General features: G+C 42.5%; 2 protein-coding genes, 2 long non-coding RNA genes and 1 pseudogene across 13 annotated transcripts; 2 read left to right on the top strand and 3 right to left on the bottom strand.

The window, feature by feature from the left end:
- The first annotated feature begins 49674 nt into the window (after nucleotides 1-49674).
- On the top strand, nucleotides 49675-61185 carry LOC101437917 (uncharacterized). Of its 4 annotated transcripts, none has more exons than XR_011649338.1 (4): nucleotides 49675-49861; nucleotides 56082-56199; nucleotides 56557-56648; nucleotides 56847-61185. It is a non-coding gene; the product is annotated as an uncharacterized lncRNA (long non-coding RNA). The 4 variants fall into 4 exon arrangements; XR_011649340.1 differs by having other exon boundaries at nucleotides 56557-56664; XR_011649339.1 differs by having other exon boundaries at nucleotides 49675-49856; nucleotides 56557-61185.
- LOC131279396 (uncharacterized) lies at nucleotides 59552-62299 on the bottom strand. Of its 3 annotated transcripts, none has more exons than XR_011649336.1 (3): nucleotides 61048-62299; nucleotides 60625-60744; nucleotides 59552-59766 (listed from the first exon to the last, which is right to left on the bottom strand). It is a non-coding gene; the product is annotated as an uncharacterized lncRNA (long non-coding RNA). The 3 variants fall into 3 exon arrangements; XR_011649337.1 differs by having other exon boundaries at nucleotides 61884-62299; XR_011649335.1 differs by having other exon boundaries at nucleotides 61964-62299.
- Nucleotides 62300-71237: 8938 nt separating this feature from the next.
- On the bottom strand, nucleotides 71238-223519 carry AUH (AU RNA binding methylglutaconyl-CoA hydratase). Of its 3 annotated transcripts, XM_058301426.2 has the most exons (10): nucleotides 223245-223519; nucleotides 208620-208687; nucleotides 208420-208507; nucleotides 177303-177389; nucleotides 151509-151601; nucleotides 149652-149708; nucleotides 86309-86496; nucleotides 81897-81947; nucleotides 80041-80088; nucleotides 71238-79106 (listed from the first exon to the last, which is right to left on the bottom strand). In XM_058301426.2, exons 1-10 carry the CDS (start codon nucleotides 223495-223497, stop codon nucleotides 79029-79031), a joined length of 1011 nt encoding a protein of 336 aa, XP_058157409.1. In that variant the 5' UTR covers nucleotides 223498-223519; the 3' UTR covers nucleotides 71238-79028. The 3 variants fall into 3 exon arrangements, with proteins under 3 accessions (XP_058157409.1, XP_058157410.1, XP_058157412.1); XM_058301427.2 differs by lacking the exon at nucleotides 177303-177389; XM_058301429.2 differs by lacking the exons at nucleotides 208420-208507; nucleotides 208620-208687.
- Nucleotides 129911-131207, top strand: LOC139439477 (small ribosomal subunit protein eS4, X isoform-like; annotated as a pseudogene).
- A 52108-nt stretch (nucleotides 223520-275627) lies between the features above and the next one.
- On the bottom strand, nucleotides 275628-288062 carry NFIL3 (nuclear factor, interleukin 3 regulated). 3 transcript variants are annotated; one of them, XM_058301425.2, is made up of 2 exons: nucleotides 287957-288062; nucleotides 275628-277488 (listed from the first exon to the last, which is right to left on the bottom strand). In XM_058301425.2, exon 2 carries the CDS (start codon nucleotides 277315-277317, stop codon nucleotides 275929-275931), a length of 1389 nt encoding a protein of 462 aa, XP_058157408.1. In that variant the 5' UTR covers nucleotides 277318-277488; nucleotides 287957-288062; the 3' UTR covers nucleotides 275628-275928. The 3 variants fall into 3 exon arrangements, with proteins under 3 accessions (XP_058157408.1, XP_071072675.1, XP_071072676.1); XM_071216574.1 differs by lacking the exon at nucleotides 287957-288062 and adding an exon at nucleotides 286787-287213; XM_071216575.1 differs by lacking the exon at nucleotides 287957-288062 and adding an exon at nucleotides 285966-286453.
- Between the last annotated feature and the right edge of the window lie 296 nt (nucleotides 288063-288358).

Genomic DNA, 288358 nt, shown 5'->3' with positions numbered 1-288358 from the left:
CAGCTCACCTTCCCAGGAGCTGTCCCCTCCCCGGCCTCTTGCAGCTGAGCTCTGCCTGCACATTAAATAGGAAAACTGTCTGCATTTAGTGCATGCTTACTGGTAAGGATTTCTCAGGCATCTCAAGATGTTTTACATATTTTTCTAAAAATCCCCCCATGAGGCTCTGCAGGATGTTTCTGCGTTCTTTTTAACATCTTAGTTTGTGGAAGGACTATTTCCAATTCTAGATCCTGAGTGACCCTGCCGGCCCTCTCTGAGTCGATGGGAGAGGGAAGGGAAGGCGGAGGAGGGATCAGCAAATGAAACCTGAATTGAGCAACCAAGAAAATGCCTTTTTGGTTTTTTTTCCTTGGGTGAAGGACAAGAAAAATAAAGCCTGACATGATATGTTGACAATGTTCCGGGTTTACTTGGTCAGAAACCAAAACCGAGAGAGAGGAGTCACAGTTATTTCAGATTTCCTGCGGCAGCGAGGTGACGTGCGTTATCAGCTTTGTCTTCCATGTCTGTTGCGTCCTGCTGTTTGGCTCCACAGCTTCTGACAGGATGGCGATGAGAGAAGAACTTCTACATCCAAAACGCCTGCCAGAACTCCCTCAGGCAAGTGGGGGGAAAATGTGTTTTTTGCAAGAGCTCTGCATGTTGAAGAGACAATGGGTCCCGGAGCGATCGGATTTAGATTGACTGAAGAAAAAGCTGCTGGAAATTTTCAAATTTTTGAGTCGGGTACCCTTTATACATGAAAATCACAGACTTGCGTCTATTCAGAGCTATGGATTTCCATGTTACTAGATTTTCTTTTTTTCTTTAGACGGAAAGTGCTGAATATTTAAAGGCTTAAAATGGCCAGGAGATTCATAAGCGGCATTCGAAAGTAATTTCATTCCATTCTAAAATTGGGAGTGGGAAAGTCCAAAGAACCAAAACAAGTTTTTTAAAAAGAGCACTGGTTGGATGAGGACTTTTCTTTGATCTTTCTTAAGCCCTAAGAGGGGGTGACTCACACCCTTCACCCCAGGTGGTGGTGATAAAAGCAGGTCCCAGAGGAGCCCCTTCCCCAGAATAAAGAGCCCGGGTGAAAGGGCTCTGGGCCTCTGACCCTCTTTTGCCATCAGCATGCCAACTGCAATCTGGGCATGTAAATTGCATGGACGATCATTTCATACATTTGCTTTTAGAAAAAACATTCAGGAAATGTGCCTCAAGCATATTTAGTTGGTTGAAAAATGAAGACTGTCGTATATATGGCTTGGCCACCTACTTGGCACTGGTAACTTAATATAGCAATGGTTATTTTCCTAAGGGCCAGAATGCCAAATTGTGTAGTCAAATAGTTTGTGGGTATGTTTCAGAAAAGAAACATCTATTTTCTATATTAAATAGTTTTCTGGAAGAAAAACAAAAGCAGAATAGTATTCATTTCCTAGAAGGCGGAGAATTTTGGCTAGGACACTTTAAAAAAAATCTATCAATGGATCCTAGGCCCCTTATTCAAGTGCTGCACTAGTGGCCTGAGCAAATTGTAAAAGGCCCTGAACTTAGCCCAGCGCTCTCCTTCCCCAGGCCCCATTAACGGCCATGCTGTAATGTGACTTGTAAATATTCTTCTTTGTGCTTTCTTCACTCAACCACATGTCTTGGAGTTCACTCCATGTGCATATATATAACAATCTATTTTGTCCTTAAGTGGATGGAATACCATTTATTTAATAGCTCCCCTGTTGAAGAACACTTAGGCTATTTCCAAGCCAAGGGAACAAAAAACCATCTTATAAAACCTCCGTTGAATTTTCAATTCTCTGAGTTAGGGGATTTTAGTATATATTTGTTATTCGTCAACATTTCTGTGAATTATCTATTTTGCCCAATTTTCTATTCACCACTTGCACAATTCTTATGGTTTTGGAGGCATTCTTTATACATGCTGAATACTATTTGTTTTGTTTGCTAAATATTTCCTCTATGTCTATCTGTTACTTGTCTTCTTTAAATGTTTCAGAGCAGCTTTCTTTTGCCTGTAAACTTGAGAATCAGTTTGCCAATTCCAACTAAAAAAAATTTTTTTGATTTGGATTTTGATTCCTATGAAATGATTTTTTTTCAATCAAAAAATTCCAAAAAAAAAGTTTTGAGGGGGAAGCTCTATGATTTAAGCTGTCTTTATGAGAGGTATAACTCACCAGTCATTCAAAATTATTTTCTTAAAAGTTGTACTGTAGATTTCTGAAGGATAATCTCTATTAGGCTAAGAATATATTTTCTATGAAAAAATGAATGAGACTTGTTTTTTTTAATCAGGAAAGGGTGTTGAAGGTAAAAAATATTTTTTATATCTGTTCAGAATCAAATCAGGTCCCTTACAAGTTCAAGTCCTAAACCCCCAGTCCTGGGGCTGTGACCCCATTTTTAATAGCACCTTTGAAGATGCTATTATTAGTTAAGGCACAACCAACAATGTCACAGGATGGCTCTGGTTTCTGGGCTTCTATGCACTTGGTTTATGTTACATAAAAAAGTTTAAGGACACACCATAAGGTAGGCTAGGGAGTAAGGAGTTTATTAAGAAACAAGAAAATGAGAAAAGTACCCGGTCTGAGGTATGGACCGTGGGTATACTGCAGGGTGAGTTACAGGCATGGGACCCCAGGACAGGGTTTTTTAAAGTAGGATTGTTGTTCTGATTGGTTGCCCCCCTGTCATTTCTCAGGGGACCAATGATGAGGCCTTTTGAGGATATCCGGGGCTTTCCCTCTCATTCCAAATGAGATTCTCATGGCTGGGGTCTCGTGAGATCCCTCAGGAGGTTTCCGGGCGAGGTCTCCCAGCCATGTGGTTTGTCAGCCATGTTGCCTGCCGGCCTTGTTGTCTGCCGGCCATGTTGTCTGCCGGCCATGTTGTCTGCCGGCCATGTTGTCTGCCGGCCTTGTTGTCTGCCGGCCATGTTGTCTGTAGGCCATGTTGTCTGTAGGCCATGTTGTCTGTAGGCCATGTTGTCTGTAGACCATGTTGTCTGTCGGCCTTGTTGTCTGCTGGCCTCAGCCACCATCCCCCATGCACTGTAGTAAACTGCGTGACCGTGAACAGGGGCAGGTCTTGGTTCAGTATAGCTGGAGTCCTTATAAGCAAAGGGAACAGGACATGGAAGTAGAAGCCAGAGTAGGAGAAGTCAGACAGATTGATTGTTGTGTGATGGAAGGAAGCCATCACCAGGATACTACAGATGTTGGAGAAAATTTGACCTTAGTGACATCTTGATTTTAGACTTCCAGCCTCCCAAACAGCGAGCCAATGAATTCCTCTTGTTTGAGCCAACCAGTGTGTGGTATTTGTTCCAGCAGCCCTGGCAAATTCAGACAATACCCATTAAGAGAATCATATGTTTTTTCTTCTTTGTCTGCTAAGGTGATAAATTCTAATATTTAATCTTCTGATATCAAGCCATTCTTACACTTCAGGGACAAGCCCTAATCGTTCATGATGTTTTACTTCTTTAATACACTATTAGAATCCATTATGTAATATTCTATTTAGGATTTTCACATCTATGTGCATAAGTCAAATTAGCGTGTGCTTTTTCCATGTACTATCACTATCTAGTTTGGGAGGAAGATCATACTAGCTTCATTAAATGAATTGGGAAGTATTTTTCTCTCTCCATTCACTGGAAAAACTATATATGAAATGGGAATTATTTATTCCTTGAAAGTTTGTTAAAACCCATCTGTACTCTCTGGACCTGGAGCTTAATTTGTTGGGGGAGCAGAACTTTTGAAGAGAGGATTCTCACAGTAAGCTGCATATTCTAGTCAGCTAATAAATTGCTTTTTTTTCTAATTCTACCATCTGTTTTCACGATTTGAGTTGAACGCTTACCAGAAGTCAGGTTTGTTTGCTCCCAAACTTACTGATGGCAATTGTACCTGTTACATGATCTAATTTAATATTATATAAGCCAATGAAATCGTGAAAAAAAAATGGTTTTCATTTCTATGTGACAAAGTTGAGTGCTTTAGGTGGACTAGAAAAGGTTGACTCATGAAGATAAATGGTTGTGAATTCAGCGTACAAATGCAGCTGGAAATGACCAGAGGGCAGGGCAGGTAGACGACACAAATAGTCCAAGCTTTGCTGCTCAAGGTGCGGGCCATGGACCAGTAGCAGGAGAACGGCTTAGAAGCCTGTTAGAAATGCAGAGTCTCAGGCCCCCTCCAGACCTACTAGCTTAGTCCCTGCATTTTAGCTAGATTCCCCAGAGACACAAAAGTGCATTAAAGTTTGAGAAGCTCTCTGTGTCAAAAGATGCCACTACCAAATCACATCCAAGTGTCTTAACGTTCTCCTGCTGTCGTTTTAAAATCAAAACTGGGGGCTGTCAGCAATAAATTATATGTAGGGGGGTTTATGTAAGAAAGATGATGTGGAAATTCAATCAGCAGAACCATTTTCGAAGAAAAGGCCTCGACCCTACGTTAAAAGATCCGTGAGTGAATACGTGCATATGTGTTTTCAATTAAAGTAAAACGTTTGTGGACTGTAATGATATATATATATTTTTTTATGACTCCCACTTTAACACACTTTTTCCCTTAACTGATGGATGACAGGTCTTGGTCGTATAAGAGGGCTTCTACTATAATTTATGCTTTCTTGGAATATCTAGAGTCTCATAAATGTTGGCATAGAGTTGAATTCTGTTATAATCTTTTTCATAACTGTAGTTATGGACACTTTTTCATTTCTAATGTTTTCATTTGTGTCTTATTGTGGATTCTTTTTACTTGCTCAGAATGATCAGAGATGTATTTAAATTACTTTTAGTTTCAAAGCACTATCATCAATTTGTTTTTCACTCTCACTAATGTTTGCTTTTACTTTTATTCTTTTCTTCCTTCCACTTTCTTTAAGTTTATTTTATTTTATTTCTTCTGTCTCTCGTGTTTGCTAACACTACAAATTTTTCTGTGAAAATCATTATGTCTGCATCCTTCAGGTTTGGCATGTGGTACTCTCATGGGTATAAATGTCTAGGTACATAATTTAAAGATTTCATTTTCATCTCCTTTTTATTTCAAAGGCTGTTTGTAAATCTTCACATAGAACCATTTTGGCCAACTTTTGGATATTAACGTCTAAAAATTTTGAAATCTGTTAAGAGAAGATGACCTATGTGGTTTCTACAGTTTAGAATTTATTGAGATGTTCTTTGTGTTCTACTTTAAAAAAAATTTCTGTGATAGTTTCATTTGTATTTGAAAAGAAAGGATGGTCTCTGTTGGGCACAAAATAAATGTGTCTGCATGCAGAGATTTCTACATATGTATAACCAAGCTTATTAATTATGCTATTCCAGTATCCTCTATCCCTTCTTATATTTTTGTCAAGCATGGCAGACACAGTCCATTGGTCACCCTGCAATCATTCCACACCACTTCTATTTGCTCACATCCCCTGTTTTTGGGTTTTTTTTTGGGGGGGCGGGGGGGAAGGAGGGGGATGGTGAGTAACATTCCCAAGTTAGACATGAGTCATGATTACATCTAACTCAGCCTCTCTCAAAGGGACTTTTCTGACATTTTTGCTCTGGTCCCTTCCCTCTCGGAATGCAAGATGGAACTGTGACCGCCATCTCGCCACTATTAGGCATCTCAAACTCATTTTAATAGTTTATTTGCCTGCCACTCTTTGTGTAGTCTTCACATTCCTCTTGATTTACTTTGATTTTACTGGATGACATCTCTTTTTGAAAAAAAAAAAACCCTTATTTTGTTTTTCTGATCCTCCCAGTATTCTATTCTTTTAGAAATTGCTCAAAATCTCTCCTACTCCCATGGCACTCTTCCATTTTTCTGCATTATTAAGGATTTATTCTTTTTAAAATATCCTTTTTGTCACTTTATGGGAACTAGGGCTGAAATGAGGGTAGCTGTATAAGCTCATCTTAATTCAGCATCAAAATTTCTAACAGCAAATATCACTAAAGAACTCAATCTTTTGAAATCTACAGGGAAATACATGGTCTTCAAGTGATTCTCTCTCCGCTCAGAAATGTACTGATCACAGTTCTGCTTTGTTTTCTTTTGTTTTGTCTTCTATCCTATGTTGTACATTCCTCATTCTCTAGAACTTCTTCTCCTGCCATTTAAAATACACATTCCAGTCCAAACAAAACAGTACAGCACAATTGGACATCACACCCAGAGACCCAGGCTGGCGTCAGGTCTGGTCAGGTCGGCACCACAGTGTGGAGGCCATCCCTCATTCCAGCAGACACTAGAGCCGACGTCTCCCCTTCCTCACGTGACCCAGCGCAAGCCGCTTAGCATCTCTGTGCCTTGGCTTCCCAACCTGTAAAATGAGGACAGGAATAGCCCTCCGCAGCGTCATGACGGTTAAATCCTGCGCGAAGCACAAGGTCGTCAGCACTCCGCAAACACCCCACACACGCTGTGACACCTACTATCACCTTGACCTCCGTGGTGCCCTTTCCATGACCAAACGCATTCCAAGCTGAGTCCAGAAACTTCAGCCGTCAGGATTCTCCAGGAACACATGAGCACGCAGGTAAGAATAAATCTCAAAATGCAGTTGGCTACAGAGAAGCACAACACAGGCATATACTAATGAAACTAGGGGATAGAGCCTGTGTGTGCTGTGTGTACATGTGTGTTCATAGTTTACATGCGTGTTTGTGTATGTGTATTACGTAAACGTGCACGTTTGTGTATGTGTAGAAGGGTGTGTGCATGCGGGCAGGATCACTATGTGTGTTTATACATGTTTAGGGGAACGACATCAGGGCATAGAGCCAAGTATCTCATTCCTGCAACCCAAACTAAGTCCCACAAAGTTCTCTCAGTTCGCAAAAATCACTAACAATCTTTGACAAATACAATATGCTGAGACTCATTCACACAGAGTTCAAAGGGGTGGTTGGATTAGCATAATATGATATTTATAGGACTGTTCAGAATGTGCTTCTCCCTCAAGAGACGGCAACACAATTCTTGAAACATGTATGTCTGACGAGTGTGTATCATGTTTAAGTAAAATAGTAAGACAATTCAGTTAAGTGACTGACAGCCGGGGAGAGGGGCATGGATTCTAATTTCTTCTGAAAATAAAAAAGTTTGTTCTTAAAATATTTATGGATCAATTTCCCAAATTGCTTTATAATCTATAGATGACATTGTCCTTTAAACATCTTCCATAATATTACTATCCTTTTTAAGCCATAATCTACTTTCTTTCCATTTATTTCATCAACTTTCAAAGTTGGCGTGGGTCATAGACTTCCCCTTCAGTCCCCCCCCCAGATGATTCTAAAATTCAATTATGATGCAATAGTCAGTACTTTCTGTCATTGGTGACGCTGCCTGCAGAAAGGCAGAAATTTGAGGGTTACCTTCATTACCTATTTTGTGATACAGGTTTCTCAGAGAAGCAAGAATATTTTCATTGTAAATGCAACCTAGATCTTCATATAAAATAGTCCATATGTCAGCGTTCTTTAGGGAAACAGAACCAACAGGATACCTATATATGTAAATATTAAGAGATTTATTATAGAAATTGGCTCATATGACCATGGGGATTAGCAAGTCCAAAATCATAGGACAGGCCACAAGTTGGAAACTGATCATGGTGATATTGAGTTCCCCAGAAGTAGGGGCAGAAAGCCTTCTTTCTGACTTCTGAAGCCCTCGATTCTGGTTTTAAGATATCCAGCTGATTAAATGGGCACATAACAGACAATGCTGAGAGTAATCCCCTTTGTCAGTTGTAGATGCAATCTGCTGTAGATGCATATAACTGACTTCAATGCAAATCCATCTACAAAATTCCCTCACAGTAACAATTGGGCCAGAGGTTGCTTGACCAAATAACTGGACACCATAACTTAGCCAGGTTGACACATGAAATTTACCATCATAGGCAGTCACACATGCAATGGCATTGTCTTGCTTGTATTTTTGTGACACTCCACCTGTAGTATCCAGATACATACCTAATGCCCATAGGATGTTCCAAGTCCATCACAATATCTGTCTGTGCTCCGTTGCAAAGACCAGAGTTCCCTCGAGCCAACTTCCAAGAGGCAGGGTTTTGACTACAACTATTGGGATGGCTGGCAGAACATAGCTGCAGAGCTGAGTCCACAAACAAGCTGCTGCCAGCTCTGGGAGCTTGCTGTGTGTCCACCATCTGGAACAGCTAAATGGACCCCTCCCCACCCTGCCTGGACCCCCAAGGGGCAGGCCTGGACAAGACCTTTACCATCATTGCCACAGAGAACCACACGCCTCCACGCTGGCCAGTGAAAACCAGAGTTTCATCCACCTCTGCCTTCCAGTCCCTGCAAGAGAGCCTCTGGAGCCCTACTGCAGGGGCATCTAGTAAGTACCAGGGTCAACCTCCCGGCCTCTGCCACCCGGCCGGGGCGATGGACGGAGAGGACCACAGGGAGGTGCGTGCTGGCCCACCTTACCTCCACACCCACGTTCTGGGGGCACAGGGAATTGCTGAGCCATCAGAGCTCCCCCCACCCCCCAGGAGACTGCTGGGACCTCAGTGGATGTCAGGGTACTTGTAGGAGGGAGTGGTCCTAACATGCCTGGAAGTCACTGGAGATGATCTAGAATCGAGGTGTCTACGGTCTGAACACCACATTCTTAAAACGTGGCCATGTACTGGTCTTTGCTGTGAGCAGAAAATACACCCAGGTTCAGAGGACTTGGTGTGAATCAAAGAATGTGAAACACTTCATCGATCATTTTTACATTGATTCTCGGTTGAAATGGTAATATTTGGGATAGACTGCGTTAAATAAAATAAATTATTTTAAAATTAACTTCTTCTGTTTCTCTTTTATTCTTTTCTCTTTTTACTCTAGAAATGTGACTACTGGGGAATTTAAATTAACTCTGTGGCTTGTTTATTTCTATTGGACAGCACTTGGCCAGAAGGAACCAATCATTCATTTGACAAACATTTGGTGAGAGTCTAGGCATTGTGGCAGGCTTTGAAATATTATAGAGAAGTATCTAAGGTACTATCTCAACATAATTCCGAGGGGCTTATAGTAAGATAGGGGAGACGTTTGTGTGTGTGTGTGTTTAAACGGGCACATGTAGACAGATTATAGTTAACAGTGCAAAGTATGAAATGGAACATGCCTGCCTAGCTGGCTTATGGGATCTTTGAGACAAGAGACCCATCTTATGCTAAATAACTGATAGAACTAGAATAAAGAGGTGACTGGAAACAAAACCAATATACACAAGACAAGAATATTTTCTCCTTTTGGTAGCAACTAGTTTTCTCATCCCCAAAATGTAAAATCCTTAGAAAAATTAGTTTTACAAGAAAGACTCAAAACACGCCTGAAGAAATAATTAATTAATTAATTAATTTAAATTTTTAAAAAAGCCATGCCTGAAGAAAACTACAAAATCTCTTTGTAGGATATAAATAGATTCTCAAATAAATGGAGAGACATCCTGTGCATTTGGAGAGGCAATTTCAGTATCTTAAAAATATGAATTTCTGAAAAACATAAATATATTTATATATAACTATATTTTATATATTTTTTGTATTTAATAAAACATTTTTTTAAAGATTTATTTTATTTATTTCTCTTTCCTTCCCCTCTGTTGTCTGCTCTCTGTGTCCATTCACTGTGTGTTCTTCTGCATCCACTTGCTTTATTTAGCAGCACTGCGAAACTGCATCTCTCTTTTGTTGCGTCATCTTGCTGCACCAGCTCTCTGTGTGTGTGGTGCCACTCCTAGGTGGAATGCACTTTCTTCACACTGGGCAGTTCTCCTTGCAGGGCACACACCTTGCTCATGGGGCTTCCCTATGCAGAGGACATCCCTGCATGGCATGGCACTCATTGAGTGTGGTAGCACTGCACATGGGCCAGCTCATGACATGGGTCAGGAGGCCCTGAGAATCAAACCCTGAACCCTCCATATGATAGGAAAACACTCTATCAGTTGAGCCACTTCCCTAATATAACATTGACAACATGAATGGCAGCATTTGAAACACCAACTCTTGTATCTGCCTGGGTAATAGAGTGCCACAATGAATAAAGTCCTTGCATTAACTCACAGTGGACATGAAAGCATGAACAAGAACTAGGCGTCCACTGCTTTAAGCCCCTAGGACTTTGGGTCACTTTTTACTCCAGCATAATCAGCACACCCTGACTGATACATCAACCTAAACCTGGCATCTTTCTTTCAGAAATTCACAGTTCTGTAAAGAAACATACACATGTGGACAACGTGGGTCAATACACATTGAGAGGCTAGGCTAGAAGCACAGAGAGAGGAGAAAGGAATTGAGTTGCAGAAGAGGTCAGGAAACTTCCTAGAGGAAGGTCCCATTGGATGGCGCTCATGGTTGAGCTGAAGAGGCAGGCTCCGCACAATCAACCAGAACGTAGGGTGATGGATGCAGAAGAGAAGATGGGGGGGGCGCATTGTGGTGCCAAAAATGGAATGTGAGGCTGTCTGGCAGGGATGGGAAAAGTCTCCAAGGAAACCAACATTTGAGTTGGATCTCAACAAACCAGTCGAGAGGTGGAGACCAAGGGAAAAGGCATTTCAACTGTGTCTTTAATGTCCATATCTCCGTTATCTAGCACAGCACCCAGAAAATCAAGAGTGCCCACTGAAGGTTTGCTGAGTGAGTGGGTGAATGAGTGGATGGCCTGAGAGGCGAATTCCAGAGACAAGAGAGAACACAGAGTGGAAGGGCTGGTGCTAAGAAAGGGACATAACGAGCTTGCCTGCAAAGCCCTCCAGTTGAGGCTATCCTTTCCCAGCCAGGAGGCCAGCGTCCTGCTCAGCCCTCACTTCCCACTCCAACCTTCTTCCTCCCTCCAACCCCTGCTCTTTTGAAGCCTGTGCCATGCCTCCCTCTCTCCTTGAGGACGTCCACTGATGACTGGCGCTCCCCACTGCCTGCCCCTCTGCCCACCTCCATTCGTGGGAAGATATGAGCTTCTGGCTTCCTCTCTATCCCAACTTTTGTCAGGATCTGTAGATAGATGGATCAGAGTGATACCAGCTGAGCCATCCCGGGTAAGGGTTTGACTAGTCCATATCTGCCTATTTCCTATTCGGCAGACTGGAGTCGGTCTTCGTTCTTGTTCAGATTCCTAGTTTCCATCAAACATTTACCAGTATGCAAGTATTTCCTGAGCTGCAGATGGCTCTCCAAGAGATCCCAGGCTCTATGGCTCTAGACGTTTACCCTTCAGAAGAAAGAATCCTGAAGACAGACAGTGTCAACAGCCTCATTCTTGAATCATGGAAACCCCCAGAGGGGAGTGCCTGGGCTACGCCTGAGCTCATGCCCTTTGGAAACGACATCTGAGCAAAGGAATCATCTCTGGAGAACTTAGCATGTGAATGTGCCTTAGGATGAGGCTCAACAGTCACGTCTGAACCCTGCATCTGTGACAGGAGGACTATTTCTGGCAAAGCAATTCTGAGTTAATTTTCAGGCCTTCAGGTAGCTGCAGATCTGGGACATAAATCAGTAGGTAAGACAGTCTCTTATTTTATAGGATCCAAAATATCCGGTATTATTAAACACAATTTTTATATATGTATATATAAAACACATATAATCTATCAATCACCCATCTATCAATTATCCATCCATCCAGAAAACATTTCTTCCTGCTGTAGTACTGTTCTACTTGCTTGCCAATAAATAGAAGTCTTTAATATTCTACTTCCTTGGCATACCAAAAAAAAAAAAATTGTCTAGAAATGTCTTCTACTCAGCAAAACAAATAAAACCCCACAGTTGCACCAAGCTTTGCAGTGAGCTCCACTCTCAAACTCAAAATAGTTAGAGGTATCTGATAGTCTTCAGGAACTCTTCCCAGTCCACACTTTTCTGCCCAACCCAAAAGAAGACCACAGCTTCCAAAAAAAATCAGTTGCCTGTCTTTCCTAACTTCAGAAGCTTCAGCAGTACCAACTGATGTCACAATCTGTCTGACTTTTCAGAATGTCCAGGAACACAATTTCTTGAGTAATATATTTCCCCAGAACACAGAAAATTACAACATCATGATTCACTCCTGTAGTAAGTATACTGAGCAATTATTATATAATCCAGGCATCTTCTAGGCACTGGGGACTTCATATTTGCCCTCCAACTGTTTCCAGTCTACTGAAGTAAATGCCTAATGTGTGCTGACAAGTAAAATGCTTTGGGAGAAAATGAGAGAGGCACTTCAGCCAGTGTAGGAGTGTGAGACAATGCTTCCTCCAAGACCTGACATCCCCGTGGAAATTTTCAGCATGAAGAGGGGCTCACCCAGTGGGTCAAGAGAGGAGAAGAGGCAGGAGGGCCTGCTCTTCCAGCCATAGGGTATGGCCCAGGCCATCCTGGGAGAAATAAAGCTCACTGAACCACAGCTGGCCCAAGGGAAGGTCGTTCCTAATTCCAGGCAAAGGGTCCTTCAAGTCAAAAATTGACAAAACTACAAGGAGCATTTACCTCCTCCTTTGCAGGACAAACATGATCTCTTCACCTGGATCTGTTTGTCTAAGTTCAGCATTGGTCCATAAGAAGTTTTGAGGCAATTAGAGAGCACATATAAAATCAGAGGCTGGCTCAGTCTTCAGGGCATGTTGTGCATTATACACACACGTATATACTCTGCTTTGAAATAAGAGCAAGTGATTTAGGAACCTATTTCAGGAAACTCTTCTAGAAGGTGCAAAATTGCTCATCAGTCAATAGATGAATTGTTTCAGTTATACTTTCCTGCATCCGATAGAGGTAAATGGATTCCAACAAGTTTACACACGAAAGCCTTCACACAACAGTCAGAATACGTACCTACAAAATATCAAGGATCTACTTTGCTGACTTTTCTTTTCTTTTCTCTTTTTTTCTCTTTGTCTTATTCTTTTTTTTTTTTTTTTCCAAGTGCTTGCATTTATTCAGGAAGGAGCAAATAATTCAACTAAGGGGAATTAGAGAGTGCTTCCTGGAGGAAGGGATATTTAGTTTGGGATTTGAAGAATCATCTTCAAATGGGGGAAGCCCTTTGTCGGCTTTGAATAAACCTGAGCAGGTAGGAAGAGTCTGGGCACCTGGGGCGGTATTGACTGGTTCAGGGGGAGTGCAGATTAGCATCAGGGCTGTGTGTTTTGGGAAGGAGGGAGGGCAGGCTAAGGCAGGCCATAGAGGTGCCTGAGTGCAGGCAGCTGGGAGCTGCCAGGGGTTTACCCAAGCGTAACGTGATCCAAGGTGATATTTAGAAGACCCTGCTGGTAGCACTAAGATGGGAGGATAGTCGGAGGTGGACAAGTGAGGCCCATTAGAAAAGTGCAGGCAAGAGTTCAGAGGGCCCCACACCTTCCCCAGGGGATTAGAGCTTCCCACTGTGTGGGCAGCACATGGGGGGCCGTGGGCCACCTGTTGCACGCCCCAGCAGAAGAGCCACCTCTCTGAACTGCCATGCCAGAGTGGCCCAGGTGGCCTCTCCTTTCTGAGACTACCACATGGGGTTTCTAGTTCCTACATCCAAACACAAAAATAATTCGGGGAAGAAAGCCAAGGGGCAAAGATGAGCATCCTCACCGCTAACTCCTGTCAACTAACGTCACAGCATTCATCTTGGTAGAAGAGCATTTCACAGAAAATAACTAAGCCTTTGGGTTTTTGTCCTGGTGACTCCTAGGAAATTAAATATGCCCCAGACCTGCATAATATTCATTTCCAAAGACAAATTCCGTTCCTCGGTTGAAATAAGAGGATGGCGAACATTAATACTTACTTAAAATCAAACACCACAGAGTAATCACGCACGTCCCTCTCCATCCAGGAGTTCTGCCCGCCCGGAGCTGTTCTGGTGCAGTGCCCCACAGGGCGCTGGGCCTGCCGGAAGGCGGCAGAAAGTTCCGGGCCTCGCCCTCAGGAAGGTCGTGAGGTTTCAGCGCTCGTGCTCTCGGGCGTCCCTGAGTGACCGTATAAGACAGGGATCGACCAACTGGGGCCCACAGCCCAGATTGGGCCCATTGCCTGTTTTTTGTTTTTATAACGCAAAGTGGTATCCAAATACAGCCATGCCCGTTCTTTCTAGATGGCCTGTGGCGGTGTCTGCGCCGATGTGACAGAAGAGACCCCATGGACACGAAGCCTCGAATAGTTACTACCTGGCCTGCAGGTGTCCATCGACCTGCTGGAGACCACGGGGAGGCCCCGGTTTGCAGACGAGGGGGCCCAGCTGCCCCCCTCTACTCACAGCGCCCCGATCCCTGGCTGGCCGCCACTTTACAGCCATCACATGAGATTCCCGAGAACCGTCCAGCCGGCCCCAGGCCACCCACCACAATAGGAAAACACAACGGATCTTCTTTTTTTAGAATAAAAACTGGCATTTAGTAAATATCTTAATAACTATTGCCTGTCATCATCATCTCCATCATCATCATCGTTAGAACGGCCACTAATAATGGTTATTCGGACTTCGTACAACACCTGTCCCAATCTAAAATCCCAAGGGATTGTTGTTTTTAAAAAATAATTTTTATGTTTTATTTTTAAAGATGCTTTAGATTACATAAATGATACATTGACAATATAGGGGATTTCCATTCACCTCTCCCCTTCCCCTCCCACACTTTCCCCCATTAACAGCTTCCATTCTTGTGGTACATTTGTTACAATTGATGAGCACATATTGAAGCATTGTACTAACCATGGTCTGTAGTTTACATTATGGTTTACACTTTGCACCACACAATTTTATAAGTTTTGACACCATGTATACTTGCTGGTAGCCGTCATTTTAATGTCATGCAGAATGATTCCAATGTGTCAAAAATGCCCCATGTTATACCTGTTCTTCCATCTCGCTCCCACAACGGATTTTTTAATCCATAAAATACGGAGTTCCCATATACCATCTTATTTTTAACACCTTGCATTAATGTGATCCATTTTTATAATTCATGAACGAACATCTTTATAATTGTACTATTAATTATAGTCCATCGTTTACAATAGGGGTCACTGTTTGTGTTGTAGTCTATGATTTTTTTTTTAATTTTTGATGCTTCAAGCCACTACGTTGTCGATGGTTTGTTACGCAGCCCTATAACTGGAATATACCACACATACATTCACCAGGAAAAACTACTGGGCTCTGAATATGACAGCGGAACAAAGAGCGAGCCCCTCCGCAGACTTGAACCTGAAACCGCGGTTGAATTAGTTCCTGAGGCTGCCCAATAGCAAAATGTAGCTGACAGCAGAGTTCTTCTGGAGAAATACCATAACTCATCCTGAAACTAGCTATTAAACCACAAGACTTCTGTTTCCTACACCGTGTACGTCACCCCAACTCTCCGCAACAGCTCGACCACATTTTAGTTTGTGGGCTTTTGCCTTTATAAAAGAATCTTATCGTTACAAATACAAGTATCTGAAGGACCCGAGGACAAGCGCTTCTCATCCTCCTGAACCCAAAATGTCCACTGGCCTGTTTTGTAGATGTGCTGTCTTCTTGCCCTGAATTTTCAGAACGTCTTTAAAAAAAAACAAAACCTGTCTTGAGTTTTAAAGTGTCAAGGAGGGCGATGAATCCAGCCCGTGCAACGCATGACTTGCTCACAGAAAATCCATCGCTACATTTGTTCTTTAGGGAAAGGGAAAGTCAGAACACATTCTACTTTCCACATTTCCTCTACCACATCTTAAGAGGAAGCTTGGCTGCCCCCCACCCCCCCACACCTTGCAGGAGAAAGTGCTCCTCCCAGAAGGCAAATGGTGGGGTTAGTGCGCCAAGCTGCAGGACACCCTTCTGCGAATGTCGTCATTGTGTGGGGCTGCCTGCCGATCGAGCAGGTCGTCTTCCCCAGACCAGGTGTGGCAGGCAGAGCCCGCCCCCCCCAAAGCTGCGCAGACCCCAAGACCTGGAGCCTGTGAGCACGCCGCACCACACGCCGCGGCAGATGGGATGGCGGGCCCGGTGTGGCCGTGCTCGCGGTCTCCGTCTGCGCTCCAGCGGGTGTGAGCCCCGGTGAGCAGGATCTTCAAGATGCTCCTCCAGTGAAGGTGTGGCCCCACGGAATGAGGGGTTCTGCACCCTGATCCTGGAGGCCTGCAGAGAAGCAGCCGCGGGAGCAGCCCGAAGCTGCGCGGCTGCGGGGCCTGCCAGGGAAAGCAGAGGTTGCCGCCGCGTATGGCAGGAAGGCCAAGGAACCCCCAGGGGCCGGCCAGAAGATGCCAGACCAGAAGAGGCGGCCGTCGAGCTCGGGGACCGTGAGCCAACACAGCCCTGTGGTTCAGCCAACTTAACACGCAGCATTGGCTTTACCAGCCGGAAAACTAAACGCATGCCAAAGGGACTTTGCACCTGCACTTAAGGTTCTGGGGCTTTAAAACTGAGGTTCTCCCTCGCCAAGTGCTTAAAAGATACGGCAGAAGGGAAGCTGAGGTCCACCCGAGAGTGAGGAGGGCGCCACACACCGGGCCGGCTGGAAGAGGGAGACCCGGACGGCCAAGGTCAAGGCGCGGCTGGGCAGGGCTCGCTCCTCCGCTGGCAGGTGCAGGGTCCCCAGCCCAGGCCCTGCCAAAGGACAGGTGCACTGGCCACACACCTCTTCCTCTCCTGCCCTGGGAGCCCCATGCCACTGGGGTCCTGAAAGCACCATCGTTTCTTATTTCCACACGTCTCTAAGGATGAGTGGGTTCTTTGAGGGGAAAAAAAACAAAACCCTGAGGCCCCCCTTTTCCTCCACGCCCACCTCCTAAGTAAAGCGGGGGGGGGGGGGGGGGTGGTGCTCGGCCCGCGTTCGGCTGCTCACCCGCTTTTCCCTGAGCTAAGGAGTGTCCACTCCACACAGAGGACAGCTCAGCCTCCAGCCTGCAAAGCGGGGCAGCCTTCTCTGGGGCCATCGTCCTCCGGCTCATGGGCAGAAGCCCCAGGCCCCGCGGGCCAGGCCCCCCACACCCTCCCCGGCCTCCTCCTCCCCCAGCCGCCGGAGGGGCCGGGGCGGAGGTGAGGTGGGGCGGCGAGGCGCGCCGCCCAGCGGTTTACCTCCTCCCGTAGGAAGGCCCGTCTCTCCGTGGGGTGCTCTCTGTCCCCCACTTCACACGCACAAAGCCCTCCACGCCCCGTGCAGCTCTGCTTCCCTGTCTCGGGTCCACAAACACAGACCTGTGGCGTCTCCCCTGCTTGCCCCGAGAGCCATGCTCTGTGGGCACTCTTTCTAATCCTTACAACGGCCGGCAAGGGGCTCCTTAGTCTTTCCTCTTGACAGAGGAGGAAACTGAGGCAGGAGCATGGGGGAGCAGTGGGGGTGCCTTGTAAGTTATTTGCCGGCACTCAGTGGGTGGATGCAATCAGCACTGCTTTTGCTGTTTTTAAAGCCTGTTATTTTATTTAAGAATACGTGTTAAAAAGAAAAAAAAGAGTCTATACAATAAAGTACGGAAAAAAAGAAAAAGGAAAAAACTAAACTCTTAGCTCCTCAAATACATCCAGTCTTTACTGAAAACCCCTTGGATGGCTCGGATTGGTTCGAATGCTATTTGTCCCTGAACTATTTCCCTAAAAGATGCACATTAACCCTCCATGACAGTGCACGGCGAACGAGCAGCGTGGACTACGGGGGCCAAGGAAAGCTTGGGTGGCAGAACGGGGTGGAGTTTACCTGCTACAGAAGCTCTCCTGCGCTGAGGGTGTTCACAGTGGGTGCCAACCACTTCTGGGTGTTTTCTCTTCATAATTTGAGTTTCCGGAAGACAGATCTGATCCACAGGGGCTTTCCAAGAAGGCCTGTTTGGCTAACGCCCTGCAGAGTTGCAAGCCTGGCCGCAGCTCCTCTGCTCTCTTCGATTCCCCTGAAGTCAGCAGACCGGGGCAGACCTGGCTCGGATTCTCCCAGCGGCCTTTCCTACAGTGGGGAGTGGGTGTTAGTGCTTGGGTGGCCACCAAGGAACCCAGGCAGGGCACTGGGGGAGGCAGCTCAAAGAAATGGCTGGGAGGGGTAGGCTCAGTAGGGCGGTAGAGAGAAAGGGAAGGTTTGGCAACCTGAAGGGTCTCACACCCTCCCCAAGGGTTTGCTCTAACTTCAGGGAATGGAAGGAAGCAGGGGAGGTATTGCCCTGTGCACACACACACACACACATGCCCAATGCTGTGCGTGTGCCAGGAATGCAGCTCCACAGAGCCTCAGACAGCCCCAAACAACCTTGCCTAGCATGGTGCATCACTCAGTGTGGACGAGGCTCTGCTGAGTAACAAACAACCCCCAATCTCAATGGCCAGTGCTGGCTGAGGACCCTCAGTGAGGCTCTGTTTCTGCTAGTCACTCAAGACTAAGGCTGGCAGGGGCTGACACAAGCTTCCACTGCCTCAGCAGCAATGGAAGGGACTGGGTAAATTGCATGTGGAAGTGACTCATTACTGTCATTCAATTTTGCTGGCCCAAGGGCTTACCTCTTGCAGGTTCGATGCCTCAGCAGGTCAGTGAGGTCACACCATTTGCCAGCTCCAACAGCCACAGCTGCTTTGGGTCCTGATGTGTGCACTCCTGCTCCCTGCCCCATTGCAGGTGCCACCCCGCTGCTTTGGCTCCCCCGAGCTGGGAGCCAAGCCACAGACTTAGGGGTCATAAACTCACAGCCCCAGATGTGTTTTGCTAAGCCTGTGTCATGTTATGAAAGGAACTAAAACAATATTTTAAAATTCGATGACTTCACATAAAACTACAGATTCTGGCTCCTCTTGAAAAGCAGATGGTTGGGAACTCTGAGTATGCATTTGGGCAGAAGACCCTCCTGCTGGGAGCCCCACATGATGGGGCGTGTCCCCTTCAGACCTTCACCGTCCCCACAAATCCCTCAGGCCCGCCCTGGCCCCTGCCCACGCTGGCCTGGCCCTGCCTGCCCAGCCTCTCGGGCATCTGCGGTGGCCGTGGCATTTCCGTGCCCTCTTTTCCAGTATTCTGGGATCCATCTGGACCACAGCACAGTCTCTGTCCCTCGCCCACCTACGCACCCGGACCCTCATCTCTAACCACCGGATCACTGGGGACTTTGCAGGGATGAAGAACTTCCTCTCAAGGTTATCTGCATGGCTTTCAAGGTCAGAGAGGCTAGGAGGTCACTTGAGTTGGTCCAGAGCTTTCAGACTTTGACAGGGTAGCCATGAGGCTTGTGGTTTGCCCTTGTGGCCACCTTCTTCTTCATTGAAGTTGATATCCTTTCTCCATTTTTTTGGCCTTTCTGGTATTTTTTTTGAGGGAGAGCTGTGGGGTCAAAAATGCATTTACTCTGCCATCTTTAATTTGAAAACTCAAGGAAATAAGCGCGGAACATGTCTCTCTGACCCCAGGAACCATTTCCTCATCCCTACGCCAGCCTGTCTCCAGCCTCCAAGATGGAATCTCCCTACAAGGACACACATTTTTAAGTGTCATCTAACCAGACAAAACCACCACCAACACCTCCTCACCCAGCCAGCTCTTGCCCCAAACTAAGTGCTCTACTTCTTTCATTTTCCACATTCATTCATCTTTTCCAATGGACTATTGCTCCTTCCTCTTCACCTGACACCCTTGGTGTGTAAATATTTCCTCTACTTGGTTCCTCAGATGTCCCTCTGAGTGCTCTGTACTTCCTAGGTTCTGTACTGGGATATAAAGGTGAGCAGAGAAAAGAAGGGATCTTGGCCCCCATTGTATTACAACATAGTGGAGGGAATGAGGCTGCAAAGGAGACCAAGGTGGTACTCACAGACCCTTCTGGGGACAAGGGTTGGGGGTGGGATATGGACCAACCTGCCAGGCAGAGCCACTTTCCCTGATGTCCTGGGTCCTCAATGGATGGGCAGCCCCTTCTCTCCTTCTCAGCTCCCATCCATGAGGGTCCCCTCCCAGCCTGCCACGTACCTGCCCAGGGGCGATCAGCCACACCTGGGCTTCCCCACACCTGCAAGGGGTCCTTAGCCTCTTGCAGATCAGCTTCTGACACTTTGCTCCCGTTATCGGGTGATGTCTTTGTCTGCAGAGCCTCTGTTGCCAAAGCAGACAAGATGCACAGAGGCAAAACTTACGAAGCTCTGACTGTGGTTAATCAAAGGGGAGTGTAGGTGGATTAAAAGACGAAGCCAACAAATGGTGTGGAGCAGACTGCCTACATTGAAATCACTGCTCTATTACCCTGGCTAAGTCCCTCAACTCCTCTGTGCCTCAGTTTCCTCATCTGTCATATCGATATTCCTGGCACCTACCTGTCCTGGTTACAGTACTGCAAAGCCAAGCAGCCCCACACTCACTATCTTTCGTGGCTCCCATTGGTCGTGAGTGCACGAAGCCCGGCTCCTCCAGGCGGTTCTAGCTCAGAGTCTCCAGGAAGTTCCAGTCAGGTGGTGGCTGGAGCTGGCCGAGGAGGTGGTTGAACAGGCGAAGTGACCCAGGCCTCTCGCCCTTCATGTCCCCCGAGTCGCTCCAGGTATGGGCTAGCTGGGCTCCCTCCCAGCGTGGTGGCCCCAGGTAGCTCAGGAGTATCCTAGATGGCCAAGAGGAAGCGGCTTCGCCTGCTATGCCCTGGCCTGGGAAGTCACCTGGCATCACTTTGTCTTATTCTCTTGCTCAGTCAGTCACTAAGGCAGGCCCAGAATCAAGAGGCTGGAAACTGATACCATGTCTCAGTGGGGGGAGTTGTGAAGCGACCGCTCTACATCATGGGATAGTTATAAGGATTTTATGAGCTAATGGACATCCACGTAGGGCTTAGGACAGGACCTCACCACAGGAAAATTTACATAAGTATTAAATAAAGACTGCTGTCCACAGATGGGAAAAATCACATGCCCAAGAAGTCAGCTTCCATTTAAGCTCCAGAACATCCCTGCCTCTTCCTGAGAGTGCAGAGCCCGAGCTGACTGCCCTTTCACTGCATGTCAGTACAGGGGGAGCTGGAGCCAGGGGTCTCCAGCCCTCGGAGGCCTCCCGGGCAGTTCAGCGAATCCAGAGAGAACTGGGTCTCTCGTCCTCCAGGGCAGAGGGACAGATGGCCAGCTTTAAGCAGTGTGACCAGAGAGCAAATTCCCAGGAATGGCTCCACCTGTGCCATAAAACTCGTGCTCCCGATTGTAAACCTGAGAACAAAAAAGGGCCAGAAGAGATTGTGGCTCTCATCTGCCACTGCATATTCAAATCCCCCTGGAGCTCCCCCCAAATTTCCCAGACTGGTTATACCTGAAGCTCTGGAGCTGGGACCTGGGCATCAGAGCTTTAAGAACCTCCCCAGGTGATTTCTAGATGCACCCAAGCTTAAGAACAGCAGAAGAGGGCCTGCCAGGTCTAATGGGCCTATGAGACATGGGATCTGGTTAAAATACAGATTCTGAGCCAGCCGGCGCTGTGTGCCATCCAGCATTTTATTATTATTATTTTTAAAGATTTATTTTTTATGTATTTCTCTCCCCATCCCCCCCTCAGTTGTCTGCTCTCTGTGTCCGTTCACTGTGTGTTCTTCTGTGTCCGCTTGTATTCTTGTCAGTGGCACCCAGAATCTGTGTCTCTTTTTGTTGTGTCATCTTGCTGAGTCAGCTCTCTGTGTGCAGCGCCACTCCTGGGCAGGCTACACTTTTTTCACTCGGGGCACCTCTCTATACGAGGCGCACTCCTTGCACGTGGGGCTCCCCTGCGTGGCACGGCACTCCTTGTGCGCATCAGCACTGCGCGTGGGCCAGCTCATCACACGGGTCAGGAGACCCTGGGTTTGAACCCTGGACCTCCCATGTGGTAGGAGGATGCTCTATCAGGTGAGCCAAATCCGCTTCCCTATTATTATTTTGAGGTGCCAGAGTCAGGGATTGAACCCTGGACCTCATGTGTGGGGAGCCAGAGCTCAACCTCTGAGCCATATCGGCTCCTCTGAGTTAGTTTTTTCATGTGTTTTCTTACTGTTTTCTTTTGTTTTTAGGAGGCACATGGTTCCTTCCATGTGGGAAGCAGGTGCTCGACTGTTTGAGCCACATCTGTTCCCCATTCTCGTTCCTTCTTTTTTTTTTAGGAGGCATCAGAGATTGAACTCAGGGCTTCTACATGGAAGCAGGTGGCTCAAGCCACTGAGCTACACCCGCTCCCCCAGCCCAGCATTTTGCATTTCAACAAGCCCCCAGAGATGCTGCTCCAGGGACCACCACAGTTGGAGCAGTAGGAAAATAAAGCACGTTTCTCAGTCTTTTTATTTTGTATTCTATGCCAACCGCTGATACACATGAACAGCTTATGCTGTCCTGTAATGTGACTTGAAAACTGCACAGTAAATTAAGTACTACGAGGAAAAACAAGTGAAAGTCCAATAGGGCAAACTCTGTTTTGTTTTCAAGATATACTTCCACGTCCCTCCCATCTCATACGGGGCCCCACCCATGCTCACAGCCTGGCTCTGTGGTAAAAAACAACCTGCTTCGCCCAGAGGCCAAGGTCAGGCCCACGGCCCTGCCCCGCCAGCCCGCTCACGCTCTGTGGACCTCGCCGGCCTCATCACCCAAACAAGAGGGCGGCCAGGTGATCTCAAAAGGCACGTTTGACCTCAAATCACCATGTAATCGTTTCCTCTCACGACCCAAGGATCTTTGGCCTCCTCTGTGACTTCCAGGAAGGAGAAAGGCCTCCAAAGTACTTTGTTCCATGGGCCTCCAGCCCACCAGACTTTCCTGACAGGGGCAAATAGGTGTCAGCAGAGCCCAGTGCTGCCCTGTCAAGGACTGGAGCAAATAACGGCCTCCACCGGGGGTCCGCAAACTCGATCTGCAGAGAGCTCCCTGGCCCAACTCTGCAGGGCCACCATTTGTAGCATAAAAAGAGGCACAGAGGATATGTAAACGAATGAGCCCAGCATCGACGGGTGAAAATACGATGGGAGTCGCGTGTGGAGTTTAAATTTTTCTGTTAGCAGCATTAAAAAGAAGTAAAAAGAGACAGGTGAAATTAACATTAATGGGCTATTTCATTTAACCTAATATGCCTAATACACCCCAAATGTTATTTCATTGTGTGGCTCTAGCCACATTTCAAGGGCTGCTTAAGGTAGCCAAGTGTGGCCAGTGGCAACAGTGATGGGTCCTCCTTTCACGCAAGCTCCCAGGTGAGCAGGTGCCACATTTTCCAGTAAGAGTCTTGAAAATTCTATCTTCTACCTGAGCAGGTGAGACTATTGGGCAACTTTCACCCAATCTTCCTCTGGATATTTGATTTTTAAATGATGTACATGTTCTAAGATGCAACGAGTGCGTGAAGTTATTTCTTAGGGAACATCCAGCTCCAAGTTCACGGAGACATCCCTGAGCATGATTATCAAGTGATACTTCGTAAGTACTTTCACCTGTGGGTCCACACAAAGCCCAGTCAACAGAAGCCCTGCTTCCCCCCTCTGGGTCACACAAGGAAAGTAACCTGAACCATGCACTTCACGTGGAGTTTCTCGATGGAAGTTCACGGCTCCATGGGGTAGGGATTTCGGCGGGGGCGGGGAGGGAACACAGTTACATGTTGACAGAGCTGTGCCTGGAACCCAAGTCTATCCATTTCCAAAGCTCAGGGTCATAGCCAAAGTATTCCCAAGTGGTAGAGGAAGCAGAACCTGTAGACACTTTTATTTCAATAATTTAATAGCTATGTGTCCAACCTGTGGTATCTCACAAGGGAGAGGGCTGAGGTTTATTTTCAGAGTCTGTTTAAGAGCCATTTTTAAAGAAAACATTCAATCATGTAACCTTGTGACACAATTTGTGGAAATGGGACTCAGAAGACTGAGAAGTGTCGATCTAAGGGGCCAATGACCACGCTCCAAAGAACTGATGAGCCCTGCACCATGTCATCCATGTCCTCTTTTCTGTCCCCCAGTCCTCTTTTCTGAGCTCCCCAAAATGCACAGCCGGTTGTCTACTCCCTGTCTACACTTTCTCCCTGCCTTCCACCCTGCATCTCAACGCTGACCCACCCGAAGCGCACTCTAGAAGCGTCCCCACACTGGTCCTCCTCCCGTTCTCCTGGCTTTAGGAACCCACATCTAGGGTCTTCAGCCAGAAACCTGCCGGTCGTCCTCACCCTTGCCCCCTCCACGCCAGTTGCCAAGTCGGCCCTTTCTGCCCCCACCTGCCCCTTGCTGACCGAAGGCGCCCTGGTGACTCGTTAGCGACCGCAGGAGCCTCCGACCAGGCGTTCTGCTTCCACTCTTGTTCCCACCCAGCCCCTCATCTCAGCAGGAGCCAGGCAGGCTTCCTCACCACCCTGATGTAAAGCATGTGAACCCCATCATTAACTGCTCCTGCGCTCTATTTAAGACAAGAGGCCGATTCTTTGCCCCCTGCCTCCCGCTCTGACCCCTGGATCAGTTGACTTCCTGGTCCCTTTCTTGGCTTTGGACTTTTCAAAATCTGTGACCCTTGTCTCTTCACTGGGTGTAGGGGATTAAATCCCGTTCCCCACAAAAGACGTGTGTGAATAAGACCGTCAAAGACGTCACCATTCGCTAAGGTGGGGACTCCTCTGTGATGAAGATCTTTGAAGATCCTATTTCCATGAGGCCAGATGGAATCGAGGCAGAGGAAACTGGACATGGAAGGAGAAGCCAGACATCAGCGGAAATCAGAGGAGCAGACGCAAGGAGAGAGCAAGCCACGTGACGGCGGCCGGCCGGAACCCTGCGGGCCCTGGGAGAAAGCAGCCCCGACCAATGCCGTGGTGTGGGACGTCTGCCCTCCACGACCAGGAGACAATCGACTCCCACTGTCCAGGACAATCCGTAGCGTGGTATTCGTCGTAGCAGCCCAGGCGGACTGAGACACGGGGCTAGCTCACACGCAGGGTTTGAGCTGCAACTTAAATACCACTACCTCCGAGAAGCCTTCCCTCTACTTCTCTTGATTCTTTTGCCACCTTTTGATACCTACCTTGGTTACACTTCTCACGGTTTGTAGGCTTTGTTGGTATCTCCGGCTAGAATGTTAACACTACAGAGGCAGGGACCACGCTGTGACCTCAGCCAGTGCCTGCAGTGCCATCAGCCCTCAACAGACATGTGCGGAACAAATCAGCATACGAGTGAACGAATGGAAGGCTCAGAACAGAAGGCCACAGCAAGGGCGGGTCCCATCCCCATCCCAAGCCTTCCTGCCAAGACGAGGCCTCAGCCTGCTCTTAGAGTTTAACAGAGCATTTGGCAAGGCTTCGTTGCTGCTGCTTCCGATATAAAGAGAAAAATAAACTGAGAGTCCAGGGGCACTGGCTGCCGTTCCTGCTCGGGGCAACGCTGGGGCGGGCATCCCATCCGCCCAGGGAATTCTACACTCCATCCCAGCCCTGCCCGGGCCCTGCAGCAGCACGCCCTCCCTTCCAGAGGCAGCTGGGTCCTCCGGGGCAGGCCCCGTGGCCCACAGTGCTTCCCCCACTGAATCCCCCCAAGTCCCGCCCATGGGCCGCGCTGCAGCTGCAGAACTGCACTCTGCCCTCCCCCAGCCCCTCTGCCCACCCGAGCCCCCCTGCCTCGTGCACTCAGGGCTTCCCTTCATCTGTCTGGGGCCAGGGCTGCCTTCGCTAAGTTCTCCCAGAAGCAGACCCCGAGACGGGGTTTCATGAGGAAGCGGCTGGCTAAGAAAGGGCTCCCAGGAGAAACTGAGGGAAGTGGGCCAGGCAGAGAGAGGGGAGAGAAGCACGTGAGGGCCCAGTTCCCTTGCTGGCGGCTCCCGAGGGCTTCCCCACTCCCCACGAGGCGGAGCACCCTCGGCACGGGGCGGGGAAAGCGGGATGTCCTCTCCAGGTATTCCAGGGGTCTTCGCTTGCCAGGGCTGCGGGAGCAGAGCAGCGCTGACCCATGGGCTCACACAGGGAGAGCTGACGGTCTCCTGGCTCAGGCGTCTAGAATTCCACCATCAGGGTTTCACCAGAGCCGGCCTGCTCCGACGCCTGCAGGGTCCTGGTAGTGGCTGACAGGCGTCTGTGACTCCATCCGTCTGTCTGTCTCTCTGGCAAAATTTCCTCTCCTTGTACGGACGCGTGTGCTACTGTACAGGGGGGCCCTCTGCTTCAGTTTGGCCTCCTCAACTCATCACACCATCCAAGATCTCGTTTACAAATGAGCTCACATCCACAGGGCGGGCTGGGGCTTGACCCATCTCTTGGGGGGATGCAACTCAACCCACTGTGGTCAGGCCTCCCAAGACCGCCCATGGGGGCTGCCACGAAAACCCCAGGCGGGGGCAGAGGGCTCCGGGGAGCAGCCACCTGCCTCTGCCAATGACCTCATGACCCTGGGGCGCTCTCAGGACCATCCCACCAGGGTTCTCGAGGCCTGGGAGATCCACCCACTGGGGCCGTCAGATGCCACCTCCGCAGACCCCCGCCCAGCAGGCCCCCGCGATGGAGGTACGCGGTGCCCGGCCTTCGCGCCCCTCGCTGCCCGGCCTCGAGAAGCTGGCCTTTCCCTGTGGACCTCCCCAGCTCATGCCGCGCGGGCATCGGCCAGAGTGGGGCCCCCAAGGTCCTCACGCTTCGGCAAGCCGGCTCCGAGTTAGCTCGGCTTCATGTCGTCACACGTCTGCTCATCCGAGTGGAGGGCATCAGCCGCTGGGGGCAATTGCTCTTCAGGACGAGCGGTCACCCTGTGGCTGTCTCTGGCCGGGGGGCAGATGGGAGGATGCTTGGTGAGGGTGGTGGGCCGGCTGTCCCCGCGTCCCTGCTGCAGGGCGCTCGCTGCCCGCAGGCTGGAGGCCTGGGGCTCCCTGAAGCCAGCGGCAGGCGCGTGTACACGGCGACTCAGGGTCTCCGGGCGGCCCATGGTCCCGGGGTCTCTGCGGAAGGCTCGTTGATGTTTTCCGTGCTGTGGCCTCCCTCTTCTCTAGCTGCGCGGGCTCGGAGGGCTCGGAGGGCCGGCTGGGAGCAGGCTGGACAGGGCCGGCGGCACCAGGCTCCCAAGGCAGCGGCACCAGCTCTGGGCAGGGCCAAGCCCGGCCCCACCGTGCCCCTTCCTCGCCCTCACGATCGGTGCCGGCAGCAGCCGCCGTAGCTCCCACGTGCGCCCTCCCTGAACTCTGCGCTTGAGCCCACCCATTCCTGCAAGCTCGACATCCCCCCAGGAACCTCGCAGCATTCCGCGACCCCAGGGGAGCATGCCCGGTGGGAAGGCACCCCAAGTTCTGGCTCCTGCGGGGCGCCCCTGGGCCTGTCCCTGGGCACCCCGAGAGCCCCAAGGCAGCAGGCAGCCTGGAGACATCACCAAAGGCTCACGCACCAGCCAACGCACAAGACCCCCAGGCACGAGGGCGTGGAGGGGACAGACCCAGCTCGTGGGGCCCTGCACACCCAGACGCAGCAATGCCGGGCCGGCTGGGCACACGCTGCCCAAGACGCAGCCACGGCACTCGACGGGACAGGCGTGCCCCAGCGGCCCGGCCCTGCGCTCTGGCCCCCCGCCCCCCATCTCCCCGCGGGTACTGCTTCTCCTTGCTCTACTCGGGGTCTCTCTGGGGAGCAGCTCCTCAGCTGAACTGAGGGTGGGTTTGTCCTGTGTGTGCTACCAGCAGTCAGCCCTCAATACCTGGGGGTCACCGCCCATGCCTTCTAGTAACTCCCAGACCCACCACCATGGGGTTCTGACGAGTTGAGCCAGGAGCCAAAGCTGGGGAGGGGGAGTCAGGGCTGGAGAGAGCACCCCAGGGCAGGTGAACATGGCAGGGGGGCAGGTAGGGCTGGCGAGCACCCCAGGGCAGGTGAACATGGCAGGGAGGCAGGTAGGGCTGGAGAGCACCCCAGGGCAGGTGAACATGGCAGGGGGGCAGGTAGGGCTGGAGAGCACCCCAGGGTGGGTGAACATGGCAGGTGGGGCAGGTAGGGCTGGAGAGCACCCCAGGGCGGGTGAACATGGCAGGGGGCAGGTAGGGCTGCAGAGCACCCCAGGGCAGGTGAACGTGGCAGGGGGGCAGGTAGGGCTGGAGAGCACCCCAGGGCGGGTGAACATGGCAGGGGGGCAGGTAGGGCTGGAGAGCACCCCAGGGCGGGTGAACATGGCAGGGGGCAGGTAGGGCTGGAGAGCACCCCAGGGCGGGTGAACATGGCAGGGGGGCAGGTAGGGCTGCAGAGCACCCCAGGGCGGGTGAACGTGGCAGGGGGCAGGTAGGGCTGGAGAGCACCCCAGGGCGGGTGAACATGGCAGGGGGGCAGGTAGGGCTGCAGAGCACCCCAGGGTGGGTGAACGTGGCAGGGGGCAGGTAGGGCTCCGAGGAGGAACTGGAGAGAGGAGTGGCAGGTGAGCCGAGGCCTCCCACCTCCTTCTCCTGGGCACCCACCAACCCAGTTCACCAGCAGTCTGCAGAACTCAGAGTGCTGGAGGCTCCCAGACTTGCCCGGGGCCTCGTTTCTTGGGGGCACAGTCACGTGGTAGCTTTCAAAAGAACAAGTGTGACGTTCTGTGTGGGCAACAGGCTGGCAAGCCTGGGACATTGGGGTCTCGCAGGGCGGGCATCCCAGCCTGGGCAGCAGGGTTTCGTGTGAACACAGTAAAGACGCCCAATAAATGTGTGGGGTGATTGAACGAATGAATGGGCTTATGAAGGAGGAGGGCAAGCAGAAGGCAGCTAGCCTGCCGGGCCCTCCACGCGTGCTTCAGCACCCCAGGACTCACAAGGCACTTCTAGAACCACATCCCAGTAAGGACAGGGGGTGGTGTCCTGGGCAGACGCCTCAGGCTCCAATTCCTGCCTGAAAGCAGGTGACAGGTACCTGCACACCTGTGCCAACACACCTGCACGCCCAGTAGGATGTGAGAAGATGGACTCCACTCCCCAGTTTTTGTTTTCTTGGGTTTCATGACAGATCCTAATTATGCTGGTAAATGGCTCTCTGAGGGTAAAGCGCTCATTTCGTAGTGCCTGCCGATTCCCTGGGGGTCAAATCTTCCTGCCAGGTCGACATCAAGTAGCGCCACAGGCACAATCTGGAGGGTGGGCGCCCTCCATGTGCCCCAGGAAAGACCTGGGCCACCTGTGTTCCTGACTCATCCAACCCCACTCGGGAAAAACTTGGGTTGGACAGAAATTGGCTAGCCGGTACAGAATTATCGGGGCGTTATTTCCTCAAATCCAGGAAGCTGAGTTTTTCTCAAAAGTGAACGTCACTTCGCGAATTTGTGTGATGAAACCGCCCTGGCAAGTAGGAAAGTGATGGCCACCCACCCACTCCACTGGTTTCTCTTCCCTCTTGGTGACTAATTCTCCAGAAATGATCGTCTGAGTTCACCTCCCTGGCCATGGGAGGATTCAGCTCAGAGAGAATGCCAAGTCTTCCAGAAAGTGTGAGTCTGGGAAAAGAAGCCATAAGGATGCTGGTGGCGTTTCTGAAACCTGCGGGCAGGAGAGCTGGGGTGGCCCCAGGTTTGCTCCTGGCTCCCACAGTTACTACCGCTCTGCTCCTCAGGGCCACCTCCTCAGCGTCACCTGAGGATTTACTAAGTTAACCTACGGGTGAGCCAAGGAAGTGCTGGCGATGGAGCACTCGCCACGACGAGCTGCTTCTTACCTAGCGCAGGGTAGATGCAGAGGTAGATTCGGAACTATTTGTTAACGCCATTCGTTACACAAATCACAGCATCAAAAACGCTAATGGTCGTTTAGCTGAGCACGTGCTACGGGCCGGGTAAGGGGCCAAGGGCTTCACATACCACATGATGTGGAATCTTCATAAAATCCCTACGGGGAGGTGTCAGAATCCCCGTTTTCACAGATGGGACCACAACGGCTGTAAGAGGCTAAACACCTTAGCCAGGGAAAGCGGGGCTCGGACCCACAGAAGCCCGTTGTCCCCCGATCCGGCTCTGCCCCCAAGGCCTCCAACAGAGACAGGAGCGAGGAGCACAGAGGGAACTGTGCTACTGCCAGGTCAAGAGCCCTTTCTGCCTCACTTGTCTACACCCCCGCCCCGTCGCTTTCACGTGGAGAGTCCTGGAGGCCCGCTCAGGCTCACCAGTGGAACCGGTGCCGTGGACTGGCCCCTGTGTCTTAAGGCGCCTTCCTCCCCGCTTCGTACCGTGTAAGGAGAAATAGTGTGAACTTCAATTCTTCCCCTCCCCTCCCCTCTCCTCGTCGGCTCTTCTTCTCCTCTCCGGCCCTTGGTCCCTTTGCAGGGGCGGCAGCCTCAGGTGGCCCCTGCTGCCCGGTGCTCTGCTTCTGCAGCTGAGCAAGTGGGAGACGGGCTTCTGTTCCTGTGTTAGGCACCTCCCGGTCCTTCCTCACTTCCCTGTGAGTGTGAGCACAGCGTGGTGGACACCACAAACCGTCTCGGACCAGAAGGGGAAGACACTCAAGAAATGGGCTACCCCCCACAATGGGCAGTGGGTCCCCGCCTGCCTGCAGCTCCTCCTCCCGCCTGCCCGCATCCTTTGTTGTGCACAGAGCCCCCCTCCACAAAAGGCTGTTTAGCTGCAGCAACTTGTGTTGTGAAATGCCTATGTTAAAAGGGAAACTGAGGCCCAGTTCCATACACCCTCTGATAATGAACCACGATCACAGAAGAGAGATCAGGACATAACATGTCAGTATTGCAGAAGGGAGGGCAAAGCCCACACTCTAAAACCACAAGCCCTGTTCTAAGAGCAAGGAGATATATTTAGCAAAGCAGGATGTTTGTGGGTAAATCAACATTTCGCTGTAAATAAAATTCTGCAAACCAGGGAGTTTAGGCAAAGGACTGCAGAAATTTATTTCACTTGCACGTTGGCAAGAGAGGGCTATTTTCCTAAAATGAGCTCAGTATAACCCTTGTTTCAAGGATGTCTTTGATGCTGAGGACTTGGGTGTCTTTGGGGGAAGAGGTATCATCACGGGCTTGAACTGTAGCTTGAAGAGCTGGGAGGGTCATCTTCCCGGGTAGACCAGCAGGCTGAACCATCAACATGCTGGTATATTCTTTAAATCAAGAGTTCAAAAGCTAGCTGAACCCAGCCTAGGTGACTGAACCGGGATGTGTTTACTTCAAGCCTCATTACATATGAAACAGATCCACAGGAAGCTTTGATATATTTCCAAGCTGACCTTTCCCCCCACTTTCACTGAACAGTGTTTTGACTCATTCGGTCACTCAACAAGTATCTGTGAATAGGTGCCAGGCACTGTGTGGGGAAGGTTCAGGACTGGAAGCCGCCCTGTGGGGAGGATGGCCCAGCCTGCTGGGGAGGGTCCAGGTGGGGGGCCACCAAGACAGGGGAGGACACGTGGCAGTGCATGACAGGGGAAGGTGACGCACCTTCTCTGCAGCTCCTCTCACTGAGAGGTGGGGTCTAAGCCCCTTCCCCTTGAGTCTGGGCTGGCTTTAGTGACCAGTGTGACTACTGGAAATGCAGCCCAGGTGACGTGTGGGAATTCTGAAATTGAGCTCTGGGTTTAAAGAATACATTAGCCCTTAGGAATTCAAGTGTTTGACACGGAGCGTGTTCAAAGCTGCAGTCAGCGTATCAGGGAGCGTAAGTCAGGACAAGCTTTGACACTTCTGCTGCTTCTCTTGGAAGCCAAGCACCGTGCTCTGAGGAAGCCTGGAGAGACCATGTGAAACAGTCTACTCAAAGCCCTCCCTGGGCTCCCAGCAGCAAAGGCCGCCAGTGGAGTGCGCCATCTTGGATGCACAGCCCCAGCTGACATTCCACTCTGTCTGCACGGGAGACGCCTGAATTCTAGCAATGGTTTACAAAATCAAGACACAGTAAGAAAACAAATGGCACTCATTATTCCAGGCAACAGCAATAAAACTGGAATCAAATAAAACGTTTTATGACTGGGGTGGTATCGTTTTACCTGTGTATTAATGTTCTACTGCGGTGTAATAAATAACCACAAACCCAGTGGCATGTGTTCCCTCCTGGTTCTGTAGGTCAGAAGTCCGGGTGGGGTCAGCTGGTTCTTCTCTACTCGGGAACTCACAGGCCAAAGTCAATGAGTTGGCTGGGCCGGGCTCTTCTCTGGAAGTTGTGGGTAAGAATCCACTACCCAGCTCATTCAGATCGTTGGCCAGATTTGGTTCCTTGTAGCCGTAGGATCAAAGTTCCTTTTTTCTTGCTGGTCATCGGCTGGGGACGGCGGTCAGCTCCTAGAAGCTTCTCTCAGCCCTTTCCACAAGGTCCTCTCCATCTCAAAGCCAGCAACAGAGAACTTCCCCAGGGTTAGTCCATGGAAGAAGGCACGTGCATCTTCTGAGACCAGCCAGAGTAAATGCTCTGCTTTTAAAGTCCTCATCTGATTCGGTTAGACCCACCCAGATAATTCCCCATCAACTGATTGCTAATCATATTTATAATACATCTGCAAAATCCCTTTTGCCATATAAAATGGCATAATCATGGGAAAAGCACCAGGAGGCTAAGGACATGGGACCATCCTAGAAATCTGTCTCCCACAAGGTGGAAATGTGTGCCTCAGTCAAAAAGCATGCAACAGGAGTGCAAAAATAATTAAGCAACTGAAGTGGGCAATCATTCATCACATAATCAGAAAAGAACCAGAGCCCAAATTCTGATGCCCAGGATTTATGAAGAAAAGCTGACAAAAAGTAAGTTCTCTTAATTTAGCAAATCAAACTAAAAGTGCAAGATGAATTGGCATTATCCCTCAAAAGTACTGGGTCACACACAAAGAAAAAAATCTAGAAACATTGATTTTCTGTCTCCTGAAAACATTTCATCTTGGCAGTAACGTGTGTGTGTGTGTATTTTAGGTAATTTATAAGTACAAAGTAGACTCTCGTAAACCAACAGGTGGTGTTCCTTAGAAGATTTACTGTTGATTTTTAGCATGATGTCCTTTCTTCAGCACCCATATCCACAGAGGACAGAGCAAAGCTAATAGTGGCTTCCTGCCACCATTCCCCGAGATGGCAATTAAAAACTAAGAGACATGGATCGGATCTTTTCCTTGTTTGTTGGTTTGTGTTATTTTGAGCAAATCCAATAGATGAAACCTCAATTCAAAGGTTTCACTTTACAAAAAGATTACATGTCTTTGCCTAAGACATTTTGGAATTAGCCTCAGTCTAAAGCACCAGTTTGGGTTCCACTTCTGACAGCTAACTGGGATATTTTTTCTTTTTACCATTGAGGTCTGAATTCTGTGAAGCAAATAAAATGCACTAATCTCGAGTGACCAGCTCAGGAAATGTCTACATATGCGTATGCCCCTGTCAGCCCCGCTCAGAAGCTCCAGTTTCCTCATTCTCCGCCCTAGTCTCTACTCTCCCCTTCCTCCACCAGATGGTGGGATGCCTTTTAAAAACTTTATTGGGGGTATGATTTATATGCAATGAACTGCATCCACTTAAACTTTCCAGTGTGGTGCGTCTTGACATAAATAAACACTGACGGAATCACCAGCACCATCTGGATACAGAACATTTCCATCCCCCCAAAAGATTCTTTGAGTTCTTTTGAGGTCCCACCCTCCAGCCCCGGCCCCAGACCATCCCTGATGGGCCTTTGCATCCCTCATTTTGGTTTGCAAGTTGTTTAAATGTCAAAGAATTGAAATTGTCATGTTTGTACTACCAGGGCTGCCTTCTCCCATGTAGCATGATGATTTTGAGGTTTGTTCATGCTGGCGGGTTATTACTTTTATATTGATTGACAGATTGATTGCTGAGTAGTAGTCCCTGGTATGGACCTATCATGACATGGTTATCCTTTCACCAGTTGGTGGACATTAGAGATAGTGCTACGGTAAAAAAGTTCCCGCGCACGTTCATAGATGGGGCTTTGTGAGATCATATGTTTCCGTTATTTGGGGTAAGTACCTAGAAGCAGAGAGACCGAGCCTTATGATAGGTGTGTGTTTAACTCTTAAAGAAACTGCCTACCAATTTTCTAAAGTGCTTGTACCATTTCGCATTCCCACCAAAACAGTCCTTTTCACTCTAGCCATCCTTGTCGTGGTAGTCATATCTCAAGGTGGTTTTGATTGTATGACGCAGAAACCCTGAGCACCTCCTCATATGTTTATTAGCCATTCATCTCTTTTCTCGTCAATGTACCTGTTCAAATTGTGTTGTTTGTCTTTTTTAGTATTGAGTGTTCTTTATATACAGTGCATGCAAGTCATTTGTCGAATTCAGGTCTTGCTCATATTTTCTTCCATTTTGTGACTCACCTTTTCATTTTCTTCGTAGTGTCTTTTGAAGAGCAAAAGTTTTAAACTTTGATAAAGTCCAATTTATTAACATTTCATTTTCTTCGTAGTGTCTTTTGAAGAGCAAAAGTTTTAAACTTTGATAAAGTCCAATTTATTAACATTTCTTTTGGTTTGTTCTTTTTGTATCCTATATTTTAAAAAAATGTTTGCCCACCTTAAAGTCGCAAAGATTTTCTCCTGTATTTTCTTCTAGGAGTTTTAGCATTTACATTTTTACGTCTAATTTCAGGTTAACTTTTGTGTAGGGAGCAAAGCAAGGGTTAATGGTGGTTTTTTCCCCCATACAGATATATGGTGATTGACGCTACTCTCCTTTCCCTGTGGACTTGTTGAAAATCAATTGATTGCAGATGCGTGGATCTCCATCCTGTTCTAGCAGTCCACGTCTGTCCTTGCACCACCACTGCACTGGCTGGATCGCCGCATCGTTGTAGTAAGTCTTGAAATCAAATAGCAGCCGTTCTCCAATTTGATTCTGCTTTTTAAAAATTGCTTTGACTATTCTAGGTCTTTTGCATTTTCATGAAAATTTTAGCATTAGCCTCCCCATTCCTACACAAACCCTGCTTGAATTTTGACTGGGATTGCATTGAATCTATAGATGAATTTGAGGAGAGATAATGTCTTGATACTACTGAGTCTTGCATTCCAGTCACATGGTACGTCTCTCCATTTATTTAGGTCTTCTGAAATATCTCTCAGAAATGTCCCATAGTTTTTTGTGAAGAGGACTCATACGTCTTTCATTAAATGTACTCTTAAGTATTTTATGTGGTGCCATTGTAGATGGAATTTTTTTTTTAAATTCACTTTCCAATTGTTGGCTGCCAGTATATAAATATACAGTTGGTTTTTGTGTAATAGCCTTGTGTCCTGCAACTTGTACTAGTGGTGGTTTTGTCAATTCCTCGGGATGTTCTATGTAAACAATCATGCCATGTTCAAAAGAGACTTTTATTCTTCTTCAAAAACATGTATGCCTTTTACATTGTTTTCTTTTTTTATCGCCATAGCTAGGTTCTTAGCATAAAGTTGACTGGAAGTGATGAGAGAGAGCAAACTTCCTTAACTTGTTCCTAATCTTAGAGAGAAAGTATTCAATATTTCAACATTAAGTATTGTGTCAGCACTAGGTTTTGCACAGTGCCCTTTATCAGACAGAGGAAGTCTCTCTCTGCTTAGTCGGCTAGAGAAAGAAACAATTCCACAATCACAGGAAGAAATTTTAACACTCCTCTTCCAGCAATTCATCAGTCGATTAGAAAAGATATCAATAGATACATAATCAGGTCAACTCCATCAATTTACTAAACCTAATTCCCATTTCTGTATCATTACTCTTTTCAATTACACCTAGAAAACTCACCAAGACAAACTATATGCTGAGCCATAATACAAATTCAAGTCTCAAAAATTTTAAAAGATTGGAAATCAGACAGTAGGTTCTCTGACCACAGTAAAATTAAATTAGAAATTAATATCTAGGAAAAACCCCAATTAAACTATACACCCTTAAATAATCCATGCTTCAAAAAAAGAAAACAAAAGAATTTAGAAAATACTTGAAACTGAGCCACACTGAAAATACAACATATCAAAATGTATAAGCTATAGCTAAACCAGTGCTTAGAGGGGAATTTACAGCTTTAAATATATACATTAGAAAAGAGAAAATGCCTAAGATCGAGAAGCTAAAAAAAGAAGAGCAAACTAACCTAAAGTAGAAGGAAAGAAATTCTAAACATAAGAACAGAAATCAACAATTGAAAAAACCTTTAGAAAAAGTAAAAAAGTCAAATCCTAATATTTTAAAAATAGCGAACACAATAAATTCATTACTATACTAACCAAGAAAAAAGAAATCAGTAACAGGAACACAAATTACCAATATCAAGGATGAATGACAGGTTTTCACTTCAGATAGTACGACACTAAAAGGTTACTAAGCAATTTCAATACCAACTTTACGCCAGTCAGTTTGGCAACTTAGATGAAATGGACAAATTCCTTCTTAAAAAATGCAATTTAACAAAATTTACACAGGATTAAATAGAAAATCTGAATAGCCCTACATTCATTAAAGAAATTGGATTTGTTGTCAAACCTTCCCACCAAAGAAATTCCAGCCCCAGGTGGTTTCACGTGTGATTTCTATCAAATAGTCAAAGAAGTACTAATGTGGATTGTACACAAATTCTCCCAGGATATAAAGGAGAAGGAGACACATCCCAACATGTTTTATGAGACAAGCATAACCTCAATGCTAAAACACAACAAACACATTACAAAAAGGGACTGTTTTTAAAGCAGTAAAGTTAACAAGTTAACACTCTCAGGAGAATTTCAAAATTGATGCCGGTTCCAATGTAACAGGAATGACTAGTTTAAGTCAACGAGAACTAACTTCAACTCCCAACTGAATAATATTAAACTTCATTCCGGTCTGTGTTTTAAGAGCTTGTCATACTTGGCAATAAATGGTTTCTTTTAAAAGAAAACAACAATAACCAAAAAAAACTATCTCTGGACAAAGAAACACAGAGAACCAAATTATTGGGTTAGCAGAACTCCAAATACAGTAACAAGGACCCTTCAAAAAAGTGTGTGTGTTGGGAGGGGATTTGTGGAGGAAGAATGCTATAGCAAATCCAAGGAGGAACGTTTTAAGTGAGTGCAGTGCAATGTTTTATAAATGTGAATTCTTTGAAAGGAGGGACTGCAGTTTCTGTTTTGGCAGGCCTTCCTACTGAAGGTTTCCTTGGGTGGCTGTCACCTCCCTACTCGGAATACCTGAGAGTGAAAAATGAGACCGCCTTTAATTACTAAGAATCAGATAACTTGTTACCTGAAAATAACACTCATTTCAGAAAATGACTCTAACCACATGAGAATCCTGAGCACCCAAGTCAACACCATCAAGTACACCAGCAGAATACCTTCACCAGGAGTCCCCAAGGAACAGAGGCACGATGGTTGGAGAAAACCAGCGGCGAGCGTATTTCTGACCTGAAAATCAGGATACATGATCTGACAAAGGACTTTGGGGCTGGCAGGTTGACAGCACCCAATGGTTTATAAGAACAATAAAAGGATTGTTCAAGGTTGAAATAGGAACAAGCCTAGAGAATCTGGGCAGTGTGGCAGGCAGTACTAGCCCCGTGTAGCCCACAGACCGTGGCGTGTCCACAAACCTCTTTTTCCCACTCCACGACAAGATAATTGAGAGTACTTGAGGGTAACCACTGAGAACTCTCCTAGCAGGTTGACATTACTGTCCCGTCCAAGAGTGGGACCAAATCCTAATACTCTACGTTTACTGTATTTTACAAAAGTATCAGTCCAAGACCAACGGGGGGGAAGAAATTAAAAAGAACTGGTGCTTCTCCACGTGGCGTTTGCGATGCTGTGTTTTGAAACGCAGCCGTCCCTGGGGTGCGTGGCAGGTAGGTAGTTACTGATGAGACGTATGGCTTCAGCCTCTGTGGATGAGTTTTAAAACAGACTTCATGAATCCAAGTGGTTCCCATGATTAAATTATTCACACACCTTCACCTTCCAACACGTGTCTGGAATGAAAGAGAAGGGCTGGCGTCTTGGGCAGCGGGCCAGGGAACGCCGAGGTCGCCAGCGTGCCTGGGCAGCGCAGCGTGTGCTGGGGGGTCATCCAGGCACGATGGAGGGGGGCAGCGGCTCCAGCCACGGCTGGGAGGCGGGGGGCTCCGGGGGGCTGCCCCTGGTGTGGGCGCTCTGCCCAGCACTCCTGCTGGGAACCGAGGGCGCGTGGCAGCTACGGTCTTACTGGAGAGCTTGACACGTTTTTCTTCTGAGTCAGCTCCAAGCGTTCCTTAAATGTGGTTACGGACAGATTGAAACTGGAAATGACGCGGCTCTTTTCTTCTTCTGCAACCTCAAAAGTGAGTCTGAACCCGCCCCCGGTGCCCCGGCGATGCCATACCCGCTTGTGAGCCGTGGAGTTTTCTATTTCCCAGAAGTGTCCTTTCCCAAAGTGACCCGGCGGCGCTCTGCTCGCGCCTGCCTCGCCTGTTCCAGGAGGATGCCCAGCGGCCCTGGCTTCAGGATAATGTCGCACTGGGGGACAGACCCCTCCAGCCTGGCGCCCGCGCGGCGTGGGCCAGGAAGCACACGTCTCTGCCATGGGCTGGCCGGGGGAGCTGCAGCTCAGGCCCTGAGCGGGCCCAGCTGAATACAGCAGGGGACAAAAGTGACCTCGCCCAGCTCCTGGGGCTCAGAGGACGGCGGCCCACACGCGGGGCACCCCCCCGGCCAGGCCTGCCACGCCCCTCTCTTCGGCCCCCAGGGAAGGGGCGGCGGGCTGAGGGCCAGCCTGGGCTCGGGTGCAGAGTGGGTGGGAAGCAGCGGCCCCACGGCACGGCACCCTCTGAGCCCTGTGATTTGCCTCTCATCCTCCTGCACCCTCAGCGAGCACCCCAGACCTGTGGGGGGCCCTCAGGCCAGCATGCGGCCACGCACAGGGGCCCTCCAGGGACGGGGCGGGACGCCGATCAGCCCGTCGGCCACCGGTGCGTGACAGAGGAGGAGCATTTGGGGCACAGCCCAAGGCTCAGAGTCACCTGCGTGCAGTCCCGAGGCTGCCCTGAAACCAACGTTAGTTTTGCAAAGGCTCCCAGGTGGGGCAAGGGTGAGTGCGTGCGCAAGGAGCCTCGGAGCGGAGAACGCGCGGCCCTCAGCGGACCTCGGGGCGCCCTCTGCGCCCCCAGGTCCCTCTGAACTTTTACCCACAGGTCGCCCGGTCTGGCTGCCCGTTCGCCAACATCTCTAGGTGGTGGGACGGCAGGAGAGGGAGGCGTGGTGGGGACTGGACGAAGAGAGGAGTTAGTTTAGCTGGGGAGTGAAATTGTGACAGGCTGTTGTAGCACGAGTGGGAAGTGAGGAGGGTCAAGGGAGGACGCCAGAGAGACGGCCGAGGGAGGGGCGGTGTGGCCAGGCTTCCCGCTGACTCACGCGGCAGGGAGCCTGCACCCCTCCTCGCCAGTCCCCCCAGCTCCCACGTCTCAGTCCATGCCGCTGACTGAGTTCACGCTCGCCCGGCAGGTGTCCCCGCCCGGCCCCCTGCTCCTGGTCTCCCCGGGGCCCAGCCGCGCTGCCCACGAGCGTGAGCCCCCGCTGGCCGCCCGCCCCTGCTCCCGCCAGCCTGTCTGGCTCGCGCACCTCCACCAGGCCCCGCCGTCTGAAGGGAGCGCCCACGGAGGTGGGCAGCACTCCCCTGGAACCAGCCGGGCAGCTCTGGGCCAGGCGGCCAGGGGCCAGGAGCGCCGACCGGCCGGCGCCGAGGGGCTGAGGCCCCGTGTGCCCGGGGCCTGCTCCTGGAGCCCCTGCTGTGCCCAGGAAAGGGCCCATGTCCTTCCAGGGAGGCTGCATAGGAGGGACCACGAGCCCTGGAGATGCCCACATCTTCCTCAGTTGCCCGTGGCTGCTGCAGGAGTCCCGCAGACGGGGAGGCTTAGAACAGAAATGACCTTTTCGGGTTCTGGGGCTGGAATCACGCCCTTCCTTGGTTTGTGACCGTAGGACACCAGGCTCTGCCTCCAGCTCCCCGTGGCCATGCTCTCCCGGGGTGTCTCTGTCCAAACTTCCCTCTTCGCAGCAGGACCCCGCCATTTGGGGTGAGGGTGCCCCTGAGCAGGGCCTCTTCACATCTCCAGAGGTCCTGCTTCCTAACAAGGGCACACTGAGGGGGCTGGGGCACGTCTGTCTTTTTGGGGGACACAGTTCAACCTAAACAGTGTCCCCATCCCTGGAACCTGTGACTGTGTACCCTTCTGTGGCAAAGGGAATGAGGCGAAAGGTCTTTAAAAAAAAAAGATTTACTTTATTTATTTATCTCTCCCACCCCCTCGTTGTTTCACACTTGCTGTGTCTGTTCGTCTTCTTTGTTTCTTTAGGAGGCACGGGGAACAGAACCTGGGACCTCTGATGTGGGAGGGAGGGGCCAAATTGCTTAAGCCACCGCCACTCCCTCTTTGTCACGTCTCTCATTATGTTTTTCCTCTTGCCTCTCTTGTCGCATCATCTTATTCCGTCAGCTTGACACGCCTGCCCTTTGCGCCAGCTCGTGGTCCTGCTTGTCCTCCTTAGGAGGCACGGGGAATCTCTGTTCCCCACTTTGTTGTGTCTCTCATTATGTTTTTCTTCCTGTGTCTCTTGTTGCATCATCTTGCTGTGTCTGCTTGCCACACCTGCCCGTCGCGCCAGCTCTCTGTCTTCCTTAAGAGGCGCTGGGAACCGAATCACAGACCTCCCGTGTGGTAGGCAGGAGCTCAATAGCTCGCACCACATTTGCTTCCGTGAAGGGTCTTCTTTTTTTTTTTGAAGATTTATTTATTTTTGATTATTTCTCTCCCCATCCCCCTGCCACAGTTCTCTGTTCTCTGTGTCTATTTGCTGCGTCTTCTTTGTCTGCTTCTGTTGCTGTCAGCAGCACGGGAATCTGTGTTTCTTTTCGTTGCGTCATCTTGTTGTGTCAGCTCTCTGTGTGTGCGGCACCATTCCTGGGCAGGCTGCGCTTTCTTTCGTGCTGGGCGGCTCTCCTTACGGGGCGCACTCCTTGCGCGTGGGGCTCCCCTACGCGGGGGACACCCCTGCATGGCAGGGCACTCCTTGCGCGCATCAGCACTGCACGTGGGCCAGCTCCACACGGATCAAGGAGGCCTGGGGTTTGAACCGCGGACCTCCCATGTGGTAGACGGATGCCCTAACCACTGGGCCAAGTCCGCTTCCCCAGAAGGGTCTTGAGTTGGGGAGATTGTTCTGGATCACCTGGCCAGACCTCACTGTCCTCACAGGCCCCTGTGGGGGGCAGCTGAGGGGGCTTGGACTACAGCCAGAGGAGAACGTGTCCGGATGATGGGGCAGGGGTGGAAGTCGGCGGGCGGCCCTGAGCTGGGAAGACGGGTGACGGCCGGAAGCCGAGAAGGACAAGGAAACAGCTCCACCTGAGGGCCTCCAGAACCAGCTCAGCTGACTCCTCGGTGTTAGCCCAGCAATGTGGATTTCACACCTCAGGCCTCGAGACCGGCCAGGGCATAAAGCCGTGCCGTTCGTCGCCGCCGAGCTTGTGCTCCGCTGTCCCAGCAGCCGCGGAAGTCTAACACGCCGTCCTCCCCTCCCGCGGCAGGTGCCTCGGTCCTCCAGCACGAGCTGCTCTCTCCCCGGGGACCTTGCACCTGCTTGGGGGCACGTGCCCGAAACCCCCTTGCGGCCCAGGGCTGGCCCGGGCCCCACGAGACGAGGACGGGCTCTCACGGCGCTCACATGCGCTGGCAGTCGGTGGACATAGGGCGGACGCACCATTTTGTCGTGGATGCCTAGTATTTTGTTGCACGTTTGGGGAGAAGCCCCGATGGTTCGGACAACGGCTTCCCTTGCGCCGACCGCACGGCTCAGCGAGAGCTGCCGCGTTTGGACATGACCCCACGGGGGACCGGTGCCAGCCTGCGCCCCCCAGCCTGGCTGACCTGGCGCGGCGTCCACCCCGCCTTGGCCACAGTCAGCAGAGCACCCCAACCTCTTTCCTCGTGCATTTTAAATGAGAACTGAGAACAAAAGGGCCAGGCGCTCTGTGGTGTGGGATGTTCATTGCAACACACACGCGCGCACGGTATGGGGTCGTGTGGGGCCCTGCCCGGGTGCCACCCAGGGGGTCCGGAGGCTCACCTGCCCCCCTGCCCTTCCTGCAGCCCAGCCGGGGGCCCTGCCAGTCCCCACACTCAGCCATAAATTCCACGTGTGTGTGTGTACGTGTGCGAGCCGGACCCTGCCGTGCTGCGGCTTCGCACACAGAGCCAGGGGGCTGCGGCCGGGCCCCAGCTCCGCGCAGCTTCCTTCCCAGGAAGGCCGGATGCAAGGCCGCGGTCTGATGGCGCCCCATCCCCTGTGCGCCCTGGTGACCCTCGCGTCCCCATCTGGGTAGCGAAGGCTCGGGTCCTTCGGGTGCTGCCCCCCATCCTTCCCGTGGCCCCAGGGGGCAGGGAGTGCAGCCCGGGCCCCCCAGCTGCTGGCTCGGCAGGTGAGGGTGGCGTGGGCGGGGCCCGAGCCAGACACCCCTTCCAGGCGCGAGTTGGGGTAGACTGTCAATCCCAAGCTCAGGGTTTTGAACACGTGTCTGTTTATGAACATAACCCAAAGCTTAAACAGAATTAGGAATGGCAGCACAGGGAGGCCCGGGAGACATTTTTCTGAATAAATGATTTCACATTTAACTCTCTGACGTGCAGGAAGAGCGCTTCGAACTATTACAATTTTGAGCAATAGGAAGTTGCCAAATTTACAGCTTTCTCTTTACCTGACTGTGCGAATATGGCAAATTACTGGTGTGAATAAGTTGTGAATTGTCTACACACTTTTTTTGTTCGTAAAAACATGGTTGGGCTCTGAAACAAGCCAAGAGCAGGCCTATTCAGGCGTTGCTAACCGTGGTGGCTACACAGTGCACAAGGCGGATGAGAAAGCCTTGCGTAAAGAAGAGCTGCAGAAATGCAAATGACAGCAGGAGCGCATTCTTCCAGGATCCCCTTGGCCGAGTTTAGCAGCTGGGCCTCCCTGGCCAGGATGTGGAGAAAGATGCCCTCACACCGTCAGTGGGAACACAAACTGATGCGGATTTGGGAGCACCACTTGGCGGTATCTGTGAAAATCAAAATTGTGCATCACAACACAGAGCAGGTCCTGCAGCCACGTGCTTGTGAGAGCAAAGCCTCAGAGCAATTTCAAGTGTCCCTCAAGAGAAGAACAGCAACTAAGAATGGCAACCCGGAGGAAGGGGTGTATTTACTGACCGTGAAAATCTTTTATTATAGATTGCGAAGTGGCAAAGAGTTAGTTGCAAGCCTGTACATAGAGGATGATGTTTTTTGTTTGTTGGGAAAAAAGCATGTGTGTATTCTCATGTGTATGTGTGTGTGCATGTGAGTATAAGCATGCATGTGTGCAAAGTATGCCCAGGTGTGCACAGATGTGTGCATGTGTGTTTGTGTATCTGTGTGTGCACGTGTACCCATGTGTGCCCGTGTAAATGGGTGTGCACCTGTCTCTGTGCATGTCTGTGTGCATGTGTGCACACGCACCTGTGTGTGCGCATGTGTGCACATGCACATGTATCACTGTGTGCACACCATGTGTTTGTGCACATGTGTTGCGTGCATGTGTGTCTGTGCATGTTGCTGTGTGTGCATGTATGTACATGAGTGCATGCACTTGTGCCTCTGTGTGTGCGCTTGTGCCTGTGTGCGCACGTGTGTCTGTGTGTGTCTGCTTTTACTAGCATAGGAAGTAGTCAGGAACGCCCACGATGCCAGTAGTTAAACACATCGAGCTCTGGCCTGTGCTGGGCAAGCACTTACATAAATCAGCTCAGTCATCACAACCCATCCTTTGAGATGGGTTCCTCTGACCATTTCCATTTCACAGGTCAGGAAACTGAGGCAGGGAGAGGCAGCATGACCCCCCCGCAGGTGGCAAAGTTTAATTCTGAGCCCAGGCAATCTGGCCCCAGCAGCCCAGAAGCCTTCCACCTGCCACGTGCCCAAAACACAAAACCGCCGCGGCCCTCGTGAGGTTTTCAAGCGGTGGGGCTAGAGGTGTTCTGGTTTTGCTTTCTTTTCCAGTGTTTTTAGAATTCCAGTTAATAGCTAGAAAGTTGAAAGAACTCGCAGCTCTCCCTTTGGGGTCAGACTGCTCTGTGGGATTTCTCCTTCTGAAATGGTAAGTGATCTGGATGGAGAAACGCAGGGACAGCCCGAGTTATGCAATCGCGGGTGTGCATTTCACATGAATTACAGCGCACCTGTAGACGCTGATGAAATCGTGGGTGCCTGGAGCTGTCAAGCACAGTTCAAAAAAATAAAGGGAATACACCCAGCCCACACCCTGCCTGTACAACCTATAATTAATGAGGGGAAAGAAAGAGGGAGCTGTCTGGTTGCATGACTTCAACTTCCCACCTGGATATAGAGTTCCAGGTACACCATCGGGCTTTCCTCCCCACCTCCCTTCCCTTCGCTCTCTCTTCCAGCCTCTTTGATTTTGGTTTTCAGTCCTTCTCCTAAAATGAGAATGCAAATATATTCTGTGTAACCCACAGGATGTATCATGAATGCTAAAGCGCTACTACTTGTATCACCGTCACAAATGCACGCACGTGTCTTCCGAGAGCCGCTCACTGCCGGAAGCTGAAGCCAGAGCCTCCTCGTCTCTGACTGCATGTTTATTTAATTCATGAGAGAAGACTGGGGTGGTCAGCTGATGTGTTGCTTCAGCGTGAGTGTTTTTTCTAGGAAGCCTGGCTTCTGGCAGCCCTGGAGGCCAGCCCCTGCCCGTGCACCGCCGTGGTCTGCCGGGCAGCCCCTTTCTGGCCTCTAGTTTGGGTCTAGATGTGTTCAGTGACTTCTGTTCACCCAGTCAATGGTTCTTATTTCTGCCAGTACCATTAAAACAACTTGGAGGAGGCAAGCGGTTGTGACTCAAGCGATTGGGCTTCCACCTGCCACCTGGTTCACTTCCCAGTGCCTCCTGGAGAAGACAAGCTGGGGCAACAGGCAGGCGTGACGGGTAGGCGCGATGGGCAGGTGTGGCGAGCCGGCACAAGATGACGCAACCAGAGAGACACAAGGAGGAAAGAGGATGAGACTCACAACAAACCAGGAAGCCAAGGTAGCTCAACTGCCTCCCTCCCACACGGGAGGTCCCAGGTTCGGTTCCTGGTGCCTCCTAGGGAGCAGATGAGCAGACACAGAGCACATAGCAAACGGACACAGAGCAGACTGCGAGTCCAAACGACAAGGTGTGGGGTGGGGGAAATAAATAAAATAAATCTTAGAAACATAAACACATAACTTGGAGGAGCTTTGGAAGAATACAGTTGCCTGCGCCCCAGCCCCCGAGATGCTGCGTGAATTGGCGGCGCTGGGACTCGAGGGGTTGCAGTACGCGGTCAGGGTTGACAGCCTCTGCACCCGGGCTGGCCAAGGCCATTCTCGCAGGCCTGCTCATCCTCGAGGCAACTCCCTTCTCTGGGTAGCCGGCCTCTGCCTGCACCGGCGGTTTGCCTGGCTCTCCCGCCCTCCTCCTTCCCCAGCCTGAGCAGACCCGCTTCCTCTGGCGCAACGCCCTGGGCCCCCTGTCCGGGTTAAGCTGCGCCGTGGACGTCTCCCCACCCCGCTGCACTGGCTCAGGGTGGACAGCTCACTGCCGCCAGCTGCCGCGGAGCCTTTCAGGTGGGGGCTGGGGCGGCGGAGAGCCCTGCCTTCGTTCTGGAAGCACAGGTGCCAGGACGAGCCAGGGGACGGAGAGGGCATCCCTGGAAGTGCTGCTGGCGGTGGGCACGAGAAAGCATCGACCACCCCGCCCGGCGGGGACTTGAGGAGGTGGGGGCAGAGAGGGTGGAGGGATCTGGGATGCTCTGGGGGTGTGGAGTCGGGCCCCCCGTGGCGAGCAGGAGCCCCTGGGGCGCCCCAAGTGGCAGCACGGCCTAAGGACTTAGAAGAGCCCGGGCGCCTACAGGCCCTTCCTCTGACGTGACTGCAGCTCCAGCCTCTGCAGAGTCCGAGCCATTCGCTGGACTGGGGGGTGCTGGGGAAGGGGCTGTGGGTGGCAGGTCCAGCTACCGGGCTGGCCACAGGGCAGTGCTCCTTCAGCCTCAGGCAAACCCTTGGCCCCCTGCCGTGGAGAGGGGGAGTGGGCTGGCATCGGGGGCCTGGCGGAGGACCCCGGCGTCTGGCCGAGGTGGTGCGGGCCGTTGAACCCCTCCGGGAGAGCCGGGGCCCTGCACCGGGCCGGGGGCATTCTGCAGATGCGTGGCCGGCCCCAGCCCTCCTCAGCGGGTGCGGCTGCCGGCCGCTGCTCTGGGTGCCTAGTGACCGGCAGCTGCCACCGAGGCCTGGCCGCGCCTGCGGGCTGCACCGTGCGGGCGAGGACCCCTCCGAGGGAGGTGCTCAGGGAGCCCCTGAAGGGGCAGGGTGGGGCAGGGCGATGGGAGCAGCCGCCGCCTGCAGAACCTTCTCCCAGTCCCAGCTGTGCTGGCGCCTCGCACGTTAGCCCGCGTCATCCCTGCCGTGCCGCGAGCTGCGCGCCGCGTGCAGCCCAGCCCCGGGTCTCGGCCGCGTTCTGGTGGGAGCGGGCCCGGGGGCAGCAGGAGCTCTTCGAGATGCTGCTTCACTGGAAGAACCTGGAACTGTACAAAGGCAGTGGCCACCCGAGGTTCTGAGGAGGGGGAGACGGGCGAATAGGGGTGACACGGGGCATTTTGGGGGACACTGGAACTGTTCTGCGTGACACTGTAATGATGGATACATGCCATTTGGCATTTTGTCAAAACCTATAAAATCATGCAGTGCAAGGTGTGAACCGTCATGTAAACTCTAGACCATGCTTGCAGCAATGCTTCAACATGTGCTCGTCAATTGTAACAAAAGTAGATGGGGCCACGTGCATTGCCACGTGAGAGGAAAGTCAAGGACCCCGGGCTGCTGGCGCCCAGCCCAGAGCACCCGTCTTCTGGGGAAAACATCGCCTTCCTGGCACCTCGAATGTGGACTTTGCATCAAAACCATTAGCTAATAAATTCCCGTTGTTTAAGCCAACTTACTACCTGGTGTTTGTTTTAGCAGCCGGGAAATGAAATCGATCCCAACCGCAGGTTGCGAGGCAGGCACTGACGTCACATATAAGGAAACTGAGGCTCTACTGGTCAGACTCACACCCACATGGAACTGACCGCAAAGCCCTTACCCCTCACCACTCGTGGCAAATGAAGTCGCCATGGGTCCTTTGCTCTTCTCTCATCAAAGGGAGGATCTACTTTCTCTCCCCTTGACCCTAGCCTGGCCATGTGACTGGCTTTGACCTAGAGAACATGGTGAACTTCAGAGCCAGTCCTTGAGGGGCGTGGAGTTCTTACTCGGCCCCCATTGCCGCCCGGCTCCTGGCTGGGGGGAAGTCCAGGGCGGCTAGCTCAACGAGCCGAGCCTCGTGGAGAGAGGTCCCAGGGAAGGAGGGGCCGTGTGGGGCATTTCCGACCCCATCAAGCTCCAAGCTGAACGCAGACACATGAGACCACCGCCCTGTCCAAATTTCTCATCTAGTCAGAACTGCAAGAAATTTTTTTTAAATTGTATTGTTTTATGCAACAAAATTTGGAAGTGTTTGTTACACAGCAATAACTAAAACACAACTCATGCTCCTCTGTCTCTAGAGCCCAAGGAAATCATCTCGGCACCCAAAAGGTATTCAAACCACCAACAGGGTGTCTCCGTGATGGTCTGGAGACCCCGTGGTGTCCTGGGGACTGCCTGCCTCGTCTTCGGGGTTAAATCATGGAAAGCACACTCTCACGCTTACTATGATTGAAGCTATGGAAACATACTACTTACATGTTTAAACTCTGGGTTGGAAAGAGAAAAATCCCAGTACTTTACTTTAGATATATCATTTAAAATTTTTTTAAAAAATACTCCCACGACAAAACCTAACCAGAATCTGTGATTCACAAAGCCATTTTAAACTTGGAATTATCTGCGCTCTTCAATGTTTTATATGACAGCCTTGGTTATATGAATCAACCTGTCCTAAGGACAAGTGACTAACCCCATGATCTCAGAAAATATCCTGCTGGCCAATACTCAGAACACCACTCTCTCCTCTCTACCTTCCAGGCATCATCACAGAGTCTCTAGAAGCTTCTTTTCTCATCACAGTCACTGCAGGCTGAAGGCATAGGCCATCTTTGTTACAGATGGCCTTTTACCAAGAATGAAATGCTGGTCCCAGGGAAGAAACCTGCCTCAGACCTGCGTCACAGGTCCAATGTGTTGAGGTTTCTCAATCCATCTAGAGAAGGAACTATGCACTCAGTAACGAGGCAGGAAAGAGGATCCCAGCTCCTTTGCTTAAACACTCACCTGCTCCAGGAAACTAACATTTAGTTACATAGTGTCTACAAAACCTCAAGTAGCTCCAAAGCAAAATCCTTCAGAGACAGGGCTTTCTACCTAGTTGGAAATCAACATGGGAGTAGCCTTGCACTTCCACCCCCGGAGACTAGAATTTTAAGACATATTGCTCTATCAGGAAAGTGAGAAAGGAGAAAACAGGGCAGCTTCAGGCTGGAGAGATGACCTAGGGCAGGGGTTCTTGACCTTTTATGTACCACGGACCCCTTTGCCAATCAGGTGAAAACCACAGACCCCTTACTAAATCCACACTATACTGTGTACTATTTAATAATACATCACACCTGCACCAATATGTCCTCACAAGAATAATGGTGTTTTTTTTAATTTCAATTCAAGCTCACAGACCCCCTGGGTAAGAACGCCTGATGTAGAGTCATTGGTGAATTCCCCATCTCACATGGAAGTACTAGGTCAGGCCAAATGCTGGCACCTTGTTGCACAGAATGACCTTTTGTTAGAAAACTCTCAACCTGCTCTTAGGTGACACATCATTTCCAGACAGCAGCCTCCCTCTCCAGGAAGTAACCCTTATGGGCAGTCATCGGACATTTGGGAAAGATATGGTTGATCTTCATTATTTGTGGATTCCATATTTCTGAATTTGCCCATTCCTTAAAATGTATTTGTGACCCCAAAATCTATACATGCAGCATTTTCGCAGCATTCATAGACATGTGCTGATAGACCAAAAAAAAAAAAAAAAGTGTCATCCATGCTCACATTCCCAGCTGAGGTTGAACAAGGCAAGACTCAGCCTTCTTGTTTCGGCTCTCACACTGTAAGCGTGTCTTTTTCAAAAAATTTTTAGGGCCACGTTTTTCACATTTTGGTACTTTTTGTTGGTGGTTTAGCTGTTTAAAATAGCCCCTATTATATCCCGCCATAACCCACTGAATGGACTGGGGGAGAGCATAAACTACAATGTAAACTAGAATCCATGCAGTGCAGCAGCGCTCCAAGATGTATTCACCAAATGCAGTGAATGTGCCATGATATTGAAAGAGGTTGTTGATGTGGGAGGAGTGGGGGAGTGGGGCGTGGGGTATGTGGGAACCTCTTATTTTTTTTAATGTAATATTAAAGATCTATGTATCTTTTTTTTTAAAGAAAAAAATACAATTTAATTTTTAAAGAGAGAGAGAAAAAATAGCCCCCAAATATAATGCCGAGGTGCTACTAATGTTCCTAAGAGAAAGAAGACCTGAGGTGTCTTAGAGAGAAAGTACTTGTGTCAGACAAGCTTCTTTCAGGCATGAGTTCTAGCACTGTTGGTTGTGAATTCAATGTTAATGAATCAACAATATGCATGAAATAAAGGTGTCTTTAAACAGAAGCACATAAAACAAAGCTCTGTATTGATCAGCTGATAACCTCGTGACCAGAGGCTCCCAGGAGCCTGACCCAGGATTTGCCCTAGGGGCAATGGTTCAGTATTTGCCAACTCAGGGATCACAATAACGTCACAGAAGGCAAATAACAAGAATTGACTCTGCGCTAGAGGAAGAGACGTCAGCTCTTCACTGGATGCACTGGGTTTTCTCTGATTGCTCCCTGACCCCAGGCCCATTTTCTCTCCTGCTTTGCATCCTCAGAGGCTGACTGTAGATTGTATCACCTGGGCTCCTGTGTCCTCTGCCTTCCAGGTGAGGTCAGTGAATGGCAGGTATCAGCAGGAGATCGGAGGTGCCACCACCCATGAAATGACCGTGTCCTCTACAGCTGTAGTTCCTGTTGCATTTTTTGGCCACTGCTCCAGCTCTCACCGGGTCCCTTCATACCCAGGGTGCCGAGAGTGGTAACTGCTTCTTTGTGTTTTTTTTAAGATTTCTTTTTACATATTTCTCCCCACCCCCAGTTGTCTGCTCTCTGTGTCCATTCGCTGTGTGTTCTGTGTCCGCTTGCATTCTTGTCATTGGCATCGGGAATCTGTGTCTCTTTGTTGTTGCATCATCTTGCTGTGTCAGCTCTCCGTGTGGGTGGCGCCGTTCCTGGGCAGGCTGCACTTTCTTTGGCGCTGGGCAGCTCTCCTTACGGGACATACTCCTTGCGCATGGGGCTCCCTACGTGGGGGACACCCCTGCGTGGCAGGGCACTCCTTGCGCGCACCAGCACTGCACATGGGCCAGCTCACCACACGGTCCAGGAGGCCCTGCGTTTGAACCCTGGACCTTCCATATGGTAGGCAGACGCCCTATCAGTTGAGCCACATCTGCTTCCCAGGAACTGCTTCTTGATTGCTGTGGATGTGTGGTGTGCAAGCCAGGTCCCCCCAGCTGCTGGGAGGGTGGTAGGCCCCTGCCCTCAGGGGTTAGCCTCTCTGGGAGTTGGTTTTGCCCCGAGAGAGGTACCTTGTCCATGACCACGTCCCCTTCCATGGCTCACGGCCAACTATTTGTCCATGTGGAGTGGAAAGCCTGAACCCCTTACCCAAACTCAGGAGGCCTCTGAAGGGCCAACCCAGCTCAGAGCTCCCCGTGGACGTGACCGAGGCCACCACTGTGACTGCACTGCAGCTCAGCGTCCCCTCTGCCCCATCCTGCGCTCCTCCTGCCCTCCCGCAGGCCTGGGTCCTGCACATCCCCGTACTACGGGCCTAGAGCTCCAGTTATCATCACCGCTCTCTTAAATGAAGAAAGGAGACTCAGAGGCAGGAAAGTGACTGAGTCACACCATTTGTGCAGGACAGAGCCAGGCTTGACTTCCCATCTGTCTGATTCCAAAATCCATGTTGTAACAGCACTTGCTTGATTGAAAAGAAAACGTGCTCTCATTAGCCTGCCAACTGGGGGATAGAGTTCTAAATATGTGAGGTGAAATTCATTTCTAAATGCAGTCATAGGAAAATAATTTTTAATCTTCTTTTCAATACATTAGAAAAATGTGACATGAGTGGAGGAAATGGGAAGGAATAAAATGTCAACAAAAGATCTACACAGAGAGCTGGAAAGATTGAGTTACTGGGAAAGTTCAGCAAGGGAGAAATAAAAAATCCTGGGGGAAATGCCCAATCACTGAGCTCACCATTTACACTTCCCAGATACGGATTTTCCCAGATATCAAAACCCCAACCTCCGCCCTGGGAAACTTAAGCATAAGCTCTACTTTCAAGTTAAATTAGCCTTCCAGGAAAGATGGAAGTTTATGAAACCTTCTCCCTCCCTACCCCGACCTTATAAAATAAACTTCCACCGAAAAACAACAACAGGAAAATAAAATACCACATACACAAAGATCAACCTCACACCATAAATCTGGAGACAACCTGCCTGAAGAGTCCAGGACTCTGTGTCTGGCCCCCGATTCCCTTCCCTCGGCCCCACGCATACTTGAGAGCCTTCCACTGGGACCCAGGGAGGTGGGCCTGCATCTGCCAGGACTGGGAAGACCACCTTGGGGAAGAGACCCCCATCAGGTGGGGATGTCCCTCTCTCACACCAGGGACAAGTCAACGAGCCAGGACCCACCGTTTAGCTTTCTTTGGTGAGAAGGACTGCTGGAAGAGATCAAGAGAGCTCCTTGGGTCCAGCCATAAACAGGGATCAACCAGCGGAAAAGAGAAGAGAGAAAGAAAGCAAGGCCAGAAGTTCTGGGTGGCCCAGGAAAAATAGCACACCAAGCACCTTGTTTTAAAGGACTACCACGGATGATCCATACCTGGGAGGAGAGCCACAGGACACCCCTGTCTCTTCCTCTTTGGGCTGGAAAGGAAGCGGGAGGAGCAGGTGAAGCACAGACAAATCCCCAGGGCTGGTTATCTCTCAGAAAGAAAGGCCTTGGTTCTGACCCTGAAATGGGTGCATAATTTGAACAACCTAAACCCAGTTTGGAATACGATTGGGCTTAGGCAGAGGGGAGTCCCGAATGGGTTATCAGCAAAGTGACTATATTAGATTTTTATTGCAGCAAACTTAGTGGCTTAAAACAACATGAATTTATTATTTCACGGTTTTCTTGGGTGAAGCTTCTGGGCATGGTGTGACTGGGTTTTCGGCTCAGTGTCTTTCACAGCTGAAATCCAGGTGTCAGCCAGGGCCGAGGTGCCCCCTAAGGCTCGGGGTCCTCTTCCAAGTTCATCCAGGCAGAACTGAGCTCTTGGTGGTGGTAGGACGGAGGTCCCCGTTTGCTCGCTGGCTGTCATCCGGAGGCCATTCTTAGTGCCTGGTGGCCGCCTGCCACTCCACAACGTGGCAGTTTCCTCCTTGAGGCCCAGCAAGGAGATCTCTCTGCTGCTCTGGATCTCTGACTTCCTCCATCTCTGAGCTCTAGACCCAGATGTAAAGGGCTCATGTGATAAGGTCAGGCCAATCCTGATCATTTCCCTTTCGAGTAACTCAAAAATGAACTGATTGGTAAGCTCAATCACGACTGCCATATTCCTTTACCAGGTAATGTAACATAACCACAGGAGTGAAATGCCATCATTTGCAGAGGCTCTGTCCACACCCAAGGGGGGAGGTGGGGTTTTAGTCAGCTGGGTAAAATACCAGAAATGAGTCGGCTTTTACAATAGGGATTTATTAACTTACAAGCTTACAGTTCTGAGGCCATAAAAATATCCAAATAAGTCATCATCAGGCGATGCTTTCTCCCTGAAGACCAGCTGCCATTGACCCTAGATTCCTCTGTCACATGGCAAGGCACATGGCAGCATCTGCCAGATTTCCCCCTCTCCTGGGTTTCACTGTTTTCAGCTTCTGGCTTCTGCGGCTTTCTCTTTTTCTCATCTGTTTTTTTTTTTTTTAAAGATTTATTTATTTATTTCTCTCCCCTTCCCCCCCACACCCTGGGGGTCTGTTCTCTGTGTCTATTTGCTGCGTCTTCTTTGTCCACTTCTGTTGTTGTCAGTGGCACGGGAATCTGTGTCTCTTTTTCTTGCGTCTTCTTGCTCTGTCAGTTTTCTGTGTGTGCGGCGCCATTCCTGGGCAGGCTGCACTTTCTTTCGCGCTGGGCAGCTCTCCTTATGAGTGCACTCCTTGTGCGTGGGGCTCCCCTACACGGGGGACACCCCTGCGTGGCATGGCACATCTTGCACGCATCAGCACTGCGCGTGGGCCAGCTCCACACGGGTCAAGGAGGCCCGGGGTTTGAACCGCGGACCTCCCATGTGGTAGACGGACGCCCTAACCACTGGGCCAAGTCCATTTCCCTCTTTTTCTCATCTGAATTTCATTCTTTTATAAAGGACTCCAGTAAGAGGATTAAGATCCACCCTGGGCCACACCTTACTGAAGTAACCTAATCAGAAAGTCCCACCTACCATAGGTTCACACCACAAAATGGGTTAACTCTAAGAATGTACTTTTCTGGGGTCCATAGAGCCTTAAATCAACACAGGTACATCATTATAAGACACATTCACCAGGGGCGAACTCTTTGGGGCCCTCTTAGACTCTTGCCTACCACGGTGATGATAAAAAGGAGGGAAACCAATGCATCAGTTTTGACTAGCCACATTCAACACTCTCGTTTCCTGTCCTCAGAAACAGCCACAGGTGAAAACAGGGCCACAAACAGATACTTGTACACCAATGTTCACAATCACCAAAAGCTGGAAACAACCCAAATGTCCATCAACAAGTGAACGCATAAATAAAATGTGGCCCATACCCACAATGGAATAGCATTCAGCCATAAGAAAGAATGAAGTTGTGGGACACGCTACAACATGGTGGAACCTTGAAAACACTATGCTCAGTGAAATAAGCAAGACACATGAGGACCAAGATTGCATGATATCATTCATAAGAGCACATTTGCAGAGACTGAAAATGGATTATGGGTTACCAGGGAGGAGAAAGAGTCAGGGGGAGGAGGAGTGTTTATGAAAACTTTGAAAATTTAAAAAAGAAATAGTCATGGGAAATAAATCCAACTGTAGACAAATTAGAATGTATATGTGTAGCAGTTTGATATTATTGATGAATTCCAAAAAGAAATATTGGATTATGTTTGTAAACTGATCTTTTCCTCTGGGTGTATTAGATTACATAGGATTCAGAGGTTTACTTGATTAAGTAATTATGTAAACCTCTTATGCCAGTAGAGCACTGAGTTCCCACCCCTTGGTGGGTGGGGACTTGCAGATAAAAAGCATGGCAAAGGACAGAGTTGACGGCTTTTAACATTGGAGTTTTGATGTTGGAGTTTGATGCTGAAGCTGGAGCCCCAGGGAGAGAGACAAAACCCTTCATCTGATAGTCTACAGCTGACCTTGTGGAGGAAACAGAGGAGCTGAGCCCAGAGGAACCCAGGAAGCCTGAACCATCACAGATATCAGCAGTCGTCTTGCTCCAACATGTGGAAATAGACTTTGGTGAGGGAAGTTACTTATGCTTTATGGCCTGGTAACTGTGAGCTCCTACCCCAAACAAATACCCTTTATAAAAAACCAACCAATTTCTGGTATTTTGCATCAGCACCCCTTTGGCTGACTAATACGTGCATTGTGTGAAAATAGGATTATATCATGCCTACTGTATTATAACTGACTTTTTCAGCAAAACAGCACATAACAAACATTTTCCATGACAATTGTACTTATGCTTCTACAACATGATTTTCAATTGTTGCACAGAGTGCATGCATTTTAACTTATTTATCCCATCTCCCCTACTGTTGCAGTATTTATATTCAGGGATTAACAGTCTGTGTGCTCATCCCTGATTAATTTCTTACCACAGATTCCTAGAATTTAAATTGCTTTACTAAAAGCTAGGAACGTTTTTTATCATATGGTTTCGATATATAACATTGAGCCCCCTTCCAGCGACTTAGGAGAGGGCCCACTGCCCTGGACCCCGACAACAAAGGTCACGGCCAGCACCACCAATACTTTTTTTATCATGGATGTCAATGTTATAGTTTCTTCTGAGGTGGGTTCTTTCTCCATGCCTCTGTACAGTGTGGACATTTTCCCTTGAGACTCACATTTTTGGGGGCAGGTAACAGTTCTCCTCTTGCAGGCACACTGAGCTGGGGTGTACAGTTTCTTTTGAATCACAGGTAGCAGCCTAAGTGTGCTAAGCCTTGACAGTCATTCCCTAGAAGGGTTCAAAATCTATTGAAACGTCATTGATCTGTTCTGCTTTAGAGTTTTTAAACTTTTTATGGTGATCACATATATACAACTCAAAATTTTCCATGAGAACCTCTTTCAGCTGTACAATTCAGTGGTGGTAAATATAAGTACAATATCGTGCTACCATCTCTACCCACGCATTTAATCTTTGAAGAACTAAGTCCTTTTTATTCCTTTTAAAAAATTCATTTCCTTTATTTTTCTAAAGACTTAATTAATTAATTTTTTCCTCCTTAACCCCCCCTTCCCCCACCCCCATTGCTTTGTGCTCTCTATCTAACTCTGTGTCCATTTGTCTTCTTTTTAGGAGGCATTGGGAACTGAACCTGGGACCTCCCATGTGGGAAGGGGGTGCCCGATCACTTGAGCCACCTCCAATCCCTGCTTGTTGTGTCTTTCACTGTGTTTCCTCATTGTGTTTCCTGGTTGCATTGTAATCTTGTTGCATCGTCACCTTGCTGCGTCATCATCTTGTTGTGTCATCATCTTGCCGTGTTAGCTTGCCACGCCAGCTCTTTGCATCAGTTCTGTCTTGCTCATCTTCTTTAGGAGGCCCTGGGAATGGAACCTGGGACCTTCCGTGTGGTAGGTGGGCACCCAACTGCTTGAGTCACATCCACTTTCCTCATTTCCTTTAAAGACGATGCATTGGCGATCTAGATGTGTTGATAGCACCCTTTTAAATGATCTTGAAATACTTGCTTCTTCGGCGTGCTTTCGAAAGCCCTGAAGGAAAGAGCTGGCAGCTTTCTCGCTGATTCACAACTGTCTTCTTTATGCCTCCTGCTAGAAGCCTGGAGTGTACAGAACACACCTTCGTCTCCTCTGGAATCTGGAGCTGTTTCTGACAACAGCTAGTGTCATCTCCCTGCAGACATGCCAGCTTCAATCCCAGCTCAGCCTTGGGGGTAAGTTCTCCTGGTGGTAAGCACACGCTTCCCTCAGTGCCCTCTACAAAGGGGTTACATTGCTCCCGGGACTAACAGGACCCCTCCAGGAGAGGGTGAGTGCTTCCCACGTGACCAAGCAGAGCGGGCACCTCCCACACCCTGTATGGGCCTGCAGTGGCCTTTGCCACGGGCCCTCTTCTGATGGTTTATTAGAGGGTGGCTGGGGTGAGGGGGTGCTTCCTGCAATTAACTAACTTAGGCCCAGCCTGACCTTTCTTGAGGCCATCCCAGCCCTGGGCATCTAACTTTTCTACTTTTTTGTTTTCCAATATGTCTCCACCTCCCACCAAGAGAAATCACTCTTGTCCTCAGCAGGTGTGTATGTGTGTGTGCTCCCCATTATTATTGAGAAGGCATAAGAAGGTTAAAACCCAGCGGACACGATGGAGAACACCTCTCAGCAGCAGGTGCCAAATCCTATTGGTAAAGAACTGGAGGGTTGTTTGTGTGGGCAGCGGGGGCAGGTAAATAAGTTTGGTCAAGCTGCCTGGGGTCGGGGGGGCATGCACAAGCAAATACAGAGGGTGCGAAGGGCTTTCTCGGGGGAGCAGGCTGTAGGACTTGGTTTTGCTGGGTGTCATGCCCTTTGGTTCCCTCTGCTCAAGCTGGCCAGCGCCGCTTCGCCTGCTGGAACACGAAGATCCTCCCTGGGAGCCACCGAGGGCTGTAAGCCCACGAGCAGCCCGAGGACAGCCCGGCTAGCTTAGGCCTCCCAGCCACGTGGGAACTCCGTCTGGGGGCCACCGGCACGCACCTCTCCCTCCAGAAACGCACCGATTACGTCTTCATTCGGTTTTCCCTAGTCAAGCGAGCCCTTCTCCAGGACCCAGCAAGGGCTCCTTTCCATTTCCGAGTCCTCTCTAGGCTTCCTATCGCTCTGTTAGCCAGTGAGTCTTGAGCAGGGATGATTCCACAGAAAACACAGCGTTCGAAGCCAGGCGCAGAAGGCTCTCTATCGTCACGGCCACACGCTGTTTTCCACACACAGGGCGGCGTCGGGTATGGTGGCAGCTCGTAAAGGAGGGGACGCACAAGTCCTCGGTTTCCTCAAAAGCCCGCGCTGTGGCCCACTGCTCCGCCCTCAGCCCCAGATGCTGAGATTCACCACACGCCTCCCCAACCTGGCTGGGGTTGCCTAGAGAGCCCCTGCACCAACCTGGCTCCAGGCCCTTCCCTGCACAGGGGTGCCCGCCTCCCCCACAGCCTGGCTCAGGTCACTCCCTGAGGAGACCCTTACCACTGCCCCAGGTTTTCAAACCCCGTCTGCCAAGAGGGTCCAAGGACTGCTCCCCAACGTCCAGCAGTGAGCAGGGCTCATCCACCTGAGTCTGCAGAACACCAGATGGCCATTTGTTGACATGTAAAGCTTTAAGGGGACTCACTCCCAGTCCTACCGACAAAGCTGGTCCTAAAATAAGACAGCATACAGATTCCTCAACATCCAGAAAATGCTGACAGCTTTGTTTTCAACCCAGCAGGAGTAAAAAGAAGCTGACAACTTATTTTTGCAGGTTAGGCTCATTCAAGTCTATTTTTAGAGTTTTTCTTAAATATGTGCCCCAGAATAGCATTCCACTTGAAAATCACCATCTGTTCTTAGCCATGAACTCAATCTCCCCAGGGTTCCGGGTGTCCATTCCCGCCAATCCCAAGGCAACATTCCCCGAGGACAAGAACAGAAGGGACATTTTTGTGACTCTATAAATGGTGTTTATGGAATGCACTAAAACGGTCGCAGGCAGCCCGCACTTTAAGGACCACTAAAAAACTATTAATATATTTATAGGTTGAGAGCCACAATAAAGATGTCCTTGGCTATTTAATCCCTTGTAGTTAAATGGCTTTCTTATAACAAGGCACCCCGATCTTATCTCGGTCAAGATAAAAATTAACCTGTAGAAAAAGCAAGCCAGCTCAGCATCCTGTGAAAGTCCCCTTCCCTGGGCTGAGGCCCGGCGCTCCCTCTCCAGCCGCGCTCTTTCTGGAAGCCGGCAGAGCGCCCCACCCGTGGAGTGACTCATGCTTTTCCATGGAACTGCGATTAGTGCACGAAGCACAACCTGAGAACGCGAGTGTGACATATGAGAAAGCCGGCCGCGCGGCACGTCTTAGGATCGGCGTCCGCGCGTAGGTTTGCGTCGCGGGCGCGCTGGGGCCGGCGCAGGGCGGTGCTGACCCGGCCTATTTTTAGCCTCGGCTAAACTGGGAGCGCTCCGCCCTCGGCGTAACCCAGATCTTAACTGGCCCTTTCTCCTCCAGGTCAATGGTTTTTGCAAGGGACGCCTGCAGATTCGGGTGCTGGGGACAGGCATTTCAAGTTTTACAACCCGGATCATAAACGCGTTCCCAGGGCACCCCCACCCCCACCCCCCGGGGCAGGTACAGCCCCGGGGCCTTCCCCTGGCAGCCCTGGCCCTGCGCCCGCCGGGGGAGCAGGGGGCGCTGCGGGAGGGCGGGGGCGCGCGGGCCTGGGGGCGCTGCGGGCGGGCGGGGGCGCGCAGGGGGGCGCTGCGGGCGGGCGGGCCTGGGGCGCGCGGGGAGGCGTCCTCGCCTCTCCTGTATTTTTGGCTCCGCTGAACGGTTTTCAAAGTAATTACCAAAAGGAAATACACGCAGACTCAAACACTCAAAATACCAAAAAAAAAAAACAACACAGTCCTTGGGAGAGGCAGGGCTGAACACGGCACCTGAAGTGAATTCGCGGCCCGGGGCTCTAACCCGCGGCGCGGTTCCTGTGAAGCTCGCGCACAGGCGCGGCCCCTGACCCGCGCCCTTCCGGGAAGCGCGCCCCGCGCGTCGCCAGCGCCGCCGAGGCCGCCCGCACGAGGCCCCGGGGCAGGCCGCCGCGGCTCCCGCGCGGGCCCGCGGCTCTGCGGTGTCGCCAGGACGGGATGCGGCCCGGCCCCCACGCACGGTGGCCGCCCGCGCGTCCCGTCAGCGCGGCGGGGCCTGGCCGGGAGCGAGGGCGGCGCCGGCGGGGGGCCGGGGACGCCGGGGTTCACCGCGGCCAGGCCCTGCTCCCCCGACAGCCCGCCCGGCAGCAGCTGTGGGCGCGGAGCAGGCCCCACGACCAAGAACACGGGGCTGTCTACCGCCCAGTAGAAAAACGAGAGCGCAGCAGCGCCCCGGTAGACGGGGCATGGGAGGGGGGCTGTGGGCTCCCGGGCCCCCTCCTCTCACCGTTACCACTGTCCCCCAGAAGCAGGCATGGCAGTGCTGCAGCTTACCAACGCTACCTAGCCGCAAAAGGCCCATCAGACAGCCAAGTGTGGCATCGTGCGCACTGTTCAGAGGAAAGCAAGCTAGTGTTCTTTAGAAGTTTTATTTAGGAAACAGGATGTTTCATTTAAGAAAAGTGCACTGGTGTTGCCTGGTCGTCTTGCCTCAGAAAATTGGGCAACTGTGTAACTGCTACACATTAAACAAAAAAACGGGGGTTCCCATTTCTCTGAGCGTGAAGAATCTCTTTAACATCAAAAATATTTTGAGGAACCCTACACGAGGGTCACTGGACATTTATCACCCCTGAGGGGAAAAAAAGAAGATAAATCACAAACATGAATTAAGTTGTGACCAAGTGAACCAGTATTTTGTGAAGCATGAGCAATCTTAGGACATCTGGAAGTACTGGAGCATTTATTCAGTTGGTGGGGCGGTGAATTTGAAGAACCTGGTAATACTGAGTGGTTTCCTGGGGGGCGGGGGGGGGGGGTCCACGAGGCACGTGTCGGGGTGCTAACCCCACTGACTGCAAAAGTGAACGAGAGATATGGGAACGATAGGGCAGAGCGGCAAAATTGGTGATCTAGGAGGGTAAGGGGAGGTTGGGGTTTTCTATGTGGGATCTGTATTATTTTTCTGTTATGTAGGTTTGAAAGAATTTCAAAATAAAAAGTTTAAAATTAAAAAAAAATACATTAGTAACATTAGAGATATAAGGACATGGTCAGTAACAGCGCAGACGGCCATCTGGTGGGATCTAAGACCTCAGGTGGACTGGCCAATCCGTACGCCCACTTGCAGCCCCAGGGAGGGCTGCGGATTTACAGCACTCAGCCCCTGCTGCATGACCAAGTCCTTCCCCAAAGTACTTCCAGACCGGGCAGAGGCCTGAGCACCCTCCTCTCCAGGGGGGAGGCTGGGGAGAGGCAAGCCTGCAAGCTCCCAGGGGCCCCGGCAGGGAGGAGGGAGGACGGAGAAGCAGCTGACACCAGGGTGCCCTGACGTCACCAAGCCGGTGGATCCCCCTTTTGGGCCGGGTTCAGGGCAGGTTGGGTTTTTGTCACTTGCCGCCAAGAGCCGCCCCCCCCTTCCCAGTGCCCTTCTCCTGGCCCGCCGTCCACCTGATGACCCACGTGCCTGACAGAGCAGGGAGTCCCTTACCTGCCCTGGCTGATGGGGTTCCTGCTGATGAGGGGTCACGTTGCGGAGCAGTTAGCAACGCCTCCTCTCCCAAGGCCTCTAACTCCTGCTGTACCGTGACAGATGGATGGCTTGATGCATCTTTAGAGAGCCGAGCAGAATCCCAAAGCACAGCGATAAAAGGCAGAGGCCGGTGGTGGAATGTAGATGGAGAGAGAGTAATTTGACAAGAACCCTGTTGGCCACTATTAGACAACAGACAGCCCCCAGCCCCTCCATTAACTCTGGGGGGCGGGGGGGTGCCGACTGTGGTTCTAAGGCACCGTAATGCCGGAGAATCTCCCTTCCTTCCCAGCCCACGACCGCCGCCAGCACCCCACACAAAGGCACCAACAAAAAGACCCCGGGGATTCTCTCCACGGTCCCTTCATGGGAAAGTCCTACCAGCAGGAAGCCAGAGTCGCTACAAGGGCCAAGGAGCTCCAGTCAACAAATGGATGGAGAGCAGCCAGCCTTGCCATGTCACTGCCCATTCCTTGGTTGCTGTTGGTCTAGGGGCTTCAGAAGGCTTCCTTCCTTGAATATGGGGCTCCCGAGGCAGCCACCCTACTTTAGCCGTGGCTCCCTGGGTGCAGAGGACAGGCAGCGTCCCCGGGAGGCGCGCACCCAGCCCCGGGGAGAGCTGCACCCAAGCCGGCCGTTGTGGCACACCCCTGGGTTTCCTACTGAAGAGGCCTCACTGCATTTGTGGGCGGAGACGGAGGGAACGCTCTAGGCCCAGCGGGAGACACCTTGGGAAGAGGATGGCTGGCTGGGCCGTGAGCCGGGCTGCGGTGGCTGCCGATTTGCTCGGCTCCCAACACCCCTCCCTTCCCTTGGAGAGGCCGGTCCTCCAGGCATCTGACCGCATCCCCTGCACCCAGGGGGAGTTTACGGGGGCCGGAAGGGCTGGGATCCAAGCTAAGCCAATTCAGAGGCCTGGCTTGGGCTTCTTTTGCCTTGTAACTAAGAAAAAGACTACTCCTTCCCCTCTGGTGGCGGGATGTGAGCCAGGGAGCTGCCACCAACTGAAGCCAACTAAGGACCAGAATTGGGGACGGAGTCTTGCCCTGGAGAACACCCGGCCAGGAAGGGAGCCGGCGCCTGCGGCCGCAAGACCCCGGCTCTGGCTGGGCCTGAGGACGCTGCCCCCGTTCGCCTGCAGTTTGGGGCTGAGTCGACAACGTTCTCTCTTGTCAAAGCTCCTTGGGCTACTCGGGCCAGGAAGAGCCCTAACATACCAGGCCTCCATGTGTCAAGTGCCGCCTGCCCTCAATGCCAAGATTCCAAATCTGTAATGAGATGCAGCAGCTTGGTTTACCTCCTGAGTGGTATGGAATCACGAATCCTCACGGTAGCTTTTCCGGCACGGGGGAGGGCAGGAGAGGGTCACTGTAGCCCCAGTTGTGTGCACAACAAGCAGCTAGACATTTGATATTTGCTTCCTAAGACGGACCTCTGTAAACTAGATCTGATGTTTTCCAAAAACTAGGACATATAAGGTCAAATTAAAATCAGAAGAGGCTGTCCACACACGAACCAGTCTCCTCTGAAATGCCCACTCCCAAGAATAAAACAAATGCCCAGCAGTGTTTCACCGTGGCTTGAAAATAGTTGTTAATCGTGCACACATTAAGAAGCCGACCCATTTATTTCTGAAGCGTCTTATTTTGAAGCTCTGTTTTGAGCCATATTTGTGTAATGAGAGTTATGTCACAAAGTTAATCATTTCCAGCATGCTTGTGTTCGGGTAATGAAAACCTCCGTGTGCAGGCAGCCACTAATCAGGGAGGGCTCCGTTGCGTAATACGTTCTGCAGCATGAGTTGTGGGATTAGAGTACAAGGTTGCTTATTGCAGGCCAGTGTTTGTGCCTCATGCTGACCTTTTCTGAAACAGAACTGGAACCGTGTGATGTGTGCTTCTTGCCAACAATTAAGTTGGATGATAGGAAAATTAGAAAATTAGAAATTTTCAGTTCTTCTGGAGTGCTGAGATGAAGATGCTTTGAAGTCCCTGGATTCTGGCACAGCCTTGTGGCTCGCTTGGCTCTATCACTCTTGATCATTATAAGAACACGCCATTAAAATTGAAAGCAAATATTTTGCTCAAGTGGTTCCTGGCATTTGTGTTAGAAACAATAGACACAGCTCCACAGTAAGGTTAGTTTATACATAAGAAAAGCAAAAGGTCAAAGACACTGGGAGCCAAAGGCCTCCGCGTAATGCGTCCAGTCTCCATCCATCATGTTTGATGTTCTTGAGCAATGTTAACGAGAAGCCATTACTTAATCTTGCCAGTATTATCCACAAAGAACACTTGCGAAAGACTTAAGACAAATATGCTGCAATTATGACATGAATAAAAAGCTTGTGTAGCATAAAGTGTTTTTGTAACTCAACACAAACCCTAGTGGAGCAGACTGGTAATTAGCCATGATAACAATGGGCACTGTGTTTGAGAAGCTTCCATGAACAGTTCTGCAGCGTCAGTGCCGCTGGTGGGGTGACTGGATGCCAACCGCAGGCTCACGTGGAACTTCTACCCCCAGAGTAACCTCAGTGTGTGTGTGTATGGGGGGGGGGGAGCGTGGGGATAGGGAAGAGTTGATCATGACTTTTCTTCAACCACAACTTAACCTAAAGTTTTTTCTCTAGCCTAACATTCTAACCGACTAGAAGATATTATATCTTGGAAATAAAAAAACATCAAATTTCATCTTGATTGTTTTCTTTTACTTTTCTTTTGGGGCAGGGGGGAAGGACTCTTGGATTCCATCGCTAGCAAACTCTCACTGTCGTTGCCCAGGGTTTGACAAATTCGAATTAATAACAGTTTTGCCACCCTAGGCTAAGTATCCAACAGTGGAACTTGAATTTAACAGCAGGGAAAAAAAGTTTGTACTTCTCCTAAAAGATAAAGGACTTACAATGCTGGGATTTCAAGAACCAATGTTCACATTTTACTACTTGGATGCTGTATTTATGGATTTCTTTGCTTCGGTTTATGACTGTCGTTTAGCCACTGGGATTGAATGAGCACAAACCAAACCAACTTAATAAGTCAGGGTAAGCCTCAGCCAGAGCACAAAGGCCTGTGTCCTGGGCCTGTCATTAGAGGGCACATTTAAAAGAAGTCAATCCTATTGTTTTTTTATTGCAACTAAACATGACATTTGAGAAGCAAGGTATATGAAATCTTTTGGGCAATTAATAATGATAATAATAATAATGTGATATTTCAATAAGCTTGTTTCATGTACCCGAAGTCAGGAAGTTTCTCTGAATATCTTACTGATCAACAACATCCCGTTATACACATGGTTGCTTTAGAGCCACCTGAGCAAATGTCATCAGTGGGAATCGTGCAGTGAGGACCTCCAAAAACCTGTTGTCCCTACAAGCAATGAGAATACTAGCAAAAACGGTTAAAACTGAATTCTCAAAATTAATCAAACACTTGCAATAATCTGAGAAGCATTTATTTGAGAAAAACTGGCTCAATATTGATAAGAACAGTAAGTTTTGTGGCAATTTAGCTTGCTCTATTCCTAGTCATCTCTTCCCAGCTCCATATTTATCTTTAAAAGCCTTGTATTCACATTACAGGGAAACTTAGAAGATAAAGAGACAAGAAAGTCTGGCCTGTACACAGGAAAAGAAGAAGCCCAAAGAAACCCAGAATTTGAACTTACTAAAAAATATCTTAAATCAGTTTATTTTAAAATATAAACTAAGAACTAAAGGGAAATATGAATGATGACTTACCAAATAAGGAATATCAATAAAGAGAAAGAAATAGTGGAAAAAAAAAAAAAAAAAGAACCAAACAAATGCTGGAGTTGAAAATACAATAACTGAAATGAAAACAAAACAAAACACTAGAGGACCTCAACAGCAGACTGAGCAAGTATTGGAAAGACTGCATGAGCTTGAAGACAGACCAGTTGAGATTACCCAGAAAGAAAAAAAAGAATGAAAGAAAATGTGGAGGGCCTCAGAGACCTGTGGGATGTCATCGGTACACTGACATACACAGATGGAAATACCAGAGGTGGAGGAAGAAGAAAGATTATTTGAAAAAAATAGTGGTCCCAAACTTTCCCAATTTGATGAGACATGAATATCCACGTCCAAGAAACTCAGTGACTTCAAAGCAGAATAAAATGCACAGGAACATACACTGAGACACATTATAGTCAAATTGTCAAAAGGCAAAGAATCTTGAAAGCAGCAAGAGAGAAGCAACTCATCATGTACAGGGGATTCTCAATAATGATTAACACAGCTGTTAATCAGAAACCATGGAGGCCATAAGGCAGTGGGATGACATATTCAAAATGCTGAGAGAAAAAGATTATCAAGCAAAAATTCTATATCTAGCAAAATTATCCTTCAAAAATGAAGGAAAAATTAATACATTCTTATATAAACAAAAACTGAGAGAATTTGAAGGGAGACTTGTCCTATAAGAAATGCTAATGGTAGTCCTCCAGGCTGGAATTCAAGGACACTAAAGAGAAACTCAAATCCAGATGAAAAAATAAAGAGTACTGATAAAGACAATAAAAATGTATTTTTTTTTCCTATTGGAATTAAATATAAACTGCACAAAGCAGAAATTATAAAACTGTGTGATAGACTTAAAATATATAAACATGCCATTTGTATGATAATAAAACAAAGGAAAGGGGAGGAAACAAAGCCATATAGGAGCAAAGCTTGTATACTATTGAAATTAAATTGTTATTAATGCAAAATAGATTTTAAAATGTAAGATCATAATTTAATCTCAATGACAACAATTAAGAAAATAATTTAAAAATATATAGTAAACTAAATTACAAAGAATTAAAACGGTACACTTATAAAATATCTATTTTACAAAAGAAGGCATTAATGGAGGAATAGAGGAACAAAACACATATGACATACAGAAAAGGTGCAAAATGGCAGATGTAAATTCTACCTTATCAGTATTTACATTGAATATAAATGTTTAAAAACTCCAATCAAGAGGCAGAGATTGGCAGAACAGGTTAAAAAATAATCTTTATCCAACTACACACTGTCTACAAGAGATACATATTAGAGAGAGTCATATTTTTCAAGAAATAGGCAAAAGCATGAAAAAAATTATCATGCAAAAAAGTAATCAAAAGAGACTTGGAGTAGTAATAACCAATATCAGGTAAAATAGATTTTAAGATTAAAATGGTTACAAGAGACAAATAAGGACATTTTATAATAATAAAATGGTAACAGTGTTAAGCTGTCTAGAAGACATGATGTTTATAAACATATATGCACCTAATAATATAGCCCCAAAATATATGAAGCAAAAAAATGGACAGAATTAAAGGGAGAAATAGGCAATTAATAACAGTTATGCTCATCAATACATCACTTTTGATAATGCCTAGAAAAACTAGACAAAAGATCAATAAGGAAATAAAAGACTAAAACAATACTATAAGCCAACTAGACCTAACAGTATCTATTGCACATGTCATTCAACAACAGAGAATACACATTCTTCCTAAGTGCATACAGGAACTTCTCCAAGACAGATTATATGTTAGGCCTGAGAACAGGTCTCAGGGAGTTGAAAAGGACTGAAATCATGAAAAGTATGTTTACCAACCAGAATGGAAGAAAATTTGAAATCAGTAACAAAAAGAAATTGGAGAAATTTACAAATATGTGGAAATCAAAGAACAAAACCTTAAATCTCATTTAAATCAAATTTCAGTGGGACATGGGTTTGGTCCATTCTGGAACAAAATTCCCCTCTATCCATAGACATGCAAAATGTAGAAAATAAGTTATCTACCTCCAAAATACAATGGTGGATGGACATAGAATAGACATTCCCATTCCAAAAGGGAACCAACTTGGCACCAAAACTATCTTTTAAACCATACTTAATCTCTAAATAAAATAACAATAACAGTCATACTTTTGCCTAACATAATTCAACTGTCCTGTGTACCATTGGAAACACACTATCCCTTTCCCTAGAAGAGGCTGCAGATCCATGGGTAATATTCACTTTTAAATTTGATATCCTGTAACTTAAATATTATGCCATCAAGTTAATACAACTTATGTTACATGATAAGAGGATAAAAGAGGGAAGAAAACAAAGATATTTGCTTTATGTATATATACCTATTCATACCACAAGGAAGAAATACTCATAATCATCTCACCACATGACCAAGCAATTCCACTTCTAGGTATAAACCAAACAGAACTGAGAATATGCCCATGCAAAAACTTGTACTTCCACATTCATAGCAGCCAGAAAGTAGAAACAACCCAAATGACCACCTACTAATCATGGACAAATAAAACATGATATATCCATACAATAGAATAGTATTCAGTCATAAAAAGGAATGAAGTAATCATATATGTGGCAATATGAATGAACCTTTAAAGTATTGAAAGTATTATGCTAAGTGAAAAAGGGCAGAAACGAAAGACTACAGTAAGTTGTATGATTCCATTTATACGAAATGTCCAGAACAGGTCAAACCACAGATAAAGAAATCAGATTAATGGTTGCCAGGGAAAGGGGAGGGGAGAATGGAGGGTGGCTGCTAACGAGTATGGAGCTCTTTCAGGGTGATAAAATGTTCTAGAATTAGATAATGGTGATGGTGGTACAACTTGTGAATATACTAAAAACCACTGACATATTCTTCAAAAAGGTGAATTTCATAGTATGTGAATTATGGCTTCCCCCACCTTCACCCCACCCCCACCCCCACACAAAAAGATAATCACCCTGGTGGCTTTTTCTTCAATACTGAGTCCAGGACACCAAACTCTGAATCCTGATTGAGAATGAAAGGCAGGAGCCTAAGAAGGTACCCTGGGGATACCTTTCCCAGGTGCCGACAGCTTTGAGAATCCCTGCACTTGGACTTGATGAACAGAAGAGGACTCTTTTCTAGACATAGCCTCCATTCTGTGTCTGCTTATGGTCGTGGAGGAAGAGGCAGGACTGGGACCAAGCCAGAGCTCCACCTTCCTGCCCCACCCCCCGTACCCTTAACCACTACCCTGCTCCAGGTTACTTTCTAAGACAAGCTTAACCAGGGAGGGAAATGGTGATACTTTTCAATTTTAGGCCTGTCTAATTTCTGGAAGTTCGACATTTATTTCCATATCTACACATATTAACATGTTTAAACATTTTTTTTTTACTAGAGAAGTTGTAAGTTTACAGAAAAATCATGCAGAAAATTCAGAGAACCCATATATATCTCTCACAATGCAGTTTTCCCTATTATTAATACTTTGCATTAGTGAGGTACCTTTGCTACAACTGATGAAAGAATATTATTATAATTGTACTATTAAGTAAACTTCATAGTTCACATTAGGATTCAATATTTGAGTTGTACATGCCTATTTTTTTTAAGTTTTCATTCTAGTAACATTTGCACAACCCAACTTTCTCCCTTAATTGCATTCAAATATATACTTCAGTGGTGTTAATTACATTAACAATGTTGTGCTACCATCACCATCATCCATTACCAAAACTTTTCCATCACCACAGAAATTCTGTACCAATTAAGCATTAACTTCCGTTCCCTACCCATATCCCTGTCTATTAGTTATTAATTTCCTAATTCTAATTATATCACAACAGTGAGATAATACCATATTTGTCCTTTTGTGTCTGTTTTCACTCAGTATGAGGTCTTCAAGGTTCATCCATGTTGTTATATGGATTAGAATTTCACTCCTTTTCACAGCTGATACTACCCCATTCTGTATATATGCCACATTTTGTTTTTCCATTCATGTGCCAATGGATACTTAGGTTCCTTCAATCTTCTGGCAACTGTGAATAATGCTGCTATGAACATCTGTGTGCAAACATGTTAAACCTCCTATTTTCAATTCTTTTGGATATATACCTAGATTTGGGATTGCCAAGTCTTATGGTAATTCAGTACTTAACTACCTGAGGAACTGCCCAACTGTCTTTCACAGCAGTGGTACCATCTTACATTCCCACTAGCCATAAATGAGTGTCTCAATTTCTCCACATCCTCTCTGACAATCGTTATTTTCTACGTATTTTTTACAAGTACCCGTTTTAGTGGGTAAGAATAGCTAATGATGCTGAACATCTTTTCATGTGCTTTTTGGCCATTTTTATACCTCCATTGGGGAAAAGTCAATGCAAGTTTTTTCCCATTTTTAAATTGGCCTGTGCATCTTTTTTGTTATTAAGATACTGTATTTCTTTATATATTCTGGACATTAAACCTTTACTGGATATGTGCTCTCTAAATATTTTCTCCCATTGTGTAGCTTGTCTTTTTATTTTTGTAATGAAGTCCTTTGTGGCAGTTTGAAATTATTTTATGAGAGAAAGACTATGTTTGTAAACTAGTCTCTTCCTCTGCGTGTGGTACTCTTTGATTGCATTAAATTCAGTCGAAGGGCCTTTGATTAGATTACTTGATAAGACTGATTTAGGGATTTTGATTGGACTACATCAGGGAGGCATGACTCAGGTTGATTCTCCATACCTTTGCTGGGTCTGATACAAATGGACACCATAGACAGACACACACACAAAAGGAGTTGACAGGTTCAATGCTGCCATGTGAGGAAGGTTTCACCCATAGCTGAACTGGAAAGAGGGAAGCCTCCATGAGGCTCTAGGAGCTGAGGCCCAGAGAGAGAAGGCTCAGTAAGAGACAAGCTCTGTGCCAGGCTTGCCTACAGCTGCATAAAAGTGGAGACCTTGGCAAAGATCAGCGGCCATCTTGTTTTGCCACTTCCTGGACACCAGAATCAACAGTAGCTGACTTTGCTAGGTGCCTCGTTTGGACTTTTCATGGCCTTAGAACTGTAAGCTTTTACCCCAAATAAATCCCTTTTTAAAAAGTCAATCCATTTCTGGTACTTTGCATTGGCAGCCTTTTGGTAAACAAAAAACCTTTGATGCACCAAGGATTTTAATTTTGATAAAATCCCATTTATTTTGTCTTTTGTTGCTCATGCTTTTGGTGTAAAGTTTAAGAAAGCATTGCCTAACACCATTTTCTGAAGATGCTTGCTGATATTTCCTTCAAGTGTTATAGTTTTGGTTTTTATATTTAGGTCTTTGATCTATCTTGAGTTAATTTTTGTATATGGTGTGAGATAGGGATCCACCTTTATTCTTTTGCATATGGATATCCACTTTTCCCAGCACCATTTGTTGAAGGAACTATTACTTCCCTATTGAGTAGACTGGGAGGCCTTGTCAAAAATCAACTGACCATAGATATGAGGGTTTATTTTGAATGCTTAATTCAATTCCACTGGTCTATGCCTGTCTTTTTACCAGTATCATGCTCTTTTGCTTACTGTAGCTTTGTAATAAATGTTAAAATTGGGAAATGTTGAGCCTTCCAACTTTGTTCTTCTTTTTCAAAGTGGTTTTGGCTACTTGGGGCCCTTTACCTTCTATATATATTTGCTGATTGGATTTTTCATTTCTACAAAGGCACTGTAGTAATTTTGATTGGGATTGTGTTAAATCTGTAAATTGCTTTGGGCAGAATTTACATCTCAACAATATTTAGTCTTTCAATCCATGCACAGAGAATGTTCTTCCATTTATTTAGGTCTTCTTTGATGTTTTTTAATTCTTTGATTTTTTTAAAGCAATTTTTGTAGTTTTCCATGTATAAGTTCTTTACATCCTTGGTTAAATTTATTCCTAGATACTTGATTTTTTAAAGTTGCTATTGTAAATTGAATTTTTCCTTAAATTCCTCTTCAGATTGTTCATTAGTAGAAACACTACTAATTTTTGCATGTTGATCTTATACCCTGTCACTTTGCTGAATTTATTAGCTCTAATAGCTTTTGTAACAGATTTTCAGGATTTTCTATATATAGGATCATCCCATCTGCAAATAGAGAATGTTTTAATTCTTCCTTTCCAATCTGGATACCTTTTATTTTTGTTTCCTAATTGCTCTGGTGAAAACTTCCAGCACAATGTGGAGTAAGAGTGGTGACAGTGGGCATTCTTGTTTTGTTCCTGATCTTAGGAGGGAAAGTTTTCAGTCTTTCAGCATGGAGAACGTCAGCTGTGTTTTTTTATATGCCTATCATCATGTTAGGGAAGTTTCCTTTCAATCCTAGTTTTCTGTGTTTTTTATCAAAAAGGGGTGCTGGATTTTATTGAATGCCTTTTCTGTGTCCATTTCTGAGCACTTAATATTACTGGGACTCCCTTGCACATAACACATCGCTTTTCTCTTGCAGTTTTCAGAACACTCTCCTTGACCCTGGCATTTGACAATTTGAATAGTATGCTTCTGGGTGTGGCTCCCTTCAGGTTTATCTTGTTTGTGGTCCATTGGGCTTCTTGAATGTGCATATCCATGTCCTCTTGAAATATGGTAAGTATTCTGACAATTCTTTGACTATTCCTTCTGACCCCTTCTCTCTTCTCCTCCTGGGACACCCATTATGCATATATTGGTACACTTGATGGTGTCCCACAGGTCTCTTTGCCTCTGTTCACTTTTTAAGATCAACTTTTCTTTTTTCTTCTCAGTTTGAATCATTTTGTTTGTTTTGTCTTGGAGTTCACGGATTCCTTTTTCTGCCTTCTCTAATCTGCTGCTGAAACCCTCTAGAGAATTTTTCATTTCAGTTATTATGCCTTCAACTCCAGTATTTTTGTTTGGTTCCTTTAAAAATTCTATCTCTTTATTTCGGTTCTCATATTGTTTATTCATTTTTACCTGATATCTTTTAGCTCTTCCTTGGTGTTTTCCTTTGTCTCCTTCAGCATATTTGAGGTAATTTTTTTAAAGTCCTTATCTCGTACATCCACTTTGTAGGTGGTTTCTGGTTTATTTTGTTCCTTTTAATGGGCTCTCATTTCCTGTTTCTTTGTCTTATAATCTTTTGTTGCACAGGACACATTTTGGTGTTTTAAAATGTTACCTCTGGGATTGTCTCTAAGCTGTCTGTTCCTTAAGTTTGTATCTGGCTAGCTATATAACAGTGTTTTCCTTGATTGCCAGGTGCTAACAAAAACAAAGCTATGCAAAAAAACCCAAACCAAACCAAAACTAAACAACAAAAAATTTCAGAGTCTTTGCAAATGAGTTTAGCCTTCCTATGAAGATTAGCCTGAGGTGAATGTGCCATACAGGGTTCTTTTCTTTTCTTGGCCTGTGTCTTATCCTAGGCTTGTGTTTGCTTAGGAATTGCCCCATTTAGAGGAATTCAAATGCTCCATCTACAACCTATGATATAGACTTTCTCCCTGTATGGGGTGTTTTACGACATGGTTTAAGCAGGTAATCCTTTTCCCCGGGCCACTTTGCCTTAACTGTTTCTTACACTGCTTTAGCTATTTCCAAGCTGCTTGGCCTCCGGTGAAAGTTCCAGGAAGTAAAAGACCAGAGCCCCTTCCCTGTTCAGTCTTTCAGGCTATCACCCAGTAGATGGCCTGCTACCCAAGAGGGAAGTCTTTCAGGCTGCCAGTTGATACACTGGCACCAACATACAGGCACTCCGTGTGCGCATAGGGTTACTGCTCCCTCCAGAACAGGGCATGGACCTAAGGGGGAGCACCAGCCAGGGGTTGGGAAAGGGGCCAGCAAGGACGCCACCGTTTTTCCTACCATTTTTAAAGCTGTTTTATTGATTTGGCACTTGCCAGTTACTGTAGCACTTTGTTTTCCAAAGTTTTGAGGAAGGCTCTGTCAGGTTTTGCTAGCTGTTGAGAGAGTCCATGGGGGAGTGGAACCTGGAGCATCTTAAGCTGCTATCTTGGTCGACTGGAACTCTTCTTTTACCCAAACATTGTTAAATGTGGGTGTCAAGTACCTGGGTATATATAAACTGCTGGTTGTGGTAACTAAAGGGACCAAATATTACTTAGAATTTTGAGAATTCTAAGCATGGACCAGCAGGAAGTACTTGGTACATTTATACCATCCTCTACATAAATGAACTCTGAGCACACAATACAAGTGGTGCAGAGAGGGCCAGGGTAAACACCCCTTTTGTTAGTCTGCCTTTTTGAAATATAGGTTTTACAGTCACAAGTCACACTACACATTCCCATAAATATAAGAAGAAAATAACTTTTCAACTTTATGTGCAGACCTATATTGATGTTAAGTAAGCACCCAACAGTGCCAGTGACAGGTATTCAGAATAAATATACTAATCCTACCTCTCCAAAATTAGAATTTCTTTCCACCAGGTCAGATTTGGGTTGTTATTTTCTGTTTCCTATGGCATGTCACACATATTATATATTTATATTTCTCAAGCACTCAGATTGTGACCACTCTTAAACAAGTCTTAGGCTTCATAAAAAGTGTGTTTCAGAAAAGTGTTAACAGGCAACAGAAAAGAAATGTTACTCAACGCAGAAGAGGCTATTAGGAGTTTGAACTTTTCTCACTTGCCAAAAGTTCTTCACTTTCTGTAAACTGCACAAAGGATTCATTCAGAGGCTGAAAGTGAAAGTGACTCAGGGCTATTTTTGAAAAGGTCAGGAAAGTGCACTTGCCAGTTTTCAAATTCCTTTGAAACCTCTCCCTGTGAACATCACAACTGAAAGAATATAATCCCCGAGCGGCAACTTGATGATGTGGTGATTTTAATATTTCTTTCAGAAGTGTCCAGGTAGCTGCTCTGTGAAATGGGTTCATGAGAAACTGCGTTTACAGAACATTTTACAAATCACTCTTTTTTAGGGCATTAGGGGAATGAACCATTTTAAAAGACCCTTGGCAGCAAGAGTTTGCTGGGCTGGCACCTGGCAGGAAGCCTGCCCCACTCTGGCTCGCAGTGGGAGGCTGGCGTCCCCAGGACTTCCTCCCCGACCGGGGATGAGTGGATGAGGATGATCGGGTGGGCCTTCCCGTGACACTTAACAGGGTGGTGAAAAGTGCAGCCCCTGGGCATGGTCCCCAAAAATGGCCCTATAAACGTGGAATTCAGGCATGATAACTTTTTAAAGAAGATTAAAGGAACTCAGTAGTTACCTCTGGGGCAGTCATCTATTTTCTTTGCCTCTTAAGACCCAAGTTACCAGAGGGGAACACTTGCAGTGAGACCCCACATTCCCCCCTGAATCAACCTGTCCGTGCCACTTGGGATCTGGTGTTCTTTCACAAGGACCCTCCCGATGAGAAGAGCTCACTGCCCACTGCGGTCGCCCTGCCCATGCGCCCAGCGTCTAACACCCCAGGGGCAGGGAGCAGCTCTGGAGCTGACGTCTAAGGAGCTTCCCTGCTGACCTGACCCCTCACCCCTCAGGCATCCGGGTGGCTCAGCCTCTCCCCTGGACATACCGCTGAGTCCCAGGTGGAGCTGCTGGAGAAAGCTGGACATGGGACATCCACACGGAGCTGCAAGCCAAGGTGAGGAGGGCGCGCGTGACCGCCTCAGCTGCCCACTTGGCCTCTGCTGCACCGTGAAGATCCCAGTTTCAAGGGCAGTTCTACTGAAGACAGCCACTGCGTTTCCGGAGACTTCTTTTTTTCCCAGGCTGGATAGCCCAGGTTCTTGCACTTGCCCCTGAGCTGGAGCTGGTAGTGAGGAGTACTTCAATGTCCCAACTGGTCTCCCCTGAAAAAATGGAACAAATAAAACACACCGCCACATCTGTGCAAGGTGTCACCAATCAGCAAGCATATCTGTACGTGTCACATCCACTCTGAGTGGATCTTTGCAACGATTGTGAACCACTATCGGATTCCGTTACAAATGAAGCAGCAGGCGGAGAGTGATCCAGTGCTTTGTCCAAGGACCCAGTGCGTTTTGGAGGAGCCGAAACTTGACCAAGGAGCTGCTGTGTGCTTTCCAGAAAACCACAGAGTGGATCGATGACTATCCGAAATCGTGATGCTGCAAACTGAGCACTACACTCTAGCTCTAGGTGAGTCGGGACAACGCAGAAGGTTCCGCCCCACGAAAGCAGCCCAGATCACAGCGCCCTTAGAATGTCCCTCCTGCTCGCCACGGACATGAAGCTTACCCTTGCCTTTTTGCAGGCTATGGAACCCTAAGCCCCAAGTCCTCAAGTTACACCCCTGCTAGCGGGGTGTGGGGGAGCAAGGCCACACTGGCCACCACTGACCTCTTGCTGATCTGATGTATCGTTCACACACACTCGCTTCAGACTCTGCACAGTCATGGAAAAGAAGGGCCTGAATACGGAAGGCCAATTCTCTGCCTCAGTTTTTTAAACCGTACAATGACAAATCTGTATTAATTTCCTAAGGTCTTTGGACTAGACAGGAAGATGCACGTGCGGTGCGGGAACGGGGCAGGTGAGTGCTGCTGCTGTGACCTGCCTGGTGTGTGTCCTCTGATAAGCCTCACAGTATCTCTCCAAGACACGAAGAAATTGTCAGCAACTCAGGGCAAAGGACACTCCTCTCCCTAGACCGACAAAAACATACATCGGTAACCTCTGGTCATGTTATTAAGCTGTTTTCAAGCTGAACGGTGATCAAAAGGTCGAGACCCAGGTTCGAATCCCCACTTGGCAAGTCGGCACCCCGTGCTCCAGACCCTCTTATGTGAGACAGGGTCGGGGCAGGGCCCAGCCTGCAGGGCTGCTGAGGACCCCCAGGAGAAGGCGGTGAAGCCCACCGAGGAAGGGCTTCCTAACGTCGGGCACTGCCGCGACGCCCCACCCTTCCTCTTTCGTCTTATTCATCAGAAGGTTATCTTCAGTGATCTTGTCAAACGTTCCTTTAAATCAAAACAGTTCATAGCACATGTGTTTTCTACACTGGGCTTTCTGAAAAGGAGGAACTGAGACGGCTTTTTCCTGTGAACTGGCTCTGCCGCCGGCCCTCCCCCCGCTCGCTGCTGTGTCAGCCCCGAGCCAGGGGCTGCCCTCCCCTGGGCTCCTAAGCCCCAAGGGGACGGCGCTGAGGCCCAGAGCGCGCGGGCTTCCTCCCGCGTCCCGCGCCGCACCAGAATTACTCTAGAAACCACAGGCCGCACACCAGGCTGTTTGGAGGACGAGATGCTATCCCTCTAACTGGCAACTGAAGTTTGGGAGATCCCCAAATAAAGAACTATGACAATTCAAAGGAAGGCATTGGAAACTGGATTTTTAGGGCCTGAGACACACAGGTATTTTGAACAGAGGTTTCAACAGCCTCCTCCCCATATTGCCCCAAATCACAATCTATACCCTATTTCACCTATGCAGTAAAGTGGCCCTGATATATATTTTTCATTTTATCAAAATGTAAACCAAGTAAAGAACTTCAAAATGCTGTATGCGTATTTTTTTTTTCGTGACACATGTAGACATTTATTCCTTAATATACCGTGAGAAAGGAATTTTCATTGCTATTTTGATAAAGCCCAATAAAAACTGACATAAGCATTAGGTAATATTTAACTAGGTTGGCAGACAAACAATAACAGCATGATTAAATATTAAAAAGTGGCTGCCTGCCATGTTTCTGACCGCAAATAAGACTGGATGTAGTGCCTATCACCAAAAGTGGGTGGTAAGTCAAGTGAGAAGAGGCGTAAGTGGCCAGCCAGCCCCAAACCTGCCTGAAAAAACATGCATTTTTCTATAAATATCATATCCATAAATTGATACTCTGCTACTTTTAACCCCCTGTACAAGCATTTTCTTCTAAGCATTGTTAGACAAATAACACTTCGTGACAAGCCATACATCTTTTGGTAGCTAGAGGACAGAGGAAAAAAAGGAGTTGATTCACTGGAAAACCAGATCCACTTATTGAAAACAAACACAAACTTGAAACGATCCTTTAAATCACAGGATTGAATCACAGGAAATCCAAGTCTCAATTTGGCAATTATTAGAACTTTCCCCGTGTTCCAGAATGTAACTGAGAAACCTCCTTTTGTTTCCTAGAAAAGGTATAAATTACCCAGCACTGAATCAAGATCTGTACGTCGCCATGCTGAGATAAAGGAGATGTTTTCCCTCTTTATTTTACTGTCATCTACGGAGTTGTACTGTGCTCGATTAATTACCCTCTCTTTCTGAGTTTCTTCAGCATCTTCTGAGCACGTGGCTACATCCTCAGCATTTCCAGCGTGTGTCTGTTTTCTGCTGTGGTTTCGGCATGAGGACGTGCTGGAGGGGCAGACAAGGGGGGCGGCTGGGGCAGCTGGGAAAGAGGTGAGGACTATCCCCCAGCAAGACAGTGATCTGCTGAGAGGAAAATCAAGGGGAAGGCAAACGTTTATAGAGAGAACTGGGCAGATGCTTTTCTCTTGCTGTAATATTTGAAGTCATTACAGGATGATGTCTTTGTTTTCACAGACACTCCAGTGACTTAATCGGAACTTGTTAGGAAATTAAATGCGACTCAATCAGCAACAGTAGACTAGACCACAAATCCAAGTTAGGAGAGACAAGCCGTTCACCACGCGCTTAACGTTTTCTTTCTTCCCTTTTACGTAATTATTTCCTACTCACTTAAAATGGAAACAGCATTTCAGCATGTCACACACAGGACAAAATGGCCCTGAAACCGTAAAAGGACTATCAAAACAAGTACCAGCACTTTATTTGCAAATTATCAGGCATGAAATGAACAGCTCAGCAAGTTTATCAGTAAACAAAGTGCGCACGCCACCAGCGATAATCAGCAGAGAGAGTCTAATGTGAATTTTAATAAGCCCCTTTTATTTATGCTGATCAGCTGAGCAATCATCACAAATCTGCACCGTCTCCACAGCTAAGGTGATTATGAAGACAGCGCTCTCAGTCGACGCCCATTAGTGGAGACAACCGCCCCACTTTTATTAGGCTAGACACCAGCTGATGACAGGTCCACATGGGCCTCTTCTAAGGTTTCAAGAATTGAGTTTGACAGCCTAATTTCCCAAATTAAAAAAAGAAAGCTTCAGTGATTTTAAAAATGAAAAATCCATATGCTTTCAAACAGCAGTGAAATCACCGTGATGAGTACGTAAACATGCAATAAAATAGGTAGTTATTCAGTATGCCAGAACCCGAACGGAGGAGAATGACTTATGGCTGTGCTTCACTGCACTATAATGAGCACAGCTGCAGCAGGGACAGTGGACGGGGCGACTCCAGGGCTAACGGAGGCATCAAGTGCAGGTCTTTGGAGAGCTGCCGGCCTCAGAACCCTCAGCACTGGACAGACGCCGCAGAAGAGAGGCTGGTTTGAGAAAGTGAATATAAAATAAGGCTACCCCAAATGATTTCAGAGAGTTCTAACACTCTCCGTCCTTTCCACCCTGAATTCTACAATTCACTCTTTCCCACACAGTTCACATCTACCCCCCACCCCTGTGGACATAGTTGCTACACTCAGACGTGCCCACTGCAACCTTCCATTTGCAGTCCCTTGCCAGCACAGGGGAAGAAAGGCGTATTTCTGATAAGAGGGAGAAAGTGTAGTTGTCGTCACCTCCTTCCCTCCTGAAGTCAGATGCAAACAGCTCGGGGAGAGGAAAGAGAAAGGTACCACTTCACTCTCAACCCATGACCCCAAACCATCCCTTCCGATCCGACCTTGGCAGCACCGTTTTCCTTCTTCCTTTTTGAACGAGCCCAGCCCGCGTGTAGGAAGAAGGCCTGAAGTCCAGCAGTCCCAGGGCTCTGGCTGGCTTCCCAGCTCAGGGCCCTGTCTCTGGCCGGACTCCTCTCTCGCCAGCCACCCTGCGGTCTAGGGCTGGCCTAGCAGCACCTGGCAGGGGAAGGGGCATGGGAAGGCTGCTGCCCCCAAAGCCACCATGCAAAACAAACAAGCAAAAAGCCCGACGTACGGGTAATCCGCCGCCTCCGGAGGCAGGGGGGACTTTCACGTTAGTTTTCTCTTCACTGATTTTATTTATACTTGGTAATTTTCAGATTATCTGTTGACTCATTTTTCAGGTTAAGATGTCTATATTTAACGTGTGTGGATGTGTATAAATCCTTTATAAACTTTATTTGGTATAACTTCACATTTTTGGTTACAGAAATCATTTTATTTTCTTAAAGCAGCACAGAAGACATACAATCAATATTAATTCCTACAGTGGGCAATATATAAATTATTCACATTTTTAAAAATTAAGAATGGAAAACCTCCTATGCGATAATGTTTTTAAAATGTACAACTAATTTTGGATCTGGGTTTTTGACACTATATACTTGTAGCTTTATACATCTGAATGAACATGACATGATATACATTTGAACAAAGTACACAGATGCATCCATTCCAGATGCTGAATACACTATATAAGTAATTTGCTTTTCACTTTGGTTCTTGAAATTCCATATGCTGAGGCATACAGTGCATTTGAAAGATACTTTCAGAAGTACCTTTATCATACTGGTATTTTAAATGTTTGTCTCTTATTCTCCTTTATAGCGAGGTGGTCTTTTCTCCTTAAAAGCAAGAAGACCTTCAAGTCTGTCTTTCGTTGGAATGGTCTAAGAAAAACAAAGTATTATATTATTTATATCAAAATTTAAACAACTGTAAAGTTTAACATGCTTCATCTGAGAGAACTAATCAGAAGCATGTTCTAAAATTCTAAAATCTACTAGTCATTTGAACAATGTTCCTAATTATGTGTCTAAATCTATATCATCTGACTCCCCACACTCCTTAAAATTTTTTTCACCATGGAGGTTGTCCCCCATTTCTGCGGTGCTTGTAATGGCACGTGCTCATGAATGACAGGCAGGCGAGCAGAGTAAACTAACCCTCTACCACTATTCAAGTTCACGACATCTCCATGCTTGAGTGGAAAATCGTGCAATTTCCAGTTCTCAAGAAAAGTGGAACAGAACTCTCCTGTTACTTTATATGCCCTAAAACAAAGTTATATCTTTCAGGGACCCCCTCCTTCCCCCAAATAAAAAAACTGTTCCTCTCTAGAAACTTGTGTCCTCCTAACTGTGTCCAACAAAGTAAACTGTGTAATTTACTGAGTGAACCTCCAGTGGGCAGGAGGTGAGGCTCCAAACGTTAGTGAAAGCCGAGGACCTGCCAACACCAGTGCACACACAGCAGGCTCACAGCCCACCACCGCGCTCCCACCGCCACGCAACAGCCAGCCTCAGGGCCCGAGAGCACCCCCACCAACACAGCCAGGAGCCGAGAGACAGCTAGTGTGAAGGCACTAACTTGCCCGGAGAGTCCTCGATTACGTGGACAGGAGGCACTAATCCCGAATGTGGGGCCGAGTCGGTCATAAAGCAGGGAGTCAAGCAGCAGCAAGGACTCACTGACGCTACATGCGTGAGTTTAGAAGGGACGAGGGCAGGTGTGCTCAGGGCTGCACACTGCCCTTGAGTTACGGGAAGGTAAACATCATTCCTAAGAGTGCACCCGCATTGAATTTGTGATTGTTTTACATACCTGAGCATAACAAGCTTCTTCTATGGCTAACCCTGTCACTAAATCGACCTAAAGATAAAAACATAATTCATTTCAGCGGAAATTACTTTTAAAATTGTGGAACACGTAACATAAATTAAAATGCAATAACCCTGTCCCCAAAGAACAGAAGCCTTTGATGGAGCACGGCAGATCTGAAGTATGTGCAGCAAGAGACCCTGAGCCAGGCTGCCTGGCTCAGATCCTGACTCCACCACTCAGGGGAGGGGACGCTGGGAGGCCGGCCTCTGTCTTTAGAGGGGACCTCTGCACTCAGGAGATGCTGGGAACCGGCCTCCGTCCTCAGAGGGCACCTCTGCACTCAGGGGACGCTGGGAACCGGCCTCCGTCCTCAGAGGGCACCTCTGCACTCAGGAGATGCTGGGAACCGGCCTCCGTCCTCAGAGGGCACCTCTGCACTCAGGGGACGCTGGGAACCGGCCTCTGTCCTCAGAGGGCACCTCTGCACTCAGGAGATGCTGGGAACTGGCCTCCATCCTCAGATGGCACCTCTGCACTCAGGAGATGCTGGGAACCGGCCTCCGTCCTCAGAGGGCACCTCTGCACTCAGGAGATGCTGGGAACCGGCCTCCGTCCTCAGAGGGCACCTCTGCACTCAGGGGACACTGGGAACCGGCCTCCGTCCTCAGAGGGCACCTCTGCACTCAGGAGATGCTGGGAACCGGCCTCCATCCTCAGGGGGCACCTCTGCACTCAGGAGATGCTGGGAACCGGCCTCCGTCCTCAGAGGGCACCTCTGCACTCAGGGGACGCTGGGAACCGGCCTCCGTCCTCAGAGGGGACCTCTGCACTCAGGAGATGCTGGGAACCGGCCTCCGTCCTCAGAGGACACCTCTGCACTCAGGGGACGCTGGGAACCGGCCTCCAGCCTCAGAGGGCACCTCTGCACTCAGGCCAATCCCTGGACCTTCCAACAGGGACCGGAACACAAGGCTTACACGAGCTCATCTCGGTAAAGCACTTCCCAGACACACATAAAACTTGGCAAAGAGTAAGGACTGAAAGGGGTGTCTGATATTGTTGTTACTGTTCTAAGAATCTTCTGAAAATCAACCAAGTATGTACATTGTGAAAACTGCCTTCCCTGCCAGGAAACCCAGTCTCTCTTCACTACTAGGGAGCCCAGGAAGACACAGTGGCCCCAGGTCTGGAAGGAAGAAGCACCTTTTCAACATTCCTCTAATTCGGTCAATAATTTAATCAGAGACTGTCACTAAAGCCCGGGATAAATGAGTGCCTGCACCGCTTCCTTCCTCACTACCCCACCCTGGCCTGCGGCCTCCACTCATGGGGAATCCTCTACTTGGGGTAACCCTACAGACTGATTTACCTTCTTTATGTGCATCTCACTGCAGAAAGCACAGTGAGCAGTTAAACGTGGAGAGAGCCAAGGCTCAGCATTGAGCTAGGAATGTTAATAATATGATACCGGTGCTGAGAATGCACAAGAAAGTCATTTTCTTTTGGCTTTTATATGACTTACTTATCAATAAATCTGTCTATTAACTCAATGGCAAAAATAACAAGCATGTTACAAGCTGCAGGGCACTGGTGAAATTACTAAATTCTGATTATGATACTGAATCAGCAACAACCAGAAAGCAGAATGAATCAATGTAGCAAAAAGGAACCTCAGTGGCTTTCAGTAAGAGTAGAATTCAAACAGCTTTATTTTAACACTTGAAAAAAATAATGGAGAAGTCTAAACAGGGTCCATTTAAATGAAATCTCCACTACAGCTGTGCTTAGACTGCACAGCTGCAGAATGGACACTGGACCAGGGCCAACAACAAAAATCAAGTATTTAGGCAACTTACCTCCATCCCTTGATTAATTGCTAATTTTGCCACTCTCATTGCAACGGGTCCCTAAAATTCAAACGACAGAAACAGATTTCAATTACTATTTATGCAAATTATGTTGTACTTCCAGTATATCTCAGAAATGCCCACTGCTAGACCCATGGGATAGAACCAACAACAGTTGTGAGATAAGAGGCGGAAAATTTCTTTCTGGCCTTGTAAGGTCTTAATTACACTGCAACTGTAATAACCATACTGTACTCATGGTGACCTGCAGATTTCTGAAGGTCAGCAGGTCGTGTGTGTCCAGTAGAAGGCTTATCAGTCAACAGTTCCCCCAAAGGTGGGGGAAAAGGAGATAAACTGGTTGCTGGCTCAGCACCACATCCATCAGTGGTTGTGGCAGGAGGTCGGCTGGAGACGAGGCTGCTGCTGATGATGACTGTGGAGTCCAGGGAGCATCAGCTTCTGTTGCTGGCTCTGCCCCTTTTCTAGTTGGCACTGGTTCCTGACTGAGACGACAGTGTGTCAGTGAAGACGTGTTCCCTCGGCAGCACTCCCCCATCACAAGCAGCTAAGAGTGCAGAGAGACAAGCCTTTCAGAACGCATGCGAGAGGGTCCAGCTGGGGAAACTGGGATATCCTTGACGGGAAGGAAAATGTCCATCCTGTCCCGTGGAAGTCAAAGGCTTACCAAACTATGCTACAGAAAACCACAGTCCTCCAGAAGGTATTTATGTCTTTGATCACATTTTTAAATTCCCAAAAAAAAAGTTTATGGGTAATGAATTTGAATTCAATGGCATGTTTTAAAGAATCTTCAAAATTAAAATGTAAGGTAGCTGGCTAAATGACAGGTCAACAGAGGACTCTAATAGATACTAGTTGAATGGATAGATAAATGGATTATTTTGTTTGTTTGTTTTGCCTATTTAGGGGTTCCTATTACCAAATTTTCCAGGGCTCTATCAATTAGACAAGCATCTTAGTTATAATTCTTCCAAATGTGAGGCATGCACACTGGAACCATTTAGTTCATCCATCATCAATCCATTTTTGTAAACGGTATGCTCTTCTCGGTGAGGTCTCTTATTTCTTCACTTTTATCTCCAAGTAATCCAGACAAGGGCTAGTCAAACTTTCATACGCACAGGAATCCCTAGGGCCCCTTGTTAAAATGCAGACACTGATTCAGTAAGTCCGGGGTGGACCTGGGACTCTACAGGTCTAACCAGCTCCCGAGGAGGCTGAATTCGGCAGCAAGGTTTAAAAATCTTTGAAAAGAAAGGAAAATGAAAAATGCTGTCTTGGAGCCAATGCTTAATTTAATTAGCTTCTATCTGAAAACATAAAACAAACGCCCCTTCTTTTCTACAAACCTTTTTTCTCACACAGAGCAATGGAAGTAACATATAATACAGAAGTCTTCTGGAAATACTAATTTTTACAGGAGCATTCCAGTTACTTGAAATAGTAATCATTCAGCGACCAGTGACAAAATAAAGATGGTAAAAGTGAAGACTCCATCACTTTGTAACTTTTGCGTGGAGCTTCACAGTTGTATGTTGTCTGAATTTATTCAGCCTCTCCTTAGGCATCTGTCTGTCCTGGAGAGACTTTCATTTCAACAATGCATGCTCTCAGAGGGATGAGCACCCTTCAGGTGGCATGGTGACAGCCCCTGAACCGCCGGGCGGAAGGCAGTGGGTGCCAGGTGAGCCGAGGGGGGGGAGGCAGCGCAGATGGCGCGGCCCAGGGCTCTCAGCGGGGTCGGTGTTGACAGTGACGTCGTTACGTGGAGGATCCCGACAGGAGGAGCAGATTCTCAGGCATGAAGACAAGGGGTGGGCGGTCGGAGCTGCTGGGGGCTAACGAGCCACCCCGGGGCCCTCTGACGCAGGGAACTGAAAGCGCCACCTGAGGGTCAGGAGGAGCCACGGCATCACCACTGGGGCAGGCTGCTGTAACTGCTCACATGCACCACTTCATCTCAGCTGAGGCATGCCTGCTCATGAAGCTGACTGTCAAGGGAAGTCATTATACCAATATCTAAACGATTACTTCTCCTGACAGTTGTTCCTTTAATCTCTTCTTAGATAGGTATAACCCTAATATTACGGGGGGCAAGACTAATACCAAAGTCACAACGAGTCTTTTTTTCTAAGGCAGTAAAAAAACCTGTTCTTAAATTAGCTCTCTTTATGTTAATTCGACAAATATTTACTAAGCCTTGACTAAGTGTAAAGTTCTGAGTTAGCTTATATGGGAAATAATTACAAAAGGGCCCTAAAAGAGGTTATAGTGTATAAGTCAATTACAAAGGAACAATGGAATAATAATACCTAGCAATTCTTCACAATAAAACTACTCAAAAGCACTTTTTAAAATTAAGGATGTCATGAATACTCAAACATGTTCTACAGCAATACTGAAAGGTTTATGCCCACCAATGCTAAGTCAGCTTAGTTTACTGAAAAGTCATAAATGCAAAACTGAATGTTAACGAAGGAGCTCTAGCTATTGGTGTTCCACATACAAGGTATCAGGAAAAGGGGGAGATCTACCTCCTAAAAAAAATTAAAAACGGAAACCCTGGGCTGTGCTCAGGCTGTGGTGTGGGAAAGCAGCCAGGGCTGGAGCCCCTTCGGTGGGCTGCGGCCTGACCGCGCTCCCTGATCCTGAAATCGGGGGAGAAGGGGACAGGTTTCCTTTTTCAGTGAGCCTGGAGTGCCAAACAGGATGCTGTTTAGCCATTACTCCAGTCAAATATTTCTCTCCCTCCAGAATATGCCCCAGACCCCGTTCCCATCAATCCTCACCCCCCTAAAGATTAACCACTGTCCTAATTTCCATCAGCACAGATGATTTTGTCTGCGGCAGGTTTTGGAGAATAGAAGTGGCGTGATCTGCAGCAGTGCTGCAGGGAGCAGTTTGACAGGAGGAGACACAGGAAGGGCTCAGGCCAGAGAGCAGAGGTGAGCTGGGGGCGACCGGCGCGGGCCCAGTGGGCAGGGAGCACCTCCGGCCGCCTGGAGGACACCCCCTGGGCACAGCCGCTGCGAGCGCAGAGCACGGCTGCCCAGGGGTGAGCTGGGGGTGAGCGGCGCGGGCCCGGTGGGCAGGGAGCACCTCCGGCCGCCTGGAGGACACCTCCGGGCACAGCCGCTGCAAGCGCAGAGCACGGCTGCCCAGGGGTGAGCTGGGGGCGAGTGGCGTGGCCCGGTGGGCAGGGAGCACCTCCGGCCGCCTGGAGGACACCCCCCGGCACAGCCGCTGCGTGCGCAGAGCCTGGCCGCCCAGGCCATGGGCGTGGTCTCCACCCCGATGATGCGCCTGGGCACGGCACCAAGGACCTAGGCCCAGGCTGGTGCCTCAGACACAGGAACCCAAAGAAGACCCAAGGGCTTCTGCGGAGGCACAGGTCCCCACAGCGTGAGTGCTCTGCGGTCCCGTCCCAGCACCTCGGTGCCTGGGAAGGTTCTCAGGCCCAATGCCAAGAAAACCCTCAGAAACAGGATGCGACCCTGTGAGTGACTGTGAGTGGGGACGTGAAGTTTTCCGAGGAAGGATTTCATTAGATTCTCAAAAAGATCCATGGTCTAAAAAGGGGCTATGAATTCTGTTTGAGTTAGGTGACCATGAGTTAGAGAGGAAGGTATTTTGACTCCAGAATGGCTAGGGGGTTTATAATACTTCAAACTCCGTTAGGGGTGAAGAGATGGGGCTAATTGTTTTTATAATGAAAAAAAATTCCTCCTCTCAATTTCAAATCCTTTAATTCATGATTTCAGACCAAAGTAAAATTTGAAAAATACACATGCAAGAGTGAGAGAACAAAGAATCCCTTAGAGCAGGACCATGCTATCACTATTACTCGTTAGTATGCTGACACTGGAGTACGCGGGCAGTGCACTTCAGATTTTCAAAGTATAAAATGTGAGGGAGTACATAGCGCACAGAGGAGCTGATACAATGCCTGTATCACCATAAAAACAAACACATGCAAAAAACCCAAACAACGGCTGCATTTCAAAGAGGTTACCTCAAAGCTGAGCTATGAAAATAAAAGACCAATTTGGCATACTAAACTGCAGCTTTCTTCATTATTAGAGGTTTCAGCTGGTGACCTACTTAAAATACTTTGCTAGAGGGTTTCGCCATGTGTGACAAATGTGGTTCATGTAACGTACCATCAAAGTATGGCTACAGAAACCTTCAGATCATCACCGTCTCCACGCTCATTCTGAAGGCTCTTAATGTCCATCTATACTCCTGCCATGTTCCCAGCTTTAGTACTGCCATATGGCTCTTTCCTTGTAAAGCAAACCAAGGACATCTCAGGTATGTGGGATGACTGCTTCTGTTTTCTGTCAATGTGTGATAGCGTTATTATCTAACAAGAAGGAAAGGAAAATACAGTCGAACACCTGAGGCAGGAACTCCTTGGCGAGGTCCAGGGCCTTCCTGTAGGCGGCGTCCCCCTCCTCGTTCTGCTGTGGGACGTGGCTCACCAGGCCGACTGCCTTTGCTTCCTGGCCATCGAGCACCCGGGCCGAGAAGATGAGCTCCTTGGCCAGCGACATGCCAATGGCGCGAGGCAGTCTCTGCGTGCCTCCTGCAGAGAGGACAGAAGGGCGCGATCAAGCAAAGACGTCACACCCGCTTACTTTAACACTTCAGTGCTGCAGCCTTCATCTCTAAACCTAAACCAGCAGGGCCAGATGTGGTTAGGAGTCGAGACTAGTAAGCTGCAAACTGCTTCCAAAGAGAATCGCCCTTCTTAAGTCAAGCTAATAAAATGAGTAACACCCCGAAAAAATAATCTGGCCTCATTACCAAATGACTGGTACCTGACTAGTCTACCCCTGAATCGAGTCTACAACCTCCACCAGGCCAGGAGCCATGAGATGGACAGCAGTGGACAAGCAGTGCTGGCCAGGAAGCACATTTACTATAGGAATGCAGCAGCCATCACACTTGGCGTTTGTTTTTGTTTTTGTCTTTTTTTTTTCCTTAAAGATACACAGATCACACAAAATGTTACATTAAAAAATATAAGAGGTTCCCACATACCTCACCCCCACCCCCCACCTCCTCCCACATCAACAACCTCTTTCATCATCTTGGCACCTTCATTGCATTTGGTGAATTCATTTTGGAGCACTGCTGCACCACATGGATAATAGTTTACATGGTAGTTCACACTCTCTCCCAGTCCATTCAATGGGTTATGCATCTGTCCCTGCAATATCATTCAGGACAACTCCAAGTCCCCAAAATGAAACTTGGCGTTTTTAACTTTTCAAATCCTAAGAAAGTTAATTCAAATAACTTTTGAAAGAGTAATTTATGGTGAATGAATGTAAATTAGTTTAAATTTAATAAAAATAAAAACATAATTAAAATTCAACCCAAATCTGGGCTTTGTCTTGGTCCTATGATGTACTACTCCACTGGCCTCTCTACTTTTGAAGATGCTCTCTCACACACAGATATACCCTCTTTTCCTGTTTTAGGGGAAAATCCCGAGTATGGAGTCAGAAGCCATGAATTTGGTTTTGACTTGGCCACGTACTATTTCTGGGACTTTGGAAGTCGTTTAGCTTTTAGCTCAGGATTCTTATTTGTTGGACAGGGACTGTAACCCCGTTAAAGGGCCGCCGCGAGATCAACTGAGAATGTGGGCTACGCTTGGGCGGCACTACATCAATCGATGTCAGGCCATCCTCAGCACAAGTGTGACCACACTCAGTTGCCCAGATCCCCTCCACTGGCACGGTGCCTGAGTGCTTCTGAGTTTGCCTAAAACCGCAAGGTAACACAGTGGTACACTGCACGACCTAGAGTCAAGTTAGGTCAGGGTTAGGTCAGGGGGGTTCTGGAGCAAAACACGTCCATTCTTTTGAAGACTGGCTAAGTCATTAGGTCCACTGATAGAATCACTACGATATCTTCCAGGCTTGAGGTCAGGATTTCAGCAAGCAGAAAACTGCACAAAAACAGGGAATGCAGGTTGAACCTCAATTTCCACCAATAAGAACATGGCAATAACTACCACCTTAGGGTTAGTCGAAGCCTCACCCCTGAAATGGCTGCTGCGCTGCCGGGGCCTGGGCGGCCAGGAGGCAGGGTGGCCGTCTGACAACATTCTCTACTAACCCAACGCTTTAGAATGAGCAGTTTTGCTTTCCTTTAAGCAGCTTTAAGAGGAAAGTGAAGTTGTTTTTTTTTTTTAATTCACATCTCTATCACAAGAGAAAATGAAAAATAAAGACCACAAGTTTCAAGAAAGCGTATTTTCTTTCAGCAGTAAAGTCTATTTCTACATGTTTAACCAAGTATGCCTGCATTGGGCAGTATTTAGAAAATATGGGTGAAAAAAACAAAAACAAAACCCTACAACCTCAATAACTTGGAAAAGAGCTGATGTTTTAAATAGGGATTGTTTTCAAACATACATAAAATGAATGATGCTTCTATGAAATGCAGGTTTTGAGTGCAGAAACTACCCAAGCAGTAAGAGATGGTGAGTTTACAAGACTGTTGAGCACAGACTGTTTCTCTAAAAAGAAGGTAGCATTTACAAATTGAAACCTAACTGCAAACACTAATGCCACTTAGTGTAGTAAAGATGTCTGAGAACTTTTGGCACAAGTTGCATGAAAACCATAGCTATTAATGATGTTTCTAATGTCAACGGATGAGAATCCAGATAAAAATAATACAATCCAGATAGCTACATTTATTCACAGAGGTGATGGCAACGATGAAGAGACTGAAGAATGTATGGACATAGTATTCATGTAAGCACAAGGTTAGGAAATGATTCATTTCCGTGTGCTGTGAAAAGTGCAACGTAATGTAGGCTGGTCAAAATTCATAAATGTGACCTTCAAAGTCACTGCTAATGTCACAATTATTATACAACTGAAACTCAACATTTTGCCAGTCCATGAGGCTTAAGCCTATTCACCGTATCATTCCATTTACAGCATCACTCTCCAGGAGTGAAGATTTTACGAAAAGTTAACAAGGGACGGGGTCATGCAGGTGGTAAGAACTACCACAGAAGAGATCCACTCTCGTGAGCTGACAGATACAGAGTTCAAGGCTTTGCTTGGTGAATGGAGTGCGGAATGCTGCAGTCTGCGGGAGGACATGGTGTGGAAGGGACCCAAGGAAGAATCCTCTGCTTGGCTCGCCAGTTCACACTGGATCCAAGACTTGTCCTTTTGGTTGACATCATTAAGTCATCTTATCATTTCAAACATTTCTCTGCATTCTTGAATAGTTGCACAAATATATGATATGATTCACTCATTCCTCCTGAAATTGTATCTATAGGAAACTTGCTTGGTATAGCAAAGTTGTTGACCCATTTTCATATGCTGAAATTAGTTAGCAAAAACCAAAGACTGATTGTCTGAACTATATTTTTATATTTGAATTGAAAGCTGCCTCCTCCCACCCTTGCACAAAATTTGTGACTTCAAACTTTGTAAAAATAATCTGTTCTGTTTGCCTTTCTTAACTGAGAATGGGAGTTAAAAGCTACAAAAGGAAGTTACTGAACTGCAGTGTGATGTGTCACAAAAGTGAACATGACTGATGAGGAATTCTCAAATTTCTACACATATCTCAGGAATGGCTCACCAACATTCTATTACAGTCTGGAAGTGCATATGTTTATAAACAGCTATTTTCCATTATGAAATTAAATAAAACTAATAATTACTGCCCATTGAGGGAGTCAAGGTTCAATTCAGCTCTGCATACTACACCATGAAGTATAAAATGTGACACTGAAGGATTGGTATAGAAGGAAAAAGTGTGGATATTTAAGTTCCAAATGAAAGCAGCAGCAGCAGAGAGAATTTAATTTATATTTTATTGGCTCCAGCATTAGTTTATAACTAGGCAGAAATGAAGACAGTACAGCATGCCACGTTTCTGCAGTTGGCATTCTAATGTAGCAGGCGTCCTTCACGGATCTCATAACCTGCTCAGTTCTCAGGGGCATTTGAGTTTGGTATCCCTAAACTTCTACATCTAGATATGGTTTTTGGGACTTATGAAATTAAAACAGTGGAATTAAAAATAGGGTTGTTCCCAGGGTGCTAAGATCAGTTCAAATACTCACACTACTCTGCACCCCAACAGCTTCCAACATGGAGCACTGACGCCTGGTCAGGCTGGTTCTGTAGACTTTATGTTGTTGCCACAGGATAATGTGCAACCCTATTTTACAGATAAAGAAACTGAGGCTCAGAGGGTTTCCATAACTTGCCCAAAGCAAAAAAAAGTGCACATGTGGTGCACATAGGTAGGTATGGTAGGAGCAGGTATATCAAATTTTTTAGAAAGTGCACGGGTGATGTGTATAGGTAGATGCATGGTATGAGTCATCTCAGTGGAGGAGCCTGACACCTGATGTGCTCATTACCGTTTTTCCTTTGCTGTATTTTCAAAATTTTCTGCCATGTATAGATTTTCTACAATGTACAAAGTTTCTGCAACATACAGAATACTGCACTGTAGTAAGAATAAAAGTAGTATTTCTGAAGACCACTCTGCAGGAAGACAAAGAGCGAGCCCCCAAGGTAAAAAGCATTCCAAGCAAGTTCACACCCACATTCCAGAAAGTTCTCTAGGCTTCAAGAACCCCCCTCTCCTGGATGTAGTCACAGCACCGAGTGATCACGGCACAAGCAAGCAGCACGTTTCCAGGTGCGCCATGGCGTGTGAGACCAGAACTCTGGCATGTAATATCACCGCACTCACAAGGAGTCTGCACAAACAAGTAGTTCACACCTGAGCTCAGTGCGTACAGCATGTTCTTCCTCAAAAAGCAGCTGCATGAGTCACTTCATCACCTATCAGAAAAGGCATCCTGTGGTATTACATGACTCTGCAGGAGGGTCTGGCCAGACTAACAAGCTGAAAATGAGTCCCTAAGGTGTATTACTGTCTGAAGAAAATGAAAGATTGTAGCCACTAAGCCCTCCCTTCATAAAGGGGAATGCTCAGAAAATGCCAGAAAATGCCTAAGGCTTTCTGCCTTGGCTCTGCTAAGCCCGCATCTTGTTAGGAACGTGCTGATTCAGGAGGTCTGAGATCAGACCTAGCTTCTCGCCTTGGACCACACTCTGACTACGCAGACTCAAGAAGGCAGAGCTTCAGACCGAGTGCTTGTTTTCAGGGCCGTACCAGGGAGGGAGACCACAGAGAAAACTCACAATTATTAACCACTCAGGGTTCCAATAAACTGGACTTGCAGGGGTGTATGTTAGGAAAGGTGCAGCTGCCAACAAGGAGAGCAGCCTGACCAGGTGGGAAGGGCGGGCAAGCCACCAAGGGGCGCCGCGCTGGCGGCGTGGGCAGCTGGCTTCCCGTGTGGAGCGGCGCTCCTGGAACCTGAACGCAAGCTGGCGGTGGCAATGATGGCACTGCTAGGGAGGCTCCCATCAACGTTCAGCCGAAGAGGCAGCGGCATCTTCCAATCTACTGCCATAAAACACGCAGTGGGAAATGATTCTTTCTGAATAAAGCAACAGAATTTACCAAGTCAATAAGGATTCATCCTTTCACAACAGTCAGCTTAAAAGCTGTTGTTCTGGACCACTTTAGAATTGCTCTGCTGGAACTAATTTCAAAGATTACGACGCATTTGCCCATTCATTCAGCAAGTATTTATTGAAAAATCATTAACCTTGGGCTAGGTATTTGGACTCAGCTGTGAACAAAACAAAGCCCATACCTTCCTGGAGCTTATACTCCAGTGGGGAAGCCAGACAATAAGCAAACAGACACTGTAAGGCAGTGAGAGAGCAGAGAGTGACAAAATGTGGGGACGTTTTCTCAAGCCTGTATGATTCAAAGACCACAAATGAGGTGCTAGGGCTGCTCTCCGAAGTCAGTTCTACTCCCTCTATCTTTCTCTCTGCTGTCCTCCGGCTGTATCTTCCAGCCTCCAGGTCAACTCATGGTCCAAAAAGATTGCTGAGGCCTTGGGCATCGAGCCTGCAAACGAGGCAGCAGGAAGGGAGAAAAGGGGAAGGGAAGTGGTGCTGGTTTGCGGAGCTGTTGAGTAAGTCCTGGCCAACAGCTTCTGCTTCTGTCTCACCGGCTAGACCTTTAGTCATATGTAATTGAAGGGAGGTTGGGAAAGACAGTTTTGCTGACTGTTTTGCCTTGGCATAGAGAACAAAATTGAGATTCTATTTTTAAGGGAAAATGAAAATGGGTAGGCAATTAGCAGGCGCTACCATAAGTGGTAAAATGATTTTAATCACATAACAAAATGTTTCCACTTCAATGTATTACTTGGATAGAGTGAAAATATATATTTGAAATTCCACAGTTCTGTTCATAATGTTTCCATCATTCAACTTAATATTGTGAGAAGTCATCAGGAAAATTGTTTCCCTAGACTGTCCCCTGGGATTATACTACCGGCAGTGCAAAATTACTGTGAAGTAGAAACCTATCTGTCAGCAGAGCCTTAAATATTAGAAGCCTGTTTTTCCAGAAAGGCAAGAAGTGAAAACGTTAACTCCTCGGCGATGGATGTCCACTAGGTGCGGCGAACCTGGTGACTGAGCCCCGTGCCCAGTGACCTTCATGGCCTCAGGAGAGGCTGGACGCCACTGGGCCTGCCTCCCTCCTGCTCCCAAAGTTCTACACTGAAAGTGTGAATGAGCCCCAAACACAGATGCTGCTTCCTTGTTATATATTTACATGGAGTAAAAGACTTTCATGCTAATGTGCTGGAGGTGCAGTTAGTGTTGGGGTTTAAGATATACTTAGGGGATTTGAATCTCTGGACTGACAATGTGATAGCCAGGTCCTGAGCCTCAACAGACTCCAGCACCTACAATCTGATTTATTGGACTTACCACACTCAGCTAAGATGGAGTTGAAGAAGGACAACCACCACACCATGGAGCCTAGAGTGATTACAACTGAAAGTGGGAGGATTGCATCCAGCATCCATGTGGAATCTGAGCCTCCTCTTGACATAGAGGTGCAATGGACACAACCAATCCAATGTCCACATAGAAGAGGTGGCATTGGATTGGGAAAAGTGGACATGGTGGCTGATGGGTATGGGGAAAGGCAGGAAGAGATGAGAGGTGGAGGCGTCTTTGAGACATGGAGCTGCCCTGGATGGTGCTTCAGGGGCAATCACCGGACACTGTAAATCCTCACAGGGCCCACTGGATGGAATGGGGGAGAGTATGGGCCATGATGTGGACCATTGACCATGAGGTGCAGAGGTGCCCAAAGATGTACTTACCAAATCCAATGGATGTGTCATGATGATGGGAACGAGTGTTGCTGGGGGGGGGGGGGGGTGGGGTGCGGGGGTGGGGTTGAATGGGACCTCATATATATATTTTTAATGTAATATTATTACAAAGTCAATAAAAAAAAAATAAGATAAGGACTATGGTTAGTATTAGATTTTGACAGTGTTCTTTCATAGTTTGTAACAAACGTCTCATGACAATGCAAGGTGTTGGTAGATGTATGGGATCCCTGTATGATGTTATGCATGTTTGCTTTGTAAGTTCACAACTTTTACTATACACTTAATTGTTTATGTATGTTCATATATAAATGATATAAAGATAGTAACAATCGGATTGGTTAGGGGAAAACTGCTTTATTTAGTAGTAATATTTTGACAATGCTCTTTAATCATTAGTTTAAAAACTTTAAAAACAGTGTAAGTTATTGGTGGTAGAGTGAGATGTTATATATGTTTGTTTGATGTTATATATGTTTGGTTTGTAAGTTCACAACTATTATACACTTATTGTTTATGTATGTTTATTTATGAGTGATATATTTCAATAAACTTAATAAAGAAAAAAAAATTCAAGATAGAAACCTACAATTGATTGATGATGGTGAAATAATAAATAAAATGTGTCCACTCTGTGTTCCAAAAAAAATAAAATAAAATAAAAAATAAAATAACTTAAAGAAAGCTTCATTTCACGTTTCAGAATCAATTATAATATGGAGATTACTGAAGATAAATTATGATTTTGGATTAAAGATTATGTTTTAGTAACATTTATAAGGTAAAATGATTTCAAGATTTTTTTAAAACCTTTGTCTTTTTCCTTCTCTTATGACACCATAGAGAAAGAAGCCATACCAATAAAGGGAATCCCTTGTAACAAATCCTTCAAGTTGCAAGTGATGCAGATACCACGTTAAGGGTATTTATTCATATGATCAAAAGTGAGCTCTGGCTTCCAGCAGTAAATACCACTTCTGAATTACTTCTAAATCCCCTCCTGTAAGGAGAAAGTCCCACTAAAGGTTATTCTCTCTTGAGCTGTGGAGGAAACACTGAAGTAAAATGTTAGCTCAGGATTAGAGTGCCCTTTGCAAGTGATTACTGAGGAACTCTGTCAGAAAGCTTTAACAAGACCTTTCTTGATAGATTGAGGCTGGATGTTTACAAAACTGACTCTCCTGCTTTTACAATGAAAGCTTCAGGGTAAAAGAGGAGGTGGCTTATGTGAACAAACACGGCATCTTTATTGGTCTCATAACAAATTGTGTAACAATCATACAAAAACCATAAAAACATTTATCCTTAAATTTGTGACTGATGTTTAAAAGTGTTGCAATATTTTCTATTCCCTGAGGCTTTTCATGTGCTTTAAGCACTGAAAGTAGACATACCCAGACAAAAACAGCACAGGAGGAATATGTGAGGAAAAATACTTAACTGCTTAAATCCCCAGAGGAACCTACCCAAAATATGCTGATTTAAAGCTTTCAAAATAGAATTGAAGCTGGGGGGAAAGGCTGGACTTCAAAACATTTTTCTAGAGCAAAATAAGCTGACAACAAATTAAAACCTTTGTGACACAGCTTTCATTAATAATTGTTATCAAAAGCTTTCTCAACTATTATTCCATTTACGATAAAGAGAAACAGGTTAAATTTATTCATTAAACAGAAAATTACATTTATTTTAAAAATATTTATATGCACTTTTTATGACAAATACTTGCCAAAGCATTATCTTTTTTTAACTAAAAAATATATTGTCACATACTGGGCAAAATATTTAATCTTATTTTTTCAAACTGTCTTCAAGACTACCAGGTCCCTGTCCACTCTGGGATCCCAGCATCCCCCAGCAGCTCTCCCCCCGACTCTGCCACTGTTTGCGATTTTGGGCGGGAGCTGGGAACACAGGTGCTCACACCCAAAGGGCCACCGGCCACGTCTCCTGCAGGCTCCTCTCTCCCAGCACCCAAGGAAAGGCAAAGAGTGGACAAATACTTAAGCCAGACCAATCAAACTCTCTCTTGGCACTTGGATCCTGAAGTTTGGAAGAAATGGCTGTGGTTCACAGTTCAAGCAAAGGGGCCCAGAAAGACTGTCCAGAGCAATGCTGGCACACAGAACTTTCCAGGAAGATGGAAATGTTCTGTATCTGCACTGTCCAATATGATAGTCACTAAGCATGTGAAAAGTGACTAGTTTGACTGAGGAAATGAATTTTTAACCTCTAGACAGCTGCAAGAAAAGTAGTATCTGCAAACCTCATCTAAACTTAGATCTTTCTAATAGCCTTCATTACAAACCTATTCCAAATTTGCTTGAAGTTAAATATGGTAACTTACCAAAGAAAACATACTTTACGTAGTCCGACTTTTGTCTTGTGGCATACATGTATCAGGCAAATAGAATAGAAATGTCCTACAATAGTAAAAATTTTGTGCCATAATATGCGTTTACTACTATGTTTGTTTTGTTACACATTTTCCCTTTTAATCCCTAATTACTTTTATGAATAAATAAGATATGTTGCATAATATATATAATAAATATATAAATGACTTAAAGTCATATTAGTATCTATAAGTATATCACAAGAATGACGAATAGGGTGGATATTTCCTCCCTTTTGAGATTACTCATTTTTGTTTGTTTTTTACTATAGCAGTTGTGGTAGGTTTGCAGTAAAACTATGCAAGTAGTACAAAGTTCCCATATATCTCCCAACACACAGTTTTCCCCATTATCAATATTTTGCTTTAATGTGGTACCTCTGTAACAACTGATGAAACAATGTTATTATTGTATTACTGTAACTACAATCCATAGTTTAGATTAGGGTTCACTCTTACATGTATATAGTCCTATCATTTAAAAAATGTTTTACTCTGCTAACAATAAAATTTCCCTAAGGTTTCCCATTTTGTATACCTTCATTATAAAACTCAGTGATGGTTACCTTCACAACGCTGTGCCACCATCAGTCACCACCATTACCAAAACTTTTCCATCTCCTCAAACAGAAACTCTGTACCAATTATGAATTAGCTCCCCATTCTCCACCCCCACCCCACCCCCAGTAACCACAATTCTAATTTCTGACTTTATGAATTTGCATATTCAAATTATTTCATATCAGTGAGATCACGTGGATTTGTTCTTTTGTGTCTGGCTTATTTCACTCAACATGATGTCTTCAAGGTTCATCCATATTTTTGCATGCATCACAACTTCATTCCTTTTTACAGCTGAATAATATTCCATTGTATGTATATATCACATTTTGTTCATCCATTCATCCGTTAATGGACACTTGGGTTGCCCATCTTTTGGCTATTGTGAATAATGCCACTATGAACCTCAATGTGCAAATATCTGTTCAAGTTCCTGCTTTCACTTCTTTGAGGTAATATACCTAGCAGTGGTATTGCCAGGTCATATGGTAACTCTATACTTAACTTTCTGAGGAACATCCAAACTATCTTCCAAGCAGTAGTACCATATTACATTCCCACCAGCACTGTTAAATAACTCCTATTGCTCCTGTTGATAGAAATAGTATTTCATTGTGGTTTAGGTTTCTATTTCCCTAATGGCTTATTGGCCATCTGTATATCTTCTTTGGAGAAATGTCTATTCAAATCTTTTGTCTATTTTTTAATTGTTGTTGAGTTGCAGAAATACTTCAGATATTCTGGATATTAATCGCTTATCAGATATTTTTACTTTCTTAATAAAGTCCTTTGATGCACAAAGTTTTTAATTTTGATGAAGTCCCATTTATTTATTTTTTTCTTTCGTTTGCTTGTGCTTTTGGTGTAAAATCTAAGTAAACACGAGATACTGAAGATGTTTCCCTATGTGTTCTTCTTCTACTGGTTCTTATATTTAGGTTGTTGATCCATTTTGAGTTAATTTTTTGCATATGGTATGAAGAAGGAGCCATCTTCATTCTTTTGCATGTGGCCATCCAGTTTTTTTATCACTGGAATTACCAGATTTTGTGGTGCAAATATGTATACATAATTGTTGTATTAAATGAATATAGACGATAATCTTACAGAAAATTCTTGATTGATTGATTTACTAGAAAAACCATGTTGTGTGTTTATCTCACTGGATAAATCATATAATTACTGAACTTGTCAAAACTAAACCACTTGATATATGTAACTATCAATTGTTTCTACCTCATTACAAGTTGCATTTGCCATTTTTTCTTTCATTTTTAAACAATCTCTCTTAATCCACTCCCTCTGTCAATTCAGCCTCACTACTGTTTACAATGGCATCGTTATTAGGAAATTTGAAAACAAGTCAATTATGCAATAATATTTCCTAGCCCAACTGGACAGTGAAAAGGGTAAAGCATAAACCATGTTATTCTGTGCTTTAGAAAAAAACAATTTCATCATCTCTAATGAATGATTAAATAAATAAGGACTGTATTAGTTATCTATTGTGTCCTACAAATTACCCCAAACATAGTGCCTTAAAACAACAAACATTCATTATTCCATGGTTTCTACGGGTAGGACTCTGGGAATTACTCAGCTGGCCCTTCTGGCTCCAGGGTACCTTAGGAGGCTGCAGTCATCTGTGTCCAAGCTTACTCACATGGTCACAGGCGGATCTGCCTGGTGTCTCCCCACATGGGCCACTCTACAGAGCTGCCTCTTGACATGGCAGGGGGCTCTCGCCGGGGCAAGCTACATAAGAGACAGAATGTACAAGACAGAAGCCACAGTCTTTGAAAGGCTTGTCTGAGAAGGGGCATCCCATCACTTCTGCCACATTCTACTAGATAGAAGCAAGTCAATACGTCCAGCCATCGCTCAAGGTGGGGCCCACACAGGAGCACAGACACCAGGAGGGCACGTGGAGGCTACCAACCACAAGGACTAAAACTGACTATGCAACAGGCACTTTATGGGTCATCTCTTCTCCTTCTACCCATCTTTCTTTTACCAAAAAGCAGTTTTTCCCAGAGCACAATCAGAAGAAACTTTCCCCAAAGTTCAACATCATCTTTCACTCTTTCAAAATGAAGGAGGAGATAAACAGAACATTTTAACCATTCTCTTAAAAAAAAAAAAGTGAAGGGAAAGTGGGGAGAGTATAATACAAAAGAAATTCCTTTTGGAAAACTTAGCACACGAAAAGCATACTGTCCTAGCCAATGAAAATCAGAGGGAAAGGAAATGGCATCCAGTATCAATAAGTTTTGTAGCCTTTCTAAAATGTATTAATTGTAACAGCAAAAGGGATGGACAGGGAAGTGGCCGGGGCTCGATCCGTTGGGCTCCCGTCTACCATATGGGAGGTCCTGGGTTCACATTCCAGGACCTCCCTGTGAAGGCCGGCTCACCCGCACACTGCGGAGCACCGCCCAGCCCATAAGCACTGCAGAGAGCCAACTCAGACGGTGACGCAACAAAAAAGGGAGACAAGCAAAAATAAAAACAAAAAACACAGACGAGCATGCAGCAAATGGACACAGAGAACAGACAGCAAGCAAAAAGCCACAAGCGGGGGGATATAAAAAAAAAAATAAAAAAGGAATGGATAGACTCTGATAGTATTTCATTAAAATCAGATCTTGATAATTTAGCTAAATGAGGGGGTTTAATAAAGAGTTTAAGATATAACTGAAAAATCCTCACTATGCAGACATCCTCTTTTGGCTGTAAACACACAACATCTGGATAAGTATTTTTCACTATCCAATTGTTACCATACAGACATAGTAAAAATTATTGTAAACAATATGTATAAATATTTGATATTACAGAAAAATGGCCAACCAAAATAGAGCTGACACGAAAATAAAAATTAGTCACATGATGAAAACTTGATGATTTGGGCATAGCAACACCATTATCAATATATAAATAACCATCATTACTGTGTACTTATTATGTGCTAGGTAATTCAGCATATTATTTTTTATAATTTTTGCAACATTCTAATGAGGCGACTACTGTTAAAATTTTGCAACTCAGAAAATCCAAGGTTCAGAGAATTAAAGTAACCAACCCATGTTCACTAGCAAACCAGGCTGTGAATCTAGGCGAATCTGAAGCTCCCACATTTCTTCTAATAGCAAGATACCCATCACTAGAGGATACCAGAGACTGTGTGGCTCCTTAACTATCATTTACATTGAGCAAAGCCTTGTTGGGAGTTACCTAACCTAAGAGAATACAATTGGGTAAATCAAACAAAAGGAAAAGGAATTATTTCTCATCTTGTCTGGTGTCAGAGGCAGTGAACAATGGCAGAAAGTCTCAAAATAAAAATCACCCAGTGGTCAGTAGTGTGGAGAGAAAGTAATTATAACCTAAGGCTCAAAAGCTGCAAAAGCAGATACCCTTTTTCAGTCTGGCAGTAGATCCTCTTCGTTCTTGCTCTCTGCTGCTGACCCATTTCCATTATGCCCTTTGGTTTTTAGGGCTAGTACTATAGGAAAAGGCCTGAGGCTGAACAGATGTGGGAATGACCACATGGGCACAAACATCTATTAGGAGGGGCTGGGTCACGAGGACCAATTCCCACCTGGCGTTTTCCAAATGTCTCCTCGTGGAGACTGGCCCTGGGTGATAGAGTTCACTTTCTTTAACTTTAAGCCAAAAAACAAAAAGCAAAATGAAACAAGCATGATATTTCACAGGGACTGAAACTATAAATACGAAGAAGGCTTACTGGAAGAACTACCGAACGTTTTGTGAGAGAACCTTATAAGAGGATTTCGTTATTTAGGGAACTAGTGAACAACTGTTTCACATTAGAAAGCAGCATCAGCCATTCTTCAGGTCATATCCAAGCAAGATGAAGCAACTCTAACTTACTGGAAACAAATAATTCTTGTAAAATATATTCAACATCCAGTCAGTTTTTCAAAACTCTAAGCCTTTTCGCAAAAAAACCCAGAAAACCCATCAAAAACAAATAATCCCCCCCATCCCAAACAAAATAAAAATAAACACACCATAAAACAATTAAAATCCCAGGAAGCGGATTTGGCTCAACTTATAGAGCATCCGCCTACCACATGGGAGGTCCAGGGTTCAAACCCAGGGCCTCCTGACCTGTGTGGTGAGCTGGCCCACGCTCAGCGCTGATGCACGCAAGGAGTGCCCTGCCATGCAGGGGTGTCCCGGTACAGGAGAGCCCCACGTGCAAGGATGCGCCGCACAAGGAGAGCTGCCCAGCGCGAAAGAAGTGCGGCCTGCCCAGGGTGGCACCGCATACGTGGAGAGCTGACACAACAAGATGATGTAACAGAAAGAAACACAGATTCCTGGTGCCTCTGACAAGAATACAAGCAGACACAGAAGCAGACAACTAGGGGGCGGGAGAAATAAATAAACAAACAAATAAATCTTCAAAAAAAAAAAAAAAACTAAAATCCCTGCTTGATCAGCAAAAAAACCGACCTACAAAATGTTATGTAACAACGCACATATATTCACCCACACTGACCATTCTTAAATGTTCAATTGACTAAGCACCTGGTATGTATTTTTTAAATGTTCACTGTACGGTTATTAATAGAGTAACTTAAAATAACCTTGGCCAAAATTGTCATAATAAACCCCAAAACACTGGCCATTTGCAGACTTCCTTGTTACTCCAGTTTGCTCATAAATGAATAGAAACTTAAGCTTCAGGTTTAATATATATTTTAGATCTTCATATTTCAAACTACTTTAAAAACACAGCTGGAGGTAAAATATATTTGGAACTGTTTTGTCTGAAAGCTGATGCTGTTTTTCCCTTCTCACAGCAAACTTAAGAGTGGTGAGTATGTGGGTAAATAAACAGGGACAAGACAAATTCACCCCTGCCTTTACTCCTCTTGCCAGTGTCCTGATAACTGGCAGACCTGATAGGGGCCACCACTGCCCTCTGCCCCTGTTCTTTCAGGAGAGCATTTTAAGGGAACTTCTAGACAAGACAGGAATTAACCATTGCTGCCTGAGCAAGAACACTGGAAGTCACCCATCACCACTATATAATATATGGCTTACGTCAAGAATGGATTTACAAAGGTGTTCCTCTGAAGGGTTAAGTTTGAGATGCAGATATTAAAATTAAGCCACATTATCAGTATTTTAAATGGAAATGATCTAAACATGTCACAGTAATGACAAACTTAAAATGTATATTGCAGATTTTTCTGCTTAGCTAGTTCACAGCTAATTCCTACATCTTGCTTTAAATCCAATAAAAGCAAACAAAAATTAGTTAAAAAAACCAACAGGAGGAGGGAGAAGCAGGGGTGCAGGGTGAGGAATCAAACAGAGGAAGCGGCCCAGACCTGTGGCAGCCACTGAGCAGTGGGCCAGGACAGCACGGGGGCACCCGGTGTGACCGAGCACCACATACCACCCGAAGCCTTACGGAGCCAAGGGGTGAACGGGCAAATCCCCAAAATGTGTCACGACTACCACAAGCCCCTTCCCCATCTGAAGGGGAAGGAAAACTGAAAAACTGTTAAAATAAGATACTTTTTAGGAGACACAGCCTCACTTCTTATTACATCGTCTCACAGACCAGGGAAATAATCATTTTTGTTTTTGTCTTGTAAGAGGAAAGCTGGAGAAAGAAGGCAGAAATATCAGAATCATCTAGTCAATAATCTCCCCACAGATTTAATAAAAAGGAAGGCAAAAGGGAAATAAATAAGACTGGCAGCTCAGGACAATGTGGTAGAAAAGCATTTAAAGTGAGAGCTCTGTGAAATACTCAGGAGCAGAGCCAACACTTGCCTAGAGTAGGTGATTCACAGCTAGTATCTCACTCAGTTCTTCCAAGCACCTTATGAAGTAGGGACTAGACCACATTCAGACAAGGAAGTAAGGCACAGAGAAGCTAAGGTTACCAAAGTCAGGGCCAGAACGGCATGGCGCCAGATTCAGACCCGGTGGGCAGGGTGCTACAGGGCCCGCTCTCCTGGGCGTGGCAGGCTGAGCACCCCCGACTCCCAGCCTCTGGGAACAGACAGTAAAAGGCTGCTGCAGGTGTGGGAGGGGAACGGAGCAGGCCCCTGAATAAGGCAGACCAATCATCCAGACAGTCCCCGCCCCTGTGCTAAGCTGGAGACTAGTGGGAGGTGAAGGGTAGGTCTCCTGGGAAACGGATATGACCCTGACTGGACGGAGGGGTCATAAAGAAGCACAGGGCACTGCCTCCCACCCCCGCTGAGTTATTCTTGCCTCCCCTCCTCCCATTTTCTCAGACTAAGAAACAAACAAGTAAGACCAGCCCTCAACTCGAAGCTCACTTCCGGTGTGATGGAATGAGCAGAATACCCTGAAAGACGTGAGAGATAAGAAAGACCTGACATGACAACTCTACAAAGTATGCCAGCTTCCCACCCTAGTGACCATCAACCAATGGATGGATTTTAAAGAGTGGTACAATGGGAATATTTATTCAGCTGTGAAAACGGAATGAAAGTTCTGATACAAGCAACAACATGGGTCAATCTTGAAGACATCATATTGAGGAAATAAGCCAGACACAGGAGGTCAACTATTGTATTATCTCGCTGATAAGAATTAATCAGAATATAGGCTAGCAGGGGACAGGCTGGAGAGGGAAGAGGGAGTTAAGGATTAAAATGGCCACGGTTCCTATTTGGAATGACGGAAATGTTGTGGTAATGGATGGTAGTGACTGCAGCACAACACTGTGAATGTAATTAGCAGCACTGAAATATATATTTGAATGCGGCTAGAAGGGGAAAAGTTAGGTTGTTTATATGGTACTAGGATAAAGATTTTTTTTTTTAAATCCATGGACCTACATAACACCAACAGTGAAACCTCGGTTAAACCATCAGCTATAGTTACCAGTACAATTATACGAGTGCTTGCATCACTTGTAATAAATGTTCCATACCAATTCAAGGTATTAATAAAGAGATGGTATAAGGGCCTCCTCTAATTTATACCTGATTGTTCTGTAAACCCACAACCTCTCTTATTAAAAAAAAAAAAATTTTAAATATGCCGGCTTCCTCCCTCCTCAATACTAAACGATGACAAAAGAAACCCACCAAAAAAACCAAAGGCACATAAAACACTAAAGACACAGTCCATTATTTAAGGAAGAATAATGCAGTAATTGAAGAAGTCTCCGGAAGTGCTTTTCGTTTTAAAAAATGTAGGGTATGTGAAATCAATACCTAAGGAGCTCCAAACGGTGATGATAAACTAAGGGACTGAAATGAAAGATTGTGAAGGTAAAATAACTGAGAACTAAAACAACATTATTACAGAACTAATAAAGGAATTTGAAATAGCATTATAGAAGAAATAGGGCTAAAGACAGAAATCATATAGGCAAAATACTTGTTTAAAAAAAAAGGTAATGTATGTACAGGAAGAGGTTAGGAGCTGAAGCAAACGTAAGAGAGCCGGCAGGGAGGGCAAACACCTGTTCAGCAACAGCTCTGAACTGTCCTGCAGTAGAAAAGGCAGCGTCTTAGGAGTGTGAGATGACAAGCCACAGACGAGGATGACCAAACAGAAGGCTGAGTGGGTCTGGGTGCTTCAGGGTCAGTCCTAGGCACCTGCCTGAGGGCCAGCGACTGCCCTGCACAGACTCAGGCGGAGGGACAAGCCCTCCTCTAAGCGCGGTCATGGGGGCCTCTCGTTCCCCACAAAGACTGCCCCCCGCTGCCCGCTCCCTGCCCTCGTCTGAGCTGGGGTGGGCACCCGCCTCCCTTCCCTCCCAGCCACTCACTGGCACGGGCGGGCGCCTGGCCCATCCCTCCTCGCCAGTTGCCTGCCTGCCTTACACACATGCACCCCACCTCCACCCCAGCTTCTCCACCTCCACAGACGGCCTCTGCTCCTGCCCCCTCACGCTGCCGTCTCAGAGAGGGGGTGTCCCTTCTCCTGCTGTAAAACCTTCCTGTTTCCTCCAAGACTGGAGACCTTGGTTCCAACAATATCACACATTCCCATTTCTAAAGCAAGCTGATTTCACAGAAATTAAATTTACCTTTTTTATTATTTTTATTTTAGTAAATGATTTGTCTAGATGACAAGACACATGAGGTGTTTCAGGTTAATAAAAAAGAATCTCTTTGGGGGGGGAATGAACATATTGGGTAGGAAATAGCTGTTTTCTCTACTTAAACTTCTCAAGTAATTCTGAAAAGTTTTCCCTCAAACCAAAGAAATATAACAAGAGCCAATCTTTTATCCAAACCAAGAATGGTGTAAAGAAAGGGACACTTTCCGTAAGGTGTGATGAAGTAGAATAACGGGCTGCGGCTGGCTGGCTTTCCGACCCCCAGGTCGGGAGCCTGACTCCTCGGCCCACCGTGGTGCCATATCCCTGCCTGCATGTTTTCCTAAGACATGCAATTTAATTTCATGAATAGGTAATTCTTGATGAGGGATTAGGCTTATGAGCAGCTTACTATTTTCTTCTTTTTTAGTTCAGGAATAAATGCAAACTGCATTTTTAGAAAGACTTGAATCTTAGAAATACACCGATGGTATATCAGTTTTATGAAGTCTTAAATTATAAAGCTTATATGACAAAAGAAGATATAAAGTGGAAACGTTTAGTTCTGTGCACCTAAGGTCCAAGGAAGGAAGGAAAGAGGAAAGAGAGAAGAAAGGAGGAAGGATGCAAAAAAGAAAGGCTACCATGAAAACACAAGCAGGAAAACACTTCAGGAAGCCAGAGGCAAAGAAAAAACTCTTTCAAGTAATTAGGGAGGAAAAACTGACAGATTACCTTCAAAGAAACAAAAGTTAGACAAGAGTCAACAGGTCTGGATCAATTAAACAATTACATATGAACCTAACAGCAGGGCCCCAAAATAGATGACACAAACATTGACAGAATGAAGGGACACAATAGATAGTTCAACAGCAATAGTTGAGGATTTCAATATACCACTCTGGAGGCGGGATAGAACATCTAGAGAGAAGATCAACAAGGAAACAGAGGACTTGAACACCACCATCAACCAACTAGATCAGACAGACACACACGGAACACTTCACTCCACAATAGCAGGATACACATTCCTTTCACAAGCACATGGATCATTCTCCAGGATAAATCATATATTAGGGCACAAAAGAAGCCTCAATGCATTTGAAAATATTGAAATCATATAAAGCAACTTCTTCAAACACAGTGGAATGAAGCTAGAAACCTGTAAGAAAAGGAAAACTGGAAAATTTACAAATATGTGAACATTAAAGAACACACTATTACACAACCGAGAGATTAAAGAAGAAATCACAAGGAAATCAGAAAATACCTAGAGACAAATGAAAATGAAAACACAATATATAAAAACTTATGGCATAAGGTAAATGCAGTACTCAGAGGGAAATTTATAGCTATGAATGCCTATATTCAAAAAGAAGAAAGATCTCAAATCAAATCTAATTTCACATCTTGAGCAACTAGATAAGGAAGAAGAAATAATTAAAGTTAGACTGGAGATAAATGAAATATAGAAAAACAGCTCAGAGAAATAACAAAGCTAAGAAGTTGATACTTGGTTTAAAAAAAATCCATAAAATTAGAAAACCTTTACTAGGCTGACAAAGACAAAAAGAGAAACCAGGCAAATATCTAAAATCAGAAATGAAAACAGTAATATCACTACTAATAGTAATTATCATTACTGAAATATAAGAAAATATTGTGAACAACTGTATGCCAACAAACGATAATCTAGACAAAATGGAAAAATTCTTAGAAACCCACAAATGACCTAAACTGACTCAAAAAGAAATAGAAAACCTCAACAAATGTATAACAAGCACAGAGAATGAATCAAAACTCAAAAGCCTCTGAACTAAAAAAGTTCCAGAACCAGGCGGCTTCACAGATGAATTCTACCAAACATTTAAAGAACTCACAACAATTCTTTTCATATTCCTCCAAACAATTCAAGAGGAGGGAATGTTTCCATTACTCTGATACCAAAGTCTGCTAAAGATAGTGTACAAAAGTAAACTGGAGACCAATTTCTTATAAATTTAGATGGAAAGATTCTTAACAAAATACTAGCAAACTGAACCAACGGCATAGTAAACAAAGTATATGACCAAGTGGGATTTATGCCAGGAAGGCAAGGGTAGTTAAACATACAAAAACCAATCAATGTAATACAGCACATAAATGGAATGAAGGTCAAAGGCTACATGATTATATCAATAAAAACAGAAAAGACATTTGACAAAATTAAAAAACTTTTCTTGAGAAAAACTCAGAAAAAGAGGAATAGAGGGAATTTTGTAAATATGATAAAGGTTATTCATGAAAAACCCACAACTAATATTCTACTCAATGGGGTAAGAATGAAAGCTTTCCCCCTGTGATCAAGAACAAGAAAATGATGTTGCACTCACCACTGCTACTCAATTTTGGACTAGAAGTTCTAGAAGCAATTAGGCAAGAAAAAGAAATAAAAGATACTCAGATTGTAAAAGAAGTAAAACTATCTTTATTTGCAGATGATCTGTTTTCATATATTCAAAAAATCCAAAGGAATCTATAAGAAAACAACTAGAGCTAATGAATTTATTAATAAGTAAGTGACTGGGTACAAGATCAACAAACAAAAATCAACTGTCTCCATACATTAGCAATAAGCAATCTAAAAAGGAAATTAAGAAAACAATTCCATTTCCAATAGCATCTCAAAGAATAAAATATCTAGGAATAAATTTAACCAAGGATAAAAAGAACTTTCATACTAAAAACTATAAAACACTGCTAAAAAGAAATTTTAAAAGACTAAAGTAAACACAAGACATCCACATTCATTGAAAGACTTAATAGTGTTAAGACGTCAATACCACACAAGGCAATCTACAGAGTCAAAATTCCAGCAGGCTTCTTTGCAGAAATGGAGAAGTCAACCCTCAAATTCATATGGAACACTGAAAATCCCCAAACAGCAAAAACTGACTTGAAAAATGTAAACAAAGTTGTCTGAAGGAAACAAACTTTCAGATACCAAAATGTAATCAAAATTCAAAGTGCAAATGGCCCTTAAGTTTATGAAAAATTACCAACTTTACTTATGAAAGAAATGCAAGCAATATAACTCCTACATATCCATTCCCCTCTGTCAGAATGGCAAAAACCCAACTCGTGAAACAATTTTGTGGGGCTATGGAGAAAGAGGCACTGTCATTCACTGCTACTGGCAATGCAAAATATTACAGCCTCTGTGGAGCAAAGTTTGGCAATATTCAGGAAAGTTTATCCTTTGCTCAGTACTATCACTTCTAGGAATCTACTCAATAATGGACTGGTGAAAATGTGACATGACACAGACCCAAGGAATTTCATTGTGACATTATTTGTAATAACAAAAGAATTAAAATATGCTAAATACCAATGACAAGAAACAGTTTATAGAGGAAAAAAAATGAGGAAGGTACATATGCAACTGTAAAAATAAATGTGCGTATATAAAATATAAAAATATATAAACTGCTAGCATGGCTAACCATATACTTACTGTATGGGTCACATGGTAGGTGTATGTTCTGCTTTTTAAGAAACTGCAAACTGTTTTCTAAATTGGTTGTGTTATTTTATGTTCCTACTAGCGGTGTATGAGATTTCTAATTGCTCCGCATCCTCATCAACACTTGGTATAGCCAGCCTTTTAAATTTTACCCATTTTAATAATGTGTGTTTGGTGGCTTTAATTTGCATTTCCCTAAAGACCAATGATGTTGAGCATCTTTCCATGAGGTCATTTGCTGACTGTACATCATCTCTGGTGAAGTGGCTGCTTAAATCTTTTGCCCATTTTTAAAAATTGGGTTGTTTTCTTGAGTTTTAAAAGTTCTTTATATATTCAGGGAGACAAGTCCTTTATCAGATATATGATTTGCAAATATTTCCTCCCAGTCTGTGGCTTTTGATTTTTAGTGTCTTTTGAAAAGCAGACATTACTTAATTTGAAGTTCAATGTTTTATTTTTTTCTTGTATGAATTATGCTTTTGTTTTCTTATCTAAGAAATCTTTGCCTAGACAAAGATCACAAAGATATTTTCCAAAGGTTTACTGTATAAAGTTTTATATTTCTAGGCTTTACATTTAGGTCTATGATCCATTTTGAGTTAATTTTTATATGTCAGGCAGGATAGTGATCGGTTTGTTTTTTGCATATAGACGACCAACAGTTAAAAAGATTCTTTCTCCAGTGAAACCCCTTCTACCTAAAAATGCCTCAAATTATTAGAAATATTTTTAAAATGAAAAAAAGCACAAACTGTAAACAATATTGGACTTTTGACAAAGAAATCCACAATTATGAGATGCAAAGGATACCTGTGGAAGGCGGGAGTGGCTCCAGAAGAAGCAGATGTATGGTGTAAGGAAGTGTCAGGAATATGGGCTGAGAAACAAATTTAAATTGCTGACAGGTAAGCCTTCTGCATCAAACACTCACTCATGAAATAGTAATTTTTGGCCTCTCATTTCACACTAAGTTACACCTATATACACAGGCTCATAATTGTATTTTTTTGCTGGTGGTCAAGAGTTCAACAAAGCTTCTATGTTTGCATTAGATAAGACCATGTAAATGACAAAAGAGCGAGTGAAATACCAAAAAGCTAAAGAACAGAATATTTCAGAACATGGGCCTCGAGTTCTGTAACAGTGGGCTCTGGGAATACTAGAGCCTCAGTGACATAATTAAGGAAACAATATTTCATAAATCATCTTGTCAAGCTCCCTTTTACTGTAAATTCGCCCATGCAGCTGTTCACAGCTGGTTACACAAAAGCGGTTTGTTCAGTAGAATTTTTTCTCACAGTCACATAAGCTCAGCAATCTAAGAGACATACTAAAGGTGTACTTAAAGCTAAAATACACTTTATAGCTGTCCTCATGATTATGAGTGCAATATGCAAATGTGTACCTAAAGACCACATTAATATGTGTTCATAAACCAAACTGTTTTTCTAAATTTTAAATAATAAAGGCTATTTAAAAAATTTTTTAAAATAAATTCAGAGGTTTCTCTGAGAGGTATAAGCCTCCACTAAACTCTTCTTTTGGGGTAACAGAAACTTGTCTCTAAAGCAGAAAGGCTGCCAGAGGACTGGCCGCCCCGAGACGCTGGACGTGGAGATGGCACATGCTCGCCCATCACGCCAGGCCCAGAGCACCCTTGAAATCCATCTTTCCCCCGTGACTCCCCCGAGGACTCCCCCACCCACATGGGTTTCTATTCAAAGTGTGCGGGTTTTGCTCACTCCTCTGAGAAATTCTTTTAATATCATAATCTTATCAAGCCATTCTTGAAAGGGCCACAAAAATATTTCACTCCATAAACATTAATTATTGTTTTCAAAAGCCCCATTCTCTGGCAGGTCTTGTGCCTGAATCAGGAGTGATGGGAACCATCCCTTTGGTTTCCACACACAGACGCAGCTGTGTCACCTGCATCCCACAAAAGCTGCTAGCTTAAGTTGTATGCTTTGCAAGTTTTTTTGTCTGAATCACTATAGAATATTTTTGTCACTGGTACACATTTGAAGCTTCTCGGTAATCAGAACATCCTTCTCATTCTACTGCCAAAGAAAACTAATTAAAATCCTAAAATAAATGTTGAGGACACATTCATTATGCTTTCTTCTCTCTGGAAAACAGCATCCACAATTTTTAAATCATGAAATAAAGAGAAATTTCAAGCTTCCACTATTTCATGGATCACTCACTGATTTTCCTCCATGTTTCGACAGCAGCTGGACAGTTACCCTAAGACAAGCATTTTATCAGACTGTGATGGATATGTTGACCCATCATGCAAGGGGTCTGTGTTTCCTTCAACTCAGAAAAGGATTTAGCTTTTTGTTCTAAGAGTTCTAGAGTACTCCTGATACTCTAACACCCAACATGCCTGCTTGGGTCCATGAAGGCGAGTCAGTATCTGGTTAAGAGAAGTCACTCCTTACAAGCCTGGTGGCTTTCCTCAGTATTCAGGTCAGCCGTCAGCCCATCAGCTTGCCTGGGCGGTGGAAGAGAAAGGTTACCGCCAGGGGCCAACCACCTGGGTCACCACTCGGCCCTGCGCCATGCTGGCGCGGCAAGGACACGCCTCCTCTACGAGTCGGTTCTGTGGCGAGGACGGCGTGATCTTGGCGTTGTAAATGTTCTGTGAGATCAGCAGTGTCGACCCCTGCCAGCCTCCGCTGATGTGGCAACACCAGGGCTCTGAGGCACCCACACCTGCAGGCGCCCGGCAGGCTCTCTGGGGCCTGGGGTGCACGGGCATCGGTTTAATGAAGTTGTGGGTTCACAAGCAAAAACATGAACACGAGCCTCATCTCCTAATGTGAAACCAATCTATCTCCAGTAAAGTAGTTTCTCCTCCTCTCACAGGTCCTTCTACAATGCAGAGGCTGCCAGCGTGTCTTGTTCTGGGCATGTGAATACTCGTACGAGATACTGCTCATTGTGGATAGTTACTACTTACAAAGTAGCTGAATTTCTGAGAGGAGTCACTGGAGAATAGTAAATACAAGCCAATCATTGGTTGTTCAAATATTCATTATAAAAGGCAGAAGCTGTGGTTTCCAGTGATATAAGCTCCCAATGAGCCTGTAAAAGAAAAAGGAAAAGGGGGCCAAATGTCGACTGCATGCCAGGATAGAGTAAAATTTCCAGTTACTCCTGCTCTCCTAAACATCTTGTTTCATTCTGATAATCCTATTCTTCTTGTATATTCCATTTGGCAATTCTTTTGAAAAACTGTTAAACTGATCAAGAAAAGAATAATTTAATTTGCTCCCTCTATGCACTGTGGTTACATAATCATAATGTAGTAAGGGGTTATATAAATATTTTTTCTAGTTTAGGTCCTTCAGTCCTCTGTACCCTTAAATGATTCATGTTTAGTTGAGTCACGAAAGCTGTCAACAAAATTCATCAGTTTACCAATTTGTCGTTGTTGTTGAGGAACAAGCAGAAGTCATTTTAGGAATCTCTACATGTAAAGAAGTTACATGGCAGGAACGGCGCCTTGGTAAGAAGCATCAAACAGCAAGCAGAGGACACTTACTTATTGCTTATGACATGCTAAGCCCTGTCACAACTTTTTGAAGTGGGTCTTATAAACCTCCATTTTACAGATGGGGAAAACTGAGGCAGTGATCAGCAGGGGTGGGTGAAACTCATACATGGACAGATTGCCTGGAAAGTCTACACTTGTCACCACCAAGCCACCTCAGCTGTCTCCCTCATGACGACAAAAACTGGACAGCTATCATGCCCGAACCCCAACTTTTCCAGGGGATCCAGGAGGTCAGATATGGAAATAGAAAGCAGGTGGCCTCAAAAACAAAAGTGTACTTGAGGCACAGCACTATTAAGAATAAGACACCATGGGAGGCGGCTATAACATATTTTTTGACTCAACTGGAACCATCATGGCAAAGAAATTAAAGCCATTATTATGGAAATAACAAAAGAAACTTTTAATTTTTACATGTTTACTATTGGGCTGTAATTTAATCACATATGGTATAGATGTGTATTTAACTACAATAGGTAAACTCTATCTTCTATGCCAGCTGTTATAACTAGTGGGTTGGGGTTTTTTTTCTATTTTTATTTTTGCTTTAAAGCTGGTGACTGATAATTTAAAAAGTAAACCAAGGTGCTTTACTATGTAAAAAAAATTTACCACACAATTCCTTAACAAATAACTTATCACATAATAATGTATCACTTTCATTGCTTAAAATGAGTACGTTTAAAACATTTTTTCAGAAATAGAATGACAGCTAAGCTTGTACTTAATGACCATTTCAACCTCAAACTATATATAAGTGACTTCTTTTACTTAAGGGAAATTTGGAAAAATTAATTTGGCAGTTCCCATTCTCATGTTTAACAGGATGAGGGCTTTGCTACACAGTATAATGTGAGGTAAAGAGATGACTAGAATGCTCAAAATTTATCAGATATTCTAATTTAAGATAGCCTTATTTATCAGTAAATCATGACTGATCTCCTAAACCTAACCTTGCAATTACTGTCTTCCTTTGTATTTCGCTAAATTATTCAACTCACTCCACAGAAGCCCTATGAGAACAGAAAATAAATTATGGGATATAATCAAGCACCTAAAAGATAACCTTGCAATACTATTTAACTGGACCAAGGCTATACTGTGTGGCTCATCACACCAGCCTCTTTGGCCAGAATAAGCATCTCTGTTTAAACTGAATCAAATTCTAGTCAAGTGCAGTGAGGAGCTGGCTTCTGTGGATTTGTGGCACTTCTAGGATCCCAAGCCGTGTTATCTGGAAGGCTGAGGAGGACTGCAGCAAGAGCAGCTCTGCACATTACTTGCTCCCTTGGCTGTAGTTTTCCTATCCTCACACACGGCTCTAACACACAGCTCTTTATAAAGTAACTTTCAGAACCACAATTCAGATTATTTAGTTCATCAATGTTATCAAAATATGCCACTATGTAGTAGGTCATCTTTGCATGCTTTATATTAAAGAGTTAAGTAAATCACATTTTAATAGTTCAAGGAAACAAAACTTCAGATAGGTAAGACATTAACCGAAGAAAGTCAAGCAAATAAGCTAAGTGAAGAGTGAAATGAAATTACATTACTAGGTAAAATGGAAACAAAACTAATGTCATCTTTGGCACACTTAGAGATCCATACATAAATATTTTTAACCTTTACAGGAAAAAGTGTAACAATAAATTTGGATGAAATCTTGAGCACACAGGCCTGTATCAGAAAACAGACACAAGAAACACTGCAAGAATGTGAAGACAGTCATCTGTGGAGGGTATGCACAAAGTTATTCCATTTACCTTCATCACCTGTATTTTGTTAAGTTGGGACTGAACTTATTAGGTCCTTTAAGAGATATAAACAAAGTGCTATCAGAAGGAGAGAGGGAAAGTCTTCCCATGGAGGAAGCACCTGGGGCAGGATGGGGCCACCAGATGGACCGCAGCGCAAGGCCTTGGAAGGAGGCCTGCCAACGGCAGCAGGGGTCTCGAGGGGCTGACACGGGGCAGGAACAGGGAATGAGAAGGGCAAGGGCTTCAATGCCAGGACAAGTTTGTGCATTCTTTGGTAAACAGTGAGCCACTCAAGGCTTTGGAGTAAAATTAATCTGGCAATCACATGGACAGGAACAATCTAAGGATAGGGTAAAGGATATGAGCTTAGTTCAGGTGACAGGTACAGAAAGTCTGATGAACACAGTGACAGTAGAAAGAAATTAATTCTAAACATAAGAGATGGCTAATCTCAAAGGGCAAATTTTCTAAATATCTGACTATTTTTGAGCTAATACAAACATCAAGAACTGCTTATATTGGCAACTTTTTATGTGCTGTCAATGCAATAAGTTTATAACATGAAGATGATTTTCTAAAAGCAGAGCATTTCTTAAAACTAACAATCTTGAATGGTAAGCAGGGCAATCAGAAGATCCAGGATCAGCTATCCTTAATCAGCTCTGTGACCCTGGAAAAGGTTCAGAGATGCAGTTTCCACATCTCTGATGTGGGAGTCATCGAGCTCTTAGGCTTGATGGCAAAATAAGAAATGATGGAATACTTCCTGTCCCAGGACCTGGTGGATAGCACAAACTCAAGCGTTAACTGAATGTGATATTCACAGCCCGGAACTGAAACTATTAATATTTCAAACTATCACACACAAAAGTTGCAGTGAGATTTCAGTTCAAGTTTATAAGAGGGTTTATATTTTCCAAAAGTTCCCATTTGGGTCAAAGGCATCTTAGATGTCTGACAGTCTTTGAACCTCACTAAATGAATACACTAAGATGTCCATATTTCTCAGCATCAGAGCAAACAAAATGTTGTCATATTAACTCTCGAAATAGTACATAAAGAATTAAACCCAGCATAAGGAGTTTCATGTCCAAACTAACACAAGAATGTTAATTTAATTACAGACTTATCGTTCACTATGATTGAAATTGTCCCAAAAGAGTAATTTTTTAAATTGTCCCAAAAGAGTAATTTTTCTTGCAAAGGTATCATGAAATACATGATATCATGTATCTCATCTAGGTCTACAGTTTACCTGCTTTTACTTTGCTACACAAATGTACATGTGTTAACTGACGGCAGCACACAAAAGACCATCGTTTTTAAAAGTAAAAGTTTTGCATAGCTGCTTATAACAAAATAACAAAACCTTGTAGCAAGGGTGGCTGACTGAGATACAAATAAATTCAGTAACATGCATATAAATCTGAAATAGATTTGGGAAAAATTATTACAGAGGATGTTTCCATAATATCCTAACATGTAATTTTTAATGATTAACCCTGTCTATGTATGTATATGTTTTTATATAAAAGCTATTTACAGTGCCCCTTTACAACTTAATAGAGTTATTTTAAACTACCAAATGACGACTTGGTACATAGTAAAGTTGTCCTTTAGAAATTATCTTTATCATTTAAAACCAAAAGTATAACATGAATTAACTTTGAAATGTCCTATTTTTAAAAATTTTCACAAAATAAGCTAATTGCTCAGGAATGGAGATATGATATGCAGCTCTATTTTAAAAATAGATGATTAAAGGATACACTCTAAGTTCTGGCATTTTCTCTCCTGTTTTACAAGAACAGGAATTAAATATGATTAAATTTAAACATGTCATATACCCATTTTATTTTTTTCTCTTATCTTAGAAACAACAAAGACGGATCATTTGTAACACATGGAAGTATCTGAAATTGCTTTTGGCTAGTCTATTAAATCAGTTAGTGAGGCTTAAACTATAAAACAAATATACATCTACCCAGACTGCAGTAATTAAGCTCATGGTTTATTGAGTTGCAGACAATAACACTTGATGAAATCTGTCCTAAAAAAAACATTTAGTTAATAAAAATATGACAAAGATTATTCTGAGATGTGGGTATTTATTGTGGTAACAAGATGAAAAGTGGAATTCTCACAGTTACTCCTAAACTGGGCACTAGGTCCTGAGCTGAAGGCAAAGAATGTCAGATACCCCAGATTCCAAAGCCAGCAATTGAGCAGAGCCCCTCATGTGGGGCTTATGCAGAGATGACCAGGCGTCTCTGACAACTGTGAATTTGTTTGTTTCTCCTTTTACTCCCAAGAATTTTCAGTTCACATATTCTGAGATTCTGTTATTATAGTTCTATGCACATTCCAGATGGTTATATATTCTTGGTGAATTCACTTTATTTTCATTATGTCCTTTATTACTAGTAATACTCATGTTCTGGAACCCAATTTGTCTAATTTTAATATATCTACTCTGGCTCTCTTATTTATTGTTAGGATGGCATATCTTCTTTCATCTTCTTAATCTATCCATGTCTTTATATTTACAGTACGTTCCTTAGAGACAGCATGTAATTGGGCCTTACTTTTTTAATCAGCTTGACAATCTCTTTTGTTTAGAAAATGATTCAATATGGCTGGATTTAAATTTACCATCCTGCTATTTGCTTTGCATTTTTTCACCAATCCTGTATATCTTTTTCTTCTTTTCCTGTCTTCCTTTTGATCAAACATTTTTAGTTTTCCATTCTATCTTATCTTGTTAGCTATACTTCTTTACTATTTTACTAGGGAATGTAAAGGAAACTTTTGCCAAGTGGAATTTTACAAGAGAATGTACCCTATAGGAAATGATGCGAATAACTATTTTTAAATTTCCCAATGACAGTTCTCAGCTTTGAAATACACAGGAAAAAAGTTCATGTCTTATGTACAATAGATGCCTCAAGGCATTGGGGCTTAATTAATTTTTCATCAAAAATTTGGGGAAAAAATGGCCATTATATTTTCAAGTATGTTTTCTTTGCCTACTTCCATTTCCACTGCTGGCACTCCAATTAACACATGTTCAACCACCTGCTAATTTTTGCCCCTCAGGTCAACGAAGCTGTTCATTTAAGTCTTTTTTTCTTTTTCTGTTTTGACAGTTTCTATTTATTTTGCCCTCAAATTCACTAACCTTATCTTCTACAGTATCTAATCTGTTAATTCCAGTGATTTTTTTTTCATTTCAGAAACTATAATTTTTAGCCTTAGAAGTTCCATGTGGTTCTGTTTTATACCATCCCTTTCTCTCCCTATTATGTTCATTTTTCCTTTGAATCCTCAAGCAGTTATTCTGAAGTCTTTCTCTGCCTATTCCATCACCTCTCTGTTTCCTGTTTCTACTGACTGCTTTTTCCTACTTCATCATATGTCTACTAATTTTTGACAGGTTGCTAGATATTATGTAACTATGCTGAGTGCTGGATTCTGTTGTATTCCTTTAAATAGTATTGGGTTTTATACTAGCAAGCAATTAAGTTATTTGCAAGCAGGTGGATACTTTGGAGACTTCTTTTTAAGCTTCATTAAGTCAGGTCTGGAGAACTTTTGCTTTAAGGCTAGCTTGGCCCTACTAGGTAAGCACACTGGAGATTCTAATTTACAGTGTGTTCTACAAAGCCTTTCTATACTGTCTACTCAGTATCTGAACTTTCTGAAGCAGTCCTGTGTGTACTCTGGGGATTATTCTGCTTACAGTTTCTTGGTATTTCTTTGCCTGGCCTTGCAGAGTTTTACCCTATGTAAGCACATCTTCGTATTTTGAAACAAACTCAAGGTCACCCCTTTGAGCGAATGACCTTAGAACTGTTCTTCTGTGTAGCTACTACTTCCTACCCTATACTGTATTCCAAATACTCAAGTTACTTCATCCTCAGAGAGACTACCATGGACTGCTTGGGTTCCTCTTTGTTGAGCAGCAGTCTGGAAAATGCCTCTAAGCATAAAGCTGGAGTGATTTTATAACTTCTCTGGGTTTATTCTTTTCTCTCAGGATCCCAGATTGGTACCAACTGAATCCAATGCCTGAAGATAATTGTTTCATACGTTGGTTCAGTTTCTAGTTCTTTACAGCAAGAGAGAAAGTCTAGTCTGTTACTGAAACACAGCTGGATATAGAAAAGGGTACATTTTTTAGCTGGACTGGCACTTTAAATTGGGCTAAACTGAGGATTTTCTTCTTTCCCTCACTTACATAACCAAAAGTGATTAGGAAGTTATTGGATCAGTTAAGAGCATATTAATGGATGGGAAAAAGAGATTTTTTTAAAGCTCAGCAGAAGGCAGTAACTGAAGAAAAATAAAAGCATTTCATGTTTATAATCCAAGTTCACACAGTTTGTTAAATATATTTTTTCCAAATGTCATCAAAATACATTATAGCTATCTAAAACATCTTTAAAAGATGGTTTGTATATTTATTTACTTGCCAACCCCAAGTTTATATTAGTTATGTTCCTGCAAATTTCAGTGTACCCTGAGACAATCTGAGTTGACTGTTTCCTAATAAAGTATTTTAATGCTGTGTTATATTCCTAATCACAGAGCTGCTGCCTTAGGATCATTCATTTACAAGTGGGAGCAAAGAACTGGCAGCGCTGCTGTGGCCTCCTGCCCCCTCAAACACAGCTAATTAGACCGCATCATTTCCACTGAACGTGAACCCAGCTCCAGCACTCTCAGAAGGTTGAGTCAGCACACGACAACTAACCGAACAGTAATCTGTATCCTATTTCATCAAAAGTGAAAATTTAAAGGGCAGTTGCCATGAGCCTGTCCTCAAGTATGTTTGCATTTAATCGTCACATTACCTTTATAGTAAAGATGAGAAAATTGAGTCTTACAATTAATAAGGGAACTAAGATTCATTTCTAGGTGGTCTAGTTCCAGAATCTGTTCTTGATCACCACATCAGAGCTCAGCAAACTATTGCCACATATTTTTATAAATAAAGTTTTATTGGAACACAAACTTAAAATACAAGAAGTTGGCATTTAGTCTCTGGCCAAACAGAGATGTACTCTTCTTTAGAAATGCAACTAAACCAAGACTTCAATACCAAAGACTTTTTAAAATTATAAATCATTCATCAGCTTTAGAGCAAAAATAAAAATAAAATCACTACTCAAAACAGCTGGCACAGAAGCAGAAAGTTTACCTAGTGCAATTAACTAGGTGACATGATTTAGATAATTAACATTTTCTAAATGTCTGACAATCTAGTTTTCATGAATTCCCTCATAAAGATGGATTAACTTGTAGAAATGTTTTACTGGCTAGAGGGCCTAACAAAAATATGAGATTGTCAGACAAATAGTGACCTAATATAATAACTATGCAGTGACAGATCTAAAAATAAATGTTCAAACTTCCTATTTCATTAGTTCATACTCAGATTGAAAGAAAAATATTTTAATTTGTTCATTTCTTTTCAATAAATAATTCTTCCAGCAATATTGTAACTTCAATAGGAAGCAAAGGTCTTCAATGATAAAAGTATCTTTCATTCTGTATGAATGAATTTTAAAATGTAATGCTTCAAAAGCTCAACCATCCCATACTTCTAACCCTAAAACTGTAAACTCTGAAATTACAAGAGGAAAAAGGAAGTATTTCATTTATTTTAATAAAATTCTATCATATAGCTATTCAGCTGAAGAAATGTTTTATTTCAGCTGCCTCGAGTGACAAACCATGTGCTTTAAATGCTAGGTTACTGAGGCATTTCCTATCTTTGGCATACAACTCAGGAATACACTGCCAAATCCATTATGGCACACTATCTAGATCTGTACAAACCACATACTCAGAACCTAACTGCAAAGAGAAAGAACACAGTAGTCTGACCGCGTCTAGAGGGTGAATCTAAAAACTCTCTCCCAGTTATGAAGTTTAAAACTGACAGCAGGGAAGCTGATGTATGGATCAAGCAATTGGGCTCCCCGGCTACCATATGGGAGGTCCAGGGTTCAGTTTCTGGGGCTTCATGAAGGCAAGCTGGCCCTCGTGGAATGCTGGCCCAAGATGATGCAACAAAAAGAGACAGAGAGGAGAAACAATAAGAAATGCAGCAGACCAGGGAGCTGAGGTGGCCCAAGATGTATCTTTAAAAACAAAAAAACAAAAAAAACTGACAGCAGCCTGTATAATATGAGTCAGCAGGATGCTTTTACTTAAATCATTTTAAGATTGCAAAAGGATACATTTCTTTAGCTAATTAAAGTTCTTGTGAAGGTTATAAGCAACTAAAATTGATTCTGGTTAGCATAAAGAAAAGGGGGATTTCTGGAGGTTCTCCAAGAAAATCAGAGAAGTCTCTGAAAGAGGACAGGCAGAAATCAGGGCAAACCAGCCGGCACTGTCCACGGAAAGAGCCGTACTGTCGGCTGAGCAGAAGTCAGAGCGTCCCTGAGGGCTGGGCTGGTGGCTACTGCTGAGAGCTATGTCCCCCTGGAAAGCCCTATGGAGGACTATCACAGAGGAGTTGAACGTTCCATGCCAAAGGGGGCGGGGGGGGGGGAGGACTTGGAGGAGGAGGAGATGATTCTAGTGGGAAGGGGCCTAAGAGGTGAGCCCAGGTGAGCCCAGAGATGTGCCTTCTGGCCAAGACCACAAACCCAACTGTGGAGAAGTGCTCTTCTCATGAAAACTGGGGTGTCTATAGGAAGGGGGATGGATGCTGGGCAGCCAAAAAGCAACATATGTCTATTGCAACTCCTCAACTGTCTAGCAATACTGAAATACTTCTCAGGCTAAGTACTTGATGAATTTAAGCCATAGTCACTATATTAGGGCTCTCATAGGACTCAAAATATGCACTCCCTATAAAACAAAAAGGGAGAAAATACACCTTCTATATGGGATCTACCCAGAACTTTTGTTCAATTTTAGATTGTAATCAGTATGAATAAAGAATCAATACCTAACAGACTGGTGCCACATAACATATCTGTCAACTGAAACAATGTCACTAATTACCCAGGAAAAGACACTTGTACATTTGTATAATGAATCCACAAACTGCTATTCATTGTTCTGATATAGAAAATAAAGGGTATGTCAGTTCTTTCTAAAAGATCTAAATTTTATGAAGATTAAATATTATTTGTAGAAAATTTAACAAGTTACCTTCCAAATAAAAAGGATGAAAAAAGAATGTAAAAGTGTATCTTCTAATATGACCAAAGTACCTTGTTAAAAAATATTAATATATGTAATTCATATATCCAGAAAGTTAAATATTAATACTCAAAAAAGGAGATATATAAATCTTTATCAGAAACAAGTTTCAAAACACCTCTTTAAAATAATAAGTAATTTATCAGCTCCCCTCCTCCAACTGTGCAGGAGTTCTAAAACTGAAAATACACAGAGGTACTTAGATTTAGCCAAAGGGCTTTTTCTTTGATGGAAATGATACCCCTACCCCCCAAAAATCTCAATTTATAGCTGCATTAATCCAAATGCAATCATAAAATACTTAACAAAAAATTAAATACAAAAAGAGTGTGCCTCCAAATGGTGACTGTGGTATATGCACTTGCTTGCTGAGACAATTAATGCATGCAGCTGGTGTCAACCTTCAGTAAATTTCAATCAAAGCGTGACAGCTACCAGTTATATTTCACGCAGGGTAATTACTGCAAATGGCATTGAGGCTTAATGTTCCGGCTTTTCTTTTTCTTTCTGGAATATAATCAACAAGATATTAAGATTGCTTCTGCTTGGCTTTTCTTCCATCTTCACACTGGCAAAAATAAATATTCAATCACACAGCATTTAGTAAACAGTTACAGGTAAGGAAAGAAGACCCAATGTTCAAGAGAATTTTTACTGTATTACTTCAACAAATGATATGGCCTTTCTGTGTAATAAAATGTTTTACTAGTCCTTTCCTATGAAATACTAAAATTTCAACATGCTGCTAGTCTTCCACGATTTCTTGATTTTTCTACACATATTGCGTTAGCTCATCAGTATCACGTGTCAAATGCTTTTGTAAGTTAAATAAGGAAACACAACAGCAGCTCCGCTGGAGACAGTATTATTCTAAAACACATTCTGTGTGGGATGACATCTAAACAGACTTTAGGATAACGGGCAAATGGTCCAGATTCAATAGACCGTGTGCTTAAATTCCTACAGTACAGCATTCAAACTGTTAACTCTCGTGTCTCTGCGCCCTTTTTAAACTAAGCTCTCCCGCAGCTGCACCTTGGCGCTCGTTGTTCCTCCCACACCCGCCGGCGTGGCTGAGGATGTTCCTGCGCGCGCTTCTCCGGCTCCTCGTGGCAGGCGGCGCTCGGGCGTTCCGGGCTCCGGAAGCTCGCAGGGCGCTGGATAAGCCTCGCACTTTCCTGCCTCTCCGACCTGCCCTAGCAGAAGCCCGGCCTGGGGTTCTTCCCGTCCCGGGGGCCCTGACGCGGGCCGAGAAGGCGTGCGTGCGCCCGCAGTGGGCGAGCGCGTGAGGAAGGAGCTCTGGGGGCCCTGGAGAAGGGCCACGGGCAAGTGGGCAGTCTCTGGACAGCGAGGAGGCTAGTGAGGAGCTCTAGGGGGCCTGGCACCCGCAGCACTCAGTCTGTCTCCCAGTTTTGTATATCCCATTGCACTGTTTCCCCAATCCCCTGCAAATGCAGCTGACGGTAGGTAAGGAGGTAAGTAGGCAGGCACGTAGGTAAATACACACATACACACAAAGAAAATCAAAGCTTTTTCCTTAATATCTGCATTGCCAGAGTACGTACTATAACTGACTAGTATGAAAGTGTTGGTAAAAGGGCTGTCGATTAGCATTTATTTTTATGTGAGAATAGTTTTCCTAACATACTATGTTTCACATATGTGAACAGCAATTTAGATTTCTGCAATATCAACTGGCATTAGAAATGCTTCCCTTTACATCTTTATAAACTCAACTGAAAAGCTTTTTTAAAGGCATCAGAAATAACCTGCATGTGTGTACCCTCATGAGGCAAACCAGAAAAACAAAAATTACAGTGTTACCCGAATAATAAGAATTGGGAGGGGCAATCCTTGATTCATAAAAACTCAAGGTGGTTTTTTTTTTTTTTTTTTTTTTGCATTTAAAAAAGTTCTGAGCTGGGAAGTGACTGTGGCTCAATCGTGCTTCCGTCTACCATGTGGGAGGCCCTGGGTTCGCCTCCCAGGGCCTCCTTGTGAAGGTAAGCTGATGGCCCGCACCACGTGGAGAGCTGGCACAGTAAGATGACACAACAAAAGGAGACAAGCAGACACAGAAGAACATGCAGTGAATGAACACAGAGAGCAGACAGCCAAGAAGCTGCAAGGGGGGGAGGGAATTAAAAAAAAGTTCTGAGCTCTTTTACTAATAACTTGGTTCTTTCCACAGTTTTAATTTTGTGCAGCCACAGAACACAAACAACATTCCAGTCTTAACCTACTTTTCTTTCCCTTTACTCAGAGGTGTGAAAGCGCTGGCCATCTACAATTAAGTTTATAAAAGATACTCTTTCTTTCATATTCAGTCTAAGATGCAACAGTGGGCACATGAAGGTCTGCTTCACTCAGGGCAGAGGAACAGTTTCTACAAGCTCCCCAGAATCTGAATAATTTGTCCCCAAAATGCACCAAAACCATGCTTATTAAAAGAAACATGAACAAAAACAACAGAAACACAATACAAATGGACTTGATACACTTCTTATCTGGTGTAACCTAATTCGAAGATGCAAACATAATTTCTGGATATGCCACCAAAAAGTCTGAAAAAATACAAAATTTAGAGAAAACCAATTGATTTCATTCAACAAACATTTACTAAATACCTATCATTTCACAACCTCTGGGTTGGACGCTGCTGATACAGAAACCAACAAAATGGACTAGTTCCTACCCTCAAAGCCGTCAGAGGCTAGTAGGATTCACGTCAACCAAAAACCCACACCAGCAAAGAGAAGTAATTCCAAAGTGAAAGAACCCAGGATGTTGTGAGGTCTATTATTCAAGTGATTTTTTTGTAATATCAATACCTAATGAAATATTCCTAATACCCTTAAAAAATCCAAAACCTTTCAGATTTTATACTTATTTTCAACTTGAAACCTAAATAGTTTCTGTGAAGTTTGTGAATAAAGATTTTTTAATTGTAAAGAGAAGAACACTAAAGGAGAATGCAGTAAATATCAGACTGACAATTCAAGATAACTTATTTTTCTGGGAAAAAAAGGACTTAATTACATTAAACAAATCTCTATGTAATGTAACAATAAGTTGAAAGTAAACTTTAGATACTTCAAGAAAGAAAAACATCTAGTAAACATACAAATATTTGAACTGTTTGAAACTGAAACACAGAAATGGCCCCAAATCCATAAAACTGCCTTAACAAACTTTATCCTTTAAATTCTATGATTTGGAAAAGTTCTTGTTTAATTATTATATATAGTAAGCTAGGTTATATGGCCAGTCCTACCAGAATTAAGTTTCCTGGCAAAATGACAGTGTCCCTAAAACTTACCCTATCAGAGTCATTAAACAGAAGGCCTGAGAAAACAGTTACACAATTTATTAGCCAAGGAAGGGGCAGATATATAGCAAAAGAGAAAGAAAACTTACAAAACCCGTAAAGCAACAATATTGACAACAACTACTGTTAGCACAATACATGCACAGGGTGCTTATGTTTTATAATCATGAACCTGCACTAATATCTTTAATCCTCATAAGCCTGTTATAAAATAGGAATGCTTATGATCCTACTTTACAGATTAGGAGACAGAAGCACAGAGAGGCCAGTCACCTCCCCAAGGTCACAGAGCGAGGATTTAGGCTCCAGGACCCAAACTCACATACAATTCACCACAGGAGAGGCAGGAGAGTTCAGTGGTTTTATCACAGTCCACATATTCTCAATCTCTTTTTAAAACACTGAACTGACACATGGCTGATTTCACCATGGCTTGTTTTAAATAGTAGGTATTGTAAGACCTATGGAGAATTAATTTTCAAGAGCCCTATGGGTTATTCCCTACCCTTCAAGTGCTTGTTTCCAGATGGTGAAAGGAACCGGGAAAGATGTTTCACGTTGGCTAAAGTAAAATGCGGTTCAATACACACAGATTAGGTGTACATTTGTGTACTTTAGGCAGCTAAGTCCCCATGGCATCAGGGTAAGTACTCCTCTTTGCTTAAATAACTCCTTCGTTTTCATAAAATGCCAAAGCCTTCCACAGGACCAAACAGCCAAGGTGAACGGAAACCCTGTAACTTAGCCACTCACAGAGTAACCACGACCATTCCCAGACACCTCCTCTGCCTCAGAAATGCTAACTGTAATTATTAACAGGTCAAGGAATAAATTAATTGCAGGGCACTGGAAATTATGTTCATAAAATGCAAAGTGGCCTTGCTGACACTGCATCACTATTTCGAGACAGCGCAGTTGAACAGCAAATAAAAAATCTCACATCCTGGAGATGTGCCAAAAGCCAGTGTCCTAGTTTCATTAGGGTGGGAAAGGAATAGCAGTCAGTCCTTTGAGACTAGTACCAAAATAGCTTCCTAAAGCACAGCTTCACGCATTTGAAAAGTTATAAATAATTTTTCCATGCAAGGGCAAAAAAATTAGCATGAGCCATTATCAAATATGATTTTCTTTTATGTACCCCCAAAGTTAATGCTAGCTCTCATAAAGTTATTTGTATTTTCGAAATTTGGGAAAAATTAAGGAATAGGTAGAATTAAATAAAAAATTATTTTCAACATCTTAAAAACTAATGTAGTTTTTCAAATAACGCTTACTATTGAGTAAATTAAATAATACTGTGTATATAAATTGTTATCCATGTGAAACTTCAAAATGTGGCCTATCTCCACCTACAGAGTAATGTAGCTTTAGTAAAATTGCTTTGGATTCTTTTTCTAAAAATAGGGAACAAAAACAAAACACATATCAGCAGTAGGCCTACTATAATATTTAAGAAACTCAACAAAGATTACTGATTGACTTGGCAAATGTCATATCTAAAGGAAAATACGTAATAAAATAGAAAGCTTTAACAAAAAAACACACAGAAAGATAAAGAATTACTGAAGCTATATGTAGTATCACAGAAACAATTTTGGCACAATATATGTTGATAATAATCAAGAACAACCTCTTTCAGAAGGCAAAGGGCAAAAATCAAGTCTGGAAGAAAACAGGGCCTATATATAAAACTTTTCCTGTATGGTTTCCTTTCTAAAGTAGCTAAATGTGAAAACTGGATAAAATTACCTCAGAAGGAAAAGAAAGTTCATATAACATATTCAAAAATATGTATAACATCTATAGGATACATACATATAATGAAGGAACTCAAAAGGTAGAAAATAAAAGTTGGTAAAGATATATCAGGCAAATGATTTAGGGGTTCATAATTTTAAAAAACAGGTTAGACAGAATTCAAGGTAAAACTATTTAATGGGAAAACAGGGTCATGTCACAAAGAAAAAAGGTATAAATCATAATGAAGGCATGGCTACGTTAAGTACCAAAAAACAGGGAGTGAAAATATATAAGAAAATCTGATAGGAATAAAAGAAAGTGACAGAAATATAATAGTAGTAAATACTTTAACATACTATATTAAAATTCGACAGATAAAAGAGTATTAAGATATAATATATAAGTTATTTCTAACCCCTACAAACAGAAAGGACAACTTCTTTTCAAAGGCCCATGGAATATCTTTAGAAAGACTGGCCAATGCAAATATTATAAAAAATACAAACTGTCTTCATTTCCTAAAGTTAGGCTACATCAAACACTAATAATAATAAAAATTATCATTAGCTAACGATACAAAATATACCTTAGAAACTAAAAACAAACAAAAACTCAAACCAAAATTCCAGAAAATAATTTTAAACAATTCTTAAAAAGTAAAAATGCAAACTAGAAAATAATGAAAGTGTTATATGAAAATGAATGATAAACAGATAAAACAACCAAAAAATACAGTCTTTCATCACTAAGAATGAAGATAAGCTAAATAAATATTTGAATCATTAAGTTAAAAAGAAGCAATCAAAAAAGTGAGGCAAAGAAAAGGTAAAACTAATCACCAGAAAAGCAGAAAGCAATTAAAAAAGAAAAACAGAATTAAAATTAAATAAATAAATCTAAGACTTGGTTCTTTTTCAGGCCTTATCTTTTTAATTTAAAAAATGACATACATATATATTTCAAAATATCAAAGAATAATTTTAGAATGGTAGTGAAAAACAATAGTGATGTGCCTTTTCTATACATACCCAAGATTTAACCAATTTTTTGAGAAATTGTTTGCAGGAAAAATCCTGCATAAAACAGAGTTCCCAAATACCTCCCTTGTATTAACAACTTACATTTGTTACAATTTATGAAAGAACATTTTTATAATTGTACCGTTACCTATAGTCCATGGTTCATTCACCTCAGGGTTCACTCTGTGTTATAAAGTTCCATGGATTTATTTTAATTTTCATTCTAGCTACTCCAAATTTCCCCCTTTAAATACATTCAAGTATCTACTTCAGTGCTGTTACTTACGTTCGCAGTGTGACACCACCATCATCACCAATACCATTACCAAACCTCTGCCATCATCCCCAAGGGAAACTCTGATGGAAGTGTTAACTCGCCATTCCCTACCTCCACCCTTGTCCTTGGCCATCTACACTCTCATTTCTGACTCTACAAATTTTCTCATTTTAATTATTTCATATCAATGAGGTCATACAATAATTGTCCTTTTAAATATGGCTTATTTCACTTAACCTGATATCTTCAAGGATCAACCATGTTGTCGCATGTATGAGAAATTCATTCCTTTTTGCCGCTGAATAATATCCCACTGGGTGTACATACCACGTTTTGTTTATCCACTCATTGGTTGATCAACACTTGGGTTACTGCCAACTTTTGGCACGTGTGAATAATGACACTATGACAACTGTTCACTATGACAACTGTTCATGTCCCTGCTTTCAAATTCTTTTGTGCATATACCTAGAAGTGGGAATGACAGATCATATGGTAATTAAAAATTTTACTTTCTGAATAAACTCCAAACAATCTTCCACTGTAGCTGCACCATTCTCCATTCCCACCAACAAAGAATGAGGTTCCTGTTTCTCCACACCCTCTCCAACACTTGTAATTTTCTGATGTTGTTTTTTTAAGAGTAGCCATTCTAGTGGGTGTGGAATGGTATCTCATGGTGGTTTTGATTTGCAGTTTCCTGACGGCAAATGATCTTTTCATGTGCGTTTTGGCCATTTGTAGATCTTCTTTGGAGAAATTTCTATTCAAGGTTTTTGCCCCCCCTTTTCTTAAATATACTTTTTAAGTTTTTAAAAAAGGTACTTAGATTACATAAATGCTACATAAAAAATATAGGGGATTCCCATATGTCCCATTCCCAACCCCTCCCACATTTTCCGACATTAACAACATCCTTCATTAGTGTGGTACCTTTGTTACAATTGATGAGCACATTTTGGAACAATTGCCATTAAGAGTGGATTATAGTTTACGTTGTAGTTTGCTCTCTCCCCCGCACAATTTTCTAAGTTATGACAAAATATATAATGGCTTGTATCTGTCATTGCAATGCCATTCAGGACAATTCCCAAGTCCTGAAAATGGCCCCAATTATACCTGTTTTTCCCTCTCCCTCTCCTCAGAACCTCCAGTAGGCATTGCCTCCACACAAATGACGTAAGTTCTTCCATTGCTAGAATCACAATAAGTCTATACGTGAACACCAGTAGGTTTACTCTGGTCCACTGATCATTCCCCAGTCCTGAGGATTCTGGGATGGTGAAGCCCACTCCACCTCTAATTGAGAGGGAGCTTAGATCCCTGGGAGGTTTTTGCCCATTTTTAAACTAGATGTAAAAACTGGGTCTTTCTGTTGTTCAGTTGTAGGATTTCTTTATATATTCTGGAATACTAAATCTTTAGCGGATATGTGGTTTCTAAATATTTTCTCCCATTCTCTAGTTTGTTGTTTTACTTTCACAGCAAAGTCATCTGATGCACTAAAGTTTTAAATTTTGATGAGGTTCCAGTTATCTACTTTTTGTTTTGTTGCTTGTGCTTTGGGTGCTAAATCTGAGAAACCATTGCCTAATTCAATGTCCTCAAGGTGCTTAACTATGTTTTCTTCTAGGAGTTTTATAGGTCTTTTTTTTATATTAAGGTTTTTGATCCCTTTTGAGTTGATTTCTGTACGGTATGTGAGGCAAAGGTCTACCGTCGTTCTTTTGTAACAGGACATCCAGTTTTCCCAGTACCATTTGTTGATGAGACTCTTGTTTGCCAATTGAGCAGACTTGGCACCCTTGTCAAAAATCAGTTAGCAGTTAATGAGAGGGTTGATTTCTGAACTCTCAATTAGACTCCATGGGTCTATATGCCTGTCCTTGTGCCACTATCATGCTGTTTTGGCTTTGTAATAGGTTGGGGGTTTTTTCTGTGTTTTTTTGGGGGGAGGGGGATGGAATTTTTCTTTATTAGAAAGTTCTGGGTTTACAGAACAATCATGCATAAAATACAGGATTCCCATATACCACCCCTCCACCGACACCTTCCATTGGTGTAGAACAAATCTGTTAAAATTGATGATAGCACATTTTTATAATTGCACTATTAACTAAAGACCATGATTTAACTTAAGGTTCACAGTCTGTATAGTCTAGTTCCATGGATTTTATTTTCCAGGCTCATAATTTGTTGTACAAATTGAGTATCACATGATGAGTTGACATTAGGCTTCTGCAACATCAGAACTTGGTCCTTGGATGAGGTACAGTTGAGAACCCATCTCAGCTAGAGATTTTTTTAGACTTTAACCTGAAGAATAGGACAAGCAAAACAATGCCACCATATGTGGCCAGTATACAATTCATTCTACCTGTAAGAGTATAAGAGTTAAAATAGTTTTTGTTTTTTGGTTTATTTTCTTCTTATTTTCTTTTAAATGCTGCATTCAAAAAATATGAGGCCCCCATATACCCCCAACCCTACCACTCCTCCCCTTCCACATCAACAACCTCTTCCATCATCACGGCACATCCACTGCACCTGGCGAATAAATTCTGGAGCACCGCTGCACCACATGGACAGTGGTCCACATTGTAGTCCACACTCTCCCCCAGTCCACCCAGTGGGCCACGGCAGGACACACAACATCCAGCATCCATCCCTGCAGCACCACCCAGGACAACTCCAAATCCTGAAAATGCCCCCACACCATATCTCTTCTTCCGTCTCCCTACCATCAGCAGCCACAGTGGCCACCCTCTCCACATCACTACTACAATTTCTTCCCTTACTAATCACAATAGTTCCCCAGCAGAACACCAGTAAGTCCACTCTAATCCATACTCTATTCCTTCATCCTGTGGACCCTGGAATGGTTATGTCCACTCTCCCTCTACATCAAGAGGGGGCTTAGATTCCACATGGATGATGGATACAATTCTCCTACTTGCAGCTGTAGGCACTCTTGGCTCCCTGGTGTGGTGGTTGACCCTCTTGAAATAGTTTTTAATACCAGTGAACTGGAATTGGGCATCAGTTTCTGGACCTGCCATGATTTCAATCTTGCCAAAGCCACAAATTCCACAGCCAGTGTCCTTCAACATACACCCATGGATTTTTTTTTTTAAATGATTGCTACCATATGTACAATCTAACATTTCCCCTTTTAATCACATTCAGATCTATATTTCAGTGCTAACTGTGTTCACAATGTTGTGCTACCATCACCATCACCCATCACCAAAACAAAGAAGCTGTCATCTTTCTAACACAGCTATGGTGCATGGCCCCAAGAAGCATCTGAAGGGTTCTGCAGTTCCAATGCACTGGATACTGCACAAACTGACCAGCGCATTTGCTCCCTGTCCATCCTCTCATCTCCAGAAGCTGAGAGATTGTCTCCCCATCATCTTATTCTTAAGGAACAGACTTGAGCATGCCCTGACAGGAAATGAAGTGAAGATCTTCATGCAGGAGTTCATTAAGATTGACGGCAAGGTCCAAACTAATATAACCTATCCTGCTGATTTTATGGATGTCATCATCATTGGCAAGACCAGAGAGAATCTCCATCTGATCTATGACACCAGGGTCATTTGGCTGTTCACTGTATTATGCCTGAGGAGGCCAAGTACAAGCTGGGCAAGATAAGAAAGATCTTTGTGAGTACAAAAGGAATCCCTCATCTTCTGACCCAAGATACTCGCACAATCTGCTCCCTGACCCCTAATCCTCTGATCAAAGTGAACTGCACCATTCAAATTGATTTGGAGGGAAGCAGATTTGGCTCAAATGACAGAGCATCCGTCTACCATATGGGAGGCTCAGGGTTCAAACCCAGGGCTTCCTGACCTGTGTGGTGAGTTGGCCCATGCGCAGTGCTGATGCGCGCGTGGAGTGCCATGCCACGCAGGGCCGTCCCCGCATAGGGGAGCTCCACGTGCAAGGATTGTGCCCCTGAAAGGAGAGTCGCCCTGAGCAAGAAGTGGTGCTGCACACACACAGAACTGACACAGCAAGATGACACAACAAAAAGAGACACCAATTCCCGGTACCACTGACAAGAATGCAAGCAGACACAGAAGAAATGCAGCGAATGGACACAGAGACCAGACAACAAGGAGCGGGGGAGAGAAATAAATAAAAAATAAATCTTTAAAAAAAAATCAATTTGGAGACTGGAAAGATCACCTGTTTCATCAAGTGTGACACTGGCAACCTGTGCGTGGTGACTAGCGGTGCTAACATGGGAAGAATCAGTGTGTTCACCAACAGAGAAGGAAAGTCTGCTCTTTAGATGTGAATCACATGGAAGATGCCAACAGCAATAACTTTACCACTGGCTTTCTAGCTTTACCACTGGCTTTCTAGCATTTTCACTATTGGCAAAGACAACAAACCCTGGATATCTCTTCCCCAAGGAAAAGGTATCTGCCTCATCATTGCTGAGCAGGGAGACAGACAGGCAGCCAAACAGCAGTGGGTGAAATGATCTCAAGGTGACATGAATGAAGAGCTTGTTGTGGCTAAAGACAATACAGTGCTTTTAAAAAAAAAAGGATTTTTGACATTAAGCAGGAAATGCCTCTATTAATCAACTAAATCCAATAGCATAGTTAAAAAAAATTCAATATAGTTTTCCCCAAAATACAAGCAAATATATTGGGATAAATATAGTTTATCCCAAAAATACAAGCAAATTCAATGTAAGTAAAGTTTACCAAATTCCTCCCTAAAATTCTAAGGCAGAAAATCAAATAACCTCACTAGATATTTTAAGTGATTACCATTTATAAGATTTTTTAAACTTTTAAAAAACTTGGAATTTAAAAAGAAAAAAAACAACTTGATAAAGATTTAATACCAAACAGAGCAAACTTCATATTTAATATAAAAAAGTTTAGATGCATTTCTAAATATTCAACTGTTACCAAAATCTGTCAGGATACAAGACAAAAAAAACTTCAAACTGGACTCCACTATAAAAATGGATGCAAATTTACCATTCCAATACGAGCATATAGAATCCAGAAGCACCATTACGGATGAAAGAATAATATACCATGACCAAGTGTGATTTACTCCAGGAAAGCTAAAATCTTTCAATAACAGAAAAGCTATCTAAATAATTCAAGTATTAAAAAATTCAAAATTCTCAGTATGTCAGGATAGTTCCTTAACATGCTTAAGGATGTATATCTCCAACTAAAAGCCAGGAGAACGCTTTACAGGGAGACATTAGAAGTTCTTCCTTCAGAGTCATAAATAAGGACAACGAAGATGTTTACTATATACCATTAAATTAAAAAAGCCTAAATCACTGTGGAGAATGTATAATATGGTCATACTTTGGAGGAAATGTATTAATATATACATCTTAACAAACAGTTAAGAATAAAAGGATGGAAAAAGAAAGATCATGCTAACATTAGAAAAGAAATCTGCAATGGCTATATAAATATCAAAGCAGATTTCAGAGTAAAGAATATTACCAGGGATAAAAAAGATTTTTTATGAGGATAATATGTGACAGCCTGAAGTTCTTTTATGAATCCCCAAAAAGAAAAGGATTATGTTTTTTAACTAGTCCATTCCTATGAGTGTGGGGTACTTTTAAATGGACTATGTCAATGAGGCATAACTCAGGCTAGGTCTCTGAACTCTTACTGGAGCTTTAAATAAAGGGAGACATAGAGAGACATAAAAAGGAAGGTGCCATTTTGACCTTGCTATGTGAGAGAGAGGACTTGAGGATCGCTAGCAGCCAAAGCTGAAGCACGAAGTCCCCGAGAGGCTGGGCCCATGGAGCAGCCCAAGGCTGAAGAGATGAGCCAGTTATCTGGTATATCACCTAGAGCTGAACTCAGGAAGAAAGCGGAGCAGCCGAGACAGAGAGGAGGCTGGAAAGAGACAAGCCCTGTGCCTGATCGCCCAGAGCTAAGCTCCTTCCAGGAGATGGTGGATTCTGGAGGGGAAGGCAGGGACCTCGGCAGAGATCAGCTATCATCTTCGCCACGTGGCAGGGCCCCAGTATCGCCAGTAGCTGGCTTTGGTGAGAAAGCATCTCTGATGGTGCTCTGTGGAACTGTAAGATTTTCCCCTAATAAAATTCCCATTATAACAGTCAACCCATGTCTGGCTGTTTGCATTGACATCCCTTTGGCAAACAAGACATAAAATATATGAAAAGTGTGATAGAATAAATGATATACTTCAAAAAAGACATTTCTTAATCTTAACCTGTGTTCTTGTGAGTGTGAACCCATTTGTAAATAGGACTTTTTGCAGAGGTTATCATTATATTAAGGTGTGGCCAAAATGGATCAGGGTGGGTCTTAATCCATATGACTGGATGCCATACAGAGAGAAGAAATCCAGTCACAGTCAGTCAGTAGAAAACATAGAAAGTCAAAGAAAGCTACAGGAGGAGAGCAATGACAACATCATGTGACGGAGGGCTGCCATAACCAGAAAACTACCAACCTCGGGAGAAAGCCTGGCCTGGCCGACATCTTGATTTTGGACTTCTAGCCTTCCAAATAGCGATCCAATAAATCCTAGTTCTTTAAGCAAGCCAACTTGTTAAGTATATTTGTCAGAATAGTCCTGGCAAACTAAGACACAGAAAAAAATGACAAAACTAAACATGTATGCACTAAATAAGAGAGCATTAAAATACACACAGCAATACAAACAGAACTGAAAAGAGAAATACAAACATTCACAATTATAGTTAGAGATTTAAATTTTTGTCTCTCAACAAACGGTAGCAAAATTACAGAGAAAATCAGTAAGACTATAACACTATCAACTAACTTAATTGAATTGAGATTTATAGAACATTCTACTCAACAATTTAGCAGAATATAAAACACTGCTAAAAAGAAATTAAAGACCGAAAAAAAAAAAAAAAGATTTTGAGTCCATGGTTCTAAAGAGCCAATGTTGCTAAAGATATCAATTCTGTACAAAACTGATCTACAGATCAAATGTAATCCCAGAAGTGCTTTTTGGTACAAACTGGCATGCTGTTTTTAAATTCATTTGGAAAAAAAACAACTTTGATAAAGAAGTTAGAGGATTAATATTACCTGATTTTAAGGTTTATTATAGAGCTACAATACTCAAGATAGAATAGTATTGTTATCAAGAAAGGCAAATAAATTAATGGAACAGAATAGAGTCTAGCTATAAACCCACATATATGTGGATGCCTCATTTTCGAAAAAGACACAAAGGCAAATAAGAGGAAAAGGGTAGCCTTTTCAACAAATGGTGCTAGAACAACTGGATATCCATATACAAGAAATGAACATCAATCAAAACCTTACATCCAAGATAACTGATAGCTTATGTCTAAAGACTTGGACATAAATGGTTACAGCAGCTTTATTCATAGTAGTCAAAAACTGAAAACAAGTCAATTATCTACCTAAAGACAGAATAGATAAACTGTGATATAGCCATACAATGCAATGCCATTCACTCAGCAATAAAAAGGAATACATTACAACATGAAAGAATTTCAAAATAATTATGCTGAAAGGGAAGCAGATTTGGCTCAACTGATAGAGCATCCGCATACCATATGGGAGGTCCAGGGTTCAAACCCAGGGCCTCCTGACCTGTGTGATGAGCCGGTCCACACGCACTGCTGATGTGTGCAAGGAGTGCCGTTCTACGCAGGGGTGTCCCCTGCATAAGGGAGCTCCACGCACAAGGAGTGCCCCTGTAAGGAGAGCCACCCTGAGTGAGAAAAGTGCAGCCTGCCCAGGAGTGGCACCGCACATACAGAGAGATGAAGCAGCAAGATGACGCAACAAAAAGAGACACAGATTCCCAGTGCCGCTGACAAGAATACAAGCGGACACAGAAGAACACATAGCAAATGCACATGAAGAGAAGACAACTCGGGTGGGGGGGATGGGGAGAGAAATAAAAAATAAATCTTTAAAAATACTAATAATAATGCTGAAAGAATCCAGGCCAAAAATAAAAAAATATTACATAATGTATGGTACCAATTATATAATCCTAGAAAATAAAAACTAATCTACAATGACAGAAAATAGTTCATTGGTTGCATGGAAAAAAAAGCAGGGAAGCAAGAGTAATTATGAAAACAGGAGAAAACTTTGGCAGTGATGAATGTGTTCATTATTTTGACCGTGTGTATCATCTTGATTGTGGTGAAGGCTTCATGGGTAAACTTTTAATCTACGCTTAGTGGCAACGCTCCAAAATGTGTTCATCAATCACAATGAATGTACGTCACTAATGCTGTTACTGTGGGAAAATGAGGGAGTTGTGGGGAGTGGGGCCTATGGGAATCCCTTAAATTTTTTATACGACATTTGTATAAGTATCTTTTTAAAAAATTAAATTAATTAAAATACATAAATAAAACAATCATATCAAATTGTGTGCATGTTATGTCAATTATACCTTAACAGAGCTGTTAGAAGACAGTAAAAAAAAAAAAAAAGGGAAAAAATATATAGCAAATAACCATTAACAACAACAACAATAATGATCAAGTTAAGAGTTGGTGACTCCTTACAACACAATGTTATAAATAATTTATATGTATTATCTTAGTAAATCACACACATATAAAATCACTCTTTGACACAGGCATTATTACCTTCATTTCACAAAAGAAACGGGGACATAAAGTGGATAAAAATTTGCCTAAAGAAATCTATAAATGGCTGAGCCTCCCTCCAGAGTTCATACCATGAACCACTGGTTTTAGTTTCTTGGCTGCTAAAACAAATACCAGACAATGGGACAATGGGTTGATTTAACCACAGGAGTTTATTGGCTCATGGTTTTAGAGGTTACCTGGCTTACTTCCTCCCAGGTCGGTATCTCCTGGCTGACCAGCAGTCTTTGGGGTTCCTTGGCTTTCCGTGACAGTCTTCTCTCTCTTCCCGGTTCAGATGACTTTCGGCTTCTGGCGGTTGCCATGGTATCTCTCTGACTTTCACTTTGCTTATAGAGGACCCCAGTAATCCAGATTAAAGCCCAGTCTGACTCAGTGGGGCCTACCTGAACTGAAATAACATCTTGAAGGGCTCTTATTTACAATGGGTCCACATACACCAGAATGCAGACCAAGAACATGTCCAAACTGGGGTGCACGGCTCACTCCACTACACAACTACTCTGCTCCACCAGGAGGGGTGGCATTTCATCAGATATTTAATCATAAATATTACTGCTGAACTGATAAGTATGTTTAGTTTTATAAATGAGGAGGCAATTTTAACTCTATTATGCAGATGAAAAATCTTTTTATCATTAGACTGGACATGTAAGTTGTAAGATAAAATATTCTTGGGAACACACAAACTGATGTTAACTCGGAATAGTTAACATTCTGTTTCTCACATTAAACCCATTAGAGTCACCAAAATGACTGCTTGGTTAAAAGTGAACTAAGTTTTACTTTAAAAATATAACATAAATAACTGCCAATCTTCTTAATTTACGGAGCAGAACTAATTTACCTTTCCTTACTAATTTTCCTTATTTAATTGCTGTAAGACAAGAGTGGGAGTTTAAACATTTGCTTCTACACTGCAACAAGGAATTCTTGAAGCCATTTTTCTAGCTTGGTACATAAAATAAACACTATAAAATATTAAGGTACAAATAAGGCTATCTTGATTATAAATGGACAACAGGAAAATAACATGCTGTTCACAAAATGGATAATCTGGTCTCTTAAAATTGCTATATATATATATATTTTAAAAGAACAAGAAAAATGAAACAATAATGAGAACAACAGACACTAACTCCAATCTCAAGTTAAAAGAAAGCACTTAAAAGTACTTGGAATCAAAATTACTGATTAACTAGATTTCATTACTTATATAACTTGGACATATAAGACAATAAAGCCAATTTTTTTTTAACACATTTGTTTTTATTGAAGTTAATAGATCACACAGAACATTACATTAAAAAAACATAAGAGGTTCCCAGATAACCCACTCCCCATCCCCCCACCCCCATCGTTTTTGTAAATTGTATTTTTTTGAAGATACATATGCCACAAAAAATGTTACATTAAAAAAACATAAGAGGTTCCCATATACCCCCCACCCCACCCCCCACTCCTCCCACACCAACAACCTCCCCCATCATTGTGGCACACTTACTGCACTTGGCGAACACATTTTTAATGAAAGAAAACGTGCAACTGAAGTAAATAAGTATGGCTGTAATATGAATCTCCAGTCCACTCTGTGTAACCACCCTTAAGCTAACCTCATTCTATCTTCTCCAGGGGCAGTAATTCACACATTCAACAGCAGTGATCGCGTGCCTACAACGGACCCCCCCCTCCGGTCTCACAGCCTGGGGACCAAAGGTAGTGAGAATACCTATCTTCAGCAAGTTTCAAAAATGTGCCTAGTGTTACATATTACATTTTAATTTATGATCCATTTTGAGTTAATCTGTATACAAACTATGAGATTCAGGCCACATTGCTGTTGTCTGGTTAACTTTATTTTGTGCATATAGATGTACAAGTTTCCAACACCATTTATTGAAAAGACTACACTTCCTTCAATGAACTGATGGTCCACCTTTGTCAAGTAACAGTCGTATTCATGTGGGTGTACTTCTGGAATCTAGTCAGTTCCACTGTTCTATGTGCCAACCCCTTCACCGTAACTACACCATCTTCATTACTTTACAAAAAGTCTTAAAATTCGAAACTGCGATTCCTCCAACTTCATTCCACTTTTTCAAAACTGTTAACTATCCTAGTTCTTTTGCCTTTCCATATGAATTCTTAATCAGCCTTTTTATAACTATAAAAAAAATACTGCTGGATTGATTGGAATTGCATCAAACCTGCGAATCAACTTAGGGAGAAATGATGTTTTTATTATATTGACTCTTCCAATCTATGAACAGTATAACCCTGCATTTATTTAGATTGTTGATTTCTTCCAACAGTTTTTCCAAGTTTTCAACATAGAATTGGTACAAATTTTATTAGATTTATAACTGACAAGTATTTCATTTGGGGGAAGCTAATGCAAATTTTAAATGTTTCCAATTGTTAGGTTCTGTTGTTGTTGTTGTTGTTATACATTCCATGGGATTTTCTACATAATCTTGTCATCTACAAATCATGTCTCTGTAAATATAATATCACCTACAAACAGGGACAAATAGATTTGTTTCTTCCCTTCCATTCACTGTGCCTTTTATTTCCTTTTCTTGCCTTAATGCAACTGTTAGGAATTCTAGCATGGTGCCAATAGGAGTAATGATAGGTAGCATCCTTGTACTGTTTCTCCATTAAGTATGATGCTACCTAAGGTTCCTCTAAATACCCTTTATCGCTATGAGGAAGTTGTGCGAGTTGTTGAGAATTTGACATTTATCTTCAAAAGGAATATTGAGCTACAGTTTTCTTGTAATTTATTAGTCTGGTTTTGGTATCAGAGAGATCTTGGCCTCATTAATTAGTTTGGAAGGGTTCCCACCTCTTCTATTTTGTGAAAGAGAGAGTGTAGGATTGGTGTAATTTCATCTTTAAATTATAGAATTCACTGGTGAAAACATCTGGGCAGAGCAATATTGTTTTTGAAAGGTTTTTAACTACTCATTCAATTTCTTCAATAGTTATAAAACCATTAAGGATAGCTATTTTATCTTGGGTGAGTTTTGGTAACCGGTGGTTTTCAAGGAATGGCTGATTTCAATTAAGTTGTTGAAATGATGTGGGAAACTTTTCATAGTATTCCCTTATTAATTTTTAATAGCTACAGAATCTAGTAATATCCCATCTTCCATTTCTAATATTTGTAAAATTTGTCTTCTCGGTTTCTCAGTTTTATTAGAGGCACATCAATTTTATTGATCTTTTCAAAAAGCCAGATGTTTGTGTTACTGACTTTTTCTGTTTTCAATTTAACTGATTTCTGCTCTTCTCTTTATTATTTTCTTCTTTTTAATTTCTTATTTTGCTCTTCTTCACAACTTTCTTAGGATGGAAGGTTATGTTATTAAATTGAGACATTCTTCTATTCTGTGATAAGCATTTCTGGGTATAAATTGTCCTCCAGTGACTGTATTAGCTGCATTCCACAAAATCTGATATGTGATGTTGTAGTATCATTTCCATTCAGTTCCAAATATTTCTAATTTCCCTTCAAACATCCTCTCTGATTCATGGTTTATTAAAAAATGTGTTGATTAATTTCCAGGTGTTTGTAGACTTTCCTATTATCTTTCTGTTATCAATTTCAAATTTAACTTCATTATGGTCAGAAAACATAACCTGTAAAATTTAAATTCCCTTAAAAGTTTAGGTTTATCACATGGCTGAGCATAAGGCTTGTCTGGTGAGTGTTCCATGTCCACATGAAAAGAATTTTGCTGGGTGGGTGTTGTTGGGTGGCATATTCTATAAATGTCAATAAGATCCAATCAGTTTAAAATGCTTTTTAGTTTTTTTTTCTATATTCCTTGTTGTTTTTCTATCAAATAGTAGTATTGATTACTGAAAGGTAAGTGTTAAAGTCTCAATTGTAAGTTTTTCTGTTTGTCCTTTCGTTTCTGTTAGTTTTTGGTTTGTGTATTTTGAAGCTCTTCCGTTAGGTATATACAAGTTTAGGGGTATTATGTCTTCTTGGTGAACTGCCCCTTTTAACATAACATAAATTCTCTCTTTATCACTGATGATTTTTTTGCTCTAAAGTCTACCTTGTCTGATATTAATGTAGCCATTCTAGCTATCTTTGGAATAGTTTGCATGGCCTATTTTTTTCCACCCTCTTATATTAAACTATATGAATATATTTAAAGTGAATTCTTGTACATGATATATGTGGTTCATGCTTTTAAAATGCACTGACCATCTGCCTTTTTACTGGTATGTTCTAAATGTTAACATTTAGTATAATTATTGAAATTAGTGGATTTAAGCCTATCATTTTATAATTTGCTTTCTGTTTGTTCTATATAGTTATTGTTCATTACTTTTCTCTTTCCTGCCTCCTTTTGGGTTATTTGAGCTTATCATGTTGATAAGCTTATCATGTTTGGGTTATTGAGCTTATCATGTTGCTGCCTATAACTTTTAGGCTTTGTTTTAGTGATTACTCTAGGAATTACAAATTATGAAGTTTATATAGAGTTACTGTATTTTATCATTTCAAATGATATGACAAACCTTATCATCTTATAGATCTTTTTGCCCTCCCCAACTTGATACTACAGTTGTGTTATAGTTTACTAGTAAATACACTGAAAACACCATAAAACATCAAGCATATTTTAAAAAACACAAGAGGAGAAGAAAATTTTATCATATCTACCCAGATATTAACCATTTCTGCTGCTCTCCCTTCATTTCTGTTCCAACTTTCTTCTCCTTCTTTTAGAGTGGGTCTTCTGACAATAAATTCTTGGTTTTCCTTTACTTGAGAATGTCCTTGAGTATTAAAAGATAATTTCTCTGAATATAGAATTAAAGAAAGATTTTTCCTTTTATACTTCAGAAATGCCATCCAACTTTGCCCAGACCTCTGTGGTTTCTGATAACACATCTATAGTCATTCAAATAATCATTTTCCTATTCAAATAATTGCTTCCCTATAAGTATTGAACCATTTTCTCTAGCTTTCAAGGTTGTTGGGTTTTTTGTTTTGGTTTTTTGTTTTTTCTTTTGGTTTTAGTTTTAAATAGTTTGATTATGAAATGTCTAGTCATGTATTTCTTTGAATTTAGTCCTTGGATTCACTTTGCTTCTTCAATCTGTAGATTTATATCTTTCACCAATTCAAGAAGTTTTCAGACAATATTTCTTAATTTTTTTTTCCTTCCACCACACTTGTTCATCTCACATTCTGGGAATCCCATAACTCAAACACTGTATCTTTTTTTTTAATAATTTTTTTTGAAGAAGCTTTAGAGTACATAAATGTTACATAAAAATATAGAGATTTCCCATATGTCCCACTCCCTTCCCCTCCCACCCTTTCTCACATTACCAACATCCTTCATTAGTGTGGTACATTTGTTACAATTGATGAACACACACTGAAGCATTGCTACTAAGCATGGACTACAGTTTATAGTTTACACTCTGTCCCGCACAGTTTTGTAGATTATGATGAAATATATAACGGCCTTTATCTGTCACTGTGATGTCATGCAGGACAATTCCAATGTCCCCAAAATGTCCCCTTATTATACCTATTCTTCCCTCTCCCTCCCCTCAGAACCTCTAGTGGCCACTGTCTTTATAACAATAAGTTATTCCATTGCTAGAATAATAAGTCTATAGAAGAAGAAGAAGTCTAATTTAGTCCATTGTTCATCCCCCAATCTTGAGGATTTGGGGATAGTGAGGCCCACTCTGCTTCCAGTTGAGAGAGGGCTTAGATCCCATGGGGCAGATGGATAGAACTACGTTGCTTGCAGTTGCAGACACTCTCTGTTCTTTGGGATAGGCGTTGTCCATTGTCATCTCCTTGTTAGTTGTTCTCGGTGAGTCCAATGAACTGGAAAGTAGGTGCTGCAACTATGCTGAGATTCTGGGCTCAGCTGGCACATGGTTGGACAAAAGATTTAGATCTCTGGGACATATATTTATCAAGTATAGTGCTAATTATAGGTTCAAATAAAAGAGGCAGAAGAGCCAAGTGTAGGAAAATTATAAATAAGTGTAACTCTGTTATACTGGGAAGCATAAATTCCAAAGTAAGGCCCACTGACAGTGTGCTGAATTCCTGAGCTGTCTTTTCTGCATATAGTTCTGAATGTTTCTAGAGCCTTCAGGAGCCCTGCTGTTTGAGGCACTGTTTACTGTGGCAGTCAATGTGATCCTGCTGAGACCTGCATAAGCATAACCTCCGGAATGACATTCCAACTCGCTTTGAAATATCTTAGCTATAAAAACTCATTTGTATTTAGCATTTCCCCTTCTAGGTCAAGGTCTTTTTCCAGATGCATTGCTATTTGGTGCTTAGTAATAATCCCTCGGTGCCAGAAGGCTCATCCCTGGGAGTTATGCCCCACGCCAGGGGGTGGGGAAGGTACTGTGTTTATATGTTGAGTTTGGCTTAGCATTTGAGCAACAAAGAGGTTTTCAGGAGGTAATTCTTAGGCAGTATATCATACTAGGCTACGTTTCAATTTCACGAGAAAAGGTTCATAAGTACAATCATCATTATCAAGAGCCTGACATAATGGTCTGTCTTCCTTCACTAGGCACTCATACTCGGGGAAACGAGGTCCTATTAGAGAATGTAGCAGAACCCCCCAGGATGGGAATTCAGTATTCTTTGGATTACTATGACCCATGAATACTTGAACATATTCAAATGCCTTAGAGGCATGCCCCAGGTGAACCCCTCCCTGTGCTGCCACGCACAACGAGTGCCATGCCACGCAGGGGCCCTACATGCAAGGAGCACGCCCTGCAAGGAGAGCCACCCTGCACAAAAAGCGCAGCCTGTCCAGGAGTGGCACTGCACACACGGAGAGGTGATGCAGCAAGATGATGCAACAAAAAAGAGACACAGATTTCCATGCCACCTGATGAAAATGCAAGCAGACACAGAAGAACACACAGCAAATGGACACAAGAGTTCGGACAATACAAGGGAGGGAGAAATAAATTTAAAAACAAACAAACAAAAAAAAACCTCTCCAAAAGTAGAGCCAACAAAATAAGCAAATAAAATTAATAAGAAAATGAAATATAAATATTTTTTAAAATAAATAAAACACAAAAAATTTTTAAGCTTTGAAATAATAGGAAAAAAATTTTAGACATTGTGTCCTTCATCACTGTAAGATCTGTAGTATGTTCAGTGACATTTTCTTCTGTATATTCCCTCAGTGTCTTATTTTTTTTCCATTTTATCTTCAGAGAAGCTTTATAGAGAAGTCACATAGAGAATATAGGAGATACCATATCCCCAATACCCTTCCCCTCCTCCCCTTTTAATAATATTTTACATGCAGAAGGTACATGTTACAACTGATGTACAAATATTGTAGTACTGCTACTAACCATGGTCAATTGTTTACATTATGGCTTACATTTTGGACTGTACACTTTTACAGGTTTTATAGGAGGAGATACAGTTATTAGCTGGGCTCACCTTATGGCCTTATAAATGCAAATCTGTTGATTCTTCCTTTGTGATAGCTGACAGAATCCAACCTATTTTCTCTAAACTCACAATTCTTAGTTTTAAATGAATGTATTCCTATGCTATTCCAACAACTTGAAATAACAATAGGGTAGTTATGATACTCATGCACGTTTAATCTGTCAGATTTCAGATGGCCAATGCCCAGGAAGCATTTTTGAGTCCTCCATATATGTTTCCTCCACAGCAACTAAGAAAATGCCCCAGACACAGGAAGAAGTAGAAAAATATCTCCATAATGAATGATAACTCCCAAACACTCTAATTACACATAAAGAAATGATCACTGAGTTATATTCCAATTTGTAAACAAGTGAGGCTTTTCAGTGTGCATATATACATATATAAATGTATGGCAGTAAGTATACTAGACTTCAGAACACTGAATGTTAGCCTTTAAGGAGTTACCTGAGGTAGCACTATACTAAATTCAGCAATGCTGTCCATTGTCCATGACATTTGTAAAATGTCTGACATTATATAAGCCTCTTAAGAATATTAGACTTATTTTTGTTGTCATACTTTTCTTCTTCCTGAAATAGTATGACCTGATTAATCAGATTTGGCAGAGAAAGCTCTTTTGCTATTTATGAAAATCAAATTCACCCTCACAGGATAGAGATGAGTCACTGCTGAGGATATTTAAAAAAAAAATAAGCTCAGATTCTGATGTAAATTCTAAAAGGATTTCAAAAAAGGTTATGAGCAAATCCTTCCAAAATGCTGCTATGTTCAGGACAACACATACAGGAATTAAAAGATCAGCCATTACTTCACAGACACACCTTAAATCACAGTTCCTGGAGGGCCTGCCAGGAGCCTGCCTTATTGCTGAGCACACGCTGCTCCCTCGCCCTGGTGAGGAAAACACAGGGAACCGGGGGCACGTCTTCTGGCTCCACCGTGCTCGGATTGCTTTCTTCTCTCTCTCTTTTTTAATTTGGGCAATGTTCAAAGCCCTTACTAAAGATTCTTTCCATGAAAAATTTCTAAGAAGAGAGTGCTGAGAGTGCTCCTGCAGTTATTATCACCACAAACGGGCCAACCTAACATTAAGTGCCTTTTTACATGATGCAAAATGAAAAATGTAGCACAACCCATTTATTATTCTTGGCAAAGTTTTTTAGCCTAAATCTAAGCATGAGGAAATAGTCATGAATGAGAAAACTCAGTAAGATAATTTGTAGGCATTTTTTCAAAAAATTACCACTATTAAAAAAAAGAGAAGAAGATGGGGGACTCTTCTACATCAAAAAAAAGACATAACTAAATGCAATGTGAGACACTTAACTGGATCCTGGATTGAAAAAGGAAAACAAGAACAACAATAACAACAAAAAGCTGCCAACAACATTTTGAAACAATTGTGGGAACCTGAATACAGATCATATATCAGATGATGTTACTAGATTAATGTTGATATCCTTATGCTTGATAATAGTGTATTAGTAAAAGACTATCCTTATTCTTAGGAAACACATGCTGTAGTATTTAAAGGTCAAATGTTATGACAATGCAACTTGTTCTGAAATGGTTGAGCAGGAAAGCATGCATAAGTATATACGAAAGAGTGGGAGAGTCAAAGGAGGGAAGGAATGGGGGAGAAATAGCAATAGATTTCGGTGACAGAAAGGAAGATGTTCATTTTACTGTCTTTCAACTTTCCTTAATCTTATTTCCAAAATAAAAAAGTTAAGGGGATAAGAGATTTCTCAGAGCTAGTGGAAATATTAGGCATCTTGATCACAGTGGTATATAACCAAGTAAAAAGACTGAACAGTTATCTTTGTTGTAAGATCCCTGGCACAGACCTCAAATTTTCCAGTAGAGGAGGCAAGAAGAAAAGCTAAGAATTAAGGAATCTACTACTATTTCCTGTGTAAATTTAAAGAAATTTCATAAACTGTCAAATGTAAGGATCTTACCCTTCCCCCCTGAATTTTTTACAGTTAATTCTTATAAATGTGAATATATAGTGTTCTAGAATGGTATTATTTTAGGAGGCATGTCTAAAAGAGAATTTTATATTATTTAGAGCATTTTACCATTTGGGAAGAAGACAAAGTTCAAGTGCTTTAATAAAGGCGAAAATATTAGAGAACAGTCTAGGACTGAGTATTGTGCACAAATCCCCAACATAATTGAGAAAATTGTAGCAATGTTCTAGGACAGGGGTTCTTAATCTTTTTCATTCCACAGATCCCTTTGGCAGTCTGATGAAATGAATACTATATCTTATTTATTGTATACATTCACAAGTGAAGGAAATGCTAGATTTCAGTTAGAGGTCAGAGAAAACAAAGATAAGTTGATTTTTTTCAATTTAAACTCATGTACCCTCTGAAGTCTTTCCATGGACCCCTGTTCTAGGGTAACAAGTTTAATTCTAGCCAATGTTTTTTTGTTTTTTGTTTTTTTAAATGAATGTATGTGTATGTATATACATATTTTTTTAGACACAGGCTGAATGTGCTTTTTTTTTTCACTTTTTTTATTAAAGTTAACAGATCACAAAGAACGTTACATTAAAAAACATTAAAAAAACAAACGTTTTAAATCAAAAACATATTCTGTATTTTATATTTGTCCATAATCAAATATGCATATTGCAAATGAAACTACTGGTTTTAGTCTATCCCATTCCATCTTTCAATTACTAGTATAAATACTATTTAAAGAAATACAAATTTGTTTTTACTATATTTCTGCATTCCTTCATACTTTCCTTTTCATTAAACTACATACTTTGAATATTCATTTGATACCAGACAATATCCTTCCTAATGAAAACTAAAATTGAGAATTCTAACTTGATCTTGTAATTTTTTCTATTTTATTTTGACACAATTTTACAAAACATATCTTAAAAATAATCATATTACTATTTAGGGACAAGTTCAAGAAAAGAAAGCCAAATGTTAGTGTTGTTCCCATTAAATTGCTATCACAAAAGGGCAGAAGTGATAATGATGTGACAACCAGTAGCATCAGGTGAACTCTTTTGTCTTTACCAAGTATATAGTAAATCCAAATAAAAAGGTACATTTCATTTGGATAAACTTTCAAACACTGCCTAGGATAGAACTATGTACCTGTAGTAACTTAGAGGAGCATTATTGTCAGACTTGTCACACACACCCCTTCTAGAATGGATGCAATTCAGATATTATACCCAAAACACTTCCTGTATCCATAATATTAAAAGGAGGAAGAAAAAAACTTTTATTTTTTTCCACAATATTCTCCCCATATCTGACTTGTCCCCAGTTATTTTCTACCCATTTTTCAGCTGCAGCAGGAGCCTGTGGTTAAGGGACCAGCTCCTGGGACGCTTGCCCCTGCGGCCCCTGGAGGTCTTTATCAGGAGGCAACAAGGTAGCCAGGCAAGCTGCTGCTTTAGCCAGCAGATCCACCAAGGGAGAATATTTTTTTCCACAATATTCTCCCCATATCTGACTTGTCCCCAGTTATTTTCTACCCATTTTTCAGCTGCAGCAGGAGCCTGTGGTTAAGGGACCAGCTCCTGGGACGCTTGCCCCTGCGGCCCCTGGAGGTCTTTATCAGGAGGCAACAAGGTAGCCAGGCAAGCTGCTGCTTTAGCCAGCAGATCCACCAAGGGAGGCGAGCAGGAGGCGTACCCTACAGTCTCGTGACCCAACGCTCGGCTCTTCACCACCGCTAACAAATGTGGATTGTCAGGAGGAGGAGACCCAAAGATCTCTCAAGGAATTCCAACACCCACAAATTTATAGAGCGTTTGAAGTTTTTGAAAAAGCAGAGTTTTTGTATAAGGATCATCCATGAGAAAGGGAAAGGGGAGGGAGATGGTAAAATATCCATCTTCTGTAATGAGAACAGAGGGGGAATTTTCCACATCATCTTTGGATGATACATTTGAAACTGTCTTATTGTTTTTAAGGAATCAGACTTTAACTTGAGTAATCTACTACCTTAATAATAATGTGAAAATTGAACAAATATCCTGTGTGCATTTCTTTCGTATCAATGTGAATATGTGGCCTTACGTAGAATCAAATTCACTTTCAATAAAAAATCCAGTGCCATATAACTACATGCTATGAGTTATCAACATGAAAGCTTTACAATATTAAAGGAACAACTGAAACATATTCCTATGGTCTCATTTTATTTAAAAAAAAAAAAAAAGAGGAGGAAGAAAGGAAAAAAACAGAACCCCCCTCCTTTATAAACAGATGGTAAAATGCTAAAGCCCTAACAAATAAATTTAATAAATAAAAATTTAAAAGACAAACTGCATTCATGGAAACATATCCATATTCAATCAAATTTACAAAAAGTGGGATCTAATTAAAGAATCCACTATTGAGGAAGACCATGAAGAACTTAAGTATATTTGGAAGAAAATTCTTGTTTCTAGTCCTCACATGAGAGAAAATGGTAGGGGCTAAAGCCATGCTCTTCATCTCTATATAATAATCAGTTAATCTTTTTTTCATCTAAGCACACCAACAATTACCATCCTACAACCATTCTACCCTGCAATGTTTTTTTTTTCTTCTTATTTTTGTTTCTTTGTTTAGGAGGTACTAGGGATTGAACCCAGGGCCTTGTATATGGGAAGCAGGCACTCAACCACTGAGCCACACCCAGTCCCCCCATAGAATGGTTTAGACACAAAACACTTCATATTCAAGAACGCTAAATATCCAAATTTCCAAGTTCATCCTTCTTCCACTTCCAATTTTCTGCCACTTACTAACTCCCAGTCAAAAAAAAACTTGTTTGAACATCATTAAAAGCCACTATCTTTTCAGGACTAGTTTATTCCAGCTACATAAAAGTTACATTCTAATTTAACAAATAAATGTTTACTTCTTAAAAGATTCTCAGAAACATATCATGTCATCCTTTTTCTAAACCTTTTTTTGTCTTACATTAGTTATCTGTTAATTCTGTGCAATAGGATCCATTTTCTTATACATTATTTCTCTAGTGCTTCACTATGGAAATGATAGGCATGGTATAAGAGGTAAATATTAAATGCTTTTAACCTACAAGAAGAGCAAGTGCATGGATTACTGAAGTAGAAGACCTAATAAGTCCTACACATGAATCTGTATAGTCTTCAATTTCACAATAACTTACATTTAAATTTCTATCTACATACCCTTGCCCTGGTTTGAGTCTTTTGTGGACCCCAGAAAATTATGTTCTTAAGTAAACCCATTCCTGTGCAAGTGAATCTATTGTATGTGGTAGGAGCTTTGGGTCAGATTCACTTAAGGGACCTTTTGATTAGATCACTTCAGTTAAGGGCTTATGATTAGATTATGGATGTGGGACCCTCTGGCTGAATTTAATCCAGTTGGGGGCCTTTGGGACTTCGGTGAGACGTGACCCAGGGCGGATCTCGGCACTCTTGCTTGAGTCTTTCATAAACGGCTGGGGAAATATTCAGAGACACATAGAGAAAGACACACTGCATGCCATTTCACACCGCCACATGAGAAAAGATTCCTGGATCACCTACAGCCGCAGAACGACAGAGAAACCCCAAGGGGCTGAAGAGAGGCTGAGAAAGAGGCCAGAGGCTGTAATCAGCAGAGAAGCCTGACGAGGAAGAGACAAGACCCAGGGAGAGATGTGCCGTGTGCTGTGCCGTGTGCCTGGCCGCACGCAGCGGCATTCCAAGAGAAAAGTGAGCCTGCAGGAGAAGGCACGACAGCTGCCCTTCTGCCCGGCCAGGCTGCAGGAGCCCAGGACCTCCAGGAGCTGACCTCTGGTGAGACAGCATCTCTGATGATGCCATGACGTAGACACTTTTACAGCCTTGGAACTGCAAGAGTTTACCCTAATAAATTCCCATTATAAAATCCAACCCATTTCTGCTAGTTTTGCTTTGGCAGTCTTTAGGAAACTAAAACAACCTGAAGCAGGATACATATCCTTATAATACGGTGAATCACACAATTTTAACCTAGTCATATGCAATCACATCTGAAATGTTCAATAGTATCTTTAATTTTTGTATCATTACTGTTATTTCATTCAGACTCTAATAGGTAAATTACCACTTATGATTCCTAAATGTTACCAAGGAAGGCTACTATTAATATGCTAAGTCTTAAAAGAAGTTTACTTTTTGAAAGAAAAACATCAAAAAATGGGACTATTCCAAAATTCTCTGAGTCAAATAAAATTATTTTAAAAACTCAGATTTATTGGGTGAAAAAAATATTCATTATAAATGTGGAGGAAAGTGCTTGCTTTCTTAAATGATCCTTTCCAACAGAAGACACTGACATGCCTTTTTTGTACTAAGGAAAAGAAACAGTGCCTCTTCCGCTCCCAGCTCGGGCTCCTCGCTCACCACCACCTCTGTCCTGCTGCACGGGGACAGGGAACGCAGCCCTAAGCCTGGACCGCTCACTCCTCCTCCGCTCGTGGTCTGACTGCGTGCACAAAGCTCGATGTGGGGGCGCGCACATTCATATACTCACAGAAAAGTATCAAAATACCTGTGTGATCCTTTAGCAAAACAGACCCAAACAGAGATAAAAAGGTGACAACTAAAATAATTTTAAAATTAGGAAACAATGCAGAAAAGCAGAGAGAGAGAACACAGAAGAGAGAGCAAGAGTCAGCATAATCACAGTCTTCACCACCTACACTAGCTAAAGAAAAACATCTTTTAAACGAGGACTTGGCTAGATGGGCAAACAATACAGCATTAGTCTCTTTGCCCCAAATGCTGTATTTTGGTAGGAGCCTTTCAGCTATGCCTTGTTCTGAGAAATAAATCATAGGTATTAACAGAGCTGGGTGCTAAGGAGGCATACCTGCACCAGGAATAATAGCCAACTTTGTTTCAACCAGGCCCATTTTTGCAGAGGAAGCTGAAAAAGAAACAAAGAAAATTTGAGTAATGTCAGTGTCATCAAATTCAAATACAATGACTTGAAAAAGATAGTAAAATATGCAAGAATAAAAATATTGTTCACTAATTAAACTTGTGCCACAATGTTTCAAAAAGCCACTTCAAAAGGCATTTCGTTTTAGAAATGAGGAAACGGTTTAATGACGTCTTAAAAGATTCACGTTTTCTGCTAAAACTTGCTTGGCAGTGAAGTGGTGGGGGCAGTCACTCCCTCCCTGGACCTGGGGTCGCCAGGCCATGTCTGGGGCACCATCCCGTGTGTGCCAGGCTCAGGAGGGAGCTGTCTCTGGCGAGTATGACTCCTTTAACTGCCTGAACAGCCCCCAGCTCAAGCCGCTTAACAGCACATCAGATATGGCGACTTCTCAAGATCAGCTTCCAGTTACTTTCTGACAAGTGGTTTTATTGTTCCCACAGCTGGATAGGGTTTTTATGTTTGTTTTCATGGTTACTTAATTATTTCTTTATCTGCATATCCAAATGTACTTGGACTACTTCCTATATCCTAACTCCCAGAATTTATATCCTTACAGAAATGGATTACATGCACATGCTATTTCTAATTAAAAGTCCAATGACTGCAGAGAAGAAAATAGGGACCTAAAATAAAATGGAAAGGGAAGAAAGTACACAGGGATTACCAATGCTACTCTCAAGAAACAGTCACCGCAAAAATTACGAAATCATGTGATTATGCTGACTCTGCTTCTACTAAGCAGCTCATCAGAAGTGATCAAGGGAACCTCTTCACTGCCTGCTCTGCCCAGCCGCTGGCCCTGGAACTCCTCTTTCTCTCATCCTGAGGAGAGTGCGAGGACACAGAGGATGTGTTCTCAACGATAAAACCAGCCGCAGCTCCAGCCAGATGGCGCACGGCAGGCGCGTGGGCTGGGAGGCCAGGCTGCCCTGACTCAGATCCCAGCCCAGCCACGGCACGGTCCTCACCGCCTCTCTGCTCCAGCCTCCTCACATCCTCCTCCAGGTGCTAGCAAGATGGGGAGTCAAGACACGTTGAGTACTCAGAGGGGCGTGGCACACCTCGCCAACACTCAATAAATGGTTCTTGTTATTTTCATAACCACCTCATTCAAACCTCAAAAAACCATGCAAGAAAAGTGAACACAGACAAGCCTAAGTTGTTACCACTGTAGCTCACAATGAAGTGCTCATGTGAGGCATCTGTCAGAGATGAGCACATTTACTCTTCACAACAGCAACAATCATTTTCTCATTTTAGAGAAGAGGAAACTGATCTAAAAAGGGCAGGAGCTAAGATTCAAACTCAGTTTTATTTGACCCAAATACTGTTCTCTTTTGCTACTGCTAAGAAAGAGCAGAAAACTACAAAAGACTGTTTTTTTACCAGGAATTTTAAATATGACATTAAGCCCAAGAGGTGACTTTTTCTAAATAGTCTACTCAACAACAGGCAAGAATAAAAGACTTGGGATTATCTGAAGAGGAAACACAAATTTCATTTATTTTGGGGAGCAGATATGGCTTAAGCGACTGAGCACCAGCTTCCCACATGGGAGTGCTGAGTTCAGTCCCCAGTGCCTCCTAAAAACATAAACAAACAAGCAAACAAACAACAAAAACAACTCATGGTTGCCATTGTGGCTCAGTGGTTGAGCTCCAGCTTCCCACGTACGAGGTCCCAGGCTAATTCTCCACCCCTAACACCATAAAAAAACAAAACAAAACAAAACCAAAAAACTCTTCATTTATTTCAAATCACATTTTAAAAGGATTGTCTCACCTGCCACTCTTATATCACAGGCTAAAGCCAGTTCAAGACCACCACCTAACGCAAGTCCATCTATTGCTGCAATAGTTGGCACAGGAAGATTAGCTGAAATACAAAAGAAAAAGTTTATGCTTCATCAAACAGACCATTATTGTTACTATGTAATTCCTTTTATATTTTTTATGCAAATGTACTTTTAAATGGGATATCAACTACAAAATTTTGTAACCCTTGCCTTTAACAAGATATAACCATTTTCTCCATCATTAGTCTTCAAAAACTTTATTTAATGGTCACAAAGCATTCCACTACATGAAGGTACAATATTGTTTAACCTTCCCTTATTACTGAATCACTTTCATAAACAGTTCTTCTTGAATTAACAGAACCATAGTCTCTATGACCTTTTTTTTCCATTTTTGTGTTGGTTTTTTTTTTTTTTTTTCCCCTATGACTTCTTGACCTTAGAGCCAAAGTCTTTGGAGATGTCTGGTTCACACAAATTTCAAGCTGAAATGAGAGTAGGAATATAACTGCAAAATATATGCTTGTTTACGGGCTACCTCAGCGCTTAACAACGACAGCCTTCTAAGTAACAACTACTCAAACATGAAAGCAGGAGCCCAAGGGCTTGCTCTGGCACAGACTCACTAATTATATTAATTTAGAAGAAGTACTGTAAAAATACTTAGAACATGATCAAGCTCTAGAAAATACTACACTTCAGTAAAGTAGTTGCCAAATGGAAGAGGTTCTGAAAACAAGAACATAGAAACATGACTGGGAAGAGATTAGCTAGTCCAGAGCTCAAAACTAGATTTTCTTGAGACCAGAAAGAGAATATTATTTTAATGAGACTTTGTGAATTACAATATTCAGATTTCATTTTTATAACTGGTTCAAGATATGGCTGGTTATATTAAGGAGTTATTTTGTAAAGTAGAATCCATCCTACTAATTTTATTTTTGACTATGAGAATTCTGTGAAGCTAGGCTGGCCAAACAGAATGTGGATATTAGAAAAATAACACCCCAAAATTTCACTCTTCCATTGGTAGTCTGATTTGTGAAGGCCCCCAGTCAGAAATTTATTCCCAGACCCCTGGAATAAATCTGCTCAGATGGAGTAGGGATAAGCTGCTAACCACCTGAGGCTAAAATAATCTACCGAAGGAAGAAAACTGGCATACCACAGTCAGACAGGGCTTTCACATAGTAGGCACTTCATGACTGGTGCCTGTCTGAATGTTTATGGTACAGGAAGGACTTGAAAGGGAGGCTAATTCAAATGTGCTTCACATATTTACATTACAGCACACTTGGCAGAAAAAAAATGAGTGGTTATGTCACTGTTCACGGACCAGGAAACTAGTTCAAAGTACAAACACTATCTAGTTAATTTTATGGGAGAGGGGAAAGAAATATCAAGGAAGTAATACAAGAGCAAATTAATCTGAGTGGTTCTCAAGGCCACCCTGAGCTCCTGCTTTGCTGCCCACTCTAAACCCATCTTCTTTTTCAAGGGCCTTGCTCTACAGATTGTTTTATTTCTAGACTCCCTGGTCTCAGGTTCCTCCCATCGAAACCTCTCTTGGGCCTTGCCAACGCCCTCTGCTAGGCTCCCTTTACAGACAAGCTTCTGGGATAAGAAGAGCAAACGCAGGTCGCCCACACCATTCCCTCCAGCTACAGCTAACCGAACTCCACGTCCTTCAATCTACCCAGTCTGCTCCTGTTCAAGGTGCCAGTGACATCCGAGCGATGTCCACTCTCCCATGCAGTGTTCAGTTCCTATTAAAGCAGCTGCCTCTGAATTCCTCTCCATCTGCCTGCTGGGCCTCTCGTCATCTTCCATGCTTTTCCTTTCAACCCTGGTTCTCTCTCAAAGCTCTGCCAGGGGTATCATCCCATCTATGACTTTATCAGTTCTAACACCAATGATTCCCTAATCTCTACCTCAAATTCCTTCCTGTATCTCTACAGCTACTGCCCACTGGGCATCTCCACCTAAATGCCTTATGTTCAAACCAACTCTCTTGCAATCCTTCTTCTAGAATCTACTTCATAGTAGCACCTCCCATTCACCAAGTCACCCAAGAAAGGAACCTAGATGTCAACTTAGATGTCCTCTATTCCATTCCCTTACACCCAACTATTTCTAAGTTCCTAATGCCTCACAAATCTGCCAGCTCCCACCATATTATACTGCCAGACATCTGCTTCCTTTCAACCCCACCAGCAAGAAGAACCTAACTGAGCTCCTTCACTAAAACATAAACAGAGTGGAGCTATTTCTCTTTTTTAAATTATTCATGTGCTGTTGGTACGACAGCAAGGTTGGCAGCACCAATCTCCCATTCTGTCTCAGCAACATGGAAAAACTGTCAAAATCAACTGTGTCAGACGCAATATCAGAACTCTGAAAATCAGTCAAAGGTATGGCAACCAAGAGAACACTGAATCAAAAAAAAAAAAAGGCAAATTAAAAACAGGGAAGCCCTGTGGTGTTCCTGCCCTTTACCTTCACACCCTCCCCAACTCAGTGCCAGTCGTGAAGACAGCAGCCTGCACTTCCACTGGGGGACCCGGGTCCCTGGTTCCAGAGGAGTCAGCGCAGACCTTATTCACAATTTAGTTTGTATATCTGTTCTAATCTGCCCAGTGGTTACCTGTAGGACTAATGCAAAGAACCTGCCTCTGTCACCTATACGCGAAAGTAGTCGGGGTGGAAAAGCAGTGGGAACCTCCTGAAAAGTCTATAAAGTGAATGATCAACCTGCAGCTACAAGGAGCAAAAGATTTATGAGACAAACAGACCGCTAAAGACCCACGATGAAAAAGCTGTGGAGAGTTTCTTTGGAAAACTAGAGCATTCAAAAGCATCTGTGTTTACAGGGGAGTATGAAAGTCAGTAACATATTCAGGGCAAGGTACATGCACAGAGAAGACCTGAGAGGACTAAGCCTTCTCATCTCCGGCTGATCTCTATGATCAGTGCCAGCCAAGCTATGGGTTGAAGGAGCGCCCCAGCACAGAGCCAACGTGCAAAGTGGCAAAGTGTTTTGTTTTGGTATTTCTTTTTTTCTTTAAACTCTTGGTGTTGAAGGAAAGCTCTGTCCAAACACTAGATGAATACTAACTATTAGAACAGAGACTACAGTGACCAAACACAAGGAATACAGTCTTTGCAAAAGGTAGTTTGAAAAAATCACCAAGCAAATGGATTACTACAGCCTTCAATAATAAGAAAAATAAGTAATTTTTAAAAGCATGAAAATTCTGGGGTAGGGTGGGGAATCTGATTTCTAGAGTTACTACATTATAAAATTCAAATGTCCACATTTCAAAACAAAAATCACAGTGAGACAAAGAAACAGAAAAGGATGGTCCATTTAAAGCAATAAAATAAGGGAAAGAAATTGCCCATGAGGAAGCTCTTATATTGGACTTACCATATGATTTAAAACAACCACCTTAAATATGCTGACAGTGCTAAAAGAAAACATGGCCAAAAATTTAAAGGAAATCAGGAAAAGAATGTGCAAACAAATAGGCAATGTCAATAAATAGTTACAGATTATAAAAAGGAACCAAGTAGAGGAAAGCGGTTGTGGCTCAATCAATTGGGCTCCTGTCTACCATATGGGAGGCCCTGGGTTCCCGTCCCAGGGCCTCCTTGTGAAGGTAAGCTGGCCCACACCTGCAGAGAGCTGATGGCCTATGCCCATGCAAAGCTGGAACAGCAAGATGACACAACAAAGGGAGACAAGCAGACACAGAAGAACGCAGAGCAAATGGACACAGAGAGCAGACAGCAAGCAAGCCGCTGGGGGGGGGGGTAAATAAATAAACAAGCAAACAAGTAAATAAATAAATAAATCTTTTTTTAAGAAGTTTGGAAATGAAAAGTACAATAGCTGAAATGAAAAATTCATGACAAGGGTTCAACAGCAGATTTGAGCAGACAGAAGAAGTAGTGAACTAGAACTAGAAGGTAGGACAATTAAAATTATCCAGTTTGAGGAGGAGAAAGAAAAAAGAAGAAAAATGAAATGAGCCTGAGAGACCTGTGGGACACATCAAGTATGCCAACAAATTAATGTAATACACCCCATTAACAGAATGATGGAGGAAGAAAACATGATCTTCTCAATGGATGCAGAAAAGGAATTTAGCAAAATGTAACACATTCAGAAAACAAGGAATAGAAGAGAACTTCTTCAATATGATAAAAGGGCATTTATGAGAAACCCACAACTAACATCACAGTAGATGGTGAAAGCTTTCCCTCTAAGATCATGAATAAGACAAGGATACATGCTTTCATTACTGCTATTCAACATTGTAGTGGAAGTTCTAGCCAGTGCAGTCAGTCAAGAAAAGGAAATAACAGGCATCCAAATGAAAAAGAAACAAAACTTCTGTATTCACAGGTGGCATGGTCTTATATAGAGAAAATCCTAAACAATCCACAAGAAAGTTCTAGAGCTAATAAATGACTGAGCAAAGTTGCAGGATACAAGATCAACACACTATCTCTATATACCACCATGAATAACCCAAAAAGGGTATCAAGAAAATGGAAATTCCACTTATAATAGGATGTAAAAATTAAATATAAAAAAATAAAATACTTTCTTGAATTTAATCAAGGAAGTAAAACAGACTTGTACACTGAAAACAATAAAATAATGCAGAAAGAAATTAAAGAAGACCCAAATAAATGGAAAGACATCCTGTGCACATGAAATGGAAGAAAAACCAATCCTCAAATTCATACAGAATTACAAGGGCCTCATATAACCAAAACAATCTAAAAAAGAATTTGAAGCAGTCACAATTACCAATTCCAAAACTATCTACAGAGTTATAGTAATCAAAACTATGTGGTACTGGCATAAGTACAGCCACATAAACCAATGGAATAGATCAGAGAATCTAGAAATAAACCCATATGTCTATGGCCAAATAATTTTCAATAAGGGTGTTAAGACCATTCAATGAAGTAAGAACAGTCTCTTCAACAAATGGTACTGGGAAAACTGATTTTCACACACAAACGAATGAAGTTGAACCCCCACCTCACATCATACACAAAAATTAACTGAGGGGAGCGGATGTGGCTTAAGGAGATGAGTGCCTTCTTCCCATACGGGAGGTCCCAGGTTCGGTCCCCAGTGCCTTCTAAAAACAAAAACAAACAGCAAGCAAACAAATGAAAAAAACCAACTTGGGGAGCCAATGTGGCTCAGTGGTTGAGTGCTGGCTTCTCACATATGAGGTTCCAGGTTCAAGTCCCAGCCCTGGTACCTCAAAAAAAAAAAAAAAAAAAATTACTGAAAACTGATCATTGAACTAAATTTAAGAGCTAAAACTATAAAATTATATAAAAAACAGGTAAATCTTGACTTTGGATTTGGCAATCGATTCTTAGATGGCACTAAAAGCATGAGGAACAAAAGAAAATAAAAAACTTTTGTGCATAAAAGAAATGATCAAGAAAATTAAAAGATAGCCCTCAGAATGGGAAAAAAATAGTTGTAAATCATGTATCTGATAATGGTTCAATTTTTAGAACATATGAAGAACATCATTAGTCATTATGGAAATGAAAATGAAAATCATAGTAAGATACCACTTCACACCCACTAGCAAGGCTACTATCAAAAACAAAGTATATACCCAAAAGAATTGAAAACAGGGCCTCAAACAGATAGTTTCACATCAGTGTTCACAGCAACATTATTCACAAAAGCTCAAAGGTGGACATATCAGATGAAGGGATAATAAAATATGGTATACAACGGAATATTACTCAGCCATAAAAGGAATGAAGTTCTGATACATGCTACAACATGAATGCACCCTGAAGACATTATGTTGAGTGAAAAGATACAAATAATGTATATTCCACTTGAATGAAATTTCTGGAATAAGCTAATTCAGAGAAGAAAGCAGATTACAGATTACCAGGAGCTAGGGAGAAGGGAGAATGTGGACTCACTGATTAATGGGCACATGTTTGAAATATGAAAAAAAAATGGACCTAGATGGTGATGGTTGCAAATATTATGAATGTATGTAATGCCACTGAATTATACACTTTAATAAAAATAACAAATGGCAAAATGTCTGTTATATATTTTTTAACAGTAGTTTTTTTTAAATAAAAAAGTCATTCATTTATTCCACATTCAGAATAAAAATGGAGTCATTTTCATCATGTCACGTGAGACACCTGGTGTATAGGTGCTTGAAAGTAGATGTATGGGGGCTTGAACAGAGAACGCCTCCTCGTTCTAGAATGGTCCCTACTTCCCTTTTACCACCCTGTGCAAATATGTCCCTTGCTTGATGCATTCATGGCACTTTAGAGCAGAGTACTCACGATAGGACAGCTTATTCTGAAACAAAGATTAACATCATATGAATGTCAGTTAATATATTTTTTACCAATATGGGAATAACCTCAAGGTTTTTCACTAAATTAAAATTGCAAAGCGTTCCTAGGTCAGGAGAGAGCTGTTATGTGAAAATGCTCATCAGTAGTAAGAGTTGCAGGCACTAAGTATTTGCTGGAAGTTGACTCTTCAAGAAAGAGAAACAGAAGTGAATTTAAAGGGACTACAAAATCAAACTTCAGTCTGAATTACCTGTATTACTAAGCTTCAGTTTCTGAAAATTCCTAAGAAATACATAGTTAACTAGAGTGGTTTCATATTCCTTTCATTTTTCCCTAAAAATGGAAACATACTGATGTTATATGGAAAGAAGTATTTCCCTTCACATCAAATTACGCACTAAAAATTCAGGCTAGTATAATGGTCAAGGAAGTAAGTTGACTGTAAATTACAAAAATAATATTCCAAAGCTTCATAAGCCCTGAGCACAATCCAGGAAAAATTTGCTTAATCTTCCTGGTCATCTACAATACACTTAATACCACAACAAAAAGGAAACTACTGCTTCTAAAAGAGGTGACCAGGCTTGGCCCTGGGTTTTAATTAGTTAATATTCTCAAATAAATATTAAAAGTTCAGTCAACAGAAAGTTATAAACCATTATTATTTATGAGTATAAAATGTCATTAAAATAAGAAAAATATTTAATGTACAAAAGAAGCATCTTAAATGAAACAGATTAATGAATATATCCCTTTCTCACTGTGAGGGTTACAATGAGAAACTATTATAACAAAACGAAATGATGGGACAGGGAGAAAAGTACATTCAGTAGACAGGTTTCAGGTTCCACACGACCTTGAGAGTACAGTTAATATGGTGGAGTAGCAGGAGATTAGGAAAAATTAAGCAAGTATAACGGTGCTGAACTGGGAAATGGGGGAGGAAAGGAGGCACTAACACGCACTAGAGTGAGTAAGTGTATTCTTACTCATGCTACCTTGAATCAGCCCAAATCAGCCCATGCTCAGGCTTCTTAATTCTGAAGTTAGAGAATATAACACCCACTACACTTTTTGGAATTAATGAAAATTATTTTCTCAAATCATTAAATAGATTAACTACTTGGAGTTTTCAAACAGTAATTAATAAAATTATTTTGAAATTATTTAAGCAGAACAGCTGTAATTAAGTATTAAACTGTGTTTATCTTAGTAAATCTTTTCCCAGAAAATATATATCACCTCAAAGCACATACTAGGTTCAATTATCTAAAGTGTTTGTTTTTTCATCTAGTGTTTTCCCTACTTGTTGGCACTTAATAACCATAGAGGAAAATCAATAAAAGATACTTTTAGAAAGGTAGATTATCACTTTAAAAAAAAAACTGAGGAATATTAAAATGGCAGCTGTATAAGGCTGCAACCAAACAAAATAACTGCAAACCCAATGAACAATACCCATTCCCAACAGCAATACAAAGAAATCATGACTCAATCTGTCATGTGCCCAACAGGATTAGATGCTATTTTGAGTTTAGTACCAGGAAATGAGCCAGGTATGACAAATAAGATAATACTCCTTTCATATGCTCCTATAAATACAGTTAAAGCAAAAGCAAACAATTAAACAGTTTTGCTATTTTAAGGGGAAGAAAGGGGAAAGAGGTGCCCCAAAGAAAGTGTGTGTAGCTTCAAGCAGTTTGCGAAAGGCCATCATACTGCCTAAAGTATCTGGAGGCAGAGGGTAATAAGCATGGGGAGGAAATCTTAGCATCTACTTTCTGTTCTCAAACAAATGCAACAAATAATGGACAGAAATTTATCAGTGTGCGTCTAGAAAAATAAAAACATGATTATCCAGGAAAAACCTCCAGTATCGGTCATGATTTTTAATTTGGTTTTGCTAATAATGTTCTTATGCAAAAAGGAAAATCCAAACATTTCAACAGAAAAGAGCTCTGTACAGTTCACTGGAAATCTGACTTTAATGGCAGCATTCAAGAAGAAAAGAAATCAACTAAAGGTTAACTGACAATTATAAATGAATTCCAAATTATCCTTAATTTCGGCTAAAAGTTGACTTCAGCCAAACGACAAAGAACAGCACTACCCAAGCCCTGCAGATGGGAGACACGCTCCCCAGGGTGAGAATCAGGCCCCACAGGCCTTCAGGTAAAAGGTCCTACATGGGGCACCTTGATTTCAGCCTGAGAGGAGAAACTTCCAAGTTGTAGTGTTGAGTGAACAGCACAGCAGGATTCCTTACAGGTGAGGTCATCATTATTTCTTTTAGGTCAAGAACAAATGGCATCCTTCCCACGTGCACTGGTACAGTTTCATCACCCTATTTTCAGTATGTATCCATTCATGCAAAAAAGAAAAAGAAAAATACCAGAAAAATGAATTTGCCCCAGGATAGAGAGAGAAAAATGCTTAGCAGCAGGACAATGAAATAAGTAATCTCCTCTTCAAGTGAAACCAAAGGCCTGTGGCAAAGGCGAACAGAGCCAGGCATCTTCCGGTTGTTGTTAGTATTGCAAATAAGAACAGGAGCTACACAAACAGGAGGCCAACCTTGGTGCGGCGCTCCCTATTTTATACTGAATGACTAAGGCAAAGAGCTCCTTCTTTAATTCTTAACAGCACGGGGCATCTAAAACTTATAAAAGTCTATTTGGAAAATGAAGCAATACATTATTACAGCACCACACCAAGACACTCTCTCCTTTAGAAACTTTTCAACGACCTGGTATACCATTTATAAAACAATTTGATATGACATAAAACAGGTGGTGACTTTCTTAAGTCAACCACAAGAGAATAGCTATATTTTAATAAAATTAAAAAGCACACTCAGTTATTGAAAAAAACGTATTCCTTATTGTAACTGAAGGTCAATAATGTAATAACACATCAACTTATTCACTACTTCATTTTATTACTGACAATATCCAAGCCAGAACAAGAGAGACAAAGTTTAATCCATTTGAGTTCACCAGTGGTAGATCAGTGCACCGTGCTTATGCTGACACTTCAGGGCTGTACAAATTAGCAAGCTGGCAAAGTACTAAGTTCAGTCACCGCTTCTTCAAATAAATATATGCCAGGCATCATGCAGAATGTGCTAAGGCAAGCAGCAGAATGCAATGGTAGGAAGTCCAGATGTCACATCCCGGCTCAAATCTGCAGCCACAACCACCGTGAGAGGTGAGAAAAGATGCTTAATTTTTCTAAGCCTACCACTTACCCACCTGCCTTGCCACCTTGCTACCTTCCTTCAAACCTACCTTCCTGTGCACCTAACAAATACATATATAGTGTTTAATACGTGCCAACCATTGACTCAGAACCGTACAAACATTACGTAAGCCTCTGATCAGTGTATGACAGAAGGTCATGGAGGCCCAGAAACCGCAGTAACTGGCCTGGTGGCGAGCCAATTTGACCACCAGTGGTCTGCTCCAGGGCCTTCTCCTCTCCATCACTGCCCATCACCTAGCCGCACCAGCTCTCCTCGTGGCCCTGACTCAGAGGCCCCTGAAGATTCTGCCTCATAGGCCAGTGCCTAGCTTTCCCCTGGGGGAAAAAAAGGGAAGCCGAGGCCCTTCAGGAAGTGTGAAGAGCGCCCTGGAGACCAGAGCGATGTCACACTCACTCAGCCCACCAGGAGTGCAGCACCAGGCGGATGACCGCCACGGGTTCTGACTTGCGCTGGCCCACACTGTGCCAGCGTGCCCAGTTCCTGAGCAAGGAAGTTACTGAAGCAGGAAGGGTACCACCAGAGGCCTCTTATCAAACTCCAACTCAAACAAAGCCTCCGTGGGGAAAATGCCGAGGTGAGATGTGGGGGTAGGTCCCTGCACAGTCCCACTCGATTCCTTTGTTTGACAGCACAAGAGACAAATGGGCTCTAGATGGAAGACTACATTTCTAATTGAGCAGTGACTTCCAACGGTGGACTGCTGTTCCAGGTGTAGGTTCCTTGGTAAAGGGGTGTAAGACAGCTCTTGGCACGTAGAAAGCTCGACAGCCTGAAAAATGCAGTCATGTTCATTTCTGGTAAAAAGATGGCCTAGAAGAGGCTCACCTGCACTTGGCCTGCTTCAGGGCTGTGGTGGAACGAGCCTGTGCTCTGCGTGTTCAGGGTGTGCCCAGTGCTCCCAGCCACCTGGGAGCATGCTAGGAACACAGAAGTCTTAACTCAGAGCTACTGAACCAGGATCTGCATCTTAACAAGATTCCCGGGCGATCTATGTGCGCAGTAAACTTGGAGAACTCCTAGATCCTAAGTTGACCCATCTCAGCAGGATACCAGGCTGACCACACAGTGATAGCAAGGCTGACAGGAATGCAGCAAGAGCTGTGATCAGAATGGCAGACTTAACAACAACAGACTCCACGCCAAACAAATGCAGATGATACTTAGAAAAGCCAGAGACCAGAAGACAAGCTACAGGGGCGCGTGGACGGAGCCAAGGAGGAGTTAATCCTTAGCTGGTGCAGAGTGGCTATTTGGGGTGACGGTAGCACAATGTGAAAGTCATTTAAGCACTGACTTATATTTTGGTTGTGACTAGAATTGGAAAATTTTATATGGTACTAGAATAAAAATAATAAAAAAAAAAAAAACAGGACTGTACAACACAGTAAACCCTAGTGTAAAAACTATGGACTATAGTTAATAGTGCAATTATAATACTCTTTCACAATTATAGTGTGGTATAAAGGTACCACATTAATGCAAGGTGTTAAAAGTGGGGGAAGACAGGTATTTGTATGCTTCTAGGTGATTTTTCTGTAAACCTAAACTTCTCTAATAAAAAATTTATATTAAAATATGAATTTAAATGAACTATATTCAACCAGTAACAAAAAGACTATGACTGGATCACGAGGTAAAATTCAACTACAACCAGAGCATTAGACATACTTAACTCAGAAATTTTTTTTTTTAAAAGGATGGGTATAATACCTTAAACAACTACAAATAAATACAAACACGGAATACTTCACAATCTCATCAAAGAAAGGAGCTGACAGGGCAAAAGCATTAAAGGGGCAAAGAAAGGTACTTTATAAGGCATAATAAAAGAGTAATCCACAAAAAGTTCCAGCAGCCATAAATATCTATGGCCCAAGTAACACAGCAGTATCCGTAAAGCAAAAATAAACAATAAATTCAAAACAACGCAAATGTCATCACTGTTTTCTGACCAATATAACAACAGATAAGCAAGAAAGGAATAACAAAAACTCATCCACAGATGGGAACGAGTGTTGTTGGGGGGGGGAGAGGGGGGGTGGGGGGGTGAGGTTGAATGGGACCTCACATATATATTTTTAATGTAATATTATTACAAAGTCAATAAAAAATAAAAAAATTTAAAAAAAAAACAAAAAACAAAAAACAAACAAAAAAAAAACCTCATCCACAGCAAATATGGATGGTGTGGAGGTCCATTTTCTTTCCCTTAGCTTAGCAGAGTGGCTCAGCAGGAGAGGATCAAGTCAACAGAGACACAAGCTGATCCCAGCCATTAGCCTCCAGAAGTGCTCTCTTTCTCACAAGGCCACTTTCACAACTAGAAAGTGCCCAGTGTATATAACTGCTAAATATGTAATAGGAATAGCATTACAGAGGTGGGCTGCATCTGCTAAAACTGGCTCCTCATTTTTTCAAATCCACTATATTATATGCTTATCTGATTGGCCAATTTAAGAATGAATGAATGGGTATCCTTGGCTCAGCTACCTAAAAATAGTAATTTGCCTTTTTTCATCTATTTCACTCTTTCTTTTTCAATTTATTCAGAACCTGGGAGGGAAGAGAGAGTTCTATTTATTACAAATAGAAATAGTTAAATACATTATTATATAACCACAGGAAGACACAGAAGGAATCTATGAAATATTAAAAAGAAAATAAACCCCAAATTACTCCCAGAAATAAATTTTCAAATGCAAAATCTATCACAGTCAAAAGATAACCAGGTACGGAAGGAAACAAGATACAGTAAGAAGCAGTAGAAAGAAAAATAAAGACAAAAAGATCTGTACAAAATTGAGAAAGTTAAAACAATGAATCAGGCAGAAAATGGTAAATAAAAGTGACTTAAATGATTTTCAAAAGAACCAAAGAAAACTGAAAATTTTTAAAAATGAAATTACAAACTCAATGTTTATGATTAGCAACAGATCAGATACAGCTAATGAGAAAATTAGTGATCTGAAGAAAGATGATAAGAAACTCAGTGAGCAGTAAGGAGGCACAAACCAATGGAAAACACAGAAAAAAAGTAGAGATATAAAGGACAAAAAAAGGTCTAATGTGTGCCTAGGTAACAGAAAACAGTTGATATAAACATCTATTCTAAATAGTTTAAATAAAGCAACAAATTAAACCCAGAAAAAAGAAAGGAATGAATAAAAATCAGAATAGGAATTAAAATATGAAAAAAACAGAGACAATCAAAGTCCAAAACTGATTTTTCAAAATGTCTAATAAAACTGATAAGGCTCTGGTAAGACTGATAAAGGGGAAAAAGACACAAATAAACAGTATCAAAAATAGAAAGGGGCCATCACTGTTGACCCTACAGACATTACACAGGTAAGAGAATATCATGAATTACTTTACACTAATATATTTGAAAATTAGGTGAAATAGATAAATTAGTAAAGCTATAAATTTCCAAAATTGAAACAACAGAACACCTGTTTATGTGATTATTTTCATAAAAATGTTTATATCTAGTCTACATGCCAATGTATACAAAATATATATACTTATTTAAAAGCCAAAAAAGGTCTAAAAACACACATATTAAATTAGCATATTAGCAATAATTACTTATGTGGAAGAAAAATGGAATGGGAGAAAGTTGCTACAAAAAGAGTTAAATGTTTATAATACGCATATATTCAGGTATTCTTTATGGAATTAAAAGTATGGAACAGAGAAAAGTCAAATAAGAATAAATTACTTTTCTGGTCTTGCAAATTCTAGAATATTCCAGGGAATATTTTGGAGTTAAGTAAAAGAGCTCAGTTCATAAACTCCTGCTATATTTAGTACAAAATAATACAGTTTTCACAAAAACAGGCAAAAGTCATAATGTGATTAACATCTGATGAAAGCAGCAAAGGCAATACAATTCTAAAAAAGGGAGGAGAGTGACCATAAATTGTAAATTGTGAAGTGTAACGCAATACTGAATTATGATTCAATAGGAGGGGGATATTAACAATTCATAAGGAAAAACAAATGACTCCTAGATACTTGTTTTCATTTTCCATCATTCTTGGCCAGATGAATAAGAAAACAAAAATTAAGGTCTGTAAGTCACAACTTGCAAACTAATAAAGATGGTTAATTAGAGTATTTAATCAAACAATCTTTCACATACCATAATTCAGCAAATTGTATCCAATTTAACTATTCTAATTATTTATTTTAATAAAGCTACTAGACCTTCAAAAAAACAAAAACAGCATAGTGAACATAAACATTTCAGGTTAACTTGGCAAAGTAATAAGCTATCATGTAAACCTTAACAAATATTCTTTATTAAGCAATTCTTAACACAGTTTCGTCTAAAATGAAAATCAAGTAATTGTTTAGGCAAAGAAAATCTAACATATATATTCTCTGAAGCTGTGTTACAATAATTACTGAGATACTATTTATTTTCAGAATAAGTTATGCTTTATTTCAGATAAAGTAAAAACAAAAATGAAGTATCTGAAAAAGCCGTAAAATTTGTAAAAATGGTGGAAACCATTAAAGCTTAAAAAACAAGCATCTCTAGCTTTTTGTGAAAACATATCATATGCTTCTAAATCAAACAGAATACTTAGAAGACATATACTTGGAAATCATGTGTGCCCTTTTTTAAAATAAGTACTCAAGAATCTCTAGATCTTAATTCAGGGGCTAGGAAGAGTTTTAAATGGATTTATACCTTTCTAAGCACATTGTAGTTTTAACATTTAATGTAATTAAAAATATAATGACTAAATGTGTTAAACGACAAATACAACACTTTAAACTTTAATAACAATTATTCATGTCATAGTTATATTCAAAGATTGTGAATCTTACATCACAGACTATTACAAAATCAAGATAAACCAGATGTTATACCTCATAGAAATATATATATACATATTTTTTAGGAAAAACAGTCTAAATACTACCTCATTTCTAGTTTACTAGAAACCAAATCGTGGGAAGTATTTCTTCACAAGGGTAAAGTTTCAGAGAACTAGCTACCTCTAAATGGACTGATGACAAAAAGACCAACAATCAGACCAGAGGCCCCCCTAAAGTGCCCGAAGAATGGAGCTCTTAACCCTTTGCCAGCCAAGGAAGTGGACACCTAGAGCCCCAAAATTCCTCTCCAAAAGGTATTTGCTAATGTCACCAATAACAACCATATTGCAAATTCCAGTAGTCAAATCTTAATGTTCACCTTAACTAATCTGTCAAAAGCTTTTGATCATACCCATCCCCTCCTTCTTAAAACACTTCTTCACTTGCTTTCAGAACAGTTTCCTCCTATCTCCCTGGTATCCTAGCTGATCTTTGGGGGTCTCCTTTCCTGGTTCTTCTTCACCTCATCTCTAAACCACTATGACACATCAGGGACCTGAGACTTTTTTCTCTCTCAGTAACTCCCTAAGTCTCTTCCAGGATCAAGGTTTCACACAGTACCTACATGCTGATGTTTTCCAAATTTTATCTTGAGCCTGGACTACCTGCCTGAACACAAACCTCAAATCTCGTTGCCTCCTTGACATTTCCACTTGAATGTCTACTCAGCGTCAGTAACTTCATATATCAAAATTGAACTGATCATACCTCCCAAACCATTCCAGCAAAGGGGAAATGGTCACAATTTACTATCACAACAAACAAACGAACCATCCATGGTCAGTCTATCATCCTCTCTTAGATCCCAGGAGCAACCTGGAGCTGATGTGGAAGAGAAAGAATCCAACTCAGGAAAAGTTCAAGCACAATCTTTGTAATTTTAGGTAAAGGCAGACAGAAAGGGATTCCAATCTGAAGATGAGAGGAATTCTGCAGGATTTGGCTCATGTGTCTAAATCCAACAACATCTCCGTCAATTCACTTTTTCAACTGGGTACATACCATGTGCTGTTTACAATGCTAGATACTAGGTACAGATGGAAAAAAAGTCATGGTTCTTACACGAGTAGATTTGAAAATTAATATGCTGATCAAAAGAAGGAAAGCTAGTTGTGAGATAGGTGAGATATTAGAACAACCATCAGGATTCAAAGAAGGTCCCAATCCTAGGAGGTTCTAGATTATTAGAGAGGGGAACAGGGCAAAACAGAAAGGAAATACTCAAGGCAGAGGCTTAAAAACCAACTAATGAGGAGGGCAGGCAGGACAGATGAAAAGCAAGCAAAGGCAGTGACAGGCAGCATGTCTGCAAAGAGAGGCCCCTCGGGTTTGAATCGGATGCAGAGATCACTGGTGCGCTGTCAGCAAAGGCTGAGAGGGCTGCTGGAGGGCCGGTGGAGCCGACGCCACCGCAGGTTTCAGGCAGCGTGAACATGCACAATTCTAACGGCTCATGGACGGCGGGGTGCACGCTGCTTCTTCCTGCATCACTTAGGATGTAGTCATTTTCTAGTCACCACCATTTACTGAGTGATTTCTGTGTGTAGTGTCTTGGAATAGAGCGCAAGTATGACATAAAATACATACTTACATATACCTATAAATACATATATAAAATAAATCATAGAGCTTTAATTTAGCAAATTAAAAGCCTGTAAGAAGGGATCACTGGTGAACCTGCTCGTGACCAAATGAAACTGAAACAAGGTTAAGGGCTCAGCAGGGTTTTTGCTCAAGGTCAGGCACCCACAAATGGTAGCGTTCACACAAGAATCTGCATCTTCTGACCTCACATGAAGTGATTTCAACTGGTATGACTCAATAAACTTACACCTAAACAATTCATAGAAGTTCACCATATTTCAATAATGTATAAAATGTAACTTTTCTACGACCTAATAACCATCATCTCACAGGAATACCTTGCAGAAAGAAGGTTAAGCTGGGCAGATCTTGTGATAACATTAAAGCAACTTCGGGTAATAAGATAAAGTGTAACCTTAAGCGTAGGATAAATATGACCGAAAGACCACCCAGTCACCAAAACACTAAAGAATGCCACCTTGTACAAAGACAGCCAGGTCAGGGCAGTAAAGGGTCCGATTACAAAAGCAAACCCAGCTTCTGCAAGTTTGATATGTGCGATTCCACCACACAGTGGCATTTTGTTTTGATTAGTGATTTATTTTGTACAAAAATATGTTCCATGTATATGACCCAGAAAGGGTTTTTTTCTGACAGAAAAATACATATAGCTTTTTAATCACATGAAGGAAATGCTAGAGAATTTGAAAACTTTCAAAATTAAATTATTTCCTTTCATAAAACTTTAGAGTAAAACAAAATCTTAAGAAATGTTTGTTAAATAGATGAATTTTGTAATGCATCACTTTTAATATAATTACCTTTATTTCAAAAAAAATTCAGCTTTGCATTTATACAACTAAATTAAAGTCTTTGTGATTTTATTTCATCAGAGAAAAGAAAAGGAAACGGAAGTGCCTGGCATTTTAAAGCATTACAGTGAAAGACCATTTTTTAAAAAATCATCTGGATCACAATAGATTTTGTTATCTAAAATTCTAGTGAAAACGTATTTCAAATATTTCCTTATCATTAGGTAGTGATTCTTCGATGCCTCAACTTAAGAAAAGGAGGCCTTCCCCCTCAGAGTTCCTACTTAGGGGAATTCTACAAATGTTTGCTAGCTCTTCATGAAATTCACTTAATTTAAATTCCTACTAAAGACAAGAAGAGCCATCAACAGGATAATAAATGTCTCCTAACTTGCACAACATTGGTTCCAACTAGGCAGGTGCCTCATCAAAGTTCTAGAAGGCCACAGTAAAGTTAGGGAACAACCACTGATATGTGGTATGTGGTAGAATTTCATGTCTGGACATCCTTGCTGATGCCTGATATTTTAAAATATTCAAATTATTGTTTTCAACCAAGCTATCCCATGATTGAAGAGGGGAGGAAGTTGTAACAATGATTTAATCTTTTAGAAATCTGAGAATGTACCATTTGGTTAGAATACAATATTTTAAAATGATCACATGACTTTTCTTTGAAAAAGAAAAGAGGAACTGAATTTTGCTCTAGGATTTTAGAATTACTTTTGAAAAGAGTTTCTAAGAAACTAGAAACACTGAAGTAAGCAATTTAGTGACTCTGAATGAAAACTAGAACTTCTATCTCCATCCTTATAAAATAGAGTAACTTTCAAATAAATCCAGTCCTTTTTCTCTCCCCACTTCCTTCCCCCCCCCACCCCCATATCTGCTCTCTGTGTCCATTCACTGTGTGTTCTTCTGTTTCCGCTTGTGTTCTTGTCAGCAGCACCGGGAATCTGTATCTCTTTTTGTTGCATCATCTCGCTGTGTCAGCTCTCCATGTGCATGGCACTACTCCTGGACAGGCTGCACTTTTTTCATGCAGCTCACGAGGCGCACTCCTTGCACGTAGGGCTCCCCTACGTGGGGGGCACCCCTGCATGGCAGGGCACTCCTTGCGCGCATCAGCACTGTATGTGGGCCAGCTCACCACATGGGTCAGGAGGCCCTGGGTTTGAACCCTGGACTTCCCATGTGGTAGGCGGATGCCCTATCTGTTGAGCCAAATCCACTTCCCTAAATCCAGCACTTTTAAGCTCCTTAAAGGTTCTCTCATTAAAGGCAGGCAGAGCTCAGGAAGTCACTGTGGCCAAGAAGAAAGCCCAAATGCACTTCACTACCACTGAGAGAGAACCTCAGGTACTGGAGGATGCAAATATGACAGGAAACAACAGAGAGGCAGGGCTGTGTCTTGATGTGCCCCATTACTGATACTCCTACAACGGCTGCTTTCAAGCTGCCAACTGTCACACAACTCCCATGCAAAATTTCTGAAAACTTAGCAGCCTTGAGTCGTATGAACTGGCTTTGGCACCCCAAGGCCAGGGATTTTAACCACTTGAGGGTCTGCACGGGAAGCATCCCTGGAGAACAAGGTAGGCTCCCCTACCACCTGAATCGGTGCATGTAAGAACAGATGTAGCACATGTAGTAAGGAAGCATAGTAACAACGCCCATAAAATCTCCACTCAGAGGAAGAACAGGTCTATCTAGGTGCCCTTCATCTGTTCTCCCACCTGCCTTCTCAAACCCAAAGGAAGCCACCACCGTGAACGATGTGTTAATCACTGATTTCTTCCTCTGCTTCTGTGATGAATATACATGTATGTATCCCTAAACTATAAACAGTTTTGCATGTAGTTTTATGAAAATGCTATTGTAATGCTCTTAATTCAAAAGTATGTTTCAAAGATGTATCCAGGTTGTTCTCTATATATACTATTTATTTGCAATGCTCTCCACTACTCCACTATACAAAGAGACATATGTATCCTTATCCATTCTCTTGCAGTTGAAATTTGGTTGTTTTCAGCTTTTTGTGTATTAAAAAGATTGTTATTATAAAGTCTTTTTCTTGTTCCTAATACAAGTTTCCCTAGGACATAAGTACAAACATTTCTATAAAATAGTATATTTTCAAATTCCAAGTACAACCCATTCATTAGTAGGTCAAAGACGGGATTTTTTTTTTTAATGTAATAGAATAGAAAATATTAACAATAGCAAAATGCAGTGCCAATGAAAGAGTATTACTTCATGAACTTTGATGTGCCCCATTACTGATACTCCTACAACGGGCAAAACTGTAAAATAAATTTATTATAGGTCTAATAAAAACAGTCTTAAAGTCACCTCTGTAAGTAAATCCCCAACTCTAAAAAGTGAGCTACTAAATTTTATGAAATGTGGCTATTCAACTTTCTAAAACAATGTCAAATTGTTTTTATAAGAAGTTATACCAATTTATATTCCCATTAGAAATGTATAAACCTACCTCCTTGGTAATATCTGGCTTCAGAATTTTGGGCTGATCTGTTGGATATAAAACAGCATCCCACTGTAGTTTTACTTGGCATTTCTATGATTATTAATAAGACTGATCATCTTTTCACGTTTACTCCCCATTCCTCACCCTCATGTGAAACTTGTTTTTCTGTTGTGTTGTCTTTTCTTACTGGGTTCTAGGACGTTAGTACATACCTATTCGTGTAAGCACACATATATACATGAATCCTTTATCAGCTATGTATTTCAAGGATTTTCTCCCAATTTGAGGATTTTCTTTCTACTTCCTTTATAGTGTCTTTCAATAAACGGGGATTTAATACTAATTTGGTAGAACTTATCAATCTCTCCTTTTGTGTACTGCATTTTGTGTTTTAAGAATTTCTTCACTCTCTGAAAATTATAAATGTTTTGCTATTCCTCAGAGATCTGCAATGCCTCTTGACATGTAATCGGTTCCCCATGGGTCTGTTTCCCAAAGCCTATATCATCTTAATTTCCACAATTTTTAATTGTCTTGAGAACTGACAGGAAAAGGCCCCCAATTTTCTTCTTCTTTAGGAGTGTCTGGCTACACAGGGGACTCTTTTCCACTCATCAAGTTCCTCAAAAAAATTAATGCCAAGAATTTAAGTGAAATTACATTGAATCTATACATCATGTGAAAATCATCTTTTTGATAATAAGTCTTCCTATTCATGAAAATATATCTCCATTTAACTCTTATTTAATGTGTTACAATAAAGTTTCATAATTTTCCAAATATTACATTTATTCCTAGATTCATTGTATTTTCTGTTCCTACTGTCAATGGTATCTTTCCTGGACTGACGTCTCTTGTCTCTTGCTGGCATAAAGAAATACAACTATCATCTGTTAAATGCTCAGCCCTCGTGTCACATAATTATTATTTCTAATAATATGTAAACCATTTCAGCTTTTCACAGATACTCATACCACTTGAGAAGAGTGTTATTTCTTCCTCTACAGTGCTTCTTTCTTTTATTTCTATTTCCTATCTTTCCACAGGCTAGGATTTACAGAACAACGTTGAAGAGAGGTGGTAATAATAGGCTTCTTGACTTCTTTCCAATTTTAGAAACTGCTTCTAACATTCTACTACAAGAAACAGATACCTTTTCTCATCAGGCTAACAGTTTTCTTCTTTTCCTACTTTGCTGAGAGCTTTTTCCATGATTACATGTTGACATTTCTCCAATGTTCCTTTTCAGTCTATTGAGATAATCATATGATTTTACTTTAATTGGCTAGTATCATGAATAAATGTAAAGATTTTTAATAGAAACCACTCTTGCTTTCCTGGGAAAACCCAAGTTGGTCTTTTTTTACAAGCTACTGGATTTCATCTATGCCTACAAGGGAATCTGGCCCCTATTAATCTTTTCTTGCATTGTTTTGTCAGAGTTGGGTATGAAGGTAATACAAGTCTGAAATGAGCTTGGGAGTGTACCCTTGTTATTCTATTCTCTGGAACAGTCTGTATAAGATTGTAATGATCTATTCATTACAGGCTAGAAAGAGCACCAAAAATGTATATAACTTACATGTAAAAACAACTGGGCCTGGTGCGTTCTCTGTGAAAAAAATATTTAATGACTGATTCAATTTCTTCAGTGGTTTTATGACTATTCCAGCATCCATTTCCTCTTAAGATTGAAATTTCATATTTATTAGCATAAAGTTTTTCATGTTTATTAGCATAAAGTTTTTCACAGTATTTACTTACTATCTTTGTAATTTCTGCTGTATTTGTAAAAATTTGTAATATTTATTGAGTTTATTCTCTTTGTACCCCTGTTCAGAGGTCTAGCCTTGTGTTGATCCTCTCTACTGCATCTCCATATTCAATTTCACTAACTTCTGATACTTTCATTATTTGCCTTGCTTCCATTTTCTTTGGATTTATTAATTTTTTCTTTTTATAACCTTTTAAGGTAAATGTTTAGCTATTTATTTTCAGTCTTTTTCCCTTGCTAATATATGCATTTAAGGTTATGAATTTCCCTGAAAGTACCACTTCAGCCAAATCCCATAAATTGAGACATTCAATATTTTTATCATTATTCAGTCTTAGTATTTTTCCATTATAGTTTCTTCCTTGACCCATAAGTTCTTGAGAAGTTCTTTTCAAATGCACCAATATATGTTTTTCAAGCCTCTCTCAGTATGTGTGTATGTAAGTATAAGAATAGGTATAAGTACCTATAGGTATAAGTACAGAGATATCTCTAATTTGTGGGTAAGGATTTAAAAAATCACACTTGATATTTATGTAGTTGAAATCTTTATTTTGACTAATCTTCGTCTTTTTGAGCTCATGATAAAATAAGATGGTTGAAATTTTCCACAATAATGGAGGATCTGTCAAATTATTTTTACAGCTTTTTTGTCAATTTCCAAATTATCTTTATGTTTTATCAATTTTATATTTGTGTATCTTGCAACTTTTGTTTTAAGAACTTTGTACATACAAGTTTAGACTTAAGTCTTTCTGAAAAAATGAACCTTTTATCATCAGTAGTGATTGTCTCCCTCACTAATAATGCTTTTTCTCTTAAAGGGCATAATGCCTGGTATCAAAACCGATATATCCTTTCTTTTGTTTAGCAATCTCCTGGTAAATAAATAAATAAATTATATATATATGTACATATATATGTGTATATATTTATATACATGGGCTAGTAAGTACTACCATACCAGTAAAATGATGAGAACAAAAACATAAATCACTACAGTCATAGTCTCTATAGAAAACAATAGTTAAAACAGAAGTTGATAAACTATGGCCCACAGGCAAAATCTAACCCAGCACTTATTTTAGTAACTAACACTCATGAACTAAGAATAGTTTTCAATTTTTAAATGGCCGAAAAAAAATTCAAAATAAGAATATTTCATAAGATAATGAAAATCATAGGAAATTCAAATTTCAGTGTACAAAGTAAAGTTTAACTGAGCACAGCCAGGCACAATCATTTACATACATCCAGAGCTGATGCTTTTGCACTGTACTGGCAGAGCTGAGTAGTTGCAAAGCCTAAAATATTTACTGTTTGCCCACTTAACTTTGCCTGAGGGTTTAACATAGGAGCAGATTAGATCATGATGGCAGCCCAAGCATGCTTAGTTTCTACCTGCATTTCAAAATCTCAATGAATCATCTCAAAAGACATCTTAAAATTTCTAAATCCTTTGTAATGTTGTAATGAAAAGTATTATGAACAAAGATTGATGAATTTTGGAAAGAAAAAAAAAAGTAGATTGAATCAGGACCCAGAAAAGGGAAGCTACTGCTACTATCAAAGAAAGAAAAGGCTACTGCAAAGGTAGGAGGAATTCTCCATGTAAAAAGTCCTGGAAAAATTCCAAATTCAAAATCATTAAATAAAAAGAGGTTCTGGAAGAAACATCAAGGTAATTCTAACAAATGGACCAGCCTTAACCAGTACCTTTTGACATGTATGTAAAATTACTGGCAGCATCAGCATTTACGTCCAACATCAAGCAATCTGAACAACTTCTAACCAAAATTCAAGCTCTGCCTCATAAGTGAGTACGAGGTTTAAGCTGGACACCAACTCAGAACAAAAATGGTAGAATTGGTGACTAAGCCAATAAACACTCTAGAAATCAGAGACATATTTTTTAAACTCTAGCCCTAAAATAAGTCAATAAAACAACACTAACAAACCACACAGGACCCCAAAACACTGAAATGGTCAAATTCTACTAATGTTTTAATTTCCAGATTATTTTGCTGTATAGATCTCATTCCATTAATGCAGTACAACCTTGATACCAAATCAAAAACGGAAAACACACGAAATAAAATTAAAAGACAACTCTCATTTATGATTATAGCAAAACAATTTAAAACATGAGTCAAGAAGTGTATATGAAAAGCTACCACTACCAGTAGCCGCAGTGACTAAGACTGATAGTCTAGCAACACAAGACCACTCCAGCGCCACAGTACTTGCTGAGGGCAGGAAGAGGGTAGAAGAGATGTGATGTGGGGGCATTTTTGGGATTTTGAGTTGTTCTTAATGATACTGCAGGGTCAGATGCTGGACTTTATATATCCTGCAATAACCCCTGAATGTACTGGGGGAGAGTGTGAACTACTGTGTAGTGCAGCAGTACCCCAAAATGTGTTCACCGAGTGCGAGGAGTGTCCACAATGCTAGGGGAGGTTGTTGGTGTGGGAGGAGTGGGGTGTGGGGCGGGGGTACACAGGAACCTCTTATATTCTTTAATGTAACATTTTTTGTGTGAAGCATATATGTTTAAAAAAATACAATTTATAAAAATGATGATATGGGGGATTGGGAACCTCTCACGTTTTTTGTTTTTTTATGTTTTTTAATATAATATTTCTTGCGACCTATTAACTTTAATTTTTTTAAAAACCTACGAAGAAAATTTAAAAAATAAAAAAGACCACTCCAGCATTAGTAAATTTATTCATTTAATTCAGTGTAATGAAAACTAAATCAAGTAAGTTATAAGATCTTCTTGATAGACATCAGTAAAGCATTTGATTAATTCTAATATTTATTCCTGATTTTAAAAAGCAAAAGCAAAAACAGTAACAAACTCCCAACAGGTTAAAAGAGAACTCCCTGCATTTGATCATTATTGGTAAAATATTAAAAATATCCATCAAAGTTAAAAGAAAGATAAGGGTGAGCATTCTCACCTCAACAAGTGAGCCTTCACCAATGTGAGAAACTACGAAAAATAGGTAAGATTAAAATGTTAGGAAAAGATAAAAACATCATTATATATAGATAGGGAGCTTTCATCTGGAAAACAGAAGAAAATTAACTGAGAAAGAACAATGACATACTAATTCAAGTCATGAATTAGCTGGCTTTATATAAAATAAGCACATAAAATTTAATAGCTTTTCTACAGACTGCCAATAATCAGACTGCAACAGAAAGGGGTTGGGGAAGGATCCCACCAAAGAACAAATGCTATAAAATAGATAGGAATAAATACAAAGAAAAAACAACAAGATATAAGACCAAGATCAATGTGAAGAAAGGTATAAAACTTTCCTGAAGGGCATTACTATACAGATTTAGTGAAAGCCCAACCAGAGTCCCAACAGAGTATATTTTCCTTTTGATTTTTTGTTTTTGTTTTTGTTTTTGTTTTAGGAGGTGCCAGGGATTGGACCCGTCGGGATATCATACATGGGAAGCAGGCGCTCAACCACTGAACTACCCCTGCTCCCCTCCCCTTTGTTTTAAAAATATAATTCTAAATTCATTGGGAAGAACTGATGCATGAGAATTGCCCAAAACATCTTCAAGGAAAAAAAGAAAAGGATTAATGAAGGGATTCTAGTATTTTACATTAAAAAATTTTAGGTTTATTCTCAAGTTACTGAAATTGACTTAGGATGGCACATAAGGAAACATTTAACAAACAAAAGATTAATACAAATGTCTTTTAAAGAAATTAGTTATTAAATAATCCTATAGAAAAGATGGAGGACATGAAAAAGCAAATTACAGAAGATGAAGGCAAGTCTAATTTGAAAAGAAAAAATATCACACAAGCATTTGGTAAAATGCAAATTAAAATGCTGAGTTTTTTTTTTTAGCCTAGCAAAACATTAAGTGCTGGCAGTAATATGAGGAAAAAGGTACTCTATTATAATTGATAGGAATATAAATTATTATAATCTTTTTAGAATATAATTAGTAGGATTTATTAAAATGTAAAATGAACATATAATCCTTGAAACTGCAATTCCATGTTTAGGAATCTATCCTATAAATACAAACAGATATTCTCAGAGACTGCTATACAAGGTTATTCAATGCTTTATTATGAATAATAACAGGAAAAAACCTAAATGTCCATCAGTGAAGACATAATTTAAATATTAGATAAGACTATCCTACTGATTCCTACGCAGCAGGAATACTAAAAATAATAGATTAGCTTCTGACATGCAAAAATTTCCACAAGAATTGTCCACAAGAGACTGTGTATATAGTATGATCCAATTTATGTAGGAAAAAAATTCCAAATCTATAAATATATATTGTGTTATTCTCTTGTATTCTGATAAATACCTTCATATGCCATGCTACCATACATAGGAAGCATCTGAAACTATAAAATATTTTGCATAAATTTTCAAATTAAATAAACTATGTACTATTTAAAACCAATCAGCTGAAAGTCATGACTGTTTAATTATATAAACACCTTGGCTAAAGCTTCTATATAAAGACAGTGGGTATAACTTTTAAAATGACATTTGGATCATCTTCAGCATGCTGAAAAAGAGAATTTAAATTGCTTACCTATTTCATTAATCACTGCTCTTGTTTTGGAGACAAAAGGGCCAACCTCACTGGGGTGCATTTTGACTCTTTCTTTAAGGTCAGCACCTGCAAAATATTTTATTTAGAAAGAAAATCTAATTATAAATAAAATTTTAACTCCAACAACAGAAAATGTACTTATGATTCCTATAAAGCTTGAAGATCAACTGAATTCATCTGATGAAGGTATTATATTACCTAAGATTTCCTTCTCAATGATGACCTCAGCACATATAAAACATTTTGTTCATAAGTCTACCATGTGCAGGGATTCTCAAACATTTTGGTCTCAGGGCTCCATTATACTCTTAGAGGAAGAAATTTAGTTTGAGTTGGTTATATCTTTCAGAAGTTACAGTATTAGAAACTGAAACTATGATTTTTAACTATTTATTTATTTGAAAATGCAAATAAACCCAATAATGTTATTAACATAAATCACTGAAGATTGGTGCCACTACCTTGATTCTTTTTTTTTCAAAGATTTTTTATTTCTTTTTCTCCCCTCCCCTCCCTGCCCCCTGGTTGTCTGCTCTCTGTGTCCATTCACTGTGAGTTCTTCTATGTCCGCTTTTCATTCTTGTCAGTGGCATTGGGAAACTGTGCCTCTTTTTGTTGCATCATCTTGCTGCATCAGCTCTCCATGTGTACAGCGCCACCCCTGAGCAGGCTGCACCTTTTTTCATGTGGGGCAGCTCTCCTTGCAGGGCATACTCCTTGCGCATGGGGCTCTCCTACACGCGGGACACCTCTGTGTAGCACGGCACTCCTTGCGCACATCAGCACTGCGTGTTGGCCAGCTCACCACACGGGGCAGGAAGCCCTGGGTTTGAACCCTGGACCTCCGATATGGTAGGTGGACACTCTATCAGTTGAGCCAAATCCACTTCTTTACCTTGATTCTTTCAAAGACACTGGCAGCTTTCTTCACCATTGCTTTGGTGCTATGTCAAACAGTGCAAATGTCAAAACAGTGTAAAGCACAAATAATGTCTTAGTGTACCAAAAATCTTTTTTTTTTCACTTTGGGGATGCCATCCTTTGTGACTGCAGACTCATTTGAACAAATGACAAACTGACAGTTTCATGATTATGAGATTAACACAGAATCATAACTTCTGAAGAAATAAGCATATGCAACACCTTAAGGGATCATTTTATTTATTCATGTGGCTCAACAAAGACATTTGTTTTGATAAAATTAAATGGAGAAAAGGTAGCTCCTTCTTTAAATAAAATATGACAAAGTAAAACTGCAAAGTAAAATGAGCCTATACTCATTTACTGAATTTCTTATTTAGATCATTACAAATTAATCATAACCATATATAATAGGAAGTACTCGCTAGACTGGTGCATCAGTAACCTCACATACTTTTAGCAGGAGGGAAAATTAGAGTTGTGCAAGTAGCTATCCTACAATCCGTCAATTCTTAAATATACATAATCCTAGAAAATCTCTCAAATCTATGTCCAAGAAAATAAGCACAATAACATTCAATGTAGCAATAAATAATAGGTAAAAATTGAGAATAACCTAAATCCATGAATAGGAGAATACATAAAACTGGAACATATTTATACAGTAGAATGTTATATGTGTAGCATGAAAATATGAATGAGGTTATAAATATAATGCTGAAGGAAATAATAACGTTGATAATAACAGTTGAAGGGAAAATATGGTTGCAAAAAAATGCATAAGATGACATCATTTGTATAAAAATTTGAAAACCAGGAGAATACTGTTTAGAGCCTGGAAATGATAAACACTTAATTTAAATTGGTACCTCTGGGGGAGGGAAGAAAGATGTTTAACAATCAGTGCATAGAGGATTTCAATTTTATTTGTAATATTTTATTGCATAAGTTGGTATGGGTGACCTTATGTTAGTTTTTAAACAATTTTGTATTTCTGATACACGTCTTCATACTTAAGTCAGCAGGGCCAAAAATAAATTTTAACTAGTAGGATGTTAAGAAAAACAGGAAATGTTTTAAATCACTGCCAATCAAAATTCAGAATAAAATTTTACATTAAGAATTATAATGTTTAGTAAATGTTGGCTATTACATATAGCCATAAAAGTAGAGTACAAAAAAGACCCCCTGAATTTATGACAAAAGTGGTACTGCAGAAGTGATGAAAAGATGATCTTTCCAATAAATGCTTCTGGAACAATCGAATATTCACTTGAAAGATAAATAAATCTTGATCCTTAATTCCTATCGATCAATTCATAGGCCTGTATGTGAACGGTAAAATCACCAACTTCTTAATGAAAATATCCACAAATATCTTCAAGTCCTTGGGATAGGAAAAACAATTTTTTTTTAAGATCTATTTTTATTTATCCCGCCCCCTTACCATTCCCCCTGTTGTCTCTTTTCTGTGTCTGCTTGTCTTCTCGCTAGGTGGCTCCAGAACCAATCCTGGGACTTTCCGGAGTGCGAGAGAGGCGATTACTCTCTTGCGCCACCATATCCCCGTTCTGCTAGTCGTCTTATTTTCTCTCCTTTGTGTCTCTTGTTGCATCATCTTGCTGAGCCAGCTGTCCATGTCGGCTGGCACTCCTGCGCAGGGCAGCTTTCCTGTGCTGGGTGACACTCCCACGTAGGGTGGCACTCCTGTGTGGGGCCAGCACTCCATGTGGGCCAGCTTGCCCACACCAGGAGGCCCTAAGCTTCGAATCCTGGACCTCCTATATGGTAGACGGGAGTCCAATGGTTGAGCCACATCCATTTCCTGCAAATATTTTTTAAGATTTCTCTAAAGATTTTCAAAAGAAAAAGACTGGAATTAAAATAAAAATTTTCTTTCATCAAAAGATATTATTGGGAATAAAATTGGTACAATCCCTTTGGAAAACAACTGCACTCCTAAATACACACCCAAAAGAAATGCATTATATGTACACTAAAAGACATGTACAAACACCTTCACAGCAATTATATTCATAAGAGCCAAAAACTGGTTATTCCTACACATAACAGTACAGACTAAACTGTGCAAATCTGCTGCGAAGAAGTCAGCCTTTAAAAATGTGCATGAGCTAAAATTCCAGTTAAATAAAGTTTGAAAACAGACAAAATTAATATTTAGTGATGAAAGTCAGAGTAATCCCCCAATATATTTTTGGGTAAAGGTAATTGATGGTTGGAGGAGGCATGAGAGATGATTGTGGTGTACTGGTCATGTTCGATTTCTTAATGTGGGTGGCAGTTACACAAGTGAGTTCATTTTGCAGAAATTTATAGAAATGCACACATGGTTGGTGCAATTTTCTGTACCTAAAGAAAGGTTATATTAAAAAAAAAAATTTCCTGATTCCACACCACCCCCTGCCTCCACAGCTACCACCAACTTTCCTCCTTTTTAAAACCAACACTCTTGAAAGCGCAGAAATAGAAAAACCAATCATCACATTCATATGGAAAGGTAAGGGGTCTCAAATAGCCAAAACCATCTTGAAAAAGAACGAAGTTGAAGCACTCACACTTGTCAATCTTAAAAGTTATTGAAAAGCCACAGTAATCAAAACAGCATGGTAGTGGCACAAGGAAAAACAAATGGACCAGTGGAATCAAATCGAGAAATAAGAAATAAACCCTTCCTCTATGGCCAACTGACTTCTGACAACAATGTCAAGTCTACTCAAGGGGAAAGTATGATCTCTTCAACAAATGGTGCTGGAAAAACTGAATGTCCGCATATACAAAAGAATGAAAATGGACCCCTAACTCATACCTTGAATAATTCAAAATGGATCAAAGATGTAAATGTAAGAACCAAAACTATAAAATTCCTAGAAGAAACATAAGGAAGCATCTGCAGAACCTTGTGTTAGGCAATGGTTTCTCAAACTTATGCCCAAAAAGTAACAAAAGAAAAATAGATGAATGGAACTTCATCAAAATTAAGAACTCTTGTGCATCAAAGGGCTTTTTTATGATAGTAAACAGACAACCTGTAGAATGGGAAAAAATATTTGGAAATGGCATATATAATAACAGTTTAATATGTAGAATATGTAAAGAAATCCTACAACACAACTCAACAACAAAAAGACAAACAACGCAATTTAAAAATGGGCAAAAGACTTGAATATACATTTCTCCAAAGATATACAAATGGCCAAAAAGCCCAAGAAGATAGTCAACATCAGCAGCCATTAAGGAAATGCAAATCACAAAGAGAAACCATTTCACAGCTACTAGAATGGCTACTATTAAAATAAATAAATTAATAAAATAAAATTACAAGTGTTGGAGAAGATAGGGAGAAATAGGAACACTCATTCATTGTTGGTGGGAATGTACAATGGTATAGCCACTGTGGAAGACAGTTTTGCAGTTCCTCAGAAAGCTAAACGTAGAATTACCACATGATCTGGCAATCCCACTTCTAGGACTATACTCTCCAAAGAATTTAAAGCAGGGACAAGAACAGATATTTACACACTAAGGTTCAAGGCAGCATTATTCACAATTGCCAAAAGACTGAAGCAACCCAACAAATGAATACAAAACAAATGAACACAAAAACAAAGTGTGGACTATATACAATGGAATATTATTCAGCTGTACAAAGGAATGAAGTTCTAATGCATATGAGAAAATGGATGAACCTAAAGATAATAGGTTGAGTGAAATAAGCCAGACACAAAAGGACAAATATTGTATGATCTCAGTGATATGAAATAATTACAGTAAGGAAACTTAAGAGAGTCAAGAACTAGAATACAGGTTACCAGAGACCAGGGTAGGGGTAAGGAATGGGGAGTTAAGGCTTAAATTATACGGTTTCTATTTGGGATGATAGAAAAGTTTTGGTAATGGATTGTAGTGATGGTATAACATGGCATTGTGGGTGTGATTGCCAGCAATGAACTATATATTTGAATGTGGTTAAAAGAGGAAAATTTAGGTTACACGTTATTAGAATAAAAATTAAAAAAAAAAAAAAAAAGACCACAGGACAGTGCAACACAGTGAACTCCAATGTAAACCATGGAGAACAGTTAATAGTACAACTAGAATATTCATCAAATGTAGCAAACATACCACACTAACACAAGGTGCTAATAAAAGAGGGAGTTTATGGAAGCTTGCCAGCGCTCAACGCTGATCCACACTGGCTTCCCTGAGTTGGTTTTATCATTTGCTTTGCTTGTCATTTTTTTTCAGGAGGCACCTATAACCGAACTTGGAACCTCCCACATGGGAGGTGGGCACTCAATTGTCTGAGCCACATCTGCTTCCCTATTTTTTTTTTCTTTTTCTGTCTGGCTGTGTCATCGTCTTTTCGGTGTGTCGCTTTGCCCACGTCTCCTCCACACAGGTCTGGGACACCTGTCTTTTGTTTTTAACCAGGAAGTCCCAAGGAGCAAACCCTGGTCCTCCATGTGGTAAACAGGAGCTCAGCTGCTTGAGCCACAGCCGCTTCCCCCTTAGTATTCTTTTTATAATTTCAAACATGTCTTGGAATTATGCATTAAACTTCTTTATTTATTTTTGTAGTTGACAAGGTTAGTGGCACTTCTGAGAAATTATGGAAAACAATACTATTCTTTGTTGTCTACTGCAAGATGTCCGGCATCATTAGCCCCCACTAACAAAATGACAGTAAAGACCCCCAATCATTGTGACAACCAAAATGTACCCCAAATTTTCAAGTACCCCACAGTTACCATCCCCCCAAAACCTGACTTAAGCCAACCTTTAAAAAAAAAAAAGCTAGCCTTTTTTTCCCATTATTGCTAAAAAAAAATCTTAGGGAAGTGGATGTGGCTCAAGCAACTGAGCTCCCGCCTACCACATGGGAGGTTCTGGGTTCGGTTCCCAGTGCCTCCTGGAGAAGAAAGGGGCATGATAGGCAGGCACAGCAAGCTGAAACAACAAGTAGACACAAAGAGGAAAGACAATGGGAGACACATTAAAGCAGGGAGCTGATGTGGCTCAAGCCACTGAGCGCCTCTTTCCCACATGGGAGGTACCAGGTTCAGTTCTCAATGCCTCCTAAAGAGAAAACAAACACACAGCCAACAGACACAGAGAACAGACAGCAAGTGCAAACAAAGAGGAGGGGAGGGAATAAGTAAATAAAATAAGTCTTTAAAAAAAAAAACCATGTCCCCTTAAACATTCTTCATGCTGATACAGACAAATCTTCATAAAGAGTTGTAAAGATTTAATTTCTGGTGAACTGTAAACACTGGCATTTTAAAATAAAACTGACATGTGATTTGTAATATGTTCAGTAGAATTTAAATACCAGTAATTTCATTCTCAAAATCATCCATAGGAAAAACAAACTCTTCCTAAACAATATTTCTTCTTGAATTCATATCTCCACTTTCTCATAATTACTCCCTAATAGGTGTTTATACCTAAGAAATCTTATTGACCATTTATCATATTTCCTTGCAACAAAACACGTATATAAATTGAATTAATTTTTATTAAATTCCCTGTAACTATGAAGTGCTAAATAAAACTTTTCATCTGGATTGACTTTTCATTACAAGTATTATTAGCACACAATTGATCAAAGCATAAATATTTTGCAAACCTGATGGCCACCAAATATTAAAAGTAAACTTTTATTGAAAACATATCTAAATGAAAAGGATGGTACTATCCTCCCTTTCTATTATTTATCAATACATGAAAATCATTTCTAGAATGAAGCAGAGTTTATCATTAACTTGATTCACACTGAAAAAACATTTTCTTATAAATAAGAAAGGAGTTTCAGTAAGCAATGACACGCAATTCTTGCAACTCCATTAGAGATATGATTGTTGAAAATCATATGGTAATCAAACATTTAACAATCCATTGACAACTATATTGTCCATAAATTATGTTAAAAGCAAAGAATTGAAAACTGCCAGAATAAGGAAACAATCTCAATTGACATTCTCAACATTAATACTTTTAAACAACGTTATTTTGGCTTTTCAGAAGCATACCTACCCTCCGCCCCCTCCCCCACCAGAGCAATGAAGCAAGATAAGCTCAGGGATGACTTTCTGTTGTAAAATGCAGGAAGAGCAGTGATGAAAGAGAAGGTGGGAAAGAATGGGTGCAACCTACAGGTCAGTCGAAAAGATTTAGGAAAGAGCACACATGGAAGTTGCAGGTGAAATATAGATTCCTTTAAAATCATCCATATTCCCATGCACTTTCAAATGCCTAGAAATATCTCAACTTCAGTCTGTAGATCACTGTTCTATATTATTTCCTTCAGGGTTTAATTACTGAGTCATATGGAATGCAAAGAACAATCTTTCACAACTAACACCAAATTTGTTTTCCAAAGAGGATCTACCAACGTACATTCCCACTTGAGTGTATTGCTCCATATTATCACTAATATATGGCATTGTCAAACTTGCTAAATTTTGCCAATCTAGTGGCTGTGAAAAGGTAGTTTTAAATCACATTTCTATCAGCAGTAAAAGATTAAATGGTTTACAAACTTGTCTGGCATTACTGTGCAATGATCAAACTCACCTTTTCTATATTGTCTCAATTTGTAGTTGTGCTGACCATTCTTTCTTAATCCCACTCCAAAGGCTTTTATTTCCTCTGTTCAGTGCAAACATCTGGTCAAAGTAACCAACAATGTCCACACTGCTAAATTTGCGTCTTAACATATATGTAGCTCTGGATGGAGCTGATTTTCCCTTTGTCCTTGAGATGTTTCCATCTACGACCGGGAGTGAGATGACGCTACTGTTTTCCTTTCCTGTACTGCTCTGGTGCAGTGGTTGTATCAAGGTTACCCTAGGGAAGCGGACTTGGCCCAGTGGTCGGGGCGTCCGTCTACCACATGGGAGGTCTGCGGTTCAAGCCCCGGGCCTCCCTGACCCCTGTGGAGCTGGCCCACGCGCAGTGCTGATGTGTGCAGGGAGTGCCGTGCCACGCAGTGATGTCCCTCCATGTAGGGGAGCCCCATGCACAGGGAGTGCGCCCCGTAAGGAGAGCCGCCCAGCGCGAAAGAAAATGCAGCCTGCCTAGGAATGGCGCCGCACACACGGTGAGCTGACACAACAGAGACACAGATTCCTGGTGCCGCTGGTAAGGAGAGAAGCGGTCATGGAAAAGCATGCAGCCAATGGACACAGAGAGCAGACCACTGGGTGGGGGGGAAGGGGAGAGAAATAAATTTTTTTTTAAATCTTAGGGAAAAAAAAAAGGTTACCCTAGTCTCATAAAATGAGCTGGGAAAAGGTCTCTATTTTCTGAAAGAGTTTATATAAGTCTGGAATTATCTGTTCCACGAATGGTTGGGTAAAGTGCTCCTCCAAAGTCACACAGAGTCAGGTGTGCTTTCCGCACAGTAAGATTTTCAACCACTGCTTCAGTTTTTCTGGGATTACTTGAGTTTTCTATTTCTTACAACAATTATGGTTAAATTTAATTTCGGTTGATTTACCCATTGCATATAAAAGTTCAAATCTGTTGACGTAAAGCTGTTCTCAATATAATCTTAAAGTTTAACCTCTGCAGAATTTATAGACATGGCCCCCTTTTTCATTCTGAATATTGTGAATGTGGTCCCTTGTCCTTGACTGACCATGCCAGAAGTCATTAATTGATTGTGCTAGACGTTTAACTATTGAAAGAAGCAACTTTGGGTTTCATTACTCTCCCAGCTATAAATGTTTTCTATGTCATTCATTTATGCTCATTTTCATTTCCTTCCTACTACCCTATTTGGGTTTATTCTATAGTTATTTTTATAACTTCTTAAAATAGAAGTTTAGTTTATTTGTTCTGGGCCTTTCTTCTTTACCACCTTATAGCACTACCTTAGCTGTACTACACAATTTTTAAAGTATTTTTGTTAGCATTCAGTTTTGAATATTTCTAATTTCCATTTAGAGTCTTTTGTTAATTATAGCTTATTTAGAAATGATTTTAAATTCCCAAATGTAGGGGACTTTTTCTAATCACCTTTTGAAAATGACTTCTAACTTAAGTATCTTGTGGTGAGAGAATGTGCTCTGATGATAACAGCCCTCTGAAATCTATCGTGATTTTATAACCTAGCAGATCATTGATTTTGGTAAATATTTCATGTGCACCTGAAAACAATGTGTAGTCACCAACAGTAGAGAGCAATGTTCCAGAGGTACATTGCATTAACCTTCAGTATACCACAAAAAATAATCAACACCATTTATCATCTGGGTCTAACAGACCTTTATATTTTATTTAATATTATATCTTTTACAAATAATTTACAGAAAAATAAAAGGATAGTAACACAACAAAACAACTTTATTAGAAATTGTCATAAAAATTTAAACACAGGGAAGCGGATTTGGCCCAATGGATAATGCGTCTGCCTACCACATGGGAGATCCAGGGTTCAAACCCAGGGCCTCCTGACCTGTGTGATGAGCTGGCCCAAGTGCAATGCTGATGCGTGCAAGGAGTGCCGTGCCATGAAAAGGTGTCCTCCGTGTAGGGGAGCCCCACACGCAAGGAGTGTGCCCCGTAAGGAGAGCCACTCAGCGTGAAAGGAAGTGCAGCCTGCCCAGGAGTGGCACTGCACACACCGAGAGCTGATGCAGCAAGGTGACGCAACAAAAAGAGACACAGATTCCAGGTGCTACTGACAAGAACACAAGCGGACACAGAAGTACACACAGTGAGTAGACACAGAGAGCAGACAACTTCGGGGGTGGGGGGGCGGGGAAGGAGAGAAATAAATAAAAAATAAATCTTTAAAAAAAAAAGTTAAACATAACATACCCATATTTTTATTTTATATTTTCCTGGTATATGCATATATGTACACACACACACACACACACACACACACCTGAAATGGGCTACATCCTTTGAATGAAACTGCCCAACTGTCAAGTATGAACCTGGAACATATAGGCTTATAAATAATGATTCCAGATTTCAAATACATCTATAATATAATAGATTCTAGGTTACTGATACACTTCTGGTTCTTCCACACTTGTATTATGAAAATGCAATGCTTTTGAAAACTCTAATGGTTCATAACTTGTTAAAGAGAGGAGAGCTATCTTCTTTCTTCCATAACTATAAAATGTTCTACTAGAGACTTAAAAGCATGAAGGCTGAGAATGGCAAACCAATGATTTGTTTACATTCCTATATCATCTATTTCCTTTCTATTACCTTTGTATACATACTTGCTTCCAATATTTTTCACTTACAAACTGTATCAAGTAAACGTTTATGAACAAACATCCTATGGGATGCAGGAATACCATCATACATCCTTTCAGCAAAATGGGATGGTCCAGGTTCTTGTCACAAAATGTGTGATGGAGCCCTTTCTGCTGAATGAATGATTAGAAGTAAACTCTTTATTTTCTTTGTAAATCACAGAAATATACTGCTCACTCATCAGTTCTTGGGCTTGAGAAAATTCACCTAGGCTATTGTCACCTGAGGAATTAAAGTCTAAGATTTCACTTAATGACCAATTTCACCAACCCCATGAAGGCCCAGCGTCCTGTCTCTTGCATTCATCTAATAAAAGTAAAATGTCTTCCTCTGTCACTTTTCTTTTCTTGGTCATTATGAATAGAAACTGAAAAATTCTGAATTCTCAACTGTGTTCAATGAAAGCTATAAAGATGGTATATCCAGACTTCTTTTATACTTTCTTAAAAGATAATTCTCTGGGCAATAAAGTAAGACAGTTGAAAAATAAAGTCGTAAAGATGAGTTGACTATTGTTTCACCCTTCTAGGTGATTCCATCATTCTTCCATTGCCTTATTTCAGTCTCTCTTTTTTTTTTTTTTTTTTTTTGACATATTTGGAAATAATTAGGAAAATCATTCCATGAATGATGAAATTAACAATATGGTGCAAGGTATAGGGGAATGTATAAGATTTCATAATGTATCTTAAATTCATAATAGGGTCCCATGAAACCATATAGTAATTGCAAAAGAGTAGAAATTTTGTGCTATTTTTTTAAATAGTAAATTTTTCTTTGAAAGACATCTTTAAAAAGAATGAAAAATCAAAACATACCCATCCAAATAGAACTGTTCAAAAAAGAAACTCAAAAGCAAGAAAAATGAGTGCAACAGACTATGATAGTATAAAGGTTAAGCTTGTTAACTGACCTATTCAAATCTTCCACAGACTGACATTTTTCTCATTTACTCTATTAATTACTTAGAAAGGTGTGATTAAAAACTCCCATTATGACTGATTTGTCAATTTTTCCTTATAGTGTTGTCAATTTTTGCACTATATATATTTAGAAGCTACATTTTGATTAGTATATAAGTTGAGAATTATTACATCTGCCTAGGGAACTAAGCCTTTTACCATTATGTAGTAACCTTTTTTATCTATAATAACTGCTACCTCTAATAAAAGTTTTGCTTGAAAGTCTATTTTATTGAGTATCAAGATATCCAGGTTTCCTTTGTCAGTATTAAATCTTTTTCTACTCTCTGACTTTCAATGTATATTCTTATGTTTTAGGTATTTCATGTAAGTAGCACAGTAATGAATTTGATGCAGGTATTATTCACCTTTTAATTAAAGAATTTAATACACTTTAACTATGAGTAGTGATGGATTTGAATTTATTTCTGTCATTTCATTTTGGGATATTTATCCCATTTTTTTTCTTCTCCTCCCCTCATCTTTGTCCTTTTGTTGTTGTTGTTAATTTCTTCAGGGTTGACTATTTTTCTTACTTAATTTATTCAAAAATTACTTTCTGTCACTCCTTATAATGATTACCTTCACTATTTTCACATGTATACTTAACTAAAAAAATACCAAGGCAGCGGACTTGGCCCAGTGGTTAGGGTGTCCGTCTACCACAAGGGAGGTCCGCGGTTCAAACCCCGGGCCTCCTTGACCCATGTGGAGCTGGCCCACGCGCAGTGCTGATGCACGCAAGGAGAGCTGTGCCACACAGGGGTGTCCCCCGCGTAGGGGAGCCCGACACGCAAGGAGTGCGCCCCGTAAGGAGAGCCGCCCAGCGCAAAAGAAAGTGAAGCCTGCCCAGGAATGGTGCCGCACACACGGAGAGCTGACACAAGATGACGCAACAAAAAGAAACACAGATTCCTGTGCCGCTGACAACAACAGAAACAGACAAAGAAGACGCAGCAAATAGACACAACTGGGATGGGGGATTGGGGGTAAGGGGAGATAAATAAATCTTAAAAAAAAAAAAAGAAAAGAAAAACTACCAAGTTAACTTTTTATCCTTCTTCTAAATAATACAAGAATCTCAGAATGCTTTAATTTTGATCACTTCCTTCCCTGAGTATATACTATTGTCATCTAATAGCTCAGATTTCTCTCTTCCCCATTCCCCCAAATATTAGATTTAATCCAGCATCCCAAATTTAGCAGGATCTTTGCTCACCAGGTTCATTTTTCTTCTGCTTAAAGCAGGGGTTCTTAATCAGGGGTCCATGAGCTTGAATTGAAATTCAAAAAAAACATTATTCTGATGGGGATGTATTGGGGCAGGTGTGATGTATTTATTAAATAATACACAGTCTAGTATAGACTTAGTAAGGGGTCCGTGGAACAAGAAAGGTTAAGAACCAGTGGCTTCAGGTATATTTTATAGACTTTTCCTTCATGAGATCTACTGGTGAACTTTCAGCTTTTGTTTGTCTGAAATACCTTTGTCTTCTTTCTTGAAAGATAGTTTTGGAGAGTATAGAATTTTAGGTTGAAGTTATTTTCTCTTAATACTTTTTTTTTTTTCAAAAAAAAAATTTGTGTTTACACAAAAACCTCAATGCACATATTCGTGGATTTTTTTGTTGTTGGCTTTTATTAAAATCAATTTTAGTACCACTTTTCAAAAGTTGTTTCCATAATCTTCTGAAATCCCTTCTTGCTACTTAGAAGTCAACTATCAGACTTAACCACTGTTTCTCTGTATGTGACCTGCTTTGGGGGGGGCTGGTTCTCCACCCTCCCCCACCCCCTTCCCTAGGTGCTTTTCTTCTTGTGATCAGCGCTCTTGTGCAGTTTCACTATCATGTGTCTACGTGGGAATTCGTTCTATTTATTCTACTTAGAAAATTCCGGGGCTCTCTATAGCTGAGATTTTGCATCCCAACAACTTCTGAAAAATTCTCAGCCATTATCTCATTATCGCTTTCTCCCTTTCATAACCTCCCAGAAGCATGGTTAAATGTCAGTACGACCTTTTCAATCTACTCTTATTATCTCTAAAATTCTCCTTCATATATCACATCACTCTAATTGGGCCACATCCTGAATAATTTATTTGCATTTATATTTCAATCTATTAATTTCTTTTATTCACAAGATACGCTCATCATTATCATCTGTACTTGGTCCACACTTAGCCCACTTTTATTTAATTGGTCATTAGGTTACTTTTAAAAATGTAAGAAGCACTGATGAACTCACAACCCAAATCAAAGGCTAGGAATGTGGCAATAACCATCTAACCATATGGTCCTCTTCCACAGAAACAACCGTCATCCTAAATTCTATGTTCATGCTTCCTTCTTTTTTATACTATGCTTAAATGTAAACATGATTGGTTTCCTTTTCAGGACTTTTCAATTAAATTTTTAATTCCCATAAGTTTCTGGTTTTTTTTCAGGTCAGTCTGTTTGGCTGTTCTTTGCTCATATTTTAAAGCTTTGCTCTTATTTCCTTGAACATATTAAATAGCTCTGCAACCCCTCCCTCCCCGCCCCCAATATTCTCTGTGTGAAAAACTTCAATATCCATAGTCATGTGCTATCTCTTTGTGTTCTTTTTTATTTCTGCTGCTTCTCACTCACGGTTCTTGCTTTTTTTGTTTTGCACTATTATTTTTTTGGATGAGTCACTCATTATCTTTTGTTATCTTTAGCAAATTCTTTGAGGCCTGTGTTCAAGTTACATTCCTCCAGAGACTTGTGTTTGCTTATCCCAGTCACCAGGGGCCACTTCTAAACTAACAATTTTAGATAAGATTCTTCACTTGAGTTTTAATGGACCATACAAATCGTAAAAATTTCAACTAAAATCATGCTTAAAGACTAGCTTGAGATTATTAATTCTTAGGGGAATTTTTTTTTCTGTTCCATGCAGTACTAAGGTTGAGACAGACAAATTTGTTTCTTGTCCCCTGTGAGTGCCGTGTTTATTATCATTCACTTACACACAGGTTAGATCCTTGGAGTCCCAGCTTTAAGAGGGGGTCTCACGTTAGAAAAACTTCCTTGAATGGACCATAGGTTTTCTATCCTGTCCCTTAGGTTCCATATAATCTCCAAGATAGAAGATCAGAGTCACAGAGTTTGATAGAAACTCACAGAGAAAAGGCTGGCTTGAGCACTAACTTTACCAAGGTTCCTTGTCCAACATTGTTTTGGTTACTATGAATCTTATCCTTTCTTGATACATTTTCAAAGATTTCAAAAGTATTTTTCCTATTCTTTGAGTAGTTTTAATCAGGAAAAGTTGATCTGGGTTTCAAATCCGTCATAAGGCAAGAACAAAAGACCACTCACTCCTTCTGGAAACACTTTCTTTACTTGGCCTCCTGAATACTAAACTATTGCTTATCCTTCTACCACACTGGCTGTTTCTTCTCAGTCTACTTCGCCGGTTCCTTCTCATCTCCCTGCTCACTTAATACTTGATTGCTCCAGGGCTTAGTCTTCAGATGCCTTCTCTAATTTCATTCATTCCCTGGGTGATCTCATCTAGTCTCAGCTTTAAATACCACCTATATACCAATGACACCCAAAATTTTATCTCAAGCACAGACCTCTACACTGGTCTCCTAAATTCAACTACCTACTAGACATGCCCAATTGGATGTCTAAAAGACATCTCAAACTCAGTAAACGCTCGCAAGCACTACTAATTTTCCTCCTCTAAAACATGTTCCTCCTATAGTCTTCCTCTCCTCGGTTAATGGTACCTCCATCTGTCTAATGATCAAGTCAAAAGAGTCATCCCTGATTCTTCTCCTTCAAACCCTCGTTTTCATCAATAAATTCTGCTGTCTCAACCTTCAAAACATACGTAAAATGCAACTATTTTCAACACCTCCATCATTACCATACTGGTCCAAGGACTGCCTTGACTACAGGAGGTCAAAGACAGAAGTTGGAAGATCAGTCTATTCTCAACACTTAGCCAGAGGGAGCCTTTTAAAACTTAAATCATGTCAGTTAACTCCTCTGCTTAAAACACCTAATAGACTCTCACCTCACTCTGAGTAGAAGTCAAAATCCTATGTGACCTGGACTCTCATTACCTCTGTGACATCTCCTCCAAGCACTCTCATTGTCCACTCAGCTCCGGATATACTAGCCTTCTTGATCTTTCCTTATCTCGCAAAGTAAGAGGCTGTCTCCAGGCTATAGTGCTTTATTACCACTGCCTGAAACACTCCTCCCCAGATATCCAAACACAAGGCTCACTATCACACTTCTTTTGGGTTTCTACTCATTTATTTCCTTCAGAGGGAGGTCTTCCCTTTTCACCATATATAAACTAACAACCCTCCATCAGTCCACGGTACTCCTTATTCCTCTTGCTGAGCTTTATTTGCATGCAGAGTACTTATCATCTGATACATTAAATACTTATATTATTTGTTTTTTTACTGCCCACCCTCTCCTGAAGATCCACAAGAACAAAGACTATATCTGTCATATTCACTATATTCCCAGACCCCAGAATAGTTCCCGGCACATGGTAGGCTCACTACAAACATTTGATGCATGAATTAAGAAAGAAAGAAATCTATGTTCATTTTTAATAGATGGGCTTTAATGAAGGGAGTTCCCACACCAAGTCCATGTACTTTTGGAGAAGCTGAATCCACCCCCACATCGAGGGGTAGGCCCGGCTGGTCTGAGCGCATGAGAAGAATCCATCCGTCCGAGCAGTCCATTCGGTTGGTCTGAGGCCTCCAGCTTGACTGGGGCTGAAGGGTCATCTCTCTTCCTTTCAACATGGTCATGCATGCACGTGAGGGCCAGACCTGCTGAAGCTTCAGGCTGCTAAGCTGAGGACGAGGTGGGCATTTAGAGGAGAGTAAAGCCAAGGGAAATTCAGAAACCTCAGAATCACTGGAATTAGGACGATCCTAAAAGCCTTACCATTTAAGCTGATTTACGATAGCTTCTTCTGATACACAAAGCCTACAGCATACTGACTGATGCTCCTTACCTACGAGAAAATACATTCGAAGCGCTAACAAACAGGTTATGTTTCAGTCCACATCTGCTCTCAAGCAATTCTCGACTGCTGAGGGCATAAGAATTAGACCTAATTATTAAAGGAAAGATCTAGCCAAAACTTGGAGTAAGAGAAGATCAAGTAAAGTTAAAAGGCAAAATCTTCCTCTTATGACTACCCTCACAGAGCACAAGATCCTCAGACAATACCAACTCTAGAAGCACTTTTACCTGAAATCTCCACATCCAAGAACTGAAGCCCTCTTTCATTTCAATGAAGTACAAAATTTCTATCCTTAAAAAATTATACTGTAAATTTTCCTCAAGGTCATATACAGTTAATTCCCTCCCTGATGAAAAGGACTGCTCTGCCACAGAACTGTATTAGAACTCAAGGATGAGGGGAAGAAGGGAGTAGAGAGGAAGAAAGGCAAGCAAAGGGAAAACAGACGAAAACCTGGACCCTCTTCATTCCAGTTTTCTCAGTCTCAGAAAGTAATACCAGGTGCTCAGGCCAAAAGCTCACCAATCCCACCCAGGCCATCTTTAAGCGCTTTCAGGCCCACACCACGGAGAGCTGACGGCCTGAGCTGGCGCGGCAGATGCCACGACAAAGGGAGACAGAGGAGAGACGGTGAGAGGCACAGAGACCAGGGAGCTGAGGCGGCTCAGGGGACTGAGTGCCTCTCCCCCAGGTCGGAGGTGCCAGGATCGGTTCCCGGTGCCTCCTAAAGAGAAGACGAGAAACGAAGACAAGCAGACACAGAAGAACAGGCAGGGACTGGACATGGGGAGCAGACAGCGAGTGCAGGTGGCAAGGGGGTAGGAAGAATAAATAAAATAAAAATAAATCTTGAAAAAAAAAAGTTATAAGCACCAATTCCAAAATACATCTTAAATCTATCTACTTTTCTCTCTCTTCGCTGCCATATTACAATGTCTCTAACTAGCTCCCTGCTCTGGTTCTGGTACTTTACAAACTACTTTAACATGGCAGCTAAGCTGATCTTTAAAAAACATAAATTAAATTGGAATAAAATCCAGATTCCTTATGACTTTCTATTGCCTAGAAGACCTTGCTTGACCTGATTTCAGGCTACCTCTCTGACCAAATATATATATTTCCCCTAAGTTCATATTGTTCCTCAAACAACCTAGTGGGTTTTCCTGTCAGGAGCAGTCTACTTGCTATTCCCTCTGCTTGGAACACAATTCCCTCAGATTATAGCATGGCAGCCTCTTTTCTGTTCAGGTTCAGTTCAAATATCACCTTCAAAATAAAACAAAACCTGATAGGAAGATGGGCAAGAACATTCACAAAATATAAATATATATACACACATATAAACTGCCCTTCAACATATGAAAAGATGTTCACCTTCACTCATAAGAGAAACATAAATTAGAACCGTACTGAGATACCTCCCCTGTAGCAGATCTGCAAAAATGTAAAGCATGTCAAAATACACACCAAGCATTCTATTACTTCTGGTGGGAACGCAAATGGCACCACTCTTAAGGAGGAGAACTTGGCACTATTTAACATAATTACATATTCATTTGCCTTCTGACAGCAATCCCACTTCTGGGAATTTATGCTATTGATAGAGCCACAGATATTCCTCACTTTGTTATTTGTAACTGTAAAATATTGGAAGCAATCTTATAAAGCTAAAAATAAACACACACTTAACATATGAAGACCCAGCATCCCACTCTAGAATAGTCACCCTAGAGAAATAAAAAGTAAGTTTACACAAAAGCTGTAAGCAAATATTTATAACAGCTCTATTTATAACCACCGAAAAACAGAAACTTAAATGCCCTTCAAGGTATGAATGGATTAAAAATCTATCATTTATCCATACAATAAAATATTACTCAGCAACAAAAAGAAACAAACTATTATACATACAACAACCTGGATGAATTTCAAAGATATTGTGCTAAGTGAAAGAAGCAAGGCTCAAAGGTTACATACTAGATGATGCCATTTACATGGCAATCTTGAAAAGGCAAAATTGGAGTGGAAGAACAGAGCATGAGTTGGGGGAAGGAAAGGGTATGATTACAAAGGTAGAGCATGAGGAAGTTCTGGGGAGTGATGCAACTCTCCTGTGTTCTGACTGTAGTGGCAGTGATTATACCAATTTATACCTGTGTAAAAATTCACAGAACTACACACCTACACAAAAAGTCAATTTCATTGTATGTTAATTTTCAAACGCTAAAATTAAAAAAAAAGAATGAGGGACATCTCTATGATCAAAAATGTTTAAATGGAATGATTTCCAGGACATAATGTCAACTAAAAAAAATAGTGTATGTACATGTGCCTGTGTATACACAGATAGCATGTTACTTGTGTAAGAAAGAATGGGAAATAGGTAAGTAAAGAGCTGCATTCTTAGTTTTGCAAAAGTGAACATATGAAACTAATAAGATTCATTACTACCCTCAAAGGTGGGAATCAGATGGGAGAGACTGGAGGGGAAAGTGGATATCAACACTTCTCAGATCATGCCTTTTCGTGTAGTTTTGATTTCTGAAACCCTATTCCTATTTTACATATTCAAAATAAAATAGAGTAAGGAAATCTAACTCTATTTCAAATGAATAACGTAATTACACTGGAGAGGGAAATAACCTAGGAATTTTCAACACAACACTCTGACAAAATATCTTCACTCAAAAGAAAGAGTACTGATAATAAATATAAAACTCTAGTTAGAAGACATGCTTTGTTTCTCCCCTTCCCCTCCCCCCGGCCTGCCGTTTTGCTGTCTGTGTCCATTTGCTGTGTGATCTTCTGTATCTATTTCTCTTTTTGTCTTCTCTTCTCATCTTTCTCTTCTAGGATTCACCAGGATTCAATCTTGGGGACCTCTGATGTGGAGAGAGGTTCCCTGTCACCTGCACCACCTCAGTTTCTGCTGCACTTCACCTTGACTCTCCCCTTCGTCTCTCTTTTGTTGTGTCATCTTGCTGCGTGACTCACTTGCGCCGGCACTGGCTCACCACACGGGCACTCAACTCGCTGCACGGGCACTCACGCAAGCACTCGGCTCGCCACATGGGCACTCGGCTCGCTGCGCAGGCACTCAGCTCGCTGCACAGGCACTCACACGGGCACTCAACTCGCTGCACGGGCACTCACACGGACACTTGGCTTGCCGCGCAGGCACTCAGCTCACCGCGCAGGCAGGTGCATGGGCACTGGCTCACCGCACAGGCACTCGGCTTGCTGAGCAGGCACGCGCACGGGCACTCGGTTTGCCGTGCGGGCACTCACATGGGCACCTGGCTCACCACGCAGGCACAGAAGATGTGTTTTTAACAGTGCTTTGGGTCAGCAAGTCTGAAACTACTTTCTGTGCGTTACAGGACTGAACAAATGAATGACTGCATTATGGGCAATACACATAAGGAAAGGGGATAGAGCAGAATGAGTCTTGTGGTGAAATGAACGGTGTTGGTTTGGACATGGCGCTATCAATACAAACTCGTGGTAGTTTTACAGAAACTATTATATATTTGCATGTAATATTTTATCAATTGATCCATTTCTTAGCTGGGCCCATGGGAGGGCCTGGAAGCGAGGACACCTAAGTGACCATGAGTGCACTGAGCGTGCAGATCTTGGTTCTTAAATGCCATTCCCCACTAAAGGGAGCCAGGCCTCCTGCCTCTGACCGAGACCGAGGAACTGGTACTAGACTAACTCTCCCTCCGCCCAGGTAGATCAAATTACTGCTTCATATGCTGGTCAACCGTCAGTGAAAGCCTGATCTGGGAGCCCCAGGATTATCCCCGCTTCCTTCCTGACCAGTGCAAAGCAGGAGAGCCCAGATCAAGCACAGGATCTTGCTGGCCTGAGATCAGAGTTCAGGGAGGCTGAGTGGCTGGAGTTGGAGGGGCAAAGAACCATGGAGGGAGAGCACCTCGCGGAGAAAGGATTCAGCCTGCATCTCGTCCGGAGCATCAGGCTGAATGCTCCTGCCCTTCCCCTTCAGAGGCAATGACGACGAGAGAGCCAGGCCCTGAGCTACCCATGGCATCTACACCGGGCTGAGAGGTGCCAAAGTTATGGCAAGCTGGAAGGGAGAGAATGGGTGGGACACAAGGACCAGCCTAACCAAGCTTAAAAACAAGCCTTGAAAGTGCCAAGCAAATCCGCAAGTAAACTAACTGCCGGCTGGAGCAAAACAACATTTTATGACAAAAGGCAGCCAGGGAGTGTTATCCAGTCACAAAACAAAACCAACTGGCAGATACTCATAAAAGATAGAAATATCCCCAAAAGTTAATGGGAAGAGCTAGCAAGTGAAAGTAAACACTATTCAATGTTACAAATTTAAAAATGAACAAATTATATTGGCATTCAATTTATTAATCATGTTGCCTTAATTTTAGAGAATGTAAAAATATTGACTACCTCCATCTCGTTAAGCATCATTTTTCCCCCAAAAAGTCATAAGTTACTCAAATGGAAATTCTACTCAGGGGATTTTTTCAGGAGCCATAATCTGAAAGGTCATCCTAACTGGTAACTAGCCTTCAATACAGCATTCACGCAAATGACACTATCACTAAACAAAATTATCGTGGAACTATGAGTCGTAGGGCTGTTTTCAGAATCTTTCACTAATCACAGAGGAAAAATGGACATCTGTCCCCTGGCCAGGCCTCAGAGCTCATGCCCCTCGAGCTGCTGGTGAGCGGGCCAGGTTCCGGGGAATGGGTTTCCACAAGGAGAGAAGAGCAAAGGGAGGGAGGCTGAGCCGGGGCTGGCCAGTCTGCGGCAGGTCTGTGTAGGCTATCTCAAGCTAAGAATGGCCTTTACATTTTTTAAAGGTCTGTTTAAAAAAAATGTAAGAAGAAGTTTATATGGCAGAGGCTGGAAGAGGCCCACAAAGCCTAATCCATTTATTACTGGCCCTTTACAGAAAGTCTGCCAACCCCTAGTCTACACTAATGCTGACTCCTCAGAAAGCAAACTGTGCTGCTAAGTACCAACTGCAGAAGCAAACCATTACAATCTAATTTCTTCTAATTTTTCCTTTCAGCGCTACTGGCTGCAGATGTGCTACAGAACCCAGCCCAGGGCCCGGGGTAACTCCATCTCTCAGGCCTCAGGCAGAGGAGCCTTCAACACTGGAGTGGCCCTTCTGGCCTCTCGCTGCCTCCAGCTCCCTGCTCCCAACTGGAGGCAGGCGACCTACATGGGGGGCCTGGAGAGAAGGGACTGGCTGGGCTGCCCACCCCTGGAGGGGCCATTCCTGCTCACCCTACAGAGCAGGCTGTGCTACTCACAGAAGGCCTGCAATGTAGAAAGACGAGTTTAGCAAGAGGTGTGTGTGTGAGTGTGTGTGTGTGTGCACACGTATGCCTTTAGAACTTGATGAAGAAAATAATAGGAAATCAATTTGGGCACATATCCAAGCCCCATTTTTCCAAAGCGTTTTTAACAGTAAATAAAGCTGGCATTTTAGTTTCCACTTGTCTCCTGGCTCCAAATTCATGAGAGGAAGAAAATGGTGCCCTGGGCACAACCTTCTCTCTATGAAAACTGACACTGTCTTAAGAGCAACTCGTTCTTCTGTACTAACCACACCTACATGTGTTCTGTATCAAACCGTGAGTCTGTTTCACTTAACCATGAAACTCTGCCAATGTTACTTCTTCGCTGACCATTTTCATTTATTCATTCCATGAACCTATGGGCCAGGTCCTAATTCTACTGAAGGAGCCTATTTACAGGTAGGCTGATAATACATAACAAAAAAGATAAATTTGATAACTGTAGAGGACAAAAATGAAGCTAAAATAGGAAAATGTGATGGGTGGGTGGGTAAGTAGAGGCCTGCTTTGGCTAAAGTGACAAGGGAACAACTTTCCAAAAAGATGACACTTGAGCAGGGATGTTGATAAGCAAAGAGAATGTAGAATACAATGATTCTGAGAGAACCAGCTGTCCAGCCGAGATGGCGGGGCCTTGTGGCATAGACGAGAGGGAGGGCAGTGGGTGATGGAGGAGAGGCAGGAGGTGTAGCCAGAGGAGGCAGGACCTCAGACACGCAGTCTGATGGCTGCATAACCAGTTACCACCAAGAGTGGTTTAAAGCAACACGAAGTTGCCATCGTGCTGCTCTGGAGGCCGGCATTCCTCTCTGGAGGCCACAGGGAAGAAGCCATCCCTCACGCTCTCCAGCTTCTAGAGGCCCCTGATTCCCTGCCTGTGGTCCCGCATCACTCCTTCTTCTGCTCTCCTCCTCACAGCTCCTTCTCTGGGTCTGACCCTCTGCCTCCCTCCTGCAAGGACCTTAGTGACTGCACTGGGCCCACCTGGATAATCCAAGACAATCCTTCCACCTCGAGGTCTGTACGTCCCTTGTACCTGCAAAGCCCCTCCTGCCATGTAAGGTAACAGAGCCATCAGCTGGAGGGGTGAGGAGGGGACGTCCTGGGGAGGGGGTACATCACTCGGCCGTCATACACTTTTCCCCGAGGCTCACTCATGCGATTCATTCATATTTTTAAAGACTTCGGTTCTCGAGCAGGGAAGATGCTGAAGTGGGACAAGATGGAAGCAGGAGGGTGAACCAACAGGTTATTACTAATATATGCTTCTTATTTCTTAAAAAGATGATGATAGCCACAGTGTTTTATAAAAATGGAAAACAGAGTCACAAAGAAATTAGCAAACAGCCAATCAAGTATTACTTCCTCATAAAAGCTACAAGACACCTGCCATGTTCCAGCAAGGATATTAAAACTAAATGCTTATATGGGAAAAGAAAAAAGGCCTCAAATCAATAAACGACCTAAGCTTCCACCTTAAGAAGCTAGAAAAAAGATCAAATCCAAAGCAAATAATAAAGGGAAGAAAATAATAAAGCAATAATAAGAAAAACAATAGAAAGATAAAATCAATGAAACCAGAAGCTAGTTCTTTAAAAAGATCAACAGAGTAATAAAGGTTTTGCCAGAATTTTCAAGAGGAAAAAAAAGACACAACATATTAAAATAATACAGGAATTGTATGCACAGCTTATGCCAGTAATTTTGAAGACTTAGATAAAATGGACAAATTCCTTGAAAGATACAAGCTACCAAAAATTACTCTAAAATATATATATATTTATAACTTGAATAGCCCTATATAAAAATTAAAAAGATTAAATTTATAGCTAAATACCTTCCCAGAAAGAAAACTCCTAGACCGGATGGCTTTGTTGGTGAATTTTATCAAACTGATCAAGAAATAATACCAATTCTACACAAAACACTTAGGAAATTCATTTTATGAGGCCAGCATTACCTGACATCAAAAACAGATACAGGGAAGCAGATGAGGCTCAAGTGATAGAGCTTCCACCTACCATATGGGAGGACCTGGGTTCCATCCCTGGGGCCTCCTGGTGAAAAAGAGGAGGGGAGGGCATGCCCGTGTGGCAAGCCCGTGTCCATAAGAGTGCCCACATGGTGAGCCAGCGCCCCCACGAGGGCCCGCGTGGTGAGCCAGCGCCCACAGGAGGGCCCGCGTGGTGACCCAGTGCCCCACACAAGTGAGTCATGGAGCAAGATGATGAAGCATCAAGGGAAAGACAAGGGGAGGGTCAAGGTGAGGCACAGCAGAAACCAGGAACTGAGGTGGGGCAATTGACAGGGAACCTCTCTCCACATCAGAGGTCTCCAGGATGGAATCCCAGTGGATCCTGGAGGAGAGACAATGAGAAGACAACAGAGACAACAAAAACAGCAGGGCGGGAGAAGGGGATGGGGGAAAATAAATAAATCTTTGAAAAAAAAAAAAAAAACAGATGCAGACATTACAAGCAAAGAAAAGCACAGACCAACTTCCCTTATGAACATGATGAAAACGCCTCAAAAATTTTAGCATATCAAATCCAGCAATATATAAAAAGGGTTATGTATCATGCCAAGTGGGGTTTACTCCAGGAATGTGAGGCTGTTTAGCATTTGAAAATCAATCAATAATTTACCATACTAAGAGTTTTAAAAAGAAAGAAAACTTACATGATCATCTTAATAAATGCCAAAAAAAAAAAAGGTTTTACAAAATACAACATCTATTCATGATTAAAAAAAGAAAACTCTCAGCAAATCAGGAATATCAACCTGATAAAGGGAACTATGATAAGCTACACTAACATGCTGACTGGGGAAGGCCCGGATGTTTTGCCCCTGAGGAAGGAAAAGGCAAGCAGGACACTCTCACCACCTGTACTCATCACGGCAGTAGAGAGCCTAGCTAAGATAAGAAAAATACAACAATAAGTAAAAGCATAAAAATTGGAAAGGAAGAGGTGAATCTATCCAGATGCACACAACACATGAAAAAAACCCAGGCAAAAGTCCCTAATACTGCAAAGTAAGTTTAACAGAGTCACAGCATACAAAATTAATATGCAAAAATCAATTATATTTCTATATACAAGCAATAAAAAGAAATGGGAATAGAAATTTAAAAGAAATGCCATTTATAGTTGCTTAAAAATATGGAATAATGAGGAATAAATTTAACCAAATATGTTCAAGATCTGAACACAGTAATCAAGACAGTATAGTGTTGGTATAAAGAAAAACATATGGATTATGTATGGAACAGCACAGAAAGCCCAGAAATAAACTCACACATAGACAGACAATTCAATGGCGAGAAGCTTGGTCTTTTCAAAAAATGGTGCTGGTTACGTAACATTTACTTTATGTAAAGATACACAATCTAAGTATCTTTTAAAAATAAAATCCACAGAGATGTGGATGTTCATAGGATCAGTATTCATAATAGCCAAAAAATGGGGAAATCCAAAGGACCATCAACTGACTGGTGAACAGATAAACAAACTGCAGTTAGCAATAAAATTAAACTATTGAATGAAGGCAGGGGGAGGGGAAAAAGAAGTGTAATATGGGGGAATTTTCAAGACTTGGAATTATCCTGAAAGGGATTGCAAAGACAGATAGAGGACATTATATATTCTACAGTATGGAGGGGGAGAGAGTGTGAACTACAATGTAAACTATAATCCATACTGTGTAGCACTGCTCCAAAATATGTTCATGAATTGCAATGAATGCACCACATTAATGAAAGAAGTAGTTAGTATGGGGGAAGGTGGGAGGTATAGGGAGTGGGGCATATGGGAATCCCCTATGGTTTTTTTTTTCATTTTTTTATTATCTTTTTTTTTTAAAGATACATAGATAACACAAAATGTTACATTAAAAATAGAAGAGATTCCCATATACCCCACTCCCCACACCCCCCATTCCTCCCACATCAACAACTTCTTTCATTAGTGTGGTGCATTCATTGCATTTGATGAGAACATTTTGGAGCACTGCTACACAGCATGGATTACAGTTTATGTTGTACTTTACACTCTCTCCCAGTCCATTCAGTGGGTTATGGCAAGATATATAATGTTCTGACCCATCCCTGCAATATCATTCAGGACAACTCCAAGTCCCAAAAATGCCCCAATATCACACCTCATATCCCTCTTCCTGCCTTCAGCAACTCCCATGGCCACTGTCTCCACATCGATGATACAATTTCTTCCATTGCTAGAGTCACAATAATTCTGTAGTAGAATACCAGTAAGTTCACTCTAATCCATATTTTATTCCTCCATCCTGAGGACCCTGGGATGGCGATGTCTCTCCACCTCTAAATCAAGAGGGGGCTTATGGATGGAATTCTCCTGCTTCCAGCTGTAGACTTTCCCAGTTCCCTGGTGTGGTGGTAGACCATCCCCATCTCCCTTTTAGCTGACCTGGGTAAGTCCATGTAACATTTTATGTAATCTATGTATCTCTTAAAAATAAATAAAAAATATGTTTTTACAAAATTAAACTACTGAAACCTGCAACAAAATGGGTGAAGCTCAAAGCACGTGCTAATTGAAAGAAACAAGACACAAAAGACCACGTATAATATGACTCCATTTAGATGAAAATCTAGAAAGGGTAAAACTTTCCTAACAGCAAGGAGACCAGCAGCTGGGGTAGGTGAATGAAACGACTGCAAATGGGAGCAAGGGAGTTTTTTTCAGTAACAGAAATGTTCTGTATCATGACTGTGCCATGGTTTATATGTGTGCCAATCTGATACATTTAAAATTGGTAAATCTTATTGCAAGTTATTCATACTTCAATATAATAGTTTTTTTTTTTTAATTTAGGAAAGGAAACACAACTAAAGAACAACAAAACAACTATCACACCATGCTACACTAATACTAATCCATGGTTATCTATCCCTTCATGTTATTTGTCAACTCTCTCAAGGATTTATATTCAAATACATACATATAACAATCTCATCTGAAACAATACTGATAGCTAACTTCATTTACCGGAAGCTCCCACATATCCAGCCAGGTAAGGACCACCCACATTCTGAACAATTCATGCGACATTCAGTAAAGGGCACTGACAATTTTAGTGAGAGGCTTTTAGTCATAACACAATTTACTAGAATTCAAAAGCAGAAGCAAAACCATCTTTACTTTTAAAAAAAAACAACCCACATTAGTATAATTCAGTGAAACACTCAATTTAGAATTCTTCATATAGAAATCAATTACTAAGAATTGTTTATAGTTTATTTTAGGAACTTCAAAGGAAAAAAATCCTCAGTCATAGTAATTTCTCATAAATTTTCATTTCAAGAACTATAGTAAAAACAATAGGAATGCACTTTGCTACTCAGAAAAGCAAAAGAACAAAAATAAACAGATGACTGTGGTAACATCTAATATAGTAGCCTGACTAAAAGGAATTTTACATAACTCTATTAAAGGCAAATATGAAAATTTTAACTACCTACACATTTTGAAATAGCAGAACTATTTCAATTTTCCTTTTTTTACTTTTTGAGAAGGAAACAAAATATTAAAAATAATTTCTAGAAAATGCCAGAGGCACACATATTTAGGCACACCTGTTAGATAATCTATGCAGCCATGCTTCACAATGAACTTTAACTATCAAATTGATACTTCTAAATATTCTGAGAGAAGTACAGGCAAGCAACAAGAGCAGAGGCTTTGTTCTCATCCGCAGCAAACAGTATATAGCAGTAGTGCCAACCTGTAGGCCAAGGGTTATAGCATGGTTTCTGAAAACATATATAGGAAACAGAGTCTACAGCTTTGATAACCATAACATAGTATCATTTTTTCTGTATCTAACAGAAAAATCCATTACACATCTTCTTAGTCAATGTAGGACCACTATGATCTGTAAGTGCCCGGAATTTTAAGACTTTAAAAAAGGAATCTCGTACTCTAAGAAATCAGAAACCACTAGCCCAGGGAGGAAAACTCTATCTTCCCTGGGAGTCAAGGCAGGTAGTTCCAGCTAAGCTATCACCTTGGACCAGGCCTTAACCTTACAGGGATTCTACACAATGAAAGGGTCTGGATTGTTCTACAGAGTATTTTTTAATTCTAAAATTTTTCCTTTCAAATGTTGTAACAATAATTCAGAATTCAGTGTTCATGATATTGCATACTAAAGCAAAAAAAACATACTAATACATGTTGCAATTTTTCAAAATTTCTTACTTTGTATAATTTGTGTAATACAGCATGTAATTATTACAGGAAGTTTAAAGACAGAGAAAATAAAATGTCACCCACAATCCATGATTTTATTTATAAACAGTTTATACAGCTGTAGTTAAAATGGGTATAATATTTTATACACTGTTCTCTCTAGTGTAACATGTATTTCCATGTATTATAACACGAATGTAAGAGTAATAACATGTTGTTACTCTAACTTTGTAATATAGTCTATATTTATCACTTTAAAGAGTAGTTGAATGTTCCAGTGATTGAATTATCTGATCATTTACTGAACTATATACCTTTACAACCACATATTCAGGTTGAAAATATAAGTAACACAACAAACATCTTCACGCTGATAAATAATTCCATATTTTGCATTATTTCCTTAAGACAAATTCCCAGAAGCAAGATCACTGGATTAAAGGGTAAAAGGTTTTTATAGCTCTTAAAAATATTTTTAACATTTTATATAGTCACCAGGTAAAGACTGGTCTCATTTTAATTTCAAAACCATTAATCTGCAGCCATCACCTACTGGTGCTTGATATTACACCAGTCCATTAACATTCCCCAACCTCTTTCACACCTTATCCTCTCCCCAAAAACCTCTAATCTCAGCTCCCCAATCCTCAATCTCCATCTCAGCTGAGTCCTTGTTTCCCATTTCACTGAAGAAGAAAAAAGCAATCAGAAGAGAACTCCCACAAGAGCTCAAATATTTTAACTTCTGACTTACCATCGTCTGTGACAATGAGTGAGTCAATTGCTCTCCTCTCCTGCACTGGATTCCATCTCTTCTCGCCTAATCAAAGACCTGGTTCCAGCAATTCTCTCTCTACTTGATCATTCCTATTAGTATCAACACATGTTGCTATGTGTCTCATCATAAAAATTTTTTTTTAAAAAAGCCTGCCTTGACTTCACTACCTCCGCTATTGTCACACATTTCTAGATTCTCCTTTGCCCCCAAACTCTAAGAATCGTCTATACTTGTCACCTCCAATCCCTCCCATTTATTGCCACTCTCAGTCTAATCAGCTGCCAAATGTCTTTATCGAGAGCACCAGTGACCTCCACCTTGCTCAACCCAAAAATCAACGTGCAAATCATCTCATCTGACCCACTGGCAATTTGATACCCCTGATTACACCCTCCCCCTGGGAGCTGTCTCCTCTCTTGGCTTCCAGACTCTCGCGGTTTCTCCATGCATCCTCCCTCACAGCCACTCCTCCTCCTCTTCCTGAGCCCACGCTTGGCAAAGCACCTGCTCTCTGTCTACATGCATGCCTCCAGCGATCCCCTCTGACTTCATGGCTTTAAATGTTAATTATGTAATGATGATTCCAAGAACTTTGTCACTAAGCCAGATCTTCCCTCTGAACTACTGACTCCTAAATATAACAGTTTATTTGACATATTCACTTGGATGTCTAACAGACAACTCAAACTTAATATATCCCAAACCCAACCACTGACCTTCCCCCAGAAATCTGCTTTTCACTGCAGGCTTTGTCGCCTAAGTTGATGGCAATTCCACCCTTCTAACTTCTCAGGCTAACTCCCCGGAGTCAAGGATTGGACCCTTGGTTTCTCTTTCCAATGTATTCTATATCCAATTCATGAGGAAACCTTAAACACATATCCAGAATTTACCCACTTCTCACTGCCTGCACTCCACCATCCTTGTCCAGGCAACCCCCACATCTCACCTGAACTCCTGCCACTGAGCTCTACTCTTGTCCCTGCTTCTATCCTGGCTCACCTACAGTCTATTTTCAATGTGACAGCTAGGATGATGCCATCAAAACATAAGTCATATCATGCCGACTGTCTGCTCAAAACCCTTCAACGGCTCCCAACCTTTCAGGAGCCTGTTTGCTGGCCTCTTCACTACTTCTCACCCACACCTGACTCTTCTACCCATCTATGGTGTGATAATAACAAAAGAACTTCTATTATCAACAGAAAACCAGTAGTGCTAGTGCTATCAACAACACGATTAAAGTGTTTGGCTGCCTTCCCAATATCACTACCATGCTGAAAGAGTCACATAATTGGGCCTTCCTTAAAGGTCCCTGAAACTATCACCTTCCCAATAAGCTACGTGCAGGCCCCAGAAGAACTGAGTGAGTGTGGCCTCTCGGCCATCAGCCATGGTGCTAGACTCACTCACCCAAAGACCATATTCACCTGCTCCTTAAAGTTAAAAATATAAGAATCTAAATTTTCTTGGTATAGCTTTCCATACTGTTTAAGAAAAAGTAACTCAAAATCTATTTAAGACTCTATAAAATCTATATTCTATCACATATTGAATATTGTACCGTGCTTTACATTTAATTTCTTATCTGAGCCTCCCAACCACCATACCAGGTGGACAGAATTACTCCCATCTGACAAATGTAATGCCATATCATATCACAGGCATTTTAGGGTAATAACTTGGCACAATTCAAGTACCAAACTAGAAACATTCACCCATGTTCTCGGCATTGTCCTAAGTGCTTAATGAATAAATTACTCTAGGCTGTTCCCTCAAATATTTGATTATCCAAGAGTTACTCCATTTATATTTTTACTGAAAAAGAACTATTTGCTTATGCTCTAATAGACTTCTATCATTATGCACTTATTAGTAAATTACAATGATACTGCATTTTATCAGCATTTTTAATCTTGATCATCTATATTTTTTAATATTTCAAAGAGATTCATTCAGTATCATGACTTAGAAATAGTTCTTCATAAAGAATTTGTAAGCCAACCTAATCTTTAGCTTCTACTGAGACAGTACAAACTGAAAAAAAAATTACGTGACATAGTTATATGTCTTTGTCTGTTGAAGAAAACAATACTAACACAAACACCAATCTTCAAAGCAAATGCCTATACTTCATCCTCTGTAACAAGGATACCTATTACTAATTGATTCGAGTATTTTTTGAGCAACAAGTTAACTACAGACACAATGCTGTGGGTTCTAGGAAACCCGATTTTTCCTTCCCAGCTGATGTTTCACAAATCTTGTTCATGTACCACAAAGAAATAGTTTAATGGCTCAAAGTATTTATTTTCAACTTTCAAAACAATCCACATGTTGCAAAATTTCCTTTCTAATGCTGACAGACAAAGCATATTTTTTCCTTGTAAAACAGTATAAAACAAAGAGGAACTGTTTGTAATAGATTCCAAACACAGAGTACTTTATGGAAAATGGGATATTACTGAGGAAAAACTAGACTACCACTTAATTCCATAATGAAATTTACTTACATACCAGCACAGAATACCTCTGGGACTTCACTCCTGACTATTACGGTCCGCACTTTCTTATCGGATTTTAAAACATCCACAGCTTTTGACAGCTACATAGGAATAGAAAGGGTAAGGAGGAAAAACAGGGGGAAAATCATTTTCAGTTTTATGTCAACATTTTGCCTTAATTTTAGAAGCAAATAGTTTTATCTTTACACTCACCATTTTTATAAGATTTTTACTGAGTGCATTTTTGGCATAAGCTCTGTTTATTCCAAGCACCACAATTCCTAGTTAAGGGAGGGGGAAAAAAGCACAAGTACTTGTGTTAGTGAGGTATTTAGGGTACACGGCCTCCCACAACACACATTTCCTTAACACAGGCCTGGGACTTGACAAATCTTCTCCCTTCCTCACATTCACTGTAAGAGTGCTACCCTTATTTCATCTACTTAGCTTCCTTTTCAAGATAAGTATATTTTTCAAGAATATGGTATTTATAATGTATTTATAAAATTAAACTAAAATGTTTCATATTCACCCTTTTCCAAAGCATTTTTAGGGGAGAAGAATTTTATGACATTATAGCCCCTCCAATTTATCTTTTCTTAAGCACGACTGAAGTAATCTGCTGTATTTTACTAAATTGAAAGACAATATGATAATATGCCCAACTGTCTTTCAGCCAGACTAACTAAAGGGAGGGCTTATTAGTGAAAATTCTCAATTACAGAACTCTATTTTAAAATGTAGTTTGGTCATCTTCAAGTATCTACAGAAAAGTGGTTTGCTGTATTCAAGTACATTCAGAAATAACTACTAACAAAACCCTGTCACATACAATTATAGTAGAATCTGTTGGCTGTTAGCTGTCACACCAATAGCTAATAATTCCTCTACTCTTTTTGTTTTGCTACATAATTTTCAACATTTCCATCCCAGACTTCTATCCTGACTTCTGTCCCACACATATAACAACTAGAGGGCACTTCCACCTAGAAACCCAACAATTCAAATTCACCTCTATAATACACAGCTCATTACCTCCTGCACAAAACCCAGCTCCCCTCCAAACTTCCCCAATGGAGATGACTGGCATCTAAAACTTGCCTACTCTTCCCAACTGTGGCCATTGGATCAATTTTCCAAAACCAATTCCTTGCCTACAATCCATTAACAAACTTTTCAGTTCAAAGCCCTTGATTTGCTATTCGAAGCCCTATACTCACAGCCTGTCAGCAGCCTTCCTGTCTCCTGAGAGTGCACATATATTCACTGTATATCAGAAAAGCCTTCCACTGAGTGGGGGTTCGGGAGGGTGTGGCCTTTATCTGCAATTAGATTGAAGACAACAAAAATGCATACACGCCTTCTCTACTCAATAAACGGTACAAACCCATGTCCCAAAGAAAGTGTCAAGATGAACCTCAGCTCAGAGTAGACTCAGTCTGCAAGAATTCCAGATAATCTCGGTATGGCGAAAATCACCAGAGAGAACTGGTGTCTAGGACAGGCTCTGCATGAAAAGATGAATGACCCTGGGCAGTTCCCAACACTGATGACAACGCCTACCGCTTACTGAGCACCTCGTTATGAGCCAGGCACTGTTCCCAGCACTTCACTGGATCATTTAGCCCCCACGACCACCCAAGGGATGGGCACTATTTTGTCCTTATTTACAAAGAAACTGGGACTTGGAGTGGGATCTAACGACTACTATAATCTTGAAATACAGATGAGCATAAGTGATTTTTCAAGATATGCAAAAACTATAATGTGATATGAAATGAAAACTACTGTAATTTATTGCATACATTCATAAATGAAGGAAATGCTAGATTTCAATTAGAGGTCAGAGAAAATAAAATAGTAAGTTGATTTTTTTTTTAATTCAAGCTCCCACACCCCCTGAAATCTTTCCGTGGACCCCTGATTAAGAACTCCTGGATTAGAGAAAGAGATTAGACAGAAGCTGTGGGACTAATGCAGTGGCCCAGGCACGCAATAACAGCTTGGCTGAGCCAGGTGGTGGTACAACGGAGGAGCGTGAGAGGAGTGGACGGCTACTCAGGAGGCCTCTGAGAGGAGTTAAGGAGTTACCACTTGAGGGGTTTGGGGAAGGAGGGCCAGGAGAGTCCACCAGGTTTCTGCCTCAGCAGCTGGCTGAAAGGAGACAATGAGACAGGGCGCAACAGAAGAACACCAGGCACGGTGAGTGTGGAGGCTGGAGGTTGCATAAAGTTCATGAGTTTGGTTTTGAATTAAGAATGTGGCTCTGGGGTCCTAGCACTGGGCTGAAATCTGCCACTACGTGACCTCAGGCAAACTACTTCATCCCTCTGACCCTCAGTTTCTTACACTGTTAAAGGAAGGCTAATGGTCCCAAATTCCTGGGGATTGCTCTGAAAATCAAATGATGTGACAGACATAAATCTTACATCATAAGCATGCAATTATTTTTATCCCTTCTAACTTAAACACTTCTGTTAAATACAAAACATGTGAAGTACTTGTTTTCATCTAATGGAGAAAACTTTTAAAAACTCTCCTAAAACAAAAAAATGAACTAGAACAAATAGGAAGACATTAGATAGGAAGAAACACAACCATAAATATTTTCCTATAAATTCAACACAATCCAGATAAAAATACCAGAATTGGACACATACAGCTTCAAACATTCATGTGGAAAAATAAGCATGCAGAAAAAGCCAAGGTGACTATGAAAAGAAAAGAGCAATGGTAGAGGAGGGGGGCAACTGGCCCCATTAAATATTAAAATGCACTATAACACTCAAATAATTAAAATAATGTAGAGGCAGAACATATGTAAAGAGATCATACAACAGAACAGGATGTCCAGAATACAGTAAATGATAAAGGTAGCATTTCAAATAAGTGGGGTAAAAATGAATAAATGATGTTGACCACTGGGTATCCAGTTGGATAAAGATCCATACCTCATACTACCAGTGTGGTGGTTCCAAAATGGTGATTTTCTATCATGCCTTCCATTCCTCTAAAAACCAAGTTTCCCCTCCCCCAACGTTTTCTGAGTCTATGGCTTCATGGATTTTTCTATTCAATATTTTCTAATCCACTGCCAGCATTATTCTCAAATTACCCTATCTTTGGCCAATGGAAACCCTTTTAGGCCTGTTTCTACCTCCTCCTGACATGTTCCTTTTAACATCTGATACTGGAGCACCTGCCTGCTTCCTGACACAAGAAGATATTCCAAGCCCACCTCACACTGGTCTTGCTCTAGATACGACATCAGCCATTTGTCCAAAGAGCCCTGGTTTCTTTTAGAGAAGGGCTGGCATTTAGAAATCAAGGTCTGGGCATTAAATGTGCTCCTCGGGGAAGCGGACATGGCTCAACAGGTAGGGCGTCCATCTACCACATGGGAGGTTTAGGGTTCAAACCCAGGGCCTCCCTGACCCGTGTGGAGCTGGCCCACATGCAGTGCTGGTGCACACAAGGAGTGCCGTGCCATGCAGGGGTGTCCCCCGCATAGGGGAGCCCCACGCGCAAGGAGAGCATCCTGCAAGGAGAGCCGCCCTACGCAAAAAAAGCGCAGCCTGCCCAGGAATGGTGCCGCACACACCAAGAGCTGACGCAGCAAGATAAAGTAACAAGAGACACAGATTCCCAGTGCCCCTGACAGGGGTGCAAGGGGGCACAGAAGAACACACAGCGAATGGACACAGAGAGCAGACCACAGGGGGAGAGGGGGGAGGAAGGGGAGAGAAATAAATTAAATTTTTAAAAATATTTTTTCTAATTCTAAAAAAAAAACTGTGCTCCTTGCTACTGCGGTATCACTGCTTTTAACTCTTTCAGTGGACATAGCTAGGACATGTATGTTATATGACAACTTGTGGTTTTTAGATTAAAAATTATAAGTTCATGCTGAAAGCTCCCATTCAAATCCAACACTACAGAATTCTTCCTCCTCTTCCCCCATTCCATAAATGTACCTCCCCCTTCCACCACAGTAAAACACCTGAGTCCTAAGAACACCAATGTTTTCTCATTTGCTCTGCCTTACAATAAAAACACAATGTATTCAGAATAACTACACCCATACCACACCACTGCTGACAACAAACGTACTAAATAAACTTCAGTCAAGCTAAGTAAGCTGCTTAATTCTTTTGTGTCTGTGGTTAGCAATGTGACATACAAGAAACATCATTTGTTTCTATTCCCATAAGTTATTGTTTCTTTTTATCTCCAGCCTATCTCCCTCATTAGAATAAGCCTTAGGAGAGTCTAGGCTCCCTTTTGCTTGCTTTTGTATCCCACCCAGTGCCTGAAACAGAGCTTGACTCACAAGAGGTGGACAGTGAATTTGTTATATAAATGGAAAAGGAATGTATCAATTCTCGCCTTCAAGGATGCCTCCAAGCTAGAGATTGAAATAATCTCTAAGATTGTCATATGACATGATAACTCAATAAAAAAGCCACGGCCTTCCTACCTACTAAGGATAGACATATTTTCACTGTCACAAGTTTTAGGAAGTATACTCCAATCTTAACCAAACTTCTTAGTCTAATTTCCTCTGAATAAGTTCCTTCAAAAAGAACATAAATACCAATTATTAAGCGTTTAAAATGGAAAATCTTCTATCTCCTCACAATTGGAGGACATTATCCATTACTTCAAATCTGAGAATCTGTTTTCAATAACCAGTAATAAAATCAACAAGCAAAATAGGTGAAAGGGATTTAAATATAGCTGTCCATGGCATCATATTTATTCTCATGCAGCTAAAACTAAAACTTGAAATCATTCGTTATCTCCGCTCCATACCTACTTCCCCAGAAGCCCTCTATGAAACCCATACACAAGTACACTGTGCCAGTGTGTGGGGACAGCTTGACAGGACATTAAATCAGAAGAGCACAAATGCCCCTAACCTGCAGCAAACAAGTATCACCCTTCCTGCTGATGTTACTCTTTATTATCTCAAACTGAGAATACACATAAACAGCTTAAGTCAATAGCTAATTATTGTCTGAGAGTGAGCAGGTTAGCAGTAACTGTAGCTCCAAAGCAAAATTTGTGCTGTTTGATAGATTCTACACACACACACACACAAACAATACCAAACCAACCCACTCATACAGAGATAATCCATTTCATTCGGAACACATTTTATAGCTACTCCTTCCTCAAAACCTTTATGGCTCCCTCATAATCAAACACTGTATAAGGGTTTTGCTGAGATTCTTTTATGTTTGACATAACCAACTGGTAATCCCTGTAATTCATTTTCAAATTCTACATGTCTCCTTCAAGTTATGCGGCAGGGATTTTGGAGGTCTCTCTAAGAATTCTGATAGCACTAAAGGACCATTTTGATTTCCACTGTGGCCCTATCCCCAGAAACTCCTAGCAAGTGGTTCTCAAACTTTAGTGTGCACATGAATCACCAGGGGATCTTGTAAAGCTGCGGGTTCTGATTGCATAGATAGGGGACAAGCTCCCCACTAAGGCTCCTTCACTGGTCTGCGGACCCACATTTTGTGTAACAAGGTCCACCTTAGAGTCCACCTGCATGATGGCACTGGATAGGGACTCCTGGCTAAGAACATAAATTTGGTTCTGAAATATTTATGTAGGCATGACTCCTGCCCTCCTAGAGCATACAGTCTATTGTGGCCTCAAGCTCAAGAGAGAAAAAAGATCTACAAAAATATATATCTGGGAACCATTTGTACAGAGGCAATAGTGAAAGCCACAGGAGTGGAACTCCACAGGACAAGTTGTGGAATGAGAAAGAGACTAAGTTGTTTTTGTTTTTTTTTAATTTTTTTTTTTTAATTACATTAAAAAAAATATGAGGTCCCATTCAACCCCACCGCCCCCGCCCCCCACTCCCCCCACAGCACCAGGAAAAGTCCACATTTAGAGAACAGGAGAAAGAAAAATAAGCATAAGGTAAATACTAAAAAGGAAGAAAATAAAGAGTGATATGTTAGCAATTTAGAAAAACCTTAGAAATACTAGTGATAATAATGATAACAATAATATCAAACCTACCAATAACTGATTCTAGAAGTAATAGAGAATTCATATGGATTTAGAATGAAAACACATTGCACATCGGCTGACAACCCCTGAGGCAGGGATCCACTCTTGCCCCCCCAACACACACATCGTGCTAGATCTGCAAAACACGTTTGCTGAATTTTGAATAAAGTACCCTTTGAATTATGTAAAAGAACAAATTATTTATACCACAGTTTAGTGTCTAGTGCTCAATGCAGAAAGTGGTGTGAAGACTTAGAAGAACTGTTTTTGCTCTCTCTATGATGAAATAGTTTTCTTTCAATCAAAAACAAAAACAAAAAAACCATAACACACAAAATCCAACACCCCAATAAACCACCTCAAACTACAACCATTTTACATTACAACAATCTTCTGTCAAAAGATTTTTTAAATACACTTGAGATAATAAAGTAGGCTACAAAGACAGAAAACTAAACCTTAAGGACTTTCCTAAACCGAGGCAACCAGCAACCAACAGTGCTTTCTCGAGAGCTCCATCATTTATTATATATAGCTCCCTGGCTCAATATCGGCCCAGGAGGCCCTTCAAATAAGCACTACTGGAATGCTTTATTAGGAAAACAATCAACAAGACTGCTTAGAGGAGCTAACTAAACCATGAGACATGGGACGCTGTTATGAGAACTCTAACACACTCCATGGAGTCAACTTTCTAACAAATAATGAGGATTTCTGCAAAGTACAAACCACAGAAAGAAACAGTAATACAAATTACTAGAATTCCCTCAGTTTAGCATCACAGCATGTTTAAAGCTTCTGGAAAAGGGAAAAAGAAACATCATAAATTATTTTTTTTTAATCTATAAAGCAGTACTACAGCAATGTAAATAATCATATAAGACAATGAGCAAGGTACCATCTAATAGAGAAGAGCTGTCAAGTGGAGTGCTGTGGGCTGCCCCAGGGAAGGAGGACAACTACACAGCACCCCGCAGGGATGGCCAGAGTCCCCAGGAAGTGGGGAAAGCGAGGCACAGAACAGTGTTTACAGAGCACTCTCTTTTAGCTAAGAAAGGGGGCACCATGAAAATGTACGCACATGTTTATATTTCTAAAAGAAACATATGCTTTTAAAATTACCATATATTTTGTATACATAGTTTGTAATTATGCTTGGATACATGAAGGCAACTGTCACAAAAAAAAAGAAAATATCTGTCTGAGTAAATTGAATACTCATAAGGATTTATCACTTTACCTTAAATGCACATAAGAAAGAATCTAATGTATTTGAATTTGGAATTAGATAAATTGATTCTGTAACACTGACAAAATAGATGATACACTGGCTGGTGAAAAAAAGAAACAAATTATGTATGAAAGCATTTGTACAAGCATCATATTTGTGAAAACAGATATAAAGATTCTGTATTAAACTGCTAACTTTAATTTTAGGGAAAGGATTTGGGAGGAGTATTTTCATATTCTATATGGTACGCTGCCATGTATAAATTTATTTAAAAGATAATGCATTATTCCTGTGATTCTGGAAAATAAAGAATTGCCTCTTTTTCTAGTAAAAAATAAATGACAAGATTAACAAAAAACTAATATGAAAGATTACCTCTAGAGGTATTGGAAGTACTACAAGAGATGGAACTGGGTAGAGCATGGGTTCTTAATTAGGGGTCTGTGAGCTTGAACTGAAATTCAAAAACACTATTCTTGTGGGTACGTGTTGGTGTGGGTGTGATATATTTATTAAATACTACACAGTATAGTGTGGACTTAGTAAGGGGTCCGTGGTTTTTACCTGACTAGCAAAGGTGTCCACAGAACAAAAACAGTTAAGAATCCCTGGAGTAGAGGGACAAGGATGGAAATGAAAACTCTGAATGCATCTGGTTTTATATTTAGACTCTGAAACTGTGCTAATGTCTTACATAATTTCGAAAACTTGAAAAATGTTTAAAATCTGTTGGTACTTCAGATTAAAAAACTATTTAGAGGGAAGCGGACTCGGCCCAATGGATAGGGCGTCCACCTACCAAATGGGATGTCCATGGTTCAAACCCCAGGCCTCCTTGACCAGTGTGGAGCTGGCCCACGCGCAGTGCTGATGCGCGCAAGGAGTGCCATGCCACACAGGGGTGCCCCCCGCATAGGGGAGCCCCGCGCACAAGGAGTGCACCCCGTAAGGAGAGCTGCACAGCGTGAAAGTGCAGCCTGCCCAGGAATGGCGCCACACACATGGAGAGCTGACACAACAAGATGACGCAACAAAAAGAAACACAGATTCCGGTGCCACTGACAACAACAGAAGCAGACAAAGAAGATGATGCAGCAAATAGACACAGAGAGCAGACAAATGGGAGAAGGGGAGAGAAATAAATTTTAAAAAACCTTTGGGAAACAAAAACTATTTAGAGACATATCGATACTGTATGGATCTCCACTTAAATTCTGATTAAAGCAAGACAATTATGAAAAAGCATTTATGAGATGGGAAACTATAAACACTGGATAGTAAATAAAAGAATCACAGTTAATATGATCTTTGGTATGGTAACAGCATTATGGTTTATGTTTTTCTTAGAAATCCTGAAGTACTGGCAGAGGAGAGGAAATCAAGCTCAGGATCTGCTGTGAAAAAAGGGGGAAGGAGTGAGTGCATAGAAATAGGTGGTACAAAAGAAACACGCAAGATAGCTGCTTGAAGAAAAAGAACAGCTTGAAGATGGGGAATGGGTAATAGGGGCTCATTAGACTAGTCCCTCTAATGGATGTCTGAGAACTTCCATGATAAAAGGTTTTAAAATTATATCTAAATTGAAAAGAACCACTCTTTAATGTTCAAGCATTAGATTAATTTTATTCAGTACTACATTCTTCAGTTAACTGAGTAAATATATTTAAAAAAAAAAAAAAGTAGTTGCAATAATGGCTAAGAGTGAAAGCCCTGTAATGTCTGCTATTACTACACTTAACATTCTCCTACTTATTCGTATCCAACTTACAGGAATTTTCTCCTAATAGGGTCCAGGCCCTTCCCTGGCATACACTAGATGGCTTGCTTCAGCCCAATATGGTTCAGTCCAGCCGGCCCACCAGCGTCCCAGGTGCAACAACCCACCAAGGCCGGAGCCCAGCGGGTAAGCCTAAAGCATCATCTGTCTTACGTGTTGCTTTTCACTTTTGTTTCTCATGGCTGTGTCTCCCTTGCTATCTAACACAAGATGCTGCAAAAAGGGTGAATTCAGTCCACCCATTTGTATGGCATACAGTATTTTTTTAATGTTTGATTAGTTTCTAATAATTAAAAATCAGAATATTTCACATAAAACAATTCTAAACATCTAGCTTTCTCCCCAAATGCAAAGATCTGGTTATACCAGCTGGAGCTAAGGGGCAGATGGCCCAGGTTGGATGAGGTGTGCCCTTCTCCAGTCACCAGTCTACACTGAGCCCACCTTGGCATCTTTTGACCCCTTCCTGACCCTGCCAGCATATCCACTGTGTATTAGAATTGAAAAAGTCAAAAAAAGACAGAGAACCAGGCAATTATGCGTTTTAACATACAGGGATGCACTGAGGACAAAGGCACCAAAATGGAGCCACTTCTTTACCAAGTCAACAAATATTTATTGAGCGTTTACCATGTACCAGACACTGGGCCTGTTCTTATGACTACAATGTGACCAAACAGATGAGGCCTGATCTGCCTTTATGGAACCTGTGGTGGAAAGGAAGAGATATTCGTTAATTAAAAATCATGCAAAAAATGGCACGCACCATTAGAGTAAGGCATCAAGTGAGATATACGCAGTGCCCTGAGGGTTGATGACAAGGGAATATGCCCTAATAAGGGGGAATTGGGACCGTTTCCAAGACCGGAGATCCATTCACTCCCTCAGCAGATATATACTGAGCACCCACCACCGGCAGGAATAGCTGCTGAAGCTAAAAACACAATCAAGAACAAGATAGATTTTGTCTCTGCCCTCAGAGAGCTCACCATCTCATGCAAATAAAAATAACAAAATAAACTTAACTACCAACAGTGATGGTAGTGATGAAGGAAACGAAGAGGGTCACGGGGTAGGGAAAGGTGGTAAAATATACCTAGAGAGGGTGTTTCCAGGAAGGCTTCCTTGAGGAGTTAACAAGGTGAGACCTAAAGGAGCAAAAGGAGCAAGACACATAAACAATGGGAGGGTGGGAATGGGGCGGAGAGAAGGAAGCATTCCAGGCAGGTGAGGCGTGTGGCAAGTCCCAGAAAAATGAAAGCATTTGGAATGGTAGAGGCCACAGGAGGGGGTGTGGCTAGACCACTGCACGAGAACTACATGCAGAGGTGATGTGAGAAGGAAAGTGGGATGGGGGAAATGGAACCTGGATTTTCTTCAAGTGTTACATTGCTGCCATATTTACGTAGAAGAGTAGCATCATTCAGTACACATGACAAAAAAAAAAAAAAATCACTCTGGCTACTACAAAAAGAACACACTAGAAGCAGAGATAACCATGACAGCTACAGAACAATTAAGCATTAAATGAACAAAAACAAAGTAAGAAGGAAAGAGGGTTGTAAATACATTCCAGGTAGAGAGAACAGCGTCTCCAAAGACTCTGAAGACTGCTGAAAGACTGGAAGACTAGAAGTGCCAAAATAAAATCAAGTGGATGTAATACCAAATCAATAGTCTAACCTTCCTTTGAAAAAGCAGAAAAACTAGAAAGTAGGAACTAGAAAAAGAAGTGGAATAAAGCCAAGCAAACAAAAAGAAGGAAATAATAAAGATTAGAGCAGAAATTGTGAAATTTCCCAAAAAGAAAAGCCCAAGCCCAGAGGGCTTCACTGGGAAATCTTACCAAACATTTAAAGACAAATTAATACCAATTCTTCACAAACTTGTCCAGAAAATAGAAGAAGGAACACCTCCCAACTCACTGTATGAGGTCACTATTATCCTAATACACAAATCTGACAAAGGCATAACAAGAAAACTACAAATATCCCTTATGAATTTAGACACAAAATTCCTCAACAAAATACCAGCAAACTAAACTCAGCATCACACAACAACCAAGTAAGACTTATTGTAGGAATGCAAGATCAGTTTCAGATTTTAAAACCAATTAATGTTATATACCATATCAAAAGAACAAAAGGTAAAAACCACTTATCATCTCAAAAGATACAGAAAAAGCATTTGACAAAAGTCAAGACACTCTTTCATAATAAAAACACTCAACAAACTAAGACTAGAGGGAAGTTTCCTCAATGGATAAAATGAAAACATCAGACTTAATAATGAAACACTGAATGCTCTACCCTGAGTTCAGAAACTACACAAGGATGTCTACTCTTGCCACCTCTATTCAACTCTGTAATGGAGTTTCTGGTCAGGGTAATTAGGAATCAAAAAGAAACAAAAGGCATACAGATTGGGAAGGAAGATGTTAAATCTTTCTCCATTTGCACACAACATAACCCTATATATACAAAGTCCTAAGGAATCTACTAAAAAAAAAATTAGAATAAACAAATTCAGCAAAATTGCAGGATACAAGATCAATATACAAAAACCAATTACATTTCTATACACTAACAATGAAAAATCCAAAAATGAAATCAAGAAAACAATTGTTTGCAATAACATCTGGAAAGAATAAATACTTAGGAATAAGTTTAACAAAAGAATTATAAAACGTACACACTGAAAACTACAAAACATTGAGTGGGAAAATACCCAATGTTCATGGATTGGAAAACTCAGTATTGTTAAAATGGCAATGTTCCTCAAATTGCTCTACCTAGTCAATGCATTCCTTATCAAAATCTCAGTTGGCATTTTTACAAAACAACTGTATACTTGGATTTCTGGTACATGAATTATATCTCAATAAAGCTGTTTATACATCTGTGTATACATATGTATGTATATATATATCTATATGTGTGTGCATATATGGATGTATAGAAACATAAATATAAGGAAGGAATTGACCTGTTAAAAGAGAAAAGTAGGTAGATGCAGGCAGACCAGTCAGCCACCCTCAGCATTTGTCCACTTGACAGATGATGCTGGCTGGGACAAGAGTGGTGTTTGGAAAGAAAACATGGAGAAAAGTAGAAAGACTTCAAAGACACTGAAGACCTGATGATAAACTAAGTGTACAGGATGAGGGAAGGGCAGGTATCAAGGATGACTTGTATTACTTACTTATTCTGTGTTTGCCAGAATTTGATAAGGAATGGTTCACAAGGATGATCATCTAAATGCGATTATGAGCAGATGCTTGCCAGACCATGGAGGGGTGGGAGGAGGTGGGTTCCTGGTGTCCTTCCAGGAAGTGAGCGCAAATGCACAGGCACACAGAAAAGCAGAAAGAAGAAAAGCTTAGGGACAGCTAAAGGGGGAATGGGACAGACTGACGACTAGAGAGCTGGGAAGGTCCTGCAGGCAACAAGGTGACAAGGGAGGTTTTTAACTGGCAGAGCAGTGACTCCTGGCCTTCAAGAAGGTAACCCCAGCACCAGTGTGAAGAACAAACTGGGAAGGGGAATGATGGAAAGCCAGGAGACTCGACCGAGGCTGCCTGGGCAACACGACCAGGACTGCTACTCCAAAACTCTGAGGAACTTGGACAAAAACGCAAGAAATAATGCACCCAAGTAACCTGGCTCTGTAACTGCCTCCCCAGGGAACTGCAACTGTGGAACCCAGACAACAGAGGACTGTACTTATCCACCCCCACCAAAGAGGCCTGAAGAGCAGAAAGTGCCCAGTGGGGCTCCTCTGACCTGGCAGAGTGCTCGCATTCCGTGCAGGCTGCTGAGACCACCAAGCGTGGGGCTCGCCTCCATGAAAAACAAGGTACCAGGGAGACTCCGTCACCTCTGATATCTTGATCTCATGTTTTTCTCTGTGCTGTTATTGCTGGTACCATAGTAAAGCAAAGGAGTTTTAGCCAAGTCTGAGCCCTCATTCTTGCCAATCCTTAAAGGAGGCTGGTACCATAGTAAAGCAAAGCAGTTTTAGCCAAGTCTGAGCCCTCATTCTTGCCAATCCTTAAAGGAGGCTGGTACCATAGAAAAGCAAAGCAGTTTTAGCCAAGTCTGAGCCCTCATTCTTGCCAATCCTTAAAGGAGGATGCGTCAGTTTTCTTAACAAACTTCAGGGTGTACGAATAGCTGGTTTTTAAATTTCAAATACCTGAAAATATTTAGGTTTACCAAACTGTCTTTTAGGCTCTGGTTTCTTCTCTTTTAATCCATTACGATCCTAACTTACAGGTTTTCAAGGCATTCTGTGCAAATTTACTTTCAATCTACATTTACTTAAATCATAAAGACTATGTATATATACACACACACACACACAGAATAGGGTTCTTCTTACTAGTTGTAGTTGAAATCCCTTTGTATCTCATGTTGGTACATCTAATGTAACTGAATATCAGCACAATTAAACTGACTATGCTTAATCACTTTAATCACTCCAGTGCTAAATCACTCTTACAGCTGGATCACCTCCCATACATTATTTCCCAGTACACCACACACATTCATATCCTCATCCTTTATACTCCTGAGCACTTACTATAAGCAGATTCTTAGTGGTTAATTTATAGTAACAATCAAACCTAGTGTACAGGAACCCTACGTAATAGGTGTTAGTTTTCCTGTTTTACACTTGCGAAAGTTGAGGCACATAGAAATTTGCTCAAAAACCCTCACCGATGTCAAATGCCACTGCCTACTAAGGAATGCCTTTGAAACTGTTTCATCTGGGGAAACCTGAAACCCTAATTTAAAATCTCAAACCTCCCGTCTGAAGTCTTCCAACTTCCCCAAATATAACTGACCGTGACCCCCCTTTCCCCGCCCCGGGATTACAGCCTTAGGCTCTCACCAAGCTTTGAAAGTTGACATAGCCCATTAATCACCAGTACCTTCCTTCCTACTAAAATGACTTATGGGTTATTTGCTTCTGTTTAACAGATGCTCAGTAAACGCTTGTCAAAATTAAGTGACTGGTCCTCTGGCGTTCCCCTGGCAAATATCCCATCCTTCGCCACCCCTTGGGCTCTCTCCAGGCCGGCAAGCTAAGGAGCTGACGCTTCATCAGTATTCCCTCCGAATCGAGCATCTCCCCTTTCACAGCCCTTCCTCCCGCTCCACTTTCTGCTTATGCATCTGTCTCCTCCCACTGTAGGTAGTGGCTCAAGGGCAAAACCAATTATCATTCACATTTGTGTCCACAAAGCTCTGCGAGGTGACCGAAAGACGAGCAGTGCTCAAAAATGTCTAGCGGAAGCGGAAAGTCCCCAAATCTAACAACTTTCTAGGATAAGATGGACGAGAGGACAAATTATGACAGCTAAACAGCCTTAAATCCTTTAAAATCCCTCAGAGTCGTAATTCCCCACTGCAGCTTCTCAGACGCTACCACTGACGTCTGCGTCGGCAGAAAGCAATTACAGGTTGCCCCGAACCTGGAAGCAAACACTAGAGGTCCAGGTTATTGACCTTGGCTCGTCTAGAGAGGAGGGCTTACGTTGCACGCACTTCCTCGGCGCTGAACAAGACCGCTCTGCAGGTGTGCTCCTCTGCGCTACGCATTTAGACACTACGAGCACTAATTAGGCGTAGGGGAACAGCGCCACAGCGCAGGGGGACCGGGGACGAGGTGGGCCCTCGGGCTCGCGAACCCTCCGGACCCGGACCCCACGTCGGGTCAGCAGGCAGTGACGTAAGCCCGGACGCCAGGGTCGGGCGACCCCATTCCGAGGGGTCCCGCCCGCGCGCCTCACCTCTGTTTTCCTCCTCCAGGTACCTCACCCGCAGCTCGTCCTCAGCCTTCACCTCCGAGCTGTAGCCCCTCCTGGGGGCGGCCGCCCCGCCCGCGCGCGCCCAGCCCCGGGCGCAGATCGCCGGTCCGGCCCGCGAGCTCGTCGCGGAGCCGGGCAGCCCCAGCCCCAGGCCGAGCCGCGCGCAGCGAGCGGCCACCAGGCGGGCACGACCGGCCTGCAAAGCCCCCAGCGGCCCGGCCGCCGCCGCCGCCATCTTGTCTGTTTACGGCGTGGCTCCGCCCCCGCCTGGGCCGCGTCCCTGCCGCGCGCGCGCACGCCGCCGGGTCCGGGGGCACGGGCACGCGCGCGGCGCCTGTAGGTCCCGGGCGGCCGCCGGGCCCCGCCCCCCGCCGCTTCCCTTCCTCCGAAGCCCCGCCCCTCGCTGTCGCCCCGCCCCTGCAGGTGGGTGAGGGCGCGGGGCTCGGGGAGACGGCCGAGTGGAATGCTCCAGTCCGAGAGGCTTGGGAACAGATCTGGGGCCTGAAGTAGCTGAGCCTCCACACAGGCTAAGTGAGCCTTCGCGGTTCCCCTGGCCTGGGCTCCCGTGGTCGCGCGAGGCAGGGGCGAAGCTGCTTTCCAAGGCCACGGGCCGCCTGTTGGGTAGGTGGAGGGAGTCGCTCCTGCAGCGGACGTGACCTTCGTTGCCCTTCGTTCTCCGCGGGCTGTGCTCTGGGGTCCTGGTGATAAGCTGCGGAGACGAACTAAAATGTTTCGTTTCCTTGGGTTTGACTGCGAGTGTGGGAAACTGGTTTATTCACAATGATCACAAGAGCCGTTGGTTGTCAGTTCCAAGTGCCGGATAAAAGTAAATAAAGAAAACAATACAAATAAGTGTTTGCCACGTGGAGCTTATGATAAAAAGCACGTAATAAAAAGAATCCTCCAGCCCACCGTCTCACACAGGTGAGGTGGTCACTAGAGGCAAGAAACCTACTTGGGCACTATCATTTTATAATACTAGAAGTTCAGCCCAAAAGATATTCTTAGGTAAAATTTAGAGCAGTGACTGTACCAAAACCGGAAATTCAGAATCTCAATTTGCACAGCCTCTCAATAAGTGTTCAATAAAATTTAGTTCCCTTTGATTCCTTCTATGTTTCAGTAAAAGATGACTGGGTAAAAGATTATTGACCAGAGCAAACAAGAGGGAGAAGAGGGAAGGGCTGGGTGTTTGAAATGGTGACAGTGAAAAAGCTGGGAGTACTGCATTCAGTAATCTGCTGACATAAATTCGTATTTCTACCATCCTGTTTATAGGATTTGGGACCTTTCCCTCCATCCAGTTCTCCCCTGTGTTTGGTCCACCACACCCTTGACTTTTTCTAATGCTTACTGCTACATAATATTAAATGCGTGCAATATAGGATCACCAACACTGAGGTCCTGCAGTAAAGCTATTCCCGAACCTTGGGATTCCTACAACACAACTCTCTTGCACAGGACATTTACAAGGGCATTGATGTCACTGGTCAAATGAAAGTCACCATGTTACCAACCCAAACTCTGACATTTTTTAAAAATAAAGCATATTGGGAAGTGGTTGTGGCTCAATCAGTTGGGCTCCCGTCTACCATATGGGAGGCCCTGGGTTCACGTCCTGGGGCCTCCTTGTGAAGGCCAGCTCCACCGCAAGCTGTGGAAGGGTAATAAAATAAATAAAAACAGACACAGAAGAATGCGCAGCGAATGGACACAGAGAGCAGACAGCACGCAAAAAGCCATGGGGGTTGGGATTTTTAAAAAAAATTTTTTAAATGAAGCATATTGCAAAACTATTTTGCCTGAAATGATCAAAGAAGAAGTAGTATATTAGTTAGCATACTGTATCAAAGATACCCGTAAATGTGATGCCTTACACTAGAGAGTGTTAACAGTCCAGAGGCAGATGGCTCTGCCATCTTCAACATGTGGCTTCCATCTCTGGGTCCCAGATGGGTTACCTCCTGAAATCAGCAAGACAGGGAAAAGGTCGGGGTGGGGTGGGGGTGAGGGGGAGCACATATTATCTAATGATTTCTAAAGGGTACAGGGTTTCTTTTGGGGGTGATGAAAATGTTCTAAAATTGATTGTAGTGACAGTTGTACAACTCAGTGAATTTACTAAAAACCATTGAATTGTACACTTTAAGTTGGGTGACTTGTCTGGTGTGTGAATTATATCTCAATAAAGCTGTTGCAAATAAAATGGAATTGAGAATCCTTGAAGATATGGCTCATTCTATCTCTTAGAGAAAATACAAGTTGAGCCCAGAGTATCTTCTTGTGCCAGACAACAATAAGGTGTTCCAAGACGGATGGCAAGATGTGAAAGGACACAGCTCGAAAGGGATCCCAACGGCAAAATCTGGGGCACTAAGAGCACCAAAGTGAATAATAGCAGGAAGAGATACCAACATTTACGGCTTTTTTAAAAAGCCAGTGAACAGTTAAATAAGTAGATGGCAAATGATAAAAGCCGGATTTCTCATTGTTGGATTAGGAGATTACAAATAAGCAAGAGGTTGAAACTACAATGATCCACGGAGTAAGGGATTAGCGTTGGAAACATCAGCTTGAACTCCTGTTTAGCTTAATATAGATACAGATGGTTACGTATAGAAATATTTATAGGTAACTGTATATACACAGGCTAGAATACACACAAGTAATTTTTTTTTTGCCCTGACAGCTAAGATGACCTTGAAGTAACAACATTCCTGTAGCAATGAGCACATCTAGCACCTGGATCTTGGCTTCTAATACCATTCTCCAATAAAAAGACTCCTTGGAGTTGATTGTAGGCAGGATACATACAAGATGAGCCTGGAGCATCTGGTAGTGCCAGGAAGGAAGAGAGTACTCCAAAAAACAAAACAAAACAAGACCAACAAAAAGCCAATGATGGGAGTATGTCAAAGGGACACGAACCAACTGAAAGACTCCCAATGGCTGGAATGGGTTGTAAAACAAATTAAATTAAATAGTATTATAAAATAAAGTATAACATGTATCCATGAGTCCATAATGGCATAAACAAATGACAGAATAAAAATAAATAAATGGGGAGGAGAGACCAGTTTCCCAAGCAGAAGAATTCCAAATAATTTAAGTAGAAACTCCCCAAGGAGGAGAACCATAACTCCTTACTCGTTATGCATGGGCTGTACATAGTTACTTCTTTCCAAAGAGTACAGTCTGGAAAAGGAGAGAGGAAAAAATAACTTTACAGGGGAGAACGCTGACAAACACTGTCTCAGCCAGGAGATCAAGGTCAGCATCAATCATGGTAAGTTATGTTGATAGTACAGACCCTTGAGGCTGTGATGAAAATGGCATCACAATTGTGGCTTCCCACCAAAAACCCGTAACCCAAGTTTAATCAAGAGAAAAAGTATCAGACAAATCCCCATTGAGAGACATTCCACAAAATACGAAACACATGACCAGCACTCCTCAAAACTGTCTGGACAGGTCTTCAAAAAATAGGAACGTGAGAGAAACTGTCACAGCCAGGAAGAGTCTAAGGAGACATGATGACTAAATATAATGTGGCATGGGATCCTGGAACAGAAAAAATGACATTAAGTAAAAACTAAGAAATCTGAATAAAGTATGGACTTTAGTTAGTAATATACATAGGTATATTAGTCAGCCAAAGGGGTACTGATGCAAAGTACCAAAATCTGTTGGCTTTTATAAAGGGCATTTTTTTTTGGCGCAAAAGCTTATAGTTAATGGCTATAGAGACACACACTTTCTACAGTCACGGCAGATAGCTCTGGAGATCAGTGCCTTGTCAGTGGGCCCTACTTTGGAATTCGTGCTCCTGAGTGTGACGGAGTTGGACTCTGATGTGACCTTTCTACACATGCCTCTTTTCACTTTTACTGAACCTGTGGTTGCCGCTGGGGTTGGTGTATACTCAGGAGACTTGAATCTCTGGACTTGCCGTGTGCCAGCTGGGCCCTGAGTCTCAGCAGAGTTGTAACTCCTACTTTCCAGTTCGTTGGACTTACCCAGGTCAGCTAACAGGGAGGTGAAGATGGTCAACCACCACACCAGGGAACCAAGAGTGACTACAACTGCAAACAGGAGAATCACATCCATCTGCCATGTGGGATCTAAGCCCCCTCTCAATTTAGAGGTGGAGTGGACATCACCATCCTAGGGTCTACAGGATGGAGGAATAAAATATGGATTAGAGTGGGCTTACTGGTATTCTACTATAGAACTATTGGGACTATCAATGGAAGAAATTGTATCATTGATGTGGAGAAAGTGGCCATGGTAATTGCTGAGAACAGGGAGAGGGAAGAAGAGATGTGATGTGGGGGCATTTTCTGGACTTGGAGTTGTCCTAAATGATATTTCAGGACAGATGCTGGACATTATATATCCTGCCGTACCCACTGAATGGACTGGAGGATTGTGTAAACAACAATGTAAACTATAATCCATGCAGTGTAGCAGTGCTCCAAAATGTATTCACCAAATGGAATGAATGTGCCACAATGATAAAAGAGGTTGCTGATTGTGGAATGAAAAGGATGAGGTGAGGTTTAGGGTATATGGGAACCTCTTATACTTTTTTTTTTAAAGATTTATTTTATTTCTCTCCTCCCCCCCCCCCCCCCCCGCCATTGTCTTGCTCTCTGCATCCATTTGCTGTGTGTTCTTCTGTGTCTGCTTGCATTCTTGTCATGCAGCACCAGGAAACTCTGTCGCTTTTTGTTGTTGTTGCATCATCTTGCTGCATCAGCTCTCCCATGTGTGCGGCACCACTCCTGGGTGGGCTGCGCTTTTTTCGTGCGGACCGCTCTCCTTATGGGGTGTACGCCTTGTGCGTGGGGCACGCCTATGAGGGGGACACCCCTGCATGGCACGGCACTCCTTGCATGCCGCAGCACTGCATGTGGGCCAGCTCCACACAGGTGAGTAGGCCCTGGGCATCGCACCCTGGGCCCTCCATATGGTAGGTGGATGCTCTATCAATTAAGCCACAAATGCTTCCCTCTTATACTTTTTAATGTAACATTTTTTTGTCATCTATGTATCTTTAAAAAAAAAAGACAATAAAAAAATAACTAAAAAAAAAAAAGCTGACAGTTACAAGGTCCTGCAGAGTCCAGCTGAAGGCTGCTTTCTCAGCAAAGTCAGTTGCCACGTATTGAAGCAAGATGGCGGGCGAGCGCTGCCTGGTCTCTCCTTCCTTCCTCCTCTCGAAGCTCTGTGGGCCCAGCGTCTTCTGATCTCAGCTGTGGGCTGGCACAGGGCTCGTCGCTTAGGGCTTCCTATGTCAGTCTGGCATAGGACTCAGTTTTTTCCTGGCCTTCCAGCTGCTCACCTGCTCTGTTCTCTTCAGCTGCAAACTGTCAGGCAAATGGCTCCTCTCTCACCAGGCTCCAGGATCAGATCTGACAAAGTCCTCTCTCTCTTCTTGTGTCTCCTTGAGAGAGTGCCTGTTTATATCAGCCCACCAAGGGGGCGGGGACTTAACCTGAGCCACGCCTTACGACGTGATGGAATCAAAGGCCCTAAATTGACTTAATCGAGTAAACGTAAAACCTTTGAATTTAATGCAGTCAAAGGGTCTCACACCCAGAGGAACAGCCCAGTTTACAAACATAATCCTTCTCTTTTTGGGGGTTCATAAATAGTAAGTATCAAAATACATAAATTAATTGTAACAGAAGTACTATACTAATGTTAAGGCTTTGGTAATTTAAGGGATACTGGGTGCGTGTAAGTCGGAACTTTCTGTACTTATTTTCGCTTTTTTTTTTTTTTTTGGTAAATCTTAAACTGTCCTAAAATTAAAAGTGTGTGCGTGTGTGTGTGTGTGTGTGTAAGAAACATGCCACCCACCACCCGGAACCTAAGCCCAAAGCACTGGTTCTCTGTTGTGCTGAAAGAAGCAGCGCGGCTGCACTGGACCGCAGGTCTAAGCCTGCCCTGGTGAGCTGCTGTCCTTCAAGTTTCTAGAAGACCTAAATGCATCTCCTCAAACCTCCTCCTTGGGCCACCAGTTTGCCCTCCTCTCCTCCCTGAGATTCTTTGCGGCTGTCCTCTGCATCAGGTACCCTCCTGTAGACTCAGGCAGAGATCTACTGGTCCTGGCACCCCTGACCCTAGGTCTTTTCTCAGCTTACAGCAGGTCTAGGGTGGGAATTGGCATGAAATTCTAAAACGAGTGAGCCAACCTATGCTCTCACACCTGTGGCGCTAGGCCTTCAAAGTACAGTGTCTCTTCCCTACCGCGGCAGGCAGGTAAAAAGAGTACCTGCTCAGTCCTGGGATAACTAGAACTCTCTGATCTTAGTGTTCCCCACCCCCCGCCATTTAATGCCCTGGGTTTCGTTGTGCCGGTCCTAAATGAACTTTTCTAGCGGGTGGGAATTTTATTCTGCCCTGGAAATCAACCATGCTTCTTTGGAATAAGGAAACTAAAGAGGCATTCTTCTCCCTCGTTTCCTTTAACTAGCTCCGCGGAGCTGAGCTTATCCTCCACCCACCCCTACCCGGAGCCCTGAGCCAGCCTCCCAGTACAATTGTAATACTAACAGCCTGCGTCTCTAACCCTCAGGAGTGGCATCGTGTTAGTGCTGCGCTGTAGACGCAGGCAGTGGTGCCTGGAGGGGAACTGCCAAAGTCAGGGAACTGGTAAACCCGAGAACCTTCCGCTCATCGCTTCAAGGTACTTTGTCTTAGCCTCCCACTTCCCTATTCTTGTTCTCTCCCCTCCCCACACACACACATCTAGTTATTTACATCAAAGCCTCCGTGGACGTCAGACGTTAGGCACTGAGGATGGAATGCTTTTGCTTAACGAATAGGCATTATCTAATCTACTGATCCTTAGCGCCTTCACCAGCTTGGTGGGGGGGGTGGGGGGGCGGACAACAGATGACAGTGCAGTTGGTTTGTCTTTCTGATTAGGAATTATTTGCAAATCAATTTGTTGAAAAAGCAGCAAAATAGGTTCTGCTTCTCAAGACTTTACAGCGCTGTTCTTACTGTATGGTTATGTCAGGGTTACGATTGTTGTTTCTTTGAGTAAAGTAGTTTACTATTTGCAAAATGGAGAAAAATTACTAGGAACATCAATGTGGCAAGACTTGCTGAGTGGACGGAAGGCAAGCAATGTTCAGAGTATTTTGTAGTCCCTCTAGCATCACTTGAACATTTGTGGAACTAGCCATAAAGCTTTGCAGGAGCCAAGTACCCAGGTTGTTAGACACTGATTTTTCTACCATGAGAAAATACTCTTGAACCATATTTGTTCTTGTTTCCATTATATTAGTATCATCTGAATACAAGACCATTGTAAAAAGTATTCAAACTAAAAAGAGGTTTGTAGAAGTTGTGTTAGTCAGGGTTCTCTAGGGAAACAGAATCAACAAGGGTCGATAGTAAGAGATTCATCAGAGTCTCTCACGCAGCTGTGGGGATGCACAAGTCCAGGTTCCGCAGGCAGGCTGCAACCAGGGGCTGCAATGAAAGTCCAATGATGGTTCTTGACGAGTTATGGGAGATATTGCCTGTCCAAAGACGAGCTGGGAAATTCTCTCTCAATGCTGGAATCACTTTCCTTTTTAAGGGATCCAACTGATTGGGTTAAGCGTCACTCATTGCTGATGGCACTCTCCCTGATTGATGTAATTATAACCAGCTATCTATGATTTACCACTGCAGTAAAGTCAGTGGTGACTAAAGTCCATAAGTGCCCTTGTATTACAGTTAGCCCAGTGTTTGCTTGACCAAACAACTGGGCACAATTACCTGGTTGAGTTGACACAATAGCCTACCCATCACAGAAGTCATACCTGATACATGCCGTGTTTTTTTTAACCCGCTGCCCTCATGAGATTATGTACAGTTTTTGGAAAGGAAGGATCAGGATATCTTATTTTATAACTCTTAAAATATTCATATTTTCTCATCTGTGATATGGGGATAAGAAGAGCTCACGCTTCAGGGTAGTGAAGATTGAAAGAGATAAGATACACAAAGACCTGTGTCACAGGCGTTTGTTTCCTTTTACCTCCCTGCCAAGGGGTGTATTACATGGTCATCACCTGAGACAAACGCCCTTGGCCTAGAAAGTAGGTGACTAAATAGTTTTGCAGGACAAAAAGCTATCTTGCCCCTATGGTTCTTCTGTCTTTCCTCTAACTGTGCCATGAATATTGCTTAGAGCTAAGTGAATAGATTTTATACTCAGACAAACTGGGTTTAAATACCTTTTTTAAAAATCACTTTAAATATGTGTCCTAACCAAAGTTTCTTGACTTCTACATGCCTTCATTTTCTTAACTAGAAAATGTTAATAATTATAATATCTATCTCATAAAGTTGTTGAGGGGTACTAAATGATATGGTACATGTGAGATACTTAACACTGAACTTGCTACATCTTAAGTGCTCAGTAAATATTGGCTATCATGATTAGGGCACTAACAGCTGTTGCTATAGCTACATGTTACGGAATAGTAATATATTGTTCTCAGTGAATAGCACTTTAGCTTGAATTATTTATTTATTATATTTAGTAATTCACACACACGTGGACCTTGAGGGCTTGGAACAAGAACAAAGTTAAAATGGGCAGAAAAAAGATGGTGCACAGACTCCATTAAGAGAGAAGCCAAAACAAAGGAAATAGCATTCAAAGGGAGGTGGACAGAATGCCACTGGCAAACCACACTTTCTTCTTAATTTTAACTATAGTTAGTCCTGATGTTTATCAGGATTTCTTTGAAGAACAAGGAATCTCTGCAAGTTATTATTTTTCTTACAATGTTAGAAAATGAATTGTATTGGATTATTATAAACGGAAATTTAAAACCTCTGGTAGACAGCATATAGCTGACTTTTATGTTTATCTATTGTAAGAATCTCTGACTTTCATTAGATCATATACATATAATGTAATTATCAATATGGTTGGATTTGGGTCTCTCGTTTGGCTCCTTGTTTTCTGTTTGTCTCATCTGATTTTGGTTCTCTACTTTTCCTTTCCTGCCTTCTTTGGGGCTAAATAGATTTTTTTAAGAACTGCATTTTATTTTTTCAATTTTTTTTTTTAAGATTTATTTATTTGTTTGTTCCCCTTTCCCCCTCCAGTTGTCTGCTCTCTGTATCCATTCACTGTGTGTTCTTCTGTGTCTGCTTGTATTCTCATTAGGCAGCTCTGGGAACCGATCCTGAGACCTTCCAGAGTAGGAGAGAGGCGATCATTCTCTTACACCACCTCAGCTCCCTGACCTGCTGTGTCTCTTATTATTTCCCCTCTGTGTCTCTTTCTGTTGCATCATCTTGCTGTGCCAGCTCTCCAGATGGGCCAGCACTCCTGCAGGGAGCAGCACTCCTGCGTGGGCCTTCACCAGGAGGCCCTGAGCATCAAACCCCGGACCTCCCATGTGGTAGGTGGGAGCCCAATTGCTTGAGCCACAGTTGTTCCCCTCAATTAATTTTTTTTAGCTGAACTACTTTTTTTTATTCCTAGTGATTGGTTTATGGATTACAATACACTTTTTTTTTAGGTACTGGGGCCAGGGATTGAACCCAGGACCTCATATGTGGGAAGCCGGCGCTCAGCCACTGAACCACAACTCCCCTGAGTTGGTTTTCCATTTGTTTGTTTGTTGTTTGTTTTTTGTGATTTTAGGAGGCACTGGGGTTCGAACCCAGAACATCCCATGTTGGAAGCAAGCTCTCAACCACTTGAACCACATCTGCTTCTCTACACCATTATTTTTTAGCAGTTTATTTAGAGTTAATTTTGTACCACTTTACATAAACTATAAAATCTGACAAACTTCTGTGTTTCTTTACCCTCTCACTTATCCCTTATGGTCTAGCTATCATACATGTTACATACACATATACTATGAACCCACAATATGTTGTTACACTTGTTGCTTAGACAGTAATGTGTATTTTAAGGAAATCAAGAGATAAATTGCTTTTAGACATTTTCCCATATATTTACTGTTTCTGGGGCTATTCATTCCTTCCTGTAAACCAGAATTTCCACCAGGTATCATTTCCCTTCAGCCTAAAAAAAACTTCTGTTAGCATTTCTGTATATTTTTCTGGTGATGAATATACTTTATCTGAAAATGTCTTTATTTCATCTTCATTGTTTAAGGGTGTTTTTGTTGGGTGTAGAATTCTGGATGAGAAGTTGTTTTTGTTTTTTCCTATAGCACATTAAAAAGTACTTCCACCATCTTCTGGCCTCCATTGTTTCTGGATAAGAAATTAGCTGTCATTCATGTTATTGTTCCTCTGTATATGGTGTGCCATTTTCCTCTGGTTTTATCTTTGATTTTAGCAGTTTGACAATGTGCCTAGATGTGGTTTCCTTTGCATTTATACTATCTGAGTTCTCTGAGCTCCTTGAATCTATAGATTTATGCCTTTCCCCAAACTTTGGACATTTTTGACCAAATTTTCTTTAAATGATTTCTTTTCTCTACCATAGTCTCTCTCTTCTCCTCAGATTCTAATTACAAGTGCATTAAAACTTTTGATATTATCTCTTAGTCCCTCTGGTTCTATTCATTTTTATTTCAAATTTTTTCATTTTTTTTTAGATTTAATCATTTTTTTAAAGATTTATTTTATAAATTTCTACCCCTTCCACCCAAGTTGTTTGCTTTCTGTGTCCATTCACTGTGTGTTCTTCTGTGTCTGCTTGTCTTCTCAAGCAGACCCAGGGACTGATCCTGGGACCTTCCAGAGTAGGAGAGAGGCAAGTACTCTCTTATGCTGTGTCTTCTTATTTTCTCTCCTCTGTGTCTCTTGTTGTGTCATCTTGCTGCATCAGCTCTCCATGTCAGCCGGCACTCCTGTTCAGGGCAGCTTGGGGCGACTTTCCCACACAGGGCCACAGTCCACATGGGCCGGCACTCCGCGTGAGCCAGTTCACCATGTGGGCCATCTTACCCTCACCAGGAGGCCCTGGGCATCATACCCCTATGTGGTAGATGGGAACCCAGTTGGTTGAGCTACATCCATTTCCCAATTTAATCATTTCTACAGATTTATTTTCCAGCCTACCGACTCTTTCTTCTTTCTTTTCCAATCTGCTGTTAAGCCCATGTTGGGAATTTGATCACGTCTCCGGCTAAAGGCATGCTCAGGTCCCAACCCTTGTCCTGTGGGTGTGAACCCACTTGTTAATAGGACTTTGAAGGTGTTACTAGTTAAGATGTGCCCAAACTGAATGAAGTTGGGCCTTAATCCAATAGGGCTGAAGTCCTCATAAGCAAAGGAAATTGGACATAGAGAAGAAATCTGAGGAGCAAGAAGCTGGAAGTCAATGGAACATGAAAGAAAAAAAGGAAGATGGCACCATGTAACCTCAGAGATTCCTGCCCAACCAGAAGATACCGACTGTGGGAGGAAACCCTTCTAGTTTCTGAATCTGTAAGCTAATAAATTCCTGTTTTTAAATAAACCTATTTTATGGTATTTATTTTAGCCACAGCCCATCCATTGGAATTTTATATTTCAGATTTGAATTTTTCAGTTCCACAATTTCTACTTCATTATTTTATTTAGATTCTATTGCTGAGATTTGTTATTTAATCATCATTTTGAGCATATTTTCCTTTATGTTCTTGTGCATATTTATAGTAGCTGCTTTAAAATCTTTATCTTCTCTTTCAAACATCTGGGTTATATAGGTGTTGGTCTCCATTTTCTACCTTTTCTCTGGTACAACATTTCTCAAAGGGCGGTTGGTGGACCTCTGAGGTTCTCCCAACACCCTTTCCCAAGGTCTTCAAAGTTATAACTATTTTCATATTAATTCTAAGATGTTATTTCCCTATTTCAAATATGTTGACATTTGTAGTCATGTTGCAAAAGCTGTTGTCAGTAAAATGCTGACACAATGGCATGAATCAAGACAGTTGCACCAAGTTGTACTAGTAGCCATTCACCATATAATTGCATATTTTAAAAAATGGTTAGTTACTTAAGAATTTCCTTGGTGAAGCAAGAGAAATTCTTAATTTGTTAACTCTCAACCCTTGAGTACACAACTTTTTAATATACTGTGCGTCAAGATGAGAAGTATGCATAGATACTACAGCTACATAATGAAATAGATAGTAAAAGCACTATCTGGTTGGCTGAGTTGTGAGCAGAGCTAGCTGCTTTTTTTCATGGAATACCATTTTTAATTGAAGGAACAATGGACAGACACACAAGTTATTCATATCTGAGCATTTGGAAGACATTTTTCAAAAATGCCATTTCAAGGAAAATAACTAACATTATTTGTTGCTCACAATAAAATTCAAACTTTCAAGTGAAAATTGGAATTTTAAAAACCTTGTATTAACTATCATGAACATAAGCACTTTCCTCACATCTAAAGACTTGTCTGATGGGATCAGTAATGACATTAACAAATGTCATTTTTAAAAAACTGTACAAGGAAATGTGACATTTGAAAGATCTGCATAACTCAGACAACTGGTATTTTACAAATGACGAAAACTAATGATACAAAATCATACATGGATAAAGAGTCATTCAAAAAACAATATAGAAAAATGGATTTTACTATAACAGAATATAAAATATAAAAGACTATGCTATAGTTTCTGGATTCCATATTGTAGCAAACCTTTAAAATACTACCACTTATCAAATTTTAGTGTAGTATTAAAAAAGAACATCCATAGTTCTGAAAAAAGCCATTAAAATATTCCTTTCTTTTCCAACTATGTGAGGACAAGTTATCTTCATGACTTATAACAATAACAACAACAACAAAACAAAAATAACAATAACAAAAGCCCTTTGAAGTCCTCAAAAATGTTTTAAGAAATAAAAGGGTTCCTCAGACCAAAAGGTTTGAGAACCATTTCTTCTGGTCTCATTTTCTCTTTCTTCATATGTCTAATAATTTGGGGTTATAGTCTGGACATTGTATATGTAGAGACTCTGAATTCTGTTATATTCCTCTGAAGGGTATTGCTTATTTACTTTAGCAGACAGTTAAACTTATCTGAACACATACTCTGCCTGTATTACAGTGAGAAGCAGCTGACAACTCTGGTTAGTTTTTTTAGCCTTATCTATATTGCATCCACATGCATAATACAGGGGTCAGCTAGAGATTTGGGAACAGTTTATACATAGAATTTGGGCTCTGCTCTGTAGTTCTTGCCTTTCTAGAATTCTCCTCCTTATTTTTCAACTGTGTGGTTTTCCCAAACTTTGCCCTGATTCCTCAACCAGTACATCTGTAGATTTCTCTCTGAGTTATAGCCACCATGTATAGTATAAGGCCTGCCCTCAGGTGAAAAACTGTAAAAGTGGTAAATTTACACAGTGCCATCATACCCTTTCTCCCAGTGTCAACTCCCTTCCAGTTTCTTCCTGGTTTTCATCACTTTCCAGGACCTTCAGTAGTTGTTGTATATATTTTGTCTACAGGTTAAAATTGTTATCTGCAGGAGATTTGGTCTGATATGAGCTACTCTGCTGTTATTGGAAGCAGAACTCCAAATAAGAAAATATAATTTTGCTGCACTTCTGAGAAGAAATACGTTTTTTGTTTGATATCACAACACTTAGAATCTTTTGGCAAGTCACTTAGAAAATAGTTAGGAAGGAAGAAAAACTTTTACCTTTCCCTTTATACATTTTTAACCATTTGGAATTTTTAAGCTGCATTCATAAATTATTTGATAATTTTAAAAATATAAAAGAAGAAAAATCAAAATGACATTAACAATCTATTACAGAAACTAAGGTCACTTTTTCATATAACAGAGTGGTGATTAAAAGAAAAGCCTCTGGATTCAAACAACATAAATTGCAATCTCAACTCTACCACTTACCAGCAAGTCACTTAAACTTTCATCTATAAAATGGAGACAATAATGTTATATGCTTCTATGGTTGTTTGAGGATTAAATGAGATAGTATACATGAATTACTTAGTAGACTAACACATTGTAAACATTCAGTAAATGTTAGCTTTCATTTATTATTAATTTTAAGATACGATAACTGTAGCATCAAGCAGTGATCTCTAAATCAATATATATTGGGGTAGGGAAAAATCTATTACAACTTCTGTTCATGTTTATTTTAACCTCTTTAACTTTCTATTTGTATGCGTTTATATATTTACACACATATACAAACGCACATATTTGGACTTATGTGCTTCAAAATTTTACTGATAGAATCTGTGATTTTTAAAAAACTCAGAGATTTAACCAGAAACCAGAAAGATGTTTTTAAAGCATTTTTCAATTAGGGCTAAAATGACCAGTAGCATTTCTGCCCAGCCCCAGCATTTAGTGGTAGTTCCTTTGTCAAATCATCAGATCAAGAGCAGAGTATTGCCTACGATACTCGGTTTATATTACACAATTGGATTTATAAATAATTCAGGAAATGACTCAGACCTTATTTTACCAGCAGCATTACTATAAATGTGTCAATAGAAAAACTCTGTATGCCAGCTCATCTGAAGTCACTGGATAATTACGTAACTCCAGTTGGAAAATCTAGTTATATTAAATCGGGGCTTGGAAGATGTGGAAGAAAGAATTCTTTAATTTTAAATCCTTGTTAATCAGCATCAGTGTATTTATCAGCACTTTTTGTTGTGTGTTAAAGTTTGGAGTGGGCCACTGCAGAGTGTTGGAGCCTTTATTTTTCTAGGAAAGAAGCAGTTCACAGTTTTATTTCAGGGAAAAGGAGGTCGTTTTTAACATTTGTTTGAAATAATAAATTAATCACTTTGAAAGAGAAGGAGAAAACCCAAGCATAGTTCCGTCTCAAATAAATTATTTTATGAACACTAGTCCTCTTCAAGTGTCAGGTGTTTTGGGGTATACAGCCTGTCGGTGGGGGACCACGGCCTGGGAACCCTTTTGAAGTGACGTCAGCCAGGTCACAGTACATCTATCATAAGCACCAAATGCCTGCGGCATGCTGGTCTTCAGAGCTAACGGGCATTTTCAGCCTTAAAGAGAAAAGCGAATTCATTTCCCGCTAAATGTGAGAGCAAAGCATGTATTTTCAACAAGCACTTCACTGAGGGTGAAGTGAAGACAATTATGTCTAAGCGGGGCATTCTGTATAATTAGAATCTTGCTTTGGAAAATGACTGTTGCTTTTTTGATTACCATTTATCAATAATATCTGTTTCTAGGAAATATATGGGATTTACCATAAGTTTAATCAGGGAAAATGTAACTAGGTCCACATACCAAATTTTGGTAGTTGGGGCTGAGCACACTTCTTATTCAGGTCTGTAGGCCACGATTAATTTCTAAATTATCTTAAAGAATTTCTGTATCCTGTACATGCTCAGTTAACCTAATTACTGCTAGGTTATAAGGTCCGTGAGAAGAGTGGCCCTATACATTTTGTTAGCCATTATATCCCCAGGGTCTCGTATGACAAGAGATACAATTTAGATGCTCAAAAATATTTGTTCATCTGGTTGAACAAATAAAAGTAAGGCTCTTTTTATAGATATATGCTTTCCATGGAGTCTGTTAGAACTAGGACCAGTCCTCCCCCCATACACCAAAGTTGCCACTTACTTTTACAACTATATCAAGACTCAGTATTTGGCTTTTTAATTAGAATTATAGAGCCGGTGGTATATAATCTGTTTACTGTCTACCACTTCTTGTAGATTAACTAAATCATAATTTTTTAAATTATTTTTTTATCTTCTATAGGGTCCATTAGTTAGACCTCCACATAAAGATAATATTTGAAGTTAAAGGAGTTGTTGAAAGGAAGCCTTATTTAAATAAAGAAAAACCACCATTTCAAGCAGACAGGCATAAGCAAACTTCCTACTTTAAGATGTTTTTCAATGCAAAGGTTACTTTTAGTTTTAACATCATAGGTTCTTACCTAAAAATGTGTCTAACAAACTTAAATTCTATGATCTATATATTCTTTTGAAATAAATGTAGTGTTAATAATGTGATCTTTCATGATAAAATTGAGTTGCTAAGAAAGTTCTGCTAAAATAGAAAATCCAACCACATGTAATCTAAAGATTGTATATTCATGCAGAACAAGGGCCTGCAAATCCAGTTGAAAACATGCCTCAAATTGGGGGAATTGTGTGCAGATCACATCATTTATATTATTGAGTAGTTTTCTACTTTGGAGAATTGGGTCATTTGCAAAATGAATGGGGCAAGTCATACTTTGGGCCAGGGTTTATTGGCTTTGGATGAACATTAGTATTACCTAGGAAGCTTATCAACAAAAGTAAAAGCAAAAGAAACCTGTCAGAGCCTCACCCCAGGGCAATTAAATCAGCTTTTATGGGGGGAGAGTCCAAGCATTGACCCTATTACCTTTTCAAAAGCCCTCACAAAACAGGGAATGAAGAAAGGGTCAAAGAAGCTTCTTCTGGTGGAGAAGCAGTCCCCAGCCTCAGGTGTGCCTTGGCGTCACCTGCGGTGTCAGACTTTTAAAACTGCTGACGTCCAACCCCAGGGATTCCGATTCAGTTGGTCCAGGCTGCAGCCTGGGCGCTTCTAAGATTTATTTATTTCTCTCCCCTTCCCCGCCACCCCCCACCCCCACCCCCCGCCAGTCGTCTGCTCTCTGTGTCTATTCGCCGTGTGTTCTTCTGTGTCCACTTCTATCCTTATCAGTGGAGCACCCAAGGTAATTCTAATGTGCAGCCAAGGTTAAAAACCAGAGTTTTCAGGCTTTGTGTATTATTTTTAAGTACAGTACATGCAGGCATTTCAAATAAGTTACGTGTTATTAATTTGCTTTCATCTAAGCTATATTCTCTTCTTAAAAGTACCTAAGAGATTATTTGAAAATTTACTCTTAGAAGATGCTTTTTGCTACTTAAAACTTAGGTACACCGGTAATGAGTTTCTGTTTCATTTTATGAGAAAGTATACATCTTTGTCTAGGAATTCAAGCCTTCATTAACATGCACTTAATTTATATTTTGAGTTTTACAAACTGTTAAGACTGAGCCAAGTACCAAGTACAGCATAGTCAAATTTTGTGTTTGGGCAACAGATTCCATAGTAGTGAAGGGAGAAGGAGAAGATCAAAGCAGGTAGATAGATGTTCTTCTCTTGCCTCCTCTCTTCTCCCAAAAGGAAAGGGAAATTGATTTGAGAGAGAAGCTGTTAAATGCAGGCATCCAGCTAATCCTGCAATTTTGACTATGGTGCTAGCTCTGAGCCAGGGCCCTGGGGGAAATTTTCAAGAAAGTGGGATGGTCTTTTTGCCCATGCCATTAGAAAACCTATGCCCTGCCTTTCTCCTCTTTCTCTTCTTAACACATGGAATCTCATAATGTTCAAAAACTCTTGGGAAGTAAATGTGGCTCAAGCAGTTGGGTGTCCACCTACTACAGGAGAGGCCCCAAGTTCCCGGTGCCTCCTCAAGAAGATGAGAGACGGAGTGGGTTGTCTCAGCAAGCTGCTGCAACAAGATGATGCAATGAAGAAACACAATAGGAGACACAAGAGGGGAGCGGAAGTGGCTCAAGTGATTGGGTGCCTCCCTCCCACATGGGAGGTCCTGGGTTCAGTTCCTAGTGCCCCCTAAAAAAAAACAAAAGGTGAGCACACAATGAATGGACATAGTGTGGGGTCGGGGAGGCAGGGGGAGATTGAAAAACAAAAACAAAACCTCTATGTGAGGAATACTACGCAGCTATAAAAAGAGTAAAGATTTCTACAAACTGATGGAATGATTTCCAAGACATATAAAGTGAGAAAAGGAAAGCAAAAATGAATGTATATATAGATACATTTACATATACCTCCTTATCTTTATTAAAAAAAAAAAAAAAAAAAAAAAAGCACCCAGGAAGGATTAACCAGGAAACACTGAGGTGTTCTGCAGACCTACAATGGGTTTGTGGAGTAGGGGGTGGAGTAGAAGGGTCAGGAAGGTAGTGACAATATTCCTTTTAATATAGCTCAACTTTTAGACATATGCTCATGTTCTACAAATTCAAAAAATAACTTAGGAGAACAGGAAAGAAGGAAAAACAACTGAAAACTGAAAACAAGCAGAAACTAATGAACCATTTGAATTTCAAATGAGTACTATAACCATACTAAAAGCAGAAAAAAGGAACTTGTCCAAGTAAATTATGAACGCAGTAATTTACGAACACAGTTTTGGAGGTTGGAGAGAGTACTCTACACAAATCCTGAAGTCTTTTTCGTAGGCTAGCTTTTTGTAGTGCTGCAGGCACAGCCATTCTTAAATGCTAAAGCTATTTGAGAGATATCGTTGAATTGAACCAATGAGTAAAATGTTCTGATGTTGGTGGAAGCCAGGATGTTCAATGTGTAAGAAAGGAGATACAAATATGGGATGGGAGAAGGCAAGGAGAAGAACCCTATGGAGATGGGCTGGAACTGGACGTATCTGTGTGAACTGATGATTGAGAAAGAAAGGCAAAGAGAAAGCTCTTTCTTACAGTTGAATGTCAAGTGCTGAGTGGTAAGTGTGTGGAAATGCTAGCGCTGAAAATTCGTAGCATTGCGTCATGCCGAGCAAAAACTGATTGCAGCAAGAAACACCAATGGAATACTAATTCATTGGGGGAAGGGGAATGATAAGCAGCAGGTCTTAGGGTTTCCCCACAAATTGCTTATTATTTGCAAGGGGGAAATAATGCACGATGGGGAAACTGAACCCTGTCTTGACTGGGGGATCAAGATGAGCACGACCAGGGATGGATCCCTGAGAAGGGCATGCCATTCGCACAGTGCTCCAGTCGGGAAAGCACGACTTGAGTCTAGAAGCAGCAGCTGAAACCCAAGGGATGGCCATTCCAAAAGGTCATCATTCCACCCTCCAGGCTATGGCTCCCCACGGGGTCCCCATTGGGCCCAGAGGATGCTACCTGTGTTTGTGAAGGTTGGGAGCCCCTGTGCCCAGTCCAGGCCCAGCCTCGGGAAGGCGTCTCATCGGGTTGGGCCGTTTGGCTTTGACCTGCCCCATCTCTTGGGACACCGCCTTCAGACTGGCACGGGACCCACACCGTACCCGACCTCCACGCTCCTGCCTCAGACACACCAACCGTCTTTCCCAGGAGGCTTTGCGACAAGAAAAGCCCATGTGTTCCCAGAAGGGTCCGCTTTGAGCCTTTGCCTTAGCCCCAGTGCCCCAGAGCAGAGCCCGGCACGGAGCTCCCCCGAGGCCAGCTGTCAGAGATCCCGGGAGCAGGGCCGGAGACAAGGATGTGAGTGGCGGGAGGGCCAGCAGGCCCAAGGCTGTGGCCCCAAGGCGACCACCGGGCCGGGCGGTGGGCTCAGGCCTCCCTGGCCTCTAGAACTGCCCGCCTGAGGGGCAGCGGGGAAGCGTTTGCCCATCGGTTTCCTTTGCGTATTGGCACCAGCTCCTTGTCTTAATCTCCCAGGGCTGCCCCAACAAATGGCCACAACTCGGTGGTTTCAGACAACAGAAATATCTTGTCTTACAGTTCCCGGAGGCTAGAATTCTAAAAGCCCGGTGTTAGCTGGGCCTCGGCCCCCGTGAAGCCTGGGGGGGACCCTCCCTTGCCCCTTCCTAACTTCGGGGGGCTGCCAGCCCTCGGCTTGCGGCTGCAGCCCCTCAGTCCTACTGCTGCAGCACAAGGCCTCCTCCACTCTCCCACGTGAGCCTCTGTCCGCACTGCCCTCCCCTTACAGGACGCTCGTCCCAACCCAGCCGGACCTCCTCTGGCGCACGCTCATCGTCCAGGACCCCACGTCCGGGTGGGTCACGCCCGCAGGGCTGGGGTTTGGGACGTGAACGTACTCCGGGGGGGACGGCGCAGCTGGACCCATCACAGTCCTCCACGCCTCTGGGCTGCACCCGCGGCAGTGCCGAGGCAGGTGCTGGAAGCTGGATCTGGGCTGCTCAAACCCTCTCCAGGACTGGACAGCACGGAGGGAGAGGGGCCCGGGCACACAAGCCTTTTTGTTTTTTTTAAGATTTACTTTATTTCTTTATTTCTCCCCATCCCCTCATTGCTTGCATTTGCTGTAACCATTGTCTTCCTTGTTTTTTCAGGAGGCTTCGGGAACTGACCCCAGGACCTCCACTGTGGGAGAGAGGCACCTAATTGCTTGAGCCATCTCCCTTCCCTGCTTTCCCGTATCTCTCATTATGCTTTTCCTCCTGTGCTGCTTGTTGCTCCCTCCTGTTGCATCATCTTGCCGCACCTGCCCATCGTGCCGGTTCGCTGGCTTCTTTAGGAGGTCGCAGAACTGAACCATGAACCTCCCGTGTGGCAGGCTGGCGCTCAATCTCTTGAGCCACATGCGCTTCCCCATAAAAGCTTTCAACGTGAACAGTCCCTGAAATAAGGGATTCGCTACCTTCGCGATGGAGGGGAAGAGAAAAATACAGGGAGAAAGAATACATTATTCTCTTAAAAATCTTCTTGCCCATTTCTTTATAAAATGTAGTCTTCTGCACTAAATTGTAAGCTTGCTTTTCCATGTGGAGGGCCTAGCAGGATCTCTGACACATGGTAAAGGCTGAGTAAACGCTCCCGACCAGAAGGCATTCCGCAGGTATACACAGTGGAATTGAGAGGATTGCAGCATGCCCTCCTACTTTGTCACTCTTTTCTTCCAATATAGCACGGATGGGACTTTTTTCAGAGCTAATCCCCCCCTTCCTTCTTTTAAAAAAATCCCTGTTAGACTCCTTTTTTTCTTTAAAGATTTGTTTTATTTATTTATTTCTCACCCCCCTCGTTATTTGCTCTCACTGCTCGCTGTGTCTGTTCGTTGTGTTTTCTCTGTGTCTGCTCATCTTCTTTTTAAGAGCCACCAGGAACTGAACCCGGGACCTTCCATGTGGGAGGTGCCTAATCACTTGAGCCACCTCTGCTCCCTGCTTGTTGTGTCTCTCATTGTGTTTCCTCATTGTGTCTCCTTGTTGCATCATCTTGTTGCATCAGCTCACCATGCCAGCCTGTCGCATCAGCTCGCTGTCTTGCTCATCTTCTTTGGGAGCCACTGAGAACCGAACCCAGGGCCTCCCATGTGGTAGGTGGGCGCACAACTGCTTGAGCCACATCCACTTCCCCCACTAGACTCTTGTAAGTACAAAAAACCTGGAGAAATGAAAGGTACCCCTTGAGAAGGTCACCGTGATGCTTCCAGTGGAGGGCTACCATTTCAGGCACATCTCTAATCTCTTGTGGAAGTTTATAATATTAATAAACTACCCACTCAAAACCTTCAGAGTTGGAATGACTGTTTGCCAGACAATATTCCAGGCTCAGAGGATATGTTTGTAAATGACACAGCCCAAGTTGCTGCCTTCATGGAGCTTAGAATTTACCTGGGGAAACAGAAAATAAATGCATATGTAATACATGGTTCCATCATGATAAATCCTTTAGGGAAAAGGAAACCAGAACAAGGGAATGTTGTCTCGGTTTGCTGTAGCTGCTCTGACAAATACCACACAACAGGTTGGCCTAAACAACAAAAATGGATTGGCTCGTGGTTTTAGAGGCCAGAGGTCCCACGTGGGGGCTCCAGGAAGGCTGAGCTTTTGGACTCTGTGGGTTTCTGGCACTGGCTTGCCACCATCCTGGGGTTCCTTGGCTTGTACTTGTACCTTCATCACATGGTGATACCTAGGTTTCTTCTCTGGCTTCCTCTGACTTCTGGCTCCTAGGCCTTCTGGCTTCTGGTTTCTAATGACTATGTCTGAATTTTCCCTCTTTATAAGGTTTTCAGTCATAGGGATGAAAGTTCACCCTGATTAAATTTGGCCTCAAACTTAAGGAATAATATCATCTTCAAAAGGTCCTATTGATAAGAAGCAGACTTGGCCCAGTGGTTAGGGCGTCCGTCTACCACATGGGACGTCCACGGTTCAAACCCCGGGCCTCCTTGACCCGTGTGGAGCTGGCCCACGCGCAGGGCTGATGCGCGCAAGGAGCGCCGTGCCACACAGGGGTGTCCCCGCATAGGGGAGCCCCACGTGCAAGGAGTGCACCCCGTAAGGAGAGCCGCCCAGCATGAAAGAAAGTGCAGCCTGCCCAGGAATGGTGCCACCCACACGGAGAGCTGACACAACAAGATGATGCAGCAAAAAGAAACACAGATTCCTGTGCCGCTGACAACAACAGAAGCGGACGAAAAGTACACGCAGCAAATGCACACAGAGAACAGACAACTGGGGGGGCGGGGGGGAAGGGGAGAGAAATAAATAAATAATAAATCTTTAAAAAAAGAAGGTCCTATTTAGTAATGGGATCGCACACACAGGGATGTGAATTGCCCAAGGACAAGGGCGTTGATGTGGCTCAGTGGTTGGAGTGCTAGTTTCCCATATATGAGGTCCTGGGTTCAATTCCTGGCCCTGGTACCTCAAAGAAAGGGGGGAGGGGAATAAAAGATCAAGAGCCTGTTTTGCTGGGGTCCACGGCTCAGTCTACTGGAGCAAGAGATGAGCTTTGGGAATAGAGAAGGGGAGAGCATCCCAGGCAAAGGGCTGGCTGGTGCTGCAAGGCCAGAGGGGCAAGTGAATTTGTTAAGAGCCTTTCTTGGTGTCATATGGGTGTATTTCTCTAATGATGCATTATTTTAAGTGAAGTAGTGTTAAAATTTTCCACAGCATTTGTGCTGTTAATCTCCCTGTGCTTTCTTCTAAATATTTAAAGTGCTTTTTAAAACGTTGCTGACATGGTGCATGAATGAACATCCCCTCGTCTCTGTGTGAGTAACCTAACGATCAAGGGTTAATCTGGGAACACCTTTCCTGATCTGGGCGATACAACAAACCCCTGGCCGTGCTGTATCAACACGCTGTCTGTCGGCATCGGGGAAGCACACCGTGGTTTCTGAGGGCTCTTCTAAAAATGGGGCAGGAGGCTCCATGTTGTAGTTTGGTAACAACTGCCCAAAGCAATATACCGGAAATGGGCTGGCTTTCACCACAGGGATTTATTAGCGTAAAGGTGTACGGTTCTGAGACCCTGAGAATGTCCAAGTCAAGGCACCATCAGAGATGCTGTCTCACTGACGGTCAGATGCTGGCGGTCCTGGACCCTCTGCCACACGGGAAGGCACCTGGCAGTGTCTGCCTTCTTCTCCAGGTCTCGCCGCTTTCGGCTTCCTGGTTGCTGTGGCTTCTTCTCTTGGCTTTGTGAGCTTCTCGTGAGCTCCTGTGTCTCTCACTGAATTCATCTCTTCATCTCCTTTCTAAGGACTCCTGAAAGAGGCTGAAGATTCATCCTGGACCAGGCCCCAACTGAAGCAATCTAATCAAAATACCCTTAACTGAAGTGACCTAATTCAAAGGTCCTACCTATTGTAATAGGGTCACACCCACAGGAACAGATTAGCTCTAAGGACACGATTTTTTCTGGGGTCCATCTAGCATCAAACCGTCACACCCTAATAAATAATAATATTTTGATTTGGTAAGAATAATGCCACAAATTTTCAGAAGATTTATTAAAGGCATCTACCTTAACAACTTAGTCAGAAGAAACGTACCTTTCTACATTCTTTTCTAATTGTTTTATATGGATTTCTTTCATCTCTAAATTTCCAAAGGGAAATTTGTTTTCTTCCTTTCAGAAAGATTTTGTATTTTTTATTAGCTTGGTTAAGTATATCATATTGTATCAGCTAAAATTATGTTTAGGACAGAGGCTGTAACTCAGTGGTTGAGCACCTGTATCCCAGGAATGAGGTCCCAGGTTCAATACCTAGAACCTCCTAAAAAAAAACAGTTAAAATAATTTTTACACATTTGTGATTCAATACCTCAAACATAGAAAATTATACAGAATAGCATAATGGTATCCATGTACCTACAACTGAATCCTTTCAAATCCTAATATTTTGCCATAACTAAAATTTCTTAAGAGTATTAGATAGTCTTGAAACTGTTGCAGCTCATTGATTTCCCCTCCTTCCTCCCAAGAGGTAGCCACTTTTAAAACTCTTTGATCCTTATTTCCTTACAAGTTTTCATACTGTTAACTTTTTTCAAGCTCGGTTTGCTTTTTTTAAAAAAGATTTATTTCTTTATTTATCCCCCCCTTCCCCTCGCCCTCCCCTGCCCTGCTGTTTTTGCTGTGTGATCTTCTGTATCTATGTCTCTTTTTGCCTTCTCTTCTCATCTTTCTCCTCTAGGATTCACCGGGATTCGATCCTGGGGACCTCTGATGTGGAGAGAGGTTCTCTCTCAGTTGCTCCACCTCAGTTTCTGAATTTTGCTGCACTCCACCTTGACTCTTCCCTGTCTCTCTTTTGTTGAGTCATCATCTTGCTGTGTGACTCACTTGTGCGGGCACTGGCTCACCGTGCAAGCTACTTGACTTGCTGTGCGGGCACTAGCTCACCATATGGGCACTCGTGTGGGCACTGGCTTACTGTGCAGGCACACTTTTTCTCCTTCTTTTTCACCAGGAGGCCCCAGGGATGGAACCCAAGTCCTCCCATATGGTAGGTGGAAGCTCTATCACTTGAGCCACATCTGCTTCCCTCAGTTTGCTTTTGAAATGTTTTCTTGCAATACATGCTGCTCTGGCTCATTCATTTTGATTACTTTGTATTCAATCAAATGCATATATCATAATTTATTCATTTTCCTGTTGATGGGCATTTAGATATTTTTCAAATTGCATTATAATCAGTGCTGCAGTGAACATTCTGTTTTCTGTCTCATTCACATTTGCCCCAAATGTTCCTATACTGGCCCAAAAGCGTAACTGCTGAGTCATAAATTATAAAATTTTAGCTTTGTGAGATATTGCAAAATACTCCCCAAAGCAGTTGCATGGTACACATTTCTATTATCAATGCATAAGTTTCCATTTCCCCAAAAGGAATGGAAACAAAACAGCGTTGCCCTATCTGATGAATATGAAATGGCTACTCAGCGCAGTTTTAATTTGCATTTCTCAATTTACTAGTGAGACTGAGTATTTTTACACAAGGTTATGCAACATTGAGGTTTCTTTACCTGTGAATCATTTACTCACATCCTTTGCCCAATTTTCTTCTGGGTTTTCTATATTGTTCTCATGGGTTGGTAGTTCTTTATAAATTCTTTCTCTATGCTAGTAATGTACGTTTCTGATCTCTTTGGCTCTTCTTTTCCCTTTGTTTATGCTACCATTGGTGGAATGGAGATTTTACATTAATGAATCAGATTTTTCAGTCTCCTTCTATCAGATGTTTGCTCTTTGTACTTTGGTAGCAAAATCCTTCCCTCCCCAAAGTTATAAGACAAATTTTCCTCTAAGTAAGCATGTTATTTTTCACATTTATGTCCTTAATCTACTAAGAATTGCTTTGTTATGGTTCGACATTTTCTGCCACATGGACAGGTACTTGACACAGCATCCTGTATCCAATGTGTTGATGATCTTGGCTTAAGCAGGACTTGTATGAAGTTACCTAGTTCCAGATGACAAGAGTCCTGGATATTCTACTTTTGTCCCTCTTCTACTTTTCTACTTTGGTCTATCAGGTGTCTGGCACTACCCTTTAGTGAGTCTCTTTTTTGATGCTTTCTAGAAAACTCAATTCCTAAACTATAGTTTGTAAACTTCCTGCTGGCATGACAAATTAAAAGCTCTGGTTATTCTATTACATTCAATCAGAATGGAGGAAAGTAGAATCCTGTTTGGGTATATTTAGCCACTGATGATCCAGAGAGAAGGGGCATCTTAAAATCAATGAAGATGTGGGCAAACATCCAGAACCTTTCGGTTTAGCTCATAAAGTATATGTTATAGCCACGACCAAATGGCAAGAGTCTTTGTATCTAGGAACTAGCATCTATTGTTCACTGCTTCGGTCTTTATACAGGACCCCAAGTATGCTCTGTCCTACCGAAAAAAGTAGACAATGATTGAAACGTTTATATTAAGGATGTTTTACCACTGCATCATTAATCCAGGGACGTTCAGTTGCTCATTTTTTATTTCCCAGATTTTTAAAATTTGTGATCCCAGATTAGGGAAAGCCAATATCAAAGAAGAGTTGTCAAACCTTTAACCATGTCAGGATTGATCATATGACATAGTTTTCCTTGCACAAGAAATTATAAAGTGTTAGCCAGAAAAACAAAATTTAAATTAAGAGAGTAATAAATAAATTTAGCCTTATAGAAATGAGAGACTTTTGTTAAAAATGATTCCAGAGGGGAGGAGATGTAGTTCAGCAGTTGAGTGCCTGCTTCCCACCATGTACGAGGCCCTGGGTTCAATCCCTGGTACCACCTTAAAAAAAGGAAAAGGACTCCAGAAAACCTACAACTTCTCTAACAAAAGAAAAAGAAAGAAAGAAAAAAAAAAAAAGATTCCAGAAATTGGTGCAAAGCCACAGATAGATAAAACCTTTCGGAAGGTAACTGTAGAATTTTGTCTTTCACAGAAGACACAGAATTTTCCCTTTCATTTTCTTTACAGCAAATTTTATATTCAAGGGTCAAAATCATTTTTATTTGCATTATTCACTTTCCTTTTTATTACTTATGAGCTTTCTCAGTTTAGCAGTTTTAATATAATTTTATATGTTTTTTTGGTTTAAATTTACACAAGTACATATAAGTATTTAGGTAAATATTTAAAGTTTTAGCTTCAGCTTTTTCAAATAAACTCACATTATCAATGCACTATGAGAAAATATATCTTACATAAATTTTCCATCTAACCTGGAGCTTTGCAAAGAGCAAATATGTATTATAGTGTGATCCATTGCTTTTGTAATCTCTATCTTTATGCATTTTAGCCACTAAAAATTTCAGGCGACAATGTTATTCATTAATATAATGTTAGTATGGGTCTTAAAGTCAGTTAAAAATCTCAAAACTTATATTTAATCTATAATAAAATCATTGTTGATTTTAAAATTCAAAGGAATGACATTTAAAAACACATCTTGATTACAGAAGTGCAATAATTAAGTTAAAATGATTTGCACTATTATTTGGAGGTTACAAGAACCAATCCTTTCATAACTCAACAGTTACTATTTAATTTCTTTAAATACATGTGCTTATATTTCCATGCCATTGAATATTTTGTGTAAAGAACGACTTATCTAACCCATAAAACCAATCTAGGGAATTTGGAAAGTTTAAAATAATGAAGTCAGAGAGAAGATATATAGCAGTTTTCGAGCCCAGAATTGCCAAACTAATATAATTTGTCCAAGGAGTCATGTTGAACAGGAATATTACCCATGCAGTTCTTAATATGATGTAAAACCACCATTTACAAACCAAATTCTAAAGACTAATTCAACTGTTTTTGATAGTATTGACTTTCCTAAAGCATTTTCCCCCTGCTTTTGGCTTTATCTAGTTATCTAGCTCTTTAGTCTCTCTTTTAAAGTTGGCCACTTCTGAAAGAGAAAGGCTTATCTTGAAAGACCAGCACCCTTAAAACATTAGAAGTTTATTTTGTTGCCCATCCTGATTTCTGTTTTGGCCCTCTTGGCTATTTTAAATGGCCACTTCTTAAATTTTTCGAGGTCAGATCAGGGAAAGGAAGGTCATCTGATGCCCCTGCCTGGTGCTCTCCTTCTTGGAGTTCTAGGGGAGGGGCAGTCCCACCGACATGCTTGCGTGTATGTCCCTCTGTCCCTTCCTGTACCAGCTTAGTTGCATATTTGTTCCTTGGTCCTTTTCCATGCATAAGGGGAGGCTCGTATCAGGGAGTGAGAGCTGGGATACCTGCACTCTGCTGGGTGGTCCGACAATTTCTCATAGAGTTTAACATACATAACTTCCGCCTTGACCCAGCAATCGCACTCCTTGGGTTTTACTCTCAAGAGATGAAAACTCATTTTCACACACAAGCTTGTACATGAATGCTTGTACCAGCTTCACTTGTAATGGGCCCAAACTGGAAACCACAGAAATGTCCTCAGTGGGTGATTTGATAAACTCTGGTCCATCAAGACCATGGACTTACCACTCAGCACTGAAAGGAACAAACCGTGGATAGCGCACAACAACTTGGATCAATCTCACAGGCATTGTCCTGGGTAAAGGAAGCCTGGCGCAGAAGGTTAAATATAGGACATTCTTAAAAAGACAAAACTCTAGGGATGGAATGGCTCTGAGCAGAATTTGTTTCATTCCTAGGCTTTGATTAAATTCTTGATTCATTTGTCTTCATTTTGATCTGGAACAAGTTCCTTGTTCTTGTTATTTGAGTGATGGGACTGGAAAGACTCTTTTATGGATCTGTGGAAGCTAAAATGTTCTGGCATAATATTCCTCTTTGTATCCTCCAGGCAGAGAGTGGATGGTCTGGGGGAGACGGTGTTGAAGGGCTCTCCAGGGCCCACTTGGGTAGCTGCTACGTTAGCTTGATATTCTGCTGTACGCTTCTGCTTATTTACATCAGGCAAAGCTTCCACCAACAGCAAAGCCAGCTCCCTTGGCTCTGGGTTGTTTTTCCCCTTGTAGATTGCATATCCTCCTTGGAGAGGATGATCAGGACTCCATTGAGTTTTGCCCTGAACTTATTTCCTTATCTCTTGCTTAATATCTTTTCTACACTAGGCCATGAGTCAGTTTTTAATAGTCTTCCTAGGTTGGAGGTTTTCCTCTTATATTGCTTTTCTTCTAGAGAGCATTTCTGCAGCATGACCTCGTTTTCCTGTTAATTTAGTTGGGATTCATCCCATACTCACTGCCAACTTCATGCCACCAGCCACGCTCTCCCAGCGGTTACAGAGCAGAAAATCTCGCAGGGTAAATTAAACTTGCTCAAAGCACTTAGTGTATCAAATCAATCTAAAACACACAGGGGGAAGCAAGGGGAGGGAAATGGGGTTACTTAACAGATTTAGGATGCAAGTGGGATAGAAGGGCCCCGGGATCTGATTCTTGGGTAACCCAATGTTCATACGACTTCTGTCTGTCTCTCTCTTTGCATCAGCCGTCCCTGTAGAGGATGCTGACATGAGGGCCAGACATGAAGTCTGAGCAAGAAGGGCCGATCCCAGCAGGTGCGTGGAGCCAACGGGGTAAGTACATCCAGCTCTGGATATACCCCGATGAGCAGCTATGGGTTTTATCTGCATTTCTTGGACAGAGGACACATAAGGCCAGAATGGGTGTCACCAATGGGTGGCTGGACTAAAATCTCATCTATGTTTGTGTCATGAGCCTTAGGCAGCTCTTACTCTTTCCATCCCCTTCTATCTGTATTTAACAGACACATGCTCTGCCTGCTAACGCCTCATCTGTAATCAACATTTCTGAGCAGTTTTGCTTACGTCTGACAAGCGACATGCTTACTAGCCTTTCATCTACGCTGAACACATCTTGAGAGTTTCATCCATTCCCTTTGCTTTCTTGTCTCCTTGAGCAGAGTTGAATATTATCAATCATTGCCCCCCAGAAATGCACGTTACACTATGCTAATCCCTCCACCCCGTTGAGAAATGGAGCTGGGGCAGGGCAGGGAACCCATATCTCAGGGTCTCCTTCTATCACTTTGCTGACAGATAGGGATGTTAGGGACGATGGCGTTAGGTCTGTAAGCCAAGTGGGTTTGCTAATGTTACACTCCAGAAAGAGGCAGCACTGGGCACCTGCTATTACTATGCACCTCCTCTCTCTAGGGCCACCTGATGCCATAAGATCGGAGGCCCAGAGGAGCAGGGAACGTGTGCTGCTGCTGATAAGTAGAGCCCAGAGGAGGATGGAAAAGGAAGGGGCTGAGCAAGCAACGTTGCATTCCTGTTCTCCAAACGACCATCGGTTGAGTCACTTCTTCTCCCTGGTAAGAAGGAAAGGCAGTGGGAAGCCGAGGGGCCAGGAACGTTTTTCCAGTGGAATTACTTACACGCAGAAACAAGAGGAGGAACGAGTAAATGTTTGCTTCCAACCTCGTGTCTTTAGCCACCACTCAGTCTCTGTTACAGTGTATTATTCCAGGATGGTAGTTTGTTGATTGCTAGTTTTAGTTCTTGTGCTTATTGCCTTAAAATGGCACTAAAATCCTTATTTTCGACACTTAAAATATCTCCAGCTTTCTTACCGAGAATAACAACCTTAAATACCCTTATCTTTATCACCTTTTCTGTACCCAATACTGATTTCTCTCCTTTTGGCACCGTGCCACTTCAAGATGTTTTGTGAGCACTTGTTTCCTCATATTGTCTATTATTTCTGGCTAATGCCTTGAGATCGTAAAGCAGAATTTACTTGTTTACCCACCCCAAAGTCACTATTTCCGTAAAAATGTGTTCCTTAGCAATGTGACTACCCAAGAAACAGTTAGTATGATCAAAAAGAAATGTGAATTCAAAGAAAAAGGAAATAGCTTTAAAATGAACTGCATATAATATGTACATGCAGATTTAAGAAATATTCAGAATTAAGTACCTAAATTACTTAATCATTGCATTTTAGAAAGCAAAGGCACCTTAGAAGCTGTCATATCTGAATGTTTCATTTTACACAGAAGGAAACTGAAACTCAGAGAATCTGATTCATGTCAATTAGAATTAATTTTAGAAGCAGTACCAAGGCCTGACACTTTCCACTATACCACAACACTTTCTCTTACAATATTGATTTGGCTCCAGCATCACAAAAGAAGGTGTTAATAAGCAAAGGTCTCGGTGAATTAATGCTTGCAGTATAAACACTTATTTTCAAAGAAAAGCATTATTTAGAATTTTTATTGGAAAGAATTTCAGGTGTACAGAAGAGTAGAGAGAATAACTTAATAAACCCATCACCTACTTCTAATACTTTCTAACTGTATCCGTCAGGAAAGACTAGGCTAGATTCAGTAACAAACAACCCCATAATCTTTCACAGTGGCTTTTAAAACAACAAAAAGCAATTCTCATCCATGCTATATGTCCAATATAGGCTGGTGGGGAGGTGAGGGCTGGACTACATTTAGTCCTTGCTCCAGAACCTTCCTTTACAGAGGCACCTTCATCTCATGACACCAACATCAAAACAAGAGGCTGCTGAGTTTTGCTTGGGTTCAGGGTCACAGCAAGTCGAATACAGGTGATGAAATAGTTGACCTTGAATTATACCCCATTGGCCAATCTTGCCACCTGGCCAATACCGAACGGACATCAAGAAAATGAGGACGTTCAATGTTCCACGTATCTGGAAGTGGAGAACCAGATAGTGGCAAACATGGGTCATGTTTAACTCACCATTTCCTTCCTTCATGTTTTGGGGCATGAGGGGGAAATGAAATATTTAATGGAAGTCATAGATATGACATTTTTATCCCTAAATATTTTGTTACAAAAATAATATAAGGCTATTTCCCCCCTTTATTCTCTGAATCCTGTGAGTTTCAGTCATTGTGACATTTTCCCCCTGAATACCTCAATTTGTATTTCTCGCTCTTGAAAAAAAAAATACACTTTTTCCTTTATAATCACATGACCATTACCATCACTAACAAAATTAATTATTTTCTATGATCTCCAACACTAATTTATATTTGAGGTTTCCAGCTATCTTAAAACATGCCTTTTTGTGTTCACACCGGGATCCAATCAAGGACTAGAGATCACATTTTGATGCCTGGTTTAATTTCTCTGAATTTAACATAGTTCCCTTCTGCACCCCTCATGCCCCTTTTTATATGACCTTATCTTTTTGAAGAGACAGTCAGGGTTTCTGTAGAATGTCCCCCTTTCTGGATTTACGTTTGCTTCCTCATGGAGCTATTCAACTTGTTCTTTTCCCACCATTGACCGATGGACAGGAGGTCAACAGAGAGGTCTCATTCCAATTAGGTTAAATTTTTTTTTTGCCAAGAACCCTTCACAAACAATACTTACACTTTATAAAGTTCTCAGTGTATCAATATGAGAGGAGCTATTGTCTGATCATCCCACTGTCTTAGCTTCCTGGGGCTTCTGTAACAAAGTACCACAGACGAGTTGGCATAAACCACAGGACTTTATTGTCTCACATTTTTGGAACTGTAAGGAGAGCCACCCAGCGTGAAAAAAGCGCAGCCTGCCCGGGAGTGGCGCCGCACACACGGAGAGCTGATGCAGCAAGATGACGCAACAAAAAGAGACACAGATTCCCGGTGCCGCTGACAAAAATACAAGCGGACAGAGAAGAACACACAGCAAATGGACACAGAGAGTAGACAACTGGGGGCAGAGGGGAGAGAAATAAATAAAAAATAAAATTAAAAATGGAGCCTAGATGTCCAAAACCAAGGCGTCGCCCGGATCACGCTCTCCCGAAGTTCGCCGCGTTCTGGTGGTGACTCGTGACAGTGTGTGCCTCAGTCTGCTCCCTGCACCACTGTCCGTCTCTCTTCTCTGCCTCTGACAGCCAATGCCTAAATCTGCTCTGCTCAGAAGGGCTCCAGACACACTGGGTTAAGGCCTGCCCTCATTCAGTTTGGCCTCCCTTAACCAATGCCATCTTCACAAACCCTCTTACCAATGGGCTCCCCTCTGGGGATTAGGACTTGGCAAGTTTTCCTGGGGGGCTTGATTCAACCCACAACACCCACTCTCAGTGACACCAAGACTGGCCACTGACTTAAGGTAAAGGCAGCCAAATCCTTCCAGCAAAGGTTACGTTCTCTTTTTTTTTTTTTTCCCTTCCAAACAATAAGCAATCAGTTGAGTGGTATTTTGGGACCATGCCAGTTTCCTATTGCACATCAAAGAGAAACATTTTCACAATATTCATTTCTCCTGGCTGCTCTCTCAGATGATGAAATTTCAAATAAACATAAAGGAACTGTGAAAAGTAAAGCAAGTCCGTGTAGCAGCTTGACCGTCCGAACTGAAAAAGAGAGCAGGGTCAAGTCCAGAGTCTGTGTCAAGCATTTGTCCTGCCGTTACTCTCCCGCGGCTGAGCACTGGGCTTTCACGACAGGACCCCCCAGCCCCTGGCTCTCGCTCCCCCTCTCCGGCTTCTCCTTCTGGTTTGTTGACACCTCCCCGGGCCTTCCTTGGAGTTCTTCGGGGCCCTTGCTAGGTGCTGTGCTCTTTGTTCTGGGGGAGACATTATCACGTTCATGGTGGCAACTGCTGTCGATAAGCTGGTGAATGACAAAGCGCAATCCCTCTGGCCGTTGGGCTCCCACACAGTCCTCTTCATGCTCAAGTGTCAAAAAGGCTGCAGCACCACTGTAAACTTAAATCACCTTGTCACTCAGAGTCGTGCCAGTTGTGTCCTTTATATTGCGTATGTCTACTCTGGTCTTTCAAGTTTCCTTCTGCTCATGTGGGAGTTTGAGACTGTATCGACCCCAGAAAATCATGCTCTTAAAGTTGTTCGTTCCTGTGGTTGTGAGCCTGTTGTGGGTGGGGACTTCTGGTTAGGTGCCTTAAGTAAGGTGTGACGCAGGGTGCTCTTAATCCTTTCAGTGGCATCCTTTATAAAAGAAGGAAATTCAGATAAACAGAAGGAAAGCCCTGGAAGCAGGAAGCTGCCAGCAACTTAACCCAGAAGAGAAGGGGGAGGCTGGCAGGCGCTGCCTTGTGCTTTGCCATGTTAGCAAGGAGCCCAGGGTCGCCGGCAGCTGGTCTTTTGGGAGAAAGCATCACCTGATGATGCCTGGATTTGGGCATTTTTCCCAGCCTTGGAAGTGTAACTGTCAAAGCCAATACTCCCCATGGTAAAAGCCAACCCATTTCTAGTATATTGCAATCCAGCAGCCTAGCATTAATAACAGGATAAGAAGTAACCAGGCATTCTGTTCAGGTTAAACGTAGCCTGATCCAACACTTTGAACAATCCCTTTAGGTAAACCTCAACCTTTTTAGGGAAAAAAAACCCTTTTAGTCTCTCGGATTCCCCTCTCACCTTCCTCCTCCTTCTTTATCTTCTAACATAGCATCTCAGTGTGGGAAAATGTTTTGGCAGAGGAAAGTGTCGTGGTCCTTGGTTGCAACCATCTCAGGCTCTTCTGGTATCCAAGCCATATTCTCTTCTATAGCACTGCTGGCCTTCTCTGCTGTGTTTCCCCAGGATGCCCTGACTAAGCTCTGTCTTAGTTTGCCAGAGCTGCTATGACAAATACCACATGATGGGGTATTTAACAACAGTTTGGAGGCTCCAAGCCCAACACCAAGGAGTTGGAAAGGCCACACGTCCTCCCACAGTTGGGAGCACGTGGTGAGGGCAGTCCTCCTGCACATGGCCATCTTTCTCTCTCTGCCTGCTCTTCTGGCTTCGGCAGACTGTGTCCAAATCTCCTGTCTCTGTAATCCAGTTACATGGATTAAGGCCCAACCTTATTTAAGTTTGGCCAGACCTCAGCTAATAACGACATCTTCAAGAGTCCTACAACAGGTTCCCAGCCACAGAAACACAGAGTAAGACTTGAACATGTCTTGTGGGGAACATGATTCAATCCCCACTAAGCTCGTTAGTTCCTTCTTGGTAAAAAAAAAAAAAAAAGAGGCCATGGGGCATGAAACAGAATTTGATCATAGCATGGTATGGTATAGCCACACCAGAAAGAGTATATGTGGCTGTGGGTTACCCCTTCTCATCTAGAACCTAATGGAACCAAAGAGAAGATGGTATAGAGAAGGGCAATCCGAATGTCAAAGGGGTATGATAACATGCTGATGTGTCTTCATATCTTTTCAGTCTCTTTCCCATCTAATGGTTAATGTAATGGTTAATGAAGGCAGGACAATTTTTGTTCTAAATAGAAATTTTGAGGCAGAGGTTGTCTACCTTATCTATGCCTCCCCTCCCCCAAATAAAACATCTTCACTTAGATATGAGAGGTGAAAACTCTTATTTAATTCAGTTCAATAAATCTTTTCTTTTGGACCGTATAACAACATTAAGTATGTTTTACATATATCCACTTAGATTTTAATAAAAACAGCTACCATTTAGTTAGTGCATTCATTATTCAAACTCCTTAGCTACCCCATGAGAAAACTGAGCTTTGGAAAGATCAAATAAATTACTGAAATAAAGAGTGACAGAGCTAAGATTATATTGCAGGTCTGTTTATCTACCAAGGCTGTGCTTTGTTCCAATACACCCTTCAGATGCTGATTTCTCCTAGCAGGCTGTTCACCATCTTCATTTCATCCAGCCAGTTTGGAAGCAAACAATCCAGAACTCCTTAGATCCATTTCTGCCTGGCATTACACAAATACATGCATCATCATCATAACATCAACCCTTGGCCACTAATGCGAGATACTTTGCTATGCCTTTAATGTACATCTCGCAGCAACTCATGAATATTTGTATATTAATCTTTGTTTTTGATATAGAAATGGAAACTGAGAGAGAGTTAAAAATAAAAAAATTGCCCAAAGTGTTACTTTAATAACTAATAAGTGCAGGAGCTCATTTTTGGGCTCATGACTTTCTCATCTCAAGGCCCATACTTCTTAGGTCTGTTTCTGAGCACTAAAAGTCTCCAGTGGCCATTACCCAAAAGCATGGTATTATGTTAGAGAGTGTTTTTTGTTTGTTTTGCCATTGGCCTCTGTCCCCTCATTCAGTGGGAGAGTCTCTCTGTGTCTCTAATTGCATTGATGATTTGTGGGTACCCTCTCCCTGTGCCTTCATCTTTATCTAGTTACTTGTGTTTATTTCACGGGTCTTTCCAGCTTCCCCCCCACCCCCACCCCCGAATCCCACTTCTCCTTGTCTCTTTTAATAGGATGATCATGACATCAAACTAAGTCATTTATTTTGCTGTTTGAAATATTTCTACAATAGGGTTTTATGGCCCCTATTATTTTTAAATCAAATTTATATTCATTTTTAATTCTGTGGTACTGAAAAGGTCCTTTTCCAATTTTTTTGGAGATTTTTAAATCTCCAAAAATTTGAAAGAATAGTTAAGTACAGCAAATACCTCTACATATTTCACCTAGATTCAACAGTTTTTGCAATTTGTTTTTCTAAGTAAGTTGCAGACACTATGACACTTTACCCCTAAATTCCTTATGTGAATTTTTTAAGAATAAGGAAATTCTCCTGTGTAATCTCATTATCACTCCTAAGTAATAACTGCTCCATAATATCATCTGTATTTAAAATTCCCCAACATGTTGTATAGCCCTTTTTTAAAAAATTGGATCACACATTTCATTGGGTTATGCCTCTTTTGACTCTTTTAATGTGGAATAGTAACTTCTTTTTTTTCTTCGTTATTGACATTAACCTTTTTTTTTTTTTTTTTGCAGAGGTACTGGGGTTTGAACCCAGGACCTCACCCATGGGAAGCAGCTGTTCAGCCACTGAGCTACACCTGTTCCCCGAGTGACTTTTTAAAGGAGTCTATCCAGGCCTAGTGCCTTGCAGAATGCTGGAATTCTAGATTTCTCTGATTATTTCCTTATGCTTAGATTTAAGTTAAGTATTTTCGGTAAGGTAACTATATAAATGACACCATTTTTGTGCTTCCTCTTGCTTCATATTAGGAAAAAGCACGTATTGGTTTGCCCCACTCCTGGTGGGGCACTTGGCTATGTTAGTGTTATATATATATATTTTTATTGTTGTTGTTGGCTTGGCATTCCTTTGATCAAATTGTAGATGTTTCTGACTGTTAAAAAACAGTGGGAAGAAGTGATGAGATGCCACTAGGCACCTATTGGAATGGCTAAACCCTGACGATACCAAATGCCGGTGACACGGACATGGGCCACAGGAGCTCTCGTTCACGGCTGGTGGGAATGCAAACATGGCCATCCACTTTGGAAGAGCATTTGACCATTGCTTACAAAGCTAAACATAGGCTTACCTGAGGATCCAGCAACAGCACTCCTAGGTATTTAGACAAAAGAGTTGAAAACTTGTGTTCACACAAATACCTGCGCACAAATGGTTACAGCGACTTTAGTCGTAACTGCCAAAAAGTTGGAAGCCAACAGGATGTCCTTCAACAGGTGACTGGAGAAACAAGCTGTGGTACATCCATACAATGGAGCAATAACAAGAAATGGGCTTTCCAGCTAAAAGAGACAGGGAGGAAACAGAAATTAATCTCATCAAGTCAAGAAGCCAATCTGAAAAAGCGACATATTGTATGAGTCTAACTATACGACATATTGGAAAAGGCAAAACTACAGAGACAGTAAAAAGATCAGCAGTTGCCAGGCGCTCAGGGGGAGGGAGAGAGGGATGACGAGGTGGAGCTCAGGGCATTTTTAGGGCAGTGGAACTATCTTGTATGAAATTTTGATGGTGGATACATGACATTATGCCGTTGTCAGAACCCGCAGAACTGCACAACACAAAGAATGAACCCTAATGTAAACTCTCGACTTAGTTACTATTAATGTATCAATATTGGTTCGCCAACTGTAACAATGTAGCATACTAAGGCAGGAGGTTGATAACAGGGGGAGTTATGTTGAGGCAGGGGGTTAATGGAACTGTCTGAATTTTCTGTGCAATTTTTCTGTAAACCTAAAACAGCTCTAAAAATAAAGTTCATGGTTATTTTGTTTTAAATACACCTGAGGACACTGAGAAAATAATAAAGGACAGAGACACAGCAGATCAGGTTTCCCCATGCACCCAGCAGTTAGGGTTTGGGCACCGTGGTTCCTATCCCAGAAGCTGTTTTTGCCAAGTCTCGATAACACTGGGCAATCAGGGAGAAAACGACAGGGGTGAGAGTGGAGGTGAGGAAGCAAGAAGGGCAGACGCAATGGCCACAGAAGGCCCCCCATGGCCACACACTCTGTTTTGGGTGACAGTGATGGGAGTAGTGGGAACACGCCCAGATTTACTTGTCTTTCTTTTACATTTATCCTATCTACCTTGTCATATTTGCCCAGAAAGCATGTTCCATTCGTAGCTCCTGTCTTCCCTTCATTTTCATACCCAACTGGTCATTAAGATACATCAGCGCTTGTATTATTCAGAGTCCTCTGGAGACAGGACATGTGCCTGTCTCTCTGTGTATCTATCTAGATAGAGCTATGTATATAAATAAAAAGATTGATTGCTCACACAGTTGTGGGGACTGGCAAGTCCAAATTCCTTCTGGCAGGTCAGAGGCTGGAAACTCAGATGAGAGTGATATTGAAGTCCTTAGGCTGAATTCCCCAGGGGAACTGGCTGGCCTGCAGTTCTGGCCAGAGCCAGTGAGGACATGAGGCAGAAGCTCTGCTGCTCTCTGAAACCCTGCTCTTGCTCTGAAGACCTCCAACTCGCTGGATGACGTCTTTACCCACATAGTTGGTTCTAGAGCCAATCACTGATGGTAGATCAAAATCCCAGTAAGAAATGGCTTCACAGGTACAACTAAGCCGGTGTTGGACCAAACACCTGGACACCATAACCTCGCCAAGTCGACATAGAACTAACCACCCAGACCTCTGAAATTCTGCCTTCTCCTCGACCTTTCTCTCCTCAGGTCCTCCTACGGATGCCTTCCGCCGCCCCTCCACTGCCAGTCCAAGCTGACCACTTCACTCGCTTGCATGAAAATCCTTAATGGGTCCTCATTTCCCGCAGGTAAAGTTCAGAGTTGTACATGGTACATAAGCCGCCCCCTCCCCATTTTTAAGTGCGGTTTCTTGACTAACAACCTTCTGTTAATTGAAGTAGGAAACATGGACAGAAAAGTGTAGAATACTAAACGCACAGCTCGATGGGCCCTCATGGATGGAACCCCCCTGGATCAGGGAGCACAGCAGCACCGGGATCTGGAAAGCATCCCTGTGGCTGCTCACATGCCCGAGGTTCCCCTCTGCTAACTTCTGATACCATCTGTTAGTTTTGCCTGTTTTTGGACTTCATAGAAATGGAAGCGTACAGTGTGCATTCTTTTGAGCCTGCCTTCTTTTGCACAAGATTATCTCTCTTGGGAAGGTTCATCCAAGTGGCTCAAGTCCGCTCAGGCTGTTCGTGTGTGTTGTATCTTATTCCACTGTGAATAGACCGTGGTTAAGGGAGCTGGTCTGCTGTGGATGGACACAGGGTTATCTTCAGTGTCTAGCTGTTTTGAATGATGCAACGATGTACATGCACGCACAGGTTTTGGTGTGGACATATGTATTGCTTTCTAGTGCATACGTGCCTAGGAATAGAACTGATGGGTCATCGTATAACACAGTGAACCCGTGGTGGATGATGGACTGTGGTTAATGGTACAAATCTAAGAGCGTTCTTTCAGCACTGTAACTCATATACAGTACTAACACATGGTATTACTATTAGGATGGTTTGTGGGACAAGTACACCAAATATAGGCTATGGATTATCAAGAGCAGTAATATTGTGATGATGGCCTTTCATCATCTGTAACAAACGTGTCACAACAATGGAAGGTGTTGGTGGTGGGATGATTGTATGGGAATCCTATACAGTATGCATGATTGTTTTCTTAACTCACATCTTCTAAAATAAAAAAAAAAGCTGGGCCATAAGTTATGCATACTTTCATCTTTAGTAGATACCAACAAGTCGTTTTCCAAGCGTGTGTATCATTTTACATTCCTACCAACAGTGTCTGTGTATCATGTATGGGTTTGTATTTTTCCCACAACCCTTCTAGTTCTTTCCCCTTTTAGCCAGCATTTCATTTCTTAGTAGTTACACGGCAAGCCTGGAGAAATAACTGGGAGGTTGTGCGTGATAAAGGACGCTTAGGCTCCTCTCCCAGGAAACCCTAAGAATAATCTGATCCGTGAACTGCTTGGCCACCTTTGTACCAATAGATCCCTTATGTAATTACTGTGACGGGGTGACCTCTGCCCTGCCAGGAGGCACTCTGAATACCCGCTCCTGGAGCTCTGTCCTGAGCACGGCGCTGTCTAATCCCGCGGCCGCTCACGTGCCCTCCCGATCTGCACGTAGCCGTGTGGTATGCACGAGCCCTCTTGCTTTGTGGCGATTGTGGGCTCAAGCCTCAGAAGTACCAGGCTCTCCACCGGCCACCACGGAGAGGATTTAGGCCACGACCAGGCTCGGACCCCCCAGAGTGAAGAGCTCCCCCACACAATGCTCTTTACCCGCAGAGCTGGGCTCGCCCTCCGAGTTTGGTCTGACGTATTCCTCTGTTTGCAGGAAGCTGTCATTTGACCCCGCTCCTTGCTGTCCTCAGAACCATCAGTTCCAGGGGTTGCATAGCCTCGTCAGCACGCAAAACTTTCCGCCTTTTAATTTCGGTGTGTGTCTAGCACAACTCATTGTTAATGTGCATTTCTAGGGTAACTAATAACCGTGAGCACGTCTTTATGGGCTTCCTGGCCAACCGGGTATCCTCTTTTGTACAGTCTTTTCCTCTTACGGATTTGTAGGTGTGCTAAGTATATTCTGCCTACAAAGCTTTTGCCGGTTATGTGTGCTGGGAAAGAGCTCCTTACCTACTGCGTTGACATTTCCCTCACTTAATCGGCTGTTTTGTTGAGTAGAAGTTCCTGATTTCAGTGAAGGTCAGTTCCTGTGGCATTCTCCCTCTTTCTGCTATCAAAGCCGCGATGGAGTTCCTGGGCCCTTCTCTCCAGGCAGTGTAGCTTCATTCAGCTTTATCTAATGACAGGAAAGAAAGTTTGTAGGTGTCTATCTTTTTATCGTGGAGGAGAGAGGTCTTTCTCAAGTCCCAGCAGATTTGGTTATCTCCACCCTAGCTGCAAGGGAGGCCTCTGTCTGCTGGGGGTGGCGAGGGAGAAGGGAAATGGCTGGTAAGTGGCCAACCAACCAGGTGCCTGCACAAGAGAGGATCGGAGCACTTGGGCTTCCTGCTACGACCAGCACGTGAAAGGCACACTATTCGCCAAGCCCCCATCTGTTGAAACGTGTTGATTAATCTAATTTTGAGCTGTTAAATGCAATCCCACTAAAATTGCATCATGAAGACATTATGATGGGTTACTGATAAGAGTAAAATAGGTGTGAAAATACCTCCATATGGAGTCTCCATATGTGCTTATATTTTAATACATCTTTGCATATAGCTACAAGCATTTTTAATATGGAAAAAATACATACCAAACCACTTAACCTAGACTATCTTAGAAGAACTAGAATGGGTGTCTTGGTTCGCCGGGTGGCTGTGAAAAATGCCACAAAATAGGTTGCCATAAACCACAAGCATTTAGTATCTCACAGTTTTGAGGCTAGAAGTCCAAACCCAGTAAGGTGGTGAGACTCGCTTTCCCCCGGGGTCTGCCGTGTCGTGGTGCTGGCTGCCGGCAATCCTTGGGGCTCTGACGCTTGCATCGCTGCCCCCGTCCTATGGTGCTGTCCTCTGCTTTTGTCTGCTCTTCCAGTTGTTTTCTGCTGACTTCTGGCTTCTCCGAGTGACCTAAGCCAACCCCTGGCTTCCGGTTTCTTCTCTTTATAAGGCGTCTAGTAATATGGACTAAGTCCTGCCCTCCTTCAGTGGGGCGACACCTTAAAAATAACACCTTCAAGACGCCCCGTTCGCAGTGGGCTCACACCCACGGTGATGGAATGAAGATGGAGAACGTTTCTCTGCTGGGGTCTGGAATTCGCACTCTCATATCAGGGGAGGAGCAGTCTCAAAAATTTTCTCTCTGTACTTCTGCATTGTGCTTCTTTTATACTTTTATAACTTTAAAACTATTGTAGAAGGCTCTTTGTCCATTTGAATCATAATTTGAGTCAAGTCCCACGAACCAACTACAAATCCTGTTGGCTCACCACCGTGAATTTAACGGTGCTTGCATTTCTGATTTGGCCTACTGTAGAAATAAGTTGGAAGTCCTAACAACTGGCTGGGATTTGTGGAATGGATGAAACATGTAGGGGGAAACTTAGCTTTGTTAAAACTCTTGCTAAATACTTAAAGTGTAAATTTAAACAAGTTGCATACCATGCAGATATGATATGTTTTTCTTCAAATGGGATGCTAAAAATTGCTACTGCTTTATATTTATGTTTAAATATTTAATGTTTCAATTTTAGCTTTTACAAGTTCTTCCATAATTCTTTACCTTTTTTACCCTCAGGACACAGTGAGTTGAGGTAAGTCAGGTGTCCTTGCTTTATAAATAAGGAAACTGAGGCACAAAGGAATGAAGAGATTCGATCATTATTATTCATATACTAAGTAGGACTGAAGTCTGGGTCTCCTGGACCAAGAGCCTTTCTAGTTATCATTTTCAACCTGTCAAATGGGGTATTTAAGAGTAAATATCGTGGTGAGAGCTTACTCCCCACGCGCATCCTATTCATTCAGTAAGCGCGCACTGAACAGCCAGCAGGTCCCAGCCCCTCCTAGGAGCTCAGGAGACAGCTAGGGAGAAAGCCCAGCCTCTGCTTCAGAGGAGCGCACAGCCTGGAAGTACTGACGGACAAGCAGACCACAGGACGAAGAAAGTAACGTAGACCTCCATCGAGGAAGACTTCTCAGGTACACTGGAATTTGAGGTGGGACTTGAAGAATGAGAAAGAGGTTGTCGGGTTGCCATCGGCCTGGGATTCCCAGCCGAAGAACGCCGCTCCACACCCGAGGCGGGATGGCCGAGGACCGCGGGCGGCAGCTAGAGGGTGGAGGGGGCCCGCGGAGTGTGACGGTGACAGCACCACCGCCGTCCACGCTGCCGAGTTGCTGGGTTGGTCCTCTTTGTCTCCAGTTCCCAGGCTTTTGTATTTTTCTTATCAGGTAGGGAAAGGAATAAAAAGCTGATGTAAAATTACTGAATTTTTATTTTGGCAAGTAAGAACAGTATGAAAAAACTATTCCCTATACTTGAACATCATTTTATGCAAGGAACATCACCAACAATGCAGGATGGCCATAATTTCCTACAAAAAAAGATACTTGAAAACATTTATTAAAAACCCACTACATTCTCTTTCTCTCTCTCTTTTCTCCTAATTCCATCAGCACAGCCTTCTGTGGGTTCCTGCTCTAGATCATACTCTTCAAGCTTTACCGTGCAGAACGGGACTCACCTGGGGTTTTGCTAGAATGCAGATTCTAATGCTGGGTGGGGCCTGAGATTCTGCATTTCTAGGAGCTCCCAAGGACACTCGTGGCTCCTGCTGTGCCCACGCCGGGCACGGCAAAGCTTAGTCTAGATGGTAAGAAACCAGATGTCTAGCCTGGTCATGCTGGGCTCCATTTATTTATTTATTTTTAAGGAGGAATTGGGGAGTTGAACCCAGGACCTCCAATATGGGAAGCAGGCACTCAACCACTGGGCCGCATCCGCTCCCCAGTGAGAGCTGGTTTTTTGGTTTGTTTTTAGGAGAAACCAGGATTGAACCGAGGACCTCCGCTATGGGAAGCAGGTGCTCAGCCACTTGACCTACATCTGCCCCCTCACACTGTGTTTTAAGAAGCTAACGCAGACTACCTCGGGTAAAACAGGTTGGAGCATGAGCTGTGATGGCAGTTTTATCACACAGCAAAAGTTCTGCCAGTATATCTACAGCCCCAAATAAAATGACTTAAAAATAACGTGAATACAGAGAAAAAAAATTTAAAGAGATAAAAACAACAAAAAATGTAAATGCAGCTAGTAGTAGTTGATTTGGTGCCAGCTTTTCTTAGGGACTCGAGCAAGGACTAGTCTCCTACGTGGAGAACAGATTGTTCTGGGTAAGGTCTATTAGAAGTGAACACCAAAGCAGATGTTCCTGAAGCTTCTGTTACCAATAGAGATGCAAATCCAGAGAGCTGTTCTCATTTCATAAAAAAAAAAACCTCAAATATTTCATAATAAATAATCATATCTACCTACCCTTTAATGGCTTTGTAAGGATTCATTAATGAGCATCCATTAGAGGGGACACCCAAAGTGTAAAAATGTAGTATTTGAAATCATTAGTGCTTTTATTAAGAAAGAAGCTTAAGAAATTGTGGGCAAATAGCAGATGGTAAACTTACTGTCTTCCCAATATTGTGAAGGCTGCTGGAACCCAAGGTAACAAATTGCAAAATGGAATTACTTCAGGGTCGGCTATAATTCTAAAAAAGCTCTAAATTCAGAAACCAGATGGTTTTCTTTAAATGATTAATCCTGAGCTGTTACTCACACAGACTTCTGTAGGTCTCTTTCCCAGAGTCTATTTGAATACCAGCCCTCAGAGGATTTACAACATTTAGATGTGGTTTTATATATTTTGGCTTTATAGTCTACAAAGGGGTATAGGTATCTTGAATAAACACAATTCCTGGTGGATTCAAATCCACACTTGATTTTCCCCCACTGCTCTGTTAAACTCAGCAGTGGGAGCTCCTCCCTGACCACAGCAAACAGGGCAGGATCACGGCTTTTTTGCTTACTTTTCCATTACAGACGAGTCTTAGGCAAACAAGCCTGATGAAACAAACACAGCCTCAATTCCAAAATATATAGTGTAGGCATTGAAAATAGTTCAAAACTAGAAAATATCTATAAGCCTAATATAATCGAGACTAGGGAGAAGAATAAATAAGGATGTGTTCATATCTACAAAAATCAGAAACATCTAAGAGCTATGAGATGAGATGCTAAAATATTTTCTATTAAAAATCATGTATTTGAAGAGTTATTATACCTCTAACTGTGAGCCCCCCTAATACAGAACAGTGGGGTCACGACACCCAGGACGTGTAAGATTGTCCTTGTGATGAGAGAAGAGTTTTTGAATTTTTACATTTATATGTCTAAAAATCAGAGTAATTAAGCGTTACTAATATTGGCTGCTTTAACTGATTTTAGTAGATGCTTTCTCTTTTTCTCTCTCCTTTGGAAATGTCTGGTCTAAAATACCAGGGTATTTTTCTTTTCCATTTACAGAGACTGATCACATTACTTAATTGATTCCAGTTGTCCTCAAGGGGTACAATGTAAGAGAACTAAGTTTTAGATGGAAAGATGAGTACACCAGGAGTACATAATAAATATTATCGAGTCCATAAGACAGTGAAAATGTAGTTTTAATTTTCTTGTATCAGAGTGTATTTTGAATAATGTGACCTCAAGGGCAGCCACCTGTTTTCCCTGGAGAAAAGATGGTACAAATCATCCTGTGATTATTGCCAGAGCAGAAGGGCTGTAGAAGTTTGCAGAAAGAGTACCCCAGGATTGGGGTGATGCAAAACACCAAGGAGGGGTTGAGTTGAATTTTTAAAGTGGCAGGACTCTTTTTATCAGGCAGAAGCCCCAATCAATACAAAAAAAAAAAAAGGAGAGGTACACTAATTAAAGAGAAATGGGGGGAAGCGGACATGGCTCAACTGATAGAGTGTCTGTCTACCAGATGGAGGGTCCAGGGTTCAATCCCCAGGGCCTCCTGACCTGTGTGGTGAGCTGGCCCACGCACAGTGCTGCCACGTGCAAGGAGTGCCGTGCCATGCAGGGGTATTCCCCGTGTAGGGGTGCCCCACATGCAAGGAGCGCACCCCGTAAGGAGAGCCACCCCACATGAATAAGAGCAGAGCCCACCCAGGAGTGGTGCCGTACATACAGAGAGCTGATGCAGCAAGATGACACAACAACAACAACAACAAAAAAGAGATGCAGTTTCCCAGTGCTGCCGGATAATGCTAGCAGACTCAGAAGAAAACACAGCAAATGGACACAGAGAGCAGACAACAGGGCGGGGGGGGGGGGGGGGGGGGTGGAGAGAAATAAATAAAATAAGAAGAGAAATGGGGACACTGAAGTGTCTTCCTTCCCTTGCCTCCAATAGGCCAACGAAGCATCTCTGTGGAACTTCCAGGGCTCAGCAGAGTAGTTTAACATCAGCGGCACAAAGCAGTGGCGTTCACATTTTTTAGACTGAGAGCTATAATAAATACATTCTACATTGTAAACCAATACACATATATGGATATATGCTTCAGAAAACCATACTCACACTTACCATATATAATATACTATCATGTTGTCCACTCTTGCTTAGCTTTCGCTTTGAAAGCTAGCTAGGATCCTTTCAGTTAATTGTACTATGCATTATGGTTGCAACCACAGTTTGGAATCCACTGGCAAAAAGAGAAAGGCTGGAAAAGCTCGCACCCGCCAGGATGTCAAAGGTCCTAAATTCAGACATGGGAGTTTGGCCTTCATGATTTGTAAATAAGCGGGTCTACTGAGGTTTTTAAAAAGGAGAGTGCTGTGACTAGATATGGACTTAGGGGAGATAAACTGGGAAGCAGTGGGCGTGATGAAGAGTACGGTAGAGAAATGGCTGAGGTAAGGGACTCTTGTGGTCTCCAGACAGGAGGTGCTTACAGCGTCAACTAAGGCATCAGACATTCGTTGTCTTCTTTTCACTTTCTGGTTTCTGCCTCTAACTGTTCCACTAATGCGGACGTGAGGCAGTGTGGTACAGTGGTCAGGAGCACGGCTGGCTCTTGCAGTCATATCCTGGCTCCACCACCTTCTAGGTCTGTGCGCTTGGTTGGGTAACTTCCCGTTTCCATGATGGGCTCTGTAAAGAGCCATGGCTGGGACGCAGGAGGTGCTCCCTAAAATAAAGTCAGTGGAGTTGTGTGAAGCCCGGAGAATACAGAGTCTCGGGCATGGCTGGCTGCTGGAAAACTCAGCTGTGGCCAGCCACGGTTCCTGAAGGAAGACAGTTCCCCTCTTCACAGACAGAAAATTGCTCTGAATGCACCCTCCAAACCTGCTGTCCTCCAGGGGTGGGAAGGGAAAGGAGAGGGAAGTGATTTGTAGAGGAAATGTTACCACAGCGCTCATTTAGCATTCAGCACAATTTTATATGTTTAAAGTACACCTTGAGGTTTTATAAAGTTATATGCTGAAAAAAAAGCAAAACCCATTGTTAGCACGTTCTTTATTATTACATCACAAAATACATATTACTGTATTTTTAAGGCAGAGTTCAATTTAGGTACTCTGTTCATGGCATTTAGCATAAAAGAACTTGGCAAAGATGCTAGGTAATAACAAACAAAAAATAGTAGTTTCCAGTAATCACCTGAATTTTCATCTGCTTAGCCATTGTTTACTGCTTACATCTCTTAATCTATTTCATTTTTCTCTATCATTGAACATACTGGCCTGAGGTTAATTTCCTTTCAAACTCAATGAATACTAAGAATGACACTTGCATCATTTCTGTTTTATTGCACAGCACTGAAGAGGTGCTAAGCTGATGCCTTCTCCCCAGAGAAAAGTTTCCTATGTGTTTGGCAATCTTGGGCCTAATATGCACATTCACGGAAAGTGAAGGAGAGACATGTTGAGACAAAAAGCTCAACATTCTAAAATCACATTTAGGGACAATATAAAAAAATATGCTTATTTTTCACTTGAATTATCTAAATAATTATCACAATTTCATGGTGTTGCTATAGATAAGATCTCAGACACCATTTGGCACACAGTACAAAACTAACTGAAAAGCAAAGAAACAAAAAGTAATTTACGGTGGCATTTATTCTACTTTGTAGAAGACTAGAAAAGGTTTCTTACAAGCCAGTAAACCTGACTCAGCCTATTCATTATTGCTGAAATGCTCGGGAAATGTTGATGAACATGGAGAAGTAAAGTCCTTTCAGCCGAATTTCAAAGACTTCTCTTTGTTTTATCAAATGGTGATGTGGTTTTAAGTTTTCAGAAGAGGGAAGAGAAGCAAGCTTCTGGCTGCCTGTTAGTAACAGTTCCAACTCCATCTCAACCCAAGAGCTGTGTTTTGACAACTAAGGAAAAGAAGTAGCCAGGGGCAAAGTGACAGTGTTCCATTTGTTCAGCTCTGTGGCCTGAGGTAGACAGAGCCCAACAACATGTCTTACATTATCCGGAGGTAAACTCTTGGTGGAAAAGGCTGGTTGAAAAAGTCCTCTGCGCTCTCGACTTCCTCACGGGACTGTCTGAGGAGCCCGCCTGGTTCCCACGCCCTCCCTTCCACCATCATGGCGGCTACCTGACGGTTCTCTCCCCTCACCTCCTCTTTCATTTCCTCCTGTCAGACCTGGATTTTCACCTCCTGGCTAATTTCATGCTTGTGTCTTTTTTCCTATCTCTTTCTTCTTATCTACACCACTTCTACTTAGTCCTCCCAACCCTGGCTTGTCTCTAACACTTCCTTCTCTTCTTTTTCTTGGAGAAATCAGTGGGAACTTGGACAGAATAGAAGCAAAGTGGAGAAGGAGCACATTCAACCTTGAAGGATAAATGGAGGTGATGAGCTCCGCAGAGCATCTTGGGACACCTCCAACCTGAAGGTGTCGTGCTGGGGCTGAAATTAGCAAACTTCATTCACACTCATGGGACGGGGCGGGGGGGGGGGGGTGGCGCTCAAATTGTCCCTCCATACATTCATCCCAGAACGTTCTGAAGGACACAAGTGACAAAACAACTAGGGCTTCCGCCTCGCCGCCTACCACGGGAGCTTCTCAATCGTCTGCTCGTCCACACACAGAATTTTCTTTTTCCCCTTCGTCTGCTCATGAATCTTTCTCAGGTTCACCCCCTGCCTTCCTCAGAACTTTTCTGGTCTACTCTCTTGTTCCCCCTCGAATTACCCTCTATGGCTTCAGCCCCTTCCAATCTTCCAGCATGCTGGCGCAAAGTTAACTTTCCTATACCCATTCCTAACTAAATCAAGTGCGATTTCTTACGCCTGGAACTCAAGGTCCTTGGACAACTGCTTCTATGTTTATTTTAGCACTTCATTCCTTATTAGTCCTCGGAATAAATTCATTTCTCCAGTGACTCAGAACACCGTGACTACTTCCCCCATGGAGCTCCACTCTTCGTTCTGCCCTGCTGGTCCCTGTTCTAAATTTCCTCCCTAATCCAGCTCCCCCTCTTGCTAAAAAGGTCCTTTGGTTCCCTGCCCGCGATCACACCTCCATCTCTGAGTCGTTTTAGCAGGTATATATATTTTTTTACACAGCCTACCTCTTGATACTCTGTTGCTCTTTCCTTCAAAAGCAAATTAAAAACTCCTCAAAAGGAGATACTGTCTCTTTCTGCCCGTCTCCTCCAGAGCACAGAGCTCAAACCCAGGTACCCACTAGGCATTTCCCATTTACTGATAAGGAGCTGGGACTTCCCTGACCCTTGAGATCTGCATGAGGTCATCTTTAAGTCTTCACCCTGGGCTGTCAAAGTCCAAGTCCTGCTCCTGATTCTGCAGCTTCCTTTGGGCCTGCCTTGCAGGATTACTGCTGCCATCGGCTTGTTTTCAAGGTCTGGCCTGTTCTGCCAAATTCTGGCCCAGGCATAAAATCCAGCAGACAAACAAAAAATCCACTCACAAAAAGCATTTGGGAATCTAGTCCGACTTACCGAAAATTTGAGGAGGAAGTGAGAGAAACATATTTGCCACGTGTGACGATTAATTTCATGTGTTAACATGGCTAGGCTATGGTGTCCAGTTGTTTGGTCAAGCAAGCACCGGCCTGATTGTTACTGTGAGGGTTATTTTGTAGATGCATTCGCATCCATAGACAGGAGATTGCGTCTACAGCTGATTGCATCTACAACCAATAAAGGAAGTGCCCATGTCTGAAGGCTTAGACTTCAGAAGAAGTTAAATATGTGAACGTTTATATGAAATGCAAGGCCCCCGCAGACGTTAGCTGTTGTTATTTGGGAATCTTTGCTCCTTGAAGGTAATAAAATTTAAAGTTATTGCACAAATGTTGTGCAATAGAAAAGTCCAGGGGTCCTGTTTTAAATGGTACTCCTTAAAAATGAAAGGAGTGTTGGGAACAAGCAATTTCAAACTAAATTTCAAAAGAGCGGTGGAACTAACTTCCAGGCAAATGTCACTTACAACTCAGGGCTTTCTCAGTCCCTCCTCTTCTCCGGCAGGCGACTGTCTTTTCCCCGAGGTCACTGGCCTTCCGTCCACCTGTGGCCCGGGGCCTGATGCCCACCTTCCCGGCCAGCAGGGCGACCTCAGGTGGCGTCCTCCCCCCTCAGCACCTTGGTTTTCTCCTTTGCCCACTAGTTCTGCTGTCTGCAGGGGCCGGTGCTGCAGGAGGGCTATTTGGGGGCCTCTCTGCAGAGGGGTGTGGATTCAGCGGGGGCGGGGGATACTGGCCATTCAGGCCCTTCTCTCTGGCCCCCACCGGCCTAGTCCAGGGCGGGGACACGAGCGGTGGCCACCCCCTGCCGCCTCCCAGCCAGTTCCCGGGGGCTGCCTCCGGCTCCGCCCCTCTCCCTGCACCCAGAGTCGCTGGAGCTGGGCGCGTGGGAGCCTCCTTGTCTTTACAGGGTTGCAGTTTCCTTTTCTTACCTAAGTTGGGGGGAATTCTTAAGACTGGTGCCCCGAGGCTTGCATTCTGTTTCCGAGCACAGTTCGGCATGCATATGGTTTTAAAACCACTTTCCGTCGTTTTGGGGGCCTGTGTTTGGGAGAGGCGGTGGCACTTGCCTTGTTGACGTCAAAACAAGTATCGCAGGGTCTGTATTTCTTTGGTTCCCAGGGGGTTTGAAATTGCTTGTTCACAGTGTTCCTTTCCTTTTCAAGGAGTGACATTTCAAATATGACCCCAATTATAATAACTGCCATGCTTGAAATCACAAGACAAAATAAGAAACTTAAGGAAGAGCTCAAAAAGACGGCATCCGAACGTGCTACAACAGTGAGGCTTAATGCAGGGGCCAGTATGGGAGGTACTTTGGCTTGACGTAGCCACAGCTGGGCTGCTCTGACAGATAGAGAGTCCTTGAAACACCTCAAGATTTACCTACCGTTCTTCTTATCCACTCACCCATCACACAGTGTAGAGTTAATCCCTTTTCCGGGCAAACCATCAACAGTGTTCTCAGTGTTTGCTCCTATTTGTTGGCTGCGAATTTCATCCCCGACAGTCAACTTCTGGTTTATTACTGTACCTCTTATCAAGCGTGGCATCCCCGGGCTGGTGTAGGATAATTCCCGCCTGGTTTTGGAGACTGTCTCTGTTCTTACAACGCGACAATCCAATGGGTGTTGACTCAGGGTAAGCCTGAGCAACCTAAACCCCTGCCCCTCTCCCCCGGGTGGCTATTTCATTGTTTTTCTCCCAGTTGTGACCTTGGGCAGGCTTTTGGCTTTGCTTTTTCACCTAGGAACCCGGCTTTCCATTGTATCCTCACTATACGTCGCTTTGTCAGATTCATTCGCCCATGCTAGGCTGTCGCTGGCTTTGGATACAGACTACCACCCAATGCTGAAGGGCCCCCTGCTTTGTAACATCCTCACAGGAGATGAGTTGAACTTTGGGCCTTGTTCAATCACTAGTAAAACACTGGCAAGGCCAAGGGCTGAAGGCTGCCACCCATTTCTCAAACTGCAAACAGGCGACAAAAGGCCAAAAAAGCCAGAGCGGATGGTGGGTCTGCGTTGACTGGCCCCATGGTTAATTCAAAGGACCGGACTCATTAAAATATGGAAGTGCAGGAAATGGATCAGACCAAAAATCAGGCTCTTATCCAAAGACGACAGCCAGAGAAACCCAAGATCCCGGTAGTGGGACATCACAATCAGGCTTTGCCGGCCTCTGTTGCTGATCCGAGACACAGGTAACGGAGTGAGGGTGAGAGCATCTGCCTATGGATGTGGGCCATTTCTGGGACTCTTCAAAGCCCTGTACCCACTTCTAGAACCGAAAGAGAGGTCAGTTTGTGGACAGAGAAGATTCTAGAAAGGGTTTTAGTGAAGCGGGCATTGATGGAGAAAGCGTGCCCCATCCTACCCTGCCCTGCCAGAGACATGTGATGTGCCAGGACTGACGCTGCAGTGCCAGTAAAGTTCATTCACGTCGTACAACACTTGCTTAGTACAGTTAAGGATCTCGGTCTTATCGATTTGCTTAGGATGATGCTTTCCTGCCTGCTCTTCTCGGCTATAGTTTCTAAGCTGATACCTGAAGATATAGAACTATTATTTATATTCATAACAAATCTCAAAAAATGTCATTTTATATACATATGCTTAGGTAGTAATTAATTCGTTCTTTGAAATTTTGGAAATATAAAACCATATTTCACCACCTTAACTCCCTAGCTCTCAAACGTTAGAACTGTTAAAATTTACAGTTACAAAATAAATATCTCCATACTTAGTCTGGATCTGTTCTTTGAAAACAACCTATAATCTAATAAAGTAGGTCAGTGACTCAACCATGCTCATCCATGTATCATGCTTTTAAAAGAGAGTGAGTAATGACAGGCTGCTGCCAATCCACTTAGATTTTTCTACTTAAAAAAAAAATAGAAAACACTTCAGTGTAAAGAAAAATATATAGTGGAGAGATATCTGATTTAATAAGTCACAAAATTTGTTGTTACATTTTTTTCCCTCTCTTTAGAAGGTTAAAAAAAAAAAACACCTTAGAGCCCAGGCAAAGTAGAGGAAAAACAAAGTCATTTACCCTTATTTTAGGGAAGAAAACTCCCCCAAATAAGTAAAACATAAGAATACATGAATATCCATTTTTGTAACTTAAATTAGTTTTCCTTTCCCATAAAGTCAAGTGCAATGGAACAGAAGTTCTGTGTTTGTAACCAATCCTTTATTGAAACTGGTAACTTGCACACTTTATAATAGAACAACAAAAATAATGTTCAATATATACAGCCTTTGTATGGACTATTTGGCTATACACAAGGCATAGTGATAACACAATCTAATCTTCATAAGAATCTGTGCACAAAAGACACCAAAGAGACAACATGTGAACATTACAGTGAAATGACATCACAGGTCCAGTGAAAATTCGGCATAATACAAAACATACCCATCTATTGCAAATGACATCTTCCTAAATACCCAGCTTCCATTCAGTAGTAAGTTACCCAGAGTCTGAAGCAGATATTTGTTGTGTAGTTATGAGTCTCTTAAATGACACAACCTCTGCATTTAAGTTTGCTATCCCCTGCTTCAAATATAAATTCTCTGGGTCAGCCACTTTGTAGACATTGTCCTTAATTTCAACAACTCCAGTTTTGAAACTATTCTGAGTCTTGCCGTTAAGCTCTTTTTGATGCCAGTGTTCTGATTTGAGAGACCAGTCTCGAATATGAGTCACCTGCACCGAAAAGGGCGTGAGCGGCGGATGAACCATAGTTGGGGCATGGTGCTCTTCAAGGTCAAGGTGTCTTTTGGATGTCACGTCCATGGGCGAGGAGAGTTTTTGCGCGGCATCAAATTCATTATCTAACGCCTCTACTTTTATCTGCATGGCTTTGGCTTTGATCCGAAGCTTGTGTGGCAAGGCAGAAGAATTCACCTCTGGAACCTTCACCACTGTCGCGTGGACGCGTTTCAGTTCCACTGGAGAGTGGATTGGGCCCTTGGGAACCTGCTGCTCATCTTCTCCATCAGATGACTTTCCCACCACGCCATCGTCGGCCTCCGACGTTCTCGGGGAATTACTGGAGGATCGACTGACTTGCAAGAGAGGGGGAGAGTGTGAGTAGCCAGGAAAAGAATTTCCTATATAGTTTTGATATATGGAGGCCGTATAGGAGCCTCTGTCATCTCTCGGCTCTCTCGAGTAGGTCTCTAGCTCCATGGGCTCTTGTTTTATGATCTGGAACTTGTTTTCAGGGCTCGTGCAGTTATTTTGGACAGGACTCTCCTGAGCATGGTCCACTGAGGAGACTTCTGACACATCCGACAGAGAACTCTGTGGAGAATGTTTAATGACAGAAATACAACTACTTGCAACCATAGAAGGTTCGTGCTCGTCCACAAATGAGCCGATGCTGGATTTGGAAGTCTGATAGTCTTGGAAGTATACAGCTGTAGAATTACTGAGTTTCTGAATCTCTTGAGCATATGCCGCGGAGCTAATTAAACCAAACTTTAATTTTAGCGAAAGCAGTTCAGCTTTCAGAGTGGCGTTTTCTTCTCCCAGCGCAATTAGTTTGTTCTCCAAAACCAGGTCGTTCAGTCGCCGTTTCTCACGAGACCGTTTGGCGGCTTCGTTATTTTTCCGCCTTTTTTCCCAATACATGGCGTCTTTCTTTTCATCGGGAATGAATTCCCGCTTTCTCCGACAGGCTGACGATTTGTTTTTCCCCACACTCCCTTCATTTAGGAGCAAGTCTTCACTCGTACTCAAATCCTCAGACACTTCGGCTAGAGCAGAGGTGAGCCCCATCATCTTGTCCACACCGCTACCTGTGTCCAGAGCGGCCTGTTCCTTTTTGATAGTCTGCATCTTCCTCAGCTGCATCAGAAACCGCCTTCCCCTAGAGAGATGATGCAGGAGAACACAAGTCCCCCAGGATTCTCAAGCTCTTTAAAAGCTGTGGTTTAAAATTCATCAGTCTCCTTTTGGGACAACCGTTCAGGAGGACTCTCCTGGGCTCTTCTAATTGAACGCAGTAGGTGTCTTCTAGGCTACCTGCAAAACATAAAGATCAGCAGTTATCCACCAGGCGAGAACGTATCACCAACGGTGTACAAGCAACTATGCGAAGCACTTAGGTCTACAGGTCTGAATAAGACACAGCGTTTGCCTTCAAGTTGTCTGCGATCTTCAAGAGGAAAGAAGCACCCCACTACCAATATGATAAATCTTTAAACGCCCAGTGAGGCATATCAGCAGAGAACTGTGGTTCAGGAGAATGAGAAGAAACAGCTGCCCTTAGGAGAATCAGAGAAAGGCTGATTTACTTAGGAGAAATGGTGGGCGTGGGTGGACTTCATGGGAAGGAAATGACAGATCACCTCTGGTCGGTTCACTTTTACATGTTATGATGCTGCCGAGAAAAGTTTAGATATCATTTATACACCCTGCAAAGCAAACAAGCTCACCTCTTCAAAAGAATGCTACCGAGTCCACTGCTTTAACATCAGCAAACAAGTTCTGCCATCATCACACGGAGTAAAGCGTAAATGCAGGTCATTTTTATTTCCACAAAATCCAAACTGAAAGCCCAGACCAACGACTGAGCTTTGTTTGTTTTTATTTTACTTTATTTATTTTAATTTGACTCTTACGGACGACACAGACACATGCCTGATTGCCTGACTTGGGCATATATCCCAGCTTATTCAACCGTGTGACTCACCACCGCCAAACGCAAAGGATTCTCCTAAATAAAGTCATCTCTTCGGAGGCATCTGTGCTGTGAGATTAGAGACATTATTGTTGCTGTTTCCTTCCAATTAATTTATCAGACAATTAGTTGAGATTGAAGCATGCAAAAGGTTTTTTTCAGTCTTGAAAATTCTGTCTTAATAGATTTCAGCTATATGGTCTATCACCCAATAGATGACGATGTTTAAAAAGGAAGAAACTCTTTCTAATGACTACTTAGTCAAACTTTACTATTTCCTATTTAGAAAAACTATGTAGGTTATGTCTTTCTTTGAACATGAAAACCCATTTTTTTCCCCACATACTGAATGATTTCTTTCTTCCTGTTAAAAATTTCGATCCAGTCATTCAATTAGGTCTTCACTCCTCAAGCAAAATGAGTGTTGAAGAAAAGAGTCAGAAATTTAAAGGACAGTTACATCTATCTTTTCCAAGCTGTCTTTCCAAATCCTCAGTATATCCTCAGGTGCTACCTTTTATTTTTATTTTATTTTTAAATTAAACATCCCATGTTCCCTTGCACAGTATTAATTCTGGGTATTTTCTCCACTTGAGAATCTTTCCCTTTGGTGAACTTTTATTCATTCCATCTTTTTAAAAAAAATCATATGTTCTTTTTACATTTTGCCTCACCTACTACTTTTACAGTTATGCCTTTGAAAGGCTTCTCAATTCTGTCTGTTTCCATTATTTCTGTTCATGTGAAGTGAGTTGTGAATTTCTTTTTTCAGCCTCCTGGTTCAAAGGTGCGTGTACCTTGTTTATGTACCTGCTGAGGGAAGAGGGAACAGACATGGCTGTAGTTACCACTGCAGAGAGAAACCAATTCTACTTCCATGTCTGCTTCCATTAAACTAAAAGATCCCATTTGCCTGACAGTTTCTTTGACCCTTTTTTCATAGGTATCTAAGGTCCATAAATCCATTTTACCATTTCTACAACTCTGTTGGTACATTCAAAACCATACAGAAAACCTCATTTCTTTTTAAGCTTCTTCCAATTTGGATTTCACTGCATGTACTATAAACCTGTCATTTGTCCCTCCTTGGCACAAAAAGAATGTACTAATTGTCTCTATGACTTAGTTGACAAGCCACCACATATTGTCTTGTGGTATTTTTCTGTAATATTATTTATCAAACAACCTCGCAGTGTTGTAAGGGAGTTAATCAGCGTTGTGTACTGCAGAAAGAGGTGCTGAGTGCATACACCTTCTCTTCTACCTGTTTCCCTTGTCTACCCCAACTAGACGACAAGTGACTTTCCTTTCCAGCAACAGCTTGAACATAGTAATGCTCAACATTTGGTTGCTCCTCACCTGTTAATGTTGTATAAGGAAGTCTGAGCAAAAAACTTTTCGGATACTTCCTTTTTTTGGCCTGTCTGTCTGTTTTGTTCTTTGGAGGTACTGGGGAGCCTGGGGCCTCAAACACGGGAAGCAGGCGTTCAACTGCTTGAGCTACATCAGCTCCCCCGATACTTCCTTTTTAATACAATACTACTGTGTGATTTTAAAAAGATTTTTTGCTTATCAAGAGAACTCTTATTCATCGATTCATTCAGCAACAAAGAACATCTACTGTGCATCCCATACTGAGCTAGACAGGGGCACATAAAGAAGGAGAGGGAAACCAAACTCCCAGACTCGAGGAACGACTAGCCCAGGGTGGGAAATGAGAACACAGGTAAGTCAGCTGCCAACAAGGGGTTGCACAAACACATGGTCCCTGTGCCTAGCAGCACTCCTGCTGTTTTCGCGGTGTGGTGATAACAAACAAAAACAGTAATATATGTCACTTATTGAAGCCTTAGTAGCGGACACTGTGAACCAGACCTGCATGCATTATTTCACTAATCTCCACAATAAGCAATTTTCAGATGAGCAAACAGTGTCACGTGCTGGTGAAGGGACAGAGCTAAGATTCCGGGCCACCCCTGACTGCAAATCTAATTCCCTCCACAAGACCCACCCCCACCCCGGCCCAGGACTGTTCCAGTGTGTACAACTGCAAAGCATTCTCATTTACATCACGTTCCTTTTCTGCGTCACTCTTACTGCTGGGTCCTACACACCCATTTAATAGTTTACTTTGGGGGTAGCAAGGCACTGTTAGGTGCTCTCAGAATTTCTTTAAACCAACAGGGTACCATTTAGAATTTTCCCTCCAGCTTCCTAAGAGTTGTTTTATATTCTGAGAGTATTTACTGAATTGAGAAAAAGGACATTCAATTAATTCATCTCTGCTAAAATGTTAATCTTCTGTAAATCCTACTTATGCTAAAATAAACAAAGGACAAGAAAAATTACAGCAATGGACATGTGTCAGCTATTTTAAAAATACGTATATATCAAACATAATGGACAGTTTTCAACACGTGGGGCAGGCAGCGACTCTTCTTTCTAAGCTTATTTTTCAGTGAATAAGCTAAAAACAGAAAGGCCGAGGGACTTTTCCAAGATCACACAGCAGTTAATGGCAGAGATAGTCCTGGAGGCTATTTATGTCCCTCCACAGTGAACGTAAACACAAGGGTAGTTTCCAAGACCTTCTAAAAACATCTGTATTCAGGCTAAACAAATGCACTCCTTTATTGCAAATTCCAGTCTTTTCCTTTATGATTAATTTAACAATTACTTCCTCTCACACCAGCAGTTAATGTGGTGGTACATTAGTCACTGCTTACTTTGTGTTTGTGTGAATAATTGAAACTAAATGCCAATTCCATGATGTTAGCATAGTCAGCATGATTAACTTTATTATACCCATTAGATAATATTAGTTTCTTAAAAACACAAATAAAAAGTGGAAATTTAAGAGCTAGAGTCATCATCACCTGGCAACTGACATATTATTCCCTACATAACGTGGAGGTGCCACCATTAAATACCACTAAATTGTACTTGACTGCTTTTTAAATTAAATATATATAGCACATCAGACTATTTATACAAGCAAGAATTATATTTCATGAGCCCAGATTTTTTAACCTAAAGTGAGTTGACCTAAATATTTCTTTGAATTAAGACTAAGACTTGATTTAGCAAATTCCCTAAAAGAAGCAAACTTTAAAACAGAAATTATAAGCCAAACTTATCCTTGAGGAGTTACCTCATTATTCACATTTATAATGATAGACTTGTAGTTTTCATGGCCTATAGCTGATCTTTCAGAGAAACCACGCCTTAAAATTTAAACTCTAGACATTATGGGAAAATTTTGTCAGTAATTTTCTCTTTAAAGGGGAAATTTTATTACAAAGTGCTTCTACTATAGATTTGTATTTTCAGATTTTATCAGTACAAGAGAAAATGCTATCTGATGTGCCCAATGATTTGAAAACATTTTTTAATAAATAAAAAGAATTTCCCCTCTACTCTGAATATATTTAGTCCCTCAGAGGTATGGTAGTTAACATTAAAGAAAAAAATTCTTTTCAAGGTAAATCCAAATTATGTTAAACTGTAAGGTACTCATCCATTAAAAAGGCAGTAGCTTCTTTTTGAAAAAAAGTGCATTTTGGTGAAAAAATGAAATTAATCATTTCACAACTCGTCATACTTCTAAACTGTTAATACAAGCAACACGTTAATACATTTTCTTCCTGAATGTAAAGTCCATGACATGATTGCTTAAACTAAATGCTTCCATTTTTTTTGTGAATACTAATAAAAAAATTCTAGTGTTTCCAAGCAGAGATAAAATAAGAAAAAAAAATGCACATGTACAATGGTGGGAGGGTATGTGGATTCAGTAAGAAAACTTTGCTGTTCCAAGAGGATTTTGTAATAAAATAAAATAAAAAGGCTTTTTAAATTAAGATAGCCAGATTAAACCTAAGTGCAATTATGTCAGAAAGAAATGTATCCTTGATCAAGATATAAACACACACTTACAAATAGACTCATGCTTTGCCAAAATCTACCCTATCATAGCAGCTAACTGACCTCTTTTTTCTATTTAGGTACCACTGTACATAAATGTGTCAAAGTCTGGTCAGCTTTCTGAAAACTGAAAATATTTCAAGTTTCTTGCTCCCTTGGCAAGAACCATTTGAAAATTGGGTTTAAACGTAATAAATATTTGATTACTACACTGCATTGTATTACAACATTGTTGTAATTTAAGAAATTGAAAGATGAAACTGTATAACACGACATTCTTTCATGAAAGAAGCCAGTGTTTGTAACCTAATGTACCAGGAAAATATTCTGAAGACTGCAGAGAGTAAGCAAGAAGACGTTAGCACGTCCAAACAATTAACTGCATGGCTGAAGAAACAAAGAATAAACAGACCTCACCTAAACAGGGTGAGTAATTTGAGGGGAAAATGGAACGGCAAGGCATTTTTAAAAAGTCTGCGGTAACTTGAAAAGGGAGACCATTACTTTTCTCCAAACTTTCAAAAAAGATAATTTATCAGTCTATCAACTAATCTGAACTCTTATACACAAAGTTACCCAGTTAGAAAAGATTCTGCAGTGGGTGAGCTAAACTGGAATACATGCAATGCAGAGTAACGATGGCACAAAACTGTGTGGTTTCAGGGGCGGGGCAGGGCGAAGCATGGTAGGGAATGTTCTTGAACGTCCCTAACGAGATTGAGAAGTATCCCAATTCTCTTCAGCTCTGCTTTTTAATTTCGCATCCACTTTCTTTCCCAGTGAGCAGATGATTAGAAATGCCATTCACTGTATTTATTATGTGCCTTATGAATAGAGTGGATTTTTTAAAAGATGAAGTGGTTTATTTTTAGTGTTTATTTGAAGGCTACTTAAATGCAGTTAAAGATCCCTAGAAAATTAATTAATGAAAGACGCTGTGTTCTGATCACTAAAAGACTCATAAACATCATTTGATCCCACTGAAACTGAGTCATTGGAGCACAGATTATTAATGAATGGCATCTAGTAAATCCTTATTAAACTTCCTTATCATAAAAACAAGCTTATGCTCTCTAATTAAAACCATATGAGAAGTAGTGTTTTAACTACAGAGAAGTTACTTGCAAAGAAATTTGAGAGAGAATTTCTGGGGGGAGGGAGTGATAGTAAAAAAATTCATTTTGAAACTGAAAAAGTTTTATGTAATGCCTATGTTCAAAGGTCAACATCTTTCAACATTCTCATACAACTAGTCCAATCTGGATACAAATCAACTCAAATATAATTTAGTAAAATAACAGGATATCAAACAATGTGTTAACCCTGTTAAATACAAGCATACCTTTCCAAAACAAGAAATGAATATTAAAGGAAATTTCAATTACATTGTTCTGTCATATTTGGAGTTGAATCCCAAGTGAGCTCTCATAATCCTCCATACAAATGAAAAATAAACAACTTTTAACAGCAGCAATGCCATCTGGATTACAATAAGTAATGAAGTACGTGTGGTTTTTACCACGGGGTCAAAATAAAACCTAGGCCACATGAGGTACCTTTTCCATTCCCTAGCCCTGATCACATTTACATCTCATTACTGACTCTGGCGGTCAAGGCCAGGCCAACTAGAAAGATCCACTGGGCTAGCTCAACAAGGGAAAGGGCTCTAACAAAGGGCTTTAATTTTCAGGTGGTTGCATCAGATTGTTGTTATCACTGCATGTCACAAAGATAACACAGAAAAGGAAACCATTTCAAAAACTGCAGTGAGCTTGCACTCAACCCTCATTGAAAGGACAGAGAGAGACAGCGGGTTGTATCCACACCCAAGGCCCAGCCCTTTCTCCGATTGGACCCTGGGCTGCTAACCAATCGTTTCTACACTTCCATTTCCTCATCTATAAAATGGGGGTGAGAACAAAGCACTGGGGAGTGCCTGGCACATACACAGTGAGTGTTTAGTAACTCTTTCTCATTTCTGTATTCTCTCAGTATGCTCATTTCTGAAGAATAAGCCGTGTCAAGGCAACAATGATTTAGCTCTATGCCTTTCTCAGTTCTCATGAATTGTAGCCAAGCACTGCCTCTATGTTGCAAGTATTAAACTGAACCAAATGAAATGTTCTTGTTTATCTGTCAAAAAAAAAAAAGTAAAATATCCATAGTGTCACAAGATTCAACCTAATTTTCAACCCTACTGGCTGCACTCGCCCCCTCCAAGATTGCTCAGCTGTTGAGTTGTAAGCAGTCCCTGCTGAGCTCAAAACCTCAGAATTTTAGATGCCCACATTGCCCTGGCCAGAGAAGAGTGAGTCACGGAAAGGTCAAGTGAGCTGGAAAAAGCTAAGCACTTGGCACTTTCGACATCATCCGAATTATCATCAGCATCGGCTCTCTGCTCCTAAAACAGTTCCCCTGTAACATAACCCAGTGATCTGGTGAATCTGAGGCTCTGCCATGCTGGTAAGAATTCCCTTGAACCTAAATTAACAAGGAACCTAACAGCAGACAGTCTGAGGAAAGTAAATTAATCAGCATTACAAGAAAAAAAGTATTTCAGGGAGGATCTTTACTCACCGGCTTAATTCAAGCCATAATCTTTTACAATTATCACACAGAGTAAGGCAGAGAAAAATGGAGGTCAGCACCTATGTTAACAACAGCAACAGCTAAGCCGACTCCTGGCTGACTGGCTCTGATTCCCTCAGTTTACCCTTCACCTAGAGACCACAGAAGTGGTAAGTGGCCAGCTGGGGCCTGGGGCCAGCGCCACACAAAAACCTGTTTCTGAGGACTAAAAAGTGGCCCTTAACTCAAGACAGAAGCTGACTAGCGATGGAGTATGAGGGGACCACGCACACAAGCCAAGTTTTCGGTCCATTTTCAACACAGCAGATTGCGTCCAAGCGCTTTCAGAGTATCTGTGATTCACTCTGAATTACTGCATGGCCCAACGTGGATGGTTCCGTCTTGTTTATTTTGAACTCGGTGAGGCTGAGTGATAAACACACACATCGAGTGCTCCTTTAATCCAGCCTCTGCACGCATAAATAAAAAAAAAATTCCAGCCACATGACCGAGCACAGGCGCGCTGGGGCCCTCCGCTTTCTCACCGGCATGGGAATCCAGGCGCCCCCCAGCCCTACGGCCGCGGTCTGTTGAGATCTGTAGGCTTTCTTAGGTCCCTGGAAATAGACCTTTGAACGTGGCTCTCAAATGACTGGAGAGTCCTAGAACAAAGGTGTCCGCGGGTGCTCGGCCCCGCCACGCCAAGAGCGGGGAGTCGGACCCCACCGGTCCTGCCCGAGGGCGCACGGCCGCTGCACCTGACCGCCGCGGGTTCCGCTTCTCCCGGCGCCTCCCCCCGGCGCGGGCGCTGCTCCTCTCCCCCTTCGCCCTTGCACCCACGAACCTGGCGCGCGCCCCCCCACGACCGGCCCACGGCCGCGTCCCTCCCTCCCCGGGCTCCGCGGGCCGCGCCACTCGGCTGTCCCCGGCCCCAGCCCGCGCGGGCCCCCGGCGCCGTGGCCGATCACCCGGCTTCCCGCCGGGTGGGCGGCGCAGCGGGGCCTCGGCGCTGCAAGGACCCCCAGCGCCAGAACAAAGGAATGTGGGGAGGGGGGCGAAGGAGGCGCGCCGGCCGCGGCCCAGCGCCCCCCCCCCCCCGCCCACCCACGCCCGGAGGCGCTGCCCGGGTCCCACTCCGAGGTGCCCTGGCTCCCCACCCGCAGACCCCTGCCCCGGCGCGCCCCGGCTTCCCGCAGAGCCCGGGGGTCCGCCGGGCAGCGCAGGCCCCGCCGGGAGGGCGCCATCGCAAGGTGGCGCTCCGCGGCCCCCCCCCCCCCCCCCCCGGACTCGCTAAGTGGGTCGGGGTCGGATTCGGGAGGAAACCTACATGAGCGTGTTGGAAAGAGATGGCAGCGATTTGAAGAAGGACACTTTGTTCTAGAAGTGAATCTCTGTAGAACTCCCCCCCCCAAAAAAAAAACCCGCACGTTATTTCAGTTCTACATTAGAAAGAAAATCTGCCCCTATACACACCAAAGTACACACACATACGCACATAATTCCCTCCGTAAGAGTCCTGCAAGAAATTTAATATCTGGATACATTGCATATCCATATAGCCCCACGTGACTAAACTCAGGCTATCCGGGGAAAAATTCAATCTACTAACCTATATCTGTTTCCCATAAATCATATCTGGTCTAAGGGGAAAAAATACGATGTGAAATAAATACGTTTGACCTCATTCACTGCTGTTATTTACAAAAGCCCAGCACATAAGATTCTCAGAGAACAGCAGTTTCCTAAAGTGTCCTTTAAAAAAGATAAACGGGAGTCAGCATCCAGCAAATCACCAGGCTCTGTGAAATGCCTTCCTAAAAATACAATCTTATCAAAGGTCTCTGAAGGCGTGGAGTTAAAAACTACAGCAAATGGCCTTGAACTTGCATTTGCACACAGCCCTGGAGAAATCACCAGAAATAGCACCGCGAGGCCACAATGGTTAAAATGTGATCGTTAGGGCTAAATTTAGAAAACGCACATTTCATTTAGGGAAAAAGACGCACATTCCGTAGCACGGAGCGAAGGCTTCCCCGGTTGTCTACTTGCCTGTTTAAAACAGCCTTGGGAAAGAAACACACACACACACACACGCACACAAACCAAAACCTGCTACAGTGACATTTTAAAAGGCTGAGATTGTCTTACTTTCTTTGTAGCAAGATTATAAAAGCACGTAATTAGCTCCCTCTTCCTATGCCGGCTGCCAGCAAATTCGGCAGTTACATAATGCAACATTTCCAGGAACTATTATGTGATCTGTCTCGAGTCGGAAAAAAAAAAGCAATGACAAGAAGGGGAGAGAAAGGGCCGGTGGAACGGACGCCGGAAAATTAGGAAGGTGGGGAGGGAACCGCGACAATGGTTTGTCCCAGATTGAAGAATAATAGCTCCGAACACACACAAGGGGCGAACCCCTGTGATCCCAGCCCAGGATTCCACCCGGGAATCCTTCCTTAAGGTCGGTAGGATGGTTCCAAAACGGATCTCGGATTTACTGGTGGGGCGTAACGGAGGTGTCCAGGGCGATCGACGAGCCAACGCCGCGCTAAGGCGACCACATCGTGGCACAAATACGTGCACACTCGCGCATCAGCCTCCCGAGCCTCGCCAACATTTCACCGGGGGCCGATTACGCAACGTATTAAGAAACGAATCCCGCAAACCTACCCGAGGGCTCGTAAAACCCGCTGACGACAGACGGGAGAACGTAAGTGCAGGCACAACCCCTGACACAAACAAGCGCCGCGCAGGCATTCTCCGCATGCCGTCACCGGCCCCGCTCCCAGCCCCCTTTCTCAACAAGCAAATCAAGTCGACTCCCCATTACTCAACCCCCTCCTCGGCGCCCCCACCCCCAGCTCCCCCCGCCGGCCCGCTCCGCCAGCCCTGCAGACGGGAAAGAAAGGAGAGCCAGGGCGCGTTTCCCTTCCCGCTCGGGGAGGGCTCGGCCTCGGCGCGGCCTCCCCGGCGCTCGGCTCGAGCAAAACAGCGCTTTTCCTGAAATAAGGAGACATTATGCAACCGCGAGCGGGGCGGAAAGCAAGCACACCCGCCGGAGGGCGTGTGGCGCGAGGGCGCTGCAATCAAAGCGGCCACCTTAAGGTGGCGAGTCCCAGCCTGCCAGGGTAGCAAAAGTTTATGTAATTGGTGCCCCCTCCTCTCACGGCCGCCGCCGCGGGCTCGCCCGCCCGGTCCCCGCGCCCCGGCCCCCGCACCCGGAGCCCCCCTCGGGCGGCGCGGGCCCGGGCGAGCGGGGCCGGCGGGAGGCGGCGGGGCACGGAGCCCCTCGGCCCGGCGGGTGGGCGGAGCGCCTACCTGGAGCGGGGGCTCGGGCCGGCGAGCGGGGCGCGGGGCCGCGGGAGCCGGGCGCCCTGGGCGCGGGCGGGCTGGGCGCGGGGCGGCGGGCGGCGGGTGAGGGCGCGGCGCGGGAGGCGGGCGGGCGCGCCGGGTCCGCCGGCGCCGCGGCCGCGCCGAGAGATGTGTGTTAGTAGGTCAGTGGCGAGCGCCGCGCTGCGTCGCCGCCCGCCAGCCCCGCCGTGACGGGCGGCCCCGGCCCCAATCGCCGCGCCCGCGCCCGCCCCTCGCGCGCTGCCAATGGCCGCGGCCGGCAGGGGCGGGCCTGGGGCGGACCCCGCGGGGGCCCCGCCTCCCCCGGCCGGTCCCCCTCCGCGCTCCAGGTCCCCGGCGGCGCCACCGCCAGCACCGCGACCCTCCCGG

This window comes from Dasypus novemcinctus, chromosome 8 (assembly GCF_030445035.2).
Source record: "Dasypus novemcinctus isolate mDasNov1 chromosome 8, mDasNov1.1.hap2, whole genome shotgun sequence".
In the NCBI taxonomy this organism is placed as follows: Eukaryota; Metazoa; Chordata; class Mammalia; order Cingulata; family Dasypodidae; genus Dasypus; species Dasypus novemcinctus.
This window is presented reverse-complemented; position numbering and strand designations above follow the sequence as displayed.

Bases quoted from the DNA above. Each gene is read 5' to 3' on its own strand.
- AUH (XM_058301426.2), bottom strand. From the start codon at position 223,497: ATGGCGGCGGCGGCGGCCGGGCCGCTGGGGGCTTTGCAGGCCGGTCGT. The intron at 81,948-86,308 runs GTGTTCGACTGT...TTTGAATTTTAG, and splicing joins CCAAGGAGTTCCTGCCTCAG to GGACCCGTTGCAATGAGAGT. The intron at 79,107-80,040 runs GTATGTAAAACA...TGTTTTTCTTAG, and splicing joins AAGAAGCTTGTTATGCTCAG to ACCATTCCAACGAAAGACAG.
- NFIL3 (XM_058301425.2), bottom strand. From the start codon at position 277,317: ATGCAGCTGAGGAAGATGCAGACTATCAAAAAGGAACAGGCCGCTCTG.